The 288,358-nt window shown below is 43.1% G+C and overlaps 2 protein-coding genes across 21 annotated transcripts in view; one reads left to right on the top strand and one right to left on the bottom strand.

Annotated features, from left to right (window-relative positions):
• Positions 1–58,380: 58,380 nt before the first annotated feature.
• On the top strand, positions 58,381–247,223 carry DCLK2 (doublecortin like kinase 2). 13 transcript variants are annotated; one of them, XM_086346384.1, is made up of 18 exons: positions 58,389–58,950; positions 83,024–83,355; positions 178,713–178,787; positions 179,435–179,537; positions 183,501–183,602; positions 184,477–184,527; positions 188,676–188,770; positions 209,588–209,663; positions 211,010–211,118; positions 213,270–213,327; positions 224,483–224,602; positions 225,184–225,330; positions 233,586–233,719; positions 234,122–234,199; positions 239,163–239,259; positions 239,967–240,047; positions 241,106–241,222; positions 246,408–247,223. In XM_086346384.1, exons 1-18 carry the CDS (start codon positions 58,530–58,532, stop codon positions 246,591–246,593), a joined length of 2,382 nt encoding a protein of 793 aa, XP_086202510.1. In that variant the 5' UTR covers positions 58,389–58,529; the 3' UTR covers positions 246,594–247,223. The 13 variants fall into 13 exon arrangements, 12 of the variants coding, with proteins under 12 accessions (XP_086202515.1, XP_086202514.1, XP_086202517.1 ...); XM_086346385.1 differs by having other exon boundaries at positions 209,591–209,663; positions 246,094–246,416; XM_086346383.1 differs by having other exon boundaries at positions 246,094–246,416.
• Positions 247,224–257,112: 9,889 nt separating this feature from the next.
• The window catches only part of LRBA (LPS responsive beige-like anchor protein), a 758,928-nt gene continuing 727,682 nt past the window's right edge, over positions 257,113–288,358 (bottom strand). For 7 of the 8 annotated variants that reach the window (XM_086346372.1, XM_086346374.1, XM_086346378.1 and 4 more), the window contains 4 exons: positions 270,428–270,529; positions 267,122–267,318; positions 262,503–262,654; positions 257,113–258,251 (listed from right to left, as the gene is read on the bottom strand). In XM_086346372.1, the coding sequence (XP_086202498.1) occupies positions 258,161–258,251; positions 262,503–262,654; positions 267,122–267,318; positions 270,428–270,529 (542 nt within the window). In that variant the 3' untranslated portion in view covers positions 257,113–258,160. Of the gene's footprint in view, positions 258,252–262,502; positions 262,655–265,209; positions 265,807–267,121; positions 267,319–270,427; positions 270,530–288,358 lie in introns of those variants that run through there. The other variant, XM_086346379.1, reaches the window with a different exon arrangement.

The following is a 288,358-nucleotide window of genomic DNA, read 5'->3' as shown; positions in this document are numbered from 1 at the left end:
GTGAATGTTGATCAGCATCACTTAAATAGAATAGACTACACCAGCAAATTTTGCAAAATTTTGGTTTGGAAAGCCACTGCACTTACTGGTAGAGCACAAAAGAGATGGTCAACTACGCATGCATGGTAGGACATCTGTCATGCTGGGGGCTCCACAGAAGAGTCCCACAGGAAGAAGGCAGGTCTCTCTCTCACCTAGTGAATGACGGCTCCAGAGAAACACAGAGATTACAAAAAATACTAAGAGTCAGGTTTGGCATTTGAAATTTTCTTGTGGATGGAATAGACAGTTTCCTCAAATCCATTTATGTCTCATCCAAACATGTAAACTTCCTGGAGTTTTTATTAGAAATCACAAATATAACAGTGATAGTTTTCAAGTCTCTCTACTTTCACTAATATGTCGTTACAGTTTTCAACCAACTCTCGATTGTATAAACTGCTCAATTCCAATATGAAAGAGAAAGATGTTAGCTTTTCAAAGTTAGAAATCAAGACAAGCCATTTGGGAACTCTCTCCATGTATAGTGCATGCATGCTAAGTCACTTCAGTCATGTCCAACTCTTTGCAACCCTATGGACTGTAGCCCAGCAGGCTCCTCTGTCCATGGGATTTTCCAGGCAAGAATATTGAAGTGGGTTGCCATTTCCTCCTCCAGGGGATCTTCCCAACCCAGGGATCAAACCCATGTCTCTTGCATATCCAGCATTGACAAGCAGATTCTTTACCATTAGCACCATGGTAGCTATGGAAGCCCCCTCCATGTATAGAGTTGTGTATAGTTTAACAAATATTTATTGAGGGCCAACTCTACAAGTTACCATGGAGGACAAAGATACAATGAATATGATAAATTTTTTATTAAAAAGCATGTAGCTAAATTTCTTTGGGGAAAAAAGGGGAGGGGTTATGCATGATTTCACTTCAAGTCAATTAAGAAAGACTTACTTTGACTTTAAATTTTTTTATGTTTATATATAGATGAAGCTCAATGCAAAATTTAAGTGGGGAAAACTCTAGAACTACGTAGAATAATCCTACTGAATAAACACATATACAAACCAAAACACTTACTCAGTGTTACATTTAGAATTTTACTCATCAAAACATGCAGTCTTTTCACCTGGCGATGTACAGGGTGCTTTCATTTTTGCTAACTTCAAATAGCCCAGGGGTTCAAGTAGGCTTCCCTGGTGGCTCAGATGGTAAAGAATTTGCCCACAATGCAGGAGAACTGGGTTAGATCCCTGGGTAGGGAAGTCCCCTGGAGAAGGAAATGGCAACCCACTCCAGTATTCTTGCCTGGAGAATCCCCATGGACAGAGCCTGATGGGCGACAGTACATGAGGTCACAATCTGACATGACTGAGCAGCTAACATGTTCACTTTCAAGTAGAAAAGCGCTTGGAGATTTGACTATCTCTGGCATTTCACTTTCTCATAAAGTGTAGTAGCCCATGGAGGCCACCCTGGCTCGTGCCCTCAGAAGTTCCACGTGAGAGACTTGAACCGCCATATTTTGGTTTAATGAAAAAATTACCCTGAATGACCAAAACAATATAAGATAAACTTGTGTCATTTAATATCACTGAGTAGTGACTAAGTTAAAAGTGAAAGAAGAAACACCCAACTCACTGCTTTAAGGGTGATCGGCATTAATTAATTGCAGGAATTTGTTGAATTACAGGAATTTGATGATATTTCTACCTCAGACTACCTGAAATTAATTTCCAACCCCAGTGGTTACTGGTTTCATTATTCCTCAGCAGTACTTAACTCCTTTATGTCTTAATTCCAAATTCACAAGATCTTGTTATGAAGAGTAGCTAAGATAACCCATGTAAAGCTCTTAGCACAGGGCTTAACACACCTTAAGAGTTTATGAAGGTTACCCTTCAGTATAATTATTCGTAATGCTATTCTGTTTCCTGAAAAGTTCTTGCTAGCTAGATACTATCTGGTTTCCTGAGGTAACACCATGCTGTCAAAATGTCTATATATATAATGTGGGGGAGGGGGGAACAGCCTACGTTTTAAACTTTTTTTTAACGTTGGTTTTGTCATTTCTTTTGCTTAAACCCAGTGTTCAGGATGGCCTGATTTTAGAAGCAAATGAACTTAACATTTATTTTCATCACAATTAGAATGATTTGTTCTGCCCTTTCTGTGGGCAGAAACTTAAATCCAAATGAGATTCTGAAGTGGAAAATAACATTCACAAGTAAGGACTGTCAGAGCTTGTGCCAGATGCCTCTCTTAGTTTTAGTGCACTAATTTCAGCACCATTGTATTCTAATACTAGCTGACACCACAAAGATTCAGGTGTGCCAAGTCTTGTTCCTTCTCACTTCTAGTCCCTCCCTGCACCATTTGTTCGGTTCCAGGACCCGCTCCCTGTTACCAGCAGGTTTATGAATTTATCTGCCTGCCTGTCTACACCCAAGACTAAATTCTCTTCTTAGAAAGTGATTAGGTAGCCTCCTGTTCAGGATCAGGTTTCAATTTCCTCACCAGAAAAGTGGACATAGTAATATGTCTTCTTAGCACTGAGTCTTTAAGAATTTTCCACAGTTTGTTGTGATCCACACAGTCAAAGGCTTTGGCATAGTCAAAGGCTCCAGGAGTTGGTGATGGACAGGGAAGCCTGGCGTGCTGCAGTCCATGGGGTTGCAAAGAGTCAGACATGACTAAGGGACTGAAGTGAACTGAGAACAGAGTCTAGGGCTTCCCAGGTGGCGCTTGTGGCAAAGAACTCACCTGCCAATGCAGGAGACATAAGAGTCGTGGGTTCGATCCCTGGTTTGGGAAGATCCCCTGGAGGAGGGCATGGCAACCCACTCCAGTATTCCTGCCTGGAGCATCCCAAGGACAAAGCAGCCTAGTGGGCTTACAGTCCCTACGGTTACAGAGTCAGACGTGACTGAAGCAGCTTAGCATGCAGGCACAGCACAGAGTCTAGCCCACAAGAGTTTAGTAGTAATTCGTTGTTGTTCAGTCACTAAGTCGTATCTGACTCTGCGGTCCCGTGGACTATAGCCTGCCAGGTTTCTCTGTCCACGCGGTTTCCCAGACTAGAATACTGGAGTGGGTTGCCAGTTCCTTCTTTATTAATAGGAATTATTATTAGCTATCATGAGTTTTGTTATTATTATTTTTAACAAGCTCCATCTTGATATTTTATGTTTTTTCTAAAAGACTATAATTAGACTCTGGCTTCTTATTTTCCCTTCTGGGGTTTCAGAAATCACCCAACTAGGCAGCTGTCCACTAAGCCTAAGCTTTCAACTTGGCCCAAATTAGTCCTTAGAGGACTGAGACAAAGTCTTCTTTTCTTCTTTATTCACTACAGAAGTTACCACAAATGTAAATGAAGATTTTAAAATCTTCATCCAAAGTCACAGAATAATTTTTAAGAAGTTGCTTTTTTCTTTTCTTATGTATATTTTTAAAAATCATGATAAAATAATGTAGATTCTCCACTGGGAAAATAAAAGAGAGAGAAAGCATGAAAATCAGAGTCAATTAAAGAAGAAATGTAAAAGCTTTTGGCCCTAGATTAAGAATGTATGTAAGGAGAAAAAAACCCTTAAACCAAGAAGGTTCCCCGGGTAATAATTTCCTTGTGCGCAGTGACTCTGAAAGCACTGTAATTGTTACTTGGGAACAATTCACGACTTTAAGATTTGTTTTGGAAATGTATAACAAATACAAACCAAACCAACAATTGATGCTTCCAAGTTCAAATGAAAGAAATTTTTGAATCCTTACCAATATTTATTCAAAATCTATGATATTGAGAAAATATTTGCTTTAATAATGCAGCTGCCCACTTAGAGTATATAAAGAAGCCAAAATGTTTTTAAGTTAAGAGGTCCTTCTGCCAAAACCATTTCGAATCACAAACCTAGACTAATAGATTCTGAGGCCAGATCCTACTATTCTATGGCCACAGACACTTGGAACCCATGTCACACAAGGGAAAAACAGTAGACTGTGCATAGTAAAGTTCAGTTCTTTGTGTTTCCCACCATAGCTTCCTGCTGGCAGCCACTATGTTATTCTGCCACTGTAGGGAGACCCAGCAGATTCGCAAAGTTACACAAATCAACCGTTTCCTTGCCAAGCATAGTGGTTAAGACGTGAGGCCTCAGTGTATATCCTGGCTCGGGTATTTACTAGACCTGTGGCTTTAGATGAATTACCTCTCAGCATATTTCACATATTTATTTATTCATTCAGTAAAGTTTTTGAACACCTACGATGTGTGCCAGGTACTATATTAACATGGAGGGTACAATCAATGGTATGTAAAGCAAGCACTGTTTTTGAGACAGACTCCATAGGTGGGCTAACCAGTACCCACTGTCAACTCTCTCCACTGCTTCTGCTCCATCTTGAGCTGCGTGGCCAAACTGAACTTCCTTGAGCCATTTCTCTCATTGGTAAAATAGGTGGGTTGGTCTATATTTCCTCTATGATCTGATCTAGTTCCATAATTATGTCTGCCTGAACTCTGGGTGTTATTAGTCAAGTTTCTACCTTGTGCAAATGCTAAACACAGCTGGGCTAGAGAGGGAAGATAAAACATGCTTGCAGGGCCACGAAATCTGTGAGAGACATCAGCTGTTGCCTTCATAGCATGTCCATGGCAGAACCACAAGTGGTCTTGGCCCCAAATGTCTCCCCTACCAAGGCATCCATGATTGGTGGGGCCCAGAACCTGGGAGATCACAGCATGTTCTTCCCAACACCCAGCAATCATACACCAGTTAAAAAAAAAAAAAAAGTTAGAGCAAATACCAAGGACCGAAAGAGATCGCAACAGAGTGAGATTTCATCTGTCCTAAGGAAGGAAGAAGGGCAGGTCCATATAATTTGCCTAGTAATGAACTACACATAATACTTACAGCATGTCTGTGGTAAAGGAAATTTGTTACTGAAGGAGTAGATTTTGCTATTTGACTGTGGTTGTTTTGTATAGTTTTGGTTATCCTCTTGTATTCTCTAAGCCTAGGTTATACCTGGATGGTGGACCAGTTCTCTCTTAAAAAATAAAAGTTTTATGTATTTATTTGACTGTGCCACATTTTAGCCACAGCATGTGGGATATTTAGTTGCAAACCCTTAGTTGCAGCATGTGGGATCTATTTTCCAGACCAGGGATCGAATCCAGGCCCCCGGCACTGGGAATTCGAAGTCTTAGTCTCTGGCCCACCAGGTAAGTCCACGTCAATTCCCTCTTGAAGGGTGCTGGAACTCCTGATGTCATACAGGGTGGAAGGCAGACCCTGAAGACGACTCAGGAACCAGGGAGCAGGCCTTAAGAGACAAGAAGCATTTGCTCTCTTGTTTTCCTTTTCTTGACCTATACTTTGATGAGTAAACATAGCTAAAAACAGTCCTCCTAGGAGAGGGAATTAATAAAATCGTTGAAATGGGATTTAGGAAGGAGGTTGTGCAGGCAGAATTGGAGCTAGGGGAAAAGAATTCATGATTTGCTCACATTACCGGGATTCCTATTGCTCTGGTTTCAGTTTCCTTTTTATTATGCCCTAGCTTGGGGGTAAATTTATACTTAACTGTTTAGCCTCTTTTCTTCTAAAGGGTATGGTAAGATAAAGGTGTGAAGAGAAGGCTTATTTCTAAAGGTTTTATCAGAGGAACCAAACAACTAGAAGGTATATAATCATAAGGGATTTGTTATAGGGATTTGACCATAGGTAATTACAGGATCTGCTTAAACAGTCAGGGTGAAGCTGTTGGCTCTGCATCTGGTGCTGGATCCTAAAGTAATCAGGGCAGGAAGTTAGGGAAGGAAGATGGATGTGAATCAGAGAGAACAAAGACAAACCAGAGCCTATATTTCTCTTCCTGCCTCTAAACCTGCCACGTTGATGATGCAGTGTCCTGCAGGAGAAGCTGGTGCCCTTCATCACAGATCTAAATACGTACATGGTCAGAGAAGCTGCAGGAAGACCTGCAGGGAACTGAAGGGGCTGCAGGCTGGGATGCACACCCAGCCAGCAAAAATGAGCCAGAAGATAAACAGTCACGCTCACAAGCAACAACAGCTGATGCCTCTAGACTGACTTTCCAGACATAAAAAGAATATGGCTGCTTCCTCACCTTCCAGATCTCGTGAAAACTGTCTTTTGTGGCCTCTTAACATGTACAATGGCACCCCACTCCAGTACTCTTGCCTGGAAAATCCCATGGACGGAGCAGCCTGGTAGGCTGCAGTCCATGGTGTCACTAAGAGTCGGACACGACTGAGAGACTTCACGTTCCCTTTTCACTTTCATGCATTGGAGAAGGAAATGGCAACCCACTCCAGTGTTCTTGCCTGGAGAATCCAAGGGACGGGGGAGCCTGGTGGGCTGCCGTCTATGGGGTCGCACAGAGTCGGACATGACTGATGCGACTTAGCAGCAGCAACATGTGCAAGGAAGGCGTATCTTGGAAATGTAATTCTAGCTTAGGTAGCCTGACAAAATAAAAATCCACCAAAATTCTCATTTCCACACTTGTACCTGATTATTAAATAAGGGGGAAGTTCTCAGGCCCTCATGGGGGAAAAAGTAATCATCTAGTGGTTCAAAGAGTACAGTCCAAGAGCCAGGGCAGCATGATCTAGCTGTCCCTACTGTACTAGAAATTCCACTTACAATGTCAACTCACTAACTTGTAGTGTGGAAAGGAGTCTATTCTTTTACAAGTGCATGAATCACAGATATTCTTCGGTATGAGCTAATAGAAGCATCTCCTTAAATTTTCTTCTTCTTTCTCCTGCATCCCTGCTTCACTGCCCATATGCCTGTGAACTTCTGGGTCTGGGACTTCCTTCCCAGTTCACTACACCCAAAGGAAGCCTCTTACTCCACCAACCTAACCATGTACATATTTAACATTCCTACCAATTTTGAAACTATGTCTCATGTTTATGATAAAAGATATATTTCCAATAAATAAGAATGCTAAAATTGAGGATTAAGGGAACTTTGTTTCTGGTTAGAATATAGAAAGTTTCAAATCAGTACCCTCCACCAAACAAGAACAAGCTAAAAAAATGAAAGTAAATGATAGTAAAAACTATTAAAAGGTAGTACATGATTTGACACAAGATCAAAGTATCAAATCATAACTGAAACAATAAAAAAGCTGAATAATGAACCTAAATGAACTAAAGGAAACAAATTAAATTCCAACATGGAACTCTTTCTAAGAGAGAAAAGATACATGCCTGCTTTTATCCCTGGCAGAACAATGGCCTGTGGAATAAATCTGCCATTGACAGGGGTATGGAAAAACCAGCCCTACTTTGAACACATGTGGGATGATTTGTGTGGCCGGACTATATAACAGAGAAAGATTATAAGATGCTCACTGATTCACAAATCCCAAGACATACCAACACGAAAATACTGATCATTTGCTCTAAACATTTGAACCAAAAGTAAATTGAACTACTGAAAGCTGCTACCAGTCTAGAAATGCATCAGTTACAGGTTAGATTGACTTTCTCTTTCTATATCTCCTTCCTCAACCCAGAAGCTCAAGGAAAGAACATACACTTTTCTATGGATAAAATATTACTTACTTCCACCTCTACTATTTTTTACACATGTTGGTCATGAGTAAAAAATATTTCAAAGCTATGCAGAGGAATAAAATCTAACCTAAATTCAATAGTAGAAACTCACCCAGAGATAATGTGATTTTTAAATTCACACAAAGTACTTTAAAATAACTGTGATGTTTGTTAAGAATATATGGAAAAGGTTAAAAATATGATACATGTGTGGAATTTCACTAAAGAAAGAAAAACTACAAAGAACAAAATGAAACATCTACAAATGAAAACTACAAAATAAAAAATGAATTCATTCCATGAGATTTACAGAAGACTAGACAACTCATAAGAAAGTAAAACTGAAGATAAATGGCTAGAAGTTATTCAAACTGAAACAAAAAAAGGGACAATGACCAAAAATGAACAGAGCATCTGAAACCAATAGAACAACATTAAATAGTCTAACATATAAAGGAAAACAACCCTGAATATTCATTGGAAGGACTGATGCTGAAGCTGAAGCTCCAGTACCTTGGTCACCTGATGCAAAGAGAGGCCTCATTGAAAAAGACCCTGATGCTGGGAAAGATTGAAGGTGGGAGGAGAAGGGGATGACAAAGGAAAAGATGGTTGGATGACATCACTGACTCAATGGACATGAGTTTGAGCAAACTCTGGGAGATGGTGAAGGACAGGGAAGCCTGGCGTGCTGCAGTTGATGGGGTAGCAAAGAGTCGGACGCAACTGAGCAACTGAACAACAACCAATATGAAATTAAAGTTACACAAGAGGAGGAAATGAGAAAATGGGGTAAAAGAAAGACATGAGGAGAAAATATTTGATAAATTTCTAAAGTTGATGAGAGACTTTAAACCCCTTAGTCAAGAAATTTAGCAAACTCCAAGCAGAATAAACACGAAGAAAAAAATCTAGATGCATCATAATCCAAGTGCTGAACACCAAAGATGAAGAATCATACAAGCAAACAAATAAAAGAGATGTAACACACTGCTTCTGCTGCTGCTGCTGCTAAGTCGCTTCAGTCGTGTCCGACTCTGTGCGACCCCATAGACGGCAGCTCACCAGGCTCCCCCGTCCCTGGGATTCTCCAGGCAAGAACACTGGAGTGGGTTGCCATTTCCTTCTCCAATGCATGAAAGTGAAAAAATAAAATGAAGTCACTCAGTCGTGTCTGACTCCTAGCGACCCCATGGACTGCAGCCCACCAGGCTTCTCCACATGGGATTCTCCAGGCAAGAGTACTGGAGTGGGGTGCCATTGCCTTCTCCAGTAACACACTGAGGGGAATAATATTGAAAATGAATCTGACGTCTCATCAGAAAGATTGAAAGGTAAAAGACAATAAAAGAGCATGTCAACCTAGAATTCTATACCCAGTAAAAATATCTTTCACACTAGAGATAAACATATTAATATATTTGGACAGACAAAGCTGAGATAATTTCTTTCCAGCAGATGTGTGCTTTAAAAACTGTGAAAAGAAGTTCTTTAAGCTGACAGGAGATGATACCAGATGAAAGCCCAGAACTACAGAAAGGAGAGACGAGCACTAGAAAAAAAATAAATATGTGAGAAAAATAATTTTAATTTTTTTGAAAAGATGATTGTTTAAAGCAAAAGTATTGGCAATGTATTATGTGTGTATGGAGGAAAAAATATGGCAATAAGGGCATAAGTGTGGAAAAGGGGTGAGTAGAATTGTACTGTTATGTGCTACCTAAATCTTTGTGAAGTGATGTATTATTCTTTGAACGTACATTGTGATTACACATGGACGCCTATCATAAACTCTGTAAAGCCACAGTTATTAAGACAGAGTGGTATTGTCATAGCTTAATGGAATAGAAGGAGAAGACAATGGCACCCCACTCCAGTACTCTTGCCTGGAAAATCCCATGGACGGAGGAGCCTGGTGGGCTACAGTCCATGGGGTCATGAAGAGTCAGACACAAACTGCATGACTTCACTTTCACTTTTCACTTTCATGCACTGGAGAAGGAAATGGCAACCCACTCCAGTGTTCTTGCCTGGAGAATCCCAGGGGTGGGGGAGCCTGGTGGGCTGCCATCTATGGGGTCGCACAGAGTCAGACACGACTGACGCTTCAGCAGCAGCAGCAGCAGCAATGGAATAGAATGATAGAGCATCCAAAAATAGAGCCACATACAAATGGTCAACTGATTTTCAAAAAAGGTGTCTGTGAAACTCAGTGGAAAAGGAACATCCTCACAAAGAATTGGAACAATCCAGATATAAGTATAGGGAAAAAATTGAACCTAGACCCCTACTTGATTCTATGTTTAAAAAATTAACCTAAGATAAATTATAGATTTAAATACAAAACTCAGAACCATAATGTTTCTAGAAAAAAAAATAGGAGAATAATGTCATTCCTAAGATTTCCTATGATACCAGGAACATTAACCATAAAAGAAAAAATGATAACTTGGACTTCATAAAAATTAAAAGTTACTGCTCATCAGAAGACACTACTAAGCAAATGAACAGGACAGATACAATCTGTGAGGTCACATCCACAATGTGACAAAGGACTTGTATTCAGAATTATAGAGAATTCCTACAAATCAATAAGAAAATACAAACAGCTCGAAAATAACAAAGCATTTAAATAACACTTCAAAAGGAAGAGTCATGACAAGCAAGCAGATGCAGTTACTCAATATCATTAGTCATCAGGGAAATACAAATTAAAACCACAGTTTCATACCTACTGAATGGTTGATGTCAGAACAACCAGTGTGGAATTACTATTAAGGATGTGAACAACCATTTTGGAAAACTGACAGTTTCTTCTACCTATGCATAAACCTATCCTATAACCAAATAATTCCACTCTTTGGTGTTTACTCAAGAGAATCTACAACTATGTCCACGGGGAAAAAAAAATACTTATTATTAGACAATTAATAGGAGCTTTATTCTTGGTAGTTGAAAACTTGAAATAGGGGCTTACCTAGTGGTCTAGTGGTTAAGAATCTGCCTTGCAATGCAGAGGATGTGGGTCTGATCCCTGAGCAGAGAACTAAGATCCCACATGCCGCAGAGCAATTAAACCTACACGCCATAATTACTGGGCCTGAATGCTCCAGAGCCCACAAGGCACACCTAGAGAGAGCCCATGTGCCTCAACAAAAGATCCCACAAGATGCAACTAAGGTCTCAGTGCTGCAACGAAGATTCCATGCAGCCAAATTAATTAATTATTTTTTTAAAAGAACTGTTTGTCACCAAGTTAAATCTTTTTCACAAAAAACTTGAAATAATTAAAATGTCCATCAACAGGGAATGGAATACTATACAGGAATAAAAAGGAACAAACTACTGATAAATCAACAACACAGATGCATTTCATAAACATAAAATTAAGTGAATGAAGCCAGACACAAAAGAATATATATTATTCCATGATTTCAGTTATAAGGAGTGCAAGGCCTGTGGTAACTAACTCATCTGTGGTAACAGACACCAGACATGGTTGCCTGGAGCGGGAAGGATTGACTGGAAAGGACAAGAGATCATATTCTGGGGTGATGGACATATATTCTAAATTTTTTTTTTAGTGTGGAATTACTTCCCTTTATTTTTTAATATAAATTTATTTATTTTAATTGGAGGCTAATTACTTTACAATATTGTATTGGTTTTGCCATACATTGACATGAATCCGCCATGAGTGTACATGTGTTCCCCATCCTGAATCCCCCTCCCACCTCCCTCCCCATCCCATCCCTCAGGGTCATCCCAGTGCACCAGCCCCAAGCATCCTGTATCATGCATCAAACCTGGACTGGCGATTTGTTTCACACATGATAATATACATGTTTCAATGCCATTCTCCCAAATCATTCCACCCTCACCCTCTCCCACAGAGTCCAAAAGACTGTTCTATACATCTGTGTCTCTTTTGCTGTCTCGTATACAGGGTTATCGTTACCATCTTTCTAAATTCCATATAGATGTGTTATTATACTATATTGTTGTTTTTCTTTCTGGCTTACTTCACTCTGTATAATAGGCTCCAGTTTCATCCACCTCATTAGAACTGATTCAAATGTATTCTTTTTAATGGCTGAGTAATACTCCATTGTGTATATGTACCACAGCTTTCTTATCCATTCATCTGCTGATGGACATCTAGGTTGCTTCCATGTCCTGGCTATTATAAACAGTGCTGTGGCAAATATTGGGGTACACGTGTCTCTTTCAATTCTGGTTTCCTTGGTGTGTATGCCCAGAAGTGGGATTGCTGGGTTGTATGGCAGTTCTATTTCCAATTTTTAAGGAATCTCCACACTGTTCTCCATAGTGGCTGTACTAGTTTGCATTCCCACCAACAGTGTAAGAGGGTTCCCTTTTCTCCACACCCTCTCCAGCATTTATTGCTTGTAGACTTTTGGATCACAGCCATTCTGACTGGTGTGAAATGGTACCTCATTGTGGTTTTGATTTGCATTTCTCTGATAATGAGTGATGTTGAGCATCTTTCCATGTGTTTGTTAGCCATCTGAATGTCTTCCTTGGAGAAATGTCTGTTTAGTTTTTTGGCCCATTTTTTTTATTGAGTCGTTTATTTTTTCTGGAATTGAGCTGCAGGAGTTGCTTGTATATTTTTGAGATTAATTCTTTGTCAGTTGCTTCATTTACTATTATTTTCTCCCATTCTGAAGGCTGTCTTTTCACCTTGCTTATAGTTTTCTTTGTTGTGCAGAAGCTTTTAATTTTAATTAGGTCTCATTTGTTTATTTTTGCTTTTATTTCCAATATTCTGGGAGGTGGGTCATAGAGGATCCTGCTGTGATTTATGTTGGAGAGTGTTTTGCCTATGTTCTCCTCTAGGAGTTTTATAGTTTCTGGTCTTACATTTAGATCTTTAATCCATTTTAAGTTTATTTTTGTGTATGGTGTTAGGAAGTGTTCTAGTTTCATTCTTTTACAAGTGGTTGACCATATATTCTAGATCTTAACTTGGGTTGTGTTACATGGGTGTATACAGTTTTCAAAACTCATCAAACTATATACTTAGTATCTGTGCATTTTCTTTTCTTTTTAAAGAACAGATTTTTTTCCCCCTTTTAAAAAACATTCTGGCTTGGCTGGTCATTGCTGTGGCTCACAGTCTCCTCATTGTGGTGCGTGGGCTTTCCCTGGTTGCAGCACAGGCTCTAGCTGCCCTGTGGCATGTGGGATCTGAGTTTCCGGACCAGGGACTGAGCCCACATCCCCTGCATTGAAGAATCCCCTGAGGATTCTTAACCACTGGACCACCAGGAAAGTCCCTATCTGTGCATTTTATTATGTAAGTTATCTCAACAAAAAATGTAAAAATTAAAAAATATATATTGAAACTATAAGGAGTAGCTGCAATAACCTTACCACTGATCATTCTAACTCACCTGTACAATAGTAAGCAAGCATTCAGTTCTGAGCTTCCCCAAAACTAAGAAAATGTCTGTATTTTACCTGAGAGGAAACGTTTTTGACATATAAAGGCTTGTTGGCTCCTCCAGTGGTTCAGTGGTAAAGAATCTGACTGTACTTCAGGAGATACACAGGAGACATGGGTTCAATCCCTGGGTTGGGAAGATCCCCTGGAGAAGGAAATGGCAACCCACTCCAGTATTCTTGCCTGGAGAATCCCATGGACAGAGGAGCCTTCCTGCAATCTATTCCTGTAACTTACAATAGGAGATATTAAAAAACAAATATGACCCTGACTTCCTACTGTATGTGTGCACGTTTAGTCACTCAGTTATGTCCAACTCTTTGCGACCCCATGGACTGTAGCCCACCAGGCTCCTCTGTCCATGGGATTTTCCAGGCAAGTATACTGGAGTGGGAAACCATTCCCTTCTCCAGGGGACCTTCCCAACCCAGGGATTGAACCCTAGTCTCCTGCATTTCAGGCAACTCTGTCGATTACAAATCAAATATAAACTTTGTTGTAGTGTGGCATGTAAGATATTATATAGCTTCACTCTGTTTACCTCCCTAGTCTCATTTGCTACTACTCCTTGCTTCGTACCTTAAAGTCTTCTAATACGCAATTGTTAAAGTGTCCTTGCACACTCTGTGTTGTGTAAAATCCCCATGCCTTGCTCATACTCTTCCCTGTGCTCAAAATTGCCTTTTCAACCTATCTTATCTTCAGTATCTTATTCATCCTTTTCAGACTTAGCTCAGGTGTCATCTTTTTATGATATGTTCCTTGAACCATAACTTTCCCACTGTACCCAGTATAGACTTAGCCTTAGGCTATTTTAAGTGCTTCAGCAAATATGTGTTGAGCATCTACTATGCACCAAGCACTGTCTTAACCCTTGGAATACATCAGTTAACTTATTGAACCACCTTAACATCAGATAAATTTGTTAATTTGCTTTATCCAGCTACATTCCATGAAGCCAAGCCATGGTTTTCCAAGTTTGTGCCCACCAAGCACTGTACTGGGCACATGACAACTGTTCACCAAATGATGGAACAGGACATAAGATGGCTATGTGCTGATTAGTAGGAAGAGGAAAGACTGATTCTCAGGAACTCTCTGTGAGGCCCCAGCCTCAGGGGAGGCCCCTCGGCCGTGGGGAGCAGCGGTGCAGCTGAGGGCCACGGGGAGGACCAGGCTTCATTGACTACACAGTTTTGCCTAGATCTGCCGCTGTGTGAAGCAGCCAGGAATCATTTCAAGACCACATACAGGCCGAGCTTTGAGTGGCGGCAGATCCCCGCTGACATCCCACCGAGGGCGTTTGATTTCTGCCCTGTATCCCACACCAGATGTCTTTGGATGGCAGTCTACTTTCTCTCACCCTGGGGTGGCCAGAGGGGAAGTTGGATTAGAAGTAGGTGGGCAATAAGGTGAAGGTTTAAAAAATTGCATGCTATGACTGATTCCCTAAGATGATGTATGAGGTGTGATTACAAAGTAATGAGAGATATTTTCATGTGTGACTTGTCTTATGTTTTAATCACACCTCATATATGGAATGTGTGTCATTTTATACAATGTTTGAAAATTACCACAACCTAGGGGATTTGGCAGGAAATGTTGAGTTGTTATTGAGTGCTCTTTTGCTAGGAAACCGTACCCTGGTTTCTCCTCAGAGAATGTACGTAATTATAAGACTATGAAGAGTCTTTTCCTTTGAGAATATGTAGTTCTAGGCATGTCACTTATGAGAAGAGAGAAACACTCTATGTATAAAGTTGTGATCGTTTAAACACTTCTTGGAGAAAGCAATGGCACCCCACTCCAGTACTCTTGCCTGGAAAATGCCATGGATGAGGAGCCTGGTAGGCTGCAGTCCATGGGGTTGCTAAGAGTCAGACACGACTGAGCGACTTCACTTTCACTTTCACTTTTCACTTTCATGCATTGGAGTAGGAAATGGCAACCCACTCCAGTGTTCTTGCCTGGAGAATCCCAGGGACGGGGGAGTCTTGTGGTCTACCATCCACGGGGTCGCACAGAGTCGGACACGACTGAAGCGACTTAGTAGCAGCAGCAGCAGCAGCAAACACTTCTCAGCCCTGTAACGATTGTTGTAAACTACCTGGCAATGATGATAAAAATGAAACTTTTGTGAATATACAATAGACACATATGTGGAATTAAAGAGAAAGCTTATTAATTAAAATTATGAAAGTGATAATAGTAAAGGATTTCTATACTAAACAACTGTCATACTTCTTTCAGGCATTTGCCTTTATTATCTAAAGGTCTTCTAATAGAATTCAGGTGGGTATTTGACAGACATGAAAATATTAACATTGAAACATGTAGACAGCATTTTAAAAAGCAGAGACATGACTTTGCCAACAAAGGTCCATCTAGTCAAGGCTATGGTTTTTCCAGTGGTCATGTATGGATGTGAGAGTTGGACTCTAAAGAAAGCTGAGTGCCGAAGTATTGATGCTTTTGAACTGTGGTGTTGGAGAGTCCCTTGGACTGCAAGGATATCCAACCAGTCCATCCTAAAAGAAATCAGTCCTGAACATTCATTGGAAAGACTGATGCTGAAGCTGAAACTTCAATACTTTGGCCACCTGATTTGAAGAACTGACTCATTTGAAAAGACCCTGATGCTGGGAAAGATTGAACGCAGGAGGAGAAGGGGACAACAGAGGATGAGATGGTTGGATGGCATCACTGACTCAATGGACGTGGGTTTGAGTAAGCTCTGGGAGTTGGTGATGGACAGGGAAGCCTTGGCGAGCTGCAGTCCATGGGGTTGCAAACAGTTGGAGACGACTGAGTGACTGAACTGAATAGTTGGTTCACAATGTTGTGTTAATTTTGAGTGTACAGTAGACTTAGTTATATGTATTCAGACTTTATATATATATATATATACATATATATTATATTCTTTTTCATTATAGGTTATTATATGATATTGAATATGGACTTTTAAAAACAGTTCTTGCTGTAGCTTAAAGAACACTTGTAACCGACTTCACAAGAGAATAACCATATTTTAAGAACCTAAGATTTGAAGTTGAAGATGTCAAATGCAAAAAAAAAAAGGAAAGGAGAAGAAAAGTAGCCAATTATGAGATTGATAATAATTGGATTCTGTCTTTGGTCACATGGAACTAAATCCATGATTATCAATATTAGATCTTGAGGGACAGATATGGCCAATCCAACATAAGAAGTAAAAATGTCAGCAGAAGCCAGAGTTGCACACAGCAGATTATAAAAAGGGAAATTTAAAGAGCCATTTTATCTGGAGTGTGTAATTTTCAAAATGACTTAGAGCAGTAGTTCTCAAACTTTATGGCTCATAGAAGTCACCAGGAATGCAAATTTCTCATTAGTGGTAGGACAGGAATTCTGCATTTTATTCTGATGTAGGGGGTCTTCTGATCATGTTTTTAAAGTAGCACATAGAAAGTAAGAATACTTATATAATTGAGATTTTTCATTATGACTTTCCTACATAATTTAATATGGCTTCCCAGGTGGCACAGTAGTAAAGAATCTGCCTGCCAAGCAGGAGATGCAAGAGACACAGATTTGATCCCTGGATCAGGAAGATCCCCTGGAGAAGGAAGTGACAACCATTCCAGTATTCTTGCCCAGAAAATCCCATGGACAGAGGACCCTGGCGGGCTATACAGCTCACAGGGTCTCAGAGTCAGATATGACTGAGCGGGGTTGCAAAGAGTCAGATACAACTGAGCGACTGAGCACATAATTTAATAGTGATAAGACTCAGATTTTAAAAATTTAGCAAAACTTACACTTGGGAAATAAATTCATTTAAAAATATTTCCCCTAAGTTTAATTATTTGAGGGGTCTGTATCCTTAGGGTATCTAAGAGAATGCAGTGAGAAGTTGATTTTCTCTAGACTATGATTAATGACTCGAAAATCAAAAAGAAATAGGAGAAATAATTTAAGGTTCAATTTTCAAAGTTAGGGGTTATCATTCAAGATAGATCAGTGTTGCCAGAGGGTGATGCAGTAATGTGAAAACCAGGTTGGAGGCATTCATATTCGTATGCGTCTAATTTGAGTATGCAAATATAGACTTCTCGCTGAGAAGCCCTTTTGCAAATTTTGCCCACAATTGCAAATGAGAGCTCAGAATGTACTACTCCCACAGCCTCCGAAGGGTCCCAAGCTGAGCAGATCCCATCTGCCCGGGGATTCTACCACTTGTAAAAGCAGCAGCTGCCGCTTCTCTGGTGTATGTTGCTGTGAAACTCCCAAGCGAAATAAAAGATTGACATCTGGGCTTAATTTCACTTCAATAGAAACTTTATCATGCTATGTTTGTCATGATTCCAAGAGGGATTTTTAAAATAATTAATGAGAAAGATACATTTCTCAAAACTCCCAGTTGAGTTCTCACACATGTTTTATTACAAAGATGTCTGTCACAGAAAAACAGGATTGTATTACTTACACTAATATAAAAGGAGATTGATAAATAAGGTACTGAGCAACTGTATCTTATTTGCTTCAGCAAATATAGATAAAAAAGATAAATTTTATTCCAGCTTATTTGTGGTATTTCCACATAGTAGGAGCTGTGCAAGCAAGGTTTTGAAATCACTGGAAATATATTTATGAAAATGACACAAGGGAGATGGCTCCCTTTCCAGTGCCATTAAGAGTGAGGGGAAGGGAGGAACACAAGTCAAATTATATTGCTATGATACAAGGACATACAGACCAGAGAAGGGGCAAAAAGGAGAGTGGGCCATCTTACCTGGAGAAGACTGAAAATTCTCCCTAGAAAGGTGAGCTGAGACTTCTAAAAAAGTGTTTAGACCAGGAGGATAAGTGTACCATGTAGGACGTCCTGGGAACCTCATGGGAATTTGAGGAATATCAGCAATTTGATGGGGTAAAAGGGGGAGCAGATAAATGTCAAAACTAGAGAGGCAGACAGGAACAGGGCTGGCGGTTCAGGGGCTCTGCCTCCATGGGAGTTACGTCAGAACCGCGAGGGTAGGTCTCCTGCATCAGGACCTTAAAACAGATCCATAAACGATGATTATATGTGTTGCCAAGATTGATAACTACAGCTCCAATGCATTCTCAATGTTAACGTACATGTGGTATGTGAATATTCCACATTTTAATGTAGGGCTTAATGTCATATATATAAAATACTAAAACTTGAACATTTCTTTAATTTACTGCTGCAAATAAATAATACATTATTTTCATTGTAGTTAGGATAACCTATGTAGAAGGGATTTGAGAAAGGAGATGGAAGTCCAGGCAGGAGGCTATTCCAGTAGTTCTGGTAATAAGCATGAAGCCAGGCAGTATCCTAGGAGATAAATAGGAGGAATAAAAATAAGATTAGGAAAGAGACCTAAGGGACAAGACTTGATCACAGATGCAGGTGTGAGGCGGAGAATTCAAGGGTGCCTCTGAGGTCTCTGGTCTGGATGCCCTATGGACAAATTTAGCATGAATATCCCCACTTGAAATATTCAGATTTTACCAATTCCATCCAAACCAGCAGGAATACCACTTTTTCCATGTGTTCCCTGCTATCCCTGGTAACAGTCTTCCTTCTGACCATCCTTAGAAACCTACCTGTATTTCTCTGTGGTGCTTATGGTTTCTAGCCATTTGGTGGCATGATACACACAAGTCTGCACAGTGAGTGTGCTCCTCAGTCCTTACAACCGTGTGCAAGACCCCACGGTTCTGTACGGAGAAGAAATGATATTGTGCCTACTGTGTCTCCTAGAAGTTTCTACCTTGAGATGCAGCTCCAAAGCCGGTGCTTTGTTTTGTTAAATTATTTATTAGAATCCTCTGGATTCTACTTAGGAACAAGTTCAGGGAAACTTGATGGTCCATGATTGTGGGCCTGGACAAGGAGTCCCATTTTTTCTTTCAGAAATGATCAAGCCATAGACAACAGGAACTTATATATATTTTTTTGGCTGCCCTGAGCAGCTTGTGCAATCTTAGTTCCCTGACCAGGAATTGAACCTGGGCCCTCAGCAGTGAAAGTGCCGAGTCCTAACCACTGGACTTCCAGGAAATTCCCCAAAGTCAGTATACTTAACCCTATAGGTGTATCATGGGCCCTGTTGGCACTCTAGAGGCAAACTGATCAAGTTAGGGATCTCTTTCAGAATGATTTTTTTTAATGCAAAGAGATAAAATACACAGATTTACAAGAGAAACCAATCACATTGAGACGTGGCTGTCAAAACAGCTTTGAAAAACAAATGTGTAATATATTACTATGTGTTTTTTATTAGTGTATTAAGTTCAAAAATACATCAAAATATAAACAAATTAAAAATAAATTTATCTGTAAAGATGTATCAGTGGGAAGTCTGTTGTTGCTAGATTGAATAAGGACATTAATCTCTGGAGAGGGCTTTGAAAAGGCTATAGGCATGTCTTGTTGGATAAACAGCTTATGTCAATTTTTTGTTATTGTTACAGACATTGAGACTGCTGATTCATAAATGTAAATCCTTGTAGAGCTTCTTTACAAGACAAGAATAGTTTCTGTTGAGGAACACCTGAAATCTCCAAGGGTTTTTGAATTAAACTCCAACTGGAGTCTTTTTTTTTTTTTTTTTTAACCTAAGACTAATGAATTCCCCTTTGGCTAGCTCATCATCTTAATATACTTCATAGCAAAAAGAAAAAAGAGTAAGAGTTCATGGTTCAATTTTGATGTCATCAATATAAAATAACGGGTAGAACTTTCTGAACTGTTTCCAGATGTTTGCAAATTTGTCTTTTCAAAGAAACTGACAGAGACTTTTGCATCTCATCTTCCTGAGATAAAGCATCCACTCCAGCAGTGACAGCAAGATTTCCAAGAGTATCCATTTAGGCGACAACAGAATTTATGCACTCTGTTCAAAAGGCCTTGCTGCCTTACAGAGGGTGAAGAATTCTTATTTAAACTGTCTAGTTTTGCAAACATTTAAGAACTAATTCCTCATATTGATCAACAAACAATTGTAGGTGGCTAATCTTGTAAAGCAGCATAACTGTCTGGGATACGGGTCTAGGACTACATTATTTGTTTGATGAAAGTATAGAGTTGACCAATAGCTGGCCAGCAACACTACACAGTATCTCTAAACATGAAGACTGTGGTCCATGTGATCTTTCTAATTCAGAAATAACAATGAATAGTGACATTTTGCAAATCTGCAATAGCTATAGATATGAAAATATCTGTAGATTTTCTTAATAATTAAGTCACAAGAGAAATAACACCACTGTGGTTTGTCATCTACATTCATAGTTGAAGGGCAATTAGAATTAGATATATTAAGGGCATCTGAACTGAACTGAAGGGCATATTTTTTTCCTCTCCAAGTTCATAGTCTCCCTCAAATTCTGATTTCAATCCATAGAACTCCTGTTCTAAAGGTAAACCTGAAATTTCCGGTTTACTTCTGAAATTCCAAAGGAAAAATAGTAAATGTAAACCTCCAAGGATCAGTTCAGTTCAATCGCTCAGTATGTCCGACTCTTTGTGACCCCGTGGACTGCAGCACGCCAGGCTTCCCTGTCCATCACCAGCTCCCAGAGCTTACTCAAACTCATGTCCACTGAGTTGGTGATGCCATCCAACCATCTCATCCTCTGTTGTCTCCTTCTCCTCCCACCTTCAATCATTCCCAGCACCAGGGTCTTTTCTAAAGAGTCAGTTATTTTCATCAGGTGGCCAAAGTATTGGAGTTTCAGCTTCAGCATCAGTCCTTCCAATGAATATTCAGGACTGATCTCCTTTAGGATGGACTGGTTGGATCTCCTTGCAGTCCAAGGGACTCTCAAGAATCTTCTCCAACACCATAGTTCAAAAGCATCAATTCTTTGGCGCTCAGCTTTCTTTATAGTCCAACTCTCACATCCATACATGACCACTGGAAAAACCATAGCTTTGACTAGATGGACCTTTGTTGGCAAGGTAATGTCTCTGCTTTTTAATATGATGTCTAGGTTGGTCATAGCTTTTCTTCTAAGGAGCAACTGTCTTTTAATTTCATGACTGCAGTCACCATCTACAGTGATTTTAGAGCCCAAAAATAAAGTCTGTCACTGTTTCCGTTGCTTCCCCATCGATTTCCCATGAAGTGATGGGACCAGATGCCATGATCGTAGTTTTCTGAATGTTCAGTTTTAAGCCAACTTTTTCACTCTCCTCATAAAATCTCATTGTTCAAAACACCTTTGGTGGGGAGCTGGGGGAAGTGTATTAATAATTACACCAGAACAAAAGTCTCCAGACAAGATTGTCCTGTTGTTCAGTAGCTAAGTCGTGTCAACTCTTTGCAACCCCATGGACCACAGCCCACCAGGCTTCCCTGTCCTTCACCATCTCCCAGAATTTGCTCAAATTCATATGCATTGAGTCATTGATGCCATCCAACCATCTAATCCTCTGTCACCCCCTACTCTTCTTGCCTTCAATCTTTCCCAGTATCAGTGTCTTTTCCAATGAGTCAGCTCTTCACATCAAGTGGCCAAAGTATTGGAGCATCAGGCAAACCAAAATATTTGGCTATGCTACCCAAAATAGAAAGGAGATTACATGGAAAATATACATTGCAGAAATCAAAAGTGGCTTTATTTTTACAGAGATTCAATTCTCCCCTTTTACAAAGAATCACAGAATCTGAGGGAATTAGTGATTTCAATCCATTAATAGATTAAGCTTTTTGCTTATATCTTACCAGATATAATAAGCCATAGCCATCAATAATATAATTTACTTGTGTATGTGAAGATGATCTAAGCAAAGTTTTTTGACACGACGCAAAATTTGCCTTGGTCTAGAAGGCAATGGCACCCCACTCCAGTACTCTTGCCTGGAAAATCCCATGAATGGAGGAGCCTGGTAGGCTGCAGTCCATGGGGTCGCTAAGAGTTGGACACGACTGAATGACTTCACTTTGACTTTTCACTTTCATGCATTGGAGAAGGAAATGGCAGCCCACTCCAGTGTTCTTGCCTAGAGAATCCCAGGGATGGGGGAGCCTGGTGGTCTGCCATCTATGGGGTTGCACAGAGCTGGACACGACTGAAGCGACTTAGCAGAAGCAGCAGCAACACCCACTTTCTACTAAAAATTTATCCTAATTTGGGAAAATTATCTTAACATGCATGTCTAAATGACTAAAGTATTTAAAAGATGATCTTTTTAGTCAATTATTGTGTCATTGCCTGTTGTAATCCATGAGCTTATGATACTTTATAGGCTTCCCTGGTGGCTCAGATGATAAAGAATCTGCCTGCAATGCAGCAGACCTAGGTTTGATCCCTGGGTTGGAAAGATCCCCTGGAGAAGGGAATGGCAACCCCCACCAGTATTCTTGCCTAGAGAATTCCAAGGACAGAGGAGCCTGGCGAGCTACAGTCCATGAGGTCCCAAAGAGTCCAACATGACTTAGTGGCTAACACTTTCTCTTTCACTATGGTACTTTATTAGCTCCTTGTAATATACAAGAAAAAGAGAATAGGCACCAACATGGTTGACCATTTGCCTGTCACTCGGTACTCAAGGGCTTGAGTGAGCAAGGTTATTGGAGATTCTGAACTTGACGTTTTCCCTGTACGCTCACCAGGCTGTAGAGTCCTACTGCTCTAGAGACACAGATGCAGGGGAGAGTTTGCAATCTTCACAAGTCTTGCCAAGAGTCAAAGGAAGATATTTTTTCAGAAAAAAATCTCAAAAGTGGAAGTCACAGGTTTTTCTTTGTAGAGGCACAAAATTGATTGAAGGAGAGAAACTGGGAATGAAAATGAGAAAGCACTCCTTTTTGGAGGTCTACATGTACCAGTATTTAAGATATCACCTCATTTAGTGGTAAGCCTGTAAAAGTACCGTTATTCCTGTTTTACAGTTGAGGAATTTATTAACAGAAGGACTAATTAACTTTTTGGAGGTCACAAAGCTAGAAAGTGCCACAGTTAAGTTTTGAACCTTAAACTTGATCTTTCAGTCCAGAGCACTCTCTGCTCCTCACTGATACCTCAGCTCAGTTTGAGAGATCAAGGACACCACCATAACTGTGATCCCTTCTTGCCCCTGGAATGTTAAGTCCACCCTCTTCTGAATCCAAGATCTAAGGATGGAAAGGAGAGAGGTAGGAAGGCCTGAGTCCCTGGGAGAAGAAATTCAGGTCCTTTAGGGATATGGGTCACGAAAGTGTTTCTTAGAAGAATAAAGTTGATATTAAGGTTAAGTCTCTTCTGTTACAAATGTTGTTGGGCTATAAGAACAAGAAGTTTTTTTCCAATCTCAAGGAAGATTTTTCACAGCCCAGTGCAATTGTCAGTATCACACAACACACTCATTGGGCTTTCAACCAAGTCAATTATGACTTGTATTCATCATAATGCCAATACAGATTCATTGCAACATGTGTGGAAAACATGGCTTGAAATATTGTTTCATCAATCTTTTTCCCTGTCTATTGTCCATCCCATAATTTTAGGCCTGAGCTATGTAACTGGAGCTGTTTCTGATTAGCAAAATTAGCCTCCACTCCCCTTCGTGTTAACATGTAACACACTTGAAGATAAGACTGATTGCCCTCTTTGAGTAAAGAGCTTTCAACAGAAATCATGGTTAATTGAAAAAGTTTCCCTTGAAATACAAAATACAAGGAGGGGAAACCCAGAAACAATAATGAAAAGTTATCAGAAATTTAAAATTTTATCTTGAAAGGCAGCTTAAATTTAAGAGCAATTTTACTCATAGTTGTATTCATCTCCTATATTTTTCTGTCAAGGTACTCCACAAATGTAAATAAGATTATGAAATTTTAAAAAATGAAGATGAGACTTCATTCATTCAATGATTTTTTTTTTTTTAGCACCAACAGTTTTTCACACATCAACAATATGTTAGGCATTGAAAATACACAAGTGAGCAAAACAGACACAGTACCTGCCCTCATGGAGATCACAGACTAGTAAGAAATACAAAACTGTTTTTAAAGTACTCAGAGGATTAAAGAATCCTTAATTCTCTGGCAGTCGAAGACTATGCAGACAGAGTCAGGGTGTGCAAAAGAGCAAGAGATTTTAAGTCAAATGACTCAAGTTCTTGCCTCAATTCTACCACTATCTCCAAGAACACATTACTTCAAACTCTTTGATAGAAATAATAGAAACCAGATCATATCATTTTAGGCAAAAACCAGTTTATTATAAACATATGTAGCATGAGTGATATTTCTGAACATGTTAATATTACCAGTTTTTCTCAAAACTTCTATTTCCTCTCTACCCACTCCCGAGTTTCCAAGTTTCTGTGATGAGTAATAAAGATAAGGAGAGGAAAGAACAGGACGGGGAAGAAGGGAGTGAGAACAATGAGACATAAATCCACACATGCTGAAATGTTACAGAGATTTTTGGTTGTTATGTGAGTAACAAGTAACAAGGCCTATTTCAAAATAGGCCTGAGGAGCCAGGAATCAGGTGAAAGTGGTTTTTTAAAAAGATGTTCTTATAAAAAGCATTGTGAATTGCCCACAAGAGACCCAAGACAAGATTGGAATTCAAGTTACTTTTTTGCATTCTATGTCATGATTCTTGCCAACGCTGGGTCAAGCAGGAGTCCTGCTTCCACCAGAGTTCTGTTCCATGCGTCCTCTACATCACTCAAGCGATACATCCCAATAAATGTGACAAATATCTTCTCTAGTCCATTCAGATTCTGCTCCAAGCTCTGTCTCAGACGCAATCTATCTCAGGGACCTGAGGCAGATGAACAGCCTGAATCAGAGCCCACGAAAGTTCTCCAGCCTCCCTTCACCCCTCTCCCCTTACTTTAACCCTCCTCTTCCTGCTTCACTATTTATGATAGAAGAACTGCACCCCAGATCCCCAAGGGACAGACAATTTGATTTTTGGTCACCTTTCCAAACCATCTTAGAAGGATCTCCGACTGAGCCAGTTGGAGTCAGATGGCCACTCCTGATCCAAACACTATGGGAAGGGCTCTTACTTCTGAGTCTTCCGATCTCTAGAACAAGTTGTTGGTTTTGTCCCCTCTGTGTTTTTATTTGCTTGGCTATAAGATGAAAATAATTTTAATTCTCCAGTTTTAGCACAGACTGCTGTATTTTTTTTAATTTAAACCTTTTATTTATGTTTAAAGACTTTTTAAAAAATGTGAACCATTTTTGAAGTCTTATTGACTTTGTTACAATATTGCTTCTGTTGTTTTATGTTCTGGTTTTTTGGCCAAGAGGCATGTGGAATCTTAGCTCCCCAACCAGGAATTGAATGCATCCCCTGCACTGGAAGGCAAGTTTTAAACACTGGACTGCCAGGGAAGTCCCACTATTACTGTGATTTTTAAATGAGCAAATATAGATTAAAGTGACCATCTGTGGGGTCGCACAGAGTCGGACACAACTGAAGCGACTTAGCAGCAGCAGCAGCAGCAGCAGTAGTAACTGTAAAGTTCTCTTTAAATAGAACTTTAAAATTGTTATTTATATTAAAATATTTGAAAGCAATGTGTATAATCACAAGTAATACTGTACTGATGCCAGTTCTGCACCTGTTCTCAAGCAATCCTTTTGACTTAAGGGTAAATGTGTCTGCTTCCATGTTCAGATGACAGGATCCCCACTCAATCGTGTATATGCATATTCAGTCACTCGGTCCTGTCTGATTCTTTGCGACCCCATGGACTATAGCCTGCCAGACTCCTCTGTCCATGGAATTCTCCAGGCAAGAATATTGGAGTGGGTTGCCATTTCCTTATCCAGGGGATCTTCCCCACCCAGGAATCAAACCAGCAGTACTGATTACTCTTTTGGGATCACAGCCCCCTCAGAGGCAGTGGCAGGAGCTAGGGAACCTCTTCCACAAAAACACTCCCACATTCCTAAATGCAACATTTTGTGTATGATTTCAAGGGCTCCATAAACCCGCCAAAGCCCTATCTCTAGCTAAAGATGCAGGGAGCACCCTCAGAGGCTTAGTAACCTGCTTCTCCCCTCTCCACTTACACGAAAGGGAAGTCACCTTCAATAGACTTCACTGTCACACCTGAATAAGAGCAGGATTTCATCAGAGGGAGAGAGGGGGGGGAAAAACTGCATCCTCTCAAAAGGTTACAAACTCCACTTCTATCTCTCCAAAAATTATTTCCTTTTCAATTTATCAAACAGTAAGCATTCCCCCTTGTGTCCTTATGTAATGAGAATTAATGTATTACTATTTCTGTCCTGTTTATTTTCTTTAGTAGAAATTTTTAATTCTTGAGGTTATCATGAATTAAATAAAATATTATCAGGTTCTATTATAAGACAATAAAATTCTGAAAATAAATCTTATATAACATTTATAATCAGATATATATAGACAAATGAGAGGTCAACATGTCCACTCAATTTGCATTTAAATATGACTTTCTTGTCACTTTTGGCCTCACTATGTCTGCACAGTATTCTAATTAAACTCAAAACTTGATTATTTATTCTATTAATTGTTTGACCCACTAATAAGGTAAGTGGGTAAATCTGATGAGCATAAACATGCAACCTGGATAATCCACTTTGTATAGGTAGATATTCAGCTTGAGGTATGTGGAAATTACCACATCTACCAACAGAGAGCTAAAGGTATTTCAACAGATAAGGACAAACTGTCAAGTCCTATTTGCTATTGATCATCACGCACCATCTAATATACTAAATCAGGTGGACATTTACCTAAGTCATGTGCAACTCTCGCCAGCATCTAGAGTCTCCCAATGAAGATGTAAATTGGGATGACTCCTGAAGTGAATTCACCTGGATAAGGCTTTTGAGCCCCTTAAGTGCCCTATTGCACTCCTTTGCTAAATCATACCCAAGTTTGCTTTCATTAAACCTGAATTAGAAACCTAGTTATGGCATTCACCAGCTACCTGACCTTGAGCAAGTGACTTGGCTTCTCTGCACCAAAATTTTCGTAGCCATAGAGTGGGGATGACTCAAAGGGTTATTGTGGGGACAAGATAAGAAAATGTGTGTACCCCACACAATGCATGACACATAGTAACTATGAAATAAATCGTAAATTGTTAGTGCTAGCCAGTTTGCAAAAATAGGGGCTGAATTTGTCAACTATCCTTCCATGCTGTAGACATTACCCACATTCCAAAGACAGGCGTGGGTAAACTCTAGTCTTATAAAATTAAAAAATTAATATTCCAATTAAAAAGAAGGAACAATGCTGAAAAAAAGTTATTATTTATTTGACATTCACATTGTCCCAGCTTATCTTAGCAATGGGTCTTATGAACCAGAAGCTGATTTTATCATTCAAATATGTCTTTGTGATTTTTTCTATATATTTTACTAATTTATTATAGTTTTAAGTAATTTATCTTTCTGTACACAATCCAAATAGACTTAAAAATCCATATTCAAATTACCATGGCATGTGTCACTTGCCTGTAAACTTTTTAAATGAACACTAACTGCTGGTTTATTATAATACTTAAGAAACTAAACATACTAGATATTTGCTGGCATTTTTAACTATTACTTTGGTCTACCTGGCATCTGAGCCTGCATGTGACTTTTTGTGGAAAGCACCACTCACTCCAGAAGTCTAAAAAGGCCAGATTGGCTCTTTTTCAGCCTCCCTTGCAGCTAGGAGATGAGCACATAAGGTAGGTCAACCCGATACTCCATCACAGATTTTGAATAGGCATGCGTGACACATGAGGGAGGGGAGCAGAGAATCTATTTGGCTAAATCTGCTCAGCCTCCAAGAGCGGCGAGGGCAGGGGGCGGGGGGGGGGGGGCGGGGTGGGCATCCAGCCCTTGACAGCAAGGGCTACTGTGCCCCTGACAGGCTGATTCCATGACACGATGGGATCTGGTCCTGTGTGCTGACCCTCTCACTGCGCCTATCACCCAAGCCTGAATCCCCACCCATCCACAGCATACTTAGACACTGATTGCCTTCCTGCATTTCCTTTTCTATGTCCTACTCTAGGGGATCTTCCTGACCCAGGGGTTGAACCCAGGTCTCCTGCTTTGCAGGTGGATTCTTTACCACTGAGCCACCTGGGAAGCCCCTGCATCTCCTTTTCTGCTTAAATCATCCATTTATCTTGCTCAAACCCAAGAACACTGACTGATACACTAAATCTAAATCCAGAAACAAAAACTCAAATGGCATTTCATAAGAGGTATCTTGAATAACTCTGGAACTTTTTCCAAAGAATACATCAGAGTATCTAATAACTACTCAGTGAATCATTAGACTTAGAAACAAGCAAACAAAACAGCTATTGACCTCATGTCTATCTCCAACCCACCACCATTTCTCTTCAATTCTGTGCTAATTAGGAATAGATTTGGTTAACACAAGAGGGGGAAAGACAATAATTTAGACATGCAAGTATTTCTTCTCTCACATTAAAGATTTGCAAAAGTAGACAATCCACGGAGTCATCAGAGACCAGACTCTATCACCTTTCTCACTACACTGGATTTGGATGTCACACTCTCAATTACTCGGAGAGGGAAATGGCACCCCACTCCAGTACTCTTGCCTGGAAAACTCCATGGATGCAGGAGCCTGGTAGGCTGCAGTCCATGGGGTCGAGAAGAGTTGGACACGACTGAGCGACTTCACTTTCACTTTTCACTTTCATGCATTGGAGAAGGCAATGGCAACCCACTCCAGTGTTCTTGCCTGGAGAATCCCAGGGACGGGGGAGCCTGGTGGGCTGCTGTCTATGGGGTCACACAAAGTTGGACACGACTGAAGCAACTTAGCAGCAGAAGTTCTCAATTACTTCATGGCTCAGGATGGCTGCTCTTGAGGTATAAGCCATCACATCCTACATTCCAGACAGCAGAAAAAAGGCAAAGTGGTGCTCCTCACAGGTGAATTGCTTCCTTTTCTTATTGTAATTTTTTAAATTTATTTTTAATTGGAAGATGACTGCTTTACAATGTTGTTTTGGTTTCTGCTATACAACAATATGAATCAGCTGAATTTCTTCCTTTTAAGAAGCTTGCCTAGAAATACTTTGTCAAGAACCTAGTCCTGGGACCATACTTCCATCCACAGCTACAAGGGAGGCTGGAAAATGAAGTCTTTATTCCAGGTAGCAAAGATGAGGTGAAGAGGTGCTGCTTCTAAAGTAAAAGGGGAAGATGAGTGTGAAGAAGGCAGATAGTGTCTTGGCCACACCTCGACAGCAAAACTCGTCCCCCAAGTGGAAGTAGCTTATAGTCATGCTCCTGCCACTGTCTGTCCCTCAGGATGCTCCCTCCTCCACCACCTTGAAACTGTTCTAGTCAAAGTCACCAACTTCCAAATTGCCACAGCTCATGACATGTTCCCATCTTTTCACCTTTTAACTTCTGAACAGCATATGGCACCATGTCCCACTTTCTCCTCTTGGTCTCCGCCACCCATTCACTTTTCCTGGTGTCCCTGCTCCTTCAATGGCTAGTTCTTCTCAACCTTCTTTGCTGGCTCCTTCCCCCTGCCCTCCTCTTTGACAGGACACCCCCTCCAGGACAGTGTGTACAATCCCAAGCTTTAAATACTGTCTCTATTCTGATGGCCCCTAAAACTATACCCCTGCCCTGACCTCCCCTATGAGTTCCATAATTAATTTGAGCAGTATCTACTCCATATCCACACAATGCATATAATTTTTGGCATGTCCAGCATGGCACTCTTATTTCTAAAAAAAAAAATAGTGACTTCTCCTCAGATTCTGTAAATGAATAACCATCTATATACTATGCTGTGCTTAGTCACTAAGTCGTGTCCGACTCATTGTGACCCCATGGACTGTAGCTCGCCAGGCTCCTCTGTCCATGGGGATTCTCCAGGCAAGAATACTGGAGTGGGTTGCCATGCCCTCCTCCATGGGATCTTCCCTACCCAGGGATCAAACCCAGGTCTCCTGCATTGCAGGTGGATTCTTTACCAGCCGAGCCACCCAGGAAGCCCCAGTCATATACATGGAATTGCTCAAACCGAAATACCACTCTCTAGTCCCTGATTCTGGGCCTTCTTTTACACCCACACACTCAGTTCATAAATAGAGGGTTGCTAGCACCACTTCTGAGACGTTCTAAACCTGTCCACTTCTCTCCAGCTACCTTGCTGCCCCCACAGTGCAAAGTTCAGAACCAGTATCATTTCTCATGCGGACTGCAGAGCTGGACACTTAACTGACTTACCTGCTTTCATACTCCCTCATCCCACTGTTTAAAATATAAGACAGAGGAAAAACCCTTTAATAGCTTCCACTTTTACTAAGAATCAAATCAAAAGGCCCACGAGGCTCTGTGGTGTGGACCCTGCCTTCCTGAATGCCCTCAGCTCATCCTTCCCTCTCCCTTTCCAGCAACACTGACCACTCTGGGCCTCCTTCTCTCCCTTCCACACATCAGGCTCATTTTCGTTCAGACCTCCTGCACTTGCTGTTCCCTCTATCTGTAGTATTATTCCCTCTGAGATCATCTGGTCGGCCCATTAGCCATTCAGGTATTCAGACGCCACCAGCTCAGACATCCCTTACCTCCTCATCTAATACTGTGCTCCCCTCACCCAGCTGGACTGCTTTCACTCTATGTGCTTCTTTTTTAAAAGTGGGATATGGTTGCTTTACACTATTGTTAGTTTCTGCTGAACAATGAAGGAAATCAGCCATCTATCTATCTATATATGCATGTATGCCTTCCCCCTTGAGCCTCCATCCCACCCACACCCCCTTCTCACCCCTCTAGGTCATCACAGAGCACCGAGCTGAGCTCCCTGTGCTTTATCCTGCAGCTCCCCACTAGCTAGCTATTTTACACATGGTAGTGTGTACAGGTCAATCCCACTCTCCCACTCTGAGGAGGTATCTTTTAGAAAGTGACTTTTAAGCTGATATTAAAAGTAGGTGGTTAGTCCAAAGAAGAGGGTAGAGAAGAGCATCCCAAGCAGAAGGAGGAGCACAAGCAAAGGCCCTGCAGGAGGACCAAGGTTAACCAAGGACAGGTCAGTGTAGTGTGGAGACAGAAGCAGGGCTAGGTGTGAGTGTCAAGGCTGGAGCCACATTGCATAGGGCTTTATAGACTACGGTAAGGGCTCTGATCATTCTAAGAGTAATGAGAAGCCGTTACTGAATCTTAAAATGGTTCAGGGAGTAGATGCAATGAAGATTAGGAAGCAAGGTGGTTTCACTGGCTTCTGGGTCAGAGTGATCTGCCGCATAGAAAGGGAAACAATCCAATCCCTTTCCCTTTTGCTTGACATCATACTTCAAGCTAATTGGCATAAAACAGACAATGATCCAAAGGTCTTAGTACCATCAGATCTGCAGTCTGAGGGAAATAATATCATTGGATCTCCCTCTGTTGAGTTAAGAATGGAACCTGGTCTTTCGAGATTTGGATATAATTATTTCACACGATCCAGTCCCCTTCCAAGGTGACTGCAGATTCTGAAGGACTTCAGTTTGCCTGGTTACTGTGGCACAGGGAGTTATTCCAGACACATCCTGTACTTTTCCTGCTGGATCCTAGACTCAGGCTTACCCAGCTTCCTTTCTTCCGTCTTCCCTCCCTTCCTCTCTCTCTTCTTCCCCACATCCTCTTCTCCTCTGCCTCCTCCTCTTCTTCTTTTTAAAACGTTTTTATTGACATATAGTTGATTTACAATGTTAATTCTTCCATAATTCAATGTTAATTTCTTCTATACAACAAAATATATACATTCTTTTAAATATTCTTTTCCATATGGTTTATCACAGGACATTGAATATAATTCTCTGTGCTATACAGTAGGGCCTTGCTGTTTATCCATTTTATATGTAATCTCTCTCCCCGCCCCTTTTTCTGCTCATTTCCTTCTCTCTCTCTCTCGAATTCTCACTCTTACTCTCCTGAAAGCCATGAGTTCGTCCTGACACCTCCAGTTAATTTCAACCCAACACTGCAGGGCTCCTCCTTGTTTCTCTCTTTCTCTGCCTGTTACCCCCTCTTCTTACCACGAAAAACTTGACTCCCGTCCTCCTCAATATACTGACCTATTTGCTCATGCCAAGACTATACTGACAATTGTTTCAGAAGTGCTAAACCATACTGCTGAGAAAACACACATTCCATATTGTGTTGGATAAAGATGCTGCAGTTCAGAATGCTTAAGTGATTTGCTTGAGAGACTAGGAAGCAGCAGAGCTGGGATTGTCCTTCTGTTCTTCTGATGCCTTCTTCCATGTCCTTCCCACCATTTCTGTTTTTTTAAGACATGAGACAAAATAATGACTCTAAATATTTTATCTCTACTTATCATTCAGCAGCCACACACTTTTCAAACAGTACTCAAGGTGTCAGAAACATCAGGAAGTATAGATATTGCCAGTTTTGACTGGAGAATTTTCAGTTTTTTCTATACTTTTCATAAGGCAAACATTGAAACTCAGAAGCAACTTTAAAAATAACACAATTTTTAATGCATATTTTTTGAAAAAATTAGCCAATGAGATCAGTGAGTTAATTCTAATTCGATGGAAACAGATTTTTGTGAGTTTATTTTGATTCCTGTGAGTTTTTTCTACACCCTCCACCCACTCACACCCCAGAGAAGTGAGCTAAGCAGGAAGATGAAAATTACCCCCTTCCTTAGATGGGTGGGGTGTTTCTTTGCTAGAGAATCACAGGGTTAAGATTTAACATTTGATAAAATAATGCTACTTTCAGCAACATGGAAGGACCTAGAGGTGATCAGTCTAAGTGAAGTAAGTCAGAGAAAGACAAATATCATATGATTTCACTTATATATGGAATCTAAAAAATTATAAAATGGACTTATTTACCAAATAAAAATAGACTCACAGAGGAAGAAAACAAACTTATGGAGGACTTCCCTGGTGACCCGGTGGTGAAGAATCCACCTTGCAATGCAGCAGATGCAAGCTGAATCCCTGGTGGGGGAAATAAGATCCCACAAGCTGTGGAGCAACTGAGCCCTTGAGATGCAGCTCCTGAGCCCACGCATTTTGGAGCCTGCCTCACAACTAGAGAGTCCATGCGCTGTAAGGAAAGATTCTGCCTGAGGCAAAGAAGATCCTGCATGCTGCAACCAAGACCTGAGGCAGCCAAATCAATACATAAATATTCTTTAAAAAAGAAAATAAACTTATGATTACCAAAGGGGAGGGGGAGGAGCGATAAATTACTAATAGGAGGTTGGGATTAGCAGATACAGACTACTGTATAAAAACTAGTAGATCCTAATAAGGACCTACTATGGCTTCCCTTGTGTCTCAGCTGGTAAAAAATCCACCTGCAATGCAGGAGACCTGGGTTCAATCCCTGGGTTGGGAAGATCCCCTGGAGAAGGGAAAGGCTACAAACTCCAGTATTCTGGCCTGGAGAATTCCATGAACTGTATATAGTCCATGGGGTCGCAAAGAGCACACGCGACTGAGTGACTTTCACTTCACTTTATGTATTCATAGCACAGGGAACTATATTCAACATCAAAGCCCCTGATGCTGGGAAAGATTGAGGGCGGGAGGAGAAGGGGGAGGACGGAGGATGAGATGGCTGGATGGCATCACCGACTCAATGGACATGAGTTTGAGCAAACTCCAGGAGACAGTGAAGGACAGGGAAGCCTGGCGTGCTGCCGTCCATGTTTGCAAACAGCTTGACACAATTTAGTGACTGAACTGGACTGAATAACCTATAATGCAAAAGAATACGAAAAAGAAATATATGTATAGGTATGTATAACTGAATCTCTTTGTAATACAGCATATTCTAACACAACAGTGTAAATCAATTGTATGTCCATTAAAAAAAAGATCTGAGATTGTACATACGTTTTTTTATATAATTTCAGGTTGCAGTCACTGAAGTCACCTTTGTGGGGCTTCTGGAAATGATATTGATGGCAGAGTCCACATACCACTAGTCAGGCTTAGGTCTCAGAGTATAAATAAACTAACTGAAAATAGCAGGAGTTTTTGTTTTCCCTTGAGCAATAATACCTAGGTAAGAAGCATTGTAATTAGGATGTATACAATAATTACAGATGTGCTGAAAAGCATGGGTGTTATGCTCCTCAAAATCTATTATTTCATGGTCTTTGAAGCAACCATTATGATACCATGATGTTGAAGCTGTAATTAGAAGATAAGTCGTACCAACACATTTTTGCAAAACAAAGTGAAAAATCTTACCCTTTTCTTCTTTGGGGGAAGGAATAAGAAGATTTTACCCAAAGTGTTAAACATTAAGAAGTGTTGAGAATAAACAGGAAAGGCAACTCCATCTATCTCACTCTGTGAGTCCCTGGAGGGCAGTTCCGCTGACTTTCGCTTCCTGGGACAGCCTGAAGCCACCCGGAAAAAGATGCAACAGACTATGAGATTAAACAGGAGAAGTTAATGTGCTGGCAGTGATTACTGCTTTGAAAGAAAGCCACTGTCCTTGAGGCCTTATTTGTAAAAGGGATTTTTAAGTGGACTCTCAAGGAATATAGTTTTTGTCCCCAAAACCTGTAGAAAAAAAAACAGAATACTATGGTCTGCCGTGGGTGGTGAGATGTAATGATGCTGGTGGAACATTATTGCGTCCAAGGACACTGGGACGTGCTTTGGGGCCTGAGTGCCAGCCCCTCACCAGCCGCATCCTATCTTTGTGTGCCACATGGCTACTGTCTTGCAATAGTAGCTGCTCAATGAATAACGCACAGATCTGTCACATGAATCCCATCCTCCATAGAGCAATGAGATTAGGTTCAGGGAGTGATTTGAGAGTCAGGGGTAGGGGTAGAGAGAAAGCACAAATTACTGGGTCTATTTTTAAATTGGAGAAGTCAGGGGAGCACCTGTGTTTTGTGTACATAAATGTAATCTTCACAACTGCCTGGTGACCATCAATTTCCCCATTTGGCACATAGGGAAATAAAACTTGCTGACGTGGCTTGGCAAGTGTCATGCTTCTGATGCTAGAATGGAAGCCATTTACTTGTTATACTCCAAATCCTTACTCCACATCATACTGGGATGTAAAATTTGCTTCTGGCCAATGGCAATCAGGGCCCCCCTGATAGTTCAGTTTGTAAAGAATCTGCCTGCAATGCAAGAGACCCCAGTTCGACTCCTGGGTCGGGAAGATCCACTGGAGAAGGAATAGGCTACCTATTCCAGTATTCTTGGGTATTCGCCTGCAATGTGGGAGACCTGGGTTGGATCCCTGGGTTGGGAAGATCCCCAGGAGAAGGGAAAGGCTACCCACTCCAGTATTCTTGTCTGGAGAATTCCATGAACTGTATAGTCCATGGGGTTCCCAAGAGTTGGACACGACTGAGTGACTTTCACTTTCAATGGCAATCAGGTGGTCATCAACAGATACCGAAATGCTCCTCTCACCAAGGAATGAAAACACTGCATTTTTCCCAGGCTAGGCTGACAGAAAAACTGCATATCTGACTGTTCGTGCTCCACATGTGAGCACAAACGAGTGTGTTAGGCCCAGGCTATGCATACCCCCAAGTCTACCCGCTCCTTGCTCCATGAGGACCCCCAGCCACTGCCTCTCATGTCCTGTCTCACAGAGTGCTTCCAGAGGCTGCTTGAGGGACAGTCAGGTTGGAACACAGTCTACATTAAGCCCTTGATGGCAGACCTACCGCAGCCCTGGTACCCAGGCCTCGTCTGCCAGGATGCACAGAAGTTCTGCCTCTGGTCAAGTATCCCAGCTGTGTAATCTGCCTTCCCGATGGGGTCGTGTAATTCTGTTGGTATGCATTAGAAGAGGAGGTCAAACTGATTCATTCAAAGGAAACTTATGACAAGGGTCTGCTTTTTTCTTCTAGGCATTGTTTTAGAACCTGGGGCATCTATGGTGAAGCAGTTCTCAAGAAGCTCGTATTCTCTGGGGAAAGTCAGGTTACCTGACGTGGGGCCGTGCTTTTCATCTCTGCAGCACATTGCCAATTCCAATAACCCACCTAATATTACATGTATTTCTTTTTAAAAGTTTTAATTTTATACTGGATTATAGTTAGTTTGCAACATTGTGTTAGTTTCAAGTGAACGGCAAAGTGATTCACCAAGAATATTGGAGCGGGTTGCCATGCCTTCCTCCTGGGGATCTTCTTGACCCAAGGATCGAACCTGCGTCTCTTATCTCCTGCATCGGCAGGTGGGCTCTTCACCACTAGTGCCACCTGGGAAACTAGTTTTATACATATAGGTATCGGAGAAGGCAGTGGCACCCCACTCCAGTACTCTTGCCTGGAAAATCCCATGGACAGAGGAGCCTGGTGGGCTGCAGTCCATGGGGTCGCTAAGAGTCAGACACGACTGAGCGACTTCACTTTCACTTTTCACTTTCATGCATTGGAGAAGGAAATGGCAACCCACTCCAGTGTTCTTGCCTGGAGAATCCCAGGGACAGGGGGAGCCTGGTGGGCTGCCCTCTGTGTGGTCGCACAGAGTCAGACATGACTGATGCAACTTAGCAGCAGCAGCAGCACATACATATATAAGTTCTTTTTCGAATTCTTTTCCCCTTTAGGTTATTACAAAACACTGAGTACAGTTCCTGGTGTTATACAGTAGGTCCTTGTGTGCTGTAGGTCCTTGTGTGCTGAGTGTGCTCAGTCAGTTGTGTCCAGCTCTCTGCGAACCTATGAACTGTAGCCCACCTGGCTCTGCTGTCCATGGAATTTTCAAGGCAAGCATACTGGAGTGGATTGCCATTTCCTTCTCCAGGGGGTTTTCCCAACCCAAGGATCAAACCCACGTCTCCAGCATCTAATGCACTGGCAGGTGGATTCTTTACCACTCTGCCCCCCGGGAAGCCCACAGTAGGTCCTTGTTGGTTATCTATTTTAAATACAATAGTGTGTATATTTCAATCCGGGACTCCCAGTGTATCCCTCCCAGTCACCCCTCCCTTTGGTAACCATATGTTTGTTTCCTGTGAGTCTGTTTCTGTTCTGTAAGTAATTTCATTTGTATCTTTTTTTTCCCTTAAGATTCTGTATATAAGCAATCTCATATATTTGTCTTTGACTTACTTCTGTATCTTCTAATTCTCATTGCAATATTTTATAAGAAAGGAGAAAAGAAATACATAGGTATCAGTATATTAATAACAAAAACATCCCCAAATGCTGAAACTCCAAGTTCTACTATTATCCCTAAATAATATTGGAGGGTGTGTTGGGTGTGATTCAGTGTGGGAAACAGAAGCCACTTTCCATACTTCAAACAAAAAAAGATCTAACACGTGAAATTAGGGGCTGGTAAAGTGTTTGGAAGAGTTTGGTCTCTAGAAATCAATAACAGAACCATTCCTTAGAACTGACTCACTGGAAGCTATTTCTCTGAGACTACCATTTGAACAATTGAGTTCAAGAACATCCAGTCATAACTGTAGTGACGACATTAGGAAGTGGAAATGAAGGAGCTGAACACGACATTCAGCCTCCTCTCCTTGGCAACTCCTCTGAATACATAGAAAGCTAGATCAGGAAATTGGTAGCATCACTAGCAGAAAACTTCACATCCCGTGACCTTGTTTGCCAATGGAATAAGGCAAAAGTCAAGAAAATGGCCTCCACTTCACTTCTGCCTCCCGAATCTCATGCAAGGAATCTTGCAAGGAATCTCATTTCTAGGAAACTACCATAGGAAAAGAAATTTTCAGCATTCCAAACCCTACAATAGTGAAAAACATACTAGAAGCATGATCAAATAGAAATTGAATTAGCCAGTCCACCACGCCCACCACACAGAAGGGAAGACTGAGTTTACCACATTGAAAGATCGCTATGGAATTAGCAGGTGAGCCATATCTCCAGCCCAGTGCCTGGCGCAACATCCTGCACCTATTAGATGCTCATCAAAAATTTAGTAAGTGAAAGAATGAGTCCATGAATAAATGCACTGTGGATGTCACAAAAATGAACTGTAATGGTAGCTTTTTTCTTTTAGTCTCCTTTTAGAAAATTATTCCTAAATGATGTAGTGATAGTTGTTTGTTCATTTATTTCAAATACAAACTAAAATATTCTTAACTGTCTCACTTCCCTTTTATGTCTGTCTAAGCAGCTTTTAGAAAGCTCAGGAAGTAAAGTTTTAAAAATAGAACAAATCTAGATTTTTTTTCTCCTTCCTTTTGTTGGACAATGAGTTTCCCTTTCACGCTTTTGTGGTTATTATTGCTAAATGTTTCCTCCAAAAAGAAGTCTTCCTATTTGGTTTATTTTTAGAAAGTCAAAAGAGAACTTCTAAGCAATGGCTCTTTATTTAGGCCAGGATAGCAGCAACTTTGAGTAGATTATAAGAATATAGCCCTGCTGTTGGTCAACCTCTGATTCTCTTTGTTCCACATTAAACAGCATTTTTCAAGACTACTTTTCATTCTCTTTCCCTATAGCATATAGACAATCAAATCCATTTACCCCTAACAAAAAGTCACCCAGATATCTCCTTGCTTAAATGAGAACTAATTCGGATTGGCACTAAGTTGCACAAACTCTTATCACAGAATGTTGGGACCAAAAGAAGTTTTAAGAGTCACACCGTGCTACTGTCTCACTTGTAGGTGAACCGCTTGTTTGTATGTGAGCAAACTGACATACAGTGAGGTTGAAGATTATCCGGCATATCCAGCCTCTTCTCCTTATTTTGGTAACATTCTCTCACATACATTTGTCCATCTAGTAATAGTCAGTGTATTTGACACACAAAGCACTGTGGGAGGACTTGCATGCTGAGACACTGGGATGTTTCCAGCCACACACCTCAAGACTACATCTAATGAGCCACACACAAATCCAGCCACATGGGACAGTGATCCACCTCCCAAACTGACATGCATTTTCATGATTGCTCATCCCTTACCTGGGATTTCCCCCACAAGACCCAACCCTTCCCTCTCTTTATGTCAAAATACTACATGTTCTTCAAAGCCCTGGTAGTTGTTAGTTTCTACCATGGTCTGAGTGTCTGTGTCCCCTCAAAATTCATCTATTGAAATCTTGGTGCCCAATGTGAGAGTATCAGCAGCTGGGACATTTGGAAGGTGGTTAGATCATGAGGATGCAGCCCTTATGAATATGATTAAAAAGTGACCCTACAAAACTCCCTAGCTCCTTCTGGGAGGCTCCAAAGAGAAGTCTGCAGCCTGGAAGAGTGGCCTCACCTGACCATGCTGGCACCCTGATCTCAGACTTCCAGCCTCCAGAACTGTAAGCAATACATTTCTGTTGTTTTGTAAGTGACCCCGTCTGTGGGTTTTTGATACAGCAGCCAGAAGAGACTACGACAATTACCAAACCAAGACCTTCTCAAATCCCGCCATCACAATTGATTTTATGAATTGCCAAGAGGTTTCTTTGCTCTTCTATTATGTCCTGGCTGTCTTCTGGCAGGGTAGATGTTGTGTAGATGGATACGCACACCATTTTGTCATGGTGTCAGCACTATGTTGAACTAAGACAACACAGAAGCCCACTAGCTATAAGCCCTCAGGAACACTGGATTACAAAATAACATGACAGAAAAGTTTTTAAAGTTAATTTTTAACTGAAAGAAAGGGAACACTCCAGCTGCCAGAAACACAAAGGGAACTGAAAGCCAGAGTAAGAAATGCCAGAACTGGGGGGGCAGCAACTTTGAGAAGCTGATGGAGACAGTGCTATTGATTTGGTAAGTCCAGGGTTTCAGTGGGGCTTCGCTGGTGGCTCAGATGGTAAAGAATCTGCCTGCAATGCAGGAGACCCAGGTTCGATCCATGGGTTGGGAAGATCCCCTGGAGCAGGAAATGGCAAGCCACTCCAATACTTTTGCCTGGAGAATCCCATGGACAGAGGAGACTGGCGGGCTACAGTCCATGGGGTTGCAGAGAGTTGGATGTGATTGAGCGCACACACACACACACACACACACACACACACACAGTGATACTGCAGGAAACCTCAAGCCTAGAAATTGTCATGGTCCTGGGCCTGTTTTGTCTCCAGGACACCAGGAAGATGCTGCTATTAAACTCTGCTACCCACGCAGCATGGGACGAGCACAGACAAAAATGAGCCTGACTGCAGCGAGCTTGTAATAAAAATCCACATATGATGTATAAGAAATAATGAGGGATATAATAAACAGGAGGTGTTTTAATCTCAAAATTTAGTATACAGAAAAACAATCTAAAAGAAACCATAGTCCACATGTTTAAAATTTTGAAAATCTGAAAGGCATTGAAAAAAATAAACAAATGGCATGTGTGTGTGCTAAGTCGCTTGTTGCGTCTGACTCTGTGTGATCCTATGGACTGTAGCCCACCAGGCTCCTCTGTCCATGGAATTCTCCAGGAAAGAATACTAGAGTGGGCTGCCATGCCCTCCTCCAGGGGATCTTCCCAACCCAGGGATACAGCCCACGTCTCATTCTCCTGCACTGGCAGGTAGGTTCTTGACCACTAGTGCCACCTATTAAGCCCCAAACAAATAAATGGCAATTCACTACAAAAGAAAAGGCAAACATTTAAAACAGCAAATAGAACATCTGGAACCAAGTCCCCTTAAAACTGAGATCCCTTACAGAGTTAATGATCTATCTCTCTATCCAAATCTTTATTCTCTTTTTGTCCCCTCTGAACTCAGTCCTGTGCTAACTGGACACCAGAATCAGATGACTGAGATTGGTGTTGTTGATAACACTGTTAATGTTCTAAAATTGTTAGATATCACCATCAAACATACAAGCTCAGGTTGTTTCTCTGGGACAAGATGAGATAACAGATCTCTGAGGGACAGATCACCTGGACAAAAAAACTGTAAACCAGAGACACCCTAACTCCCAAAACCATGTAGGTCACAAGACAATGATTAGCCCTAGTTTCTTTGTTCTTCCCCTTTAAAAATACCCCCTAACTCAAAGACCGAGTTGGAGTGGATCTGAGGTTTGTCTCCCCCTCCCTTGCTTGGCACCCTGCAATAAATCCTTTGTTTGTTGCAAACTCCCACTGTCAGAGTTGGGCTTTCTGAGCCGCAGACACAGAATCCTTGCTTGGTTACACACCTAGATGAATGGTCATTTAAATTTACCACTGGACAAATGGTCTAAGCAGCAGATTACAGCCAGCTGAAGAAGGGATTAGTAAACTTGAAGGTAGATTTGAACACATTTTCCTCACTGTAGGACGGATGAAGAAATAGAAAGTATGAAAAGACACAGAGGAAAAAATGTAAAGGTCCAACTTAACATCGGATAGGAATTCCAGAATGAGAGAACAGACAGGATATGGGAGATAAAATATTTGCAGAGATAATGGCTAGTTGACTATATCAATAACCTCAGATATGCAGATGACACCACCCTTACGGCAGAAAGTGAAGAAGAACTAAAGACCCTCTTGATGAAAGTGAAAGATGAGAGTGAAAACGTTGGCTTAAAGCTCAACATTCAGAAAACTAAGATCATGGCATCTGGTCCCACCATTTCATGGCAAATAGATGGGGAAACAGTGGAAACAATGACAGACTTTATTTTTGGGGCCCCAAAATCACTGCAGATGGTGACTGCAGCCATGAAATTAAAAGACACTCCTTGGAAGGAAAGTTATGACCAACCTAGACAACATATTAAAAAGCAGAGACATTACTTTACCAACAAAGATCCGTCTAGTCAAGGCTATGGTTTTTCCAGTAGTTATATATGGATGTGAGAGTTGGACTATAAAGAAAGTAGAGGGCTGAAAAATTGGTGCTTTTGAACTGTGGTGTTGGAGAAGACTCTTGAGAGTCCCTTGGACTGCAAGGAGATCCAACCAGTCCATCCTAAAGTAGATCAGTCCTGGGTGTTCTTTGGAAGGATTGATGCTGAAGCTGAAACTCCAGTACTTTGGCCTCCTGATGCGAAGAATTAACTCATTTGAAAAGACCCTGATTCTGGGAAAGATTGAGGGCAGGAGGAGAAGGGGACGACAAAGGATGAGATGGTTGGACGGCATCACCGACTCAATGGACATGAGTTTGAGTGGACTCCAGGAGTTGGTGATGGACAGGGAGGCCTGGTGTGTGCTTCAGTCCACGGGGTTGCGAAGAGTCGGACACAACTGAGCGACTGAACTGAACTGAACTGAATGGCTAGTTGATAAAATCAGTTGATAAAAGATATATTTCTTCTTTTACTGGATAACTGCTTTGGGGCACAAACTAATTATTCATATTTACATTCTTAGAGCTTTGTAAAAAAAAAAGTGTTAGCTGCTCAGTCGTGTCCGACTCTTTGCAACTCCATGGACTGTAGCCTGCCAAGCTCCTCTAGTCCATAGAATTCTCATAGAGTATTGTAAGAACTCTTAAAATATAGATTTAATTAGTATAATGCAAGTTACAGATATCAATAAAGGAAAAATATTAAAATAAGATGTTAGAGAAATACAAAGGAAGTGCTACTGATGAAGAATTTATAGCAAGAAATTACTTACATCTGGGATTACTAAAGAATTCATGAAGAAGGGAAGGAGTACACTTTGACAGGTAGGAAGGAGGGGTTGGCCATTCCCAACAAACAGGATGATCTAACAAAGGCACAGTGGTATTGATTTGGTAAGGCGCAGAGTGAGAAAAGGCAAAAAGCATTCAAGAAAAGGCAAGTAATCCATTCTGGTTAAATCAAGGACTAGTCATGGGAGAGCAAGAAAATAGAGCCAGATGATATAGGCCTTGAATGTCAGGTTAAATATTTCGGACTAGTGGAGGAAGAAAAAACACTTTAAGTAACGGGCTGACGGAGGTGTTTCAACAACGGGGTGACAAGATCGGAACCGTTGTTTAGGATGATTGATCCAACTGATAAGTACACACAATACGAACTAGAGGGAAGACACAGGAGCCAGGAAAGTCAATCGGTTCGTGTGTCACAAAGGATGCTGGCTGGTGACAGAAAATGCAACTCTACCTGACTGGAGGAAATAGGTTTTACCAGGTCATGTAACCCAAATGTGCAGGGTAGATCTGCTCAGGTGTGTCTTTACTCAGCGTTCCGTAATAAAAAGTTGAGGCACTTCCCTGGCGGTCCAGTGGTTAAGACACTGGGCTCCTACTGTGCGGGCTGTGGGTTTGCTCCCCGGTTGGAGAACGAAGATCCCACAGTCCACAGAGCATAGCCAAGAAATTTAAAAAAAAAATTAATTAAAAAATAAAACAATGTGGCCTCTGTCCTTGGATGCTGGGAAGTAACCTATAATGCATTGGAACTTCCTAAGTAATAGGAATATTTTTGTCATTCACAATGGACCCTGAGAGTTTATGCTAATGCTGTGACTCACCTTGGGTCCCTTGTTTATACTAAGATGATGACTCATGAGGGTTGGGGAACTGAGCCTGGTGATATCAGCCTGATCTCCACAGAGGGGAGAGGGCCTGGAGAACGAGTTTAAACGTAGGACTAATGGTTCCATCAATCTACAGTGAAATTCTAGTGAAACACAAGACAACAAAGCTTGAGAAAGCATCCCTGGCTAACAACATTCTGTGCGTATTGTTACGCATCAATGCGTCCCGACTCTGCAGAGAGAGAAGGCAGAAACTTTGCTCTTGAGACCCCCCTAGACCTCCCCCTCTCTTCTTTTGGCTGGACCCAATCTGCATCCTTTTGGCTACAACAAGACTATCACTGTAAGCATAGTGCTTTCCTGAGTTCTATGGCCCATCCCAGTGAATTATGAAAACTGAGGCGGTACTGTGTCCCCTGTAGCCAGTTAATCAGAAGAATGGGTGGCCTGGGAGCTCCTGAGCTCACTGCTGCTGATGGAAGTGAAGGCAGCTTTATGCAGGACTATGCTCTTAACTTGTGAAGGCTGGCTGAATTCTGGGCCGTTAGTGTCAGAAGTCGGAGAAGGCAATGGCACTCCACTCCAGTACTGTTGCCTGGAGAATCCCGTGGATGGAGGAGCCTGGTGGGCTGCAGTCCATGGGGTCGCTAAGAGTCGGACATGACTAAGCAACTTCACTTTCACTTTCCACTTTCATGCATTAGAGAAGGAAATGGCAACCCACTCCAGTGTTCTTGCCTGGAGAATCCCATGGATGGGGGAGCCTAGTGGGCTGTAGTCCATGGGGTCGCACAGAGTTGGACACGACTGAAGCGACTTAGCAGCAACAGCAGCAGTGTCAGAAGTCATTGCATCCAGCAGTGCAAAGACCCTGAAGTGGGATCATTCTTGGCTCACTTGAGAAACAGCAGAGGGGCCCAGGTAGCTAAGGTAAGTGGTGGTTAAAGTGATATATATATATATATATATATGATATATATATATATATATGAGTCTGATTGGTAGCCAGTCAGCTCACAAAAGCACTGGAGAGCTTTTTAAAGAAACCAGTGTCAGGGAATCTATCCTAGGTAGATCCAATCCATTTCTCTTGGGGGTGGGCACAGGCATCTGTATCATTACAACTTCTTCAGGTGATATAGGTCTGATGTAGGCCCTTGCTGGCCATAATGTAAGGACATTAGATATTGTTCTGAGTGTAAGGGGAAGTTGATGATGCCTATTGAGCAGAGTGACATAATCTGTCTTAAGGTTTTAAAGGACTCACTCTGGTTGCTGTATGAAGAACACTCTGTAGTGGGACAAACTGGAGGCAGGAGGTCAGGTGAGAGATGAAGATGGCTTAGAATAGGATATTTCTGTAAGTGGCAGAGAGGAATGGTTCTATCTGGGATGAATTTTGAAGGAAAGCAATTTGCTTATGAATTAGATGTGCAGTTTGAGAGAAAGAAGTCATGGATGAGCATATGATTTCTGGTTTTTGTCTTCTTTGGGGCCTAAGCAACAGAGTAAAAGGTAGTGCTGATCACTGGGGCCAAGAGGATGTGGTCAGCTGGCCAGGACTGACTCACATGCGTATCTCTAAAGCAAGAGTGAAGTCAGTCTTGCCTGAAACACATATACTGAGAGCATAAGAGAGTATTCCCCCAGAGTGAAAATCAGGGCATGCCATCAGAGGCAGGGGGAAGAGCTGCTGGGTAAGCCAAGAACAACAGCTCGTTAGAGGAGTGAAATACACTTCAAGAAAAAAAAAAAAAAAGCTCCTTCCTTTCCCTTCCCAAACGATTCAGTCCTAAGGCAGTTAGGTGACCAAGAGGGTAGTCACGGTGGACCAGAGCAGGGTGTCTGACCCCAAGCAGGGTGAGGAAGGTATTCCGATCAGGAGGCAGCAGTGGCAGCCAGGCATGGTTGCTGGAATCTGGGAGGGGCGAGAAAGTCAGCACACAGGAGGACTGGCCTGCAGGGAGTGTCAGAGCCTAATCAGGATGAGGAGACTGCACAGGAGGACCACCCAGTTGTGGAGCATCCAAGTAGGATAAGGAAAGCGCCCGTGCACGACGCGGCCCAGCACAGGGTCCTGGGGTCTGAGTCAGGTGAGGAGGACTTCTGTGTGGAAAGGGGGCTTCAGCATGAACTGACAGTTTTCAAGATACTGTGTGCATACACATATTTCCTAGTTCTGTTCACTAAGAAGCCCGAGAGCAGATGAAACCCAGTGACAATAAGCACACCTATTACCCCAATCTTGGCTCCTAATTAGCATTATTTATCAAGTTCAGTTCAGTAGCTCAGTTGTGTCCGACTCTTTTCGACCCCATGGACTGTAGCACGCCAGGACTCAAACTCATGTCCATCGAGTGGGTGATGCCGTCCAACCATCTCATCCTCTGTTGTCCCCTTCTCCTCCCGCTTTCAATCTTTCCCAGCATCAGGGTCTTTTCAAAAGAGTCAATTCTTTGCATCAAGTGGCCAAAGTATTGGAGTTTCAGCTTCAGCATCAGTAAAGGAAGAAAAATAACTGATTCCATGGCTAGGGCAGAGAAAGCACCACACAAGTCCAAAACTTAAAGCCAAAAGTAAGTACTAGGAAATGATGGGGACAGCAAAAGGGCATAGACGTCGGTTTGACTGCATTGACCAAACCAGGGATAATTTAAGCGTTAACAAATAATGAGAGTAATGGACTAAAATAGGATACCATGAGTCAAAAGTGATAAATGAATAGATTGAAAGCTTGAGGAATATGATGATAGTCACATAAGTTACAAAGTGTCTTCTGATAATACTAGCTAATTACAGGAAATGCAATGAAATACTTACTAATTACAAGGGAAAAAAAGAGTAAACTTACATTGAAGAAGCCTGATAGGTATCACTTAATTAGGTGATCAAAGGGAACATCATTGGTAATGAGACAAATTGAAATTGACCTCCCCCTCCCCTTATACAAAAGTGCACAGCATCACTACTCTGGTATTCCTGCCAAAGACATATAACTTAAATCTAATCCTGAAGCAGAATCAGGCAAACCCAGCTGAGGGACTCCTCAAAATCACTGGCTGGTAATCTTCAAAAGGGCTTCCCTCCTGGCTCAGTGTTAAAAATTTGCCTGCCAATGCAGAAGACAGGGGTTTGATCCCTGGGTTAGGAAGATCCCCCAGAGAAGGAAATGGCAACCCAGTCCAGTATTCTTGCCTGGGAAATCCGATGGACAGAGGAGCCTGGCAGACTACAGTCCATGGGGTCACAAAAAGTCAGACACGACTTAGTGATTAAACAGCATGCTCAGTTATTAGGTCATGTCTGATCCCTCCGCCAGTCTTCTCTGCCATTTCCTTTTCTGGGGGATCTTCCTGATCCAGAGATGGAACCTGCACCTCCTGGGTTGGCAGAAAGATTCTTTACCACTGAGCCACCTGGGAAGCTCCTCTAAACAACACAATCTTCAAAAGTGTCAATCAAAGTCATGGAGGTCTAGGAAAGACTGAGGAACCATTCTAGTTGAAACAGACTAAAGAAACAAGACAGAGAAGCACATAGTGATTCTGAATTGGATTCTTTCGCTTAAAGTGACATGAGTAGGGCATCTGGAAAATTTGAATGGGTTCTGAGAATTAGATGGTAGCAATGTATCAGTGTTAAATTCCTGACTTTGATACTTGCATCATCCTGCTGTGTAGGAGAATGTTTCTATTTTCAAAAAAATACACAGTAAATTATCTAGAGATGATGAGACATCATGTTGGCAACTTAATCTCAAATGATTCAGGAAAAAACTGCTTTGTAGTGAATTTGCACTTTTTTCTGTCAGTCTGAGGTTAAAAAAAAACAACAGACAAACCAAAAAAAGAGAAACAGAAAACTTGAGGTGCAGATTGTTTTGGTATGTCAAGAGTCTTTCCAGCCCTATGGACTGTAGCCCGCCAGGCTCCTCTGTCCATGGGATTCTCCAGGTAAGGATACCGGAGTGGGTAGCCATGCCCTTCTCAAGAGGATCTTCCCAACCCAGGAGCTGAACCCTGGCCTCCCACATTGCAGGCAGATTCTTTACCATCTGACCCACCAGGGAAGCCCCATAACTAGTAGTTAGTTCAGTTTCCCAGTCGTGTCTGATTCTTTGCGACCCTATGGACTGCGGCATGCCATGCACCCCTGTCCATCACCAGCTCCCGGAGTTTACTCAAACTCATGTCTATTGAGTTGGTGATGCCATCCAAGCATCTCATCCTCTGTCGTCCCCTTTTCCTCCTGCCTTCGATCTTTCCCAGAATCAGGGTCTTTTCCAATGAGTCAGTTCTTTGCATCAGGTGGCCAAAGTATTGGAGTTTCAGTTTCAACATCAGTCCTTCCAATGAACACCCAGGACTGATATCCTTTAGGATGGACTGGTTGGATCTCCTTGCAGCCCAAGGAACTCTCAAGAGTCTTCCCCAACACCACAGTTTGAAAGCATCAATTCTTTAGCTCTCAGCTTTCTTTATAGTCCAACTCTCACATCCATACATGACTATTGGAAAAACTATAGCCTTGACTAGATGGACCTTTGTTGGCAAATTAATGTCTCTGCCTTTCAATATGCATTCTAGGTTAGTCATAACTTTTCTTCCAAGAAGTAAGCGTCTTTTAATTTTATGGCTCCAGTCACCATCTGCAGTAATGTTAGAGCCCCCCAAATAAAGTCAGTCACTGTTTCCCCTATTTCCCCATCTATTTGCCATGAATAACTAAGAGAGGAAACCATAATTTTAGAGCTGATTGATACCATTTAGTCTGTGACCCAATCCAGAATTTTTAAATCATTCATTTGCTCCAAATAATTATTAGTAATTCTTTAAGGTTTTCTTAAATTATTATAATAGATTTTTCTGATATTGAATGTAGATGCATTTCTTTAAAAGTATTTTAAATTAATATATGTACATTTTTAGACATAAGGCTATTGCATACATAACAGACTATAGTACAGTGTAAACATAACTTTTATACACACTGGGAAAACAAGTTTGTATGGTTCACTGTGATATGTGCTTTATTCCAGTGGTCTGGAACCAAACTGGAAATATCTCTGACGCATGTCTGTACTATTGTAGTAATAATAATAAACAGTAACTATAATTAATCATAATGCTGAAAGAAACATAATTTTACATTGCTACCAAACTATTAAAAATGAACATATCAGTTACATTAAAATATATATTATTGGGCAATCATATGCATATACCTCTTTACCTTAAATGTTTTATATATACATTATATATATATCCATATATAAAACATACACACACACACACCTACACATACAAACAGGTGAACAAACACAGATACACATGCATATATAACAAATAATTTGTATGACCAGTAAATCATGATCAATAGCAGTTACTTCAGATAGGACTCTGGAAAGTATCAAGGAAAAGCTATTTTTTTAAACTAAATGCATAGCCAAGTGAGTATAGATTTACTAACAGGGACTGATCAAGTCTGAATAGTATCATTATTTCTGTATATACGATAAAAAAATTGTTTTAATCTTCAAATATTTCAAATGTGTATATGAGGTATAAAACGTTTGTCCTAAAATAACCAGCTAATTATCATTACAAACCTACCATAGGTATGTTGCTGCTGCTAAGTCGCTTCAGTCGTGTCTGACTCTGTGTGACCCCATAGACAGCAGCCCACCAAGCTCCCCCGTCCCTGGGATTCTCCAGGCAAGAACACTGGAGTGGGTTGCCATTTCCTTCTCCAATGCAGGAAAGTGAAAAGCGAAAGTGAAGCAGCTCAGTCGTGTCCGACTCTTAACGACCCCATGGACTGCAGCCTACCAGGCTCCTTCATCCATGGGATTTTCTAGGCAAGAGTACTGGAGTGGGGTGCCATTGCCTTCTCCTTACCATAGGTATGCTGCTGCTGCTGCTGCTGCTGCTAAGTCGCTTCAGTCGTGTCCGACTCTATGCAACCCCAGAGATGACAGCCCACCAGGCTCCCCTGTCCCTGGGATTCTCCAGGCAAGAACACTGGAGTGGGTTGCCATTTCCTTCTCCAATGCAGGAAAGTGAAAAGTGAAAGTGAAGTCGTTCAGTCGCGTCGGACTCCTAGGACCCCATGGACTGCAGCCTACCAGGCTCCTCCGTCCATGGGATTTTCCAGGCAAGAGTACTGGAGTGGGTTACCATTGGTATAAAGATCATTAATTTTTAACCATAAACTCCTAAAGAGACCTCCTTGTGATTAATGAATTTGAAAGCCTGAAATGAACATCTTCTAGAGTTAGCATACCCTGGAGTCAATTTCTATTGCTGCTGCTTAATCTTTCCTATTTCCTTGTCTGTAATCTGTTTCTTTAACTAGGTCATAACTGCTTATCAATCATTATGAAAGCTTTATTATCCTTTAAGTACTCATGACCATCATTATTTTAATCTCATATACAGAATGACAGGAACACAGTTTGTCATATTCAGTATTAATATAAACATGGAAAGTGCTATCGAGAGGAGGAAACCACTATCATGATTGATTTTAAGACAAACACAATAATTCTTTTGAATTTTAAATGAAGCAAAAAGCCTACATTCAAAGAGTAAATTTTAAATCAGGTTTGAGAAATTTGATTCTTCAGAAACAAAATGAGAACACTATAGTTCTTTCCCATGGTCTTCCACTTTTGATATTACTAAATATCAAATAATTAAATAATTGTTGAAAATCACTGACTGGATCTCCATCCCCTTATCTCAAAGTAGGGATACTAGTAACTGCTCTTAGACTTTCTTCCTAGGGAGAGTTAAGACAAAAAGTTCAAATTTCTAGAAAGAGTTACTTTATAATTTTAATGTTCCCATTATTTTTCAATTTAACAATCATTGCAGATGGTGGTGGTTTAATTCCTAAGTCGTGTCGGACTCTTTGGTGACCCCATGAGCTGTAGCCCTCCAGGCTCCTCTGTCCATGGGATTCTTCAAGCAAGAATACTGGAGTGGGTTACCATTTCCTTCTCCAGGGAGCTTCCCCATCCAGGGATAGAACCTGGGTCTCCTGCACTGCAAGCAGATTCCTTACTGACTGAAAAATGAAAAAAATAACTGAGTATAATTTGAATACAGAGAATTTATTTGAAAAGTGGGAGTCTTTGACTAGACACTTTGTGGAACTGAAATGGACCAGTAGAGCTATTAGAAGAACTATAAAACCACAGTTTTCTTATAAGGAAAGAACAACCCCCACACACTTGTGTTCTATAAACATGTCAAGCATGCATATCTGAATTTTTCTTCCACTCATCTGATATTTTCATTAAAAAATTAAACTTGAAATGTTTGAAAGACTTAACCACTTTTCTAAACCTGAAAGAGTAGTTTTAATCATTCTCTCATCTGTATTTGCAAAGTCATTGTATTTGTGAAGTGCTACAAGCATCGTGGCTGCAAAGGACAGTAAAGCTCTCAAGGGGAAATAAAAAATGAGAGAACAGTTTGAGTCTTTTTTCCAGTCGTCGTGCCGGTTATATGGTGGGGTACAGAGTCTCTGAACCTCTGGGCTTTATACAATTTCTTGTTAAAGTGTGACAAAAAAACACTAAGTTTATCATCATTAAAGATTATTAAATAAAAAACAATGCTCTTTCAAAAATTCAAGTTCATAGTCACCCGGCCTTTTCACTGAAAACAGTCGTTTCATCACTTTTGCTTCTGGAAGAAATGCTTGGCACACAGTGAAGAGAGATGAAAACATGAGACAGCAGAAAGTCTTAGCACAGTGCAGTCTAAAAGGCTCACAAGCACCCTTTATGTAATAAATAATGGAGTGGCTGGAAGACTGCCTCTGAAAGCAGAAGGTTCTGGCCCAAAGTGAAGAGCAGCCAATGCATCTGAGAAGTGAAGTAGTGGGAAGCAAACCCAGGAGATGTTCAAGGCAAGTTTCTTAGGTAAAGCTTCACGTGGAAGTATGGAATAAATAAATCTCATTTAAACAAAGTATGCCAAATAAAAATTGGTACTGTATTTCTTAATTAATGTGGAAATAGGAGGAGGGATCAGGAGTTACCACTTGGCTACAGGCAGCTCTAAAATTCTATTGCTCATATGTGAAGTCTGAAGAGAAGTGTCGAGAACAAAGAACAGTCACCTTCCCTTCCAGCCTGGTTGAATTTTTCTGTCCCAAGTGGTTTTCAGACGATCCATCTTGGATAGCGTCAAGAAAAGTTTCACATGCCCTGAGTATTTTGTGATTTAAAAATATTATTTATCAAGAGCAGAAAGGAGTTCTTTCTAACCCTGCAAAAAATAAATGCAGAAGAGATTTTGGATTGAAACTCTTGGATCCTCTGTAGCTTAGAGATAATTTTTTTTTTTTTTTTAGGCGTAAAACAACAAGAATTTATTCTCTCTTTGCTCGTGGTCCTAGTGGCCAAAAGTCCAGGAAAAAAGTGTCATGGGGCTATGTCCCCCTGAGGTTCTATGAGGGGCCCTTCCTGCCTCTTCGGGCTCTGATGGTGGCTGACGCTGCTTGGCTGGGGCCGCATGCCCCTGCCATCTCCTGGTGGGGATCCATCTTCACATGACCTCCTTTCGTGTCTGTATCTCTTCTTATAAGGCAACTCATGTGAGATTCAAGGCCCACCCTACTCCAGTATGACCTCATCTTAACTACTAACACCTGCAAAGGCCTTATTTCCAAATAAGGTGGCCTTCTTTTTCGTTTGTTTTTGTTTTGTTTTCAACTGGGGTATAGTTGCTTTACAATGTTGTGTTCATTTCTGCCATACGTGAGTCAGCCATACGTGTACATATATCCCCTCCCTGAGGAACCATTTTTAAGTACTTCGCACAACAATTTTTATTCAGATAAATGTTTGACTAAGAGGGGTTCCCTGATAGCTCAGTTGGTAAAGAATCTGGCTGCAATGCAGGAGACCCCAGTTCAATTCCTGGGTCGGGAAGATCCGCTGGAGAAGGGATAGGCTACCCGCTCCAGTATTCTTGGGCTTCCCTGTGGCTCAGCTAGTAAGGAATCTGCCTGCAATGCGGGAGACCTGGGTTTGATCCCTGGGTTGGGAAGATCCCTTGGAGAAAGGAAAGGCTACTCACTCCAGTATTCTGTCCTGGAGAATTCCATGGACTGTAAAGTCCATGGGGTTGCAAAGAGTAGGACACGACTGAGCGACTTTCACTTTCACTTGGAAGGATGAATGATTAGCAAATCAGATAGTGTTTCTTGGTTAGAAAAAGGGGGGGGCATCTCAGTAAAGAAAGGATATATCTTACTCTGCAAATTCTGCAGCCCCTTGAAAGGGGAGTATTTGCTTTATAAATTTTAAATCACAAAATAATCAAATTAATTAATAGTCGCCTACCTAGTACCCCCAAATTTTGTTTGCATTAGAATTATAATGCTGAAACTAATTTTCCCCACCCCAGTAAAAGATCAGGGATAAAATTCTTCAAACAGATTAATGTAAAAAGCAGGCACAAAATGACTTTTTACATTAGGAAACAGCTTTGGAAATATTAATACTTCTCTTCTCCCCCCAACCCTCTTGAAAAGCCATCATCTTTGTCAACTTAGGGATAGAGCCTTAGGGAATAATGTTAAAATACTGGCATATTACATCACTGTACTCACTGTTTAAGAAGGGTGAAATCTTTCACTAGGAATCCTTGAGTGAGAATGCATGATTACGTCCTAAAGCTTGACTGACTGAACCTGTGCTGCCAGCCTGCACGACGGCCCCTGGGAGTTCCTGGTAGTCATAGCCCTACATAGTCCTCTCCCACATTAAGCAGGTCTGACCTCTGTAACATCATTTCATTTGCAGAAATGACCATGTATTACTTCCAAGCCTACATCATGAAAGACATCTGGCTTCCACCAAAATGCAGTTCTTGGGTGCAATCTCAAAAATGACAGAATGATCTCTGTTCATTTCCAAGACAAACCATTCAATATCACAGTAATCCAAGTCTATGCCCTGACCACTAATGCTGAAGAAGCTGAATGGTTCTATGAAGACCTACAAGACCTTCTAGAACTAACACACCCAAAAGATATCCTTTTCATTATAGGGAACTGGAATTCAAAAGTAGGAAGTCAAGAGATACCTGGAGTAACAGGCCACTTTGGCCTTGGGGTACAGAACGAAGCAGGGCAAAGGATAAGAGAGCTTTCCCAAGAGAACACACTGGTCATAACAAACACCCTCTTCCAACAACACAAGAGAAGACTCTACACATGGACATCACCAGAAGTCAATACTGAAATCAGATTGATTATATTATTTGCAGCCAAAGATGGAGAAGCTCTATACAGTCAGCAAAAACAAGACTGGGGGCTGACTGTGGCTTAGATCATGAACTCCTTGTTGGAAAAGGAGAAAGAAGTAGGGAAAACCATTAGACCATCCAAGTATGACCTAAATCAAATCCCTTACAATTTTACAGTGGAAGTGACAAATAGATTCAAGGGACTAGATCTGATAGAATGCCTGAAGAACTTTGGACGGAGGTTCACGACATTGTACAGAGGCAGTGATCAAGACCATCCCCAAGAAAAAGAAATGCAAAAAGGCAAAATGGTTGTCTGAGGAGGCCTTAGAAACAGCTGAGAAAAGAAGAGAAGCTAAAGGTAAAGGATAAAAGGTAAGATATACCCATCTGAATTCAGTTCCAAAGAATAGCAAGGAGACATAAGGAAGCCTTCCTCATTGATCAGTGCAAAGAAATAGAGGAAAACAATAGAATGGGAAAGACTAGAGATCTCTTCAAGAAAAATGAGAGATACCAAGGGAACATTTTATGCAAAGATGAGCACAATAAAGGACAGAAATGGTATGGACCTAACAGAAGCAGAAGATATTAAGAAGAAGTGGTAAGAATACACAGAAGAATTATACAAAAAAGGTCTTCCTGACCCAGATAACCACAATGGTGTGATCACTCACTTGGAGCCAGATATCCTGGAATGTGAAGTCAAGTGGGCCTTAGGAAGCATCACTATGAACAAAGCTAGTGGAGGTGATGGAATTCCAGTTGACCTGTTTCAAAGCTTAAAAGATGATGCTGCTAAAGTGTTGCACTCGACATGCCAGCAAATTTTGAAAACTCAGCAGTGGCCACAGAACTGAAAAAGGTCAGTTTTCATTCCAGTCCCAAAGAAGGGCAATGCCAAAGAATGTTCAAGCTACCGCACAATTGCACTCATCTCACACGCCAGCAAAGTAATGCTAAAAATTCTCCAAGCCAGGTTTCAACAGTATGTGAGCTGTGAACTTCCAGATGTTCAAGCTGGATTTAGAAAAGGCAGAGGAACCAGAGATCAAATTGCCAACATCCGTTGGATTATCAAAAAAGCAACAGAGTTCCAGAAAAATATCTATTTCTGCTTTACTGACTATGCCAAAACCTTTGATATGTGGATCCCAACAAACTGTGGAAAATTCTGAAAGAGATGGACATGCCAGACTACCTTACCTGCCTCCTGAGAAATCTGTATGCAGGTCAAGAAGCAACAGATAAAACTGAACATGGAATAACAGACTGGTTCCAAATAGGGAAAGGAGTACGTCAAGGCTGTGTATTGTCACCCTGCTATTTAACTTACATGCAGAATATATCCTGCGAAATGCCAGGCTGGATGATGCACAAGCTGGAATCAAGATTGCTGGGAGAAATATCAATTACCTCAGATATGTAGATGACACCACCCTTATGGCAGAAAGTGAAGAAGAACTAAAGAACCTCTTGATGAAAGTGAAAGAGCAAAGTGGAAAATGTTGGCTTAAAACTCAACATTGAGAAAACTAAGATCATGGCATCTGGTCCCATCACTTCATGGCAAATACATGGGGAAACAGTGGAAACAGTGACACTTTATTTTTTGGGCTCCAAAATCACTGCAGATGGTGACTGCAGTCATGGAATTAAAAGATGCTTGCTCCTTGGAAGAAAAGCTATAATGAACCTAGACAGCATATTAAAAAAACAGAGACATTACTTTGCCAACAAAAATCCATCTAGTCAAAGCTATGGTTTTTCCAATAGTCATGTATGGATATGAGAGTTGGACTATAAAGAAAGCTGAGCGCCGAAGAATTGATGCTTTTGAACTGTGGTGTTGGAGAAGACTCTTGAGAGTCCCTTGGATTGCAAGGAGATCCAACCAGTCCATCCTAAAGGAAATCAGTCCTGAATATTCATTGGAAGGACTGATGCTGAAGCTGAAGCTCCAATACTTTGGCCACCTGATGTGAAGAATTGACTCCTTAGAAAAGACCCTGACGCTGGGAAAGATTGAAGGCAGGAGGAGAAGGGGATGACAGAGGATGAGATGGTTGGATGGCATCACTGATTTGATGGACATGAGTTTGAGCAAGCTCTGAGCGTTGGTGATGGACAGGGAAGCCTGGCGTGCTGCAGTCCATGGGGTCGCAAAGAGTCGGACACACGTGACCGACTGAACTAAACTGAATAACAAAACAAATGAACCGCCCATTTTAAACCATTTACATAGTCGAAAGGCTCTGCAGTTACTACTACTTAAGGAGGACTTACCTTAAGAAATTTGGCATTTAGGTACTTGTTTCTCAAAGTGTACCAAGACTAGCAGTACTGGCATTATCTGGGGCTTCCCAGGTAGCTCAGTGGTAAAGAATCTGCCTGTCAATGCAGGAGATGCAGGTTCGATCCCTGGGTCAGGAAGATACCCTGGAGTAGAAAATGGCAACCTACTCCAGTATTCTTGCCTGAAGAATTCCATGGACAGAAGAGCCTTGCGAGCTGCAGTCCATGGGGTTGCAGAGAGTCTGACAGAAGTGGGTAACTGAGCACGCAGGAGCACACATTCATGGAAACTTATCAGAAATACAGAATCTCAACTTTCACCAAAGACCTACTGACTCAGAATTGACATTTTACGAGATTTCCCCCACTACGTGTAAGTACATCAAAGTTTGAGAATCAGCACTGATCTGTTGAATCTTAATGTTACATCCTATCGTTGGAAACCCTGGCTGTACCTTATATTTAGTTCTAAAAACTACTGTTTGGGAAGCCCAACTCCAGAAATTCTGATTTAATTGGCTTGGGTTGAGGTCTATTATGGCCATGGACCTAATTTCACATGCCCACATGTGTCCTGAGCCTGTCCTGGGGGAACTATGGGGCCCTGAGCAAGAAGGAAGCTTCTGGGGCACTGCATGCCAGTTCAACTTCACAGCTACTGAGAAACTCCATCATATTTTCTGCCTTTTCTTATTCATGCTCCTTCAGGACTTAATTCATTCCAAGAAAAGCATCCATGTTCTAATCTTACAGGGGGTTTGGATTTGCTATCTAGGGCCACTCAGAGAACTAGGTGCTGAATAATGTAAGGCCTCAGGGTAATTTACCCACCTGTCAGATTAGCACCAAATTTGTTAGTTTCATCTTTTCCTAATGGTGAAATGGAAGTAACTAATATTTCTCTCAAGCCTTTGGAAAATATGCTTTTACTGTTGACCAGGCACTACTAAGATTTCCAGTATGACTGCTGCCGCTAAGTCGCTTCAGTCGTGTCTGACTCTGTGCGACCCCATAGACAGCAGCCCACCAGGCTCCCCTCCCTGAGATTCTCCAGGCAAGAACACTGGAGTGGGTTGCCATTTCCTTCTCCAATGCATGAAAGTGAAAAGTAAAAGTGAAGTCGTTCAGTCGTGTCCGACTCTTAGCGACCCCATGGACTGCAGTCTACCAGGCTCCTCCGTCCATGGGATTTTCCAGGCAAGAGTACTGGAGTGGGCTGCCATTGCCTTCTCCTCCAGTATGACAGGTGCTTACAAATAGACATATTACTTAACAAGAAGCTCAAATTGATAATAAGTATCACTTAGATGCAGGTGGGTGGGTGGGGATTGTCTGTTTACTAATGCATCCCCAGTGACAGAGACAATGCCTGGAACGTTGCATGCTTTAATAAATGTTTGTTAATTAAATTCCTCAAGAAACAATAACGTCTGACCTTTCATTCATTCAGTTACCGAACGTACCGTGTTAGCGAACCTGCAACAGAAAGTGTTTTATCAAAGAATTTTTAAATGAAGCTCCAGATTTCCTTTGAAAAATAAATTGTGTGCCCCAATCCAATGCCATGTTTCAGGTGCCCTAGTTTGACCTCGGCTCCTCAGTTGGAGGATGGCTAAGGGATGTGATCCCTGCCCTTGAATCTCCTTCCTTTGTAGTTTTTTTGACCTGCGCGGTTCCGTTTCCCAGGCGGAGAAGCGCGCGCCGCGGCTGCGCCCATCAGCGCGCGGCGCGGGGTTGTGGCTGTCAGGCGGGCGGGGCCGCCTAGGACCCGGGAGGATCCGCTTCTCTGGCGCCGCAGAGCCTCGGCGCCCCCACGTGCGGCCCCCTCCTCCTCCTCCTGGCCCACCTCCCTCTCTCCGGGGTTTGGCATTCCTTGGGGAGCAGGAAGGCCCCTCCGGCCCTGCAGCGGGCTGGGCAGGCGGAGTGGTCGGGCCCGGGAGCGGATGCTCGTGGGTGGGCCGGGCCAGCCGGCTGCGGGGGAGGCGGGCTGCGCTGTTTCCCGCTAGGGCCGGACTCTGCGCGGGACGAGCCTCCGCGCGGTGCTCTCGGGCGGGGCCTGGAGGCGAGCGAGGCGGCGGCGGCGGCGCTGCATCCCGGGCCTCGGGCCGGGCCGACGCCCCCGCGGCGCCTCTCCCACGCTCGCCGCCCCTCCCTCCCTTCCCCCGGGCTCCCGGGAGCTGCGGGCGGAGGAGCTTTGTGTGCGCCCGCGGGCCGGGGGCGAGCCTCGGGCGGCCCAACTTGACGGCGGCCGGCGGACTCCGGGGCGGGAGTGGTGAGGCGTGACCGGGTGGAGGGGGGGCGTGGGGCTCCCGGGCGCGGGGAGGGACCGAGCGAAGCGCGCCGGACAATGAGCCGGGCAGCTCGGCGCTGCGGCCACTTTTAGGGGGCGCGGGCCTCCGCGGCTCCACCTGCGCGGAGAGGGCGGGATGTCCGGGCCAGGTGTCTCGGCGCGCTAAGGCTCTCTCGCAGCCCGACGTTCCCGAGCCGGTTCTCGCCTTGACCCCGGGCTACCTGCAGCCTCCGGCTGGGACGCGCTTGGCCGGGCGCCCCCCGGAGCAGCCGCGATGGCCAGCACCAGGAGTATCGAGCTGGAACACTTTGAGGAACGGGACAAAAGGCCGCGGCCGGGGTCGCGGAGAGGGGCGCCCAGCTCCTCCGGGGGCAGCAGCAGCTCGGGCCCCAAAGGGAACGGGCTCATCCCCAGCCCGGCGCACAGCGCCCACTGCAGCTTCTACCGCACGCGGACGCTGCAGGCCCTGAGCTCGGAGAAGAAGGCCAAGAAGGCGCGCTTCTACCGGAATGGGGACCGCTACTTCAAGGGCCTGGTGTTTGCCATCTCCAGCGACCGCTTCCGGTCCTTCGACGCGCTGCTCATGGAGCTCACCCGCTCCCTGTCGGACAACGTGAACCTGCCCCAGGGCGTCCGCACCATCTACACCATCGACGGCAGCCGGAAGGTCACCAGCCTGGACGAGCTGCTGGAAGGTAGGCGGGGAGGGCCCGGAGCGGCAGGTGCGGCCCCGCGGGCGACAGGTGCACCCGCCGGGCAGCCTGCGGCGGGGGCGGAGGCGGCGGTGATTCTAGGCGGCCGCGGGGATTGTGTGGTTCTCTCTGCTGTTCCACAGGCTCTGTGTGTGGGACGTGCTTTCACAGACACTCGGGCCTTCCTAAGAGATAAGTGTTAAAAAAAAAAGTGAGAAATTCTGACGGGGCTTTGTGACATCTCTCAAGATGGGTGAACTTATGTTTGATATTTGCTCTTTTGAAGTGTTCCATCATTGTGCAAGTGGCTCTCCCGTGAGGATCTGGGTAACCCTCTAGCTCGTAAGCTGTCTGTCCATCCCTCTGTGTGGAGCTCAGTACTGGCATCTGTGGTGTTTCAGCTTTCAGGACCCTGTTGTAGTGGGTCTGCTCAGAAGCTGTGTTTGTGAGACACTCTAGGTTGCCTTTCCTGATGTGCTTTGCAGCAGAAGTTCCCTGAGGTCAGGAGAGGTGATTGGACACTATGGTTCTCAACCTTGGTTGCATCTTGGATCACTGGGAACTTGAAGAAGTAAGGGTGCCTGGGCCCCCTTCCCAGGTATTTGGATGTAAATTGGTTTGGGGTGTGGTCTGACCATCTGGAGTTTTAAAAGCTTCTTAGTTGATCTGAATGTGCTACTGAGGTTAAGAAGGGCTGTGATAAGGGTTTTCCACGATTGATTGGTAATGAGGTGCTTCAGGGTTAATCTCTCCTAGTTAGGGAGATAGAGGCCAGAGAGTCAGCAATTGAGGCCTGTTATAGATTAGGCCTAGAATGTCAACCATGCTGGACTTAAGACTGCTTGGCCTTATGTTGGGGCATCCTTGAATTCCTGCAGTATTTAGGCTTCTTTCCCTTCATGGAGAGAAATCATTACTAGTAGTTAAGAACCTATATCCAGAATGAAACAGGACCCATAAAGTTCAGAACCCAAGTATGTGCTGACTGTGTTTATATATACAGCCTGCTCTCATGCATCGTTTTATAATTTATTTTTTTTTAGATTTTTGGCTGTGCTCTGCGGCATGTGGGATCTTAGTTCCCAGACCAGGAATCGAACCCACACCCCCTGCAAGAAGTGAAAAATCTTAAACAGACCTCCAGGGAAAGCCCCTCACGCATCTTAATGCAAATGGCACATACTGCTTTGGTAGTCATCCCTATATTGGCTTGGCAGGAGAAGGAAACTGAACTTGAAGCCAGCTATTTTTCTTATAGTAACTCATCATGTTATTATGCTCTGAAAGCATTATGTCCTTTTTATGCATGGGGAAACTTAAGCAACACGCCTTGTTATACAGGACATGCGGTATATGTCCGTTCACCTGCAATTCACTTTTTAAAATTTTTATTGGAGGATAATTGCTTTACAATATTGTGGTGGTTTCTGCCATACATCAACATCAGTCAACCACAAGTATACATGTGTCCCCTCCCTTTTGAACCTCCCTCCTATCTTCCACCCCATCCCACCCCTCTAGGTTGTCAGAGAGCACTGGGTTGAGTTTAATAAACAGATGTAGCCACACTGTGGAGTCCTTAAAGTGGTCGGGTTTCTGTTTACTCACTATTACGGAAAGTTTTCCCTGCCCTAGGCTAGATGAGGACTCAGCCAAAACTACGTTGTCTTTTCTCTGTGTGTGTGTATGTGTGTGTGTTTGTGACTTCACAAATTCTCCTGCACATTTGAGTGTTTTGGTTTTAAAGGCTACCTGAGGTGATGACAACCAGCAGAGTATTAGAATGAAGATACATTGTTAAAAGGGTTTTATTGCTTTATCCTGTTGCAAACTTAAAAGTAACATTTGCCTAGATACTTCAAAACTGAGTAACAAATTTTCTGATTGACCCAAGGCTAGGCTAGTGGCCCCATGGAAGGATGGAGGCAATGCCTTTTGCTTAAATGTTCATTCTCACATGCCCTTGGGAAACTGCCCAGTGTGGTCTGAGAAGGGACAGTAGTCTTAGTATCCTTCTCTGAAATAGTCTTAACAGTGTTAGCTGTGTGAAATGAATGTAATCCTAAGGTGAATGTCACCCAGGCGGGATGGTCAGCGTTTCCATTGTGCGTGTTAATTGAGAACACAGATCGTGTACAGTTTGTCTTTGCTCTGGTGGGACACGGTCCACTCAGTCTCGTTCTCAAACTATAAACTGAAGGTTGGTAAATATCCCTCTAATCGTTCATTCACTGATTTCTGTAGGAGAAGGAACCATAAGTATACGGAGTCCAAATTACACCACAATATGAAAAGTGATAGAACACAGATATTTGCAACAGAACTGTTTCCCTAGTTTAGCCAATTGCCCACTGTTTCAAATGTAATAAAATTATATATATTTAAGTGTAGTAAAATCACTGCAAATGAAAATTTAAGCACTTCTTTCGTCATAGTGGCATTCTCTTTGACAATAGATCTTTGAGTCTTGGATTTCCCACAAAGTGAGTGGACTACAGTGTTTCAAGGCAGTTTTAAAGAAAGACCCATCGATGCTTAATACCAGCTATTCAGTAAATAGTTTCAACATTTAGTTAAAATTGTGTACGCAAATGTTCAGCTTTATCACGCAGCAGGACTGATGAGCTGTCTGTGAAGTTACTTGCATCAGTATCACCCATGTCGTCAAAATTGACTATTTCATCTTAGTTCATCATTTTTAATAAAGATTTTCTGATAGTATGTTTTTACACCATTATGTTTAGCTATTCTCTCCTCTGCCTCTTCTGTGAAATTTGTAGTTTAGGAGATACTGTTTTTCCTAAAATGTTTTTTTCTAAAATATTTGCTGTGAAGAATAGAAAATGATGACTCAAGATAGCTGGGCATGAATGCTTATTCAGAGCCTCAAGCTCACTGAACTCATGACAAAAGAAATTTGCATGGCCCAGATTTTTTCTTCTGCCCTTGAGAGCCTCTGGAGACTAAAACCTGTTCAGGTGTAGGCTGGTCCTCCTGCACTGCACTGACCAGCAGGCACCTTGAAAGTGAAAGTCACTCAGTCGTGTCCGACTCTTTGCGACCCCATGGACTGTACAGTCCAGGGAATTGTCTAGGCCAGAATACTGGAATGGGTAGCCTTTTCCTTCTCCAAGGGATCTTCCCAACCCAGGGATCAAACCCAGGTCTCCTGCATTGTGGGCGGATTCTTTACCAGCTGAGCCACAAGGGAAGCCCAAGAATACTGGAGTGGGTAGCCTATCCCTTCTCCAGCAGATCTTCCCAACCCAGGAATTGAACTAGGGTCTCCTGCATTGCAGGCAGATTCTTTACCAACTAAACTATCAGGGAAGCCCAGCCTAATGGTTTAACTCCCCTTGCTGGATTAATTTCAACGAGTTCGTGCTGTGCATCCCTATAATCCTATTTAGTCCATGTAACTGGATAGAGACCTTCTCTCAAAGGACTGAGTCATAGCAGTCAGTATTGGGAAACACAGGTTGAACCGTCTGAAGCCATGAGCCAGCCAACTGTGTCACAGCTCTGATAAATAACTGAGGATGTCTGGCTTACACTTTCCTAGGTTCTCAGAACTCTTGGTCTCAGTGTTGTTTCTTGAGTGTTCTCTTTTTCAGAGCTTGAGATGTAATTGTTTTGATGTTCCAAAGACAGATGCCCAAGGACAGTGGAAAGAATGCATGACCAAGTTGATGTCCCTAGGTTCTGATGACTGTGGATTTGAAAAAAATTCACCTCCATTCACGGCCTCAGTGTCCTGTAGAATGAAAGATCCCCTAAGTTAGATCTCATCTGGTCTAAAATATATACCCTTCCCCTGCCTAAGTGGTTATTTATTGTGTGATGGTCTGGCGTGCCTTCCCTTACCCAGAAACTATCTTCCAAAGAATTGACAAGGGACCAAATGCCTACACTACAAGGAGTGGGTATGTGGCTCCGATAAATGGTTTGCAAGGAGCCTAAATAGTTGCTGCCTATGTCTGCCTCTTTCATTACAAAGTAATGTGTCACTTTATATCATTTATACCTTTTCCCCCTCAGTCAACAATGAATAAGCCTCTTCCATTAAGCTGTCTTAAATTAGCTTCAATTTGAGAAAAATTAAGTTCTAAAAGAAATCAAGCATTTGAAACTTCTGAGGTTTTCCTACTGTGCCTACTTTATTGAATCTCTGGTTATTTAGTCTCTTTGGTTATTCAATCTCCTTGAAGGTGTTGGATCAAAATATAGTGACAGTTACTTTTGAGTAAAAATGAGTCTCCTATAAGAACTTACATTATAGGTTTTATCTCCCTTGAGAGGTGGACTTTTATACTAATAATAGAACCTGAGCTCTTGGAACTTGGTACAGTGAAAGCAACAGAAAACCACGAGATACAAGATATTTGTGTGTGTGCGTGCCTGCTCAGTCATGTCCCACTCTGTGACTCCATGAACTGTAGCCCTCCAGGGTCCTCTGACCCTGGGATTTCGCAGGTGAGAATACTGGAATGTTGCCAGAGGCTATCCCAACCCAGAGATCAAACCTGCATCTCTTGCATCTCCTGCATTGGCAGGCACATTCTTTACCACTGAGCCACCTGAGAATCCCCTGTAAGATATTTGTACATGGTGAAGAGCAGGGCACATTTATATACAGCAAGTCTGATGACTGGACATAATAGTTAACATTGGATCTTCACTCTGCAAAACCTTCTCTACCTGGGAGACTCCTATCTCCTTCCAGACCCTCTTCAAATATCATCTTTCTGTGAACTCTTCCCACATCTCAGGGTCATTGGTCTCAAAGTGGTGTTGATTGAGAGAATAGTTGTTTTTCAAGGTGTTGGGGGTGCAGTTTTTTCCTTCACGGTGCTCATGTTCTAGAAGGGGCTTCACCCGTGGCTCAGTGATAAAGAATCCACCTGCCAGTTCGGGAGACACGGGTTCCCTCCCTGGTCCAGGAAGATCCCACATGCTGTGCCGGACCAACTGAGCCCATGTGCCAAGAGAAGCCACTGCAATAAATAGCCCAGAAAATGACTTGGCCTCTAAGTCTCTGGATTGTCAAGAGAGAATTCAAACTATGAATTAAGTTTGAATAAGGTTGTTCCTGTATATTTGTGAAAATGTGTGTTTTGGAAAATTTGATTGTATTTCCGATGAATCAGAGATGCCCTGCTGACTCATAATGGTGAAGACAATTGTACTCTTCTGCAGTACTTGCTTCTATAAATCTGATTTTTTTTCTTCATCTCATTTCCTCAAAACAGGGGAACTCAGGTCTGCTATAATGCAGCTGCATAGGAAGCTCTTTCCAGGGGCAAAGGGAAGATAAATTTTCATTTGAAGCATAAAGAATTCTAGAATGGATTCTAAGATGAAAGGAAATACTTTGGAGAACATTTGTGAGATGAGGTTCTGACATAGTGATACGCTGGTAGTTAAGAGAAGATCACTATTTCATGAGGTTTTAAACTATGGAAATGGATGTTTCTATGGTCCTGTGATGTAAAGGGAACTAGAATCCTTGAGCAGTGATTGTCACACTGCTTTCTTCATCATAGAGAGGCCAGGGAGTTTCTGAGCATCCGTACTGCCTGGCTAGGTCTCTGCTTCTCATCCCTACCAGCCTTTGCTCCTACCACTTCTGTTTTTTCTCTCTTCTGTTGATAAAGTAAACCATTATTACCCTAAGGATGAGGGATCCTTTTCTTAAGATAACTATGAATTTTTAGATGTTTTACCTGCAGTCCTTGTGTGAGATGCAGGTATTGTGTGAGATACTCTGTGTTTTTATTTCACCATTGTTATCCACGTGGCATATGGCTGCATTGTTTTCCCCATTTTGCAGCTAGGGAGGTTGAAATCAGAGGACAGAGAAATTCTCCCCTCGCACCAGTCAGAAGAGGTGGGCTGGAACCTGGGTTCTTCCTCCTTGGCCTTTGAACATCTGAATTCTTTAACTGCTGTGCTCTACCACCTGTGAGATGGGGTCCCTTCTGACCCCTGAAGTTTACATAGGTTGCTGCTGCTACTGCTAGATCGCTTCAGTCGTGTCCGACTCTGTGCGACCCCATAGACGGCAGCCTTCCAGGCTCCTCCATCCATGGGATTTTCCAGGCAAGTGTACTGGAGTGGGGTGCCGTTGCCTTCTCCGTTACATAGGTTAGGTGTCAGCAGTCTAGAGCTTTATCACTGCTGCAGCCAGATCCGCTAGTCATTTGTATTTGGGGGAAAAAAAAAAAAAAGAGTGCAGTAATTTATCAGTCACTATAGATGTAAAGACAGTTTTAGGATGTTTTGTGTATAGTTCTGAAAATGAACCCTATATTGACCTGTATACCTGCACAGTAAGGTCTGTGCATTCAAATTCTGCAGGGTGCCTTACTTGGCTTCAGCATCCTCATCTGCAAAATGAGGAAGGTTAAGATTGCTAAGAAGTCTTCCTGCTTAAAGTTCAGTGATCTTGAGAAATGTTTCCAGAAGTGGGAAAGAGAAATGATCTGTCTGCCTTCATGTCTCTCTTTAAAAATTGGCCAGGTTTTGTGTTTGAATGTGGTTACCCAGGTTCAGATGGAGTTCTTAGAATCTCCAGGAACCTCTAGGAGGTTCTTCTCCACAGAATGTTCCTAGGAAAGAGGAAATTACAAACCCTTGGGGGATGGGACCATGGTCATCTTGTTCATTCCTTTGTTCTATCAATAAATACTTCTGGCACATGATTTTTTTTTATTTTACCTTTGTGCCATATAGAAGATAATTTTGACAGGTGGGAATAAGTGGGTATTGGTGTTTAAAAAATCTTTCTTAGTTAAGACAACCGGCTGAACAGTTGGCTAGATTTGCAGAGGTGGACTTAGTTCATGTCACTGGCAAATATTCCTTGTCTCTTGTCTCAGTTTTGAAAAAAGATTTTATTCAAGGAAAAAGGATGCGGTATATTTATATGTTAACAACTTATCAATTTCACTAGTGTCTGAGATGCCTGACTTGATTTTTCTCTCTGGAAATCTTTCATAATCAAATTCTTATACCTTTATTTTGAATGTGTGTGTTAAATCCCAGGACTATTCTAAGCCCCCTACTATTTTCAGCATCTGCTTTGAGTTAGTTCTCTGACATAACAAAGACTTAGTTTTGTTCATCTTTTCATATTCTTATTTTAAGCATTGTATTTAGAGGATATATTTCTTATATAGTTTAGATATGATGTGCATTGTACTATAGTTTTAAAATTCTGTGTGTTGGGACTTCCCTGGTAGCTCAGATGGTAAAGAATCTGCCTGCAACGCAGGAGACCCGGGTGCAATCCCTGGGTCAGGAAGATCCCCTAGAGAAGGAAATGACAACCTACTCCAGTATTCTTGCTTGGAGAAGTCCATGGGCAGAGGAGCCTAGTGGGTTACAGTTCATGGGGTTGCAAAGAGTCGGACATGACCGAGCAACTAACTAATGCTTTTCATTCTTTTATTCATTAGAACATGCAGTAATTTCCATTCTAATTCAGGCTATTTCATCCTGTTTGCTGTATCTCCTGCAGCCTAAACCATTAGACTGGGCATATTGTAATCTGTCAGAAGCTACTACCTTTGAGACTGAAGGAATGGGGAAATAATGATTTGTGAGATCAACTTTGGTACTTTTGATGATAACATTTACTAACATCTCAACAGAAATAATCTACAGTTGTGATCTACTATGTTTTTTGTTTATGCATTGGTTAAATCACAATCACTAGCAACCAAAATATATCACAATAGAAGCTTTAAAATTCTCATTGATTGTTTCTTCCTTCACTGTATGTTTTACAAATTTCAGATTACTTTGTTAATTTTTTGTTGTTTAGTCACTGAGTTGCTCTTTACAGCATCGGACTTTGCTTCTATGACCAATCACATCCACTATTGCATAGAAACCTGGAATGTTAGGTCCATGAATCAAGGCAAATTGGAAGTGGTCAACAAGGAGATGGCAAGAGTGAACATCGACGTTCTAGAAATCAGTGAACTAAAATGGACTGGAATAGGAGAATTTCACTCAGATGACCATTATATCAACTACTGTGGGCAAGAATCCCTTAGAAGAAATGGAGAAGCCCTCATAGTCAACAAAAGGTCCGAAATGCAGTACTTGGATGCAATCTCAAAAACAACAGAATGATCTCTGTTCGTTTCCGAGGCAAACCATTCAATATCACTCTCAGTATCAGTGTATCAGTATCAATATCACTATCAATATCAACATCAGTAATCCAGGTCTGTGCCCCAACCAGTAACGCTGAAGAAGCTGAACAGTTCTGTGAAGACGTACAAGACCTTCTAGAACTAACACCCAAAAAAGATGTCCTTTTCGTTATAGGGGACTGGAATGCAAAAGTAGGAAGTCAAGAAACATCTGGAGTAACACGCAAATTTCACCTTAGCGTACAGAATGAAGCAAGGCAAAGGCTAATAGAGTTTTGCCAAGAGAACGCACTGGTCATAGCAAACACCCTCTTCCAACAACACAAGAGAAGATCTACACATGGACATCACTGGGTGGTCAACACCAAAACCAGATTGATAATATTCTTTGCAGCCAAAGATGGAGAAACTCGATACAGTCAGCAAAAACAAGACTGGGGGCTGACTGTGGCTCAGATCATGAACTCCTTATTGCCTAATTCAGACGTAAATTGAAGAAAGTAAAGAAAACCACTAGACCATTCAGGTATGATCTAAATCGAATCCCTTACGATTATACAGTGGAAGTGAGAAATAGATTCAAGGGATTAGATATGATAGAGTGCCTGAAGAACTATGGATGGAGGTTCATGACATTGTACAGGATACAGGGATCAAGACCATCCCCAGGAAAAAGAAATGCAAAAAAAGCAAAATGGCTGTCTGGGGAGGCCTTACAAATAGCTGTGATAAGAAGAGAAGTGAAAAGCAAAGGAGAAAAGGAAAGATATACCCATTTGAATGCAGAATTCCAAAGAATAGCAAGGAGAGATAAGAAAGCCTTCCTCAGTGATCAGTGCAAAGAAATAGAGGAAAACAATAGAATGGGGAAGACTAGAGATCCCTTCAAGAAAATTAGAGATACCAAGGGAACATTTCATGCAAAGATGAGCACAATAAAGGACAGAAATTATATGGACCTAACAGAAGCAGAAGATATTAAGAAGAGGTGGCAAGAATACACAGAAGAACTGTACAAAAAAGATCTTCACAACTCAGATAGTCACGATGGTGTGATCACTTACCTAGAGTCAAATATCCTGGAATGCAAAGTCAAGTGGGCCTTAGGAAGCATCACTACGAACAAAGTGAGGAGGAGGTGGAATTCCAGTTGAGCTATTTCGAATCCTAAAAAATGATGCTGTGAAAGTGCTGCACTCAATATGCCAGCAAATTTGGAAAACTCAGCAGTGGCCACAGGACTGGAAAAGGTCAGTTTTCATTCCAGTCCCAAAGAAAGGCAATGCCAAAGAATGCTCAAACTACCATACAATTGCACTCATCTCACACAGTAGTAAAGTAATGCTCAAAATTCTCCAAGCCAGGCTTCAACAGTACATGAACTGTGAACTTCCAGATGATCAAGCTGGTTTTAGAAAAGGCAGAGGAACCAGAAATCATATTGCCAACATCCATTGGATTATCAAAAAAGCAAGAGAGTTCCAGAAAAATATCTACTTCTGCTTGCCTTTGACAGTGTGGATCACCACAAACTATGGAAAATTCTGAAAGAGATGGGAATACCACACCACCTGGCCTGCTTCTTGAGAAATCTGTATGCGGGTCAGGAAGCAACAATTAGAACTGGACATGGAACAACAGACTGGTTCCAAATTGGGAAAGGAGTACGTCAAAGCTGTATATTGTCACCCTGCTTATTTAACTTCTATGCAGAGTACATTGTGAGAAACACTGGGCTGGATGAAGCACAAGCTGGAATCAAGGTTGCCGGGAGAAATATCAATAACCTCAGATATGCAGATGATTATCACCCGAATGACAGAAAGTGAAGACGAACTAAAGAGCCTCTTGATGAAAGTGAAAGAGGAGAGTGAAAAGGTTGGCTTAAAGCTTAACATTCAGAAAACTAAGGTCGTGACATCTCATCCCATCAGTTCATGGGAAATAGATGGGGAAACAGTGACAGACTTTCTTTTTCTGGGCTCCAAAATCACTGCAGATGGTGATTGCATCCATGAAATTAAAAGACCCTTACTCCTTGGAAGGAAAGTTATGACCAACCTAGACAGCATATTAAAAAGCAGAGACATCACTTTGTCAACAAAGGTCCATCTAGTCAAGACTATGGTTTTCCCAGTAGTCATTTATGGATGTGAGAGTTGGACTATAAAGAAAGCTGAGCACCGAAGAATTTATGCTTTTGAACACTACAGAGTTGGAGAAGACTCTTGAGAGTCCCTTGGACTGCAAGGAGATCCAGCCAGTCCATCCTAAAGGAGATTAGTCCTGAATATTCATTGGAAGGACTGATGTTGAAGCTGAAATTCCCAATACTTTGGTAACCTGATGCAAAGAGTTGACTCACTGGAAAAGACCCTGATGCTGGGAAAGATTGAAGGTGGGAGGAGAAGGGGATGACAGAGGGTGAGATGGTTGGATGGCATCACCGACTCAATGGACATGAGTTTGAGTCAACTCCAGGAATTGGTGATGGACAGAGAAGCCTGGTGTGCTGCAGTCCATGGGGCTGCAAAGAGTCAGACACTACTGAGCAACTGAACTGAACTGAGTCATGGAGTTGTGTTTGATTCTTTTTTAACCCCATGAACTGTAGCCTGCCAGACTCCTCTGTCCATGGGATTTCCCAGGCAAGAATACTAGAGTGGGTTGCCATTTCCTTCTCCAGGGGATTTTCCTGATGCTGGGATTGAACTGGTGTCTCTGGCATTGCACGTAGATTCTTTACCACTGAGCCACGGGGGATGCCCTTGTTAATTTTTGTGTAAAAACAGTGTAATTGTTTCTGAAGAACAGTGTTGGAGCGTCTCTTCCCCAGTATCCTTGCTCATTATCTCTGTGTCTTTACTTAACAGTATTTTTATCTCATCTGTTAAGGAATCAGGAAAAGAAAAAGGGAGTTACAGAAACTTACTACTGGTTATATTCTTCATCAAGCTTTGGCGAATGAAACAACTTGAGAAATAGCCTGGTGTAAATGCATTTCTTCTTAGTTTAGTGATTAAGGCCAACAGCTAGAAAGTTTCACATAAACCTTGTATATGAAACACTTAGCAGAGTTCTAGCATGCTGTGGCTCTTTTTTAATGGGAGTGCTCCTCAGCATCTCAAGCAAAAATGTGTCTTTGTAACTTACCCCTGAGATTCTGGAGCCACCCTTTGGAGCCATAAGACTTCAGATGGGACTGCATGGCAGCGCTTCACACGTCTTATGACAGAGGTCATGCTTTCCTCTACCGTTTCCCCTTTCTGCCCATCCCCTAAATGTAACCCACTATTTTTTTTTTTTTTGACAAACATCTGGTTTCTTTATCTTTTAACCACTTGACTGAATTTTTTTTGAGCTGTTCTCACTATCAATCTGTTGCTTAAAATTGGAGCCAAGTCTTCCTCTAAGATGAGTAGTGAAATTTAAGGGTGGGCTGGGGAAACTGTCGAGGATGGTTTACCTCTATTCAGATGAGGAGCCAATTGAAGGACTGACCCTGTGTCCATTAGGTCCCGGTTACTTACAGATACTGTTAGACGGGCAGGATTGTTTCTGTTTCTGTTCTGACTGCATGGCTCCTAGTTGTGGCACGCAGACTTCTATTTAGCTGTGACACAGGGACTCAGTAGTTGTGGTACACGAGCTCAGCTATCCCACGGCAGGTTGGATCTTAATTCCCTAACCAGGGATCGAACCCATGTCCTCTGCGTTGGAACGTGGATTTTTAACCACTACGACTCCAGGGAGGTCCCCTAGATGGGCACATTTTGGTTTGAAGATCTGTTTCTCAGTATCCTTAAAACTGCAGCATTTCTCAAGCTTCTGGCGGTGTTGGGATAATTAAAATCGAAAACCAGTGTAAAACCTAGCAGCCAAGTTGCAGAAACCCAGCACTGCCTTAGTTATTTTAAACACACTGTCACTTAAATATTTATTAAGGTAGATATACCTGTGCATATAGGTCTTAGACACCAGTACAACTAGACAAACAAATTGATAACCTAAAAACCAACAAAACTGTATAACCAATAAAAATGCAAAATAGCGACATAAGGCTCCAGATACTATTTGCTTAAACTAAATTGTTCATGGTGCTGAACACTGATCAGGCTTGGTGTGCTGAGTTTCAGAATGCCGTGTGATGAGTCCGTTTTTTGCCACTAATGAACCTTCATTCTCACAGGGTAAAACTGTGTCCTCTGGCCTTAACTCTCTGTGCACATGGCCTTGTACGTAGAGTAAGTCCTCTTCCTCCTCTTTACCTCCCAGCAGAATTGCACAACTTGATGCCAGAAGTGCGGAGGCTGTTTGCACAGAGTAGCCTGACTGTGCTTGCTTTAGAAATAGACATTCAGTTGTCCCAGATAGGACGGTGTAGGAATTTTAAGTCTTACCGTCAAATTAAGTGCAGAACTGGGAGTTCCCTGCTTGCCTAGTGGTTAGGGTTCTGGGCTTTTACTGCCAGTCCCTGGTCAGTGAATTGAGATCAAGTAAGCTGTGTAGCTCGGCCAAGATAAATAGGTACAGAATTAAAATTGCCCTGATGGATGCTTGTGGATTGTGGGGTATGGTTGGCTCAGGTTTGAGGAGCAAGAAGACAGATAATGGATTTGATCTGTGGGTTCCATCCTACCGGGACATTGTTGTTGTTGAGTTGCCAAGTTATGTCTGACTGTTTGTAGAGATTAGGCTTATTTTTTTGTTTCCCCAGCTTTAAGGCTTTTTGGTTTGTGAGAAGCATTTTTGTTTTTACTTTTACATGATTTCTTTGGTCTTATGTTAACTTCTCCCAGATTTCCATGGTGAAACGTGGAGTTGGACCTGCTTCCGCCTAGATATTCTGATGTTCGGCGTGGCTTTTCCGCCCCTTCTGCGGTGGAGGGTACACAGGCCGTGCCCCCAGATGTCACTCTGGGAGGTTGTCTGCGGCCGTCTGCCTTCAGATGTGCTGAGGTGCGCTGGTCTTGGCGGTGAAGGACCTCATTCTGTGTCCTCAGCCCTGCCCTGCGGGAAAGCCTCTTATTCATTTTGTGAAGGTAGCCGCAATGGTCCGGCATCTGGGTGAGAGCCGTGAGTTTTGTGTCACTTTTCCGGTTCACATAAGTTTAAATTCTGGACGTTATATGGTTTCGGTAGAAAACCCAATTAAGCTGTTTGCCGTGACAGGGTAGCAAGTCAGTCTTACTTTTCCTTACTCTGTATTTTTCTTAACCAGCTGGGTGTGGGAACTTATCTTTGGTGTGGTTTAGATGGAGATACTCACGTTATTTCTGAGGAGGGCATGGCAACCCACTCCAGTATTCTTGCCTGGAGAATCCATATGGACGGAGGAGCCTCAAGGGTCACAAAGAGTAAGCCACGACTGAGCAGCTAAGCACAGCACTCACTTTATTACCCACCCCCAGGACAGTCTCACAAATGTTGTACTTGATTAAGGACATCAAATCATCTTATAGATGCTACATACCCAAGTTTATTTTTCTTGGTTACATTCCTTTATGTAATTTTTTTTTCCCTCAAGTTTGGAAGTTGGGAAAGAATTTAGGTTTCTAAGATTTTTTTGGTGATATTGGACCTAAAATGTCAGCCATAGTTTTTCTTTTCTTTCCTCTTCTTTGTTACCATATTTAAATCTGTGTGGGGGGGGCGGGGAGGGGGGAGGTTTTCTTTAAGCTTGATGAATCCTTGCACTTTAGACTTGTAAACAAGTTTTCTTTTTCATCATGAAGTTCATTGCTTGCTTCTCCCAGAGTTAGGTATAGTCTCAGTGTCCAAGTTTTGTGTACCTGAGTTTCTGCCACGAATGTCAAATAGTTTGTAAATATAGCTAATTAATGTTGTTAGACAGTTAATGTAAATATTTTAACAGAGGTGGGTAGGAGACTTTCATAGTAACTGGTAGGGCTAAAACGTAGTGTTGTGGAACTTCCAACTGTGAATTTGCATTTAGCTGTTTACAATTTGTAACAGTAAGTGGCTCAGTGGTAAAGAATCTTCTTGCCAATGCAGGAGACATGGGTTTGATCCCTGGATCGGGAAGATCCCCTGGAGAAGGAACTGGCAACCCACTCCAGTATTCTTGCCTGGGAAATCCCTTGGACAGAGGAGCCTGGTCGGCCACAGTCCACGGGGTTGCAAAGGAGTCAGACCCGACTTAGCAACTAAGCAACAGAAAACAGTAAGTGACGTTTTAAATGTTGAGGAGTTACTGTAATTTAGCTTTTAAAATATATTTCATGTATAATTCACACAAAAACACGTATGCACACATTTCATTGATTGAAAGACACATTTATTGGGGGCCTCCTTGATGGTTCCAACGATGAAGAATCTGACTGAAATGCAGGAGACCCAGGTTCCATCCCTGTGTTGGGAAGATCACCTGGAGAAGGAAATGGCAACCCCTGCAATATTCTTGCCTGGAGAATCCCATGGACAGAGGAGCCTAGTGGGCTGTAGTCCATAGGGTTGCGGAGAGTCAGACATTTCTGAGCAACTAACACTTTTGACTTAAATTTATTGGAGTGAAAACGTGTCACCGTCTGAAATGAAAACATTTCGGTAGGTACTAGGCAGCCCTCCCAGCCTGCTTGTCTTCCTCTGCGCCGTAGGTTGCCCTCTGAGGGGCTTTCGTGACCTGAGAGTGTCTCGGACCACACGTGATGTCCATTAGGAGCCTGGCCCGGGCCTTTCATGGTCATTCCATATCAGCACCTACACTATGCAAATGTTTAACCCAGGAGCAATGCAGATCCAAACCGTGAGGTGTGCAGGTTTGCTCTGGAAATACGCGTCTTCGTCATGACTTTGACAGACGTGTTTTGGGCGCCTCCTATGTACCAGGTGCTGGGCTAGGTGTGGGGAATGTGAAGAGGCGGGTGCCTCTGTTTCAGGGAGCTTCTGGTCTGGGCAGTGGCTTGTAACCAGATTGTGTTTGAAGTCAACTGTGAAATTAAGAAGCCTTTCTCACATACTCTGGTCACACGTTCCAGTGTTTCTGGTTCAGAAGAACTGTGGTGAGGCCTGGGTGTCTGGGTTCTACAATAAAACCATCACACACAAAAGAAATTCTCCCCTGAGGACCAGCAGAAGAGACAGATAAAGAACAAATGATTATGAGAGGTGGGCACACTGTAGACTCCAGATACAGTAAATACACCGAAGAGTGACATAATTTAAAAAATTTTGAAACTTATCTATAGAAAATTCATAAAACGTACATGTATAGCCCAGTGAGTTATTACGAAGTGAACACCTTTGTGACTCCTATCAAGAAATAGAGTAGTGGGAGTCCTCTGGCTGGCTAGTGCTTGCACCGCCGGGGCCCTGGTTCAGTCCCTCGTTAGGAAACTAAGACCCTGCAAGACGCATGGCACGGAGAGAAAAGCAGCAGGATGGTGCCAGCATCCGAGAGGCGCTCGCTGTGTCCCTTCCTAGTCCCTTCCTAGTCACAGTAGTCCGACGCCTGCTTCTCTTTGTGCTTCTACCGCAGATGAGGGCACCGCTAATCAGTATAGTTCAATTTTATTTGTTTTGAGTTTAAAGAAATAAAATCCTATTGCATTCTATTCTTTTTTCATCTTTTGCTCACTATTTGTAAAATTCATCCAAATTGTTGTATGTAGCTCGTTTGTTCATTTCATCACTGCATCAGTCAGTTCAGTTCAGTCGCTCAGTCGTTTCCGACTCTTTGCGACCCCATGAATCACAGCATGCCAGGCCTCCCTGTCCATCACCAACTCCCGGAGTTCACTCAAACTCACGTCCATCGAGTCGGTGATGCCATCCAGCCATCTCATCCTCTGTCATCCCCTTCTCCTCCTGCCCCCAATCCCTCCCAGCATCAGAGTCTTTTCCAATGAGGCAACTCTTTGCATGAGGTGGCCAAAGTACTGGAGTTTCAGCTTTAGCATCATTCCTTCCAAAGAAATTCCAGGGCTGATCTCCTTCAGAATGGACTGGTTGGATCTCCTTGCAGTCCAAGACTCTCAAGAGTCTTCTCCAACACCACAGTTCAAAAGCATCAATTCTTCTGTGCTCAGCCTTCTTCACAGTCCAACTCTCACATCCATACATGACCACAGGAAAAACCATAGCCTGGACTAGACGAACCTTTGTTGGCAAAGTAATGTCTCTGCTTTTCAATATGCTATCTAGGTTGGTCATAACTTGTCTTCCAAGGAGTAAGCGTCTTTCAATTTCATGGCTGCAATCACCATCTGCAGTGATTTTGGAGCCCAGAAAAGTAAAGTCTGACACTGTTTCCACTGTTTCCCCATCTATTTCCCATGAATTGATGGGACTGGATGCCATGATCTTAGTTTTCTGAATATTGAGTTTTAAGCCAGCTTTTTCACTCTCCACTTTCACTTTCATCAAGAGGCTTTTTAGTTCCTCTTCACTTTCTGCCATAAGGGTGGTGTCGTCTGCATATCTGAGGTTATGGATATTTCTCCTGGCAATCTTGATTCCAGCTTGTGCTTCTTTCTTCCAGCCCAGCGTTTCTCATGATGTACTCTGCATATAAGGTAAATAAGCAGGATGACAATATACAGCCTTGACGTACTCCTTTTCCTATTTGGAACCAGTCTGTTGTTCCATGTCCAGTTCTAACTGTTGCTTCCTGACCTGCATACAAATTTCTCAAGAGGCAGGTCAGGTGGTCTGGTATTCCCATCTCTTTCAGAATTTTCCACAGTTTATTGTGATCTACACAGTCAAAGGCTTTGGCATAGTCAATAAAGCAGAAATAGATGTTTTTCTGGAACTCTCTTGCTTTTTCCATGATCCAGCGGATGTTGGCAATCTGATCTCTGGTTCCTCTGCCTTTTCTAAAACCAGCTTGAACATCTGGAAGTTCATGGTTCACATATTGCTGAAGCCTGGCTTGGAGAATTTTGAGCATTACATTACCAGCGTGTGAGATGAGTGCAATTGTGCGGTAGTTTGAGCATTCTTTGGCATTGCCTTTCTTTGGGATTGGAATGAAAACTGACCTTTTCCAGTCCTGTGGCCCTGCTGAGTTTTCCAAATTTGCTGGCATATTGAGTGCAGCACTTTCACAGCATCATCTTTCAGAATTTGGGATAGCTCAACTGGAATTCCATCACCTCCACTAGCTTTGTTCGTAGTGATGCTTTCTAAGGCCCACTTGATTTCACATTCCAGGATGTCTGGCTCTAGGTGAATGATCACACCATTGTGATTATCTTGGTCGTGAAGATCTTTTTTGTACAGTTCTTCTGTGTATTCTTGCCACCTCTTCTTAATATCTTCTGCTTCTGTTAGGTCCATACTATTTCTGTCCTTTATGGAGCCCATCTTTGCAAATGTTCCTTTGGTATCTCTAATTTTCTTGAAGAGATTTCTAGTTTTTCCCATTGTTATTTTCCTCTATTTCTTTGCACTGATCGATGAGGAAGGCTTTCTTATCTCTGCTTGCTATTCTTTGGAACTCTGCATTCAGATGCTTATATCTTTCCTTTTCTCCTTTGCTTTTCACTTCTCTTCCTTTCACAGCTATTTGTAAGACCTCCTCAAACAGCCATTTTGCTTTTTTGCCTTCAGAAGACATCAAGTGACCTTACAATATGTGCTTTGCTTGTGGCAGGAGAGAAATGCTTGGGGTTAGGGCCTGTCAGCCAGGGGCGTGCAGGAAGCAGAGGTGCTGCCGCAGGGGCTTACGAGCAAAGTGTGGGTGAGGAAGTGGGGGAGGCAGATGAGGACTGTCTAGCTGGGCACTGTGTGTGTTGGTTGCTCAGTCGTGCCCAACTGTGTGTGACCCCATGTGTGCAGCCCACCAGGCTCCTCTGTCCATGGGATTCTCCAGGCCAGAATACTGGAGTGGGTTTCCATGCCCTTCTCCAGGGGATCTTTCCAACCCAGGGATCGAACCCAGGTCTCCTGCATTGCAGGCAGATTCTTTACTGTCTGAGCTACCAGGGAGTGAATGGAACCCAAAGCGCATCAGGTAGAGGGGGACGGGGAATGAAGAGGGGAGGATTTGTGTGTGGTAAGGTCTGAGACACTTGTGTATAATCCTGTGTAAACAAAGAAGAATGTGCCTGACCTGAAACCTCAGCATGAGGGGCAGGAAGGATCCAAATGTTGGGCAAGGGGTGTAACGTTGAATGGGAGGAGAGTGCCCTTGTCACCAAGATGGGAAAGGAGGCGAGAGAATTGGCACAGACTCGTTGGAAAAGACTCTGATGCTGGGAGGGATTGAGGGCAGGAGGAAAATGGGACAACAGAGGATGAGATGGCTGGATGGCATCACCGACTCGATGAACGTGAGTTTGAGTGAACTCCGGGAGTTGGTAATGGACAGGGAGGCCTGGCGTGCTGCGATTCATGGGGTCGCAAAGAGTCGGACACGCCTGAGCAACTGAACTGAACTGAAGTATGTCTGTAAGAGATGGAGGTGTTCGGAGAGGAAGAGTTTGGGAAGTTCCTAGCTTCTTGCCTTTTAAAGAGGAGGCGGTTCATTTGATTAAGTAAGGATGAAAGTTAGCGGTTAACAGGTACCCAGGTTACATTACACAGCTGGTGACGGTCGGTCTGTCATCCTGCTCAGCGTGAAGTTATAGGGAGCATCTCTGAACAGATGTCAGTGGTAAGAAGCCGCAGCCACGCCTCCGGAGAGAGGTAGAAGTTGGAAATCTTTCTGTTCTGCGCTGTGCTTGAAAACAGTTAGGGTGTTGTGTAAACCACCTCCTGCTTCTATCCATCCTACTACACGGAAAACGAATCCTTAAAAAGAAAGGTTCATTGAGGTATAGTCAACTAACAGTATTAGTTTCATATGGCTTAGTGATTGAATACTTTTGCAGATTACACACCATACAATATTATCGTAAAATGTTGGCTTTATTCCTTGTGGTGCATCTTACAGTCCTGTGATTGACTGACTTTCTAACTGGTAGTTTGTAACTGTTAATCCTCTTCATCTATTTTGCCCCTTTCCCAACTCCTCTCCCCTCTGATGACCACTGGTTTGTTCTCTGTATACAAATCCTCTTCTATATAGTATTCTTGTGATCATCATTTGTCACATGATTTCCCACCAGTGTGTTATGGTCCAAGAACTGTTGTTAGAGACAGATTGTAAATATGTCTGAGCATGCGTATGTATCTCAGTTCTCTCCAGCTAACGACCACCAAGAGCATACCCAGAGCTGAGCTGAGTTTCCCACTCACGGCAGCAGGCAGGAGTGGACCCCACAGGATGCCTCAGGGCAACTCAGGAGGGGGCGTGACAGCTGCCATGGAAATGGGCTTTGGGTGCATGATTTCAGGGAGGTTCTAGGGAAGCAGGGACCCATTCTGTGTTGTCAGAAGAAGGGCAATTCCGTGACTCAGTCTTACTAAATGTTATAGTGAGAGCAGATGACTGAGGGAAAAGCTACAGTTGGTGAAGAAGTGGCAGTCACCGAGTGACCTGTTTGTGTCACTCTGTCACCTCGGAGTGGCTTCATTTGATACAGATATTCTGTGAAGTGATACCCACAGAGGAACACAGGTTGGACCATCTCAGACCAGACCCTGAGATCCAGCTGTGACTGTCAGACCAATTCTGACCATCCTCGGGGATGGCTTTATTTTTGATATATCCATGTATGATATTTAGGTATATACATAACACATTTATAACCTTCATTTTAAAAGAGATGTTTATTCCTTGTTTTGGTGAGTGTGTAATGTGTCTTGGTAAAAGTTTAAAAGATTCTCTGACAAGTTAGGGGAACAAGGTCGGAAGGAAAGAAGCGCCTGGTTTGCAGCCGCCGTTTCTTCCACCTTCAGTCTCTGCATCTTTCGCAGAGCTCCCAGCAGCGCTGTGCGGGCACAGAGCATCCAGAGTTCACATCCTCTGGGCCCATAGGAGCCGCTATGAGGACGGCCCACGGAAGAATATACCACTTTCAGTGGAAAGCAAGTGGAGGTTTCTAGCTGTGATGACTTGGTTCTTTGGGTTTGGATTTGCTGTACCTTTCTTAATAGTAAGGTATCAACCACTAAACAATGATCAATGAGACAGAGGAGGAGCAGATTAAGAGGTGGAAGAGGAGCCTTCCAAATCTTTGGGTTTGGATTGCTGTACCTTTCTTAATAGTAAGGCATCAACCACTTAAAAAATAATCAGTGAGACAGAGAAGGAGCACATTAAGAGGTGGAATCTCTTAAAAGGATCAAACCCTTGAACTCAGCATCCTAGATATGTTTGTGAATAAACTTATGGCATAAATCCTTAACGCCTCTTCTCTGGAATATGAAAGTGAAACTAAAGTCGCTCAGTCGTGTCCAGCTGTTTGCGGCCCTGTGGACTGCCGCCCGCCAGGCTCCTCTGTCCATGGGATTCTCCAGGCAAGAGTACTGGAGTGGGGTGCCAGTTCCTTCTCCAGGAGATCCTCCCAACCCAGGGATTGAACCTGTGTCTCCCGCATTGCAGGTAGACTCTTTACTGTCTGAGCTACCAGGGATGATAATTGAGCATGTGCTTATTACATTTTATTTGGGTAATATTACGTTATTACTTTCTTAATTAAATATGTGATTTAAAAGGAAAAAAAATTCTCTTACAATGTAGCATTTTATCCATATACCAGGGTTCATTACTTGAGGATATACTTTTTCAGCTGTGTCATTAGCATAAAATGCACTGCCGTTTGGAAAACTTGTTTTCTCTCTGGAGAATGTGTAGGAAACAGAAGATTCTTCCACTGACCCAGGGGGGAAGTAGGTGGTGAGGAGGGATGTTTTTAGTATTTAGAAGGTTAATACGACATTGTACAGCAGTGATGCTCCAATAAACTCCTTTTCTTGGTATTTATTTATTTTGGTTGTGAGGAGTCTTGGTTGCTGTGCACAGGCTTTCTCTAGTTGCGAGGAGCGGGGGCTGCTCTCTAGCTGTGATGCACAGCTTCTCATTGCCGTGGCTCCCCCTGTTGCAGAGCATGGGCTCTAAGGCAGCGGGCTCAGCAGTTGCAGCCCTTGGGCTCCAGAGTGCTGGCTCAGTAGCTGTGGTGCACGGACTTGGTTGCCGTGTGGCGTATGGGATCTTCCTGGACTAGGGATTGAACCAGTGTCCCTTGCATTGCAGGGCAGATTCTTAACCACTGGAACACCAGGGAAGTCCAAAAGCTTTTTTTAAGAGAGAAACACTTAGAAGATAAAGCAGATGGAGCTTGATATCAGAATATAGTTTGTAGGGAAAACCGTAAGGGTGAGAGATGATGCCTAGGTCTCTGGCTGAGGATTGAATAGGAAGTGCTGTTCCTCACCAGGATGGGGAAAAAGGAAGAAGTGACACATTGGCAGGGGGGGTAACAAATTTTAAACAGAAATCCCTACAGAAGCATAAATCTGGTTGTTGGAAGACTGATTGCTTCTACTCAATCTTGTAGTTGCCTGGTGTCTAACGAAGAATAAGGTTTTATTGTTTAATAGCAGGAACTATCACTGCCTTAGGAACCAAAATTTTTAAGTGCTTTTGTCCACATATTCTCTCCCTGTAGGCAGATCTATGTAAATGACACAACTGTAGTCAGGAGATTGTTTGATGGAGGGGAACCAGGGGCGGCTGGTTGAGGCATCTCAGTGGCTACTTTGTCAAGGTGTGACATCTGTATATAGGGATTTCTGTGTCCAGAATACAGAAACTCAGGGCTGACCTCAAAATCACGTCTTGAAACTTTGTGCTGAAATGCTGAGTGCCAAGGATGCCAAGGTGGGTTTGCTGCCATGGGGGCAGCTGTCATGTGAGCGGGTACCCCGTGTGAATGATGAGGAGGGCGTCTGGGCTAAACAGAAGGGTGCTCTATGAACGGTCGTGTCTGCCATGGGTGCAGAACAGGATGAGGCTCTGTTCAGCGGGCGTTCATCAGGCCGGGTTCAGCACTTTACATATTCATTATAGAACTGGTCCACAAGTTTTTAACAGAAACATTATGAAGAAAGGAAGAGAGAGGAAGGAAGTAAAAATTTATCAGTAACCACACACAAAATTGAGAGACAGGCTTTCTTTACCTGTTTTCATTCTGGCATTCTGAACTCGTGTAAAGAGGCAAAAGGAAAATGTAAAAGGCAGCTTTCCTGGTTGACATATCAGCTTTGCAGGGGCTAGTTTGATCAGGGTAGTCTGACATACTAAATTAGCGCTTGTTTTGCCATTGCCATTTCTCTTTATGTTTCGAAAGACTCTCCACTAGCTGATTTCTCTGGCCTTAAAAAAGAATAATCCCCTTTTCTTGCTGAGATTCCTTCTTTTATCTTCCAACTTAAAATTTTGGATCAAACATGCAATTAAACTTTACATAGATAAAAATTGTAAGTTTTTCAATGTGAGAATGGTTTTCTGTATAAAATGAAAGCAGGATTGTAATGATTTATTTTAGCTCATGAATACTTGTATGTGATATATAGTTTCGTTTTACTAAATTTACACTTACTTTTGAATTACATGCCATTTTCCCACATTGAGAAAAAAGATAAACCTACAGAGATGGAAAATCTCTAAATGGTGATGGTTGGGCTGGATTTCAGAGTATTGGTGAAGAAGTAACATTGAAGCCTGAGGCTGGTTCCCTAACTTTTCATGGGCAGTGGCCCAGGTCAACCTTTAAACAGAAGACGCTGCTCCTCTTTTCAGATACTTTTGTGTCTCATCTGTTACTGAATTGTTCACATACCTTTGGGAATCTTTGTGTTCTCCGTTAATTAAGACTTCAAAACATTCTGATACTAGTTAAAAATAATATTTGCATTAATATGTTTTCCTCAAGAATTCCCCTCTACTATTTTGGTTATTTTGTTTTTAGCATTTAAGGCTTGTATCATCTATTTAAAATGAGACCATTATATTACATATGTGAAAAAAAGTTAATTCTTTTTGAATTAGAAGATACTTTAGAGAAAATCTTAACATGTAATCCTTTTATCTTTTATACCAGAAAGTTGGGACTAAAAGAATTGGGTGACTTCTGAGTTTCCTGAGAGAAATATTGTGATTTTTTTTCAATATATAATTTTGGAACTTGAAATTAATGAACATTTGGATCAGTTTAACCAATTGAAAAATTATACAGTTGTTATGTTTACTTGCTAAAAATTAAGCCGAAGGCTACATGAATAATGAACACATCATTTTAACTAATAATCCTTCATTTAAGTAGACATTGAAAAGGGTATCTATTTAAACTAATTATTTTAAATTCGTTCTGCCATTAAGAAAAAAAATTCCTGTGGAATATTTCTTTGAGCTGACAAAACTCTAGCTTTATTTTTGTAGTTTTGTTAATTGAGTAAATGATCATATAACTGAATATAATTTAGTCAGCTCTGCAAATTTTGTAGAAATTTTTCTTGGAGGGCTGAAATACATAATTGGAAAGAGGAGGAAAACAGTTTTACTTCTTTATGTGAATATATTATCTTGTGATACCGTTATTTCTTCCAGAATGAGACATTAAAAATTAGTTAATGGACTTTTGTAAGCAAGGAGTACCTTAGAATTCACCTGGTTCAACAACTTCCCTTTAGAGACAATGATGCTGAGAAGCAAAGAGCAGGAAATTCCCTGATGGTCCGGTGGTTAGGACTCTGCATTTTCACTGCTGGGGGCGTGGGTTTGATCCCTGATCAGGGAAGTAAGGTCTCACAAGCCGCTCTATGCAGGGTGACATGTGACCAGAAGGAAACTCAGATCTTTAGTTTCTTTGTCCAGTACGTTTCACTCCGCACACATTATGAATAGCATCACACAAGATGCTATTAAAAAGAAAGGGCTGTGGGGAGAACGCTGAATCTGCTAAGTTGAAGAGTCACTCAATGGACTTATAGCATTTGTGCTTCATAGAAAATGCTTCTACGGTGGGAATAATTCCATTGATAAACCTGATTTTTTTTCTTTTTAGGTGAGAGTTACGTGTGCGCGTCAAATGAACCATTTCGTAAAGTGGACTACACCAAAAACGTTAATCCGAACTGGTCCGTGAATATCAAGGGTGGGGCCACCCGCTCGGCCCCTCCCTCCTCAGTGAAGAGCGAAGTAAAGGAAAGTAAAGATTTCATCAAGCCCAAATTAGTGACTGTGATTCGAAGTGGAGTGAAGCCTAGAAAAGCTGTGCGGATCCTCCTGAATAAGAAGACTGCTCACTCCTTCGAACAGGTCTTAACAGACATCACCGAAGCTATTAAGCTGGACTCGGGAGTGGTGAAGAGGCTCTGCACGCTGGACGGGAAGCAGGTAGGATGTTTCTAGCCCCACACGCTCTAGTTTGCTTTTAAACCCTTTCTGTACCACGGGAGTTACCTAGTTAACAATATGAATGTCATAGCTCACTAGAAATGATTCTCCTAGTTGTACTTGTGAGGAGTGTGTGCGTGTGGGTCTTTGTCATGAAAAATGATAAAGCAAGTGGCTTCCTTGTCTCTTTACCCAAGTATCTCAAAAGAGATGTAGAGAAATCTATCATAAACTTTTTGAAGTATAGTGTTACTGTTTTTTAGCAAAGTGATTCAGTTATACATATATATGTGTACACATTCTTTTTTAAATATTCTCTTCTGTTATGGTTTAATCATAGGATATTGAATATAGTTCTCTGTGCTATTCAGTAGGGCCTTTTTGTTTATCCATTCTGTATATAAAAGCTTTCATCTGCTAGCCTCAACCTCCCACTCTATGCCTCCCCCAGTCCCCTCCCCTTGGCAACCACGAGTCTCTTCTCTCGGAGAAGGAGATGGCACCCCACTCCAGTACACATGCCTGGAAAATCCCATGGATGGAGGAGCCTGGTGGACTGCGGTCCATGGGGTCGCTAAGAGTTGGACACGACTCAGCGACTTCGCTTTCACTTTTCACTTTCCTGCATTGGAGAAGGAAATGGCAACCCACTCCAGCGTTCTTGCCTGGAGAATCCCAGGGAGGGGGGAGCCGTCTGTGGGGTCGCGCAGCGTCGGACACGACTGAGCGACTTAGCAGCAGCAGCAGCAGCAGCCTGTTCTCTGTGTCCGTGTTTCTGTTTCATAGGTTCATTTGTGCCGTATTTTAGATTCCAAAAAGAAGTGATATCATCCGGTATTTGCCTCCATTTTTCTGACTTCACTTTAGTATGATGATCTCTAGTTGCATCCATATTGCTGCACATGGCGTTGCTCCCTCCTTTGTGCGGCTCCGTAATCCTCCCCTGTCTATGTGTAGCACATCTCTGTGCAGTTCCTCTGTTGCTGGACATTTAGGGTGTCTCGGCTGCTGTGAGCATGGGGTGCGTGTACCTTTTGGAATCATAGTTTTCTCTGGATATATGCCCGGGAGTGGGATTGCTGGATCATATGATAATTCTGTTTGTAGTTTTCTGAGGAACTTCCATACTGTTTTCCATGGTAGTTGTACCAACCTAGAGGGAAATGTGAACTTCTGAGGGAAAAATTTAAGTTGAAAAGGCTGCTACATGAAATATTCCCTATTTAAGAATAAAAACATCTATTGACCACTAGAGTCATTATGAGTTTGAGTAAATCACAGAAGTAAAAATAAAAGATATTTAATGCTTTTAGGAAACTCTTTCCTGTCTGATACTACTGCTACTGCTAAGTCGCTTCAGTCGTGTCCGACTCTGTGTGACCCCATAGACATCAGCCCACCAGGCTCTTCTGCCCCTGCAATTCACCAGGCAAGAACACTGGAGTGGGTTGCCATTTCCTTCTCCAATGCATGAAAGTGAAAAAGTGAAATATTTATGTATAATATAGAAAATGTGTTTCAAAAATGTACTTTCATAGGAATGACCATGTGAGTTTCATAGGGAACACTGGAGGTAATTAAGCAGCATTTCTGAAAAATGTACACAAATTATACAGGAATATACAGGCCAAATTATAGTAACAATATACCAGGGAACCTAATATGCTAAAAAAAAAAAGTTGAGCATATAGCAAGAATGCATGAATAGCAGATATACAAATATTGAGTTTCACCACAATCAGATTATCATTTCTAAAAAGAAACATGAGACTTCCAAAGTGTATTTTTTCCTAATTTCAGTAGTTGTTTAGGTTTACATTGTATTAAACATTGTAGTTTCCAGCATTCGATTTGTTACTTTATTCCACTTTATTTCTTCCCTCAAACATACTTAATTTATTTTGAAGTGTTTGGCTTGTGTAGTGCTGAGAATGAATAATAAACACTGGAGCAATATCTTCTGCAAAAACACAATTAGTTTCTAATTTTCTAAGACCAGATCTAGTTACTGGGTTGTTATCTTAAACATAAACCAAATTTTATACAGTAGATTCTGAAAGTTCTAGTACATGATAGTGAGTTTACAATGACTTTATTGATTAAAATTAATAGTGAGAAGGCATAACATTTCATAGAAGCCTGTCCCCAAATAGGTTCATGATATGAATGGAAATAGATACTTTACATTTTAACTTACTAGCACAGCACAACACAAAACACCTTAAGATTCATCTTGCAAGTAAGTGAAAAAAAAAAATTAGACCACAGGACAGAAAGATTTGGTAAATCAAATAGCTGATTGTTGGTGGACGCATAGAAGACAAGAAGTGGGAAGACAGATGTTTAAGATACCTAACTTTTACCTAAGGAAAAAGGAAGATCAAAGGTGCAGCAAATCAGAAAACATAGAGTATAAACTGGAATTCAGCAAAGATTTTAAAAGCAGAAACCGATTTGGAAATCTCCAAATGAACGTTGTTCAGGGAAAATGTAAATAAACTATAGAAGTTGAACATCTAATTGAAATAGAAATCACTGAAACTTTAGTATTCAGAAAATTGTCTTCGGAAAAAACTCCAGGTAGAAATATTTATATTTAAAAATGTTTAAAGCACAAGCAACACAAATCACCAACATATTAAAGACTATTGTTATGAGTAGACTTATGACAGAAATTAAAGGGTGGCTTACTATTAAGAAACCCTTTCATACATGAGATCTAGAGGAAAAAGCATAGTACACACATTCCCAAACGCTATCACAAAATACACTGTATTTTGGCACTGACAAAATACAGATCTATATTCTGTTAAAGATCTAGTAGTAAAATGGGGGATGAGTTCTTTAATACACTAAGAAAAGAAAAATTCTTACCTGAAACAAAAGTGCATGTCAGTTCAATTCAGTTCAGTCGCTCAGTCGTGTCTGACTCTTTGCGACCCCATGAACCGCAGCATACCAGGCCTCCCTGTCCATCACCAACTCCCGGAGTTTACACAAACTCATGTCCATTGAGTCAGTGATGCCATCCAACCATCTCACCCTCTGTCGTCTCCTTCTCCTCCAGCCTTCAATCTTTCCCAACATCAGGGTCTTTTCAAATGAGTCAGCTCTTCACATCAGGTGGCCAAAGTATTGGAGTTTCAGCTTCAACGTCAGTCCTTCCAATGAACACCCACAACTGATTTCCTTTGGGATGGACTGGTTGGATCTCCTTTCAGTCCAAGAGACTATCAAGAGTCTTCTCCAACACCACAGTTCAAAAGCATCAATTCTTCTATGCTCAGCTTTCTTTATAGTCCAACTCTCACATTGATACATGACTACTGGAAAAACCATAGCCTTGACTAGATGAACCTTTGTTAACAAAGTAATGTCTCTGCTTTTGAATATGCTGTCTAGGTTGGTCATAACTTTCCTTCCAAGGAGTAAGCATCTTTTAATTTCATGGCTGCAGTCACCATCTGCAGTGATTTTGGAGCCCCCAAAAATAAAGTCAGCCACTGTTTCCACTGTTTCCCCATCTATTTCCCATGAAGTGATGGGACTGGATGCCATGATCTTTGTTTTCTGAATGTTGAGCTTTAAGCCAACTTTTTCACTCTCCTCTTTCACTTTCATCAAGAGGCTCTTTAGTTCCTCTTCACTTTCTGCCATAAGGGTGGTGTCATCTGCATATCTGAGGTTATTGATATTTCTCCAGGCAATCTTGATTCCAGCTTGTGCTTCATCCAGCCCAGTGTTTCTCATGATGTATTCTGCATATAAGTTAAATAAGCAGGGTGACAATAGACAGCCTTGACGTACTCCTTTTCCTATTTGGAACCAGTCTGTTGTTCCATGTCCAGTTCTAACTGTTGCTTCCTGACCTGCATACAGATTTCTCAATTGGCAGGTCAGGTGGTCTGGTATTCCCATCTCTTTCAGAATTTTTCAGAGATTGCTGTGATCCACACAGTCAAAGGCTTTGGCATAGTCAATAAAGCAGAAGTAGGTATTTTTTCTGAAACTATCTTGCTTTTTCAGTGATCCAACGGATGTTGGCAATTTGATCTCTGGTTCCTCTGCCTTTTTTAAAACTACCTTGACCATCTAGAAGTTCACAGTTCACGTATTGCTGAAGCCTGGCTTGGAGAATTTTGAGCATTACTTTACTAGCATGTGAGATGAGTGCAATTGTGTGGTAGTTTGAGCATTCTTTGGCATTTCCTTTCTTAGGGATTGGAATGAAAACTAACCTTTTCCAGTCCTGTGGCCACTGCTGAGTTTTCAAAATTTGCTGGCGTATTGAGTTCAGCACTTTCATAGCATTATCTTTAGGATTTGAAATAGCTCAACTGCAGATGGTGACTGCAGTTGTGAAATCAAAAGGTGCTTACTCCTTGGAAGAAAAGTTATGACCAGCCCAGACAGCATATTAAAAAGCTGAGACATTACTTTGCCAACAAAGGTCTGTCTAGTCAAGGCTATGGTCTTTCCAGTAGTCATGTTTGGATGTGAGAGTTGGACTGTGAAGAAAGCTGAGCACAGAAGAATTGATGCTTTTGAACTGTGGTGCTGGAGAAGACTCTTGAGAGTCCCTTGGACTGCAAGGAGATCCAACCAGTCCATCTTAAAGGAGACCAGTCCTGTGTGTTCATTGGAAGGACTGATGCTGAGGCTGAAACTCCAACACTTTGGCCACCTGATGTGAAGAGCTGACTCATTTGAAAAGACCCTGATGCTGGTAAAGATTGAGGGCGAGAGGAAAAGGGGACAATGGAGGATGAGATGGTTGGATGGCATGACCAACTCAGTGGACATGAGTTTGAGTGAACTCTGGGAGTTGGTGATGGAGAGGGAAGCCTGGCGTGCTGCAGTCCATGGGGTCGCAAATAGTTGGATACGACTGAATAACTGAACTGAAACTATGGTGGAGATAATGAAGATAATTGTGACCTCCCTCAAAAGATCCCATGTATGTACTGCTACAGTCTGTGCTCCCAACCCTGCAGCAGGCGCCCCCGACCCAAGCCTTCACTGGAGATTTCCTGGACACCCACAGGTAAGTCTCCTGTGTGGTCACTGTTCCTTTCTCCTGGGTCCTGGTGCACAAGGTTCTGTGGTGCCCTCCAAGAGTGTATTTCCCAGTCCTATGTGAGTTCTGACAGCTCTACGGTGGGGTTAATGGCGACCTCCTCCAAGAGGAGTTACGCCATACCCACACCCAAAGCCCCTGTCCCTGTGGCAGACCACTGCCGACCCGCACCTCTGCAGGAGACGCTCACAATTCTGTCTCGGTCTCTATGGGGTCCCTGGGTCCTGGTGCATGCAAGGTTTGTTTGAGCCCTTTAAGCGTCCCTGGTGGGAATGGGGTTTGACTCTGAACACGAATTTGCCTCTCCCACAGTCTTGCTGCGGCTTCTCCTTTGCCCTTGGACGTGGGGTATCTCCTCACAGCCACTCCAGTGCCTACCGTCTTACTGGGGTTTCTCTGACCTTGGATGTGGGGTATCTCCACACAGCCGGTCCGGTGAAGCGCAGCAGCCGCTCCAGACCTTGAATGTGGGATATCTCAAAAGCCCATGTGTTGGAAAACAAAGGAGTTACAGGAAGTGCTTCTATGACAATCAGGTGCCTGGTAAGGATGCCAGGTGGCACCTGGTACTATCACATTGATTGTTGTTGTTGTCCCGCCACTCAGTCATGTCCGACTCTTTGTGACTCCACGGGCTGGAGCACGCCAGGCTTCCCTGTCCATCTCCTGGAGCTTGCTCAAACTCATGTCCATTGAGTCGGTGATGCCATCAAACCATCTCATCCTCTGTCATCCCCTTCTTATACTGCCTTCAATCTTTCCCAGCGTCAGGGTCTTTTCTGAGTCAGTTCTTCGCATCAGGTGGCCAAAGTATGGAGCTTCAGATCAGTCCTTCCAAAGAATAATCAGGATTGATTTCCTTTAGGATTGACTGGTTTGATGTTCTTGCAGTCCAAGGGACTCTCAAGAGTCTTATACAGCACTACAGTTTAAAAGCATGAGTTCTTTGGCACTCAGCCTTCTTTATGGTTCAACTCTCATCAACTCTCCTGATTTTTTGTATTGATTAAATGCAGTTTCCTTAAGAATGTAAATGAGATTGTTTTGGAGTGAGGAGAGCAATACCTGACAAAGTGATTTTAAATGTTAATCTTAAAAAATAAGCAGGAAAATTTTGGAAATAATGATTCATTGGCTGTCATGCTGCCAGATATCAAATCCACATCCTCATAACCATACCAAAAATAAGCTCCAGGTGTCTTAAACATATAGATGTCAAAATGAGACAAAAGAACAAAAGGATGATATGTCAGTAGTTGGAATGGGAAAGGATTTTCTAAGTATGAAAGTAGTGGAAAAATTAATTATGAAGGGAAGGTTGATTGGTTAGGCATAACAGTTTTAAATTTCTAAATGTCAAGCAAGGATTATGTATATTTATATTGAGTCATAGTAGTTTAATATGAAAAAATAACATTACAATGGAAAAGTAGATAAAGGGCCAAATAGACAATTTGAGAAGATAGGATTATAAATTGTAAGCATAAAAAAGTTCAGTGTCACTAATGAAAATGTAAATTAAGGCAATGAGATATTATTATTAATATTTAAAGTTGATAGGTTTTTGTAAAAAAGAAAATGTTATTGTTTAATGTGCAGTGAATTGGCATTTCCAAAGAGTGGAAGTGTACTCCGTCTCATTAGCTTTACGGAAAGCAATTTTTTTTGTATAACTTGAAAATATTAACTTCTAGGAATTTATCCTAAATAACTGAAGATACAAACATAATTGTGCATAAAAATTTTCTAGCAATCAGATCAAAAGATTGGAAATAATTTAAAATCTCTAAAGTAAAAAGCAGTTAAATGGTATTACCGTAAGATTTATGTGTAGTAGGTATTGAAAATTGTGGTGAATTGTGGGGAAATTGTGGGGAATATTTAGACGAAGAAAATGTTAAGTGGAAAAGGCAAGGAAAGAACACTGTAGTGTGTTTTCAATTTTGTGTTAAGTAAGAAAAGTGATGGTATAGTTACCATCAGAAATCCAGCATTTGCTGTTTTGATTTCCACTTCTTTCTCATGTCTGCTTAGAAGCAGAAACTCAAGCACTGAGAAAGAAAATAAGACTGATTTCAATCAGATCATAGAAATTAAAACACTGAGTTAATCAGTGAAATTTTGGCATGTGGTTATAGAATGTTACATATATCATTTTTGCCACCGTTCATGTCTTAAAAAGATTAAACCATTATTTCCTATGTACAAAGAAAAGAGAGATTTTTAAACTTTGAAATAAAATGATGATTTGGAAAAATAATAGATTTCATTTTTGATAGACCCAGCTTTGGATATTATATTTTCAGATTGCCAGGTACCCTTAAAAACTAGTTTTCTGGGCATGGATTCAACATTTTTGTACTGTAGGTGGACTTACTATTTAAAACATCAAGTCTGTCTTTTTGTTGGTTTATAAGTGTGAAGAGATTAAATCTTGCTTTGAAATAGCCTGAGATTTGTCTTGTGCTTAAGATTAAAGCAAACCTTTAAGTGGTCAATGTTCATTTTATTTTTCCCCATAAAATGAATTTTTCCAAACTATCTGCTCTCTAAAAACTCTCAAAAAAAGAACAGCTTTGCTTAGGTGATGAGAAAGGAACTAAGATGTGTTCATGAATTGTCTCTGCACAAAATTTTAGACTATCTGCCTTGACTTCAATGTTCTTTTTCTTGGTTACTTCCTACTCATATTTTGTTCTCACTTTAATTAGTCTGGTCTTTGACACAAGGATAGAGGTTAAACAATTTGTAGGCAATTAATCAGTTCATCATGAACAGTGTAGTGATCCCATTCTGACCCTTGTGCTAGAGTTTTAAAGGGCCCTTGTTATCTTTTATGGTTTGAGAGCTTTTCTTGATTGAAGAGGTACTGGTGTGTCATATGCCTGTAAGCATTTATGGGGTGAAAACCATGTCTGTGAAGTCTTTCCTTTCCTCTAAACCGGTGATCCCATCTTCCTAGTAGTAGTACCTCCATTTACAAGGTCTGACTTGGTTAGTCTGATGCATTTTATGTCTCTACAAAATCACTTAAGATAAAATCACAGTTTAGGATTTTGTCCATGAGAATTCTTGGGTTTTCTCTAGCATTAAGCTATCGTGCTCAGCTGGGTACACTTTTGCCTTTTGAGGACTTTGCAACGTCTGTGAGTCATGCTTTGGTGATCCTGACTGGCATTTAATGGGTAGGTGCCAGAGGAAACTGCTGACCTTCCTGCAACGCACAGGACGGCCACAGAAGAATTCTTCGGGGGCCAAAATGTCAATAATGCTGAGATTCAGAAATCTTGGTGTAAAGTAAGTGAAATGCTTCAAAGGGAAATGATGCTTATTAAAATATCAGCTTTGTTATCGTTTAGGCCACATGCTCCAGGTTCGGTGTATTTCAGACCTCTTAGATGTTCTCATAACCTTTCTATCCACTTTTTCCCTGAGGCAGGTGGGTTTGAACGTCACGGTCTGTAGTCTTTATTCTCCTGGATTTCAGACTGTTGGTCTGACGTACTGTTGGGTGGTATAGTTTCACACTGAATTAAATAAAAGATGTCCCGAGTCATTTTACCTGTATTTAAAGAGAAGCCTAAGACATCAGGATTTAATTTTGTAAAATCTCAAGTATTTAAGACTTAAAAGTGATGTCATAAAAAAAAGTGATGTCCTAATTATCAATTTTTTAAAAGTATGCAACCTAGGTGTTTGGAGATGGGGTGACTAGAAAAAAGCATTTGTATAAATAGAAATCGTCACTGTTCCACTAAGTAGTTTTTTTAAACTTCAAATTAATTTAGATTAAATGCTTGACTTTTATTTTTGTTCTTAAAAACAAAATCTTCTTGAACTTTTAAATTGTTTAGGAAGAGAAGGTTTACTTTTTAAATTTTCTGAAAATCAGAGTGCCTTTCTTAGAATAAACTGCAGCAGGGGCAAGTTCTTTTTTAAAAATGTCTTTATTTTGTTAAGAGACTGAAAGGTCCAAATATAGCTTTTGTCCACATGTGTAAAAAATTCTAGCTTTTAGCTTTCATAGAAACAGCAGAGTTTTAACGTAAAAGAAACATATTTAGTGGAACTTTGGAACATGTTGATTCTTGTCATGGGCAGAGGCAAAACAGACTCAGAAATTGCTTGCAGTTGATGCTTTGGGGGTAAAATGCTTCCAGACTTTGGGACCAGTGCCAGCCTCAGGATGCCCGTGTGCCATGGGGCCTCCATGGGGAGCAATGGCAACCCCTTGGAGGGCATCCGTCTTATCAGCCATCTTAGAGTTTATGAAGGTTTCCATCCTCACTTTTTAAAAAGTTTTTTTCATGGGTACTGTACTATGAATAATACTTTTGTGTCTTTTCTTTTTCCAGCATCACATTTTTCTAGTGAAGATTCATTTCTTTGTAATGACCCAACCATATTTATTTAAAGCAATCTCGTCTCTAAAATTGCTGCAGAAAAATCAAATGGTTGAATATAAATGTTTTCTATAATTCATCTAATCCTGATAGTTTTCTCCCTTGAGGTCAACGAGGACAGCTCGGTTTTAATTCTCACACTGCTCCTAGCGCCCGCATTTCCTTTTGTAGATACTAGAAATCCAGACAACAGTGTTTTGTCCTCCTAGATAAATTCACACCTCTGAAGTATGAATAGCTAGTCTATCTCAAGTCGTGGAAAATGTTTCCCAATCAGGAATCAATAGACTGTGTGTAACCAGGGGTTTTATTCAGTACAGCTGGGGTCCAGGTATAGAGAATGTTCGTTTGTTTTTCGATTCTTCATCTAAGCAGAAATATCTCTTATTTTAAGAAGGAGGGGAAAGCTTCATCTTTGTTTTTCATGTAACAAATCCTGTTTCTCAAAGAGTGATCTGAAAGGTGGGAAGAAAGAGGGAGTATTTAGATATCACTCTTCAAAGTTTGTGTTTTGCTATTCTGATATCCACAGTATAAGCAGTTTCCCCTGACCTTAAATAATAGTTTCTTCCTTTTATGGGACACTGTAGGAAAACACTGAAATTTGGTTAGTAATGACTGCGGTTGCAAATTAGGAGAAGAGATACTTAACAACAATTTTAGTTCTCAGTGAATTACGCAATGTAAAGTGTAGGTGAAATAAAAATGACATCACTGAAAAATCTTGTTTCCTTATTTATTCCTTTGATGTCCAAGTTAGAGTAATACATAGAACATAAAGACTGTGTCAAATTAGTCTCACTTTTGTTATAATGTATTTTTCAGTGATTATCATAATTATTAAAATATATACTTTGTCACATACATATTGTGCAGTGCTTAGAGTAATAGCTTAACTAGCTAATAGATATAGCTAGCTGCTTACAATGTCAGGCATTAACGTTATTCTTTGCATTAGTCTTCTCCACTAGTCCGCACAGCAGCCTTGAGAGTTAGGTATTACAGTTTTTACTTAGCAGTGGGCGAGCTGAAGTAAAGAGAAATCAAGTAACTTGCTCAGAATCATGCTGCAGGCCGCAGAACTGGGGTTCATACCCAGAGAGTCTGGTCCTGGATTCCATACGTTTCACAGCTATACTGTACGCCCTCTGTGGCCAGGCTTTGGGAAAGGCTTCAGTGATATTATTAATAATAATGAGGGACAGGACAAATAACTAATAAGTTAAGCAGCTTATGTCAAAAAAAATTTTTTAGCATGATGCAATTTTACCTGGGGTTTCTCTAAAATCTGTGTAATATTAGGTGCTGTGGTTAAATTATACTTTGAGTCAGTCAGTTCACTTGCTCAGTCATATCTGACTCTTTGCGACCCTGTGGTCTGCAGCACACCAGGCCTCCCTGTCCATCACCAACTCCCAGAGCTTGCTCAAACTCATATCCATTGAATTGGTGATGCCATCCAACCATCTCATCCTCTGTTGTCCCCTTCTCTTGCCTTCAGTCTTTCCCAGCATCAGGGTCTTTTCCAATGAGTCAGTTCTTCACATAAGGTGGCCAAAATATTGGAGTTTCACCTTCAGCATCAGTCCTACCAATGAATATTCAGGACTGGTTTCCTTTAGGATGGACTGGTTTGATTTCCTTGCAGTCCAAGGGACTCTCAAGAGTCTTCTCCAATACCACAGTTCAAAATCATATATTCTTTGGTGCTCAGCTTTCTTTATGGTCCAACTCTCACATCCATATGTGACTACTGGAAAAACCATAGCTTTGACTAGATGGACCTTTGCTGGCAAAGTACTATCTCTGCTTTTTAATATGCTGTCTAGGTTGGTCATAGCTTTTCTTTCAAGGAGCAAGCATATTTTTAATTTCATGGCTGCAGTCACCATCTGCAGTGATTTTGGAGCCGAAGAAAATAAAGTCTGTCACTATTTCCATTGTTATATTTTTAGTAGGATCTGAAAATGGAAAAAAATAGGTGAAGGAGTGATTATATGCTTGACAAAAAGATGCCTCAGTGTTATTTTATAGATTTAAAAAAAAATGTGACATTGCAGAAATTTAGAAAATACAGGGAAGGCTAAATGTATAATCTTTCCACTTTAGCACTTTTTTTTCATAATCAAGTGTTTCTATCAATATTTTCATTTACACGTTTCATTTAAGAGAAAACTATTCAGGTAAAATCAGTATATTTCTACTGGAAAATACAAAGATTCAGGGAAATGCAAAGAATGAAAGGTTTTTTCCATGTCTGCCCTGCTTCCCCAGTCTCACTCTACTACTTAAAAGGAACCATCTAATAATAGTTTTGTTAATGCAATTTATTTTTATTTTTACTTTTCATGGTACAGAAAGGCTTTAATATAAATTTACATATACTATATTGCATCTAGTGGTTAGGAACACAGTGGTAATTTTCAGACATAAAAGCAATAATGGTGAATATTTATTGAGTACTTACCATACTACACTTGATACATGTTATCTCACTTAATCCTTACAAAAATCATTGAGGTAGATGCTATTTTATTACTTTTCTATCCCTGTAAAGCAGAGACATTACTTTGCCATCAAAGGCCCATATAATCAAAGCTATGGTTTTTTCAGTAGTCATGTATGGATGTGAGAGTTGGACCATAAAGAAAGCTGAGCGCCAAAGAATAGATGATTTTGAACTGTGGTGTTGGAGAAGACTCTTGAGAGTCCCTTGGACTGCAAGGAGATCCAACCAGTCCATCCTAAAGGAAGTCAGTCCTGAGTACACATTAAACTGATGCTGAAGTTGAAACTCCAATACTTTGGCCCCCTGATATGAAGAACTGAGTCATTGGAAAAGACCCTGATGCTGGGAAAGAGTGAAGGCAGAAGGAGAAGGGGATGACAGAGGATGAGATGATGGGATGGCATCACCAACTCTATGGACATGAGTTTGAGCGAGCTCTGGGAGTTGGTGATGGACAGGGAAGTCTGGCGTGCTCCAGTCCATGGTGTTGCAGAGTTGGGCATGATTGAGCAACAGAACTAAACTGAATGGATGAGAACTGTCTAAAAGAGGTGATGTAACTTAACCAGGGTTGCAAAGGTCATTTAAATGCATATGTACACACAGGGTTTACATAACATGGATTTTACATGTAATCCTGTATCCTGCTTTTCTCATTTGTTAATCATACTCTTCCATGTAATATAATCAGCATATTGCATACTTAATGACTGAACCTAATGGTCAGTTGTCTCAATAGACTGTCATTTCTCAAACCTATTGTTGGACATTTGGGTTTCCAGCTTCTCTCTCTCTCTCTTTTTAATCCTGTGATCCTGTCAGTACATAGAGATTTTAACATTACTAGATCAGTTGATCAATTAGATCAATTCCTTTCTTTAGGATGCATTCCTAGAGGCATATTCCAAGAAGAGATTTTTAGGTATTTGGGGATACTAGGGATACAGTCAAAGCTGTCGACACAAAGTTGTCTAGTTGGCAACAATCCTGGTATGTGCCCCAGTGTTTCTGAAGCTAGGAGAGACTTAAGAGTGGATTAGACAGGACAGCCAGGCGAAGTGGTCATACTTGATTTCTTGCATGGAAAAATGTACTTTATGCAAAATACCTGTTGTGTAAATCGAAGCCCATATGCATTCCTCTTACCACCTTTGCTGCTTGCTGTTCTAGAGAGTAGTTTAAGGAGAAAAACCAGTTGACCTGTGTTTATCAGTTGTATACTCAAGGCAAGGGCCAACCAACCAGTGTTGAAGATGTTAAGCTTATTAGTAGGGAGAAACTCTTTATTTTTTTAAGCAAGTAGCCCACATTATGGTACTATGTCACCTTAATCTTGAACTAAAAACCTATCATTTCATTCAGTTGTCTTTTTTTTTTAAATAACCTTTGCCTAGATGCCAAAAGTCCCATGAATATATTTCTGGTATTTAGTGAAGTCAGGTAACTTTTAGCTTTATGATACTTTGACTCAGAATTGAGTCAAGGATATTACTTGGAATAGTTACTTTGTAAAGTTTATTGCTTTTAGTCATAGCTAACTCTTGGATTTGTTTTGTTTTTGTATGCTATCATGAGTGTCTACTGATCACAATTTCTACCAATATATATAATATATAATAGTACTTTACAGGTTTTACTGGATTTTATGAAAAGGTCATTTATTCATCATGCCTATGGTAATAGCAACAGCTAAGTCACTTTAGTCGTGTCCGACTCTGTGCGACCCCATAGACGGCAGCCCACCAGGCTCCCCCGTCCCTGGGATTTTCCAGGCAAGAGTACTGGAGTGGGTTGCCATTGCCTTCTCCGTGGTAATAGCAAGGACAGGTGCAAAGTCAGCATGGTGTTTTAGAATTTACAGTTGAGACAGGAAATTATTTAGTATAGCTATCTAATTTTATAGATGAGAAATCTTTCAGGGCTCATAATAGCTTTTGAGGACATGATGAAATCTGTGATTTTTCTCTTCCAAGTAAAGCCTGACTCAAAATTTTATGTATGATCAGCTTGTTTGCAGTTTAAGAAACTCTTCTTTGGCCTGTTTTACTCTGATCCCTTTAGTTGGGGGAACTGTTTACTTTCAGCCTTAAAATCATTGATTTTCCTTGAGAGCAAAAGTTAAGCTTAATCATGGTCATCCACATTCTTAGAGTGCTGTCTCATAGAAGAGGAATTAATTGGATTTCAACTAAAAATTACTTTAGGAAGAAAAATAGTGCCAGAGTTTTATTCGCTTTTTTAGTAACGCTGTGCAATTTCCTGGATTTAAAAAATTAACCTCTTGCATTTTGCTTGAGTAAGGAGGAGCACCACACTTAAACAGTAAGACTAGCTTTCATGAATATTCGGTGTGTGTGTATTTTTAGAACTTTTAATTGTACCCTGATGCAGCTGCCAGACTCCCAGAAAAGTGTTGGAACGCCCGTAGTCTTTAGAGGTTTGCCTCCACAGAAGTTTAATTTTCTGGGCCTGAGGATTGTTACAAATGAAGTAACACATACCCAGAAGGAGCGTTCTGCTTTGCCATATGCATTTCAGGCTATAAGACTTGAAATAGTAAAGTTTTATTTTAAAGTTTCTTTTTTTGTTTTGTAATGGTTTATGGCAAGCTTCTCTAAATGTGAGCATAAAGACGCTTGATTATATTTTTAAATATTGCTCTTTGTTTGCCGACATGGTAAGTCATTAAATGCCATTTTAAGTGTGAGTTGTGGAAGATATCTAAATATTATATCTATGTATTGGTACTTATTAAAATGACATTAGTTACACTATTGTGTTTCTGAAGAATTAAGTTTATTAAACACCTAGTGTTTAGTATCACTTACATGTTTTTAGTGGTAAAACATGGTTACACATGCTACTGTGAAAATGCAAATTAAAAAGACAGTATTTTTAATGAAATGCAAAAGTTGTGTAAATGGAAACTTGTGAAAGCCTAGTTATGTAATCCACATTTTAATTTTTTATGTGTCTTTTCACTTAATACAGTCCAGATTTTTACATGCAGATAAAATGTATAACTCTTCTAGAAGGTTGTTAAGTGATTTTCCCTTTTAGAGCATTCCTGCCTAGGCAGCATTAGTTCATCAAGGTCTTAATCACTTCTTGAACTTCTAGGAGTTAAGAGAGTTGACATGAGTGTGATTTATGCCCTTAACTAGCTGATTATATGTACTGGAATCAGAAAATACAAATTGAAATTTGATTTAAATATATTCATTTCCTATGATGGGCTTCCTTGGTGGCTCAAATGGTAAAGAATCTGCCTGGAATGCAGGAGACCCCAGTATGATTCCTTCGTCAGGAAGATCTGCTGGAGAAGGGATAGGCTACCCACTCCAGTATTCTTCGGCTTTCCTGCTGGCTCAGCTGGTAAAGAATGTGCCTGCAATGCGGGAGACCTGGGTTCAATCCCTTGGTTGGGAAGATCCCCTGGAGAAGGGAAGGGCCACCCACTCCAGTATTCTGGCCTGGAGAATTCCACGGACTGTATAGTCCATGGGTCACAAAGAGTCAGACACGACTGAAAGAAATAGGATGTAAATTGTATTATGGATGGGGAGGCTGATCTAGAAGGGCTGTTCCCACCTGATCCCCCAGCCCCACCAGGATGGATGGGGAGGCTGATCTAGAAGGGCTGTTCCCACCTGACCCCCCAGCCCCACCAGGATGGACGGGGAGGATGATCTAGAAGCACTGTTCCCACCTGACCCCCCAGCCCCACCAGGATGGACGGGGAGGCTGATCTAGAAGGACTGTTCCCACCTGATCCCCCAGCCCCACCAGGATGGACGGGGAGGCTGATCTAGAAGTAAGTACTGTTCCCACCTGACCCCCCAACCCCACCAGGATGGACGGGGAGGCTGATCTAGAAGTACTGTTCCCACCTGACCCCCCAACCCCACCAGGATGGACGGGGAGGCTGATCTAGAAGTACTGTTCCCACCTGACCCCCCAACCCCACCAGTATGGACGGGGAGGCTGATCTAGAAGTACTGTTCCCACCTGACCCCCCAGCCACACCAGTATGGACGGGGAGGCTGATCTAGAAGCACTGTTCCCACCTGACCCCCCAGCCCCACCAGGATGGATGGGGAGGCTGCTCTAGAAGGACTGTTCCCACCTGATCCCCCAGCCACACCAGGATGGATGGGGAGGCTGATCTAGAAGGACTGTTCCCACCTGATCCCCCAGCCCCACCAGGATGGACGGGGAGGCTGATCTAGAAGGACTGTTCCCACCTGATCCCCCAGCCCCACCAGGATGGATGGGGAGGCTGATCTAGAAGGGCTGTTCCCACCTGATCCCCCAGCCCTACCAGGATGGACGGGGAGGCTGATCTAGAAGGACTGTTCCCACCTGATCCCCCAGCCCCACCAGGATGGATGGGGAGGCTGATCTAGAAGGACTGTTCCCACCTGACCCCCCAGCCCCACCAGATACACACGTACACAACAGCAGTAAGGGAAAAGCAAGCATAAAAATGAACAGCAGAACTAAGGGACAGTAATGTCAGGTCATAGTAGGAAAGGAGTTTGAGGAACTGGAGGGAGGAGTGGACCTAAGTTCAAAGAAAGAGCAGTGTGGAGAGGGACTATCAGCTTTTGATGAAACGGCAATGTGTTAAAAATCTGCTTTGGAGGGACTTCCCAGGTGGTCCAGCGGTTAAGACTTCGCCTTCCATTGCAGAGGGTACAGGTTCGACTCCTGGTCGGGGAGCAAAGATGCCACAAACCTCAAGGCCAAAAAAGAAAAAAGAAAACCCCAGAAAACAGAAGCATGTTGTAACAAATTCAATAAAGACTTTAAAAAATTTATTAAAAAAAGAAAAATCTCCTTTGGGGTCAGTCTGCCTCTGGACTGATTTTGGAATGGAAGGAGAAGGACTGCGCAGCCCATCAGAAGAGCTTCCCCGCAAACAGGGTTTGGTCCAAAGTGGCGTGGCAGAAGGGGACAGAGGAAACGACGGGCAGCAGAGAATCCAGGCTGAATGGGTGTGAAAAGAGTACGCTGGTGTCCTTCATACGCTCTCTGAGCCACAGAGCTGGCTACAGGCCTGTCACAGAAATCCTTCAAAGTCCTGGCTTTCTAAGGGGCCACCAAAGTTGGAACAAACAGAAATATCAGGGACCCAAAGTATAGCTTCTGCAGTAAGTTGATCATTTTATTAAAGGGACGTGGAAGCTCGTTATTATGTTTGAGGTAGAAAAAAGCCTAGCACATTTCCATCCAGGAATAAAGTAAACCAATTAATTTTTTTAAATACCCACTTCATCTTATGTTAGCCGCTTCCCTGGTGGCTCAGACAGTAAAGCATTTGTCTGCAATGTGGGAGACCCTGGGTTCTATCCCTGGGTGGGGAAGATCCCTTGGAGAAGGCAATAGCAGCCCACTCGAGTCCTCTTGCCTGGAGAATCCCATGGACAGAGGATCCTGGTGGGCTGCAGTCCATGGGGTCATAAAGAGTTGGACACGGCTGAGCGACTTCACTTTCACTTTCAGTGAGATAGCAATAACATTTTTGTTTAATTCCATATCACAAATTGCTTATGTGGGAGTTTTGTGTTTTTTTTTTTCAGTAGATGTTCTTTGTGTGAAGAAAAACTGTTGTTTTTTACCTAAGTAAAGTGTAAGCCTAGTTTGTGTAGCAAATATCCTTATTTTGCTGTTAACCTGAAAACGTGAGAAAGATCTGCTTTGTGCCTGGAGTGGACTTTTCAGATGTGTAAGAGCCCATGAGACTGTTCTGTGGGAAGATAGCTGAGGTCCGCATGTCTGGGTCTCTTAGCTGACCCTGCAACCATCCTTGGTTACCAGAGGAACTGGGTGCTGTAGTTGCTGTTGTTAGAAACCTTTTTACTAGAGGTAGAAACGCTGTAAGAACCCTGGGGAGCCATCCTTAGACCGTGCCACCATTAACTTGGTAACCATTCATTTCCTGTGTCTGTGGCTCTGGTTTGTAAATAGACTTGTAAATGAATGTTTTGTATCATGCTTTATATTGCACATGAAGTAGTGTCTTATGATGTTTGCCTTTTGCTGTCTCACTGACCTTACTTAGTATGATGATCTCTAGATCCATCCATGTTACTGCTGCTGCTGCTGCTAAGTCACTTCAGTCGTGTCCGACTCTGTGCGACCCCATAGACGGTAGCCCACCAGGCTCCCCGTCCCTGGGAGTCTCCAGGCAAGAACACTGGAGTGGGTTGCCATTTCCTCCTCTAATGCATGAAAGTGAAAAGTGAAAGTGAAGTTGCTCAGTCGTGTCTGACTCAGCGACCCCATGGACTGCAGCCCACCAGGCTCCTCCGTCCATGGAATTTTCCAGGCAAGAGTACTGGAGTGGGGTGCCATTGCCTTCTCCCCATTTTACTGCAGGTGGCATTATTTCATTCTTTTTTTATAGACTTATTTTTAATTGACTGCTTTACAATATTGGCTTGATATCTGTCATACATCAACATGAATTAGTCATCCATTATGTGTGTGTGTGTGTATCACATCTTCTTTATGCATTCATCTGTTAATGAACATGTAGGTTGCTTTTATGTCTTGGCTATTGTAAAGAGTGCTGCCAAGGACATTGAGGTGTGTATATCTTTTTGAATTACAGTTTTCACCTTTTCCAGATATATCCCCAGGAGTGGGATTGCTAGATCTTATGGTGAATGTATTTTTACTTTTAGTTTTGTAAGGAGCCTCCATACTGTCTTCCGCACTGGCTTTACCAGTCTGCATTTCCACAAGCAGTGTATGAGGGTTCCTTTTTCTCCACACCCTCTGTGCCGTGTATTATTTGTAGACTTTTTAATGATGGCCATTCTGACTGGGGTAAGGTGTTACCTCCTTGTAGTTTTGATTCACATTTCTCTAACAATAGTCAGAATGAAGATATTTTCATATGCCTGTTGACTGTCTGCATTTCTTCCTTGAAGAAATGTCTGTTTTGGGTTTCCGTCCATTTTTTATTTTTTATTTTTTCATATTAAGCTGTATGAATTGTTAATATATTTTGCAAATTAAGCCCTTGTTGTTTGCATCATCTGCAAATATTTTCTCCCATTCCATAGTCTGACTATTAATTTTGTTTATGATTTCCTTTGCTGCTCAAAAGCTCTAGTTTTATTAGGTCTCATTTGCTTATTTTTGTTTTTATTTCCATTACTCTAGGAGATGGATTCAAAAAAGTACTGCTGTGATTCATGTCAAAAAGTATTCTGTGTTTTCCGCTAAGAGTTTTGTAGTATTTGGTCTTAAATTTAGGCTTTTAATCCATTTTTAAGCTCGTATTTATAAGTGGTATTAGAGAATTCTAATTTCATTCTTTCACATGAAGCCATCCAGTTTTCACTGCACCCCTTACTGAAGAGGTTGTCTTTTCTCAGTTGTATGTTCCTGCCTCCTTGGTCGTAGATTAATTGACCATGAGCGCATGGGTTTCTTTCTGGGCTTTCTATGCTGCTCCATTGATGCATGTATCTGTTTCTGTGCCAGTGCTGTACTGTTTTGATCACTGTTGCTTTGGAATATAGTGTGAAGTCAGAGAGCCTGATTCCTCCAGCCCTGTTCTTCTTTCTAAGCATAGTTTTGGCTATGCATGGTCTTTTGTGTTTCCATACAAATGGAATTTTTTTTGTTCTAATTCTGTGAAAAATGCCATTGGTAGCTTGATAGGGATTGCATTGAAACTGAGATTGGTTGGGTAGTATGGTCATACTAGCAATATTGATTTTTTCCAATTCAATAGCACAGTTTAATTTCTTTCATCAGCATCCTATCATTCTGAGTACTGGTCTTTTGCCTCCTTAGGTAGGTTTGTCCTAAATATTTTTTCTTTTTGATACAGTGTTAAACGGGACTGTTTGCTTAATTTCTCTTTCTGGTACTTAACTGTTAGTATATGAGAAATGCAGCAGATTTCTGTATGCTAATTTTGTATCCAGCAATGCTATAGATAGAATTAATTGATGAGCTCTAGTAATGTTCTGGAAGTGACTTTAGGATTTTCTACGTATAACAACATGTCTTCTGGAAACAGTGACAGTTTTACTTCTTTACTATTTAGATTGCTTTTATTTCTCTTTCCGATTTCTGTGGCTTGGCTTCAAAATTATGTTGAATAGAAGTGGTGAGAGGGTGGGCATCCTTCTCTTGTTCCTGATCTTCAAGAAATGCTTTCAGCTTTTTACTATTGAGTTTGTTAGCTATGGGTTTGTCATATATGGCCTTGACTGTGTTCAAGTAGAGTACAGTTGCTCAGTCGTGTCCGACACTTTGCGACCCCACGAACCGCAGCACGCCAGGCCTACCTGTCCATCACCAACTCCCAGAGTCCACCCAAACCCATGTCCATTGAGTCACTGATGCCATCCAACCATCTCATCCTCTGTCATCCCCTTCTCCTGCCCTCATCTTTCCCAACATCAGGGTCGTTTCAAATGAGTCAGCTCTTCGCATCAGGTGGCCAAAGTATTGGAGTTTCAGCTTCAACATCAGTCTTTCCAATGAACACCCAGGACTGATCTCCTTTAGGATGGACTGGTTGGATCTCCTTGCAGTCCAAGGGACTCTCAAGAGTCTTCCCCAACACCACAGTTCAAAAGCATCAATTCTTCTATGCTCAGCTTTCTTTATAGTCCAACTCTCACATCCATACATGACTACTGGAAAAACCGTAGCCTTGACTACACAGACCTTTGCTGGAAAAGTAATGTCTCTGCTTTTTAATATGCTGTCTAGGTTGGTCATAACTTTCCTTCCAAGGAGTAAGTGTCTTTTAATTTCATGGCTGCAGTCACCATCTGCAGTGATTTTGGAGCCCCCAAAAATAAAGTCAGCCACTGTTTCCACTGTTTCCCCATCTATTTCCCATGAAGTGATGGGACTGGATGCCATGATCTTCGTTTTCTGAATGTTGAGCTTGAAGCCAACTTTTTCACTCTCCTCTTTCACTTTTATCAAGAAGCTCTTTAGATCCTCTTCACTTTCTGCCATAAGGGTGGTGTCATCTACAGTCTGAGGTTATTGATATTTCTCCTCACAGTCTTGATTCCAGTTTGTGCTTCCTCCAGCCCAGCGTTTCTCATGATGTACTCTGCATGTAAGTTAAATAAGCAGGGTGACAATATATAGCCTTGGCGTACTCCTTTTCCTATTTGGAACCAGTCTGTTGTTCCATGTCCAGTTCTAACTGTTGCTTCCTGACCTGCATACAGATTTCTCAAGAGACAGGTCAGTATTGTGGTATTCCCATCTCTTTCAGAATTTTCCAGAGATTGCTGTGATCTACACAGGTAAAGGCTTTGGCATAGTCAGTAAAGCAGAAATAGATGTTTTTTCTGGAACTCTCTTGCATTATCGATGATCCAGCAGATGTTGGCAATTTGATCTCTGCTTCCTCTGCCTTTTCTAAAACCAGCTTGAACAGCAGGAAGTTCACGGTTCATATATTGCTGAAGCCTGGCTTGGAGAATTTTGAGCGTTACTTTACTAGCGTGTGAGATGAGTGCAATTGTGCGGTACTTTGAGCATTCTTTGGCATTGCCTTTCTTTGGGATTTGAATGAAAACTGACTTTTCCAGTCCTGTGGCCATTGCTGAGTTTTCCAAATTTTCTGGCATATTGAGTGCAGCACTTTCACAGCATCATCTTTCAGGATTTGAAATAGCTCAACTGCAATTCCATCACCTCCACTAGCTTTGTTCGTAGTGATGCTTTCTAAGGCTCACTTGACTTTACATTTCAGGATGTCTGGCTCTAGGTGAGTGATTACACCATCGTGATTATGTTGGTCATGAAGATCTTTTTGGTACAGTTCTTCTGTGTATTCTTGCCACCTCTTCTTAATATCTTCTGCTTCTGTTAGGTCCATACCATTTCTGTCCTTTATTTTGCCCATCTTTGCATGAAATGTTCCCTTGGTATCTCTAATTTTCTTGGAGAGATCTCTAGTCTTTCCCATTCTATTGTTTTCCTCTATTTCTTTGCATTGATCGCTGAGGAAGGCTTTCTTATCTCTCCTTGATATTTGGAACTCTGCATTCAATTGGGTATGTCTTTCCTTTTCTCCTTTGCTTTTTTGCTTCCTGTCTTTTTACAGCTATTTGTAAGACCTCCTCAAACAGCCATTTTGCTTTTTTGCATTTCTTTTTTTAGGGATGGTCTTGATCCCTGTCTCCTGTACAATGTCACGAACTTCCGTCCATAGTTCTTCAGGCACTCTGTCTATCAGATCTAGTCCCTTAAATCTATTTCTCACTTCCACTGTATACTCATAAGGGATTTGATTTAGGTCATACCCAAATGGTCTAGTGGTTTTCTCCACTTTCTTCAATTTCAGTCTGAATTTGGCAATAAGGAATTCATGACCCGAGCATGTATGCCCATTTTCTGTTGAGGTTTTAGTTTTTATCATATATTGATACTGAATTTTATCAAAAGCTTTTCCTGCATCTATTGAGAGGATCTATCGAGATTACTCTTTAATTTGTTAATGTGTGTCAGATTGATTTGTGGATATTCAAAAATCCTTTCATTCCTGAGATAAATCTCACTTGACATTGTTTGTAATCCGTTTAATATATTATTGGAGTTCAGTAGCTAGTATTTTCTTGAGTATTTTTGCAAATGTTTTCATCTGTGATATTGGCCTATAATTTAATTTTCTTTTCTTATGATATCTTTGTCTTATTTTGATGATGATGATGGCCTCAGAATGAGGTTGGAAATGTTCCTTTGTCTGCGATTTTGGAATAGTTTCAGAAGGATAGGTGTTAATTCTTCTCTAAATGTTTGGTAGAATTCACCTGTGAAGCCATCTGGTCCTTGACTTTTGCTTGGTGGGAGTTTCTCAATTAATGAATCAGTTTCAGTACTGGTAACTGGTCTGTTAATATTTTCCATTTCTTCCTGGTTCACTCATGGGAGATTATAGCTTTCTAAGAATTTATTCATTTCTTCTAGATTGTCCATTTTGTTGACATATCAATTCAGTTCTGTTCAGTTGCTCAGTCACGTTTGACTCTTTGCGACCCCTTCAACTGCAGCATGCCAGGCTTCGCTGTCCATCACCAACTCCCAGAGCTTGCTCAAACTCAATGTCCATCGAGTCTGTAATACTGTCCAACCAGCTCATCCTCTGTTGTCTCCTTCTCCTGCTTTCAATCTTTCCCATCATCAGGGTCTTTTCCAGTGAGTCAGTTATTTGCATCAGGTGGCCAAAGTATTGGAGTTTCAGCTTCAACATCAGTCCTTCCAATGAATATTCAGGACTAATTTCCTTTAGGATTGACTGGTTTGATCTCCTTGTTGTCCAAGGGACTCTCAAGAGTCTTTTCCAACACCACAATTCAAAAGCATCAATTCTTTGGCACTAAACTTTCCTTATAGTCCAACTCTCACATCTATACATGACTACTGGAAAAACCATAGCTTTGACTAGGCAGACCTTTGTCGGCAAAGAAATGCCTCTGGTTTTTAATATGCTGTCTAGGTTGGTCATAGCTTTTCTTCCAAGTAGCAAGCGTCTTTTAATTTCATGGCTGCAGTCACCATCTGCAGTGATTTTGGAGCCCAGAAAATAAAGTCTATCACAGTTCCCATTGTTTCCCCCATCTATTTGCCATGCAGTGATGGAACTGAATGCCATGATCTTAGTTTTTTGAATGTTGAAATTTAAGCCAACTTTTCCACTCTCCTGTTTCACTTTCATTAAGAGGCTCTTTAGTTCACATATAGTGGCTTGGAATAGTCTCTTACGATCCTTTGTATTTCTGTGGTGTCTGTTGTAACTTCTCCTTTTTCATTTTTTATTTTGTTGATTTGGACCCTCTCCCTTTTTTCTTAATGAATGTGGCTAATGGCTCATCAGTTTTATCTTTTCAGAGAACCAGATTTTAGTTTCATTGATCTTTTCTATTGTCTGTATTTCATTTGTGTCTGCTCTTTTTTTCTTTCCTTCTAATGACTTTGGGCTTCCCAGGTGGCACTAGTGGTAAATAACTCACCTGCCAATGCAGGAGACATAAGAGGTGTGGGTTCAGTCCCTGGGTTGGGAAGATCCCCTGGAGGAGGGCATGGCAGACCACTCCAGTATTCTCGCCTGGAGAATCCCATGGACAGAGGAGCCTGGTGGGCTACAGTCCTTAGGGTTGCAAAGAGTTGCTTCTGACTGAAGCCACTTAGCACACTAACTTTGGGTTTTGTTTATTCTTTCTCTAATTGCTTTAGGCATAAGATTAGGTTGCTTGTGTGGGAATTTTCTCGTTTCCTGAGGTTAGGTTGTATCGCCAAAAACTTGTCTCTTAGAAATGCTTTTACTGCATCCCATATGTTTCAGATCTGCATATTTTCATTTTTCTCTAGGTATTTTTTTAATTTCCTCTTTGAGTTCTTTAGTGATTCATTGGTTGTTTAGTAGCATATTGTTTACAGCCTCCATGTGTTTCTGTTTTGTGCAGTTTTTTTCTTGTAGTTGATTTCTAGCCTCATAGTGTTGTGGTTGGAAAAGATGCTTGATATGATTTCAGTTTTCTTAAATTTACCAAGCTTTGTTTAGTGGCCTAGCATGTGGTCTATCTTGGAGAATGTTCCATATTCACTTGAAAAGAATATGTATTCTGCTGCTTTCAGATGGAATGCTCTATAAACATCAATCAAGACCATCTGGTCTAATGTGTCACTTAAGAACTGTGTTTCCTTATTGATTTTCTGTCGGGATAATTTGTCCATTGTTGTAAAGTGGGGTGTTGAATTCCTCTGCTATTTTGTTAATGTGATTTCTCCTTTTATGCCCATTAACATTTACCTTAAATATTGAGGTTCTCCTGTGTTGGGTGCATATATATTTACAGTTGTTACATCTTTTTCTTGGATTGATTCTTTTTTCATTATAGTGTGTCCTTTGTCTCTTATAACAGTCTTTATTTTAAAGCTGATTTTGTCTTATGTAAGTTTCACTTCTCTGCCTTCCTTTGACTTATATTTGCATGGAATAGCTTTTTTCATCCCCTCCCTTTCAGTTTGCATGTTTCTCTAGATCTGATGGTAGTCTCTTGTAGGCAACATATATACAGGTTCTGTTTTGGTATCTAATAGCCAATCTATATCTTTTGATTGGAGCAGTTAATCTGTTTACATTTAAGGTAATTATCAATATGTATGTTCCTGTTGCCATTTTATTAATTATTTTGGATTTGCTTTTGTAGGTCTTCTTCCCCCTTCTTTTGTTTTCTTGTGATTTGATGACTATCTTTAGTGTTATGTTTAGATTTCTCTTTCTTATGTCTATATCTATTATAGATTTTTAGTTTGCAGTTACCACGAAGCTTTTGTATTGCTGTCGGTCTATGTATGTGCTTGTTTTAAATTGTTTACCTCTTAATTTCAAATGTATTTTAGATACCTTGCATTTGTACTCTCCTTCCCTCATGATTACTGGTTTTGATTTAACTGCTTATGGTGGATACAGATGAATTTACTACTTTTGTCTTTTAACCAACCTACAAGCTTTGTGTGGAGATTTCTTACCTCTATTGTGTGTTTGCTTTACCAGTGAGCTTTTCCATTTTATAATTTTATTGTTTCTAATTGTGGCCTTTTCTGCCTGGAGAAATTCCACTAGCATTTGTTGTGAAGTTGGTTTGATGGTGCTGAGTTCCTTTAGCGTTTGCTGGTCTGTAAAGCTTTTGATTTCTTCATCATATAGAATCAGAGCCTTGTTGGATACAATATTCGTGATGGTAGTTTCTTTTTCTCTTTCATCACTTTAAGTATATTATGCCATCCACTTCTGGCCTGCAGAGTTGCTGCTGAAAAATCAGCTGATAGCCTTATGGGAGTTCTGTTGCATGTTAATTTGTTGCTTTTAATATTCTCTTTTTATCTTTAATTTTTGTCATTTTGATTAGTGTTTCTTGGTGTGCTCCTCCATGGGTAATCTGTTATGGGACTCTGTGCTTCCTGGACTTGGGTCACGGTTTCCTTTCCCAGGTTAGGGAAGTTTTCAGCTATTCTCTTCCAGCATTTTCTCAGCACCTCCTCCCACCCCCCCACCCCCCACCCCTTCTCCTTCTGGGATTCCTATAATCCCTTAGCATGCTTGATATTGTTCCACAGGTCTCTTAAACTGTCCTCATTTCTTTTCATTCTTTTCTCTGTTCAGCAGCAGTGATTTCCACAATACTGCATCTTCCAGCTCACTGAAATGATGTTCTGCCTCATTTAGTCTACTGTTGATTCCTTCTAGTGTATTTTTCATTTCAGTTATTGTGTTCTTCAATTCTCTTTGGTCGTTCTTTATATTTTCTAATTCTTTGTTAAAAACTTCTAATTTCTTGCTCTGTGCTTTCATTCTCCTGAATTCTTTGATCATCTTTATGATCATTACTCTGAACTTTTTCTCAGATAGGCTTTCCATCTCCACGTCACTTAAAACCCCGTCTTCTGGGATTTTATTTTGTTTCTTCAGCTGAAACATATTCCCCCGTTCCCTCGTTGTGTGTGAATTGCTGTTTGTACTTTTGTGTATGCAGTAGGTTAGTGAAGTTTCTCAATCTTGGAGAAGTGGACCTCTGTAGAAGATAGCTTATGCATCCCAACAGTGCACTTCCCTATTGTCCCCCAAGGCCTAGAGGCCAGCTGATCCCAGGGTGGTCTCTGGCCTGCATTTGTGAAGTTGGTCTGCAGGCTGTGGAACTGGACTTTCTTGCTTCTGATGTCTGCCCCCTGGTGGGTGAGGCTGGTGTGGAGGTTTGGGCAGGCTTTGTAATTTGAGGACCAGCGCCTGCCCACTGGTGGGTGAGACTGGGTCTTGGCCCCTGGTGGGCAGGGGAGTGTCTAGAGGCAACTGTGGGCTCCAGGAATCTTTAGGCAGCCTGTCTGCTGATGGGTGTCCCTGCAGGGGAGCCTACAGGCTATTGGGTGGGACCAGGTCTTGGTGCCAAGATGTCTGCCTCTAGGAGAGCTCACAGATGGCTTTTCCTGATGCTTATCACCAGTGCGTATTCCCAGGGGGAGCCAGAGTCTTCTCTTCCTCCCCCACCCTCCACAGGAGAGCTCCAAGACTGGCAGGCTCCTATCAACTTACTGCTTTGCCATTGGTCCCTGAGCCTGTGAGATTTTGCCTGGGCCCTTTAAGAGTGAAGTGTCTCTGTTTCCCACTGACCCTCAAAACCAAACGCTCTGGGGGCTCCTCGTCCTAGTGCTGGGCCACTGGGCTGCGGGGCCTGATGTGGTACTCAGAACTCTCATTCCTGCGGGAGAATCTCGGTAATATAATTATTCTCCAGTGTGTGGGTCTCCCACCCAGGGAGGATGGGATTTGATTATATTGTGTACCCATTCCTCCTGGATTTCCCTTGTGGCTCAAACATTGAAGAATCTGCCTGCAATGCAGGAGACCTGGGTTCAGTCCTTGGGTCGGGAATGGAGACGGGAATGGCAACCCACTCCAATATTCTTGGCTGGAAAACCCCATGGACAGAGAAACCTGGTGGGTGGAGTTGCAAAGAGTCAGACATAACTGATTAACACTTTTATCCCTCCTACCCATCTTGTTGTGGTTCCTTCTTTGTTAGTTGTAGATCTTTGCTGGTAGGCTCCAGTCTTGTTCATCAATGATCGTTGTGTGATTAGCTGTGATTTTGGTGTGCTCTTGAGAGGAGGTGAGCTTATTGTTGTTCAGTCACCCAGTCGTGTCCAACTCTTTGTGACTGCATGGACTGCAGCACGCCAGGCTTCCCTGTCCTTCATCATCTCCTGAAATTTGCCCAAGTTCATGTCCATTGCATGGATGATGCCATCCAGCCATCTCATCCTCTGATGCCCTCTTCTCTTTCTGCCCTCCATCTTTCCCATCATCAGGGACTTTTCCAGTGAGTTGGCTGTTTGCATCAGATGACCGAAACACTGGAGCTTCAGCTTTAGCATCAGTCCTTGCATGAGGATTCAGGGTTGATTTCCCTTAAGATTGACTCATTTGATCTCCTTGCTGGCCTAGGGACTTTCAGGAGTCTTCTCTAGCACCACAGTTTGAAGGCGTCAATTCTTTGGCATTCTGCCTTCTTTATGGTCCAGCTCTCAGAACTGTTCCTGACCACTGGGAAGACCACAGCCTTCACTATACAGACCTTTGTTGGGATGGTAATGTCTCTGCTTTTCAACACACTGTGTAGGTTTGTAATAGCTTTCCTGCCGAGAAGCAGTCGTCTGACTTCATGGCAGCAGTCACCATCCACAGTGATTTTAGAGCCCAAGAAGAGGAAATTTGTCACTGCTTCAGTGTTTGTCCCTTCCATTTGCCATGAAGTAATGGGGCTGGATGCCATGATCTTAGTTTTTTAATATTTAGTTTTAAGCCAGCTCTTTCACCCTCATCAAGAAGCACTTTAGTTCCTTTTCATTTTCTGCCATTAGATTGACATCATCTGCACATCTGAGGTTGTTGCTATTTCTCTCACCTGTCTTGTTTCTAGCTTGTAACTCATCCAGCCTTTCTCATGATGTGCTCAGCATATAGGTTAAACAAACAGGGTGAAAGCAGACAACCAAGGTGAGCTTAGTGTCCTTCTATTCTGCCATCTAACAGAAGCAGAAGATATTAAGAGGTGGCAAGAATACACAGAACAACTGTACACAAAAAAGATTTTCATGACCCAGATAACCATGATGGTGTGATCACTCACCCAGAGCCAGAGATCCTGGAGTCCAAAGTCAAGTGGGCCTTTGGAAGCATCACTATGAAAAAGCTAGTGGAGGTGATGGAATTCCAGGTGAGCTATTTCAAATCCTAAAAGATGATGCTGTTAAAGTGCTGCACTCAATATGCCAGCAAATTTGGAAAACTCAGCAGAGGCCACAGGACTGGAAAAGGTCAGTTTTCATTCCAGTCCCAAAGAAAGGCAATGCCAAAGAATGCTCAAACTACCAAACAATTGCACTAATCTCACACATTAGCAAAGTGATGCTCAAAATTCTCCAAGTGGGCTTCAACAGTACACAAACCAAGAACTTCAGGATGTTCAAGCTGGATTTAGAAAAGGCAGAAGAACCATACATCAAATTGCCCACAAACGTTGGATCATCAAAAAAGCAAGAGAGTTCCAGAAAAACATCTACTTCTGCTTTACTGACTATGCCATTTGACTGTGTGGATCACAATAACCTGTGGAAAATTCTGAAAGAGATGGGAATACCAGACCACCTGACCTGCCTCCTGAGAAATCTGTATGCAGGTAAAGAAGCAACAGTTAGAACTGGACATGGAACAACAGACTGGTTCCAAATTGGGAATGGAGTATGTCAAGGCTGTATATTGTCACACTGCTTATTTAACTTATATGCAGAGAACATCATGGGAAGTGCTGGGCTGGATTAAGCACAAGCTAGAATCAAGATTGCTGGGAGAAATGTAAATAACCTCAGATATGCAGATGACATCACCCTTATGGCAGAAAGCAAAGAAGATCTAAAGAGCCTGTTGATGAGAGTGAAAGAAGAGAGTGAAAAAGCTGGCTTAAAACTCAACATTGCGAAAACTAAGATCATGGCATCTGGTTCCATCCCTTCATGGCAAATAGATGGAGAAACAATGCAAACAGTGGCTGACTTTATTTTTTTGGGCTCCAAAATCACTGCAGATGGTGACTGCAGCCATGAAATTAAAAGATGCTTGCTCCTTGGAAAAAAAGCTATGACCAACCTAGACAGCATATTAAATAGCAGAGACATTACTTTGCCAACAGAGGTCCATTGTCAAAGTTATGGTTTTTCCAGTAGTCATGTATGGATGTGAAAGTCGGACTATAAAGAAAGCTGAAGCACCAAAGAATTGATGCTTTTGAACTGTAGTGTCGGAGAAAACTCTTGAGAGTCCCTTGGACTGCAAGGAGATCCAACCAGTCAATTCTAAAGAAAATCAATCCTGAATATTCACTGGAAGGACCGATGCTGAAGCTCCATTGCTTTGGCTACCTGATGGGAAGAACTGACTTCTTAGAAAAGACCCTGATGCTGGGAAAGATTGAAGGCAGGAGGAGAAGGGGATGACAGAGGATGAAATGATTGGATGGCATCACCAACTCAAAGGACATGAGTGAGCAAGCTCTGGGAGTTGGTGATGGACAGGGATGCCTGGCATGCTGCAGTCCATGGGGTTGCAAAGAGTCGGACACAACTGAGTGACTGAACTGATTCTGCCATCTCAGCACCTCTCACCATCCTTGCCTCCTGACTGTTCTGTTCCTTCTCTGGGTGACGTGTGCTGTCCCTCCTGTTGAGTCGGAAGCCTGAAAGCAAGACCAGCTACATCATTGGTAGGGCCCAGTGCAAAGTGAAAATGCAGGACCCCTTGTGGAGATGAATGTGGGGATAAGCTGTGGCATCCTCAGTTTCTCTCAGCATCTTGTGAGACTTGGAAGGACTCCTCGCCTTCCACCAAAATGGAGAACTCAGGACTGGCTGCTGCTTGCACAGCCTCACATGTCCTGCCTGTGCTTCAGTGTCAGGGAGGACGGAGCTCCCTCCAGCCCTCCTCGTTCAGCTCAATTTTGTTAACAGTAACGTTCTTCAAGAGGAGTGGTTGACTTCTTCAGACATTCAGTGCTAGGTGGTAGATTCCAGAACACAAGAGAGCCTCATCGTTTATGGTAGTTATGTTCTATAAAGTTGCCACAGACACTGAATTAGCAAATATTGATATATTTCTCCTGGGTAACAGAGTTAGGTTCCTGTGAACCCATGGTCACAACTTTCATCAACCAGTCAATACACAATCTTGTTTTAAGTGTGTTTTGGTTGAATGATGCTTTATTTAATATATATTTAATATATAGTGTTCATCCATTTAGGATGATGCGCTCAGGACCAACCTTGCTGTAACTCATGGCCACACGAACTGTGTCTAACACGTGTATTTTTCTCTGTGAGGCACATCACAACCTTCTTGAACCTCGGAACATTAGGTAGCGCTTCAGCTCTACATTTGGGGGACATTTTGAGAGAGAAATGATAGCAAGCCCCCAAATACAGAAACAATGGCACTAAATAGATCTCTCATGTGTGAGCAGGGACCCGACAACAGAGTGTCACTCTGTTCAAGCTCAGCTGGGAATGGTTGGGTGGCTCAGATTTTTTTGTCACTGTGCTCATGTCAGTGAATGACTGCAGAAGTGCCATGAGTGTTGATTTAGGGCCAAAAATACATTGTAGAAAGTAGGCAAATTTGCACCTGTAGGATCTGCAGCGGAGGATCAAGTGCACTTGGAATGTCAGCTGTTTTATCATAGTGAGCTGACTTGTAATGCAAAACTGTGTATCAGCGTGGCAACAGGTGGTCACTGTTTATTTTGTTGTTTTTTTTGAAGAGTGGTATAGTATGTAATACATTCATATGACGAACCAACGCAGTGTTTTTTAAAATTTGAGAGAGCTGATTCAGAAGATAGAAAAAGTTGTTCTGTGTCAGACATTTTCAAATTAAACCTGAAATACATTTACTTCTCTCTGATAAGAGAATGTGAAGGTGTTGTGGGTTTGATAACCCACGGTGCTAATAACCATCATTGAGTGTCAGCTAATTACAGTGTGTAAAAATAAAGTATCCAGCTAATGGTAGGTTACATTAGTTTCAGTTCTTGAGTCATCTTGTGTAAACAAAAGTTGTAAGAAAATGAGATGAAAAAAGTTGAGATAGTACAGAGTATATAAGGGCTGTTATTACTCCCTTAAAGACACTGGCAGTCTCCAAAATATTGTCCAGTCTCTTTAATGATTGCACGATTAAAGGAATTCCTTTGGAAAACAGAGTTCGGTGTTTGTGATACAACATTAAAATTCAGGAAATGAGATTGCATGTTTTGAAAGCATTCTCCTCTGAATGACACTTTTGTGTTCAAAATATTGTGAGACATCCTATGGTAGGGACTGTTTTGTGAAATAAACAGATAAAGCAGTACTTGATGTGTTGACAAGATAACTGGAAACATCCTGGGAGATTTCAGTCACTCACAGATGCAGGGTGTGTCTATTTGTGTTTATGTGTGTGTAGCGAGGGCTCACGGTATGTGTCAGTGTTCTTTGGTTTTGTTTCTTGCATGTTTTTTGGCTTTGTTTTTTGATTTCCAGGGAAGTCTGGAGGGTTACAGTTTAAGGGTTCGCAAAGAATCAGACACGACTGAGCGACTATAAGTTGTCTTATCACCTTTAAACCAATCATGTACAGTGATGGTATAATAGTTAAGTGCTGGATAGCATCAATAATTGCTTTCTTGTTGCAAAGATTTTGAAATATCCAAAAGTCTTGTTTTTCTGTCTTCTCAAAATCCATCTGCTTTCTGAAGCCTGGTGTGTTCTGGGCTTATGGTTTGAGTTTGTGGTTGTTCTTCACAGTAGTTCTCTGAGAAATGCTCCCTGTCTCCTGGCGGCCTTCCGTTTCACTCAGGAGGCCAGACTAGCAATGGCCTCACTCTCTCTTTTGATACTATTTTGGTCTTTAAATGAGTTCATCTTCTAAATAACTGTTTACTGACTTTCCTTAGCCAGATGATAATGTTAGACCATTGACAAAACCCCAATTTCATTCATTATATAATGAAATGGTTACTTAGAATGCTTTTAAACAATTTATAAACCAAATTTTAGAAGACTGGTTTTCTAAATTATTATTTTTCCCTATTCTCTGGGCAGTGCTTTCAAAAAAGTCAAAATCCACTGTGCCTCACCCCCCTTCACAAACATACACGTACCATACATATGTGTACACACACATTATATATATGTGCGTGTGTGTGTATCTGTATTCCAGAGTTCTGGGTTGTATTTGGGAAAGGCATCATTCTTAGAGACTCAAAGTGCATATTAGCTTATCAGAAGCTTTGAAAAATCCTGTAGTGACAAAGCCTGTTGGTACAGGAATCCCCAGCTCTGGGGCCACGGCCTGGTAATGGCCCATGGCCTGTTACGAGGAAGGCCATACAGCAGGAGATGAGTTGCAGAGAGCTAGTGAAGCTTCATCTGTATTCACAGCTGCTCCCCATCCTGTCAGATCAGTGGCAGAATAATAAATATAATGCACTTAAATCATCCTGAAATCTTCCCCGGCTCCCTCAACCCTCCTGGTCCGTGGAAAAATTGCCTTCTGTGAAACTGGGCCCTGGTGTTGTGTTAGAACATTTCCCAAAGTATTTGATCATAGACCCCTTTGTTGCGGAATACCCTATTAGTATCCCCTTGAGCTCATGTTCTGTAAAATGCTGCCCTGAAGAGAAACAGGCATTTAAATGTTATTACCGACTCAAATATAGCTAGTGTCTACTATGGGCCAACCACCAAGCTAAGCAGAAGGCATGTAATTGATGACTAATGGTTTTTACCACTTTCACGGGGAGAGCAGTGAATGAGACAGAACGCAGTGTGATGGGTGACAGGTACCTGGTGGTCAGTACAGGTGCTGCTGTGAAAGACCGAGAAGGGTGGGGACTAACCCATCCTCAGCAGGAAGGGTTCTTTCATTCACTTTGCAAAAATGTCTGAATGGGTTGAATTGAGGCTACAGCTGTGAATAAGAAAGGCCTCTGCTGGCATGAAGGTTAAATTCCATCATGGAAAGGCAGAAGATAAGTCATTTAGCATTTTTGTTAGTAAAAAGTTCCATGAAGAAAATGAAGTTTGAGATGCTTGCTCCTGCTAAGTTGCTTCAGTCGTGTCTGACTCTGTGTGACCCCATAGACAGCAGCCCACCAGGCTCCCTTGTCCCTGGGATTCTTAAGGCAAGAACACTGGAGTGGGTTGCCATTTCCTTCTCCAGTGCATGAAAGTGAAGTTGCTCAGTCGTGTCCGACTCTTAGCAACCCCAGGGACTGCTCCTTTGTCCATGGGATTTTCCAGGCAAAAGTACTGGAGTGGGGTGCCATTGCCTTCTCCGGAAGTTTGAGATAGCTGTGTATAAATGCAAGAGAGCTGGAAGGGGGTAAGCAGCTGTGAGGGTTCTGGTGAGGTGGGAACCACAGACTTCATAATGGCATCATGAATATACAGAGCTTTGTGGGTTTTATTCAGCTGCATCCATTGCCCAGGTGAGGAACAGACTATTTAAAAGCTGGGTTGACAGGAATTTGGGATTTCTCGGTCATGGGCAGTGAGAGGACGATCAAGTCATGGGAGTAGATCATGCAGGCTGAGCTGAATGGGGAAGGAAACCTGTATCGGGAGCAAGGAAGGTAGTAAATGGTTCAGATCCCAGAGATCAGTCAGTTCACTTCAGTTGCTCAGTCGTGTATAACTCTTTGCGACCCCATAGACTGCACATGCCAGGCCTCTGTGTCCATCACCAACTCCCAGAGCTTACTCAAACTCATGTCCATCGCGTCAGTGATACCATCCAACCATCCCATCCTCTGTTGTCCCCTTCTCCTCCAGCCTTCAATATTTCCCAGCATTGGGGTCTTTTCTAATGAATCAGTTCTTCGCATCAGGTGGCCAAAGTATTGGAGCTTCAGCATCAGTCCTTCCAGTAAATATTCAGGACTGATTTCCTTTAGGATTGACTGGTTTGATCTCCTTGCAGTCCAAGGGACTCACAAGAGTCTTCTCTAACACCACAGTTCAAAAGCAGAGATCAATATATGGCTGTATTAGGACTGAAAGAGCTGGAAAACAGGAAGTTTGTGGTCAGGGGGCTGTTTTAAAGATTCAGAAGTGGGGGTCCCCAGAATGAGGAGGTCGGATTGCAGCAGTGAGCCACAGTGGCTGAGGACCTGCGGTGGTACTGGCCGTGCTGGAGCTGAGGAGGCTGTCCTGACCGTCAACACAGGCTGTGATATCATTCAGGATAGTAGAAGGGATGCTTGGTATGGAGAGACCATGAACCCAGGTCTCAAGCTTTTAGGGAAAGAGGGAGACTGTCAGAACTGGAAAATATGAAGTGATGAATTAGATGGTGTGAGACTCTGAGGAAGAGGGGATTTCTCTCCATTCGGGGTGGAGAAGTGGTTGGAAGCATCACTGTGAAGATGTAAGCAGGTTCTTCTTACCGTGCAGTGTGGGAGAGTCTCCAGGTGCCTGGAGTGTGGCTTCACCATAACCTGGGTTCTGAAGAGGCTGTGACTTCTCAGGGCAGTTGGTAACTGGCCGGCAGTAAAGTTCAAAGCATGTCTTCTGGCTCGCTCTGCAGGGTCTTTCTTCCTAGTTGCAGAGATGTAGAGGCTACACAATAAAAGATAATGATAAATTCATAAGCAGCCAAATAAACACTTTTTTTGATGAATGCTATCGGTAGTCTATCTACTGTGTAAAGTTGTATACATAATGGACCAAGCTTCTGGATTTTCATTTTTGAAAACCAACTTTGAAAATTTCTGGAAACCATTTTTGAGCTGTCGACATCCAGTATTTGAAAAATTATATGATTCACAAAATGACTGCTCCCAGATCTCCATCTGTGACCTGGTTTTCCTCCCCACCCCAGGTCCCGTATCCCTGCCACATCCCTTCTTTCCTTTCCATCCTGCCTTGTTGTCCCTAACTGGCTAAAGTATTCATGGGAAACCTCGGCTAGCCTGCATCTCATCCTAGAGACCTTTGAGAGGTCATTGCTTCAAGTGCGTTTTCCTTGGAGCCTTAGCGAGAGGTACAGGTGCTGGAATGGTTTGTTTTAGAGATAAAGAACAGGAGCCTTGGGGGCTCCCCTGGCAGCCCAGTGGTTGGGACTCTGTGCTTTCACTGCCAGGGGTGAGTTTCAGTCCCTGGCCAGGATCCGACAAGCTGTGTGGCATGGCCAAATAATAATAATAAGAGCTTTTCATTTGCACAGAAATTGATTCCTGGGTCCACCTTTTTTATTAATGGGATAACCTTCATCAAGTAACCTCATTGCTCTTTAAAAAAATGCGAATAAAGTAAAATTTATGCTAAAGCACTTAGCCCAGGGCTGACACATGGTACTTGGCAAGTGGAATGTCATGGTTCTTACTGGCATCCCCAGGGGTCCCTGCAGGAAGTAGTAGTGTTGGGGGCTGCTGGGGACGAGGCTCTGGAATCCGTTGTCTCTACAGGGACATCCTTCCCTTTGATGTGCTTCTCTGTGAACGTGACCTGAGTCGCTGTCTCCTGTGGACTGGGAAGCCCTGCCCAAGAGTGAAAGGCCAAATCTGGCCTGTGAGTAAGCTGGCCCTTCGTCTTTTGGAACTGTCAGTTAGGGGTCCTGAATCATGACTGTCCATCAGAATTACCTGTGGAGCTTTAAAAAAAAAAAAATAGACCCCACGCCCCAGGAGATTCTTGTTAATAGACCTGGAGTAAGGCCTGCACAAATGCATTTTAAATGTGCATAAACAGGTATATGAACTGATAGAAGGTAGGACTAATAATCAAAACTTCCCAGAGCTGTCAGGGTGAAGCTTGCCTCGTCCATCACAACAATTCACAGAATTATGTCAGTGATCTCTTGTTGCATAATAAATCACCCTAAATTCAGTTGCATTCAGAAATCAGCACAATAAGCATTGCTCTGTCGCCCTTTCAGTGCTGGCTGCACAGCTCTGCTGGTGCCCACTGAGCTGTGAGGTAGAGTGGGGGTGGCCTGGCAGTGGCCGCTTTCTGCCACAGCTTTCTTACGCTCCTGCCAGCTGCGGACCTGCCCAGGCCTCCCCAGCGTCTGTCGGAAGCACAGGGGAGCAAGTGGAAATGTGCGTGGCCTCTTGAAGCCTGGACTCAGAACGTTACTTCTGCCTCATTCTGTTTTGCAACAAGCTCTTGTGTCAAGGGGTGGCGAAGTGTATGCAGAGGGCTTGGGTGCAGGGAGGGGTCAGAATTAGGGGACAGTAGTGAGGTCTGTCACAGAAGCCAGAGACACGTCTTTGCTAGTGAAAATGAAATGACTGCAGATGGAAAAAAATTGATGAAGTGTCCACTCTGCCAGGCTCAATGGTAAAATACCAAGAAAAAGTGACCAGAAACTGCCCGTAATGAAGGATTAGCAATACACATTATTAGTTCCTCTAGGAGTGAAACAGACTTAGAGGGGGTGTAGGATTTTGAGAACTTCCCTTGCTTTATAACTTTTTCCTCCCTGTAGGAAAAATCACACAGGATTTAAATGAGTTTGGGAAAATTACTCATAAAATGTAACCCACTTGTATTTTCCTTATTTCCGTTCCATGACAAAATGTGTTGTGAAAATATTATTGAACCCCCAAACCACATCCTTTTTCAGCTACCATCTAATTATAACCTCGCGTATGGAAGGGAGCTTTGTGGGAAGCATTAGGTATTGGATTTTTTTTCTTTTTGGTTGTGTGCTCAGGCTTCTCTAGTTGCGTGCTTGGGCTCAGTTGCCCCACAGCATGTGGAATCTTGGTTCCCCGACCAAGGATCGAACTCACATCTTCTGCATTACAAGGCAGATTCTTAACCGCTGGAGTACCAGGGAGATCCCTACACATTGGATTTTAACATAAAGAAATTTGCTACTTCATCTGACGCTTTCGTTACAGATGTATGCATGAAATTTTTATCTCTGCCTGTTCTTCATTTGTAATGATAGAAGTTACTTCACAAGTTACGTATTGAGATTAGATGTAATAAAATATGAGAGTAGCTTCAAAGTTGAATATCATAAACCAGTAATAAATGGAAGACATTTCTCCCAAGAACAGAGGTAAACTGTTGGGCTTCATAGCCAAATTACCTGGGTATGATTTCTGGCTTTGTCACACTGGCTCTGAAATGTTGGGCAAGGTAGGTTAACTCTCTTGCCTCAGTTCCTCCTTGTTTAAAAGGGAGTGAGCATCCAATCTGGGCTTCCTTGATGGCTCAGCTGGTAAAGAATCCACCTGCCAATGCAGGAGACCTGGGTTCCATCCCTGGGTCGGAAAGATTCCTGGAGATGGGAATGGCAACCTGCTTCAGTATTCTTACCTAGAAAATTCCATGGACAGAGGAGCCTGACAGGCTACAGTCCATGGGGTTGCAAAGAATTGGAGATGACTAAGTGACTGAGCATGCATACACATAGACACGCAGCAGTCCTGTGTACTCTCTAAGGTGGCAGGAGGATTCAGCGAGGCGTTTTCTTGTAAACCTTGTCGTGGGCACAGTGCCTGGCCTACTGTAACTATTAGTAAAGGTTACTTTTTTGCCACAATAAATGAAATATAAACAAAGTTACTGTTTGGCAAATTATGCTCAGTGATAGCTAGAACAAGTCTAAGACTTGTGAACTTAGAAATCTAAGTAGGAAAGTTTGAAAGGTTGTATCTGCTTTGGAATTTTTCCGGTCTCAGTTATTTAAAGGTGAGCATTATTTTGCAAAAGGAGACATTTACTGGGGACCTGCCAGTGCACAGTAATGTGTCATCCCTAGCAAAAAACTGAAGATATGGTCTCCATCTTCGAGAAGCTTGCAAACTGTTAGGGAAAAGCACAATTATAAATCTGAAGTGATGCCAGTGTGAAGTGATGCAGTGCAGACTAGGCGCATGAAGGAGTGTGCATCCAGGCTGCTGGGTGGGTGCCAGGGAAACTCTATCTGTGGTTTCAGATGGCACTCGGTGGTGAGCCACGGCGTAAGGTGGTTATGTACTTATACAGGGGCTCAGGGTTAAATTGTGGTCCCCAGGTGTCTGCAGCTGAAATGAGAATCCACAGAGGGACAAGGGGAGTTTTGTAGTTGATGCTGGTGTTTCTGAAGTCTCTGAAAGTCTCTTCTTTCCAAGAGATTGCAGAAAAGAGCTAAGTCATTTCATGCAGAGGCTCTCACGGAGCGAATGGGTCATGTGTCATTCACAATGAAGTGTGGTGTTGGCCCTTGCTGTGAGAAGCAGAAACCAGCTTGTTCAGGCTCCGGTGGCTCTGCAGTGCCAAACCTAATGCCGTTTTTGAGCCAAGAATATAGCTCGGGATATTGGAGCATTATTGTCTTTGCAGTCTGTCTTTTTAAAAAGGATGATTTCGATGTTTATATGAAGTTAATCTTGTTTGTCTGTTTCTTATCCAGCTGATGTGGTTTGTTGTACATTTTGGCAAATGTAACAAGCAAAATATACCTCTGGAATGTCACTGCTTAGTCCCCACTTAGCCTTATATAGTCTATAAAGGTGGTGTTGGTCATTATCTCAGTATGGCATAAAAGTGAAGCTTTAATAAAGCATTATATGTAATAGAGTCAAAGACTCTTAGTAAGTCAAGGAGGGGAATGTAGAATATAATTTTCCCTTTGCAAAAACAAGAAACAGAACAGATTTCTTTCATAAAGTACATTAAAATGACTCAAATTCTAAAATGAAATTGGTGATGAGTTGTTAGTTTAACCTTCTCTATTTGTTATTAATATTTTGCAGTGCTTCTGTCTTAGAATTTAAGCTCTGATAGAAGAGATTAGATACCTTTGTTCTCTTTGGGTGAGTGGGGCTGTTGAGGAAATATAGACTAGGCTTCCCCAAGCAGGAATGTAGGCCCTTCTAGACCCCATGGGTCTCCAGAACCTGAGGGGGCGGTGGCAGTGCCAGCAGAGGAGTCTGTAGGTTGAGGTCTTCAGCGGTGATGCTGTGTGGCTGGCAGGAGCAAGTTCTAGAGTCATGCATGAAGACAATTCTGGGGAGAAAGGACTTTTTCACCAAAGACTTTACAGTATGCATGAAATAACTACTGCCCTATGCTCAAATGTTGCAGATAAGTCAATGCACTGATAAGAATTTTACTATATTCTTCTGCTTCTTCCTAATCTTACTCAGTTTGCTTTTCACAGGAGTGAAATTTTGTATTGGTGCTGCTGTTTTATTTTTGTTTTCTTAAATGTTTCTTGTGATAGTCCATGTATACTTTTAGATCTTAAGACAATGAGTACTGCTGTTGTCGTTGTTTAGTTGCTAAGTCGAGTACAGCTCTTGTGACCCCGTGGACTGTAGCTACCAGGCCCCTCTGTCCATGGTATTCTCCAGGCAAGAATACTGGAGTGGATTACCGTTCCCTTCTCCAGGATATCTTCCCAACCCAGGGATAGAACTCACACCTCCTGCATTGTCAGCGGGGTTGCTTACCACTGTGCCACCAGGGAAGCCCAGTGAGTTCTGTAAAGAGGTTATGTTGATAATAACAGTGACCTGATTACAACTAGGTAAATAAGATAAGAGTAGCAGATTATAACTAGAATTATCATATCTGTGTATCTGCTGCTGCTGCTGCTAAGTTGCTTCCTTCATGTATGACTCTGTGCCACCCCATAGACAGCAGCCCACCAGGCTCCCCCGTCCCTGGGATTCTCCAGGCAGGAACACTGGAGTGGGTTGCCATTTCCTTCTCCAATGCACGAAAGTGAAAAGTGAAAGTGAAGTCGCTCAGTTGTGTCCGACTCCTAGCGACCCCATGGACTGCTGCCTACCAGGCTCCTCCGTCCATAGGATTTTCCAGGCAAGAGTACTGGAGTGGGTTGCCATTACCTTCTCTGATTTGTGTATCTAATGCTTTTCAAAGCTTTTGTTGAATGTGTAGAAAAGCTGGATGAGAAACTTCTTTATTGTTCAGGTTTTTTTTTTTTAATGTTTACTGACAAAACTCTGTATCTAGTTAGGGGAATGAATGGCACTTCATTTTAACTCATTCTCTTCCTTCAAACATACATACTCAGCTAGGCAGGTATTACATTTATGATTTTGAAGCCATACTACCAACTGCGTGTGGCTTTGAATGTTCTGTTTTTTTTGGGTGGCAGAAGTCTGCATGGCATTTTCTTAGCCTACGAGTTTTAATTCCATAATATTTCTTAGTTCTTAACACTAGGCCATATTTCATTAAATGCTCAGAAAATTAATCTTATAAAGGCTGTAGGATGATTCATGCTAGCCTTCCTTTCCCAGATCATGACTCATTTTCAGAGTTGTGTTTGAAAAGCTACATAAGGTAAGGTGAAATATTTAGAGTTTGGCACTTGGCTATTTCCCCGACTACTCACGTGGTCTCTGCCAGCAGTGAGTGTGATGACAGGGTTAGGTTTTATTTCTCAGGTGTTCCTGTTGGTGTTTCATTTTGAGGATCTAAACAGGGGGTTAGAAGGGAGTGCTGAAACAGAGGAATAAGCCCTTAAGATTTTGGTTCCTGCAAGATGGAAACCATTCAAGGACATCTGGCACATGGAGCTTTGTTAGCTTCTCAGTATTTGGCTCTTACCAGTTTATCGGCATCTGTACTATAAGACCGGTCTTCCAGGATTCATTTTCTGTCTTCACAGAGTTCTCATTGGAAGTATACAAACAAGTCATGGCAAAAAGTAGAAGTTGAAACGTATTAGGGATTAGAGAGTGATAAACTTGAGGTACACATTCATTTCTTGGCAGAAAGATGTGAAGGAAAATTGTCTTCAGAGTACATGAGAACTACTCTACAAAGTTTTGAAAGATGCCTTTGAAATTTCTTTGTTTGTGTGGTTTGTTAACTCTTTTCCTCAAAAGAGTAGTGTGATTTCATGCTCTGAAGTTAGGGTCATTGTGGTGAACCGTACAGCTGTAATTAGAACACAATGGGCCTGAACCGTAGTTTGAAGTTTGATGCTTGATATGTTAAATGCATTAGTTCTCTTTTAGGAAAGATTTCTGTAACAACGAAATCAGACTGTGTTATGTTAAATTATGTTAGTATCTCTCTTTTAGACAGAGGATTGTGAAATGTCTGATTTTTTTCCCATTACTCAGGAAAAAGGTTTATAATCCTGTCATGAATCAAATAATTATTTAGTATAGTTTCCACTTAATTCCCTGCATTGCCAAATATTCTTCTGTGAATCTTTCTTTCATCACTGCCTTCTGACTTCCTCTTTCGATCTGCAGTCAGTTTTCAGAAGCACATCTGTCATCATCTTGTATATAATTAGCACAGTGTCTTAGGTGATATCATCTGAATTACCCAGCAGGGGTATTGATTGAGTAATTTGAGATGTCATCATTGACCCCAGATCTTCCTTCTTTGAATGGTAATAGTAGATAATGGTTTCTGAGCCATTGCACCCTTTCTATTTAATAGAATGTGGGGTTAAAAAAAGGAGGGAGAGGAGAAGGAGAGAGAGTCTTTCTGGATGTTTTTCGTTTCTTTTGTTTCCTTTATGTATTATTTAACATGCTAACCTACAGCATTTGTTTCCCTCACTTATGTTTCAAATTAGAGTCAGTTACCTCTGGTATTTGTTGACATCAGAATGGACTTCAAGCATTTTATTTATGGAAGCTGTACTGGAGTTAACAATGAGCCAAGCTCCAGGAGAAATCATATGTTAAATCAAGTATTTGAGTTCAAGAATTTATGCTTAACAGACACAAAAGTGCCCAACATGCAGCTCATCCCTTTAGTCAACTTGTGGTTGAATAGTCAAAGTAAGTGTAAAGAAGCAGATTCAATGAGAAAACCAAAAGCCCTCAATTCTGTGTAAGGTTTTTCATAAGAGCCTTGGAAAGAATGTTGCAGACAGTGAGATAAGATGTTTTAAAGGGATGCTGACTCAGATTTTCCTCTTTCCTTGGGGCTGCCTTTGACTGTTTCTGCATCACCAAGTACTGCCCCCATCCCTGGGAAGGCAAGTCGTCGGTGGTCATGGGAGCAAACCGTGGAGTCTCCACGCCAGGTTGGGATCTTGAATCGTTTATGTGGCCTTTCTGAACCTGTGTCCTCACTTGTAAAAGGGGACGATAATACAGACTTCTCTGGAGAAATACCTTAATAGATGTTGAAGCAATGTTAGCTCTTACTACTTTTGCACTTTTTCCTTTAAAGTCCGGAACTGAAGAAGTGAAAGTCGCTCAGTCATGTCTGACTCTCTGCGACCCCATGGACTAAGTCCATGGAATTCTCCAGACCAGAATGCTGGAGTGGGTAGCCTTTTCCTTCTCCAGGGGATCTTCCCAACCCAGGGATTAAACCCTGGTCTCCCGCCTTGCAGGCAGATTCTTTACCAGCTGAGCCACAAGGGAAGCCCTTTAAAGCCCAAGTGTTGGCAAAAATACTTTGTTGTGATTCACTTTTGCCAAATGAGACTGGCTGGCATTGTAGGAAATAATTTTTCTTGATAAAATACTTACTGAATACCTACCATGAGGCAGAAACTACACTGGTTGGTTTAGGTACATTATTTTACCTAATTATCATGACAGATGTAAAGAGGTAGGTAGCCTTAGCTCAGTTTTATTGATAGCAAAGTAACAATCTCTTTGAACATCAGTTTCCCTAAAGTCACTCCACTTTGGTATGTAGTTGGAGCTGAAATGCCAACTCCTGATCTTTTTGACTCTGAAAACTCATGTTTCCTCTCCAGTATCTCACAGAAATAGATATGAAATGACTCTAAAAAATGCAGAGTACCAAAACTTCCTATCAAAAGGGGATTTTCTGTTGAAAGCGTATAGAGTATCAAAGTTTCCCAGGCCCTGATCCTAAAGAGCTTGTATGACTTCACAGACAAAATCATTCAAATAATGATTGGAAATTAAATTTTGAGCAAAACAGATTCCTACTTCTTAGCCTCCCGTTCATCTTCAAATGGGGGACTTCACTAACGTCAAGGACCCAAGACCCATTTTGAGCTTAAAAATGGTGAAATACCTAACCCAGTGAAGTCAGTTGCTTATGATAAGACTTACAGGAAAAAAGCAGGTCGAGTTTTAGTCTTACCTCCTCCCCACCGGGTGCAGTCCAAGGACGATCATCAGCGTCCCTCAGAAGTTTTTACAGATGCAGACTCTGAGGTTCAGCGTTAGCTCTCTTGCATCTAACTCTGCATTTTCCCAGCCTCCAACTGATTTGTATGCACAGACTCGCTGTTTAAAAAAGCAGTACAGGAGAAAACTCTCTACACCTTACCTGGACAATTGGACTAATTATTAATGTTGGAAGACAATACAAAAGCATAGTTCATTTCCTAAGGTGAATTTATGAACTATTTGGCCGGTACTGTGGTGTAGCTGTAGAAAGCTAGTTCGTTCCGCTGAGACCCGAGTTTCTGGAGTCAGACTGCCTGCGTCGGGTCCTAGCTCTCTCACTGAGCCAACGTGTGAGCTCGGGTGAATACATCCCAGAGGCTGTGATGTGTTCAGATACCTTCTCAACAAGTCAGTGATCAGTGTAACGCCTGCTGCGTAGTGAGCCTTGCATCGTGAACTGGTTATTTACTATTGAAGAATCCCTAGATAGGTGTGAGAGTTCTTTAAGTTGATTAAAGTTCAGGTAGTTAGAATGTGGCATGATTTGATGTGTTTGCGAAGGAAGATGAGTGTTATAGGGAAAAGCAGGTTTAGAAGGCTTGCGTTCTGGGTCTAGCTGTACCACTACCCAGTTGCATGGCTTTGGGCTCAGCTACCGTGTCTGTAAAATGGCTTGCCTCCCTGATGTAGTTTTCTAAGGGCCCATCGAAACAATACATGTAAAAGTGCATTGTACACCATAAAACAGCAAGGGAGAACTGATATTTCAAAGGCCCTTTTTGAATAGAGATCTTGAGCTAGGTTACCTACTTAACGCTGTCAAAGACCAGACCCAAAGCAATTATTTTCATACTGCTGCTGTGATAAACTGGAATAAAATGGTAAGAAACATACGCATCAAAAATAAATTGTGCAGCTGCTTCGTCCCCTGTGTTTGGGGCCCGTTGGCTCCTGACTCTGACCTAGTCATAATGCAGATTATACCCTTGTTATTCAACCCCATTATGCACGGTTGTGTTGTTAAAACTGGGCTGCAGAGGAAACACCTGTACTTCATAGGAAGTTGCCTGCCTCTGGAGCCGACGCTGGCCAAGCACAGGGCCGATGCATGATCCGCTGACTATGCAGTGGCTGTGCAGTGTGCGGAGAGCATTGCTGGTACCTTATCCTTCTTTCTAGCCACGATATTGTCATTTTGTGAGTTACAGTAAATAGGTTAAGTGAAATACGAGTCTGGACAATATTTATCGGTAGAGTGTTGAAAAAATATTTTGTTGAATAATGAACAGAGTGGATGTTGAAGTAAGGGTTGCCCTGGAAAGTGAACCGTGATCATGTTAAACAGTTGCTCACAAGAGGAACTGCGGTAGAAATCCTCTTGTTTTAATGTAATTGATCTAGTATTATTTAGTGGATCAAAAGTCTTAGATCATAAAAATTACATATTCTTTTTATAGTAGAGTTTAACTTAAAACAATAAGTACACTCTGATTCACCAGATACTCGATGTCAAGGCCTTTGCTTGAATGGTAATCAGCTAAAGAAATATCTACCTTCTCTCTCTCTCGTGTAAACCACATCTATGGTGTTGAGTCTATAATTGCTAGTCTCAGTTCTTAAAGATGGAGTGGGACATTGGATACCTATGAGTCAATCTGAGGGAAGAATCCATTTAAATTTTTATCATATTTCATCCCCCAAATTTAAGATGTCTTGAGAACATTTAATTCAGTAGTAGTTTATTTGAATAACCTATCTTTATGGAGCATTTCCAAATCATTCAAATTAATTTCTGTTGAGAAACTTGATTTTCATATTCGTATTTCTACAATGTATGTGATGATTAAATTGCAGGTTTAGCCAGTTCAAGTAGCATAAACAGTTTTGGTAAGAAGCAGAACTGACTTTTAATAAGTTTAGTATCTATTAAACTCAGCTGTTGGAAGCCGTAAGTTTCAGGTACCTGGAGGTAGCCTTGAGTGTGTCATTCAGCCAGAATGTTTCACAGAGGAAATGGAGAGCGTGGTGGAGAGATGGCCAGTGTTTATGGTAATATTCATTTTGACCACTGGCTCTAAGATGCCTGGCATGAAGTGAAGTGTTTTATTTTATGGAAGTTTTTTTTTTCTTCTTCTTCTTCTTCCTACTGTTTTGTGAGGACTAAAGGTCACTTGGCAAACATGTGCTGTTTCACAACACATTATTAATAGCTTCTTTTCTCATGGGACAAGAAGCAAGAATGTATTTTTCTTTGCTACTGCGAATGTCTCTCACTCCAGTCTTTGGAACTGTATTTAATACAGAAAATCTGCACTGATTCTGGACTTGAGGGGAAGAAATCTTGGCACGTTGGTTGGGGATAGAAATGAGGTAGTCCTGTGACTTTTAAAATATTACAGAAATGTGCATCCAGTTCTTGTAAAACCAAGAGGACCCGGTCCTAATCTGAGCAAAACTTCACGTGTTTTAACTTGCTTGTGTTTTTAAATGAATGTTTTTGCTCTTTTGTTCAAAGGATATTTTGACAAAGAGCATAGTCGAAGTACATGAAAGTGAAAGAAAGTGAAGTCGCTCAGTCGTGTCCGACTCTTTGCGACCCCATGGACTGCAGCCCACCAGGCTTCTCTGTGCATGGGATTTTCCAGGCAAGAGTGCTGGAGTGGGGTGCCATTGCCTTCTCCAGGAGATCGTCCTGACCCAGGGATTGAACCCACATCTCCCGCATTGTAGGCAGACGCTTTACCATCTGAGCCACCAGGGAAGTTACATGAGGGTTAGTCATATTATGCTGACTTCTCAAAAATGACCAGAGGGTTTTTTTTGTTTGTTTTGTGTTGCTTCTGTGACTTCATTTAATGGGAAGTTTAACTGAATGTGTTTGAGATAAAATTTTTTAAAAAGTGTAAACAGTGTATATCGTGTAAGTCATGCATAGTCTGTGTCTCATTTCAGAAGGATCAGTGCTCTTTCACGATCTTTATGATGAAAAGGGTGCGCTGTCCCGCGTCTGACAGAGCACTGACTGGAGACAAAGCCTAGATTTCACACCGTCACCTGGGTGATGTCTGGTGAAAGTGTTGGTCACTCAGTCCTGCTTGACTCTTTGCGACCCTGTGGACTGTAGCCCGCCAGACTCCTCTGTCCATGGGATTCCCCAGGCAAGAATACTGGAGTGGGTATCCATTCCCTTCTCCAGGGGATCTTCCCAACCCAGGGATCAAACCCCAGTCTCTTAAGTCTCCTACATTAACAGGTGGGTTCTTTACCACTAGAGCCACCTGGGAAGCCCATTTCCGGGAAAGGCACCCAATGTAAAGAATTTGCAGAGGACTGAATGATTTGGGGGTCTGGGAGGCACTCTGGCCAGCATATCTGAGCCCATGGAAGATTTGAGATCTTCAGGCCGGATATTGGGATGGGCATGTATAGCTCTGCAGGACCCAGAAAGGAATAAACTAGAGAGAATTCAGGCTAGCTCCTCGCCCAAGGCTACTGCTTGCCCTCTGCCCTGGCATGTTTCTGTAGATAAGGACCCCTGAATCCATTACTTTGGAAGTTTGGAAATATAGCATTTTGAGTGTTTTATTCCTCAAGAAGCTTGAAATGGAAAGTGTGTCTAGGTAAAACCTAAGAAGCTCCAGTGAAGGTTTCTCCATAATTATTGATGAGATATTTTAAAATGTGGCTCTGGGTAAAGTTTTAGATAATCAAATGAGGTGCTTTGCATAATATTATTGTTGTTACTGTAATACCAGCTCACTCAACTGACGTATTTTAGGTCAATTTGAATCATGTACCAAGTTCAGTGAAGTGTAGAAATAATTTTTTATATATATATATGTGTATATGTGTATACATATACATACATATACATACACACACGTTTAACATATGCATAGATTACGTGTATTTATATATTCCTTTATTTATATATATATATATATATAAATAAAAGGAGAGGAAAACCTGAGAAAACTGTGACCATAGCAACAAGATTGGGATCCTATGAGTCTTCTTTGGGATATCAGATTTTGGTAAATAACAACTGAGTGGGAAATGCATATGTAATTTGAAAGCACCTGTGTGACATAACTGAATTTTGGTTTTATTTCGTTTTTCACTCTCTATGCATATCAGAAAAAGTGAAAGGCCGGTAACTGGTTCAAAACAGTGAGTTCTCTGTACGCTGCCCCTAGAGTAGCTGCTTGGTGACTTAATGTTTAGAAATGATCATAACTAATGGTCATGGTATAACTAATATTATTATCCATAACAAATGGATCATAGCTAATGATCATAATGTAAGGCCAAAAATATGCTTTACCAATGCCCAAAGATTAATTTAAAAAATAAAACCCAGCTCTTCTATTTAAAAAGGAAGACTCTTGTTTATATATTTTAAACAGTGCTTTCAATGATACATTTCCTGGTGGCTCAGACAATAAAGAATCTGCCTGCAATGCAGGAGACCTAGGTTCGATCCCTGGGTCAGGAAGATCCCCTGGAGAAGGAAATGGCAACCCACTCCAGTATTCTTGCCTGGGAAATCCCATGGACAGAGGAGCCTGGCAGGATACAGTCCATGGGGGCAGGCTGCAGTCCATGGGGTTATAAAGAGTCGAACACGACTAAGGGACTGACACTTTCACATACTTTCAATGTATCAGACTTACAGAGCAGCTTTGAGGTCAGTATTATCCACCCTGTAAAAGCTTGGTAAATGTTTTAAGGTATTAAGCAACGTGCTGTGCGAACAAAGGAATGACTCATTCTGACTGAGAGGCTCTTCCCTCCTCTCAAAGGTTGGAACATTTAAATAGGGCTTTTGATGAATGAGTGAGGGAGTAAGTGTGAGCAGAGGCATGGAGGTGTGACAGTCCGTGGGCCTCTTGGCAGCCGTGGAAGAGTCGTCATCGCTGTGTTTGCTTCTCTTTTTCAGGTGGGCCCTGACAGCTTTGGGGCTCTTCTGACACAGCCCAGGTTCCCCTCCATCCCTCCAGCAAGCATCTCTGAAGGAACTCTTGACACAATAGCCTGATTTCAGAGTCAGACTCTCTTTGGAGACTCAGTGCTGTCAGTTGCTCTGGTCAGAGGCCATCCTGGGTTGAGTGGAGAGAGATGGTTCTGTGAGGGAAAAGTGTGTTCTGTTATTAGAGGAGTGAGGGTGTGGGTGCTGGGCTTAGTTTGCAGCACAGGCTTGGTTCAGAGGTCTCCTTGTCTTCAGTATACACAGTCATTCACTGCAACTCTTTCTCTCCCATCGCTAGTGGATACTTAGCAGAGTCCTTTCATTACATTTCCCCTACCAGAGTGGGATCTCCTTGAAATCAAGGATTCACTTACTCATGTCAGTAGTATTAACACTCATTTTGTACTAAGAGTCTTGCTCTGCATTAGGGATGCAAAGACAAGGAAGTTTGGACCCTGTTCTCTTAGGGTGCTTACCATGGAGTAGGGACTTAGGTCAGAAAGGTCAGAAATGCCTTAGGCCATTTAAATACTCAGGCTTTACATCAGGACCCTTCATTTCTGTTAAAAAGGTTTAAATTTCAGATTCAACTTGAATTTTTAGGTGGAAAGATGGTGTGCACTTTATTTCCTTGCTTTTTTTAGAAACAGGCCTTCATGTTATTACCAAGTACGTTTTAAACACATAAAGGGAGCTAATCAACTAACTATAGAAGCCTCTGCTAAGTAAGTTTGCAGAAACAGAAGTGGGGTGATGGGTTTTTATTTTTTGATTTCTGTCTTTGTCATGTTAGAAAGCTTATTTTTATAAGCAGTAAGCAACACGTGTGAATGCACATTCTCATTTAAGTAATAGCTCTGTTACCAAACCATACTTGGACTTGTGTGCCCTTGAGCAATAAAGCCAAACTACTGCCCCTAGCTGGCGGTGAAGGGAAAGTTCAGCATTTATTGCAGGAACCAAGTAAGGAGTCCAGGGCAGCTAGTGCTTAAAAGACGCAAAATTCCCCAAAGCTTGCAGAGAAAGGTTTTTAAAGACAGGGTGAAGGAGGAGGGTTGTGAGGTGTGCAGTCAGCTCGCGGACATTCGTCTGATTTGTTGGTGGTGAGATAATTAGGAGTCAGCATCATCAACCTTCTGGTTCCAACCAGTCTGGGGTCTATGTGCTTATGGGCAGCATATAGTTACCTTCTCCCACCTGGTGGGGGCTTTCAGTATCTGTAGAACAGCTCAAAGGACATGGCTCAGAATACTGTCTGTAGCTCCTGAGGAGGAACCGAAGGTCCTTGACTTTGTTTAATGGCTACACGTGTGTTCAGTCATGTCTGGCTCTTTGCATCCTGTGGACTAGCCTCATCTGTCCGTGGAATTTTCCAGCCAAGAATACTGGAGTGGGTTGCCATTTCCTCCTCCAGCAGGTGTTCCTGACCCAGGGATCAAACCTGTGTCTCTTGCATCTCCTGCATTGGCAGGCAGATTCTTTACTGTTAGTGCCACCTGGGAAGCCCCTGTTTAATGGATAAACTATTATTGTCTTACTCAACTGTTTTCCTTCCTTCTGCGTTTTCTCATTTCTCTGATTAAACTTACTCTTTGGAAGGTCTAAAAGGCTAAAAGTTTCTCTATAGACAAGAGGTAGGTGGAGAACATCGTAGAAGGGGAAACACAGTCTGTTCTGGGAAGGTGCCATAAGGCCCTCCTCTGTTACAGCTCATGAAGACGACTCAAGAGAAAGTTAATCCCGAAGGCTGAACTCACCTCCATCGTGAGTATACAGTATACATTATGCATAACTTTTCTATGGATCGAGACCTTTATTTTCGAGCTCTATGCTAGCTGAAGTGTATAATTCATATTAACTTTGCGTGCGTGCCAAGTGGCTTCAGTTGTGTCCCAGTCTTTGCAACCTTATGGACCGTAGCCCACCAGGCTCCTCTGTCCATGGGATTCTCCAGGCAATAGTACTGGAGTGGGTTGCCATGCTCTCCTCCAGGGGATCTTCCTGACCCAGGGATCTAACCCCTGTGTCTTCTGTCTCCTGCCTTGGCAGGCAGGTTCTGTACCACTAGTGCCACCTGGGAAGTAATTCATATTAACTTGAGGGTTGGGAATATATTTTTCAAGAGACTCAGTCTTTACATACAGTAAAGCATTACTTTATGAGAAAAAGACGATGGCTGTACTGAATTTGAGAAGTGAATAACAGTAGCATGCCTGAAGATATGTTGGATGGTGACCATGATGACATGGGCCATGAGGATGTCCCTCTGGAGGTCAGGAAGGGCAGGGCGGCTGAGTTTTTCCCAACAGTAAGTACTGAGAAAGACTCCAGGCCCCAGGGCAAGAGTCTTGAGAACTTCGTGGCAGTAAGTAGTGCTGGGCGTTGACCGTTAGGTTGGGTTGAGTGTTTAGCCTAGAGAAAGAGGATGGGGTGAAGACAGCACATGGGTGGGTAGAGATGCATTCAGGGCACATTGCAGCCCTGGAGGAAGTTGTCTGCACAGAGGACAGAGCAGGAAGAAGGGGGCCTAGGACTGAGCCTTGCAGAATTTCCGCAATAACAGAGCGAGGAGGGCAGATGGAGGAAGGGCCTGGGAGGCTGAGGAAGACAGATGGGTGTGGAGTAAAGAGCCAAGGGGTAAACAGGCCTTTCAGGAAGGAGGTAAACGGACAGGTGCTGGCAAGAGGTCTTTCTGAGGTGAGAACTGGAGATTTGGCTGCATGGAGGTTGCTGGTGATCTGGAGGCGTCTGTGAGGCGTGGGGGCAGAACCCACACTCAAGTGCCTTCAGGGGTGGGGATGTGAAGACGCTGGTGAAGATGGTCTGCCAAGAACGTTGGCTGGGGAGGAGAGGGAAAGATGCGGAAGAGTAAGTAGGGGGTGCAGAAACTTTGCTTTTGAGGTGGGAGAGATTTGAGAAACAAGTAAATGCTCTTGCAGATGATCCTGTAAGGAAGTGAAAAAGGATCAGGCCCTGAGAAGACCGGAGGAGGTGGGTCTTAGATCACCATGGGGAGGAACACGGCCCTGTTGTAACTGGAAGGAAGGTATAAAGAAACAGGTGTGTGTATAGGTTCTGGGGAGTTGTTGTTTTCCGATCAGTCCCAGTCTTGAAAACTGCAATGGTAGATACATTTCTGTATTAGCCACTTCAGTGTTTCTTAACTTTTCTTTTTTGTTATTACCCTCTAGGGAAAAATTCTTAAGTAATTAAGTATATGAATGTATTAATTCCTTCAAGATCTTTTAATTTAATTGTAATGAGATAATTAGTAAGAAATGTAATTTTGTCAGGTAGGGTTGAATTTTGGAGGGCCACAAGCTGAAGCCATGTAACTCGGTTTGAGACTTGAATCCACAGTTTGGGACAAGTACCCATGGTCTTTTAACTGAGATTACACCTGGTTTTAGGACTTAATTAAGCTCAAATTCTTTATATCTCCTTGCAGAAAGAATTCACCGAGAGACAAAGTGATAGTAAGAAGTGGGTTTATTTAGGAGAAATGTTCTCTACAGGCTGCCCAGGTGCCCAGGTAAAGCACCTTCCTACCAGTGCGGGAGATGCGGGTCCAGTCGCTGGGTGGGGAAGATCCCCTGGAGGAGGAAATGGCAGTCTGCTGCAGTATTCTTGCCTGGAAAATTCCGTGCCCAGAAGAGCCTGGTGGGCTATAGTCTAGGGGGTTGCAAAGAGTCAGACGCCACTTAATGAACGACTGAGCATGCGCACACTCCACAGACGGAGTGTGGGCCATCTCAGAAGGTGAGAGCAGTCCCGGGGTGTGGGGTTGTCAGTTTTTATAGGAGTGAGTAATTTCACAGGCTAATGCGTGGGAGGAGTATTCCAACTACTTTGGGGAAGGGGTCGGGATTTTCAGGAACTGGGCTGCAGCCCACTTTTTGACTTTTGTGGTCAGCCTTGGAACCGTCATGGCACCAGTGGTTGTGTGTTTCAGCTTACTGACATGTTACAAAGAGCGCGTATTGAGGCTCAGTGTGTAGTGGAGGTCGGCCTGTCCACCACCTTGGACCTGTTTGGTTCTAATCAGTTCAGTCTTGTCCTCAAGCTGTGTCATTCTTTTAAAGGTTGTGCTCTGTCCTGTTTCCTCCTATTTCAGTACCACATCAGAAGAGGTACCATTCTCATCTAAAACTGAGCAGGGCTCTACGGGGCCCTCCCAGGTACAAAAGCCCTTCTGTATCCCCATGGTTTTATTTGTAGGCCTTCCCTGAGCTCCAAAGGGCAGATTCAAACAATTTTTAATTAGGAAAGTGAGGCAATGCAGGTAGAAAGGAAATGCAGTCAAACAGTGGTGTAGCCATAAGAGTTCTAGCTCCTCCTCAGTGAATACATATAACGGTGTATCTTTGTGTTCTTTGTAACAAACTGAGGCTCCCACCCAGGTGGAGCATGGTAACTTCAGGCTGACGACATAGGATTCCCGGAGCACGGCCGCTTAACCTCACTGCTAACTAATCATAAGAAAGGCACGCACCCTGCAGCCCTCCCCAGCGAATTTGACTTTAAAAATTCTTCCCTGAAAACCATCTGGGATCCGGGGCTTTGAGTGTGAGCTGCCTGTTCTTGCTCGGCTGCTGCAATAAACACTTCTCTGCTCCCTACTCCGACATTTCGACTTGTTTGGCCCCCCATGTACCTCTGGCTCGTGTACTTGGGGGCTCCAGCGCATCCTTGATATGGCCTAGTGTGGGAGTGGCTGGTGTGGCGATCCCGGGCTGCTCAGGGGAGCACTGGGCTGTGAAGGAGAGGCCCGCGTCGGCTCACCTGTCTGTGAACATGTACGGTCTACACACCCACTGGATGGCGTTTCGTCTGCCTCTAGCTGTCCTCTAAGGGGGCTTCTCTGCCTGTCTGCCACTCTTAGGGATTTAACACTCACCTTTCGTCACCTTGGAACCTGGCAGTGTCATCTAGAAGGCCTGGGCCAGCGGGCTGGGCGCACGTTGGGCCTGCGAGCCCTGCCTGGCATTTGAGAGAGGGGTGTTGTGACTCAGTGTGCACAGACCATGACACCCGCTAGTCCCCCTGAACAGGGCTTTCACAGTGTGCTATTGTAGGGACCATGATTCATCACACAAAATGTGCTTCTTTGTCCTGTGATTGTTTGAAGCTGGCTATTTTCTAAGAAACAGCAGACTGTAAAAACTCTTTGAGGACCAAGCAGGAATTACGCTTTAAAAGAGGCGTCTGAAATAATCAAGATTTTTTTTTTTTCCCCCACTGCTGGGCATGCACACTGAGGAAACCAGAATTGTAAGAGACATGGGTACCCCAGTGTTCATTGCAGCACTGTTTATAATAGCCAGGACATGGAAGCAACCTAGATGTCCATCAGCAGACGAATGGATAAGAAAGCTATGGTACATATACACAATGGAGTATTACTCAGCCATTAAAAAGAATACATTTGAATCAGTTCTAATGAGGTGGATGAAACTGGAGCCTATTATACAGAGTGAAGTAAGCCAGAAAGAAAAACACCAATACAGTATACTAACGCATATATATGGAATTTAGAAAGATAGTAACAATAACCCTGTATACGAGACAGCAAAAGAGACACTGATGTATAGAACAGTCTTTTGGACTCTGTGGGAGAGGGAGAGGGTGGGAAGATTTGGGAGAATGGCATTGAAATACGTATAATATCATATATGAAACGAGTCGCCAGTCCAGGTTCAATGCACCATACTGGTTGCTTGGGGCTGGTGCACTGGGATGACCCAGAGGGATGGTATGGGGAGGGAGGAGGGAGGAGGGTTCAGGATGGGGAACACATGTATGCCTGTGGCGGATTCATTTCGATATATGGCAGAACCAATACAATATTGTAAAGTTTAAAAAAAAAAATGAGGCGTCTGTTTGTAAGGGAAAATCTCCATTTGTAAGGGTATCTCCTTCACTGTACCAGGAAGAGATGGTTGTTCAGTTGCTAAGTCCCTTCTGACCCTTTGTGACCCCATGAATTGTAGCCCACCAGGCTCCTCTGTCCATGGGATTTCCCAGGCAAGAATACTGGAGTGGGTTGCCATTTCCTTCTCCAGGGGATCTTCCCGACCCAGCAATTGAATCCATGTCTCCTGCTTTGGCAGGCAGATTCCTTACCACTGAACCACCAGGGAAATCCAACCAGGACGAGGAGGACGACCAGATCTCTAGAAACTTAACAGCAGAGAAGGTGGTGACTTCAGTCTGCACACCAGATTTGTTTACTGTCCTTTTCCTGGTAACCTTCCATAACTGGCTCTCCCCACCCTCAACATCCTTTTTTTTTTTTTTTGGTCTATAGTTGAGGATGCTATTTAAGGTGAGGGCTTCAGCCGATTTCTGTGAATTACTTAGTTCTGCTGGGTCTTTCCCATGTTATACTTGTTAGTAAACCTTTGTTGGACTTTCTCCTGTTCATCTGTTTCATATTGATTTAATTCTTATACCAGCCAGAACAACTTAGAAGAGTAGAGGAAAAAATTTCTCCCCCTTGACACGAAATTGCAATCTTTATTGAAGAAAGGGAACCTTTTTCTACTTTTCACAAAGGTAAATTGATAGTGACGATGAAAGCGGTACAATTAGGAAAGTGTTTTAGAAGGATAATCTTGGAGGCAAGGAGACATTTGGATTCAATAAGGATTAGGACATGAGGGTGGGAGGTGGCTGAGAGAGAGGAGCATCTTTCTTTGTTTCCTCATTAGAAGGAGCAGGAGTCCCTGTGCATGGGACTTACAAACAAGAGCAACATATAAAACAACCGTCCAGCATATGAAAGATTTCCTTTTTCTTTCATCCTCTTGTTTGCAAACCTTCCCTGATTGCCCTTCATTGTAGCAGAAGGGGTGCTTTGAGAATAGTATTTTCTTTCTCTGATGATCATATGCTAATTATTTTGCAGCTTCTGAAATTATTCACACTCAGTATTCCGGCACTGTGTTGGCGTGGAGGTCCTGAGGATGACTTGAATGTTATCCGCGTATCTAAGGATTCGTGATGACCCTGGGCAGTTAAAAAACCCGAAACTCAAAGAGGTGAAATCGCTTACCCCACCTCCTACAGGGTATTGTTAAGGCTGAGGAACTGGCAGTGTTAAAGAGCTAATGGGCTTGTTTTGTTTCACAGTGGATTTGGAATAGAGCCTAATACTGGTGTTCCTTAATGTGTTCAAGACTCCAGAGGGTGCTGATTAGGCAGACTGTCCCATCCAACCAGAATGTTTGCTCCCTCTGCACTCCTTCCTGTGAGAAGCAAAGGGAGGAGAAACATTTGTGTTATTTGGTCTTAGGTAGAAGGATACTTATAAATCCTCTACTGCAGACTCTTCACTTTATTGGTGAGATAATTAAGCTCCAGAAAGGCTGAGACTTGACTGAAATAACAAAGCTATTTGGTGGCAAGACTCCTGTCTCCAAATTCATTGATTTTTTTCAATCATATCCACTCTTTGAAGTTTAAAAAACAAACATGCAAAAACTCAACTGAGCTAGTTAAAACCATTTGCATTAAAAGGAGATGAGAGAGAAGAGGGAAGCAGTATTTAGGTAAAACATTTGATTGCTTTATAGAAACTTTAAATTATATAGATTGTGAACAGGGGCTGTAAAAATCAGAGGCTGAGGATGTAGAGAACTTAGTTTAAGGGTAGTTGGGGAGGCTTCCCTTTTGTGATGTAAATCAGTACAGAACTGCCTGGATGCGGGCTATCTTAACTCATGTGGGTCTTGTAAAACAGTAATAAATGTGCTTTCTATTTGCAGTTTCGGCTAACCTCTATAAATTAGAAAAATTAATGGATACTGGTGAATCTGAAGCCTGGAGAGCCACTTGATAGGTCTTCCCTCAAGAGCCAGAGATCAGTCTGCTTGTGGGTTCACAGGGTAATAGATCTAGGATGTGCATTACAAAGAAGCAAAATACAAATTTTTCAGTTCCCAAAGGTCTAAGAGCTTTTCCACTTCTTTAGATGCTATCGGATAATTTATAAGATGTGTAGCTGATAAAAGACAGTGTAACACCCCATCATTCAGGACAGTAACTCACTAAAGCTCTCTGGAATCAGTTTGGTTTTCTAATATATTAACAGTTTGTGAGGAAAGGAAGGAAACCACATCACATCCATTTAAAAGTATGCACAGATGTGCCCCAAATCCACAGACAGGGGTTGCCATTTGTAAGTATTTTATGCCGTGGACAGATTACGAAGTGCCGGGAAAATGGGAGATGAGAGATCACAATTTGTGAAATTGTGGCGTTAGAACTGAATTGTACAGGGAACTTAAATTAAGAAGAAAATAATAAGATATGTGTCTGCTGCCTTACCACTGTACGTGGAGAGTCCCTCAAGTTCGGGTCCTGTGAGTTACAGGGGCCGATGGGGTGACTCTTCTCGGGAGAGTCGTGAGCTTGTTTCCTACTGTGACTTTCTTCATGTCCTCACTTTCTGTTTATTGGTTGTGATTTATTTTTTTTTAATACACTAAAGGTAGAATTATCAGGAACAGAGGAGCAAATCTAGATGGCATTTTTTTTTAAGTGGATTTTAGGACTAATATAAATCTATTAAATAGTATTAACCTCTATGTACATTTATATGGCCTCCCTCCTAAAAGTTTCAGGCTTATATTAGAAAAAATCAGAATGTTAATTTTAGTTAACATGATAGATACCTAGATGTTTTAAGGTATTTTAGTGAATATAATTTGAAATCAAATGTACAGGTAACTTTTAATAATGTTCTCTGAACTCTTTTCCCCTAAGGCTATTATTTCACAGGCTTTCCAGTAGGATACTCTCAGTCCTACTGAAAGTACTTACAATGTTGTTTCATCGCTCAGTCATGTCCAACTCTTGTGACCCATGGACTGTAGCCCACCAGGCTCCTCTGTCCATAGGATTTCCCAGGCAAGAATACTGGAGTGGGTTGTCATTTCCTTCCCCAGGGGATCTTCCCAACCCAGGGATCGAACTTGTATATCCTGAGTTGGCAGGTGGATTCTTTACCACTGGGCCACCAGGGAAGCCCAGTTACAACATAGAAGGCAGTAACTCAAACTCAGGTTCAGAAAAATCTTTTGACACCTTTATTCTATATCCTGATCTCATCATTCAGCTGAGTATTTATTATGACCATAGAATTGTCTATTGGGTAGTAATATTGAGAATGAGCTACATCTGTGACGTATCTCCCTTTCTTCCAAAATTGGCAAAATAACAATTTTTAAATCATTCTTCAGGATAGTCACCTCATCAGAGGGAGGTGATGAAACCAGACATTTAAATTATTGTTCTTTCCCTCTTTCATTCAATAACAGATCATATGTTCAGAGCCCAGGACTCTAAGCCACCTCCTACCCCCTTGTTGTATAACTTAATTTCTGAGCCCCTTTCCTTACCTACACAGTGAGGGTAATTATAGTGCTTGCCCTGCAAGGATTAAATAAGGTTGTGAGGATTAAATAAGAGAACATTCAGGAAGTGTTCTCTCTGGCTTCAGAGAGTGAAGTGAAATGAAGTGAAAGTCAGTTCAAAAGTAAGAACTCAGCAAATGTTAGTTATTGTTGAGTACTTACTATGTTAAAAAAAAAAAAGTTGCATAGACAAGCTCAAGAAGATTATGTTTGAGGCACTCTCTGATATAACTTATTTAATTTGTATGAGATTTTTCTGTTTTGAAAATACCCTGGCTTGCATTCCCATTTGAGCCTCATAATAATACTTTTTAAAATGTCCATGATTAAGATGAATGGCCATAATTAAGTTCTCGTCAGTCTTAGGAAGCTGGCTATTTTATTTTTAATTCTTTTCAGCTTTCCGTGGTTAAGGACAGTACCATACCTTTAAGCTACCTTTCCAGTTCTCTGTCATATTCATTTTTATTTCTTATATTACTGTACAGTTTTTATGCAAGCAATGAAGAGGTAAACTTTGGTTTCACCTCGGAAATTAGGGTATAATGTCTACTTTCTAAGATAACAGCTCTTAACTCCACATGCATGTTAGGATCACCTCGTGGAGAATTTGAATGCTACTGATGAAATACAGATGCCTGACCCCTCATCCTAGAGGATCTGATTAAATGGTCTGGGGCTGGAACCCACAACATCAACATGTGAAAAATATACAGCTCCAGTGGAAACCACTGCTGTAAGGAATATGTTCCTACTTTAGTGCACACACCTTCCCCACCCTGCTCTCCTCCCCTAAATTAAAAATGTATAATTCATTAGCAAATAGCAACAATTCTAGATATTCTGTAGATTTGCAGCTATTAAAGACGTATTTGAAACAGTGAGAGACTATTTTGGGGGGCTCCAGAATCACTGCAGATGGTGACTGCAGCCATGATATTAAAAGAAGCTCCTTAGAAGAGAAGCTGTGACCAACCTAGACAGCATATTAAAAAGCAGAGACATTACTTTGTCAGCAAAGGTCCGTCTAGTCAAAGCTATGGTTTTTCCAGTAGTCATGTATGGATGTGAGAGTTGGACTATATAGAAAGTTGAGTGCCGAAGAATTGATGCTTTTTTTTTTTCATATTTGTATTAAAGGTTTTTTTAAAATTTAATTTTATTTTTTAACTTTACAATATTGTATTGGTTTTGCCATATATTAAAATGAATCTGCCACAGGTATACATGTGTTCCCCATCCTGAACCCTCCCCCCCCTCCCTCCCCATACCATCCCTCTGGGTCGTCCGAGTGCACCAGCCCCAAACATCCGGGTAATGGAGAAGACTCTTGAGAGTCCCTTGGACTGCAAGGAGATCCAACCAGTCAATCCTAAAGGAGATCAGTCCCGAACATTCACTGGAAGGACTGATGCTGAAGCTGAAACTCCAATACTTTGGCCACCTGATGTGAAGAACTGAGTCATTGGAAAAGACCCTGATGCTGGGAAAGGTTGAAGGCAGGAGGAGAAGGGGACGAGAGAGGATGAGATGGTTGGATGGCATCACCGACTCGATGGACATGAGTTTGAGCGAGCTCTGGGAGTTGGTGATGGCCAGGGAGGCCTGGAGTGCTGCAGTCCGTGGGGTCACAAAGAGTCGGACACAGCTGAGCAACGGAAGTAAACTGAAAGACACATTAATAAGTGTGTATACTATTTAAAAGTATGTGAAATCTAATGTGTAGCTTAACCATATGTGTCTCTTCAGGTAGTAAAGATTTATTTTTGTTTATTTTTTTAGTAATGATTTATTTTGAGCTGCAATAACATTATATAGAGGAAACAAAACTCCCCTTGGCTCTTGTCTTCTGACCCTACTGTTCTTTTGATGACACTGATTTATGAAAACACTTGTTCTGGTTTACGGGAGTAATTTCTGATTTTGTAGACATGAAATGGGTTCAGTCATCCAAGACAAGTTTATTCATAACCTTTAGTGAAGGTCCCTTGAGGACATGAATATTCCTTCTGTCGTTAATGGTAGAACATACCATTAGGGAAGGAACTTCCTTTTTTAAAGACCCTTAACAACTGTGGACTCTGGAGTTTTATAATTAAATGACTGGTCATTGAACTGTGAGTGTTCAGTTCTGTGGTTTCTTCTGATCTTTGTCTGCCTTTGGGTGTATTAGTGCTATTTCTGTTCTATAAGTCTAGCAGCTGCTAGAAATACCTCAGATGTTTGCTGAAATTAGGTGGTAATTTTATATACAATGCTGCTGATTGGATTGCTCAGGATGGAGGTTTGCTTTTTTATTTTTTAATCTGTCTTCCAGCATAAAGTTGGTTAGATTGGGGAATTGCTCTGATTTCTGAAAATTGGTTTTTAAATGTGCAGCATGCTACCGCAGTTGCCATAAACAGCTGCGAACTGTGTATTAGCTTGAACACATGGTAATCATTTTCTGGCTGGAATCATGAATGTTGCTTGGAGGAGAGAATTTATTTCAGAGAGAACGTAAATTGATCTATAAAAACACCAGTGGGAACCTTGAACCTTGAGATGCTGTAGTCCTGAGTCTCTTGTTTAGCATCCATATAGAGCTAACCTGAATCCTTCTGTTACATTCCAGTCTTATCTACATGCATTTTGGTTGACTCACTTGATGTCCGAGTCTGGATTCTAGTCACTGTGGAGAGTTTGTTTATCTGTCTGCACCCAGGCTTGGTTGCAGTGCTTGGGATCTCTGATCTTCATCGTGGCCTGTGGGTTCTTTAGGTGGGATGTGTGGGATCTAGCTCCCCGACCAGGGATGGAACCCAGGTCCCCCGCCTTGGGAGCACGGAGTCTGAGTCTTGGCCACTGACCAGGGAAGTCCCTTCAGAGAGTTCAGAGGCTAATGCCAACACAGTATTTCTTTAAAAATCTCACCAAAGTTCCACTTGTTCCTAGGGTTGACTGCTGATGAAAAATTAATCTAAAAAAAGAAGTAATAAAATTTTATTTGAGTCAAATTTGAGGATTATAACCCAGGAATAGCATCTCAGAAAGCTCTGAGAACTCTTTTGTCTCAGACAAAGCAGTCAAGGCACAGTTCAGTTTTTTGAGACAAAGGGCTGTACTTTAAATGATTTATTATCATTGACAGTTTACAGAAACCAGAGCTAAGCATCATTGTGGTGGGTCATGTGACCCCTTACAAGATCATGATGGAATGCTATCATTTAAAAAGTTTTTTATTTAGTTAGTTATTTTTGGCTGCATTGGGTCTTTGTGCGGTGGGTGGGGACCACTCTCGAGTTGCCGTGCACAGGCTTCTCGGCGCAGAGCGTGGGTGCAGTGGCTCCTCTTGTTGCAGAGCGTGGGCTCTAGGCCATGGGCTCAGGGGCTGTGGCACGTGGGCTCAGTTGCTCTGTGTCCCGTGGAATCTTCCTGGACCAAGGATGGAAGCTGTGTTGGCAGGAAGACTCTTAACCCCTGGACCACCAGGGAAGCCCGGGATGTTATCTTTAAAAGGGTCCTCTCGTTGCTCTTTATGGTTGAGCAAGTATTTCCACTGATTGGGCAAGTTTGGTCAATGCGTGATACACGGTGAGGGGAGATGGAGAGGCCAAGGGGCAGAGAAGAGTTTTTTATGTTTGATGCTGAAAGCTCAGCTTTCAGGTTGACTATGGGTGTTGCATCGAATCTCAAAGACAGAGTTTTGGGTGAAGTAGAACAGAAAGGCTTTATTGCTTTGCCAGGCAGAGGGGCCACCAGGTGCTAATGCCCTCAAAACTACGTGTCCCAACTTGAAGAAGACAGTGAGAAGTTTATAGTAATTGTTCAGAGGGGACAGGATCAGCTTCTGGACATCCTGTTGATGGGTTGGTGGTGAGGTAAGTCGGAGTCAACGTCATCAACTTCAGGTTGCGCTGGTCTGGGGTCCCCTGAGCTTGTGGGCAGCAGACTGTCGTTAATCAACTTCTCCCACCTGGAGGGGGTTTCAGTATCTGCAAACTAGTTCAAAGGTGATGTTATGTGTATCCCTTATGGGGAAACAGGACTTTGCCCCAAGGCTGCTCTTGACTGTCTGTTTCTCCCTAGTTTCACATCCCCTCCCTTCACCCTAATTAACAACTGATAGAATCTGCAGGTAAATCAACAAGTTCTTGAATTGGGACTCAGGGAAGATCATGGAGGATGAATGAAGCCTACCAGACCACCTGACCTGCCTCCTGAGAAATCTGTATGCAAGTCAAGAAGCAACAGTTAGAACTGGACATGGAACAACAGACTGGTTCCCAATCGGGAAAGGAGTACATCAAGGCTGTATATTATCACCCTGCTTATTTAACTTCTAAGCAGAGTACATCATGCAAAATGCCATGCTGGATGAAGCACAAACTGGAATTAAGATTGCTGGGAGAAATAACAATAACCTCAGATATGCAGTGGAGAAGGAAATGGCAGCCCACTCCAGTACCCTTGCCTGGAGAATCCCGGGGACAGAGAAGCCTGATGGGCTGCCGTCTGTGGGGTTACACAGAGTCGGACACGAGTAACTTAGCAGCAGCAGCAGCAGCAGATATGCAGATGACACCATCCTTATGGCAGAAAGCGAAGAACAACTAAAGAGCCTCTTGATGAAAGTGAAAGAGGAGAGGGAAAAAGTTGGCTTAAAGCTCAACATTCAGAAAACTAAGAACATGGCATCCAGTCCCATCACTTCATGGCAAATAGATGGGAAAACAGTGGAAACAGTGACAGACTATTATTTGGGGCTCCAAAATCACTGCAGATAGTGACTGCAGCCATGAAATTAAAAGACACTTGCTCCTTGGAAGAAAAGCTATGACCAACTAGACAGCATGTTAAAAAGCAGAGACATTACTTTGCCGACAAAGGTCCATCTAGTCAAAGCTATGGTTTTTTCAGTAGTCATGTATGGATGTGAGAATTAGACTGTACAGAAAGCTGAGCACCAAAGAATTGATGCTTTTGAATTATGGTGTTGGAGAAGACTCTTGAGAGACCCTTGGATTGCAAGGAGATCCAACCAGTCCATCCTAAAGGAAATCAGTCCTGAATATTCAGGACTGATGCTGAAGGTGAAGCTTCCATACTTTGGCCACCTGATGCGAATAACTGAGTCACTGGAAAAGACCCTGATAAGGGGAAAGATTGAAGGCAGGAGGAGAAGGGGATGACAGAGCATGAGATGGTTGGGTGGCATCATCCACTTGATGGACATGAGTTTGAGTAAGCTTCAGGAGTTGGTGATGGACAGGGAATCCTGGTGTGCTGCAGTCCATGGGGTTGCAAAGAGTTGGACATGAGCGATTGAACTGAATGAAGCCTATTTCCTTTACTCCATGAAATAGGGAGCACAGAAGAGCTTTGTGCCCAGGAGCCCACAGTGCCCTGCTCCATTCAAGGTTACTGCTAGTCACAAGGGTCCGATTGCTCAGTTAATGATGTTAGTACTTTCCTTTGCAGGATGCAAGAATTTGGGTTCATTAAAATTTTCTTTTCTTGTGCTATCTCCAACTATCTAAGGGGCCTGGTTTTCCAAAGTACAGAGTTTCTTATCTCAGGTTTCATCCTGGATTCCTTACATGGTACACTGTCAGTCAGTGACTGCAGTGGCTAACGACCTGATCCTTGTTCAGCTGGACGGTGGGCAACATTCTTTGTTTTACCCAAGCCTTTTCAGTTGCTGGTGTAACGGAGATGAGTATTTTCCCTGGGGTCTTATCTCTGAAGGGGTGAAGTTCTGGGTGCTGACTTCTGTGATGAGTAAACATTTTCCTATTTTCTTTGTGTGACAAATGATTAACTAAAATGCAAATGTTAGTGCATATTTTATCTGAGTTTTTAATTAGAGCACAGCTCCAGGCAGTGATTAAAAGTCCTTTCTGCTCCTGCAGTCTTTGTGCACTGTTAGGGAGAGCCGGGCTCTCACTGGGCTGATTGCCGGTCCTTTTCTGATTAGGAGACAACCCTCAAATAAACAGTGCTTCTGGCTTTTTTCAGATCCCTCTGAATGGCAGGGAGCCTTGCCTCCTTTTCAGGATTCTTCCTTGTTGCAGGGATAAATGGTGGGCGTGACGCTGCCTAATGATGGCTGTGATCATGTAAAATAGCCTCTGATTAAAGAGCAGCTCTGGGGGCCTGCCTGGGTGCATTATTCTCTTGGGAGACTCATTACCAGGGTGGGGTTGAGGGAATTCTCTTCCATATTCAGGAGATAAATTGCTGTCATCAGAGGACCATCAGTTAGTTAAAAGCAATTTAAAATGTGCTTTTCTCATTTCAGGGAAAAATGTCAAAAATTTTTCTATTTCAACTAGAAAGAGGAAAGAGAAAGGAACATCCCAAAAGCCTGGCCTCAGACCTACAGACTAGTAGCTCTTGGGGCCTTTGCACTAGTTACATCCTCAGCTTAGGAAGGGCAGGTGCTCTTTGTGGCTACAGGAGTGGCTCTGAAAGGCTCTAGTCATGTTTTGAATATTCATGGACAGTTTCCTATAAAGTTGCAGAAGAAAACAGTCTGTATCTGCTTGTGAACTTGCACCCATCTGCTAGTTATCTGTCTGCCAAATTATACTACAGACTTCAAGTTAAGACCCAACAGAATTTGTTTTGAGACCTAAATCTAACAATTGATCGGAAGAGTAAAACTGTGCGCCTCTGAGTGGACTTGAACCAACACATTAGGTCTCTAACCTGGCAAAAACCCAGACTGGGCTTGAACCCATGGTCTCTTAATTAGAATCACTCACCTGGTGTCTAGACTTATTGAGGCTTAGGTTCTTTGTGTCTCAGCACAGAAAGAATTCAGTGAGAGAGAAAGTGATAGGTAAGAAGTGGATTTAGAGAGAAACACTCTCCACAGACATGGTGTGGGCCATCTTAGAAGGTTGGAGGCCCTGAAATATGGTGTGGTTGGTTTTTTAATGGGCTGAGTTAATTTCATAGGCTAGTGACTGAGAGCATTATTCCACCTATTCTGGGGATTTCCAGGAATTGGGCCATCACCCACTGTTTGACCTTTATGGTGGCCTTTGGAACTGTCATGGTTCCTATATTTGTGCTATTTAGCTTGCTCATATGTTAAGATGAACATTCACTGAAGCTCAAGGGTTAATGGAAGTCGGCTCATCTGCCACCTTGGACCTTTTGGTTCTAATCAGTTTGTAGTGTCCTCAAGCTATGTCCCTGGTGGCTCAGATGGTAAAGCGTCTATCTACAATGTGGGAGACCCGGGTTTGATCCTGGGTCGGGAAGATTTCCTGGAGAAGGAAACGACAACCCACTCCAGTACTCTTGCCTTAGAAAATCCCACAGAAGGAGGAGCTTGGTGCAGGCTACTGTCCAGGCTACTGTCCATGGGGTCGCAAAGAGTCAGGCACGACTGAGCGACTTCACTTCACTTCCCTTCCCTTCCCTTCCCTTCCCTTCAAGCTGTGTCATTCTTTTCAAGTTTGTGCCCTGCCCCCATCCCTCATATTTCAAATACTAGAAAGGCATTCTATCTTGTGGTTTTCCTATCCCCTCTGAAAAAAACAAAAAGGAAGGATCAGTACTGTGTGTAGAATTATCATTAGATTATTAGTTGACCATGGCAGGAACCGAGGCCTCTACTTCTGTTTGTGTAGCAGCTATTGCAATCTGAATGTTGCACTAGCCATCTACTAATACTCTTAGGTGAATACTTTGCAGTGAGTTGGCAGTGACACTTACTGTAGTATATGCTTTTCACATCATCGGGCAATGCTCTTGAAATGACTGACCCATATTTCTCACTGATGAACTCTAGATTTTAGCTTGTTCTGACTATTAAGCTGTTTACTAGTTTCTCAGTGATGTTGCTTTTGAAAGTCAAAGATAGGTGACTCGTGTGAGATGGAGGTGTGATGTTTAATGGTGCAGGAAGGTCCCATGACCATCCCAAGGCTCAGGAAGAGCCTCTTCTGCCATTGCTCCACATAAGAAGCAAGAGGGCCCACCTGAGAGAATCACTGTTTGTGCTGGTCAGATTTCACACATCTTTGTTCTTAGCTGCTTGGCTTAGGCAGACAGACTGGTGTTCCCTGTAGCCCTCTTACCCAGACGCCTCCCCCAGCTGTTCTAAATAAAGAGTGGTCATTCACATCCAGGAGTGCTATCAGATTGGAGAAACTTCTTATCTGACGCAAAGGAGAACCTCGCCTCTGGAAATTTACTAAAATATTTCCAACATAAAAATTAATTTCTAAACATCGTCACACTGGACTGAACTGGTAAAGCTGTCAGATTCAGAAAGGGAAAAAAAATGTTCAGGAGACATTTATACTAAAAAATGATTTATTGCTTATTTGAAATTTACTTATTTTTTTCAATTAAAAAAATTTTATTGGAATATGAAGTTGATTTACAATGTTCTGTTTTAGGTGTACAGTCAAGTGAATCAATTATATGTATACATAAGGTGAAAGTGTTAGTTGGCTCAGTCATGTCCGACTCTTTGTGACCCCATGGACTGTTCTGTCCATGGAATTTTCCAGGTGAGAATACTGGAGTGATCCCCTTCCTCTAGGGGATCTTCCCAACCCAGGGACTGAACCTGGGTCTCCTGCAGGTTCCTTACCATCTGAGCCACCAGGGAAGCCCATTTATACATATATCCAGTCTTTTCAAGATTCTTTTCCCACATAGGTCATTACAGAATGTTGTATAGAGTTCCCTGTGCTGTACAGTAGGTCCTTATTAGTTATCTGCTTTACATATAGTGGTGTGTGTATGTCAATCCCAGCCTCCCAGTTTATCTCTCCCCCACCCCCTGCTTATCTGAAATTTAAATTTAACTTGATGTCCTGAATTTTATCAGGCAATCATAGATGCAGGTAATGTTAAAAGAAATAGAAAAAAGAAATGAAAGGAATTTCCTTGAGTGGGGAAAGGGAGAAATCAGTAAAAACATTTTTGGACTACTGGTACTGTAAGAAAAGTTGACCTCAGTCCAGTACAAGAAACTAGAATTTTTCAAAGTTAGGCTAGAGACAATGAGAAGAGGGAAATGGATGGAAATACGCAGACAGTAGGAGTGGGAGTCATAGAATACAAAGGTGTCCCTGTGATATGGGGATGTGAAACATAATCTATTACAGGGGAAAGGTTCCCTATAGACTGCCTACTTTGATTTCTTTATTTCTCCTAGAAGGAAATTGGAAGTGAAATGCTTAGAGGCTAAGTTACCTAACCACATGTTCAGCGTCATTTGGATGCAGAACCAAGAACAGAACCTTGATCTCTGACCCTTCCTTTCTGAAGACCTGTACGTTGAGACTTTGACACACTCTAAGTTTAGAGTCAGTCCACAAAAAATCAAGTACTTTTGATGATGGAGACATCTGAAGAGAGCTTTCTTGTGTAAAAAGATTTATTATTAAAATTGAAGCAGCACTTATCAAAATCCATCATATTTCAGTTACTGCCCTCTCCCTCCTACAGTGGCCAGATTCACAACATCTTCAATACATATTCCTGACTTTTTTGACTCCTAAAGGGAGCATCCCAGTTGACTAACCTATAAATAAGGGAGTTTGGGTTACATGATCTTAGGGGGAGCTTCTAAGTCTGGGACTGAATAATCTGTATTGCCTTTATCTCTCTTTAGAAGTTTAAAGTCCTGGTGATAGAAGACGTATTCATACAGTGTGCTCAGTCGTGTCTGACTCTTTGTGGACTGTAGCCCACCAGGCTCCTCTGCCCATGGAACTTTCCAGGGAAGAATACTGGAATGGGGTTCCATTTCCTACTCCAGGGGATCTTCCCAACCCAGGAATCGAATCCGAGTCTCTTGCATTTCCTTCATTGCCAGGTGGACTCTTTATTACCGGTGCCACCTGGGAAGTCCACACTAGGTCATTATAAAATTGGTCAAAAATTAATGTTAGTTAATTAAGTTAAATCAACTAAAATTCAGTGTGTTTGTGCCTAAGGAAGGAGATAGCAGTATTAACTGGAGTGAATTCTCCAGAATAGGAGTTAAACTTAACCGTGAAAGGGCAGAGAGCGTGCAGACTAGGTTCAAGGGTGAGGTATCAGTTCAGTTCAGTCACTCAGTCGTGTCCAACTCTTTGCAACCCCATGAATCGCAGCACACTAGGCCTCCCTGTCCATCACCAACTCCCGGAGTTTACCCAAACTCATGTCCATTGAGTCGGTGATGGCATCCAGCCATCTCATCCTCTGTCGTCCCCTTCTCCTGCCCCCAATCCCTCCAGCATCAGAGTCTTTTCCAATGAATCAACTCTTCGCATGAGGTGGCCAAAGTACTGGAGTTTCAGTTTCAGCATCATTCCTTCCAATGAACACCCAGGACTGATCTCCTTTAGGATGGACTGGTTGGATCTCCTTGCAGTCCAAGGAACTCTCAAGAGTCTTCTCCAACACCACAGTTCAAAAGCATCAATTCTTCTATGCTCAGCTTTCTTCATAGTCCAACTCTCACATCCATACATGACCACTGGAAAAACCATAGCCTTGACTAGACGGACCTTTGTTGGCAAAGTAATGTCTCTGCTTTTGACTGTGCTATCTAGGTTGGTCATAACTTTCCTTCCAAGGAGTAAGTGTCTTTTAATTTCATGGCTGCAGTCACCATCTGCAGTGATTTTGAAGCCCCAAAAAATAAAGTCAGCCACTGTTTCCCCATCTATTTGCCGTGAGGTGATGGGACCAGATGCCATGATCTTCGTTTTCTGAATGTTGAGCTTTAAGCCAACTTTTTCACTCTCCACTTTCACTTTCATCAAGAGGCTTTTGAGTTCCTCTTCACTTTCTGCCAAAAGGGTGGTGTCATCTGCATATCTGAGGTTATTGATATTTCTCCCAGCAATCTTGATTCCAGCTTGTGCTTCTTCCAGCCCAGCGTTTCTCATGGTGTACTTTGCATAGAAGTTAAAGAAACAGGGTGACAATATACAGCCGTGACGTACTCCTTTTCCTATTTGGAACCAGTCTGTTGTTCCATGTCCAGTTCTAACTGTTGCTTCCTGACCTGCATATAGGTTTCTCAATTGGCAGGTCAGGTGGTCTGGTATTCCCATCTCTTGAAGAATTTTCCACAGTTTGTTGTGATCCACACAGTCAAAGGCTTTGGCATAGTCAGTAAAGCAGAAATAGATGTTTTTCTGGAACACCCTCGCTTTTTCGATGATCCAGTGGATGTTGGCAATTTGATCCCTGGTTCCTCTGCCTTTTCTAAAACCAGCTTGAACATCTGGAAGTTCATGGTTCATGTATTGCTGAAGCCTGGCTTGGAGAATTTTGAGCATTACTTTACTATCATGTGAGATGAGCGCAATTGTGCAGTAGTTTGAGCATTCTTTGGCATTGCCTTTCTTAGGGATTGGAATGAAAACTGACCTTTTCCTGTCCTGTGGTCACTGCTGAGTTTTCCAAATTTGCTGGCATATTGAGTGCGGCACTTTCACAGCATCATCTGTCAGGATTTGAAATAGCTGAACTGGAATTTCATAAACAAGACATAAGGAAAAGCATTAACAAGACAGAGAAATTAAAAATTATTATAGAATGTTCTAGAAATTTAAACATTGGTCATAGTATAAAATGTGTGTTTGGAAGTTGTGTCAAATAGTAATGCTGCAACCTCCGCTGTCCTCTCCCGTCTCACCCCTAGTCTTTTACAAAGTAACTGAGCCACCCTGGCTCGTCAGGTCTGTTTGTTCTGACTAGTCTGGTCTGTTCACCTTCTCTCTAAGGAGGCTTTTCCAGAGTCCTCCAGGCCACTCCCTCATCTGACAGGACAGAAGATAAGTCAGCACTTGAGTCCCTCTTATGCCATGTCCAGAATGTGGCTCAATAATGTTGTTAAAAGAGTTGGACACGACTTGGCAGCTGAACAGCAGTCCTGTTTCCTGCTTACAGAAATCGCACGCATCCCTTGCCCTTCGTTGTTGCTCCTCCAGGATCAGGCACTGTGCCTTACATGCAGTTAGTGTCCAATAACGTCGTTTGTTCCAAGCTGTTTGCTGTTCTGCATGCCTGACTTAACAGATGATAGGAAAGAAGTGCAAATGTTCTTTGATGAAAGAGACCTTCCTTCCCTTTGTGCTTAATGCAGTGCCAGGAACACATAGCTAATCTCAATAGACATATGTGTGGAAACATGAACGTGTGTGATGAAAGGAATCTACAGCTCATATAGTGCAAACCCCCAGCTTTATGGGTGAGAAAACTGAGAACTGGAACAGTTAGTAACTTTCTCAAGATTACCAAACAAAATTTTAGGCATTATTATCCAGATCTCCTCACTCTAGGGGGTGCTTTTTTTTTTCTTTTAAGAGATGCCTTGCTCTTTCTCATCCTTGCCTGGCAGTATATAAGAACAATTAGCTGGATTCAAGGTTGGATTGTCCATCTCTCTGTGGCATGCCCATGTCTCACTGTCTATCTCTCCTTTTCCTGTTATTGGGACTAAAGTGCAAAGAATGCCTAGGAGCCAGGGGACCTGGTTTCTTTCTAACCCTGCCACTGCATATGTGCCTTTGAGGATTCACTTATTTTCTCTGAGTTTCTGTTTGCATGTCTAACATGGCATGGGCATGGAGTTTAGCACCACATAAACACTGAGGCCCCTCTAGTTACACTCTGTAATTCAGGCATAGTTCTGAATTTTGTTGACTTTTGGGGGGTTCAAGAATGTTCCGTTCTTCTTTTGCTTTTCTCTTATAAAGTGTTTCTACAACATTTGCCAAAAGTAATGGCTCAGATGGTAAAGAATCGGCCTGAAATGCAGCAGACTCAGGTTTGATCCCTGGGTTGGGAAGATCCCCTGGAGAAGGGAATGGCAACCGACTCCAGCATTCTTGCCTGGGAAATCCCATGGACAGAAGCGCCTAGCGGGCTCCAGCCCATGGGGCTGTAGAGTCAGACATGACTGAGCAGCTAAGCAGAGAGAGAGCAGAAAGGTGTAACCAAGTGTGGGAGTGAGGGGAGGGGAGCGGTGGGGCAGGATAGGGCCAAGCTCCGGGGCGAGACTGGCTGGTGGTTCCTGCCCTGCTGCCCACCCTTCCCCAGGTGGCTCAGGGTGAAAACACCAGCCAGCTCAGCAGGATGACTGTGGGCTTCAGGGTGTTATGAACCTTCTCATTGTGGGTGCCCCAGCTTTTGTTCTCATGTGGACAGTGTATTTGGTATCCACGTCCATGAAGCAGAAAAACAAAATAGCAAAAAGACAGGCTCTTCCAGGGCATCAGTGGTGGTGGAGCAGTGGGGAGGGAGAGAAGCGTGTGTACCCTCTTCACCTCTTTTTAAGTGCTGAGCCTCCCCTGAAGGGTGTGTGTTTTTTCTAGAAGGGAAAGCCTGTGCTTTTGACAGCAGAACCGAAGTAGAGAAATTGAGCTTGACCTACTTCCTTAGCAGTGCAAGCCTTGCATTGTCCTCTCAGGCGCTATGAAAATCCTTGAACTGGGAAACTGACAGCTGCAATCAGACACTTGCATTGAGGGAAACATGAATTTTAATGGGAGTGCTGCTCCTGCATGAGGTTGGGAGAGCAGAGAGCGGCTAGCCAATTCAAACAAAGGGAGCAGGAGGGGGGTTATTACACCCACAGCTCACGGCAGTGATGAGAGCAAAATTCAAATTACTTATCCCACACGATGTTGATGATTTACCAGGGAAGGACTGTGAAACTCTTGTGAAGTGGACAGGGTTGTGAATCTTCCATGATTATTAATCCCACTGAACTGAAGGTAGAGAAGGCGGGGACAACAGAACCTGACTTGTTAGCAGGAGCGGTCCTCCGCATCAGCAGTGCCCGGGAAGTGAGCTGGGGAGCCCCGGCACCACCACCCGATGACAGCACTTTGCTCCTGGGCACACCGCAGGCGGGCCGGGCACGCGTGCACGTCCACAGAGTGGGCTTCAGGCGCCCTTCCTGCAGCCCGCTTTGCTGTGCAGAGCACTTCCCCTCCTGAGTCACCGCCAGCATCCTGTTTGTCCTGCGATGGAATCCGGTCCCATCGTCAGGTCCTTTTGTCACATGGTTGATTCTTGCTATGAAAACTCCCAAAGTGGTCTCCTAAGGAGTGACCAGCGCAGTTGTTGCTGTTGCTCACTCGCTTAGTCATGTCTGACTCTCTGTGACCCCATGAACTGCAGCATGCCAGGCTTCCCTGTCCATCACCAACCCCTGGAGTTTGCTCAGACTCCTGTCCCTCGAGTCGGTGATGCCATCCAACCATCTCATCCTCTGTCGTCCCCTTCTCCTCTTGCCCTCAATCTTTCCCAGCATCAGGGGTTTTTCCAATGAGTCAGCTCTTCATATCAGGTGGAGCTTCAGCTTCAGCATCAGTCCTTCCAATGAATATTCAGGGTTGATTTCCTTTAGGATTGACCAATAAAGAGAACATGTAAAAAGAATGCTTCTCTTTTTAGAACATGGTCCTGTCTCTCTCTCTCTGACTGTTCCTGCTGAGCCACACCCCGACCAGTTGCATTTGTCAGAAGCTCAACTGCTTCAGAGAGTGAATGCATTGCAAGCCTCTTTGTTCCTGTTACATGACTGTGCTTCATTTTAGAAGGGAGACCTGAGTTTTTATCAGAAAAAGAATGTGATCATTTCAAAACCCCGTTTTTATGTGTAGATCTTGAAATAATTTTTTATAGTGAAGATGGCACTTAAAAAAATACATGACAAGCTTTGTTCATCAGGTTCCTCTGTTGGTGAGATTATTTAGCCTGAGAGGGTGCAGCCCTCTCAGCATCCCTGAGAGGGTGCTGGCTGCCGCTTTATTTATTGGGGAAGGGCTGAAGAAAACCTCTACACACTGCACAGAAGCAGCAACTGCCATTCCAAAATGGAATATTAAAGATGGAGCTAATTTCTTAGTCTGTGAGTAGGTTCTTCTCCTGTAGTAGACAGGGAATGAGATGAGTGTCATCCCTTAGTATCCTCGCTGGGTGAATGGGTTCCAGGACCTGCTCTGGATATCAAAATGCACTGATGTTCAATCCCCATAAGGGGCCTCCACATCCACGGTTCCACATCCTTGGATTCGATCATGTAGCAGTTCTGCAGAATTTAATGGAAAAAAATCCTCCTATGCGTAGATCTATGCAGTTCACACCACTGTTCTTCAGACATCAACTGTGTTACTACAATGTAGAATTGGAACTCAAGCCAGAGCAAGGCAGGACACCTGAGAAATGGAGATGAGGAAAGAGTTACCCTTTACTAACCAGACTGTGAAGGGGGACTCATCCTCATCCCTGCCAGGACTTGGCACTCGCCTAGAGGTGCTGGGGCTGACTTTGTGGGCTGTTTGGCCCAGACCTCACATTTGTGAAGGTCTCATATTGAATCTTTAAAAATATCACTGAGTGAATTTATATAGTTGTGCAAATTTGTGCAAAGTCTCTTTAGTCATGTCTGACTCTTTGGAACCCCATGGACTGTAGCCCACCAGGCTCCTCTGTCCATGGGATTCTCCAGGCAAGAATACTGGAGTCGGTTGCCATTTCCTTCTCCAGGAATATGTGGTTGTAGTTTTGTGTGTATTTAAATCATTTGCTGTTGCGTGTAGAATGTCATGACTACCTTAACCCATTTCTGCACTTGTGTTTTAGTAAGTGGAAGTGTTCCTCCCTCCTCACCCCCTTCCCTGGTCTCTGAGCACACTCTTCCTGCCCACAGCACTCCAAATACTGGGGTGTCCTAGGAGTCCATTTGATACCAGGGTCTTCTCAGGGTCCCATTTGTTTTTGTCCTGACTGTAAGCTGGGAGTGTTCCCATTGAGTCATTTAAGTTGCTAGATACTAACCAGCTATGGTGGAAGAGGATAGATAGGTGGGTGGGGTTTATTGTGATAACAGTACTTACACTGGGGACCCTGCTGGTGGTCAGAGCCTTGCTACTGCGCAGTCATGCCACCGTTCCGCTCACGTCTGTTTCCTAAGCCCTCGGTGGTCCCTGGCCATCCCTGCAATGCAGTAGTAAAACCTGCCGCACTGTGGGTCTAAGGCTGCTGAATCTGGAGTGCCTGCCTCTGCACCACGCATCCACCCAGTCACATGACGAGTAGACCCTGTGTGTCGTTACTCAGGCGCAGGGCTGGTGCTCTGGGTACAGTGTGGAGAGACAGACACAGGCTGCAGCTGCCACACGTTTCCCCATCCTCCTCGCTGCTCCAAGCTCACGCTGACCTACCTAAGTCCCCATCTGGACCTTCCATCTGTCCTCAGCCACCTGCTTAGGTTTCCAAGGTACCTTGCACACCACGAGAGAGTAGGGGTAACTTCTGTTCATATGGATGAGAAATAAGGTGCAAAGACCAAGGCGTCTTCCTGGAGAGAGGCTGAGAGGCCTTAAAGTGGGGTGAGGCAGGGTATTCTTTCAGTCATTCAGGTGCCACGATGGGTTGGAAGATGGCCAAGAAGGAAGGAGGGTCTTCTTTTCAGGCTAAATAACAGTCTCCTCGTTGGGAAGGAAATAATCAATCCCAGCTGGAGCAGAGAGCCCACGTTCCCTTTGCTTTTCCATTCAGATCTAATCTCATGACATGAGTTTCTGACATGAGTAGCATTCTTGCCCAGACTTGTGGCCCCAGGGAGGGGATGGTTATTTAAGACAGCTGGCTACTCATGCAAGGCATATAACTTGATGATAAATGCTTACAGACAACTTCCCTTACTCGCTGGTCCCAGTCCCCGTTTAATTGACAGCCCTGGAGACTTGGGGGGAAAAAAACAAACAAACATAGATGTTTCTTTGAAAGAATAATCATGTCTCTGGATGCAAGAAAAAGATAAGAAATTCTGCAGGCATACAGCTCATCGGTATTTCCCAGCTTACGAAATTCTTCAGGGAGGAATTCCTTTTATGCATTCTCTGTGAAACAGAAGTTTCCTGTGCCTTTAAAACCTGTCTGGTGGTATAGTGTACAATAAATCCGACGCATTATATTGCTTTTTTCTTCCTTTGCTCTGTCTTTCAAAAAGAACTGTTCCTATGAATTAGTAATGTTAAGTCATTTTGCAGGTATTTTTCTCTGAAAGCTTAGATATAGCTCTGTCATGAATACTTTTAAGTTTTAGTAATTAAACAATTCTTTTTTTCAGAGTTTATTCTCCTTTGGGTCAAAAAACCCTGTTCTTGGAATAATAGTTTTGCCCAAATCTCTGCACCTAAATGTCAAACATTTGCTGCACATTTCTTTCTCATAATTGGAGATGAAGTCTGTGGGCAAAAAAGGAATTGATTGACACATCTTTTCTTCTATCTGAGAACTTACTTGGTCACCCTAATGGTTATAATGTACAAACTAAAATGATTAGTCTGAGATAATAGTCATTTATCTGAGAGATTCTGAGTTTTGAGACTATGTAGAATTTATCTTTGCAATCAAAAGTAATGTTAAGTGGTACATGATGATCAAGGTTTTAAAAGCAAAAACTTTAGTAATGGAACAATGGGCTTAAAAAAATAATAATAATAATACAAAAAAAACTGAGATCTGGATAGATTTTAAGATCAATACCAACTGAAAAAAGCAAATTGCAGGATGATGTATTTATTATGCTATAACTTACATAAAATTTTTACAACATATTAAATTCCCGGTTGGTTGTAATATTGCTACAAGGTCTAAAAACGTGGCTTGAAAGGACCTAGGCTGAATATATCATGGTGTTTTTTGGGGGTGGTGGAGAAGAAAGGCAGGCAAGAGGGAAGGGAAATGGGGCTTGGGACCAGGACCAAAAGAGATTTTAACTTCGGTTTTATTTCCAAATATTAAAGGAATCTGAGGCCAACAGGGCCAAATAAAATTTGCTAACTCTGGGGGGGAGGGCAGGGGGAGGGGGGGCTGGGCATTATCTGCAGTACTCTTTGGTCCTAAAATAGATTAAATTACCTTAAAATGAAACAACAGCAAAAATATTTTTCTGCCTTCATTCTAAAGTTTCAAACCAATGGGAATAGACTTGCACAGTCAACAGATACATGTCTTCTGTGGGGTTTTGTATTTTTGACAAACTGATGAATCTGACTGCTGCGTATCTTTACTGCTTTAAGTCCTCCAAAACTGAGGACCCCTTCTAACAACAGTGCAGATCCATTATGCATATGTTAGTGTAACAAGTTCTGGCTGTGTTTCAGGAACAGGTGCCTTTTAAATAGGAAAATCTAATTGTGGTCTTTGCCTCCATCAGTATCACTTTCATTTTAAAAGTGTTGCCATAAATAATTCAAATGGATGGCATGCTTTCCATTTCTAAATAGCCACAGGCATGTAACTTACTCAGAGGATTTCTTTGGTTGTAAAAGTGAGACCTGCGTCTGGTAAGAAGACTGTGTTGGAAAAAATACTCTCATTGCTTTTCATGTAGGATCGATGTTGCTTTAAAAATGGAAATTTTGATTCCTTGTCGTGGTGAAAATAAATGCAGCCATAGAAACCAAAATCTTAAGGTTTCTGTGGCACAGAACTGCCCACTTATTTTGGATTCAAATCTAGCCTACTCACCAGGCTGGACCACAGCTTAAAATAGGAACTATGTGAAGGGAACTTTGTCGTTAGACAGTGTAGAATTTGGGCACTAAAGCTTCTTCCAGTAAAAGTTTACTCGTTTTACTCTTGTTTCCAAACCCTGAATTATCTCTCCCAAATGTGAAATGCAGCAAATTAGAAGTGAACAGTGCTGGAAGAGTAGGTGGACGAGAGATGGAGATTCAGAGCATGATGGTGTTGCCTAAAAAAAGGATGCATAACTTGAGAGTTGTGAGTTAAAGTTTTATTTGGGGCAAAATGAAGATTTCAGCCTGGGAGGCAGCACCTCAGATAGCTCTGAGAGACTGCTTCAAAGAGGCAGTGGGAGGAAGGTCAATATATAAAGTTTTGGTGAAGGCAGAGTTCAGTACTATTAAGTGCTCATTTTACAAAAGGTTTTCTGCTAGTTAGGAGGATCTCATGTCACCATGAAGGAACTTAGTGCTTTTCTAGATATGAGGAGATGCAAGGATTGAGATAATAAAATCTGTTCCTGTTCCTGCTACTGCTGCTAAGTCGCTTCAGTCGTGTCTGACTCTGTGCGACCCCATAGACGGCAGCCCACCAGGCTCCCCCGTCCCTGGGATTCTCCAGGCAAGAACACTGGAGTGGGTTGCCATTTCCTTCTCCAATGCATGAAAGTGAAAAGTGAAAGTGAAGTCGCTCAGTCATGTCCGACTCTTCGCGACCCCGTGGACTGCAGCCTACCAGGCTTCCCCATCCCTGGGATTCTCCAGGCAAGAACACTGGAGTGGGTTGCCATTTCCTTCTCCAATGCATGAAAGTGAAAAGTGAAAGTGAAGTCGCTCAGTCATGTCCGACTCTTCGAGACCCCGTGGACTGCAGCCTACCAGGCTTCCCCATCCCTGGGATTCTCCAGGCAAGAATACTGGAGTGGGTTGCCATTTCCTTCTCCAATGCATGAAAGTGAAAAGTGAAAGTGAAGTCGCTCAGTCATGTCCGACTCTTCTCGACCCCGTGGACTGCAGCCCACCAGGCTCCTCCGTCCATGGGATTTTCCAGGCAAGAGTACTGGAGTGGGGTGCCATTGCCTTCTCCGAAAATCTGTTCCTAAAAACATCCAAATATCTAAAGACCTGTCCCACCAGATGCCCTGGAGCTCAGAGTGCCTCACTCCACCTGAACTTGCTCAGGGGGGGTTGAAGATCAACAGCTGCAACAGCACAGGGTTCAGTCTCTGCAGAGACAGATGCAAATGCCCCTGTTGTTCAGTCATTGGCAATGCCATTGGTAAGTGCCAACTTGTAGTTGACAATGGCAAGAGAGGAGAAAAATAATTAAGATGAAAGAAGCATAAACAACAGACATGATTCTTTTTTAAAGATAGGGATGGTTTTCCTACAAACCTAAATAGCCCTACTACCTGAGAACGTGCAGTGCTGTTTGTTCTGGTAGTGCTGAGTGATTGGTGTTTTCCAGAATAAGTATAGAATTAACTGACCAAGTTTTTCCATACTCTGTTCTCTGATGGTTCTCTTAGTCTTGATTCCCCGGGTCTTTACTACCTGGATGTGCTTACCATATGCTAAACTATATGCAGAGGATGCATTTCCAGAAAGTGTTGCAGGGTTTACCTTTATGTTAAAATCTTAAAGGTCACAATATTTATTAATACATATTATACTCTAAGAGTCTCCAGTCTGGAAGCAAATGGAGTCCTGAAAACCATATGATTCCAACTTGTGCTTGTAATTTGTGTTTAGTAAGACTTAGCCAATTTGTTTGAAGATATCAATTTCAGAATATATTTAGTATTCCCGAAAAGTATATAGGTGGTTGGCCTGAACTTGTCCTGACCTTATGGCATTACTTAGAAGTTGATCCTTGGGTAGGGGGAAATCCTAGATATATGCTTGCCTTTCATTTTCTTCATAAAAGTATGACATAGAAAGCTGGTCTGATTATTTGGGTTTTAGACAAGTATATAAAAACTTCTTTGAAGTTTTTATACTCAATAAGTATAAAATCTTATACTTTAAGATTTTATCTCAATAAGGTCTTTTATGTTGTTTTCGTAGATTATAAATCACACTGTTGGCTTCCCTGGTAGCTCAGTTGGTGAAGAATCCGCCTGTAATGCAGGAGGCCCCAGTTCAATTCCTGGGTCAAGAAGATCCCCTGGAGAAGGAATAGGCTACCCACTCCAGTATTCTTGGGCATCCCTGGTGGCTCAGCTGTTAAAGAATCCACCTGCAATTCGGGAGACCTGGATTCGATCCCTGGGTTGGGAAGATCATTCTGGCCTGGAGAATTCCATGGCCTGCATAGTCCATGGGGTCACAAAGAGTCTGACACAACTGAACGACTTTCACTTTCTGCTTTATGGAAACCAGTGTGTGGTCAGGTACGAAGGATGCATTCTAAGTCAGATTGGCAGAGTTCACAACCTGTAACAGGAAAGAGTCAATTTTGACTCTTCCATTCTAGATCTGTTTCTTTGACTTTAACCCTTGTGGTTTTTTTTTTTTTGGCCGCTTTTTTACTGTAATCATACATGATGGCCTGCTTCAGAGAATCCTGCCCCTGTGCCTGACTGTTAAGCTAAAGTGCCTCTGTTCAAAACCCTGTCTACCTGTAGATGGCAGGAAGAAATTGAAATTGACACATCCACCTGCCTGAGGCTTGCCATTCTCAGAGATATTTGCAAGATGAATGGCCTTTTTCACTTTGTTTCCTTGCCCCCACCCCAAACTCTGATCCACAAAAGAACTTGGCATCCAGACCCCAATAAGGTGGTTATTTTGAGACATTAGTCTGCCACCTTCTTGGTCAGCTGGCTTTCCAAATAGTCGCATCCTTGCCTCAACACCTGGTCTCCCGGATTCATAGCCTCTCATGCAGCGAGCAGAGTGAGCTCGGATCCAGTTACAATGTCAGCTCCTCCCTCACTGGCTGTGTGACCTTGATCAAGTTACTTAACCTTTTTGAGGCTTGCTTTCTGTGTGAAATAGGAAAAATCATGCCCCCTTGACAGGGTTGTTCTGGGAGTTCAATGAAATCGATGTGCAAATAAGAATCGGGATGTCCAGTGTGTAGGTATGTATGCTCTGCGTGTTCTCTTTCTGTTAGAAACAGAAAATTTTGGATTAGAAAATTGCTGCCTTAATTTTGATTCTCAGTTGCCTCTTCTGTAACACTGACAATACCATTTTTTTTTTGTTTTGTTTTGTTTATGGTTGATGCCTGAGTCCTAGGGAACATTCGCTCAAAATTCTAGTCACATCTGCTTGAAAATATTTAGGTCCCACTTCAGAATTAGAGGAAAACTCATGATGGTTGGTGTAATAGATTTCCTCTGACTACTTCACCTGAATTCTTCTACAGTTTTGCTCCAGCCTCTCTCTCTTGATAGAAAACTCTGGAGTAGGTTTGAAACTTTTTGTCTTGTAGGATTTAAGACTGAGTCCCTCAGTGGAGGCAGTCAGAGGGTCAGCTTAGAAATCACCTCCTTTGTAGAAAGAGTGATCTCTCCTCCCAGAATCAGTAGCTAAATATCTGTGAATGTTTCAAGGTGTTTTCGTCCTATTGATAGAACTATTTCCTGAAGCCAAATCTTAGGCCTCAAGATTCTCTAATTGGTGAATCATCATTATTATGGGGAGGCCACAGTGGGAAAAGGAAGGTTAGTCCAGTATTTTTAGGTGAAAGCAAAGTAAATGTAGGGAGGTCTCTGCAGATGAAGCTGAGAAGCCCTCTGCTGTAAGTACTGTCATCTTTTAGCTTCAGTTCTGTTTCCACGGCAACCACAGGGTTGCTGTGTGCCTGGCTGAATGGTTTTACAGGAAGCTGAAAAACATTGCTATTCTCAGTAGCTTTCTTTTTTGCTGTAGAAAGGAGTCTCTCCCTGACTGGAGGCCAGCCAGCATTTACTGGGAACAAAGCAGGCTATTTATGCTGATTGTATTCTGGGTAGGGAGGAAACAAATGGGGAGAATCCCAGCCCCTGGCTACTGACCTGTGAGTTTATTTTTCTGGTTGTTGTTTCTAGCATTTTGAAAGAACCAGATGACTTAATTCAGATATGATTTTCCTGTTCATTTTAAGCAGAACTTATATTTCAAAGGTAGAATTGGGTTTAAAAAGAAAAGAGTGGTGGTGGTGTGTGTCTGAGATAATGTTAGTTATGGTGAAGTCAATCTGCTGAATTTACACCTTTGAAATATCTATGAGCACAATTTATTTAAAAAAAAAAAAGTGTCCCCTGCTAGCAACAGAAACAGGAAGATGTTGGTTCAGTCCGTTATTAGGCTTATCCTTTATTATATATTAAAATTGTCATTGGGGCTTTTTTACATCTTAAAGTTAACATTTTTATTCGTTTACATAATAGAAAAATTACATGTGGTAGAATACACCTTGAGAGTTCACCATGCAGTTCTCTTTGGCAATTTATTACCATTTCTTAGGAAAAATTAAAAGCAAGGGTATTGATACAATTCCATTAAAAGCTTGTATAATAATTTTAGTTTCAAATGTAAGCTGCTTACTGGGCTTTCTTTCTGGAGCTCCTTCAAACCCTTTTTATAAGTAAGCTAGGGAACAAAAAAAAGTTTCTGCCTAACTACTCTTCAGCAGAGGGCACCTTTCAAAGCCAAACCCTGATAGTGAAAGCATTTGATGTCAACAGGAGCTGTGGACTTCTGTTCTCTTTCTCTCTTTCAGATATACCCACACACAGTTAAAATGAAAGAAAATCCATAAATTCCATCTTGTAGTTTTTTAACTTCTAATATCCATCATGCCCTTATTTCTTTGATAAAGTATGATTCTTGTTCCAAAAAGTAGACATTTCAGAGGTAGACATTTCATAAGTTTTGAGATTTGACCCTGACTCTGTTTAGGTAAGTTGATGTTTGTTAGTTTTAACTAGGCTCTCACTGAGATCCAGGATGATTCTTTTGCATTTTTCTCAGGTCTTGGAGATTTTCAGTAAAATAGGCTTGGAAAATAGCTCAAGAGAACTTGTTCACTAGATCCGCAAGTCTTTGAATGGCATCAAATGGCAGGTTTAATTGCAAACTGCCTGCCTTTGGATCTCCTCTACCAAATGGTTGCAGCAGGAGAGTTCATGAGCAGGTTTTGATGAGATTTAATTCCAAAAAGAGGTATGTGATCTAAGATGAGTGTTCCGAGGTGTCTAGAGCCAAAATTTGATCACTAGGTATTTGCTGAATACCTCCTATACGGAGCTAAGGGTTTGATTGGTGTGGTCAGAGTTTATAGATTACCTTGATACGACCCATGGACTGTATACCACCAGGCTCCTCTGTCCATGAAATTCTCCAGACAAGAATACTGGAGTGGGTTGCCATTTCCTTCTCCAGGGGATCTTCCCAACCCAGGGCTCGAACCCAGGTCTCCTGCATTGCAGGCAGACGCTTTACCGACTGAGCCACCAGGGAAGCGGTCAGAGAAAACTAGCATTATAAATCTGGGAACAAATACTACCTTGCGTGATAATGAGTTGATAGGAACTCATAGAAAGAGTGTGAGATGGAACCTCTAGGAAGGGCTTCCTGGAACAGAAAAGGAGTGAGGGCATTTCATTAATTCAACAGAAATTCACTGAATACATGCTCCATGCTAGGTGCTCTGTGCTAAGCTAGAAATCTGTTAATAGTTATGATAATGAGCCTACATGTGTGGAACTCACACTCAGGTGAGAGGTTCAGACAACCAGGCTGCTGCCTCACTGTTGACATATATGTTGAGAAAGTTAGAGAGTATTAAGGCAACACCTGGGTTTGGAGGGCATGAAGATTTCACTGACATTCCCTTTGAGGACATGTGAAGCTGAAACTTGAACAGAAGGAAATCCCAAATGGACATAGCTATTTACCCACTTATAATAGTGCTCCTTTTTTTTCTTCTCTCAGAGAAATGCACTCAACTTTTCTAAAAGCACTGTCCTAAAATATAAATAAGCTTTTCTTAGAAACTAAAATGTTTAGACTATACTACTTTGTAGTAGGAAGTGATCTCAGAGAAATTCAGCCTGTTTTACCGTCAGCTCCTTGGCGACTCTGGAAAGGGTAGGAAATACAAGATTTCCAGAGTGCTAGGGGGTCAGGACAGAGAAGGCAATGGCACCCCACTCCAGTACTCTTGCCTGGAAAATCCCATGGACGGAGGAGCCTGGTGGGCTGCAGTCCATGAGGTCGCTAGAGTTGGACACGACTGAGCGACTTCACTTTCACTTTTCACTTTCATGCATTGGAGAAGGAAATGGCAACCCACTCCAGTGTTCTTGCCTGGAGAATCCCAGGGACGGGGAGCCTGGTGGGCTGCCGTCTATGGGGTCGCACAGAGTCAGACACGACTGAAGCGACTTAGCAGCAGCAGCAGCAGGGGGTCAGGAATCAGAGACCTTGAGTTCAGAACTCGAGTGTCCAGGGACGATGACAGCTCTGTGTCCTCCACCTGTTTTCTTTGGAGGAAATGGGTTATTATGCTCCGAATACATGCAGAGTATTTTTATCAGACCTCATGCCTTTGTGTCTCTTTCTGTATCCTCTAACAGAGTCCAAATAGGGAAGGAAGAGGGAAAAAAAAAGTGGTTGTTGCAATTTATTAAGTACTAGCCCTGAAATTATGGCTGCCACCTCTTCACCCGGGCCTCATTAATCTGTCTACTGAAGTATAGAAAAATTACTGTTTTTAAATGGCCCACATTCATTTGGAGGACTCAGATATGCTCCTGCAGATGCATTATTTCTCGGTTGGAAGTTTCCCCATTAGATCTGCTCATGATTTTACTTCTGTACCTTAGCAGAAACACTACTTTACCTTCATCTGTGTAGCTCGCTTTCTAAGCTACAGAGCGTCCATTATTCGGGAGGAGCTTTTTGCATGGAAAAAAGAATTTAGAAGCAAACTGTAAGGGGTCTTTCAAATGGATATGCTTTTCCTCATCCTTGTTAAGAACGATTTTGAGACATTATTCAAGGTATTGATGGGTTTTTCTTCTGAGTCAGATTTAGTGACATGGCCCATAAGCGAATGTTAAATGCCGGTTTTGAAAATATATGGTAAGAGGAACAAACAGGCCACCGGAGTTAAAGAACAGGACATATGTTTAAAAAACCATAAGAGAATTATCTAAGTGCCTAAACAAAAGAAATACTCTGAAGGTATTGAATATTTTACAGGATGCGGTTTTTCATCAGGTTTTTGCTGCTTTGCCCTGCCTTATTCCTGCTGTAGCCAGGGTGTTCTGTTACCGCCTTCGCTTATTGTCATGTTTTGAGTGACACCTACTCCTCTTGTTCGTCTCCACCACTGGCCTGTCTGCTTCTTGCCTTTTGTTTATGCCTGGCATCCAGTAGGCCTATGATTCACGTTAGAATGAATGTGCAGTAGTAGATTAATGTGAGAGTTTTTTAACTTACAACATTACCCTGGGCATTTTGTCTGATGTTTTATTTTGAAAAGTATCGGCTGACTTTGGGGTACTACAGAGAACAATTAAATATGTGGTCCGACGTGCTTGTAAAATTTAAGCATGGCCAAGTAATGACTGTATTACATGGGAATCTACTATTCACAAATATAATTTTGGCATTCAATTAGATTGATATGCTTGGAGTTCTATCTTTATGTACATTTAAAAACATTGACATTTATAGGTATACTTATGTACATAAGCCAATGCTTATTACATTCAAGTCAAATCTTTCTTTTCTTGTTTATAATTATTCTAGGTAGAAACATTTAGTATATGCATATAAACATTTATGCATATCTTACATGTCACATGTATACTCTATATGGTTTATTTTATATGACATGAATCACATTTTTGTATGCAATTTTGTATGCAATTTCTAGGAGCATAAGAGATCTTAAATTTGGGGGGAACTGATTTTTCACAAGTGAAGGGTATCAGTGGAAAGTTTCCAAAGCGTTAGCGATTTTTTTTTTTTTCTGGGAATATATCTATTTTATTGAACTTGTAGGAAAGCGTGTGTTTTTTTGTTTTATTTATACTTAAGGAAAAGATTATCCATTAAGTTAAATTTTAAAAAATATTGGAGGCCATGGATTAATGAACATGAAGAAATAACATGTAGCTCCTTAAAGACGAAACTGGTTTCTTGCCCATGTTATAGACAGAGAAACTGAGCCTCGGAAGTTAAGTATCTTTTCTGCCTGTATAAGAGGGAGGAGGCAGTCACACTCAGCCAGGTGGTCCTCTGCTCCCAGCGATAGCGCACATTGAGCCTGGGCCGGGCTGACACCTGTATTTTAAATAATGCCGTATTATCCTATTCCGCGAAAGTACGGACAGGACTGAAGTCTGCTCACTCTCCTCCTGCGCGTGTTAGCTTTGGTCCCCTTTACTCACGCTTGTCAGCTCGCGTCTCTGCCCGCTGGCGTCTGTTTCCGCTGTGCTTTAAGTTTACAGTTTAGTTAGACACAGTAACGACGGTGCCTAACAGTCCATGTCCGTGCTGTGAAAGATATGAACGGAGATTTGCGTTTTATCTGTATTTTACATTGGCAACAGGGGGAGAGAGGTTCCCATTCATTCCTTATGTACTCGTTTTCCGTGGGCTCTAGGGTTTTGTATCATCCGTGTTCCTAGCAGTTCTCCTCTAGTGATTGATCAGGTGCAACTCCATGAAATGGTAACCATTCCAGCTTAAAAAGACTTTGATTTTCTAAAACACTATATAGGTTGGATAGCTGCTTTCTGGTTTTAGAACCAAGAATGTCTGGTATGCAGGCTGTGGGATGCTGAGTGGATCCCTAATTCTGTCTTCAGGCATGTCATATTTCCTTCCCCATTCATCCTCCCCACAATCACAGACTGTAATTTCACACCTTTTTTTCCTCCTCAAATCTGCTGTACTTCCTCCCTCCTCCTGCCCCCTGCCTCACTTGGAGCTGATGACTTCGCTTCAGTTTTCTCAGTGAAGCAGGAAGCACACTCACCCCTACCCACCACTACCAGTCCCCACCCAGCAGGTTCCGTCTGGTCCTTCCCTTTATTGTGGAAGGCTGACAGTGGTTACATGCAGGCCGAGCCCTTCCACCTGCCCGCTGATTCCCTCCCCTCTCACAAAGGGAGGCAGCTCTGGCAGTTCCTTGCACCCCCATTTTTGTCCCACTAGATTGGTTCAGTAGCATAGTGACTTGCGTTATTTCTCTCACCTTGAAAATGAATTCTCTTAACCACGGACTCATTTCTTCCTTCTGCCACCTGCCCACCCCCTCTGCTCCACTTTTTCAGTCAAAACTCCTTGAAAAAGTTGTCTGCATTCTCTGTCTCCAGTTCTTTTCCTGTCCTCTGCTAGTGGTCGTTCAGTCGTGTCTGACTCTTTGCGACCCCATGGACTATAGCGCACCAGGCTCCTCCGTCCATGGGTTTTCCCAGGCAAGAATACTCGAGTGGGTTGCCATTTCCTTCTCCAGGGGATCTTCCTGACTCAGGGGTCAAACCCAGGTCTCCTGCATTGGCAGGCGGATTCTTTACTGTCTTATCCATCCTCTGTTAAAGGTGTTGTGATTAGACTTGCTCTTCAACCACTGCACCAAAGCTAATTCTGATATTAGGATCCCAGTGATCTCCATGTTGCTGAATTCCACGGTCACTTCTCAGTCTTCATCTAACATGGCGCACCAGTAACGCTGACCTGCCTGATCGCTCCTCCCCCTTGAAACACTTTGTTTGGCGTCCAGCAGACTACAGACACTCGCTTCTCTTCCTCCCTCACTGACTGTTCCCTCTCTGTTTTCTTCACTGGTTCTGCTTCTTCACCCTGACCTTGTAAAGTTGCTGTGTTTCAGAGCTCAGGCTTTAGACCGCTTCTCCGCGTACACTGCCATAACCGATCTCAGGATTTTAAATATCATTCAAGTGCTGGTGAGTCCCAAATATGTATCTCCAGGCCAGATGTCCCCCAAGAAATTCAGATTTATGTCTAACTTTCCACCCAACAACCTCCACTGTTTAATAGGCATTTCCCAGTTCTGTTCCCAGTCTGGATTTGTGAGCATCCTCTGTGCCACTAACCTTGCCCATTACTTTGTACTCTCCCGTTAGAGTTAATGGCAAACCTATCCTTTTAGAGGCTCGAGCCCCAGGCCGTGAACCATCATAGTCTTCTCTCTGCTCTCAGGCCCCAGTATTCAAGGGGTGGTGAGGCCCTCTCTCATTCCTCTCACTCCTGCCACAGGCCCCTCTCATTGCCTGACTAGCGATAGCCTCCGCTGCTGTCGGTCCTTGTCCGTTGACGGTTTAGTCTGAACGCAGTGTGATCCTGTTTCAAGGCATGCAGTGCAGCGCTCTGCTCAGGAGCCTCCAGTGGTTTTGCATCTCATCCAGAGCCAGCCCCGACCAGCCCCACCTGCCGGCTGCCTCCCTCACCCTGCCCACCTTGTCTCCCGCAGCGTCTCCCTCTTCGCGTGCTCTGTGAGTGTTCCCTGTGAGCATGCCAAGGCTTGTGCGTGTTCTTTGCTCTCTCCTGGAACACTGCCCCACCCCACCTTGTTCCTAGACGTTCATGTAGCTTCTCTCCGACCTCTCTTAATATTTTCTTCAAATGTCACCTTTGCAGGGAAGCTGTTTATTGCAGCACACATGCTGTGTTCAGCATTCCCCTTCCTTGCTGTCTTTCTCTGTGCTATGTAACGTCTTTTGACATTGCATACGTTAATTCCTTATAGGAGTATGATTTCTTTCCAGTGTTGTGTTTCTGCTGTACAACAAGGTGAGTCAGCTGTGTGTATAGAGTATACCCCTCCCCCTTGGACCTCCCTCCCCTCTCCATCCCACCCCTATAGGCCATCACAGAGCACCGAGCTGAGCTCCCTGTGTGATACAACAGCTTCCCACTAGCTGTCTATTTTACACACAATAGTGTATATGTGTGGAACCTAGAGAAAGTGTGCAGATGGACTTCTGTATTCTTATCACGTGTCAGCTCACACTTCTTCCTGAGGGCAAGGCTTTCTTTGCCGGCACCCCCTCCCCTGATGTTTCTGTAGCACCTAGTGTGATGCCTGGCACTGAAGTTCTCAATACAGATTCGTTGAATGAATGGAAACGGGAGTTGTTTAACATTTTATGAGGTATGTCAGCATCCTGAGTATATCTTAATAAAATAGAATTATTCAAAATACATGCTGGTTCATCTCAGTTTTATCATTTATATGACACCTATCATTTTTGGGGAGTAGTGGTAACTTATTTTAGGTAAATCTGAACCTGATTGCTAATTTATATGGTTTGCTTAACTGTTTAACCAAATGTGTATTTAATGGCTAGAACCTGAATTAAAAGAGTGCAAACATCTTATGCAAACCATGTTTGGAAAGCCAAACAAATATTGACAGGTGAAATCATTAAATAGTTGATTAGGAAGAATTAAATAGGACTGCTCAGGGAGGGGGGAATAAACTACCTTTTTGATGTATTTTATTCCCTAGGCTTGTTAAATACCTTTATTCCACATAATAGGCAACTTAATTATTTGGCATTTATTCTACTCAAATGCCAACTAATTTAGTATCAGATGAAATGGTTCCTTGTAAAATTAATTTGCTTTTCAAACAGATATTCAGACAGGTATATTTTAGAAAATTCACTTGTCATATTTTGTAAATTGATTCAAAAACTAGTGAAATGTTGTTTTTAAAAAAAATGGATTAAACTTTGGTAGTAGTTTATTTGGCCAAGAAAGTAAAACTCAATTCAGTTCCATTTAAGAACCATTTATTAATTATATGTGTGTAAAAAACAAAATAGAGGGAGATGTGAGAGGCGTTGCTGTTGTTCAGTTGCTAAGTCGCATCTGACTCTTGGGAACCCCAAGGACTGCAGCATGCCGGGATCCTCTGTCCACTGTCTCCCAGAGTTTGCTCAAATTCATGTCCATGGAGTCAGCAATGCTACCTAACCATCTCATCCTCTGCTGGCCCTTTCTTTTTTCGCTTTCAGTCTTTCCAGCCTCAGGGTCTTTTCCAATGAGTCAGCTCTTCACATCAGGTGCCCAAAGTATTAGCGCCTCAGCATCAGTCCTTCCAATGAATATTCAGGGCTGATTTCCTTTCAGTTCAGTCGTTCAGTAGTGTCTGACTCTTTGTGACCCCATGAATTGCAGCACGCCAAGGCTCCCTGTCCATCACTAACTCTCGGAGTTCACCCAAACTCAGGTGCATCGAGTCGGTAATGCCATCCAGCCATCTCATTTTCTGTTCCCCTTCTCCTCCTGCCCCCAATCCCTCCCAGCATCAGGGTCTTTTCCAATGAGTCAACTCTTCGCATGAGGTGGCCAAAGTATTGGAGTTTCAGTTTTAACATCAGTCCTTCCAGTGAACACCCAGGACTGATTTCCTTTAGGATGGACTGGTTGGATCTCCTTGCAGTCCAAGGGACTCTCAAGAGTCTTCTCCAATACCACAGTTCAAAAGCATCAATTCTTCGGCGCTCAGCCTTCTTCACAGTCCAACTCTCACATCCATACATGACCACTGGAAAAACCATAGCCTTGACTAGATGGACCTTTTTTGGCAAAGTAATGTCTCTGCTTTTCAATATGCTATCTAGGTTGGTCATAACTTTCCTTCCAAGGAGTAAGCATCTTTTAATTTCATAGCTGCAATCACCATGTGCAGTGATTTTGGAGCCCCAAAAATATAGTCTGCCACTGTTTCCACTGTTTCCCTGTCTATTTGCCATGAAGTGATGGGACTGGATACCATGATCTTAGTTTTCTGAATGTTGAGCTTTAAGCCAACTTTTTCACTCTCCACTTTCACTTTCATCAAGAGGCTTTTGAGTTCCTCTTCACTTTCTGCCATAAGGGTGGTGTCATCTGCATATCTGAAGTTACTGATATTTCTCCTGGCAATTTTGATTCCATCTTGTGCTGCTTCCAGCCCAGCGTTTCTCATGATGTACTCTGCATATAAGTTAAATAAGCAGGGTGACAGTGTACAGCCTTGATATACTCCTTTCCCTATTTGGAACCAGTCTGTTGTTCCATGTCCAGTTCTAACTGTTGCTTCCTGACCTGCATATAGGTTTCTCAAGAGGCAGGTCAGGTGGTCTGGTATTTCCATCTCTTTCAGAATTTTCCACAGTTTCTTGTGATCCACACAGTCAAAGGCTTTGGCATAGTCAATGATTTCCTTTAGGAGACATAAATAACTATAAAGCAAGGTAGAATGTGATAAGAACTATAAAAGTATATACACGAACTCTGGGATTCCAGGTGAGGGGCTGCACCATAGAGTCAAGTTTAAAACAGAGACGTAGACGTGGAGGACCTGTGTCAAATCCCTGTGCTTTGTTCATTACCTGTGTGTGAGCAAGTTGCTCACTGTAGAATGCTTTTTTTTTTTTTTTCATTTGTAAATGAGGAGTGATGATGGTATCAACCTGATGGTTATTGTAGGGGTTAATGAGATAACACATATACAATACACAGAGACCATTCTGAGAGGTTAAGCGATGCCGAAGCCCTGTAAGCCCTAAACGTAAGTGATGGTGGTGGAGGTAGCAGTGGAGATGGCATCTGTGGCGCCACTCACTCCAGAGGAGTTACTCAGTGCCTGAGAGCTCAGTGCCAATAGGAACAGGCCACACAGTTCATTCATCAGACATGTGTGACACAGCCACCGGAGCCAGGACTCTCCTAGACCCCAGGGAACAATGGATAGGCAATATCACTGCCTCCCTGAAGGTCACGGCACCAAAGGTGGTCAGAAAGGTCACTTCAGGCAGAGAAACAACACGGGGGAAAATATACTGATAAGAGCCAGCACTGAAGTAGAGATTACCCACATGTCCACTAACTGGTGAGTGGATAAACAAACTGTGGTGTATCCATGCAGCCAAATATTACCTGTAGAAAGGAATGAAGTAGTAATACCTGCTACAACATGATGAACCTTGAAAACGTGCTCAGTGGCAGAAAATACTTGCAAAATGTTTCATATTGTATGACTTGGTTTAGATAAAATGTCCAGAATAGGCAAATCCATACAGACTGAAAGCAGATTATAGGTTCTTGGGAGTGAGGAGATGCAGACACGGGGAGTCGATGCTAATGGGCCCTGGGGAGGATTCTTTATAGGTCATGACAGTGTTCTTACGTTATGGTGACGGTTGCAGAACTCTGAATACAGTAAAAATCATTGGATTGTATGCTTTAAATGAGTGAATTGTATGGTTTGTGAATTATGCTTCAATAAAGCTGTTTAACAAAAAAGAATCACTGGACTCTACGGGTAGTGACCCTTCCGTCATCCTGGTTTGGATAAGGAGCGAGTGTGCAGAGTCAAGGGTTGAAGGCCTGGGCAGGGCCCATCTTGTGTGCCCTGTGAAGGATCATCATCTAGTCAGGGAAGGAGGTCAGTGAGCCCTGTGTGTAGTGTGGGTATTCCAGGAAAGAGTGGGTCGCTGGAGAATCGTCACATCCCAGGTCACATCTGAGTTCCTGGGGTGGTTGCCAAGTGTGGGTTCCTGGCTTCACAAAGGAAAGAATTCAATAGCAAGCCTTAGTAAAGTGAAAGAAGGTTTATTCAGGAAAGAAGCATACTCCACAGAGTATGGGTCATCTCATAAGGCAAGATAGTCCCCAGGGTATGGGGTTGTCAGTTTTTATAGGCGTAGGTAATTTCGTAGGCTAATGAGTAGGAGGAGTATTCCAGCTCTTTTAGGGGAAGAGGTGGGGTTTTCTGGGAAGAGGTGGGGTTTTCCAGGAGTTGGGCCACCGCCCACCCTTTGACTTTATGGTCAGCCTTGGAACCGTCACGGCACCTCGTGGGTATGCCATTTACCTTGCTGATGTGTTATAATGCACGTGTAAATGAGGCTTAAGGTCTAGTGGAAGCTGGCTCCTGCACATCTTGGATCTGTTTGATTCTAATCGGTCTATGTCCTCAGGCTATGTCATTCTTTTAAAGGTTGTGCCCCGCCCCTTTCCTGTCTCATGGGCACCCCTATACCATAGCTCAGTCGGTAAAGAATCTGCCTGCAAGGCAGGAGACCTGGGTTTGATTCCTGGGTTGGGAAGATACCCTGGAGAAGGAAATGGCAACCCACTCTGGTATTCTTGCCTGGAGAATCCCATGGACAGAGGAGTCTGGCAAGCTACAGTCTATGGGGTTGCAAGAGATGGACACGACTTAGTGACTAAATCATCATACAGTAAGAGACTGCATATACCAACACGGTCTTCATTTATTTCCACATCTGTGAGAACAGTGATGACTGGAGCTAGGGGAGCAGTGAAGACTGGAATTAGAAACCTGCTGCTTGACAACGGCAGGTGCCCAGGCAAGAAACAGTGAGAGCTGAACCAAGGGGTAGGAAGGACAAATGATTTGAGGGGTTGATGATGAAGGGAGGAAAGGATGAGTCCCAGGATTCTAGCATGGACAAAGGATGCATGTGATCACCAGCTGAGGGGAAGAGAAGCAGGTTTTACAGGAAAGGTGAAGAATGTTATTCTTCTGTTATGAATGGCATGTTGGTGTCTCTCCAAGATTCATATATTGGAATCCTAATCCCCACTGTTGATGCTGAAAGCTTGGTGAAGTTGATGCCGAAAACTGAGCCTCTGTGCACCAGTACCAAATTGAACCTCAAAGACAGAGTTTTAGGTAAAGTAGAAAAGAATAGCTTTATTGCCTTGCCAGGCAAAGGGGACCACAGCAGGCTCCTGCCCTGAAAAACTATGAATCCTCACCCAGGATGATTTGATGGGGAGTTTTATAGCAAGGGTGGGGTGGCTGATTCGGGTGTGTGCAGGGCCTCAGTTCAGTTCAGCCGCTCAGTCCTGTCCAAATCTTTCCGAACCCATGGCCTGCAGCATGCTATGCTTCCTGTCCATCACCAACTCCTGGAGCTTGTTCAGACTCATCCAACCATCTCATCGTCTGTTGCCCCCTTCTCCTCCTACCTAAAATCTTTCCCAGCGTCAGAGTCTTTTCTAAGGAGTCAGTTCTTCACATCAGGTGGCCAAAGTATTGGAGCTTCAGCATCAGTCCTTCCAATGAATATTCCAGTTCTGATTTCCTTTAGGATTGACTTGTTTGATCTCCCTGCTGGGCAAGGGGCTCTCAAGAGTCTTCTCCAGCACCACAGTTTGAAAGCATCAATTCCTCAGCACTCAGCCTTGTTTATGGTCCAACTCTCACATCCATACATGACCACTGGAAAAACCATAGCTTTGACTAGATGGACCTTTGTTGGCAAAGTAATGCCTCTGCTTTTCAATACGCTATCTAGGTTGGACATAATTTTCCTTCCAAGGAGTAAGCGTCTTTTAATTTCATGGCTGCAGTCACCATCTGCAGTGATTTTGGAGCACAAGAAAATAAAGTTTGTCACTGTTTCCACTTTTTCCTCCATGTATTTGCCGTAAAGTGATAGGACCGGATACCATGATCTTAGTTTTCTCAATGTTGAGTTTTAAATCAACTTTTTCATTCTCCCCTTTCACTTTCATCAAGAGGGTCTTTAGTTCCTCTTCGTTTTCTGCCATTAGAGTGGTATCATTGCATATCTGAGGTTGTTGATATTTCTCCTGGCAGTTTTGATTCCAACTTGTGCTTCATCCAGCCTGGCATTTCGCATGATGTACTCTGAATGTAAGTTAAATAAACAGGGTGAAAATAAACAGCCTTGTTGGTCTCCTTTCCCAATTTGGAACCAGTCCGTTGTTCCATGTCCAGTTCTAACTGTTGCTTCTTGACCTGCATACAGATTTCTCAGGAGGCAGGTAAGGTGATCTGGTATTCCCATCTGTTTAAGAATTTTTCACAGTTTGATATGATCCACACAGTCAAAGGCTTTGGCATAGTCAATAAAGCAGGTGTTTTTCTGGAATTTCTCTTGTTTTTTCTATGATCCAGTGGATGTTGGCAATTTGATCTCTGCTTCCTCTGCCTTTTCTAAATCCAGCTTGAACATCTGAAACTTCTTGATTCACATACTGTTGAAGCCTAGCTTGGAGAATATTGGGCATTACTTTGCTAGCATGTGAGATGAGTGCAACTGTGTGCTGGTTTGAGTATTCTCAAGCAGCATCACTTTCAGGATTTGAAATAGCTCAGCTCGAATTCTGTCACCTCCACTAGCTTTGTTCGTAGTGATGCTTCATAAGGCCCACTTGACTTTACACTTCAGAATGTCTGGCTGTAGGTGAGTGATCACACCATTGTGGTTATCTGGGTCATTAAGACCTTTTTTGTACAGTATTTTGTATTCTTGCCACCTCTTTTTAGTATCTTCTGCTTCTGACTGAAGTGACTTAGCAGCAGCAGCAGCTTCTGTTAGATCCATACCATTTCTGTCCTTTATTGTGCCCATCTTTGCATGAAAGATTCTCTTGGTATAGCTGATTTTCTTGAAAAGATCTCTAGTCTTTCCCATTCTATTGTTTTCCTCTATTTCATGGCTATTTCTATTTCTTTCCTTTATTTTAGATAGTTTATTAAGAAGTAGAGATATCACTTTGCTGATAAAGGTCCAGATAGTCAAAGCTGTGGTGTTTCCTGTAGTCATGTATGGGTGTGAGAGTTGGATTGTGAAGAAGGCTGAGTGCTGAAGAATTGATGCTTTCAAACTGTGGTGCTGGAGAAGCATCTTGAGAGTCCCTTGCACAGCAGGGATAGCAAACCAGTCAGTCCTAAAGGAAATCAACCCTAAATTTTTTTGGAAGGACTGATGCTGAAGCCAAAGCTCCAATACTTTGGCCACCTGATATGAAGAACTGACTTATTTGAAAAGACCCTGATGCTGAGAAAGATTGATGGCAGATGGAGAAGAGGGTGACAGAGGATAAGATGGTTGGATGGCATCACTTACCTGATGGACATGAGTTTGAGCAAGCTCCAGGAGATACTGAAGGACAGGGAAGCCTGGCATGCTGCAGTCCATGGGGTCACAAAGTGTCGGACTAGACTGAGCGACTGAACATGGCAGTCACCTGATGAGCCTCTCTGGTCACTTTCACTTGGCCTCAGGTGGCTTTTTAGCTGCTCCTTCCTTGATTAGCAACTGTTGGAATCTGCCCTTTGAAACTCAGGGGCATTCTGTTCCCTACAAACAAGAAAACGGGAGACAGAAAGTCTTCTGTGTCCCAGACCCCCACAGGCTTCTTCTTGGCTTCAGTGTGATGGTGTTAGGAGGTGGGGCCCTTTGGGAGATCAGCAGGGTTGGGTGAAGTCATTAGGGAGGTGCCCCGTGGAAGGTATTCGCACCCTTATGAGAAGAGACAGGAGAGCTGCTCCCTCCTGTGTCTTCCCTGCACCCCGTCGTGTGAGCGAACCGGCAAGAGGGTTCTCACCGGAACCCCACCACGCTGGCACCCTGATCTCAGCCTTCCAGCCTCCAGAGCTGTGAGAGTAAGTTTCTGTCTTTGAAGCTGCCTTGTCTGTGGAAATTTACCAAACTGACTAAAGCGCGGCTGCCTGGGCGGATTTCAGTGAGGTGCAGAAGACACATCTTGCTTGCTGAGAATTGGAGTGACTGGAGCAGTGTCTTTGTTCCATGTACTGTGTCTAGTTCACTGTCTTCTCTCTAGAGCATTTTTATTTTAACTCTGCAATGAAAAAAAAAAATTTTTTTTTTTTTCAAATAAAAAGCTAAGTAGTGATCAGAAAGACAAGGAATTCCTGAGATAGCACAACTTTTCCAAGTACTAGAAACTTTATTAAACTTTATTACTTTTTAAAAACTTTATATTATTATTGGGAGAGGAGTACTTTTTTGAAAAAGAAATCATATACATCCCATTATAAAACAGGTGAGAGTGGATCCTGTCTGCATCCAAAATCCTAGAAGATGGTTCTTCTTGTCACCACTTGGATATTCATCTGGGGTGGGTCAAGTTCTATGGAATCTGAAACTTATACTGTGTCGGGGAGGGTTGAATAAAAGAATGTGAAGTTAAGACTGTTTAAGTACAGGTCCTTGGAAGGGCCCTCATTAGCTTTATGACAAGTCTTCCTCTGATTCCAATGATGGTGGCAGAGATGAGTATTAACACATTGTACTTACATGCCTGGCACTCATTCCGAGAGGTTTTTGAACATCAATCCTCGTGACAACCTAAGGCGCACTGTGCCGGAGATACAGAGGGGCCACACCCGAGATGACGTGGCTGGGATGTGGAGCCGCTAGGAGAGAGGAAGTGTAGACGAGTAGACTGGGAGCTCCATTGGCCCCAGCGTTGCCCCCTGTTAAGGGAAACCTGGAATACATCACTGAGGCTCCTGTGGATGCCTTTCACTTCGCCTGTGAAACAGGAATATTGGTGCCAGCTATGAGCCCCTCATTTTGTTGTTCTGAGGTCAGGAGACGGTGTGTGAAAGTGCTTTGTGAAGAGTAAAATGCTTGGAAATAGTTTTTTCATTCCAACTCACTATTATAGGTGAGGCTTGAAAATATAAATTTTGTTGACTTTTATTGCACTTCTAATGTTTCTAATTTACTTCTTGGACATGATATTTTTTTTTTGTTTTGTAGGTTACTTGTCTGCAAGACTTTTTTGGTGATGATGATGTTTTTATTGCATGTGGACCTGAAAAATTCCGTTATGCCCAAGATGACTTTGTCCTGGATCACAGTGGTAAGGCAATTCAGTGACCATCTTTGTAACCCTGAAGTGGAGGCTTAGGTGTGTCATTTGGTGCATGTTAAGTGGTCTGGTTGTTGAAGAAAGAAGTAATGAAGAGTTCATTTAATTAGATCATCATCTACTCTCACTCTTAGTAGAGTTAATTTCTTTGAATTAATAAAAGTAGAAAATACAGTGAGGTAGTTACCTAGTTGCAAAAACCAAAAAACCCTAATTCCAAGTAGTTAAATATTTTTTGTTTTGTTTTTGCAAGTTGGGTTCTTCACTTTTTTACTGCATTGTTACACTTTCAAAATTGATCCCTATCTTCTTCCAGAATGGTGCCTTGGCTAGGCCACCTTAAAATATGGAAAGTACTGAACCTGAAAATAGTTCAGTATACATTTCTCATGTCCATAAAGAGATATGTAAAAGAATAATAATTTGTTAGTAGTGATTATCTCAGATTTCTTTGCTCTGTTTCCATCTTTTTTAAAAAATAACATGAATTGTTATATATGCAGAAAAAATAAAGCTGTTTTCATTGATAGGATAAGAAAATCCCTTTCTCTTAATTTTAGCCAAAAAATGGAGTTTTCACCTGTTTAGCAGTAACCTCAGTGATTTCAGATGTTATTGATTCTGGGAATAGTGCTCTACTCTGTTATCTGAAATTTAAACTGATCAGAGTATTAGTGATTATTAGCCGATAGTGAAGTCAGCTTCATCTTTAAGTGAGACAGAGTCATATAGACAAAACGTTTGACAGAGAAGAGAGATGTTAGAGGTTTCAATCCCATGCTTTAATTTCATCAGTGAGGAGAGCTGGCTTTTCAAAAATTAGGCTAGTGATAAACCCCTTCCAGCTGTAGTGACTCGGCAGTCCAGAATTAGAGAAACATACAAAATCCAAGATGGTACACGCTGTGGTGTCAGCCTTCCTTGTGTAACTCTTTCCTGTTACACTATGTCAGTTTCCTAGGGGTGACTTACCTTCTGGGGCTCATTTGTCTACTCTTCTCGGTTTTCCACTTTGCTTTTTCCCACAAGTGCCAAATTTCTTGAGGGTTTCTGTAGCATCTTCTATCTAGCCCTGCTTTAGATTAGAAATGCCACCAGAAAGACCTTAAAGAATTAGTGATATCATCTATATTAATACTCTCACCTCTTCTTGTGGGTTTACTGAAAAATGGGAATTTACATATCATCTCTATTTTACATCTTTTTTTGACTGTAGCTTAATTTCATTTCATAATGTTTCTTTGTCAATGTTTATCATTTTAAAAGTTGAGACATTGAAACTCGGTGTATTTCAGGTTGTAAAGTTAATTTGGGTGGCAATACAGCAATTAAACATTTATTGAGCACTTACTATGTGTATACTAGGCATTGTATTCAGTGCTTTTATGTTAGTATGTTGTTAATTTACCTACAATATTTGAATCATTCATAGGTTTTGTTGTTTTGGCTACCAATGAACTCCTATAATTAGAGATAGGTGAAAGTTACTGATCTCTAATTACTTAACCTTCTGCAAACTGGGGATAATAATAGGGGCTTTTTCATAAGGTTTTGTGAGGGTTAAATGAATTAATAAGTGTAAAACAGTTGGAAGGGTGCCCATTACATAGTATGTGCTGGTACTGTTGTTGTTAATGTTGTTATTGTATCATCACCATTAGGTCATAAAATTTTACTATGAAAACAAGTCTGAGACCTAATTCTGCCACAAGTGTCTTTATTAGGAGTGATGTCAAAAACTCAGCCTCTGTGCACTGGTGCTGAATCAAATCTCAGAGACATAGTTTTGGGTGAAATAGAAAAGAATAGTTTTATTGCTTTGCCAGGCGAAAGGGGACACAGTGGGCTCCTGCCTCTCAAAACTGCGTGTCCCAACCCTGGAGGATTTGGTGAGGGGTTTTACAGCAGTTGTTCAAGGGTGAGGTGTGTGCAGAGCCTGCAATGCCTTTGACCTGTTCTCAGGTGGTCTTCTGATGAGTTTTTCTGGTTCCTAAAGGTGGTCTTCTCTGGAATGAGGATTGCTGATATCTTCCATTTACTGGGGGGTTTGTTCTGTTAAGAGCTCAGAGACCCTGTTCTGTGTGACCCTTGAGGCAGAACCAGGGCCCTGCCCCGAATCTGCACTGCTGTTTCTTGGCTGCCCCTCCCTTGCCTCTTCATTGCCTCCCTTCCCTGACTAGCAACTGTTGGAACCTACCCTTTGGAGCTCAGGGAAGGTCATGGAGGCTGGGGTCTGTTCCCTACAAGCAAGGGGGGACAGGGAAAGGCTTCCATGCCCAGGAGCTTCCACAGGGTCCTGTTTGGGTTCAGGAGGCAAAGATTACAAAACAAAGTCTGTTTAACTTGTAATCTTGATGAGTCCCAACTCTGTCCTTTTATACATCTGACAACATCTTGCATTGAAAAATCGTTCAAAATTCATAGAATTTAGCTAACCCAGTCTTAGGGCAAAATCCTGTCTGTGTTAATGAGCTGGGTGCAGGGCTTGCTCAGATTCCTAAACCCTGGGGTGGTTCTGGTTATTAGCTGTCTAGGGTTACACAGCCTGCTCATGAAAGAGTGGCAGTGACTTTAGGAAGGTTCTAACTAGTCTACACACCATTCCTTTCAGCACTGGAATACTTTCTAACATCTATAAAGCTCATTAACTAAACTGCTGTTGCTACAGCCCCCTTGGAGGAAGGTTTTGATTAGAGTCTTTCAGATGCTAACCAGCCTCCCCTGGTGTGTATTTCGCTGATTAGTGTACTTCACTTGTTAATTTATTGTCCCTGGGGGTATAGATTAAACCCAACCCGTATTTTAATCTTTCTGCATAAATTGAAGTATTTTAATGTGAAGTCGACAATATGTTATATAATTTAATCCTTATAACAAGCCTGTTAAGCAGATTTAGTCTCATCCCAATTTCATAGGGAGAGAAAACTGACTTAGACCTAAGCTAAGTGCACCAGTTAGCAAAGTCACACCCATGATTCACCCCAAATCTGCTTGACTCCAAAACCCAGATTCTTAATTATTTGAATTGGAAGTGATTATTTTAGCTGTGTAATTAGTTCTGGTACTCTACTTGCTGATTTGTGCTTTCCTGGTAGCTCAGCTGGTAACGAATCTGCCTGCAATGCAGCAGGGAGACCTGAGTTCAATCCCTGGGTTGGTAAGATCCCCTGGAGAAGGAAAAGGCTACCTACTCCAGTATTCTGCCCTGGAGAATTCCATGGACTGTATAGTCCATGGGGCGCAAAGAGTCAGAGATGACTGAGCCACTTTCACATGCTGATTTATTTGGCAATTTATGGAAGGAACAAAGCTATTGTTTAAAGCTGCTGCTGCTGCTACTGCTGCTAAGTTGCTTCAGTCGTGTCTGACTCTGTGCGACCCCATAGACGGCAGCCCACCAGGCTCCCCCGTCCCTGGGATTCTCCAGGCAAGAACACTGGAGTGGGCTGCCATTTCCTTCTCCAAAGGAAGAGAAAAGATTGTTTAAAGCTAGTTCCCTCATTTTTGATGCTTTGTACTTTGGGCAGATGGAAAATAAGACAGTAAGGGGTTCGTAAATTAGAATCCTATATCCTTTCAAATTAAGATTATCTGAGTTGGAGAGAACTCTTTATTATAGCCTTTGCCTATCAATGGTGTTGATGAAAAATAATAAGTTGCACATGTAGAGATTAAGTTGTGCATGTGAATCAAGTTTTCTTGATTGAGCACTTACTATATATGGATTTCTGTATTAAGAACTCCCTCTGGAACAATGAGGTGAATGACAAAGTCTGAAGCCTAATTTAAGAAAATCTCAGGTGTGCTTTTGGGATTGATGCTTTGTATATAAAAGTCATTTAACAGTAATAAGATGATCAGGTAATGGTTCTAGGCACTAAACTACTGGAATGTGGTCTTTCTTTGGTTAGAATTAAAACTAGATCTCTTTAAAGCGCTTTCCTTTCTTTCTAGAGTGCCGTGTCTTGAAGTCTTCTTATTCTCGCTCCTCAGCTGTTAAATATTCCGGATCCAAGAGCCCTGGGCTTTCTCGACGCAGCAAATCACCGGCTTCAGGTAGTTACGGGGAAGGAAGCGGGCAGTCACAAATGGAGCACGTTCTTTGGTTTTCTTTAGTATGAGTAGGTAGTCTTGCCCATCCTTGTATGCAGCCAGGTTCCAACATAACATATAGATGGCATGATTTTTAGATCCAAAATGTTAAGTCTGTTTCTCCAAGTTATAACAAGTGTCCTAAGATACTTGTTTTGTTCTGGCACATTTTCTCAAGAGCAATCTTATCTAGATTCTTTTCCTGGTATTTACATAGAAGTGTTTCACATTTTGACCACGGTGTCTGCATTTTACATTTTTGCTGTATGAATGTGGATATTTTCTTCTCTTATTGGTTTAAAGCATAAGCCAACACACCCACCAGGCAAAACTATTCCCTTGATAAGGTTCCACAGGCTTTTCCTTTGTTAAGCAATTTAATCGTAGCAACAATTACTGTTGGAAGTAATACTGCTTATTTCAGAGTCAGAGTTACCTCTACATTTCTTTCAGATCCTAAACCTATAGATTTGTCATAATTTTGACAGCTTTTGACATTTAAAAAAAATTAAAATGTCCCCCAAATCTTGATATTTCGATGCTGTAAGGCTCGCTTATAGTATGCTAATATTGTTTCCCATTAAGGAAAGGATTGTGAAAAAACATGATTTTACACGTGAGGAATCTAGAACATGTGAAAGTAATACAAATAAAACTGTCTGAAGCCTCAACCTGTCTATAAAATACTGGGTTTGGGGGGTCTCTGCTGCTCCGTCTTCCGCCCCGACCCCGCTTTCTTCAGGTGGGATAGTTTCCCTTCTTTCCGTGTGCACGTTTAGACCTGCCGAATAACTGCTGTCCTTACTTCTCCCCCTTTGTTGATACTGAATATGTCCAGTAAAGAGGGGTGGCCACTACTCCAGTGCCTACTCTACAGCCAGATCCCCAGGTGAGCCAGGAGAGGTACAGCTTTGTCGCTCTGCCGGGTTTTTTGTTTTTGTCTTCTGCCACCTTTTCTGTTTCCTTCTGCTCCATTTCCATGGCTGTGTCTGGCTTGTACCGATGACGTCTGTGCTGCAGCACGGGCGTCCTGCCGCGGCTCCCTTGCTTGCTAGAGAGCCGGGCGCCTGCAGGAGCGCGCTTCGTGTGTGGTCTGCGTGCAACCACAGTACACGGCGATGGGGGAGGCGCGGTGCCTCAGGGGGCCTGTCTTCTAGTTAATTTTGGAACATAATCTGTTACTGAAAAAGGCTAAGCATTGTCGGTAATACGAAAATGGCCATAGAAGCAATTCTACTGTCCTTCCCTTCTTCCTCACTCTGGAGTCAATAGGCCCAGTATTCTCTCTCTAAAAATATTGGCAATATGAATATTTTTAACTGAAAGCATCTCTCTGATGTTAAGCTTATTTCAGATCATATTTTGCTTTCTGTAAAGTATTGGGTATGCCCCAAAATTTGTTTTTTAAGATCAAATGGAAAAATCCAAGTGAACTTTGGGGCCAATCCAATATTTCAAATGCTGGGAAAGCTAACATAACATGAAATTTGCATGAATACACTTCGCTGGGTTTACTGTATGGTAGATGTAGACATTTGTCAGGTTCTTAGCATTTGTGTTAGTGATAGCTTTACTATCATATGCTTATCATATAACTAAAATAACTAAATAAGAGTGGAGAGAGTGGTTCAAAGATCACATATTATGATTACTGTAATTTTGGCTACCCGAGGTCTAAAGAGGGAAATTAATTAAAAAGCTGTTTCATAGCCATACTTGTCTTGCAGACCAACTGCTTCACAGAATAGTCTAATAAATGTATAAATCTTCTTAACTAGAATTTGAGATGCTTAAATACAGTGATTCAAGAAAATCTTAACATTTCACTACCTCAGATTTTCAACTGAGTCCATATTTGGATTTGGGTTAATAAAGTTTGTCTTAAACTTACAAGTTGTGAGATGTAAACCACATCTCAGTGGTTAAATGACTTCTCTAAAAGAGATTAATCCACAAGCATGTTCAATACATACTATATAGTTATAAAAAAAAAAAGAGAGAGTTGTGTTTTTAAAAGCCACAGAACCCAGATGGATAACTTGCTTTTACAGGCATTTTTGCTGTAGTGTACCCGTTACCATTTAGAACATTCCATGGGACTCCCTGGAATTTCAAACAGAGCAATAACTTTGTAAACATAATCTTGTGCTTTTCCATTCTTGGGACAGAAGTGCTCCCATCATTGAAGTCTTCTGATTGACTAAATCCCTCCATAAAACTCAAATTTATCAAAATAGCTAAATAGTGTCTAATAAGTACATAGACATTAACCCGGGTAACCCAGTGGGTAAAGGGAAAGGGAAAGTCTCAGTCGTGTCCCACTCTTTATGACCCCATGGACTATACAGTCCATGGAATTCTCCAGGCCAGAATACCAGAGTGGGTAGCCTGTCCCTTCTCCAGGGGATCTTCCCAACCCCAGGGTCGAACCCAGGTCTCCTGAATTGCAGTCAGATTCTTTACCAGCCGAGTCACAAGGGAGGCACAAGAATCCTGGAGTCGGTAGCCTGTCCCTTCTCCAAGGGATCTTCCTGACCCAGGAATCAGACTGGGGTCTCCTGCATTGCAGGTGGATTCTTTACAACCTGAGCTATAATAGTCACCATAATTTGAGTATTAAAAATTCTCACTTAAGGTTTCTAGCTTGTGACTCTTTGTCTACCCAGATAAAAAGTGTTCAGAGCAAGTGAACAAGAAAGCCCCAAGTCAATTTCTTACCTTACAGTTGAGGGAAGGGTGGATAAAAGCTTATTTGGGGGAAAGAAAATCCAGGGTCTACTGAAGGAGAGGGAGCATCCCAGAGATGCTGGGCGTTGTCCACCTTCCTGTTGGGGCAGCAGTGTCGGGGCAGAGAGCCCAAGGTGACCCTGTCCCAGCTTTCAGTTACCTTCCCGGAAATGGAGAAATGTGCCAATAAAAATGACATGAAGAACTCACTAGACAGCATTTTTTTTTTGAGCCTTTCAAATACTATCAGAAACTTAAAGAGCTATCTATGTTCTTGCCATAGACAGGCAAGAACACTGGAGTGGGTTGCCATTTCCTTCTCCAATGCATGAAAGTGAAAAGTGAAAGTGAAGTCGCTCAGTCGTGTCCGACTCTTAGCGACCCCATGGACTGCAGCCCACCAGGCTCCTCCGTCCATGGAATTTTCTAGGCAAGAGTACTGGAGTGGGGTGCCATTGCCTTCTCCGTTAAGGATAAATATGAACATGTATATGCAGATACCAGTTCAATCCCTGCCAGTGAGTTTTGTTAAGAAATTATGTTTAGGCAGGAGGTGTGTTTTTAGGGACACTGCTTGGCCACAGGGATTACCATTTACAGGAACTAATTTTTCTTCTTTAGTCCCTTTCCCATCACTGCTCCAGGGAAATCTTTGATTGCAGAGTGGTTTCTGAAGATCAGTGAAAGGTAACAGCACTTGGGGAAGAGGACCTGAACAGGTAGTTGTGTTGAATGAAGAGGAAAAGGAGCCAGACTCAGTATCAGCTCCTAGCAAGCTCACTAGCTCATAAATATCTCTTTTCTATGTGAATTCCTACCACCAGTTCCCTTTAAAGAGAATTTTTAAAAGAAACAGCATTAATTGAAGTGTAACTTTTTTGAAAAATAAGCAGGACTGTTGAATATTCTAAAAAGTTTTCTAATTGTACAGTTACTTGTGTTGCACTTGTGCTATAAATACCCACATATGTTTGTTCAGAAAATCTAGATAACTGATAATGATTTATGAATGAGTGGTTTTAAACTAGAAAAGTTAAAGTTTGGTAATTGAAAAATAACTAAAATTTTTGCATCTTTGCTGAATTTTTACAGTGAGCCATACGATAAACAAACATGAATGATTCATCTCATCACAAATATTATGCTTATTGATCCAGAATTCTGCCTCCTTTCAAGGACTGGTGCTCAGTTTTTTGAGGTCACCTTTTCAGGAGTTTTGCATTTTGCTTTTTATACTTAATAGCATCATTTAAAATAACAGTTGTCTGCTCCCTTGTATTAAAAAGATTTTTTTAAAAGGAAATGGACTTTGCTTGTCTTTCTGTAGAGATGAATGGCAGTTTTCATCTACTTGGGGTAAAAACTTTGAAAATTAATGATAAAAGGGGTTAAGATAAACTGCCTAGAAAAGGAAAAAAAAAAACAAAAAACAAAAAAAAACTAGTACCAGGTGTTAACTAATAGCTTTGTGAAATTACAACCGAAGTGGTATAATTAGGAATAAGCCTGAGTCACAGTGAGATGTGTGACTAGCACTGTATAGTTACTGTAAAATCTGCAAGCTCACCCTCTCTTGGAAGCCGCCACGGCCATGCTTTTCGTCACCTAGTCTCTAAACTGAGCTTTCGACCTAGGAAATGTACGGAAGTTTAGAGGAGGGTGTCAGAAAAACCCACCAAGATTTGCTAAATAATGGGAAAATTAAACTAAGAAGACAAGAAAATGGAAGGAATCAGAAATAACTAGTCCAGATAAAAAGAAATCGGAAGAGTGCCTTTTATGACCTTTAAACAAATAAGTGGGTATTACAGGGGGAAATGACCAATAATTTTCTTTTTCCATTAAGAATACCCTTAGGATATGTGTTAGAATTATTGTATTGTGGAGTTGATCTGGGAGAGACTGAGAAATGCTTCAGTGATTCAGGTCGTTTGGACAGGTTATAGGACAGCCTTCCGAGTGAACAGTTACAAATACGACAGCCAAGCATTTCTCTACCCTCGCTGGCATGCAGGATTTGTGGACAAGTTCCCGTTCACATCTCGAACTCCATAGCGTTTTATATATTTGTTTATGTTACTGCTGGAAAACTATTATTGAAAATCTAGTTTCACTGCTTATTTGTCTGATACTTTGTCTGTAATGCAGTAAGACACGTTATTTTTGCTTTTTGCTGATTTGCCATCTGCTTTGAGCTTTCAGTGAGCTGCAGCTCCGTTAGAGCTGTGTGGGGCATGTCTTGGTGTTTTTGCCCCGTCTGGTGGCTCTGGGTTCTGACGACCTCTGTCTCCTTTGTTGTCTCATGGTCAGTTAATGGAACTCCCAGCAGCCAGCTTTCCACTCCTAAATCGACGAAATCCTCCAGCTCCTCTCCAACCAGCCCAGGAAGTTTCAGAGGACTAAAGGTATGAAATAGGATATGTGCCGTGTTCGTGTGATTCCGTTCTGTTGCATAATTTAGTGGTTAGTTTGTTCAGGGACTTGGGTGCAGTAACAAATCAAAAAGGAAAGAAGTTAGGATTTGGAGCCAGGAAGACTTGACTTTGGATCCTGTATCCTTTTTTTATCTAGTAATTTGGGTCAATTTACCTTAACTCTTCTGAGCTAAAGTGTTCCCATCTCTTAAATGGGAATATAAAATTATGGTTAGGGTTGAACATGATATAGTTTTATATCAGTAAACAGTAGTTTTCCTATTATAATCAGAATAATTTGCAATGGCAAAGCTTTGGAGATTGATTCTTTTTAGAAATCTCATTTAGAAACCATGATTCTTTTTAGAGATCTCATTTAAAATTCACGATTTTAATATTGTTACCATAATTTGACTATGTAAAAGTCTAAAATAGAGTGAAATTCTAGTAGAATACTTATATACAGAAGTTAGTAACACAAGAAAAATATGTTCATTTTGGTGAAGAAATAAATTTTAGGTTTTGACTGTGATCTCCTGAAAATATGAACAGTAATTTAACATGATTAAGCAATTGGTTTAATAGGCATTTTATCTAGTAGAGAAGAATGATAAGTGAAACCAAATTTGCAGAATTTCAGTAAGTTTAATTTGACTTAGTAGCTCTCAGTAGTTTAAACTTTTGAGTAAATTTGCCAGATAAAATAGCAGTACTTTTTTTTTAATTGAAGGATAATTGCTTTACAGAATTGTGTTGTTTTCTGCCATACATCAACATGCATCAGCCATAGGTATACATATGTCCCCTCCCTTTTGAACCTCCCTCCCACCTCCCTCCCCATCCCACCCTTCTAGATTGCTACAGAGCCCCTGTTTGAGTTCCCTGAGTCATACAGCAAATTCCCATTGGCCATCTGTTTTACATATGGTAATATACATTTCATGTTACTCTCTCCATACATCTCACCCTCTCCTTCCCCGACTCCCCGACCCTGTGTTCCTAAATCTGTTCTCTATGTCTTTTTCTCCATTGATGACCTGCAAATAAATTAATCAGTACCATCTTTCTGGATTCTCTATATATGCATTAGTATATGATATTTATCTTTCTCTTTCTTACTCTTGGAGTGTTTAGTTGACATTGGAAGTATCTTCATGGTGACAAATACATTCTCTAAAGTTGGTGACCCAAACGTTTCAGGTATCATCCAAGTGGGAAATTTTCTTTCCCTTAAGGATCTTGAAAAACATTTTCACTGGTAAAGTGAAAGATAAAAGGCCCAGCGTGCCTTGGGAATTCGGGGCGGGAACCTGCTGGGCTGGCAGGGCAGTGGGTCTGCGGGTTCTCCTTGCCTGCAGGGTGGTGTTCTCCATCTGACACTCGGTGTGCTTGTCAGGTCCGGAGACCATCGTGTCTACTTCCAGAGTGAACTTGCTATGTTCTTGTCTAAGTGCCTGACATCAGGAACAGAACTTTCTACTGGAAAAGGACAGACCATCTGGTTTTGTGCCTGCTTGCTTATGTATGTTGGCAGAATTTGGAGGGACCAATAGTCAGTCTGGGATTCGGAGCACAGAGCTCTAGGTCACCTCTAAGTGCTGGAAGTTCCTGATCTTTATCAGAAGAGCTGGCCATTTTCTGAAGTGCTAAATTGGCTTAGGTCAGCACTTAATATGATTTCAATGGAATTCTTAAATGTCAACTCCAGAAGAAAAGCTGTATCAATTAAAAATCTCTAATGTGATTATTTTCAGCTTTTCTTTCCCAACTTCTTTTCCCCAGAATAGATTGGAGGTGTTCTGTGTTTTAATCCAGGTAACTTTCAAGAAAATTGAAATAAAAATCAAATCAATTTATCTTGTTTCCAGTTTCGATCGTTTTATCCTTTATTAAAGCAAAAGCAAGCGATTCCTAGTGCTGGCGATTGTCAACCCATGCAGACCCAAACGAAGCTTTCCAGTGGTCCACCTGCAGGGCTCGCTTGCGTTTCTCCCCCGGCTGTTGCCGGAGGCAGGACTGCTGTGATCCTTGGCCTCTGGTTGTCTGTGGCCATCCCAGAGGGTACCTTAGACCATGCTCTCCTGGGTCTTGGTTGTTTCCCCCTTTTTTTTATCCATTGGTGACGTGGGCTCTTGTCTCTCTTCCTCGTCTGTCTTCAGCTCTTAGCCCACAATTGTTCTTTCCTGTGGATGCCCCCAGGTCAGGTGATGATGCTATGCTCCGTTACACATGTGCACATACTGGGAGGAGATCACTCACAGATGTGGAAGTCTGAAGTGAAGAATTGGGTTTCTTTTTTCATAGTACAGAAGTTAGTAACGTAATAGTATAATTATGTTTAAAAAATTATTTATTTTTGGCTGTATCAGGTTTCAGTTGCAGCACTTAGGATCTTCACTGTGGCATGGGCGTGTCTGACTCTTTGCAGCACTATGGACTGTAACCCTCTAGGCTCCTCTGTCCCTGGAATTTTCCAGGCAAGAATACTGGAGTGGGTTGCCATGACTTCCTCCAGGGGATCTTCCTGTTCAGGGATCAGACTCGAATCTCTTGTGTCTCCTGCATTGGCAGGCAAGGTCTTCATCGCTAGTGCCACCTGGGAAGCCTCTGTGTGGCGCACAGGCGCTCTAATTGTCATGTACAGGCGGGCTTATCTGCCCTGCGGCAGGGGATCAAACCCATGTGCCCTGCATTACGAGGCGGACTCTCAACCACTGGGCCACCAGGCAAGTCCTCCAGGGGGATTTTTAAGACTTGCTAACAAGGTTTAATAAGATTGCAGAGACATTAGATAAAATCATTCCCAACTACAATAGATACATCTTAGTATTTAGAGTAACCTCAGAATTTAGCACACACAGTTCCATGGTAAGTGCTCACGGATTATTCATTGATCCAAAAAGAGATGAAGAAAGTTACAGGAAATGCTGATTCCTGGTCAAGACTGACATTGAAATCACCAGTAAGATAAAGGGTAACACCCCTTTCGTGACCTCCCACGCCTTCCTTTCTCCTCCAGCACACCTGAGGCTTGGCTGACAGCTGCGAGACCGCCTCTGGGTTTCTTTTGATCATCTGTAAAAGAAGAACATTTGACTTTAGGTGACTCCTACAATGCTAAGATTGTAGTTCTTGTAAGTTGTCCAAAAACCTGTCTAGGAGGCTGGGGAATCCATTCTTCTTCCTCTCACTCAAGCTGATATAGACTCACTGAATCTTACATTAAATATTTGAAGCTAAACAAGTCTCTGCTACACCCATCAGCTGTTCGGATATAAAGCTAAATATCTGTAGCCCCTGCCTGTTCCCGGGGGTCGTACTTTGTGGGCATTCATTTCATCGCAGATTCCCCACAGTCGTGGTGTGTATTGACCTTGGGATGAAAACTTGCCTTTGAAATACTGCAGCTTAGGCGTGCTCCTTACTATACAAAATACCCTCATTTTGATGTCACTGTAAGGCTCTAGTCAGCATCTGTCCACATTTGCATTATTTTCCTCTATTAAGTGACATTACACATGGAGAATTACAGATAATTATCATGTGTTAGTGCTAGGCTTTTTCCTTCCCCTTCATTTAAAATAGCTCATTAAGATCCATTAAGAGGGGATGTCTGACAGTGGAGGGCCGTTCTTCACGGGCAGCAGCTCTTTACTCCTATTTATCCTACTTCGATGCTTTTATGGCTTTGTGGGAAGTCTCTTTGCAGAGCGCTGACAAAAGCAGGCAGCGCAGGCCAGGACAGCATCGGCAGGAGTTGACGCTCCCGTCACTCTCCCAGGACGCAGCTTTTGGCGCATGGCCTCCTCCCCGCCCCTCCCCCAGCTTGGTTTTACTTAATAGGGGCTTTGGCAAAGGTGAGCAGAATTTGCTATTCTGTCACAATCCCCCACCCCCCACCTTGTGGCAGATTCTGGGAACCATTCAGGCGTTTGGGTGGAGACACTAAAATAATTGAAAATGAAAAATACTGACATTGTGATGTTTAATCTCTGACTCCAGGGCGGCAGTGGTGTTTTTATTTGCTCCTCAAAAAACGTGGGGATTCAGAAGCAGCTCCCCCTCCCCCGCAAAATGCCCTCATTGCTTTCAGGGTAATACTCTTGTGAGGAAGACAACTCCACTCCATTCAGACGTGTTCACAGAAGGTCGGGCTCTCTAAGGGGCTGGACCAAAGGCAGGAGAGGAAGCAAGTTCAGTTCAGTCACTCAGTCGTGTCTGACTCTTTGCGACCCCATGAATCGCAGCATGCTAGGCCTCCCTGTCCATCACCAACTCCCGGAGTTCACTGAGACCCACATCCATCGAGTCAGTGATGCCATCCAGCCATCTCATCCTCTGTCGTCCCCTTCTCCTCCTGCCCCCAATCCCTCCCAACATCAGAGTCTTTTCCAATGAGTCAGTTCTTCCCATGAGGTGGCCAAAGTACTGGAGTTTCAGCTTTAGCATCATTCCTTCCAAAGAACACCCAGGGCTGATCTCCTTCAGAATGGACTGGTTGGATCTCCTTGCAGTCCAAGGGACTCTCAAGAGTCTTCTCCAACACCACAGTTCAAAAGCATCAATTCTTCGGCGCTCAGCCTTCTTCACAGTCCAACTCTCACATCCATACATGACCACAGGAAAAACCATAGCCTTGACTAGATGAACCCTTGTTGGCAAAGTAATGTCTCTGCTTTAGCATATGCTATCTAGGCTGGTCATAACTTTCCTTCCAAGGAGTAAGCGTCTTTTAATTTTATGGCTACAGTCACCATCTGCAGTGATTTTAGAGCCCAAAGAAAGAAAGTCTGACACTGTTTCTACTGTTTCCCTGTCTATTTCCCATTAAGTGATGGGACCGGATGCCATGATCTTAGTTTTCTGAATGTTGAGCTTTAAGCCAACTTTTTCACTCTCTTCCTTCACTTTCATCAAGAGGCTTTTGAGTTCCTCTTCACTTTCTGCCATAAGGGTGGTGTCATCTGCATATCTGAGGTTATTGATATTTCTCCCGGCAATCTTGATTCCAGCTTTGCTTCTTCCAGCCCAGCATTTCTCATGATGTACTCTGCATAGAAGTTAAATAAGTAGGGTGACAATATACAGCCGTGATGTACTCCTTTTCCTATCTGGAACCAGTCTGTTGTTCCATGTCCAGTTCTAACTATTGCTTCCTGACCTGCATATAGGTTTCTCAAGAGGCAGGTCAGGTGGTCTGGTATTCCCATCTCTTTCAGAATTTTCTACAGTTTGTTGTGATCCACACAGTCAAAGACTTTGGCATAGTCAATAAAGCAGAAATAGATGTTTTTCTGGAACTCTCTTGCTTTTTCTATGATCCAGCGGATGTTGGCAATTTGGTCTCTGGTTCCTCTGCCTTTTCTAAAACCAGCTTGAACATCTGGAAGTTCACGGTTGACATATTGCTGAAGCCTGACTTGGAGAATTTTGAGCATTACTTTACTAGCATGTGAGATGAGTGCAATTGTGTGGTAGTTTGAGCATTCTTTGGCATTGCCTTTCTTTGGGATTGGAATGAAAACTGACCTTTTCCAGTCCAGTGGCCGCTGCTGAGTTTTCCAAATTTGCTGGCATCAAATTGTGTTTTTTGCAAGGTGGGGATGTTGAGAAATAGGGTGGCGACCAAGTCATTAAGGTTCTTTAAAACTAAAACTGAACGATGTTAGGACAACTGAGACTTACTTGTTCCTCAGTTAAAACTTACTGGTTTTGCTAGATAGTTACCTAAAATCATAGAGTGTGGAAACTGGAAGTGACCCCAGATATTTTAGTTCATCTTTATCTTATAGATGGAGAATCTGACAGAGATATGAAGTGAGTTGCTCAAGTCCCAGTGGCCACTTGGGATCTCTGACCCTCTCAAGCGCTTCATCTCTAACCTTTGACCTTCCCCCACCCGCTATGGGTCTGCTTTCATGACCCCAACACAGGCACCCCTTGGAAAGCTGTGTTGCATAGGTCTTTTAGGAGGGGGAGTGCCTGGGTTTAGATGCTCTGAATAAAACTGGATTGTGAGATTGGGGAATGAACAGGGAGAGTGGAGGGTTGAGAAAAGGGATCCTGGGCTGGGGGAGAGGCTGGGTGAAGGGAGGGGGAAGGTAGAGGAGAACGCCTGTTGACAGTTCTTCCTGGGAGACTTTGGTGGAAGAGATTGTTCATCATATCTAATGATGATTCTTTTCAGGTGAAATGGTTACACCGTGTGACCAGCAGTTCTGCCTGACACCCTAAGGCTTAGTGGAATGACAAAGTCTGCAGTAGGTTAGGGTTACTGGTTTCCTTTGGAAGCCAGCAGTGGAGCTGAGCGTGGTCGAGATCGGCACAGGTTGGAAACGGATGTTGTGGTCCTGGCCCAGCAAGCACGGGGTCCTGGACGTGGGATGATGTTCCCCGGTGGTCCTCTGACCACAGGTCATGAGCAGTGTGGCATGACTGGGACTTGAAAGTAGATCATGCACATGACCTCTCCTGGCCCCCGAGGACGCAGTGAGAAAGCAAGGCTGGCCTGCTGGATGCTTGGAACTTTGTCCTCAGGCCAGAAATTCATAAAGGAGGCTGCTAGGGCTACTGGGCGGGTCCCGGCGTTCCGCAGAACCTAGACCCTAGGGCTGAGAGGTTGGCCTTGATTTTTGTGACGATTTGGGGAATCTGGCTTTTCTAAACTCAGGGCCCCTCTCGTTGACAGTCATGCAGGGAGGAGACGTTTTTGCAGCCAGAAACGGGCCACCTCCACGGCACCAGGCTGCCCACCTCAGTCAGGCATCTGGAGAGTCAGGCTGCCCTAGGCCTGTGTCTGGAGGGCACATGTCTCCTCAGGACTCTTGTTTATTTTCCTGTTACTCTCCTTGTTGTTCAGTTGCTGAGTTGTGTTCTGCTTGCTTAGTAGAATTTTCTGTCAAAGTCCAATCTGCCCCAGTTGAGAGGCCCACTTAAGCCTGAGGGGGAAGGCAGAGACAGCACCCCCTGGCATGGCAGTCACATAGGGTGAGACGCTCTGAGAAGGGTGAGCCCCCAGGCCCCTGGTCTGAGATGGACACAAGATGCTGACGTGGTCCAGTGCGGGAGCTCGGAAACTGGGCTGTCTTGGCTTAACCACTCACCAGCTGTGTGGCCTTGCACAAGTCACATCACCCTTACCTGTGAAAAATGGGATTTCTGGGACGTGCTGCACAGGGTTGAGCTTAACTGATTAAATATAAAGAAAGCACTTAGGATAACTTTGTTACTCTGTTATGCTGTTGTTATTCTTTTATATTCTGTTGTCCCATTTGTATTACCAGAAACATTGGGGTGTCCAGGTTCAGTTTTCACATGAGAGAAGTTTTACTTAGGAAAAAAGAAATTGATATGCAATGAGGTAAGAAGAAGGAAAGAGAAAATGAGAGAGGTCAGACTTCTCTGCTGATATTATTGCCTTCTCTGCTTTCCTGTTACGACTTGAGCTCCCAGCTCTACCTTTTGTCTCTGTTTTCCTGCCCTCTCTTAAAATTTTTTGAATTTATTTATTTTGGGCTGCATTGTGGCGCGTGGGCTTCTCTCTAGTTGTGGCACGCACACTTAATTGCCCCTAGGCCTGTGGGGTCTCAGTTCCCCGACCAGGGATCAAACCCACGTCCCTTGCATTGGAAGGTGGATTCTTAACCACTGGACCACCAGGGGAGTCCCTTCCTGCTCTCTCGACGTACTTCAACCCTATTAGTAATCTATAGATAATATTGTTAGTAACAAGCTATCCCCAGATTTAGCAGCTTAAAACAACAATAAAAAGTTATTTTCTCCCACAGTTCTTGGGGGTCAGGAATTCAGGGACGACTTAACTGGGATAAGGTCTTAGATGGGGTTGTACCTGTGCACCAGGGCTGCAGTTGCCCAAAGCTTGGCTGGGAACAGAGGATCCCCTCCCAAGGTGACCTGCTCACTTGGAGGCAAACTGCACCAGCTCTTGGCAGGAGGCCTCAGTTTCTCACTGGGTGGATTCCTTCATAAGTTGGCTTCAGTATTCTTAGAATGTTGCAGCTGTGTTTCCTGAGAGTGAGGGATCTGAAAGAGAGTGCTAGGTCCTGTCTGTGACCTAGCCTCGGATGTCAGGGACAGCGTCATTTCCATCAGAGCTTAGGAACTGGAGATGTCAGTCCAGTTGAGTGTGAGAAGGGACTGCACACGGGCATGATCATCAGAGCATGGGGACTGGCCTGGAGACTGGCTCCCACACCCCTTGTCTCTGCTTTCAGCTTGCCCAGAATTTCTCTCCTGGGCTGCCTCTGCTCCCTCAGTAGCTTTCTCCTCTCTCCCCATAAATCTCATTGGTCTGTTCTCCCTGCAGTCCTTCTATTCTGTAGACCCATCACCCCCTGCCCATTTTTTTCTCTCCCCACCACCACTGACATTTTCTTCTCTTAATCCCCGACTTCCGGATCCTCCATTTTCTCCTCGACTTCAGCCTGTGATCTCCTGTTTCCTCTGCCCAAGTTCCTCGGAGTCCCTTCGATCTAGCCGATAACCTTCCCTTCAGGAATATTTACTGTGTTTAAATCACAGCGTTTTCTTCAGGACAGATAGGCAGTAAAGAGTACTAAATGTGTCATCAGCTGCCAGATGGATGAAGAAAGCATTTCCCTGAAATTTAATTCATCATCCACGTCCCACTTTAAGACTTTCAAGGCTGTAGTAATTCAAGGCTTCAGAGTGAGGGGCACATCTGTGGACACTGGGGGCTGAAACGTCTCACATTTTGATGCTGACGCGTATGCCCAGGGGCTGTCTACTGTGAGCATTCTTGTTGGTTGAAAGAAGAAAGGGAAAAAAGGACGTTGGAACATTATCCAACATCTTGAGATTATAAACTGTCTGATGTGCTGATATTTTATCTGATGATGTCTCCTGGGTCTCCTGGCGGTGAAAGATTTTCCAGATTTGTGAAGTGTGATGAAAGGGCTGGTAGTATCTCATACTGATTGGCAGAGCTAAAGTGTAACTCTCTGACCTTCTGAACTCAAAACTTCTTTGCGAAGCTGTGAAATGTAAATCCACGGTAGCTTCTGACCTTGGAGAGGTTTTCGGCTTTTCCCTGGAGCTTAGGCTTTCTTTAGTATTTAAAAACTAGTTAATGGTCTTAAATACAAAGAGACTGACACCCTTTATTACCTCAGAAATAAAGTGAGTGGTCACTTAATCTCCGCATGTAATGATTTTGTTGACAGAAAAGCAAAAGAGGGACTAAGCAGTTTTGAAGATTTTGGTGCCCTAAAGAAATCAATCATCATGATGACTCGCAGATTCTGTTTGAGGACATTGATTTGTACATTGTAGTTGGTCAGCAGAAAAGAGGCATTTGGTGCATAAATGGCACACCTGGGTGGAAGCCCACTTTTATGGGGGTGGAGAGTTTGCCAGGCAAATCGGTGTGTAAGGTAGGATCAACTGTATAAACTTTATTTGAGTATAAGCAGCATATGTGTTTATCTCAAACACCCTCTTATTCATAAAAGTGGGTCATTAGACATTCTTCTCGGTCATGCATCAGATAATTGGGTGCTGTTACTACTTAGAGGTCGTGGCATTGAGCTGCCCGTGCCAGGGAAAAACAGGAGTGGCCTATGCTGTGGACACTGAAAGTGACAGTCACCTCTCCCAGCAGCCAGGCACCCTGGACATGGGTGGAACATCACACTGGGAGTATGCGGACATGTTTCGCAGGTAGGCGTGGCCATACCACTTGTTGCTCAAAATCCGGTAAGCCCACACTGCTTGAAAGTTTCCCTCAATAGGGATGTGATGAGATTCTTTGCTGGTTTTGGCAAACCATGTCATCAGCTGAGGTGGCAGCAATACTCAGAGGAGCAGAAGGCCAAAGTCGGCAGTTGCCACACAAGCCCTTTTGTTACCAGGTCCAAGTTCACACTGCTCACCACAGGATGGGCCAGTAAATTGAGAGAGGAGTTGTTGAGGCAAAGAGTAGTGACTTTATTCATAAAGCAGGAAGACTGAGAAGATGGTGGACTAGTGTCCCAAAGAGCCTTCTCACCCAGGTTAGGATTCAGGCTGCTTTTATACTAAAAGGGGAGGGGGCGTGGTTGGTTATTGCAAACCTCTTGGTGCCTGAATTCTTTGTTCTTGCAGCTGCTGGTGTAGGTCAGGTCACAGAGTTCCTTTAAACCTTCAAGACAACTGTTATTCTCTGTTCTGCAACTTTTTATCTCTGTATGAATGGAGAAATGTTACACCTTTAAACATCAGAGCCTTGATGCTGGGCTGTCCTGTATATTTCAAGCTATAGGCAACATTCTTTTAGTGATTAACTTGTAGCAAAAGCAATAGAATACAAAGGTCAAAGTGAAAGAAACAGCCAATATGGAGTCAGGCTTGCTCTTCTCTATTACACCTTCATGGACTTGAGCTGGCCCCTGTCCCAAACCATGTACATGTACAGACGGTGGGGTTCTGTGTACTGCTGGTCTCCAGCATTAACCGTCACAGGTCTCAGGTTCCACTGATTGTGCCAAGTGAGACCACGGCTAGGGTATGGCTGTAGCTCAGAATATTTTGTATGTTATGAATCTCTAGGTGCTGATTCAGATTAATTGTTCTCATATCTCATTACTAATACTGAAGTATTTCAGAGTACATTATTACAAATCCAGTATGAAAGTGATAAAGCCTCTCTTTTTATTTTTTTAAATAATTGTGTCTATTTATTTTTGACTGTGCTGGGTCCTCGTTGCCGCGTGGACGTTTCTCGAGTTGCATTGCAGCGAGGGGGAGCTGCAGTCTAGTTGCAGTGCTTGGGCTTCTCGTTGCAGAGAACGGGCTCCCGGGTGCAAGGGCTCAGCAGTTGTGGTTCCTGGGCTCTCGAGCACGGGCTCAGTAGTTGTGCTGCACCGCCTCAGTTGCTCCGAGGTACATGGGACCCCACCAGACCAGGCATCGAACCCATGTCTCCTGCACTGGCACGCAGATTCTTTGCCAGTGAGCCACCAGGGAAGCCCCAAGCTTCTGTTTTTAAATGGATGCCTGCTTTACACTAATTTTCCTTCTGATTAATGGAACTGATGTTTCTGATAGTTTTTCAAAACACCACAAAAATGATAATGGAAGCAAATCTATTTATCAGTACAAGTAATAATGTAGCATCCTGATTTTTTTTTAAAAAAAATCTTCCAATGCATTTCAGAGGTCATCATTTTAAAGAAAATTTTTTCTGAAGACCTCTTTATATGAGGAAAGGCTGTGTATTTATTTATCGACTTAGATATTATTTGACTAAATTATAGGAAGGTGATTATAGTTATGTAACCTGAAAGCATGTTCTAAATATACCGCAATGAATATTTTGATCAGTGAATTGTATTGGGTGCAAGACTTCATGAGGAATTCGAGGTTGTAATGTGAGACTAGCCAAAGAGCTCCTGGGCTCAGCAGCCAGACCTGAGTTTAGATCCTGAATTTACATTTGCTGTGCCATTTGGGCAAGTTATATATAACCTCTCTGAACTTTGGTTTCTTCACAGATCAATGGAGATGAAATAATACCTAATTCATAAGATATAAAAGTATTCATTTTAAGACTTAGCTCAGAGTAGGCACTCAATAAATTGCAATGAGTTTCTTTCCTTTACTTACAAAGAGAAAATTCTCCTTGGGCTATGGATGACTCACAGTGGTTAGGTTACTGGATGAGTGACAGAGAGAAGTTCAGGTAGCTGAACGATCAGTTATAATTACCGCAAGAAACTTCCTCCATGGAGGTTCTCAACCGTAGCTACACATTAGATCTTCTGTGGAGCTTAAAAATATCTTGAGGCCTGGGCCCTACATGCAAGGATTCTTTAATCTGTGGTGCAGCCTGGCAACAGAATTTTTCAGATCTTCCCTGGGAATTCTAATACACAGCCAAGGACAGAGAACTGCTGCTTGCGTTTAAAAGTGTAACAATTATGTTGGAGGGAAAGCTTTCCTAAGAAAGTTCTTGTGGACTAGGGATTTATTTGCCTGTGGCCAAATTTGGCCCATTGCCTGTTTTTCTCAATAAAGTTTTATTGGAACGCAGCCATGCTCATTCATTTCTATTTGGTCTCTGGCTGCTTTCACACTACAACAGCAGAGTTATGTAGTTGTGACAAAGACCACGTGACCCACAAAGGCTAAAATATTACTCTCTGACCCTTTACAGATGTTTTCTGACCCCTGCAGCAGGCCACTTAAAATCACAGTGCCATTTTCCAAGGTGCATTGAAGAAAGTCAACTCTCTACACAAGTGTACCTGCTAGATTCTGTTCACATGCTTCTTTTTATGAAAACCACAATGAAGTAGGGACCAGCATTAATAGAACTATTTTTGCCTCTTTTTTCCCCCTGAGAATTGCGTGTTTATGAACAAAAGTTCACAATTTTAATATAGCATTTAACATTTCTCTTTAAATTTCATAGAAATAGTAATAATCCACTTGTCAAAGAAATTTACTGTAGGACACTGACTTCTTTGCTAAAAATGTGGAAAGCTGGCATGTCATCAGATGTACTCAGTTTGCCAGGAATGCTCTTTTAAATGGTGCTAGCAGTTGAGGGCACTTTATAGATTTTTTTTTTGCTCTGTTTTCAAGTCTTTTTTTAAAGTTCTTAGCAGAAGTGGATTCTGGTGCAGTTTCCTTCCTTCCTTACTCATAAAACTGGGGCTGCTGCCGCCAGAGAGAAGGCCAGTGGTGGTGGAGGGCACAGAGAATGCACTCTCAGGGTCTTCGGTGTTTTCCATCACTTCCCTTCTTCACCCTCTATGACCTCATCAGGAGACAAGTCCCCTCTTCTCCCCACCTCTAACATCAGTGCATCTTTAAAAATATATATATTTATTTATTGGCTGTGCTGGGTCTTTGCTCCTGTGCACAGGCCTTCTATAATTGGAGCGAGCAGGGGCTGCTCTCTAATTGTGGTGGGCAGGCTTTGCATTGTGGTGGCTTCTCTTGCAGATCGCGGGCTCAGTAGCTGTGGTGCACAGGCTTAGTTGCCCCAAGGTATGTGGGGTCTTCCTGGACCAGGGTTTGAACCAGTGTCGCCTGCACTCACAGAGAGATTCTTAACCACTGGACCACCAGAGAAGTGTATTGCATCTTTTTGAACCAGTTAGTAATTATGGAAAATATCTTGAAAGAGTCCAGATGCTCCCTACCATCCCCACCATCCGTTCACACTTTACTGAAGAGCGTCTCGTTCACACGCAGCACCCAGGCAGCGTCTTCATGCTGTCTCAGCATCCTGGCTGCTGATGGAAGCATGAAACACATTAGCATTTTAAGAGATTTTAATAAAAACATTTAGTTGGACAATAGAAACAGGACAGGTTTAATCAGGAATGCTGTATTTTATTCTCTCCTTGCTTCAATAAGAGAATAGTTCTCTTGCCAGGGACTGGAAAGTCCATACATTCTGCCTGGTAAACGGAGGGGATTTTGTAGTCCTTGCTTTTGCCCTTCTGTTTTCCTTCCTCTTTGTCTGCATGTCTCTCGGGGCACCAGGAGTGCCTTATATGTAACAATGGGCACTTCATGTTTGCCAGGGATCTGTCCAGAGATCTTGGTGAATACCCAGCTTTTCTTGGCTTCTTGAGCACCAGGCTGGGAGGTCAAACTTAGAGGGTAGAGGTGTGATTTAGGTGTGCCAAATGCAGACTCGTGATGTAGCGAAACAGCTCCCGCGCACGGGTTACAAACCATCAGAAAGAGCCGCATTCTGGAACAGTGAGGTTTCCAGGAAGGGTTTTGCATGTACACATATGCCTCTTCATTAGACTGTAAACTTCCAGGCTCTAAAGACCGTAGCCCTAATCTTTGCATCCATTAAAAATCCGGCACTGGTTGTTGCTGATGGAGGGAACGAAAACTGTCCCTGCATCTAATCATGTTCTGTCTGTTGAGCTGTGTTATAATGTAATGATTCCCTCATTTTTTGTATGCATTTTCATTTTCCTCATGAAAGCTTTTTTTTTTTTTCCCAAGTAAAGGAACATGTTTGGACAGGTAATCAGATATGTCACTTCTGTTAGCTCTCTTATTTTTTAAATGCTGGAGGTTTAGCACTTTGAAAAAATGTATCATTCTGTTGTAGAGTTTAGAACAGTGCTCTTCCTGCCATCAGCCTTTGCTGAGAGAGTGCATTTCCTGGCGGTTTAGTGAGACCTTTGTCAGGTACACGTGGAAACAGCCCTTTGCGTTGCCCTGCGGCCTCACGCTGTCCCCGAGCCGCCTCTCAGGCCCGCGTCAGCCTAGTTCTTGTTTTGGTCGCTACGCTGTCAGCTTCCACCCCCGGCTCTGTATCCGGGTATCTTTTCTGCCCCTTGCCACCTCTGAATCCCAACACCAACCAAGTTTGTAAGCGCTGGGAATCAGGATCGGTGTGAATGAGAATTTAATCAAAAGAAACACTGAGAATGTGACTGAGGTTGACGGGAATTCAGTCAGTACTCCAGCGAGTCATCCGTCCGTGTGAACATGTACGAGGAGGTAAAGATGCCTGCATTTTTTGCCTCTTTCTCGGACTTCTCTCTTAGAGAGCCCTTGAGTCACACAGAGCACATCAGTTTGTGATGAACTACCTTACTCACATAGCTCAGGGAAGAGACCTGTGAGAAGAGCGTCACCACTTCCAGGAGAGCTAAGCAGGCAGGCCTAGAGGAGAGCAGGGCAAAGGCAGGCAGCGGCGGAGGTGGGGTCTGCACCCCGCACACTCCCCAGGCTCTGAGTGCTAGGAAGGGAGGTGCTTCCTGCCCAGTGCCCAAGGCCAGACCCAGCCTGCTGTGCCCCGAGGGTGTGGGGCGGCCCCGTCCTGGGTTGTGAAGTATAGACAGGCAGGTCAGCCAGGCCACTGTTCACTGCTGCTCCCCCGGGCATCGACAGTCCACACCCCCGTCCCTGTAACCTAGAGGTGAGCTGGGATCAAAAAGCATCTTTCTGTTTACCTTTTGAGATATGAAACTTCCCCCCAAATGACGTTCTTCTTACCTTTATTCTACTAAGAACCTGTTGTTCGGTTGCTCAGTCATGTCCAACTCTTTGCTGTCTCTTGGACTGCAGCACGCCAGGTTTCCCCATCCTTCACCATCTCCTGGAGCTTGCTCAGACTCATGTCCGTTGAGTCGGTGATGCCATCCAACCATCTCGTCCTCTGTCTTCAGTCTCTCCTCCTGCCTTCAGTCTTTCCCAGCATCAGGGTCTTTTCCAATGAGCCAGTTCTTGGCATCAGGTGGCAAAAGTATTGGATCTTTAGCTTCGGCGTCAGTCCTTCCGTGAATATTCAGGGTGGCCTGGCTCTAGGTGAGTGATCACACCATCATGGTTATCTGGGTCATTAAGGTCTTCTTTGTATAGTTCTTCTGTGTATTCTTGCCACCTCTTCTTGATATCTTCTGCTTCTGTTAGGTCCATACTGTTTCTGTCCTTTATTGTGCCTATCTTTGCATGAAATGTTCCCTTAGTATCTCTAATTTTCTTGGAGAGATCTCTAGTTTTTCCCATTCTATTGTTTTCCTCTATTTCTTTGCATTGATCACATAGGAAGGCTTTCTTATCTCTCCTTGCTGTTCTTTGGAACTCTGCATTCAGGTGGGTATATCTTTCCTTTTCTCCTTTGCATTTCACTTCTCTTCTTTTCTCAGCTATTTGCAAGGTCTCCTCAGACAACCATTTTGCTTTTTTGCATTTCTTTTTCTTGGGGATGGTCTTGATCACTGCCTCCTGTACAGTGTTACAAACCTCTGTCCATAGTTCTTCAGGCACTTTATCAGATCTAATCCCTTGAATTTATTCATTTCCGCTGTATAATAGTTAAGGATTTGATTTAGGTCATACCTGAATGATCTAGTGGTTTTTCCTACTTTTTTCAATTTATGTCTGAATTTTGCAATAAGGAGTTCTTGATCTGAGCCATAGTCAGCTCCCAGTCTTGTTTTTGCTGACTGTATAGAACTTCTGCATCTTCAGATGCAAAGAATATAATCAATCTGATTTCAGTATTGACGATCTGGTGATGTCCATTGTAGAGTCTTCTCTTGTGTTGTTGGAAGAGGTGTTTGCTATGACCAGTGCGTTCTCTTAGCAAAACTTTGTTGGCCTTTGCCCTGCTTCATTTTGTACTCCAAGGCCAAACTTGCCTGTTACTCTAGGTATCTCTAGACTTCCTACTTTTACATTCCAGTCCCCTGTGATGAAAAGAACATCTTTTTTTTTTTGATGTTAGTTCTAGAAGGTCTTATAGGTCATCATAGAACCATTCAGCTTCACCTTCTTTGACATTAGTGGTTGGGCTTAGACTTGGATTACTGTGATACTGAATGATTTGCCTTGGAAACAAACAGAGACCATTCTGTCGTTTTGAGATTGCACTCAAGTACTGCATTTCAGACTCTTTTTTGTTGACTATGAGGGCCACTCCATTTCTTCTAAGGGATTCTTGCCCACAGTAGAAGATGTAATGGTCCTCTGAATTAAATTTGCCTGTTCCGGTCCACTTTAGTTCACTGATTTCTGAAATGTTGTTGTTCACTCTTGCCATCTCCTGTCTGACCACTTCCCGTTTACCATGGACGACATTCCAGGTTCCAATGCAATATTGTTCTTTACAGCATTGGACTTCACTTTCACCACCAGACACACCCACAAGCAGGCGTTGTTTCTGCTTTGGCTCAGCCTCTTCATCCTTCTTGGAGCTTTTCTCTGCTCTTCTCCAGAAGCATACTGGGCACCTACCAACCTGAGGAGTTCATCTTTCAGTGTCATATCTTTTTTGCATTGTCATACTGTTCATTAAGGATGCAGTTGATATGAATTTAATTTGGATTTCTTATTTCCTTGAGTGACAGTTTTCAATCTAGCAAGTGTTGGATTAGAAGAGAGAAGTGACTTGGAGTGAATTATATAGAAACATCTCTTGTAGCCATTGTACACTCAACAATTCAAAAGCCTTTCTCATACACTCATTTCAAGGCCCTATGTTAGGCGTTTAGAGGAAAAATACTGATAACTAATGTTGAGTTAGTGCTACACGTCGTTGACTGTGCTAAATGATTTATATTGCTCCTGTTGTTACTTAGTCACTCCGTCATGTCTCACTCTTTGCGACCCCATGGACTGTCGCCCACCAGGCTCCTCTGTCCGTGGGATTCTCCAGGCAAGAATACTGGAGTGGGTTCCCATGCCCTCCTCCAGGGGATATTCCCAACCCAGGGATCAAACCCAAGTTTCTTATGTCTCCCGCATTGTCAGGTGGGCTGAAGACCTGAGGGTTGTTCTGTTGGTTCCGAAGACCCAGTGAGGTTCTGGGATCCTAGGGTCGGAATGAGAAGTCTCCTCTGGTAGAGCTGCTCTGGCAGTAATCGTGGCGGGGGGAGACTGGCAGTGACTGAGGTGGCCTCTGGTGGCGTTGTCAGAAGCTGAGGACCACCGGACTGGAGTGGCTGCCGTATCCATGAATGCTGCAGGGAATGTGGTGGTTTTCCTTCCAGCTTCCCTTCATGCTGCCTTCTGGGGCTTGGTTTTTAAATTCTAACTTTTAAACATTCTAGCAGGAATTCCTGCTGAATTTGGAATTGCCTTCAGTTTTAGCAGGGGAAAAAAAACAGGAAACAAGCAAAAAGGCTAAATTTTGAAAAACTTTGTCCGTCAATGACATGTGTTATGAGGAAAGAGTGAGTGAGTTCTGAGGAGCCAGCTGTTCAGCCACCTGCAGTTCTCGTCAGGTGAAGGTGGCCAGAAAGGGACACACACACAGCCCCACGTTTCTGCAGGACCACTCACCTGTCAGAGTGCAGGACACGCACTTAGGAGAGGCGTGCTTATTCCTCGGGGCAGTGCTAATTTGGTGCATCTCAGCACTGGTTTTCAGTGGCCTTGGGTTTCCTAACAAGACACACCACTCCTGGTTTTACCATCCACACAGGTATGCTTATGTGAAATCTGAGGAAATAGCTCAGTTTTTATATGCCTGTCATTGCTGAGGCTTGTATTTTATCTCCAAAGAACTTCTGGATGATCCTGTTTGAAGGAATGTTATAAGTATTGGGTTTTCCTGGATTGAACGAAACTCAGACTCTGTGAGGTTTCCCACTTTACCCAAGTGGATTTCAGGTCTCCAGATCGCGGGCCGTGGGTGGGTGGGTCCCTGCCCTGGACCTGTGCTGGCTGTGTTTTTGTTTAGCAAGTGTGAATTGAGCGGTGTGTTCCCCCAGCCCTGTGGTGCATACAGGGAATGCAGGGGTGAAGAAGGCACAAGCCTTCTATCAGTGTAAACTATCAGTGTAAACTATCAGCAGCAAAAAATACCGGAATTACTTCTTAGTGTTTGGTAAGACCTTTGACCATGTAAACTCCTAAAAGGAATACTATTTTTTTTTTTTAAGAAAAGAAAGAAACTTAAGAAAGAGAAAAGATTGAGTTGGGAGGTGTAATAGCCCTTGGAAATTATGAAAAAAAAATTCCATAAGCCTACAGAATAATAAATAATACATAAAATAAAATAATAGTAAATAATGATGCATATTTTATCATTTGATGCATTTGAACTGTGGTGTTGGAGAAGACTCTTGAGAGTCTCTTGGTCTGCAAGGAGATCAAACCAGTCAATTTTAAAGGAAAAGGAAATCAGTCCTGAATATTCATTAGAAGAACTGATGTTGAAGCTGAGGTTCCAATACTTTGGCCGCCTGATGCAAAGAGCCGATGCATTAGAAAAGCATCCCCTGATGCTGGGGAAGATTGAAGGCAGGAAAAGAAGGGGACGACAGAGGATGAGATGGTTGAATGGCATCACCTACTCGATGGACATGAGTTTGAGCAAGCTCCAGGAGATGGTGAAGGAAAGGGAAGCCTGGCATGCTGCAGTTCATGAGGTTGCAAAGAGTTGGACATGACTGAGCGACTGAACAACAACAATGACAAGCGTGTGTGTCATAGGCAGAGCCAGTTTACCTACGTGTGCTCAGTTGCTTCAGTTTTGTCTGAGTCTTGTGACCCCATAGACTGTAGACTGTCAGGCTCCTCTTCATGAGATTCTTCAGGCAACAATACTGGAATGGGTTGTCATTTCCGACTCCAGGGGATTTCCCCTGCCCTTGTCTGCCAGCATTTCTTGCATTGCAGATGTAATCTTTACCTACTGAGCATCTGGGAAACCCTTTTCAGTTTCAGTTCAGTTCAGTCACTCAGTCCTGTCTGACTCTTTGCGACCTCATGGACTGCAGCATGCCAGGCTTCCTTGTCCATCACGAGCTCCCTGAGCTTACTCAAACTCATGTCCATTGAGTCAATGATGCCATGCAACCATCTCATCCTCTGTCGTCTCCTTCTCCTCCTGCCTTCAATCTTTCCCAGCATCAGGGTCTTTTCAAATAAGTCAGCTCTTCACATCAAGTGGCCAAAGGATTGGAGTTTCAGCTTCAGCATATGTCCTTCCAGTGAATATTTGGGATTGATCTCCCTGCAATCGAAGGGACTCTCAAGAGTCTTCTCCAACACCACAATTCAAAAGCATCAATTCATCTGCACTCAGCTTTCATTATAGTCCAACTCTTACATCCATACATGACCACTGGAAAAACCATAGCCTTTGTTGGCAAAGTAATGTCTCTGCTTTTTAATATGCTGTCTAGGTTGGTCATAACTTTCCTTCCAGGGAGTAAGCATCTTTTAATTTCATGGCTGCAGTCACCATCTGCAGTGATTTTGGAGCCCCCCAAAATAAAGTCTGTCACTGTTTCCACTGTTTCCCCGTCTATTTCCCATGAAGTGATGGGACCAGATGCCCTGATCTTAATTTTCTGAATGTTGAGCTTTAAGCCAACTTTTTCACTCTCTTCTTTCACTTTCATTAAGAGGCTCTTTAGTTCTTCTTTACTTTCTGCCATAAAGGTGGTGTCATCTGCATATCTGAGGTTATTGATATTTCTCCCGGCAGTCTTGATTCCAGCTTGTGCTTCATCCAGTCCAGCATTTCTCATGATGTACTCTGCATATAAGTTAAAGAAGCAGGATGACAATATACAGCCCTGACATACTCCTTTCCCAATTTGGAACGAGTCTGTTGTTCTGTTTCCAGTTCTGTTGCTTCTTGACCTGCATACAGATGTCTCAGGAGGCAGACAGGTCAAGGGGTCTGATATTCCCATCTCTTAAAGAATTTTCCTCAGTTTGTTGTGATCCACACAGTCAAAGGCTTTGGCATAGTCAATAAAGCAAATGTAGATGTTTTTCTGGAACTCTCTTGCTTTTTTGATGATCCAGTGGGTGTTGGCAATTTAATCTCTGGTTCTTCTGCCTTTTCAATTTACCAAAAAATTTAGAGATATTTGTGTTAGACCGGGACTTCAGCTTTTTGTTAGGTGGGAACCTATCATTTAGTTTTATCTTTTATTTCCCTGTTTCCTAGTTAAAAAAAAAATCCTGATGATGCTGCAGAGGAATTCCTACTGTCTTAGGATGGTAAAGGAGTTGGTTGGGCCAGGGCTGCTGTCTGGGTATTGAACCCTCTGGAGGGTGTTGTGCTGTGGGTGACTACCTTGTTCATCGATGATGCCATGAAAGTCTCCTTTTCTTTAGGTCATTGAGATCAAAAGTAACACAGTATCGAAGAGGAGCACGGTGTCAGTTTTCATGATACCAATTGAAAGTCCTATGTCTAAGGGATTGTATCAGTGGGACTGTGTATAGGAAGAAGGGTGAGATGAGAAGCAAGGGGATGCTACCTCTATTTCTATATGATTCTATGCAGAAACTTACCCACAGAGTCGATAGGCTGAATAAATAACGAGCACTGTCCTTTTGCAGCAGGTTTCTGCACATGGCCGATCTTCTTCCAATGTCAACGGAGGGCCTGAAATTGATCGTTGCATGAGTCCTGAAGGTAGTTCTCCATGTTTGCTTTTTTGTAGAGGAAGCCATCCACGTGAGCTTGGTGGACCCCACACCCACGTGTGCTGTGTGGTGGTCTCTCTAAACGGCCAAGAGATCATGACCCCAGTTAACCTTCTCAGCCTTAGTTGTCAGGGGTCACATCTGTGTTAATTAAGCAATCCCAATTTCAAATTTTAGTTCTGGGTTTCCATTATTTTTCCTTAGTGGAAATCTGCTGGGAAAGATTGAGGGCAGGAGGAGAAGGGGACAACAGAGGATGAGATGGCTGGATGGCATCATCGACTCGATGGACATGAGTTTGGGTGAACTCCGGGAGTTGGTGATGGACAGGGAGGCCTGGCATGCTGCGGTTCATGGGGTTGCAAATAGTTGGACACGACTGAGTGACTGAACTGAACTGAATCTGCCTACAATTCCTAAATGTAGATTTTCGTTTTTCTTAGATAATGTGAGTAGGCTTTTTTCTTTGATGTCTGCTGTGTACAGTCCACTTGGGGATGCATTGTAAAAAGTGGTCAGTCTTAACCACTTCCTCTTCCTGCCCCTCCCCCCACCTTCTTTTTGAGATAACTTGGAGCCAGAAATTGGCATTAACTTAACTTAATTCATGACTGGCCAGAATTTTCTTTACTAGAAAATCTTGAGAAAAAAAATGTCTAAGATTAAATCCCCACCATCACCCACTTCCCCTTTCCCCAGAATTGACAAAAAATTTACAGTTTTAGTTAGACTTCCCTATTACCCAAAGTTGACCACTTATTTTCAGCTGATGTTTCAGGAATTTGTTCAGTTGAGTCACTCAGTCGTGTCTGACTCTTTGCGACCCCATGGACTGCAGTATGCCAGGCTTCCCTGTCCATCATGAACTCCTGAAGTTTGCTCAAACTCATATCCGTTGAGTGGGTGTTGCCATCCAACCATCTCATCCTCTGTCGTCCCCTTCTCCTCCTGCCTTCAGTCATTCCTAGCATCAGGGTCTTTTCCGATGAGTCAGATCTTTTCATCAGGTGGCCAAAGTATTGGAGTTTCAGGTTCAGCATCAGTCCTTCCAATGAGAATATTCAGGACTGATTTCCTTTAGGATGGACTGGTTGGATCTCCTTGCAGTCCAAGGGACTCTCAAGAGTCTTCTTGATTTAGTTGGTTTCTGATTCCAGCCAACAAGGTTAAAAGGAAATTGGTGATTTTGGTGTTTTATTAAGAAAATATGCTCAGAGGATTTTTAGTTTTACTATAGATATAGAAGTGCATTTAGATTTGTTATTTTACAAATATGTAAACATCAAGGTGAAATGTGACGTGTTCATTAATATGTGCGTTTATCCTTTTTTGCAGGTGTGGATGGACACAGGTGCTCTGAGTCGTCGACTCTTCTTGAGAAATACAAAATTGGGAAAGTTATTGGAGACGGCAATTTTGCAGTCGTCAAAGAGTGCATGGACAGGTGAGGGAAGATAATCGCTTGTTCACTGATGCGTACATTTCTGCTTTGGAACTTATTCTTACCCGAATGAACAGAAGGCCTTCTCAGAGACTCCACCCTAGGGATGAGTGGTTTTGCGTGCTCACAGGCAGCTTGACTGTAGCCCTCCAGGCTCCTCTGTCCCTGGGATCTCCAGGCAAGAATACTGGAGTGGGTTGCCATGCCCTTCTCTAGGGGATCTTCCTGACCCAGTAATCAAACCCGCATCTCCCTCATTGCAGGCAGATTTTTTACTGTCTGAGCCCTTCCCCATAACATAAACCAAATATTGCCTAGGATTTCTAATGAGCCTTTACAAGTCATATTTTAGATGCCTGTTGCTTGGGCAACAGTCTGTGTACCAGAGCTAAGTAAAGGAGCTTGGAAGACAAGGAGCTGCTTTCTATATCATATAATGAACAGTAAACCTCCACCAAAGATGTAGCAAAACAGAAAAACTGCAGTTACCAGAACTTTCTGGAAAACTCACCTCCTGCCCACCCCGTACAACAAAAATTACCACTTAGAACAGCTAGAAAAACAGCCTGTAAGTGCAAAGACTCTAATCTGAATCTTTTCCAGTTTTAATATTGTTTACCATTTGAGAAATCAAGACCTTAAAATAAGGCTGGAAAAGCAGAAATATTATTTTAATATGTGCAAAAGTTGGCTGTTTCTGATCTTGAATAAAGTCAGAACTCATATATTCTGAACCACTGATAATATGAAATTAAATATTAAATGAGGGGGTGGCTCAGACGGTAAAGCGTCTGTCTACAATGCAGGAGACCCGGGTTTGATCCCTGGGTTGGGAAGATCCCCTGGAGAAGGAAATGGCAGCCCACTCCAGGACTAATGCCTGGAAAATCCCATGGTCAGAGGAGCCTGATAAGCTACAGTCCATGGGGTCGCAAAGAGTCGGACATGACTGAGCGACTTCACTTTCACTGCAGGGATTAAATGAATTAATACAACTATAGCATGAGAACAAAGCCTGCCACAGGTGTGCTGTAGTAGATTTTATTTTTTTTTAATGAATCGTATTCTTTCCCATTTCTGTCTGGCTCATGGATGAGACCTGATTCATCTCTTAAAGTAGAAAGCAGGTTTATACTCTGTACGCATATGTGTGAACACGACCGAGTGACTAACACACTATATATACATGCATACATGCGTGCTGAGTTGCTTCAGTCGTGTCCAATTCTTTGCAGCCCTGTGGACTGTAGCCCGCCAGGCTCCTCTGTCCCTGGATTCTCCAAGCAGGGATACTGGAGCGGGTTGCCACCTAGGCATTGAACCCACATCTCTTAAGTCTCCTGCATTGGAAGATGGGTTCTTTACTGCTGTATATACCATATACTAATTTAGATAAAAGTTATTCTTCCAAGGTAGGTCATCAGTGTGTACTATGGCCCCCTACCAAATGTAGCTTGTATTGGGAGAACTAATGCATTCCAAGAATACCAGTGTTTTTTCTTGAACTGTTCTCTTGAATTCTGAAAGATGTATTTTTGGCATGTTCAGCTTAAATGACGTTAAAGGTGATTAAAGGTTAAATAACATCACCCAGATTCTTGTGTCCAAGGAAATGATGTCTCCAGTACCAGCCTGGGGTGTTTAGAGGTGGGGGTGGAATGGCACCAGATCGTCACTGGAGTTTTGACTGAGAAATGGATAGTGAAAGTCTAAGGACTTTTCAGCTTTGAATTATGGCCTGATGGACTAATAGATTCATGTAAAGATGTTGATAAAAGAAAATTTTCTGTTACTTTGATTCATTTTTCTAAATTTTATTCTGTCTCCTAAGAGAACTATTTTTGAGATTTAAGTGTGGAAAAATATCTTTCGTCCAGCTCTGATGCAACAGAATTTAACTATTTTAAATATGTGAGTTACTTAGTAATATTGTAATGATTGATATTTATAAAAGGAGATTGATAGTGTGGCTTTGTGGGTTTTTAAAAAATCTTTTTGGGGGTATTTTTCTCCCAGACCCCAGTCACTCAGCATCCTCTCTGGGGTATAGAGGAGGAAGCCAGTCTTTCTTCCCAGAGTCTGCTGTAGAGGAAATCAGGAAGGATGGTGTCTTTGATGTATGTCTTTAAATGGCCTTCCTCTGTTTATTCATAGGTCAACCGGAAAGGAGTTTGCCCTGAAGATTATAGACAAAGCCAAATGTTGTGGAAAGGTACAGTATATGTAACTATTTTGTGAAAGAAACTGGAAACACTTACAGCTGTTTACTGTGGTGAAGGAATTTAAGTGGCAATTTGATAAGCTAAAAACAGGAATTAACTGCTGGTAGTACTCGGGGAAACCATATCAAGCTTTTTTTTCCTGCCATTTTTCTGAAACCTTAATCCTAAAACAGTAACTTGATTTAATCTTTGTCCTAACCATCAAAAAATGTAAGTTCTCTTCTCTGGGAGATGGCTATTTCAGAACCTAGTAACACAAAATTGTGTCAAGAACAGTGAGGGGTCTGAGACTTGACCCTACTTTCAGACTAACAAATTAGCCTTCTAGCTTGATAGATGTGGCAGAAGACACAACATTCCTGGATCAGAGACAAGAAAGCACTTACGGCATAGCAGGTAGAGTGAGCTCCGTGCTGGCATTGGTTCCTCTTAACTCCCAAGGCCCATAGCAGGTTTGTGTCACAGTGGAGGATCCCAAAGCTTAGGAACCCCCCAGTCTTAGGATGGAGCCACCAGTATCCTCGCTAAGCTCTGCCTCAGAGGAGGACATGTTACCGTGGTCAGGAAGCAGATGTGGCCTCCCGGCCAGGGCAGACACCATCTTTGTGTTCCAAGCATGTTTGCTGTACAGACATCCTTGGAAAGATAGTAATAACCAGAGCTGATGCAGGATGTGCAGACACGTGGATTGTCTCTCCAAGTGGATGAACTTTTTTATCTGTCCCCCTCTCAAGATCCAGTTGGGGAAAAAAAAAAGATGGGATGCTGCTAGATTACTGGTATTTTAACTATGTTTGAAAAGATAAATATTCTCTAGTAATGATGACAAAGACCTTCTTAGGTTCCTTTCTGGTAGCTAGCTAGCAGGTGAGAGAGCAGGCTCTGGTACTCACGGCCCGCTCGGAGCTCCTGGCACTGGAAATGTGGCTAGTCTGAACTGAAATGTCTGCTAAGTGTAAGCACAGAACAGATTGTGAAGACTTAATCCTCAAAGAAGAATGTAAGATACTTAATGTCTTTTGTATTTGATCACATGTTGAAATAGTAGTATCTTGAATATTTGGGGTTAAATAAGTCATAAATTTTACTTGCTTTTTATATTTTTTTAGCATGGCTACTAGAAAATTTAGATTTACATATGTGGATCACGTTGCTGCTGAAGAACACTACTCTAGACAGATTGTATTAAGTTTAATCATGTGTCTTCTTGCTGTGTGACCTTGGAAAATTAGCCCCTCTGTGCCTCTGTTTCTTCCTAATAACTAATAAAATGCAGTTATTAATAATATTTAAGATATAAGTTATTGTGAATCAATTAAGGCATGTAAGATTTGTAGAAAAGTACCGGTATATAGCAAAAGTTTAACACATGTTAGCTGTTAATATTATTAATAGGCCAGAGGGATTCAGAACTTATTACTAGGAGGACTTGATGTGACAGTAGTGGTCTTATATTTATGGAACTCGTAAAACTATTCTTCATCAGACATTTACAAAATTGTGGATTTTTAACAGAAAACCTAAAATAATTTCGGTAAAATTTCTCAGAGCCCCAGAATGTAAATCCAATAGGCACATTTGTCATACACTTTTTTTTCTTTTTACTACACTGTGACAGCTAATGTAGCAGAGTCTGTGCAAAATGCTCTCTTTTCTTTGAATAAGGTTTTTCTAAATTTAATTTTCTTTAAATAATTCTGTGTGTTTTTACCTATCGTGCCGACAATCTGATTATATTTTCAACTGCTGAGACTTTTCTCCATATGGAAGTGGGTGTTACTCTTAGTATTTGATACTGTGTGATTTAAGCAGAATGTGTCATAATTTGGGGAGCCAGGTTCTAAACAATTGAATTAAAGTATTTCTTCATTAAAAGTTTAAAAATAATTATGATGGAAAGAATACTGTTTACCTGATTAAAATTTAAGCAGCTTTCTCAGTTCAGTTCAGTCACTAAGTCATGTCCAACTCTTTGCGACCCCATGAATCGCAGCACGCCAGGCCTCCCTGTCCATCACCAACTCCCGAACTTCACTCAGATTCACGCCCATCAAGTCAGCGATGTCATCCAGCCATCTCATCCTCTGTCGTCCCCTTCTCCTCCTGCCCCCAATCCCTCCCAGCATCAGAGTCTTTGCCAATGAGTCAACTCTTCACATGAGGTGGCCAAAGTACTGGAGTTTCAGCTTTAGCATCATTTCTTCCAAAGAAATCCCAGGGCTGATCTCCTTCAGAATGGACTGGTTGGATCTCCTTGCAGTCCAAGGGACTCTCAAGAGTCTTCTCCAACACCACAGTTCAAAAGCATAATTCTTTGGTGCTTAGCCTCCTTCACAGTCCAACTCTCACATCCATACATGACCACTGGAAAAACCATAGCCTTGACTAGACGGACTTTTGTTGGCAAAGTAATGTCTCTGCTTTTTAATATACTGTCTAGGTTGGTCATAACTTTCCTTCCAAGGAGTAAGCGTCTTTTAATTTCATGGCTGTAGTCACCATCTGCAGTGATTTTGGAGCCCCCCAAAATAAAGTCTGACACTGTTTCCACTGTTTCCCCGTCTATTTCCCATGAAGTGATGGGACTAGATGCCATGATCTTAGTTTTCTGAATGTTGAGCTTTAAGCCAACTTTTTCACTCTCCACTTTCACTTTCATCAAGAGGCTTTTGAGTTCCTCTTCACTTTCTGCCATAAGGGTGGTGTCATCTGCATATCTGAGGTGATTGATATTTCTCCCGGCAATCTTGATTCCAGCTTGTGTTTCTTCCAGTCCAGCGTTTCTCATGATGTACTCCGCATATAAGTTAAATAAGCAGGGTGACAATATACAGCCGTGAAGTACTCTTTTTCCTATTTGGAACCAGTCTGTTGTTCCATGTCCAGTTCTAACTGTTTCTTCCTGACCTGCATACAGATTTCTCAAGAGGCAGATCAGGTGGTCTGGTATTCCCATCTCTTTAAGAATTTTCCACAGTTTGTTGTGATCCACACAGTCAAGGCTTTGGCATAGTCAATAAAGCAGAAATAGATGTTTTTCTGGAACTCTCTTGCTTTTTCGATGATCCAGGGGATGTTGGCAATTTGGTCTCTGGTTCCTCTGCCTTTTCTAAAACCAGCTTGAACATCTGGAAGTTCACGGTTCACATATTGCTGAAGCCTGGCTTGGAGAATTTTGAGCATTAATTTACTAGTGTGTGAGATGAGTGCAATTGTGCGGTAGTTTGAGCATTCTTTGGCATTGCCTTTCTTTGGGATTGGAATGAAAACTGACCTTTTCCAGTCCTGTGGCCACTGCTGAGTTTTCCAAATTTGCTGGCATATTGAGTGCAACACTTTCACAGCATCATCTTTCAGGATTTGAAATAGCTCAACTGGAATTCCATCACCTCCACTAGCTTTGTTTGTAGTGATGCTTCCTAAGGCCCACTTGAGTTCACATTCCAGGATGTCTGGCTCTAGGTGAGTGATCACACCATCGTGATTATGTTGGTCATGAAGATCTTTTTTGTACAGTTCTTCTGTGTATTCTTGCCACCTCTTCTTGATAACTTCTGCTTCTCTTAGGTCCATACCATTTCTGTTGTTTATCGAGCCCGTCTTTGCATGAGGTGTTCCCTTGGTATCTCTAATTTTCTTGAAGAGATCTCTAGTGTCAGTAGTAGTAAAAAGGATCTTCATGCAAAAAAAATACAGTCTGATACACCAACTGTTAAGACAAATGAATAGGTCACTTCAAACATTTGGGTGAAGAAAAAAAAAATTGAGGTATTGTTTTTCCTCGTTATTGAATGTCATTGTATTTTTATAATTCATGCTCATATAGTTAGTTTTCATCCTTCTATTTTGCTTACTTGAGCAATTATTTCCACATTGTATAAAATTATAATTTCAAAACTTAAAAAAAAAATGTATAGTTGATTACAATATTGTGCTGCTTTCAGGTGTACAGCAAAGTGATTCAGTTATTTCTTTTCAGATTATATCAGTATCTCATTATGGGTCATTATAGGATGTACAGTAAATCCTTGTTGCATGTCTGTTTTATGGGTAGTAGTTTGTATCTGTTCATCTCATACTTGTTTTCAATAAGTAGATTTTTCCACTGAATTTTATTCTTCGGAAAAAATGGTATAGAGAATTTTTTTTTAAAACAAAATCTTAGGGCAGGTATTAAGACACTCTCCTGGGGGCATTGTTCATTACCTCTGCTTTGTGAGATGTACACAGAAAAGTAATAATGCTGAAAACGATATCTGCCATTTATCAAAATGTAATGTCTATCCAAAATGTATTATCTATTCATTTATCAAAGTGTATTATCTACCAAGGCTTGGACATTTAGGAATTTTGCACATTACCTTTAATGACTTGCAAAACAGATGTATTGGTTTTCCAGATAAAGAAACAGAAATACAGATTAGAGAGCTTCCCAGAAGTCACACAGAGACAGCAGTGATGGGATCTTTGGGTTAGTCCATCATGTTCCTCCTCCAAGTTCAATTTCTGCCTTTGTTCCTGTAATAAGAACCTGGGGGAAAATTCTTAACCTCCGACTTTCTATTTGCTTTTTCTGTAATGTGTATGAGTGTTATTAGATTAATTCACTGTTTATCTAACATCTGATGTTTGTGTGAGATTCTGTGCTAGGAACAAGGTGATTTAACCTACAAATTAATACCAATTCTGTAAAGAGTGTTTTGGGAGTGCAGGGAAGCAGATGAGAGAGAAGCAGATGCTCAGTGGTGTTGCCTTAGAGCAAGAAGCATTGGAGCTGAACTAGAGCAGTGGGGTAGTGGCAGACTGCAGTCCACGGAGTCACAAAGAGTCCGACGTGACTGAATGACTGAGCATGCACACGCGCGCACGTGGGGCTTGAATGGGCAGGAATGACAGAAGAGCCTTAGAGGCGGTCAGCACAGCCTGATCAGGGGCCCAGGAGATGGGAAGCAGATTGGGTTCTTCCAAGTAGGAGATTGTCTTAAGTTGAAGTAGAGTTCATTTATAATGTTGTCTTTCTGGTTTACAGCAAAAAGATTCAATTGCACATATGTATTTTTAAATTATAGGTTGTTACAATGGTGAAAAGAGTTCCCTGTGCTCTACAGTAGGACCTGGTCGTAGTAGGGGTGTACTAGTTTGTTAATACCAAACTCCTAATTTATCCCTTCCCCACCCGCTTTCCCTTTTCGTAACCAGTTTGTTTCCTGTGTCTGTGAGTCTGTTTCTGTTTCGTAGATAATTTCTTTTGTGTCACATTTTAGATTCACATACAAGTGACTTGGGCCTTCCCTGGTGGCTCAGTGGTAACGAATCTGCCCACATGCAGGAGACCCGGGTTTGATCCCTGGGTCAGGAAGATCCCCTGGAGGAGGAAATGACAACCCACCCCAGTGTTTGATGTCGTATGGTGTCACATTTGTCTTTGTCTGACTCTGGTCACTTAGTGATATCTCTAGGTCCATCCGCATTGCCGCATATGGCATTATTTCCTTCTCTTTACGGCTGAGTAATAGTCCATCGTGTATGTGCACCAGGTTTCCTTCTGGTGATGGACATTTAGGTTGCCTTCATGTCTTGACTGGAGAAGACAATGGCACCCCACTCCAGTACTCTTGCCTGGAAAATCCCATGGACGGAGGAGCCTGGTGGGCTGCAGTCCAGGGGTTGCTAAGAGTTGGACATGACTGAGCGACTTCACTTTCAATTTTCACTTTCATGCATCGGAGAAGGAAATGGCAACCCGCTCCAGTGTTCTTGCCTGGAGAACCCAGGGACAGGGGAGCCTGGTGGGCTGCTGTCTATGGGGTCGCACAGAGTCGGACACGACTGAAGTGACTTAGCAGCAGCAACAGCAGCAGCATGTCTTGACTATCGTAAAAAGTGCTGCAGTGAACACTGGGTGCATGTATCTTTTTGAATTAGAGTTTTCTCCGGGCATATGTCCGGGAGTGGAATTGCAGGATAATATGGTAACTCTACTTTTAGTTTTTTTAAGGAACCTCCATACTGTTCTCCTTAGTGGTAGCACCAATTTTTATTCCCACCAACAGTGTCTGAAGGTTCCCTTTTCTCTACACCCTTCTCCAGAATTTATTTATTTATAGACTTTTTAATGATGGCCATTCTGACTGGTGTGAAGTGATATCTGATTGTAGTTTTGATTTACATTTCTATGACAGTTAGCAGTGTTGAGCTTAATTTTGTGTACCTATTGGCCATCTGTAAGCTTTCTTCAGAGAAATGTCTTTTTAGGTCTTCTGCCCATTTTTTGATTTGGTGGTTTGTTATTTTGAATTGTATGAGTTGTTTATATATTTTGGAAATTAAGCCCTTGTTTGCAAATATTTTCTCCCAGTCTGTAAGTTGTCTTTTTATTTTGTTTATGGTTTCCTTTGCTGTATGAAAGCTTATAAGTTTAATTAGTTTATTTTTGCTTTTATTTCTGTTGCTTTGGGAGACTGACCTGAAGTCAGAATGTTTTGCCTGTGTCCTCTCCTCGGAGTTTTATGGTGCCCTATTTTGTATTTAAGTCTTTAAACCATTTTGAGTTTTTTTGTGTGTGTGTGTATGGTGTGAGGGAGTGTTCTGACTTCATTGATTTACATACCAAGTAGGAGATTTTTGCAAGATCTACCTTGGGGCCAGATTTATGGAGGCTTTTGAGAAGGCTATGATGTTGATAAATTTAAGACTTCTTCTATGCCTAATATTCTAAATGATAATCATTCTAAATATTTACTGAATCCCCACAATGTGTGAAGCCTGGCGCTTTCTGTAGTGTGCTTAGAAGTGGCCCTTCCCTCCTTTTCTCCCCAGAGTTCTGCATTCATTATCTACATGTTATGGGTCAGGGCAGGACAAAAATCTAAATGTATGCTATATTAACTTCCTGAGGCTGTTGGAATAACTTCCCAACCAGCTTGATGACTTACAGCATTTTTCTCACTGTTTCAGGGGCTGAACTCTGAAATCCACTTTCGCTCTGCAGGCCGTGGGGGGAAATCTGTTCCTTGACTCTAAGTAGCTTCTGGTAGCTGACAGTATTCCTTGCCTTGGAGGACCACATCACTCGAACTCCGCCTCCAGCTTCACACCTCCCTCTCTTCTTTGTGTTTATTTTTCTTCTTCTGACTGTGAACTTTCCCTCTGCCTCTGTCTACAAGACACTTGTAATGGCACCCAGAAAATCTACAGTTTTTTCTTTGTTGCAGTGGCTTTAATCATATCTCCAGAGACGTTTTTGCCCCTCAAGTACAGTAGTATTTACAAGTTCTAGGCATTAAGACCTGATAACTTTGTGTGGCCATTATTCAACCAACCACACTCATCACATATAACTATTGAACATCTCATCTCTCTCACTGTATCATCCTCAGCGGTACTCACCCCACAATATAGATACCGGCTGTAAAACTTTTAACAGTGAGCAGTGTGTGATGTGTTTACTCAAGAATGAACAGTGCTGGTTGCTGGAGAGCGAGGTAAACAAAGGCCTTCAAGACAGCAGGGTGAGACCTGTGACTGGAGTGAGCGCAGGGCGCTATGACAAATTCGAGGGTTTCCTAACCCAGTCGTGGTTAAGCAGGGGAGGCTACCTGGAGGAGGTGAGATTCCCCCATGGTTCTGAGGAATAAGTAGGAGTTCACCAAGAAGTGGGGAAAGAAAGTTCCAGAAAAAATTGCCTTTGCAGATGCCTGGAGGCCTAGAAAAAAGATTGGCAAAAGGGATAAAGAGGGAATGGATGTATTCTGAGGCTACTGAGAAGGCAGGCCTGGCGGGGATGGGTGACTGATGAGCTGGGCAGGAGGATGCAGGAGGGAGGGTCAGGGCAGAATACCCTTCTGCTCCGGGCATCCAGGTTCATTCAATGAGACAAAGGACACAGGTGGGAAAGACTGGACACAAGATGAATCGTTTGGTTTGGGAGCGTTGTTTATTCCCCAAATCCATTTGTCTCTGGCTCTGTCTCTCTTTTAGATGTTAAAAACCACCCTGGCCAAGGATAAGGCTGCATCCTTTGCCAAGTTGGCAGTTTTCTTTGTCATTTATTCTCACACACAAAACCTTGGCATACTGCCAGGAAATGATTCATATGTAAATTATCTGGAGTTAAAATCATGAATCACTTAACATAAATAATGGTGGATGGTTGAATAATGTAAGTTCAGTACAGTTCGAGAGAGAAGTGATGTTCATCTTGTGTTTAGAAATAATTTTTCTGGAAAATGTAACCTAGAGAGCATCTTTATATATTAGAAACAGTGATTACATACGGGCTGTTTAAGAAGTAGGAAGATAGCATTTGTAAAGATTTTTGTGCACCGTTCCATTTTGCTTCTGAGGATGGTTTACTTTAAAAAGTGGATTGTTCCTTCAAAGACATTTTTACAGACATAGTCAGAGGTTGGGAAACAAATAGCTCCCACATCCCAACAAAAACCTTCAGTATGTGCACAGAATACTAGGCATTGTTGAGTAGCATACAGCAAGCCAAGAAAATAAAGAGCGGTGGAAAAAATGTTGTTGGAATATCCACTTAATATTTGACACATAACACGGCCGGAGGCCCAGGGCTAAGTCGCTTACAGTGCATGCCAGAAGAGGCTCTGCGGTGCCTTGCGTGAAGATGACTTTGGAGAGGTGCAGGCTCCCTGAGTGCTGGACTCTATTTTAGCTCCAGTCTGGGTGCATTCTTGGGGTACTGGTGATGTGAATTATTTTATATATGTCCCTGGAAATTAGCATCACATGCAGAGCCCCTGAATAGAGGCACATTTACAGACTCCCCCCAACCTCAGGCGACGGAGAGGCGAGAGGAGAGCTGACAAGATAGATCCATTTAGCTTCAAAATCAAACGCCTGTTTTACTACAGTGTCGATTTGGCGTCACACAGTGAAGTAAACTCATTCGGTTGCCTTACCTGTTCACAGAGACACAGCCACCTTTGCGGTTACTGTGATTAAGGACCCGGTTGGCACAGATGAGCCAAAGGCTTCTAAAGAAGTGTGTGAACACGGACCGTTTTTTGAGTCTTTGTCCCCGTGGCCACAAGGGCTCGGCTGCCAGCTGCTTGCCTTGGGAGGGCCCAGGGCTCTGTGCCTGCCTGGTGATGCTGCCGCTCTGTAAGTCAGCGCTGTGCGGCCGGAGCCGGGTCGGCAGCCCTGCGGCCTCTCCGCCGTGGTCGGTTCCGGTCTGAGACCTGCCCTCTTCCCCGGGCGCCGAGTCCAGAGCCAGCCGCGTCTTCCCAGCCCTGCTCATCAGTAGGCATAGATGCTCTGCTTGGTACAAAGCCTAGTGTGGTGCTGCCTTGAGTCTACCTCAGGGCGATGCTAACTCTAGTTCCAGCCTTTCAAGGAATCAGTTTCAGGTTGACAGCTGTCATTTTCATTTTGAAAGATTCCAAAAGATGTCAGCTTGGATGTCAGGAATCTAGGTTTGCATCCCCCTACTCAAAGAACTGTTCTAAGAACAAGTGTGGAGATGTTACTCAAGCACCCTGTACAGTGACAGAAAGGGACTCGTTTCCTGGGGAATGGTGGTTTTCTTTCCCCTGTGTGTGTGCTAAGTCATTCAGTCATGTCCAGCTCTTTTCGACCCTATGGACTGTAACCCGCCAGGCTCCTCTGTCTGATTTCCCAGGCAAGAGTACTGGAGTGGGTTGCCATGCCTTCCTCCAAAGGATCTTCCCGACCCAGGGATTGAACACACATCTCCTGAGGCTCCTGCATTGCAGGCAGATTCTTTATCACTAAGCCCCCAGGGAAGCCCTTTTCTTTCCCCTGCTGCTAAGTCGCTTCAGTCGTGTCCGGCTCTGTGCGACCCCATAGACGGCAGCCCACCAGGCTCCCCCATCCCTGGGATCCTCCAGGCTTCTGTTTAGTGTTTGCAGCGTCATTTGCCAACGTTTGGACAAACACGGTGCATTCAACACTCAAAACACACCACTCACCATGTGCAGGACGCTGCAACAGACTTTTGTCTGGATATTATTTATTCGCTTGTTATAGTTTATGCTTCCATCTATTGTCCAGAAATATTTGAGCTTTGGGTAAAAATACACACATACGTGGAGGCATGGAGATAAGAGAGGAACCATGAATGGTATACTGGACTAGAGCTAAGATAATGGTCTCACTACTGCAGTGGGGCATTCAGGTTAGTTCTGAGATTGATGAGAGCAGAGGAGGCAAAAAGGGTGATGAGAGGGGCACACGCATGATGGATATACATGCACGCATGTGTATCTGGGTACTAAATGATAGCTCTTATAAGGTAAACTTACATAAAGAAAACTGTTTGAAAACCTAAAGTGTATAATAGGGCAATTAGCAGTCTTACAGAACGTTCCCTAAATTCTAAACAATTCATTATCACAGTTAACGAGGATCAACAAATGTGACATTATGGAGAGATTTTTAACATCTCATAATAGAGCAGTCGTTGTTCATGATTCATGGGCTGGCATACTAAGAATAATTCCTTAATGCCATGAGTACACATTTTGCTACGGTGCTGATCCCACCACAGTGCCCACCAGGACTGACAATCAGGCGGTGTTTTCAGAGAAGTGATTAGAGTTGAAATGAGGATGGTGGTCCCCGTGGTACTACCTGTTTCCTGACTTCTGAAATACAAGATAGGGAACAGCTATCTGGTGAGTGGTTTCATACCCAAATACAGAGGAAGAAAGTTTCTTTTTTCACAAATTTCAACACAAAAGTCAAATTCATGTTGGTAAATAGTTTAAAACCTAAAAGTGTTTATAAGGCTGGAAGTTGTATCCCATAAGTATGCCAAATTTCCTCACATGCTGTCTTCATTTCTGAGTGATACTGGGAGGGAAAAGCGATTCCAGCTGCATTACAAAGCGCAGGGTGGGAAGCCCAAGCTCTCACAGCATCATGAGCTCTTAAAGTGTTGGGAATGAAGAAGAGGCAGGAGGGAGCGTGCCTTACAGTCCAGATAGCACACCGAGCCCTGCGAGGGCTGTCTGAAGTCCTGTTAGTTTCCATCCTGTCCCCAGGGTGTGGTTTGTCTGCGCTCCTGCAGGCTCAGGACCACAGCCCGTGTTGTCCTCTGGCACTCGGGAACAGAGCCTGTTCCGTCGTGTCTGATCCTCCCCTCTGAACCCTCTTCCCCAGGAACATCTGATTGAGAACGAAGTGTCGATCCTGCGCAGGGTGAAACATCCGAACATCATCATGCTGATTGAGGAGATGGAGACCGCCACCGAGCTCTTCCTGGTGATGGAACTGGTCAAGGTAAGAGACGGAGAGACCCCAGGAGAGTCCGTTAAGTGCTGGATCCCGAGACTTAGCGGTATTCTCAGAGACCCTTCCTGGAAATGCACGTTGCTGCCTTGAAACTTTCGTTATTTGTGAGTGGGTGTTGATTCATTTGCACGGCACTTGGGTCATTTTTTTTTCCCCTCTCCTTCAGGCTGATGAGCTTTGTTTGTCGCCTCATAGCCCTGCCACTGTTGATTTTTTTAATTAAGCTTGTTTTTATTTTGTACTGGAGTATACTCGATTAACAACATTGTGATAGTTTCAGGTGGAAGGCAAAGGGACTCGGCCGTACGTATACATGTATCCATTCTCCTCCAAACCCCCGTCCCATCCAGGCTGCCACATGGCATTGAGCAGAGTTCCCTGTGCTGGACAGTAGGTCCTTGTTGCTTCTGCAGTTTAAACATGGCAGTGTGTACACGTCCATCGCAAGCTCCCTAAGTATCCCTTCCTCCCACCCTTCCCACTTGGTAACCGTAAATTCGTTCTCTACGTCTGTGAGTCTGTTTCTGCCACTGTTGATGTTTTGATGTGTTCTTTTACATGTTCTCTAGGGTGGAGATCTCTTCGACGCAATTACCTCTTCGACCAAGTACACGGAGAGGGATGGGAGCGCCATGGTGTACAACCTGGCCAACGCCCTCAGGTACCTCCACGCCCTCAACATCGTGCACCGAGACATCAAGCCCGAGAACCTCTTGGTACGTTGTCTCTGCCTTTCTGTTCCAACTCAGGCCTCTCTCCCTTTAGAGTGACGGGAATCACAGACTGTGCAGACTGTGACATTTTAAAATCTATACCAACCCTGCAAGTAAGGGGCCAAGAGAATTTAAATCTAGAAAATCAAATCAGTGGCCATAAAGTCTTAATGGATTTCTTGAACTGATCTGCACTTCCGCATTTACTGTTTATCAGACATTAGAAAGCGTATTTTCTTTCTTCTTTTCTTGAAAAGTTCTTTGTTTGTGGCTGTGCTGGGTCTTTGCTGCTGTGTGGGCTTTGCTTCAGTTGTGGTGTGGGGGCTTCTCACTGCAGTGGCTTCTCTGGCTGTGGAGTGTGGACTCGAGGGCAGGCAGCTCAGTAGTTGAAGAACATGGGCTCAGTGGGAGCGTGGGTTCAGTAGTGGTGGCTCCGCGGCACATGGGCTCTTCCGAGACCAAGGATCAAGCCTGTGTCTCCTGCGTTGGCAGGCAGAGTCTTTACCTGTGAGCCACAAGGGAAGCCCAGAAAACCCATTTTCATTTATGTTTTAATGGATGGTACTAACTGGAGAAAGACAAACAGGAAATTACTTTATGATGCAAAAAATTCTGCTGCATAAATTGGTGACAGAATTAGAGGCTCATAGACAGAAGTGGAAGGGTTCACTTGTGTGCAGGACAGAACTTTGAAAACCTAACATAGTCTGTTCAGCTCAGCTTTGTGGGTATGGAGATTGAGCCCCAGGGATGCTGACTCTTCTTGTTGGGAAGTCTTTATCCTGCTGCTCTACAGAGGAGAGGCTACTCTGTTACGGTGCTCGGCGTCACAGTCTGGCCCCAGTTCACCCTTCCAGCCTCTTGTCCTGGTCCTCCCTTCCCTACCCATCTGGCCAGCACAGCACTTACCTTAAAGCTAGATGTAACTCACTGAATGGTGGCCTTAATCACTAAACGTAGCTTGCTGACTGGGGACAGTCCTTATGTCTACACTGTAGAGAAATTTCAGAGAAGGCAGTTTGGGAGTTCTCCCTACACAGATCCACCAGTAAAGATATTAGGCCTCTCTGTTCCCGACTTTCAGGGCCGAGCATCACCATCATCATCCCTACTTTTTGGCAAGTGAGGTTATCTGCGTGAGTTCACGTGAGTTCATCCAAACACAGGTTTCCCCAGGCCCCAGAGTTGGTGAAAACCAGACTTTCATCAACAGTGTCAAACCTCATTGTTGATGTTCAAACTGGTCATCATAAAGTGATACAGTGTGCTCAGTCAGTAAAGAATCCACCTGCCAGTGCAGGAGACCTGGTTTTGATCCCTGGATCAAGAAGATCCCTGGAGAAGGATACGGCCACCCACTCCAGTATTCTTGCCTGGAACATTCCATGGACAGAAGAGTCTGGTGGGCTACATTCCTTGGAGTGGCAAGAGTTGGACACAACTTAGCAACTAAAGTGCCACCATACTGGTCTTGTTTGCAGCATCCTGTCCCCCAGCAAACAGGTTCATTTCATAAGATACTGAACAAGGCATGTCTTGACATCACCCCAGCCTCGTTGAGCAGAGGCAGTCAGTCCTGGTCACCTCTGGTTTCTGCTGCGCTACTATGGTTCTGTGATTTTATCATTTATTTATCTGTCATTTTCTCTAGGTCAGTTCAGTTCAATTGCTTGGTCGTGTCCGATTCTTTGCGACCCCATAGACTATAGCACACCAGGCCTCCCTGTCCATCATCAACTCCTAGAGTTTACTCAAACTCATGTCCATTGAGTTGGTGATACCATGCAACCATCTCATCCTCTGTCATCCCCTTCTCCTTCTGCCTTCAATCTTTCCCACCATCAGGGTCTTTTCCAATGAGTCAATTCTTCGCGTGACGTGGCCAAAGTATTGGGAGTTTCAGTTTCAGCATCAGTCCTTTCAATGAATATTCAGGATTGATTTCCTTTAGGATGGACTGATTGCGTCTCCTTGCAGTCCAGTGAATTCTCAAGAGTCTTCTCCAACACCACAATTCAAAAGCATCAATTCTTCGGCACTCAGCTTTCTTTATGGTCCAACTCTCACATCCATACATGACTACTGGAAAAACCATAGCTTTGACTAGATGGACCTTTGTTGGCAAAGTAATGTCTCTGCTTTTGAATATGCTATCTAGGTTGGTCATAACTTTCCTTCCAAGGAATAAGTGTCTTTTAATTTCATGGCTGCAGTCACCATCTGCAGTGATTTTGGAGTCCCCCAAAATAAAGTCTGTCACTGTTTCCACTGATTCCCCATCTATTTGCCATGAAGTGATAGGACCAAATGCCATGATCTTAGTTTTCTGAATGTTGTTTTAAGCCGACTATTTCACTCTCCTCTTTAACTTTCATCAAGAAGCTCTTTAGTTCTTCTTCACTTTCTGCCATAAGAGTGGTGTCATCTGCATATCTGCAATCTTGATTCCAGCTTGTGTTTCATCCAGCCAAGCATTTCTCATGATGTACTCTGCATATAAGTTAAATAAACAGGGTGACAATATGCAACCTTGACGTACTCCTTTCCCGATTTGGAACCAGTCTGTTGTTCCATGTCCAGTTCTAACTGTTGCTTCCTGACCTGCATACAGATTTCTCAAGAGGCAGGTCAGGTGGTCTGGTATTCCCATCTCCTAAAGAATTTTCCACAGTTTGTTGTGATCCACACAGTCAAAGGCTTTGGCATAGTTAATAAAGCAGAAATAGATGTTTTTCTGGAACTCTCTTGCTTTTTCGATGATGCAGCGGATGTTGGCAGTTTGATCTCTGGTTCCTCTGCCTTTTCTAAATCCAACTTGAAAATCTGAAAGTTCATGGTTCACATACTGTTGAAGCCTGGCTTGGAGAATTTTGAGCATTACTTTACTAGTGTGTGAGATGATTGCAATTGTGTGGTAGTTTGAACATTCTTTGGCGTTGCCTTTCTTTGGAATTGGAATGAACACTGACCTTTTCCAGTCCTGTAGCCACTGCTGAGTTTTCCAAATTTGCTGGCATATTGAGTGCAGCACTTTCACAGCATCATCTTTCAGGATTCTCAATAGCTCAACTGGAATTCCATCACCTCCACTAGCTTTGTTCATAGTGATGGCTTCTAAGGCCCACTTGACTTTGCATTCCAGGATGTCTGGCTCTAGGTGAGTGATCACACCATCGTCATTATCTGGGTCGTGAAGATCTTTTTTGTACAGTTCTTCTGTGTATTCTTGCCACCTCTTCTTGATATCTTCTGCTTCTGTTAGGTCCATACCATTTCTGTCCTTTATTGTGCTCATCTTTGCATGAAATGTTCCCTCGACATCTCTAATATTCTTGAAGACGTCTCTAGTCTTTCCCGTTCTCTAGGTCGTAGGCGCCCGTAGAGCAGGTGTATGTTCAGTCACCTGATCTCCTGGGCGCTGAGCGAGCACACAGTGGGAGAGAAGTCCATGCTGGTGACTGGCCGCGGTGGTCACTCAGCTCACCTGAAGCGGACACTCACACCCAGGTCTTTGCACCCTGCGTCCTGCGTGCAGCAGACCAGCAATTGCTGAGCGGAGCTGCTTTGATGCGTAGGCTGAGGCGCCGTTCCTGGGCCCTCCTGATCCACAGTTCTGTTCCCCTTTGGACAGTGCCGTTTGATCACTTTTCAGCATCCACTTACAAGCGTGTGACGTTTGTTTTCTTACCGTCTTCTGCCTTCAGGGAATGTGTTTTCTTTCTGTTAGGAAAATAAATACCCCTGGTGTGTGAAGCACGATGTGTCATGGGGTTGGCGTTCTGACCTCTGAGGAGGAGTGGGGACAGTGGCGAAGCAGGCCTCGGGCACATGAGGCCCCGCCGTCCTGCTGCTGCACCGGGAGGCTCGGGGCGTGGTAGCGTCCCCCCAACCCCGCCACCGCCGGCCGAGCAGAGGTGACAGGGCTCCCCGGTGTTCCTGAGGACACCCTGCCCTCCACGGCCCCCATCCCTCAGCCTTTGCTCTCATTACCCGTCAGGGAAGAGACCGTGGTGGGGACTGACCGCCCCAGCCTGCCGCGTCTCGGGCGGCGGCCAGGAGACCAGAGTCAGGGCCTCATCTGCCTCCCCTGCCCCGGCCCCACCCGCCCCAGCCCCGCTCTGCCGCCCAAAGGGGAGGAGGAGGAGGAGGAGGAGGAGGAGGATGGTCAACCTGGATGAGACCTGCATGAGGCTCCCCTGTGACATGCGAGGCCCCTGGGGTCAGGCTGTGGACACTCTTCATCGCACGTCTCAGTAAGATACGTGTCTGCCACTGCCGACCCAAGGGGACCCCCGGCAGACCTAGAGACAGTTAGCACGCTGGCGTCAGCCCGGGATGAGAGAGTGCCATCGCGGCGCTAGAAGCCAGTCCACAGAGGGGCTGCCAGCCCCTGCTACTCTGAGAGAATCCTATCTGTGAGCACCAGGGCATTCAGACGTCTCATTTGCATCCCCTCGTCTGGCAGCTGTGTCGTAATTTAAACCCTGCCAGCAGAGATGTATGGGTCGCCGTGTCAGGGAGCACAGGGGTGGCCATTAATGCCATGAGTTACAGCCGGTGGTGCCCGGTCAGAGTTAACTGTGAGAGACCAGTGATAAATTCCGCCTTTCCAGGGGTTCTGGGGACAGGGGAGAGGAGAGGGCTGGTTTCTCATATTTGAGGTCCTTCTAAATCACGATGCTGACATTTTATTTAGAGAACTTGCAGCATGCAGTTTGTATGTGGGATGTTTTGCATCTGAGAGCAGCTTGAGACAGGGCCTCTTCGCTGGTGGCGGAGCATCTGCGCACAGCAGAGCCGGCGTTCCCACGCGGGTGCTGGGCTACGTCCTCCCCAGGGTCTGTACGCCCTGTAGCCTTTCAGACTACAGGGGAGTGCAGCGGATGGGAGTGGACTTGTTTGGAATCCCACTTGGCCACCCGCTCGAAACTTGATTTTGCCGGGCCTCGGTTTCCTCGTCTGTAAAGTAGAATAACAGCTCCCTTCCTAGTTGCCCAGCAGGGTGACTACAGAAGTGCGATGAGACGGTGTTTGGGAGACTGTGGGAATCTTCCAGGCCTGCGAGAACTGAACTCTGCCAGAATGAGGCCTTGGAGTCGCTCTGCGTTTATCACCTCTTCCTTAAGATTGGTCTCCTAAAGCAAAGCCCTGCGTGTGCCAGTGTTGGCCTCTTAAAGGAGTCTCATAAGTGTGTGTGTGTGTACCTGCAGATGTATAGGTGTGTATATATATTTTCCTACTTTAAAGACAATCTCCAGCTAAAACTTGAAATTTGCTTATGTTCTTTTTCACATATTTGCCTCTGTGTCTAGCACTGACGAGAGATGAATCAGGTAAAATATTATCAGTTCAGGCTTGTCTGCCCTATTTGACACTTCCCTTTTGATGTTTAGCCAGAGTACCCCTTGCTCAAACATTGTTCAGTGACTATAGACTCTTCAGTCCCTTTCTGTTTATGCTCCTGCATCTGACTCTGAATTCCTTGTAGAGGATGTGAAAAATGGAACTTCTGGGACCTCTCAGTGTCCAACAACAGCTCTTAAATATCCCTAGGCATCCCTAAATTGAACGTCTAAAATAAACATGATTAAAAAAAAAAAAAGTACCTAATGAGTATATTGTAAAGTTGTAAAAACAAAATGACGTTAACAAAACTTTTTTTTACTCTCATGATACATTTAGAATTATAACGTTCTTATCACTGCAATTGCGTAGGGAATTTCTAAAGTCTGGGTTGCAATAAATGCATCATAAATTCTAACTATAATTCAGATTGTTCTCGTTAATGTTTACATTAAACGTAATGGATGGAAAGTCGCCCTAAGACTAAGCGTGACTAAGAACCTGGTTTCTGCTGCTTTAGGCTGAATCCTTAGTAGCTTTGAATATGCTTCTGCTGAGCTGTGGGCTGACGCAAAGTGATAAATATCTGTGAGGGCACCCAAATCCTCACCCTCAGTCCTGTGAAACTGGAAAGTCATAAAGATGCTTGCTGAACGTGGTCTTTGGTACATCAGCATGGAAGCAATTATTCAAGTACTGAGGTGAAAACTAATCCTCTTCAGCTGCTGAGAAGCATCCCAAGCGAGAAGGGTATTTCAGTGTCCCCCTTGAAAAATGCCTATTAAGATGGGGGTCATTGGCATTAGGAAGGCCTGAGGTTTTTGATGTTTTTTTTATTGAGGAGTATATAATAATCACTCCCCATCATTAAGTATCAGACTGATGGACGGTGTCGTTAATGTGCTTATCTTGAAAAAACATCATTTGCTAAATTTTTCTCTTCCTTTAGTAAGTAGTGATTTAGATAAAAATCTGGTTCCGTTCATAGTGGGAGACAAGGAAACACAAACAAACATGTTTAAAATGTAAAAGTAGAGGAAAGATATGACATAAGTACATATTAGGTTTTTGCAGTTATTTTGAAATTCAGTGTTTTCAGAATGGACATCTAAGAGGCAAATTGCTTATTAAAACTCATACGGTCAGGTCTCAGATTATGTTCTTATATACACTTGTTTGCTTCGAAAACCATCCATTTAAAATAACTTCCAGACTTTTATCCCATAAGGAAAGTCTGCTTATATATAAAATTAATTTTTCTGAATTATGGAACGAGCATGTGTTCATTGTAAACATTCTGGAAACTTCTGAAAAGTATAAAGAAGAAAAGTACAGTAACCTTTAATGCTGCCATCTAGCATAAGCTTAACATTTTAGGGTATTACTATATATATATATTATATTATATATATAATATATATATTATATATCAAATATTAAATATATATATAGTAATATATATTATAAAAAAGGAACATTCAAAATTATATATAATATATATTATATATTAAATATATATATAGTAATATATATTATATATTATATAATAATATATATTATATATTAAAGAAAAAGGAACATTCAAAATTATATATATATATAATTTTATATATATATAATTTTGAATGTTCCTTTTTCTTTAATACACTGAGTATTTGTATAGGATTAATATTTGCCTGAATTGTGCTTATTAGTGACTCCATAATATCACTGTAGGGATTTGCTATGATTTATTAAGTCATTAACCTGTTGGCCACTTATGTTGCTTCTATTTTTTAAAAACCAGAAGATGAATTCTGAGGTTGGCATTCTTGGGTATAACCTTTGGATCCATCTCTGTTCCCTTACAGCAGGTTCTTAGAAGTGAATTTACAGATCACAGGTTATTAAGGATATGAAGAAATTTACATAGGACTGCCATACTTTCTAGAAAAGTTGCTTCGATGTCAGCAAACACATCACATCCTCACCAGCATTGTTAAACCTTTTCCAAGATGATGATCCACCTGATCTAATCAGCCATTCCTTCCAGGAAAGAAGGAGCATTCACCCAGTCCTGATCTGAGCTTCATCTCATTTCACTCTCACACCAGCACTGTGAGCCAGGGACCAGCTGTTATCCCATTTCACAGATGATGAAACATGCCCAGGGTGGATGAGGGGCTTTCAGGGGTCAGGTCACCAGACAAATGGGTGGAGTGTTTCGTCCTGCAGGCTTGGGCTGTCTCATCCCAAAGATCATTTTCTTTCTAGATTTCCAAAGTTCTCCCCTAGGTTGGATCACTGTTTATACTCATCGTTGTCTAGAGAGCAAGTCCTAATTGTATCTTGTAAACTAAACATGTGAGTTGGAGAGCACCTAGTGCTTTAGTGGACAACCTCTAGTAAACACCATTTCTGAGGCTCTCAAGTGCCAACCCCCACCCCCACCCCGACACGCATGCAGCGGAGGTCAGCGTCCTGCCTTGAGGCTCAGGGGCCTCTCAAGCAAACCAGGTAAGCCGCCCACCTCCCCTCAGCATGCACGCGTGTTCATTCTACTAAATATCTATGAAATATTTTTTCCATATTTCACACAATCAAAATCACACGCAACATCTCTTAAAAAAAAATAGAGCTTTAAAAAGCAAGAGGGGGACTTCCCTGACGGTCCAGTGGTTGAGACGCCAGGCTTCTGATGCAGGGCCTGCAGGTTCAGTTCCCTGGTCGGGGGACTAAGATGCCACATGGCCAAAAATCAAAACACAAAACTAAAAAGCAGCAGAGATAAACCATGGACTTAATATCAGAAGGAGAGGTTTCTTATGATTTGTTGGTAAATGTATCTGTGTCATTTCTGCCCAATTCCAGAGGCTCCCCGCCTTGCCATCACTGAGGGAAAAACACTTCTGAGCATTCGCTGGTTTCTGTTCCAGGTGTGCGAATATCCTGATGGGACCAAGTCTCTGAAGCTGGGAGACTTCGGGCTGGCCACTGTGGTGGAAGGCCCACTGTACACTGTCTGCGGCACCCCGACTTACGTGGCCCCCGAAATCATTGCTGAAACCGGGTATGCCTCCTATGGGGTTGGGTTAGTGCTTGAACTCTGGGAACAGGTATATTTGCCATGACTGCTGCTGTGGACTCTCATGCCTCCCGGGAACATGGTGGGTGGGAGAGGCTGATCCCCGCACCGTGACTTTGATCCCAGGAACTCCAGTTTGTGCTTGTACTTCCAAGGGCCCTGGGCCTGGACCTCTGTCCCAAGGCCAGTCTTGGAATCCAGATAGTGGAGAGTTTGGGAGAAGAGCAGACACCTTTGTCCAAAGGGTAGTTCATTCATCTGCAGGAAACGAGTGGTTTGGTACTGAAAGGCCTTTTCCCCTAACAAACCAAGGCACGTCCTCCAGTCCTGTGGTGGGTTCGTGGGAGTGGTGTCTTGTCTCTCCTCCCACCCGCTCTGTTTCCCCAGCTATGGCCTGAAGGTGGACGTCTGGGCGGCTGGCGTGATCACGTACATACTGCTCTGTGGCTTCCCACCCTTCCGAAGGTCAGTGGCTCTTCAAGTGACCATCTTTGAACTGTAAAGTCTCTCCCTTTGATCGGGAAGCAGACATTCTACTCCTGGCAATCAGGACTGGAAGCGGGTCAATAAAAATGTCAGTAAAAAAATTGTATAAATGTACTGTTCACTTTTAAATCTTAATTTACAACCTATTAATGTATATTCCGCGTCCGCACTTTGGAGGCGACCCAGCCCTCTGCTCTGTGCCTGGCCCCCAGGGTTTCCCATGGTCATTCTTGCGTAAATCTCACCCCGCAGTCCAGTGTCTATGATTTCCATTCCCAGTCTTTTTCAAGAGTAGTGAGATTTAAAGATGCTCGCCAAGCAATCTGATCCTCCCAGGTAAGACTTTCTCCAGTTCTTAAGGGTTGTCTCTCCTACCTAATCTGACAGCTGTTTTTTTTTACCAACTCACTTTGCAGAGCATTTGACCTGGTTCTTGCAGACACAGGGAACTTATTCTTTTTCAATTAATTTTGTCCATTTACATACTATTTGGTTAAGGAGCATTACAAATACTTTTGGCATCAACAGGCCTGGGAAGAGCAGATTGACACTTGATGACCATACACTCACCTGCTGGGAGGACAGGTCACGGGCTCAGGGTGTGTGGTGGGGACACCCCTCCTGAGCGGTGTACGAACAGGGGCCGTGTGGGGCTTCGCTGTACTGTCTCTCTTTACCAGTGCCATCTCCCTCTGAAGCACATGAACACTTTGAAGCAGATGTTAATCTAATGATGCAAGTTCGATGGTTTTCCTCTGACTTTTCTTGAATGCTGTTTTCCTTTTAATCTTTTCATATGGTCATTTTACAACTGTTTGTAGAGTAGCTCCAGTGGGCCGGGCATCCTTCTAAGTTCTGGGAAGAGTGGGAAACAAGACTTACTCTGTAAGGCCATAGTGTTTGTAGTGTGCAGTCAGTCAGTAAGGGAAAAAATAGATTTATTTCTTCCCTCTCTCCTCCCACATTTTATTATAAAAGCTTTTTATTATACATGCTTTATTATAAAAGCTTTCAAACATACAGAAAAGTACAAAGACACGACATTTATCTTTTTTTAAAATGATCTATTTTTAAAATATATTTTTTAACACTGGGTCTTGGTTGTGGCATGTGGGATCTAGTTCCCTGACCAGAGATTAAACCTGGGCCCCCTGTATTAGGGGCATGGAGTCTTAGCCACTGGACCATCAGGGAAGCCCCTAATGATCACTTTTTAGTTGAGTTGAATAGTTGTTGTTGTTTTTGCTTACATTAAATACAGGAATAACACAGATATCAGTCTCTACTTTTGAGAGGCTTATTGGTTTGAAAACACAGCATGAGAATATTGATCAAGCAGAATAACTGAGCATGAGTTCATGCCAAGTTGAGGGCAGGCTCAGCTGAGCACTGGAAATCACAAAAGGTTTAATGCGAGATACAACTCTGGAGTGGGAACTCGTCCTCGTGGCGTGGCTTGGGTTTCTCTAGGTTGGGCTCTTTCCGTCTGGCCATCCATCAACATCTTGGTTTTCCACTGAGATCATTGCCAAGGTGGGTTATTCAGACTGTAGGATATGACATATCTTAGTTTTTACTGAAGAATAGATTTGTTCTAAAAGTAGGGCTATGAATCATTCTGTGGATCGATTGAGCCATTCTCTTGCCTGGGCTGGCCTAGCGGGAGCCTGAGGTCCAGTGTAGCTCACTCACATGCCTGGTAGCGGCTCAGTGTCAGCTGGGACCACAGATTTGACTTAGCCACGTGCCCTCCAGCATCTGAGAGCGAGCATGGGCTTCACACAATGGTGGTGACAGCTTCCTCAAAGCAGCCAGAGAGAGCAAGTTCCTGCCTGAGTACCTTCTAGATCTCTGCTTGCTTCACATTTCTTGATTAATGTCCCATTGATCAAATGAAATCAAATAGCTAAGCCTGGGGTAAATGTGGGAGAAGTTTGTGTCCATAGAAGGAGGGAAGTAATTCGGGGCTGTTTTTACAGTCACACGGTGCCCTAGCTGGTTTCAGTGATGACTTGCTTTGGGAACCAGTCAAACGCAGAGGGTAGTGGGGTTTGATAGCAGGTAACCCAAGGGCCTGGGGCTTCCCTAGTGACTCGGTAAAGAACTTGCCTGCCAATGCAGAAGATGTGGGTTCTATCCCTGGGTCAGGATTAGCCTTCCAGAAATGGCAACCCACTCCAGTATTCTTGCTTGGAGAATCCCATGGACAGGAGCCTGCCAGGCTGCAGTCCATAGCATCGCAGAATCAGACACACCTGAGCAGCCAACCAACGGCAACAAATCCAAGGTCCATTTACAGCAGAGTTTCCCTCTTTGGTTAAGCCAAGTTGAGAGCAGTTGGAGCAAGGTATGGAGGAGCAGTTGTAGAGGAATGTGTGCTCACAACTCCCTCTAGTGTTTCCATTTGCCAGTGCAGCCTAGAAGTTTTTTTTCTTTGACTTCCTTTTTACTGTTTAACAAAAGAAAGACTCGAATTAACAATACGTATCTATTGTGACTTGTTACCTTGTTCTCTCTGTGGGATCTTCAGATCAGTCTGGCTAATCAAAAGCAGTAGAAGTACATTCTGAAAGCTGCTGCCTTAGAGGTTATATTCAGAAGCTGGTCCTGTAACTCTAGATAGCTTACCTTTGAAAATGTTTTCCCTCTCTCATGTCATGTTGTGATGAAAGAGAATTTATTATGTTACATGTTAGTTGTGGAAGCATCTTCATAGCATAGAGAGACATTCTGGATAGATTTTATAACCTACTATAATAGAGTCGGACACGACTGAAGCGACTTAGCAGCAGTAGCAGCATAGAACTGGTGGAGAAGGAAATGGCAACCCACTCCAGTATTCTTGCTAGAGAATCCCAGGGACAGAGGAGCCTGGTGGGCTGCCGTCTATGGGGTCGCACAGAGTCGGACATGACTGAAACGACTTAGCATAGCATAATATAAAATATTTACATATTTTATATATCATATATATCAAACTATGGAAATGGTCCTTTAAATAATGATAAATGACTATGGTTTAAGATTAAGCAAATCTGCATAAATTTGCTTCTAAAATAAAAGTCTTTCAACAGATATCTCAAAATATTTTCATTGTTCTCTAAAAAAGATTAATTGAACCCAAAGCTTTTTAATTAAAATTGTTCCTTGGAATTGACAGTTTGAGCTTCTTTAACTCTAGCATTTCCCATTCTTTTTTCAGGATTTTCGGGCATTAGTCCTAGGCTGACATGTAATATTTCATTGTTACTGAGAAGAATGTTGCTTTTCCAGGGTTTAGGAATTGCCTAAGGAAGTCTGTTCTTAGGGCCACTGATAACAAATAATACTTGCCTGACTATCCTGAGATGTTTGACGTTTCTCTTAAACACACACCCATACCCCCTCTAAGTGAAATGTTTTGCACATCATTTGTGAAATAGCTTACGACATTTTTCAGGTTACCTCATCTGACCTTTAACACCTCGGCACTGGAAAGAGTGTATACTCAGAGTCTTTTGCTGTTTTCAGAGTTTTTTCTTACTGGGCACTTCCAGACTTACCGCACTATACTGTTTGAGAATTAAAAAGTGGCTCAGAGGGTAAAGCATCTGCCTGCAATGTGGGAGACCTGGGTTCAATCCCTGGGTTGGGAAGATTCCCTGGAGAAGGAACTGGCAACCCACTCCACTATTCTTGCCTGGAAAATCCCATGGATGGAGGAGCCTGGCAGGCTACGGCCAATGGGGTTGTAAAAAGTCAGACACAACTGAGCGACTAATACTTACTGGGGTTGTAAAGAGTCAGACACAACTGAGCGACTAATACTTACTTACACTTATTTGCCAAGTGAGACTGAACTGCTCCTGGATTTTGACCTTGACTCCACCAGCCCATCCTGAGTTTTCTTCTAGGCTTTGCAGTGGCCTAGAGAGCCAGTGACTTGCTTCCCACTCTGGCCATTGATGCGTCCACCAAGGGAAGGGGCCATGTGGCCGTGGAGATGCAGTTTTCTGGGAGGTAGGGGAGGTCCAGTTTCCTGAGTTTTTCCCAGCAGTATTGCCGCATTTCCCTGGCACTGTCCATCAAAAATCAAGTCATCTTTTACTCTTTAGATACCTGTGTGCCGGTGCACCTCTGAGAGAGGCAGGCAGGGAGGGGTGCCCACCTAGGGGGCCTCCAACCCTGCAGTTCTAGGGGGTGTCCTCAGATGATGGGCTTTTGCTCTCACACTGAGCTTCAGTGAAAGGGTTCAGTGGGGAGCATGTTCCGCTGTGAATGTTTATCCAGATTCTGAACTCCTTATAGCTTTCCCATGGGTTGGCTGCTTCGCTGATCTTTGGCTGTTCTGTTGGGAAAGTAGAAGGGGGAAGGACAAGGAGATCTGACTCAGGTTTGCCGCTTCCCCCACTTATTATTATACCATGAATGATTGAGGGCAGATGCCGAGCTGCTTGTTTTTTAAATGAGGACTTGATGTTTTTTGTGGATTCCATTTTTTCTTGAGTCTTTGTTTTTTGTGGAAAAATACATGTAACATAAAATCTATCCCTTGAACCATTTGTAAGTGTACAATTTCAAGTGTTAAGTGGTATTAAATACATTTAAACCATTGGGTAAGTGTCACCACCACCCATCTCCAGAACATCTTTGTCTTCCCACGCTGAAACCTGGTGCCCACCAAACAGCATTCTTGCATCTCTGCTCCTCTCTCTCTCTGCCCTGCTCCTCCTTTCTCCACCCTCCTCCCCTCTCTCGCTGATTCCCAGGCCCCTGGAAGTGTTCCTTGGTTCATCACCTAGAAGGGAAAGTGTGTCATCCCAAGCGCCGTTGGGATGCACAGCCAAGCTGTGAAATGCCCACGCCAGAGACACTGGGCTGCCCTGTCCCCCGTCCCCGTGGGCTTTTTATCACAAAGCCAAATGGTGACGCTGACTCTTCTGTTTCTCTGTCACTGACTCAGTGAGAACAACCTCCAGGAAGATCTCTTCGACCAGATCTTGGCTGGGAAGCTGGAGTTCCCAGCCCCCTACTGGGACAACATCACAGACTCGGCCAAGGTACCCATCCCGGCCTGGCTCTGGGGGCGGTGGCGTGTTGAGGGGCCCTCGCCTGTCCCAGAGGATGGTGGCACATCGAGGGGCCCTCGCCTGTGGGCTGTTGTCATGTTGAGGGGCCCTCGCCTGTCCCGGGGGGCTGTCGTCGTGTTGAGGGGCCCTTGCCTGTCCTGGGGGGCTGTCGCCGCTCTTGGTGTTGAGCTCCGGGTCTGTCTGGACATGTGGCTCACTCCGCAGCGTGGTGCCTGAAATACTTCGCCGGATTCTGAAAGCCGGCCTGGCTGTCTTCCCAGTGTGCCGAGGCCACCCCCTTAGGGCTTACAGACGCTTCTCTAAGGCCTCCCTGTGTGTCCCTTCATTTGTCCGAGAGCTGTGTCATAGCCCCCCTCGGCCTGCAGGCGAGGCCCCGTGCGGCCTGTGGCGTTGCCAGAAGGGGCAGCTCCGCAGCACCGGGCTGTGGATGACGGCGGTGGCCAGAGCCCGTAGGAGGGGACGCCGTGGTTTGTGTGGACTCGGGCGAGACCTCTCGTTTCGGTGCTGCTGACGCGGCGGCCATGCCTGGGGAGGTGGCCGTGTGATCGCTTCTGCGTCCAAATACCGAGCTGTGGTGCTGGCTGTCCCCTGAGGCACTCGGTGCAAACTCACGGTTCCTGTCTGTCGTTAGTCACCCCACTTCTGTCCCCTCTGTCCTCTCCTCTCTTTCTTCCCAGGAATTAATCAGTCAGATGCTTCAGGTCAATGTTGAAGCGAGGTGCACAGCAGGACAGATCCTGTGTCACCCCTGGGTGTCCGTAAGTACCCACGTCCCCAGGGAACCGATGTCTCTGTGTCCTCCTCGCCTGGGCTGTGGTGCAGACCGAGTTCTGGGTCCACGTCCTGTGGCGGATCGAGCGTCCTTTTCCGTAATGAGCAAGCAGCATGCAGCCTGCTCTCTGGCCGGACACAGCTGGCGCTAGGCTCCCTCTGTGAGTGGCCGGGCTCATCACAACCTCTGCAGGCTGCGGCGTCCTCGCCTGTGAGGTGCGGGGATTGGCCAGGATGCTGTCTGAGGGCCTCTTCCGGTCATCCTGGGGTTTGAGAGTCTTCAGAGCTTGCCCAGAGATGAGCCTGTGTCAGAGCCTGATCTCTGCCTTCCTGGCACGTGGTCACGGGAGCACTCCTGCTCCCGGTGGGGCAGGCGGGAGCCGAGTGGAGGATGTGTGATGTTCGGAGAGTCCTCTGAGTGTGGGCAGTGCCTCAGGGCCCGGGTGAAACAGTTCACACCAGGGGAGTCTGGGTCCCCTCAGTCCTGGGAGCCTGGGGCAGTGGCATTAATTCAGGGGCTCTTGCTGACTTCAGGGCGCCCCGTGCACCTTGGCCACCCAGGCTCTGTCCCCCACATTCTGACGACTCCATTCAGACTCTCTGGTCCTGTTATGTGACTTGGTTCTTGGACCAAGTAGCTGAGAGGCCACATTTTTTTATTGAGTGATAAAGACTAGACACTACCTGCATTCTTGACTAAAATGATAATTTTGATGTTTCCATGGGCAGGACCTGTACTAAATTAGATGGCATTTGTGCTGTGGAGGATGGTCTCTGAGCCCTGCAGAAGGTCCTTCTGCCCTCTCCTCAGCCCACTCCAGACCTCAGGAGGGAGGTGCATGGCAGAGGGTCCTTCCAGGGGGTAGGGGACCGCCCAATAGCAGGTGTTATTTTCAGTTACTTGACTTACATGGTTCCCCTGATCTCACGGCTCAGACGGCCCAGTAGGAGGAGACGGTGGGAGCGATGGATGGTGTGTGACTGCTGAGGAAGAGACAGCGTGGACCCGAGACTCAAAATCTGTGTCTTTGATTCTTTTCTGTAGGATGACGCCTCCCAGGAGAATAATATGCAAGCTGAAGTAACAGGTAAACTCAAACAGCACTTTAATAACGCGCTCCCCAAACAGAACAGCACGACCACCGGGGTCTCCGTTATCATGGTAAGTAGAGCGTGTGGCCGCCCTTGGGCAGCTGCAGGTGCGGCCTGACTGCTCAGCTGATGGTGAACCCTGCAGAGTCAGCGGCCCCGTGCTCCCCTCTCATGGCCCTGGTGCCTTCCGGCTCCTCCCTCCACGACAAGAATGGCCTGGCATGTGAAGGGCACCGTGTGGCCAGCTCCCAGTCTGCGGGTCCTGGGATCAGGGGGTGTGCAGGTTCCAGCCAGGCCAAACTGCAGGGCCCTGGGCCCGGGTCCCCTCCTCTTCTGGGCTCCGTGGGCCCTGGGCTGTGGCGTCTGTCCCAGCTCTGCTTTCCCCCCTAGAGAGGGCTCCCCAGCCAGGCGGGACTTGCAGCCAAAGGCAACGACTCCCTGACTACTCAGGGCTTCACAAATAGATTATTTGAGCTGTGAATGATTCTTTGGGACTGGGGATAAGAAACGGCTAGAGTTAAGCAAATTCCACTTTTTACAAAATGAGTATTTTGTGATTTTTAAAAGTTCAGAAGAATGAAAAAAAAACTGGGTTTTTCAGGGTTGGTAAAATTTAATGAGAAGTTAGTAACACAGATCCCCATATTTTGTCAGATCTTCCTTCTAAAATGTTTTTGAGGCAGCTTACCTAAATCCATAAACACAGCAAATGGAAAACGGCATTAAAGTACGTGAAGTAACGTGAAAGTGGGTCAGGGAGCTGGAGAAGATGGCAGAAAAGATAAAAGTGAGTCAGAAGTGTGGCCAGCAGCCCTCCCACCAGCTGTCCAGACCTGGGTCCTCGCTCCTGTGAGCCATGAAGCTGGCCCCCGTGGGGCCCCCTGCTGCCCCCACTGCTCATAGGACCAGGGAGCAGCAGGGGCTGCCTTCCCGGGGAGAGGCAGGCTTTCTCTGGAGGTGGGGACCCACAGCCTGACAGCGGGTGACGGGCCGGCCATCCCTCCGCTCCATCACTCTGGCCTCAGGACGGACCTCCCCCTCTGGAAAGACTGATTTCCTCCCCGACTGGGAGGGAACAGTCACTTACTCTCGCAGCTCGTTGCACATCTGATCCTTCCCTTGGAGGCCTGGGTGCAGGTGGGAGCCGGGGGGAAGCCCACTGCTCTGTCCCGGGGTGGGGGACCCGTTCTCCATCCTGGGGACCCCTTTCCTCCTCCCCTGCCAGGCTGCAGGCCCCCCGGCAGCTCTGAGTCAGACGAGCGGGAAGGCCTCTTGAGCTGTGGTTTTCCCGGGATCTCAGTAGTGTCCTGCCAAAAGCCTGAGGCAGTGGGAGCTGTCACAGAGGGGCAGCTGAGACCCTGCGAGGAGAGCTGCCCTGCCTGAGCCACGGCAGGAGAACCTTCTCAGTGAGTCATTGCTGCCTGGGCTCGAGTCACAGCCCTGCCGCCAGCCATGCTGCCAGGCAGCTCCTGGGGAAATCTAGAAAAACCTGAAGCATCAAAAATTGTCACACTCACCATGTAATAAAAAACCTTATGAGTTAGCACATTTTAATAACCACACGTGAATTAAGCTTCCTGGTCTCCTAGAGGAAGAAGCTTTATAGGATTCACCCAGAGCTCATGAGAGCTTCCCCCCTGGGTCACCTGTTGACTCACGGCCCAGACGCGGGGCCTGTGGCCCACCAAGGTCTGGAGCGATTGGCCCCTTTGCCTTTTGGCCCAGTACAGGCTCTGTTCTGGATGAGGATAATCCAGGCCCTCTCAGAACCTATGTCTTGGGGTTTACAAATGGCTTTTTTCCATTTGCTGATGAAGTTCAAGCATTCAGTATCAAACTCCTGACCTTTAACAGGACGTTTGCTTGAATGAACACTGCTTTATTATTTGTGAGTCTAGCAGTGATTGTGAGCATTGTGTGTTCACGTGTGTATTAAGTGTCTTGTCGGGCATGTTGGCGGGGCTCCATCTCACCCCCCGGTCCCCACATAACTCTGCAGCTCCTTAGCTCTGGGGAGGTGCTGGCTGACCCATGAGATCCAAAACCCATGGGGGAGCCAGGAACACTTGTCTCCGGAGGGACCAGTTCTCCACGGCCAGAAAGCCAGCCTGGGACTCTGGCTTGTCCCATGTGGGCCTCCATGGGGAGGGCATCCATCCTCACCCGACAGAGGCCTGGCCGGGCATGGTTGTGTCCGGGCAGCTTGCAACGCTTCTGAGTCATCAGTCATCTGCCCCACCCCCCGCCCCTGACCACCACCACCTTCACCACCTTCACCATTACTGTGTGTCTGTGTGTCCTGCCCTTGGGAACAGTTTCAAATGTTTTCTTAAAAATCCTGATTCACACACAGCTCTTCTGGTATGTACCTGTTCTCATATCTGGGCATGTAAGGCTCAGGTGGTTTCCTCCTGATACAGACAGTGTATCAGTGTCCTGAGGCGGGACCCTCTGGTTGGGTTTGGTTCTCCTAGAACCCCCAGAATGGGAGCCTGGGGCTCCGGTGAGGAAACGGTAGGACAGGAATGGTAGGTAACGGTGAGCAAGTGAAGCTGATGCTGTGTCTGCGTTTTGTTTGACAGTTTGACTTGACAGTTTGAGAGGCACTTCAGAGTTTCACTGTGTACCCCGCTGAGACTCTGGGGACCCCGGAGCAGCGTTCTGGTATTCACGAGCTGTGCTTCCTCAGAGCGGCCTCTAATTCTCAGCCCCTCTTGTCTGCATGCTTCTCTCAGACTCTGACAACAGCGTCTAGCTCTCGGCTTCTCACGGGTGCGGGTCTCCTGTACCTACTGACACCCATTTTGGCCAAACACACCCGTGAAAACTTTCCTTAGAACTCTTCAGCTTGCCACATACACCTTGCTTCCCAGACCAAAAGCTGGTGAGGGCACGGGCGGAGGACCCCAGTCACCCTCCTGCTAAAGGTTGTCTTTCACTGAGGTGCAAATGTGTATCTTTTAGTGGACTACAGCGTTAAGATGGGCGCCTTTGCGAAGGCTTTGGTTCTTTCTGCAAGTGCGTTTGCAAGGAGGCACTGTCCTCTGTAAAACAGTGTGCAGTCAGCTAGGCTTTGGGATAGGAGAATGCTAGAGGGTAGGGTTTTGGTTTAAGTTGGGCCTGCGGGTTCCGATTGCTCTTGTATTCGCCCTGACTTGTCCTGAGAGGCTTAAGGAAAGGCCCTGCACCTGCAGAGCGGGCTCGGGCCTCGCCCAGGAGAGGCCATCTCGTGGTGGAAAAGGGAATTAGTGATAAGAAACCCCTGGTGGCTGCATTTTGTAGCCTCGTAGCTGACTTGAGAAAGGATGGATTCAAAAGGAGTGCTTCCTCACTAGGGGGACTGTGCTCCTTTCAGGGGGACGCTGGGAAGGATCGGGGCTTAATTTAAGTTAGACAAAACTGTTCCGACTGTGTTGCTTCTGTTGAAAGTAAGTCCAGTTTCTGTCCCCGCTTCTCTCCCGCTCCTCTCGCCTCTCCCGCCGCCTGCATTGCTTCCCCCTGGCTAGGCCCAAGGCGACGGTATGTACTAACCGCACCGCTCTGCTTCCTCCCGCTGCACACGTTCATGTTCTCATCGGGAAGAGAAGAGGAGAAATAACCGTGGGGATGTTGGTGTCTTCGGCCCAGGGGAGGCTTTTGGGTGGAAAACGGCGGAAGAAGCCTCTCTGCGAGTTCCGTGTTTTCCCTGAGGGGTGGTCTGGCCTCTGCTCACACTCGCGCTCCGAAGCTTGTTGAGGCGCAGGGCTGAGTTTCTGATTTGGCTTTTCCCCAGTTACCTCTTCTCCAGGAAACGGAAAGTGCCCTTGGCAATCACTGATGTTCAGGAAGGGCCTGTGGAGAACACCTGTCTTCCAGTCTGCCCCAAGGGCCCCGCAGGCAGCCGCCCAAGGCCTAGGAAGCCCCATTTGTTCGCATTTTCTCCAGGCACTTTTTTCCGCTCCTGGAGTCCTGGAAGAACCGGATGGTTCCGTTCCCCATCAAAGTGGTTAGACGACAAGAAAAGGACTTCTGGTCTACATGCCTTTCCGCTAAACAGCTAAAGGTGCTGAGAACTGACAGAGCCCCGCGTTTGGAAAACCCGATGAGAGGGCGCCTGGCCTGGCCTCCCTGGCCGAGCAGCAGTCCTCGTACCGGACCGAGGAGGAGGCAGGCAGGCCAGTTCCCAGCTCCAGGCTAGCGTCAGAGAGCAAGGGGACATCTGTGCCCCTGGAGCAGGGGAAAGTGAGAGTGTTAGTCTCTCAGTCATTTCCTACTCTTCGTGATCCCATGGACTGTCGCCCAGTAGGCTCCTCCGTCCATGGAATTCTCCAGGCAATAACACTGGAGTGGGTTGCAATGCCCTTCTCCTGGGGATCTTCCCTACCCAGGGATTGAACCCTGGTCTCCTGCATTACAGGCAGATTTTTTTTTTTTTTAACCGTCTGAGCCACCAGGGGGAGCTGGTCACAACCCTTGGGGGTGTGAAGACACCCCACAGGAAGAGAAGGCCAGGGAGGAGATGCTGGAGGGTGGAAAGATGGGTGATGTTGTTACACCCCACATTCCCAGGCTTTTCATAGATTACCGGTCGCCAGTGCGGCGGTGGTTTCGGGGCGGGGCGGGGGTTAGGTATTATGGGTGACATGACTTAATCTTTCCAATCTCCCGTTGAGGAACCTTCTTTAGAGAAGTCAGCAGTCAGGTGCCTTGCATTCCCCTGCGGTTTGCTTCTTGTCCAGGACGCTTCTGGGCTCAGATCCCAGAAGCTCCGGCCGGGTCGTAGGAGCAGAGGCCGCGGTGAGGGATGGCGGGACTACTGGGCCGACCGGGGGGCGCCGTTGGGCCGCGGGCGTTACTTCTCCTCTCCTGCTCCCGCCCTGCATGCTCGGCGTGCCCTGCTCGCTCGCGGTGCCAGGCTCAGGCGGCGGGCTCACGAGTCTTCGTCTCCTGCTCTCTCCCCAGAACACGGCTCTAGATAAGGAGGGCCAGATCTTCGGCAGCAAGCTTGGCGCCGAGGGCGGCCGGCCCGGCCTGGAGCCCGCCGCCCCGGCGCCCGCCGCGCCCCCGGAGCCGCCCCCGCACCCCGGCCCTCCCGCCCCGGCCCCGGGCGGCGAGCGGGCGGGGACGTGGCGCCGCCACCGCGACTGACCCGCTGCCCGGCGCAGCTCCGCACGCCGCCGCCCGGCCGGGCGCCTCCGGGGCCTGGAGGGGCCCGTTAAGCGTCGGCTTCGGGGACGGTCCTCGGAGCGGCGGCTTTAAATGTTCCGCCTTTTCAGTTCAGTGGACGTTGGACGGCATCGCCAGGAGACTGTGCAACTTCGATCCGGCATCCAGCGCATTTTTATAGAAACGCTTCGGCTGAACCAAGGTCTCTATTTAAGAAAACTCGGAGGGCTCCTTTTTTTCTCTCTTTAAAACAGCTCAGAACTGTATCTGACCCTTCGTGGGCACCCTTCCTCTGATGCCGGGGCTTGGGAGCTGGCTTCCAGCGGAAGTCCTGGGCCCCCGGTGGACCCCCTGGTCCCAACGCTCAGCCCATTTCGGGGTCTCGCAGGTGCGGGGCGCGGGGCTCACGTCAGAGGACCCCGGGTCTGGACTTGGGCATAGGCCCCTGGAAAGGCCACTGCTTCCTCCACGACGTGCATTTCCTCAGCTCTTCCCACGTCTGTATCGGGAGATGCCCGGGACGTTGTCCTTGGGGATTTTCGAGGAGCGGCAGGTGCATGTGCGCCGGCGGGGCTTCCTTCTCCAGGTCCCACTGCGGGCACAGCAGGACCGACGTGAGCCCCTCGGAGCCCCCCAGTCTCCCTGTTCCATCCGCTTCTCATCGGCGGCGGGGACAACCCCAGGACGCGTGGGCCCGGTTGGGACTGGGCAGGAAGGTGCCTGCAGACGTCCTCTGTTACTAACCTTCTGGAAGGCTGCTGGCAGTTTTTCCTTTTTTCCACCACCCTGCTGTTTTTAATGATTGTACATAATCAGTGTATTTGTTTTCCCTGCTCATCTTCTAAAGGGGTGAGCCTGTAGTTCCTTCTCACTGTTAGACTTTTGCCCCCTACAAGTGTATCCAATAAACTCTTCCTTCTCGAGAAGTAGTCAGGGTGGCCAGAGGTTCCTGTGTGGCTGTTTGTTTGCATTGCAGTGTGTGGTTAAAGCGACGCCCGCCAGGGCCGGGTTCTGGAAGGTTCCAACGTTTGCTTTTGTGTTGGGGGCATGACTGGGAGGAGAGGTGCTCGGGAAGAACACATGGAGGTGCCCTGGATGCAGGTATATTTGCAAAAACACACAGCCAAGGCTCCAAAGCCGACAGGGATTATTGGTGTACAACACAGGACTCTGATGGAACCAGGGATCGGAAGGTCAGGCTTCCAGGAAACGGGGAGTCGGGGCGTCATTGTTGTTTCTCTGTTTCTGTCTCTTTCAGAGACTGTGCCATCACTTGTCTCTGCTTTTTTCAGTGTATTTTGGCCCTTGATTTCTGTTCTCTGATGACAACTACTTGCTTGGGCTTAGCCTGGAACTGCTCTGTCCCCAGCTTCTCAAGTCCGTACAGCTCCACGGCTTGAAGTCATCTCTTCAGCTTTGGATCTCTTTGTCCCCATTGCTGTGTGATGATTCCTCCCTGGGCTGAGCCAAACCAGAGGCGGGTGACAGAATGCAGACGGGCGTCAGGGGATGCAGGCTTCAAGAGGAGGGTGGTGATGGGCAGGTCCAGAACATTCTGTTGCTTTCCTCACTAGTTAAAGAGCAAGATTTTTTTTTTTTTTTTACAGCTTCTAATAGAATAATGTTAATGAAAGTGAAGAGGGAGTTCCCGGGTGGTAAAGACTCTGCCTGTCAATGCGGGAGACACACGTTCAATCCTTGGGTTGGGAAGCTTGCCTGGAGTTGGAAATGGCAATCCACTCCAGTATTCTTGCCTGAAAAGTCCCATGGATAGAAGAGCCTGGTGGGCCACAGCCCATGGGGCGGGAGAGAGTCACACACAACTGGGTGAGTATGGAATGGACACGAAGTGCTAATGTAAGAGAGGAGAAAAATGAAAATGGAGGAATGACAGAGCGAGGCTGTTAGTGCCAGAAACTGGACCCCACTGCTTGAACTGCGAGGTTCAAAGACATTTGCCAAAGACTTAAAGTAAGTGGCCAGGGCAGTGCCAGTCGCAGGTGAGAGGACGAGCCCCTCTGTCCAGCACGTGCTCCCACACTCTGTGCCACACTCGATCGCCTGGGGACAGGAGTTGCCTGAGTCCAGGGTGGTGGCATGGCCTCGCGGTGACTGAGCAGCTCTTCAGTAAATAACTTCATCCCACAAACACCCAGAGCAGTGAGTGGTGGTAAAGGGACCAGCCTAGAATGGGTGACACACTAGGGTCACAGACCTGGCAGGAGACAGAGCTCGAAGTTATAAGTGGAGGCCTGGGCGCCAGTAGCCAAGGAAGGGCTCCGCCAGCACCAGCAGGTTGTTCCTTTGCCCGCACATTCAGCAGACATTGACTGAGACCTTGTGCTGGTCTCAGGATCCAAACTAAATGCAGCTGCCCAACTGTTGGGTTCCTCCGCTCCTGCACAGTGAGAGAGGCATGGGCTTGGGTTATAGTCAGTCCCTTATTCCAGCAGGCGGATCTTGGCTACAGAAGGTAAAGCGAGGGAAGCGGTGACCTGCTGACATCACTGGGAGGTGCCTGCTGGGCTCAGCCATGGGTAAGCCTGAGTCTGCCTCTCCTCTTGAGTCAGGAAGATCCCCTGGAGAAGGGAATGGCAACTCCCTCCAGTCGTCTTGCTTGGAGAATTCTATGGACAGAGAAGATTGGCAGGCTACAGTCCATGGGGTTGCCAAGAGACAGGCCCAAGCAATGAGCACTCTCCCTTTGCTCAGAAAGGGTGCCATGGGATGAAAGTATATGGAATATACGGATTGGAAGCATTTGGCATCACTGCCCCCAGAATTCCTGCATGAATGAGATTGTGAAATGAGGATCAGGAGACACTGAGAACAGACCCAAACAGATAAACCACACTGGGAGAGAGAGCGTTGGGCAGTGATGCTGTCCCGGATGAGGGCCTCCAGAGCAGTTGGCCATCCAGTGGAAATACAGTGTAAGCCACATCATTTATCTGATACTACATTTAAAAAAAAAAAGGAACAGGTGAAATAAATTTTATAGCATAGTTTATTTAGCCAAATATATCTAAATATATCCAAAGTATTATTTCAACATATAATCAACAGCAAGTCATTGGGATGTTTTCCCTTATTTCTTTGTACTAAGTCTTTGACGCCTGGTGTGTACTGACACGGACAGCACATCCCAGGCTGGACCACACACGTTTCAAACATTTAACAGCCTCGTGCCCCCCACCTGCCACACTGGACAGTGTGGCTCTAAAGAAAGCCTGGGCGCTCGGTTTTCCTGTTTAGTTTTGCATGCGATGTGAACAACAATGGAGAGACTCCTTATTCACTGTTCTAAATGTGCTTATTGGAGTATAGTTCCTTTACAACCTTGTTCAGTTTCTGCTGTGCGCTGAGATGAGCCGGCTGTTGTAGGCAGACGGGAGCCCCCTCCCTCCGGGTCGGCTCGGACGCCGCACTGAGCCCCCTGTGCTGTGCGGGCTTCCCGCCGCTGGCCGTGTTACACGTGGCAGGGCGCATGCGTCAGCGCTGCCCTCTCAAATCACCCCAGCCCCCGCTTCCTCCTGCCGGTGCCCACGCGTCCACTCTCTGCATCTGCGTCTCCATTTCTGTCCTGCAGATAGGTTAGTTTGCACCATTTTTCTTGATTCCATATATATGCTTAATATATATTTGCTTTTCTCTTTCTGACTGACTGCACTATGTACGACTCTCTAGGTCCATCCACATCACTACAGTTACTCAATTTTATTACTTTCTATGGCTGAGTAATAGTCCACTGTATATAAGTGCCACATCTTCTTCATCCGTTTATCTGTTCTCGGTTGCTTCCCTGGCCTCACTGTTGTGAAGTGCTGCAGTGAATATTGGGGTACCCAATTCTTTGTGAATTGTGGTTTTCTCAGGATTTATGCCCAGTAGTGGGATTTCTGGTTCTATTTTTAGTTTTTTAACGGACCTCCATACTGTTCTCCATAGTGGCTGTATCAATATACATTCTTACCAACTGTGCAAGAGGGTTCCCTTTTTCCACATCCTAGAGATGGCCATTCTGACTGCTGTGAAGTAATACCTCATTGTAGTTTTGATTTGCATTTCTCTAACAATTAGTGATATTGAGCATTTTCCCGTGTGTTTCTTAGCCATCTGTATGTACTCTGGAGAAATTTCTATTTAGGTCTTCTGCCCATTTTTTGATTGGGTTTTGTGTGTGTGTGTGTGTTTTAATATTGAGGTGCTTGTATATTTAGGGGGTTAACTTTGTCAGTTACTTCATTGGCAAATATTTTCTCCCATTATGAGGGTTTTCTTTTTGTCTTGTTTATGGTTCCTTTGCTGTGTAAAAGTTCTTAGGTTAAATTACGTCCCATTTGTTTATTTGTTTATTTTTGTTTTTATTTTCATTACTCGAGGAGGTGGGTCAAAAAGGATCTTGCTGCTATTTACGTTGAAGCGTGTCCTGCCTTTGTTTCCTGTTGGAGTTTCTATAGCGTGTGGCCTTACATTTAGGTCTTTAATCCACTGTGAGTTTGTTTTTGTGTGTGGTGTTAGGAAGTGTTCTAATTTCATTCTCTTCCATGGAGCGGTCCTGTTTTCCCAGCACCACTTATTGAAGAGGCTGTCCTTTCTTCACCTTATATTCTCGTCTCCTTTGTCCAAGATAAGTGGGTGGGCTTCTCCGCTGTTTGAAACGGGATGGATTGATTTCAGGTGACCTCAGCAGGTGAGGGTACTGATCCAAACCTGAGGTGTGAAATCGGAGCGTGAATATCCTGTAGAGTCAGTCGCCAAAGCCTTGGCAGTCATTGCCGCTCGGGGGAAACCCAGGCGGAGGGAAGCACAGCGAGCACCAGGTTGTCCGGCGCCAACAGAGCCGCATCCGCGTCCACGTGAGCCGCGTCCTGAGAAGCCTGTGCAGGTCTCGGGCAAGGCTCCGTGCTGGGTGTGTGGTGCCGGGGAAGCAACCACTGCTGCAAAGAAGGCAGACAGGTGGCGGAGGTTTAAAGCACTGGCAGCCAAGGGCTGGTGGCAAGGCGGCCAGGTGTCGGCTACGACGAGCCAGAGGGCCCTCCGCTGGCTGTGTTCCTTCGCCGAGAGCGGCAGGGGGTGCAGGCGTCTCTGGGGTGCTCGGGGTGCGGCCCGGGGTCAGTGGGCTGGAGGCCTGGACGGTCAGGTATGAGCGCAGCATTGGAGGAGCAGACCAGTGAAAGGGTTGGCTGCTTTCTCGGGGCAAGCGGTTAGTTCTGGGAAATGCCTAGGTGTAAGTGGAAACAGTGTCAGACTTTATTTTTTTGGGCTCCAAAATCACTGCAGATGGTGACTGCAGCCATGAAATTAAAAGACGCTTACTCCTTGGAAGGAAAGTTATGACCAACCTAGATAGCATATTGAAAAGCAGAGACATTACTTTGCCAACAAAGGTCCGTCTAGTCAAGGCTATGGTTTTTCCAGTGGTCATGTATGGATGTGAGAGTTGGACTGTGAAGAAGGCTGAGCGCCGAAGAATTGATGCTTTTGAACTGTGGTGTTGGAGAAGACTCTTGAGAGTCCCTTGGACTGCAAGGAGATCCAACCAGTCCATTTTGAAGGAGATCAGCCCTGGGATTTCTTTGGAAGGAATGATGCTAAAGCTGAAACTCCAGTCCTTTGGCCACCTCATGCGAAGAGTTGACTCATTGGCAAAGACCCTGATGCTGGGAAGGATTGGGGGCAAGAGGAGAAGGGGACGACAGAGGATGAGATGGCTGGATGGCATCACTGACTCGATGGACGTGAGTCTGAGTGGACTCTGGGAGTTGGTGATGGACAGGGAGGCCTGGCGTGCTGCGATTCATGGGGTCGCAAAGAGTCGGACACGACTGAGTGACTGGACTGAACTGAAGTGATAACAGTTCCTAGTTTACAGAGTACCTCATCCTGTATTGTTTGAGCCACATCACAGCCCTGAGAGAGACACTCACTTTGCTGTTCAACAGATGGAGAACCCATCCGAATGGGTTCCCAGGGCCCAGAACAGGGAGAGGCCTCCTCTGGCCCCAGAGCAGGTGCCCTGCCCCTCCAGGTGGTCAGGGATGCTTAAGGGGGAGCGTCTGTATCCTGAGGCGGAGGTGGGACGGGCTGGGGGAGACCCCTGACAAAGTGGTGGAAAATCTAGGCAGCTAAGATCCCCTGGAGGAGGGCACAGCAACCCACTCCAGTATTGTCTCCTGGAGAATTCCCATGGACAGAGGAGCCTGGTGGGCTGCAGTCAGTCCATGGGGTCGCAGAGTCAGACACAAGTGAAGCGAGTGAGTAAGCATGCAAGAAGTGATCAGGCCACAGCAGGTGTGGTCTGTTAGATGAGGGAAGCTGATGTGTGCAGCTCTGGTGAGTCCCGGCCAGTGAATTTCAGGAGGCTACTTCATGATAAAATCTACAGCCTTGAATTCAGTGGGGATACGTTGCCATCGTCAGGCAGCTGAGGGGAAGGAAAGGGTATTTGGTATAGAGACCACACAGAAGCCTCCTCCTCTTTGGGCAGAGCTGGCAGCATGGCTTCGGTGCGGTCAGGAGGGTTTCAGCTAGAATCTGAGTCACCTGCCTCAGAGGCCGGGCACCTGCCCGAGATCAAGGCTGGGGAGCATCTCAGTTGATCCAAGTCTGAAGCTGCAGCACAGCCAGCTGGTTTGGCGAGGAAACACTCCTGGACTTGCGACAGGAAAAGAACTCATTGCATGCTTCTGACACCTGATGGCTGAGGTCTCGGGACTCAGAGGAACACTTGTAGGCGGGCTGCGCCCCTGGCCTGCAGGTCAGCCCACCCTGTTCATGCGAGAGAAGGATGTGTGCGCCCCGATTGAGCAGTCTGCATTGCTGGCTCCGAACTGCAGGGCAGGGAGTCACGTGTCGGTGCCATTCATCGTAGCCTCGGGCTTTTATGTCGTGATCCTGTGATTGGGACACCCAGGACTCTACTTTTCATCACGGACTCTACTTTTCAGGTCTATTGAAAAGAAAGAGCCAAAAGATGTTGCCCCCACTCATCTGAGAGGAAATAGAAGACACAGAATGTTTTTGATTTGCTATTTTATGGTCTTTTCCATCTTCCTTGATTCTCCCTTGCAGTGACAAGTTGCAATGCCTACAGGATTAATGTCATTTATGTTACAAAAAAGAGAGGCAGCAAGGCTGATCACTCTCCTCTTTTGTCCCCCTGTGATGGGGCAGAAATAGCCAGGTGGAAGCCCTGGTGTATGGTGGTATGCGAGGTGTGTGCAGATACTGACCTTCATGTGCTCCCCGAGTGTGGCTGGGAACGTGCTCTGGCCTAATGTGATGCCACGTGCTGACATGGGGCTGTGAGGCTGGCCGTTCCTCTGTCACCCAGTGACGGCAGAGAGTGGCAGTGCCTGTCCACCACACTCAGCGTGGGCCCCTCCCCGCAGTGTACGGACACGGGGCTGTGGAGGAACCTTGGGGCTGCAGTGCAGGAGCAGGCGGGGCTGATGCAGGAAGGAGACCAAACCGGGTCAGAGCTCTCAGTCCTCTCTGGGAAAGACATATCAAAGGTCCCCAGTGAAACTCCTGTCAAAGTCCTGTCCGGGTGGATCTAAAATGTGTGACATTTATTTTAAAAAAAATATTCTTTCATTTATTTGACTGGGCTGGGTCTTAGTTTCAGCATGTGGGATCTAGTTCCCTGACCAGGGATTGAACTGGGCCCCCTGCATTGGAAGCGTGGGATCTTAACCACTGGGGCACCAGGGAAGCCCTTTAAATTCAGTCATATTTGTGGAAAAGGGTGCAAGGTGGACGTGTGGTCTGACTGTGTCTAGATTCCCTGGCCATCTGCCAACTTGACCCCTGCAACCTCTGCCATGTCACTGCCCCTCTGACAGTGGAGGAGGTGCGGGGGGTGGACACACAGCCTCGGGTATGGGCAGGCCCCTGGCAGGCTCCGTTCTCCCTGTTGAATAGGAGTGGGCAGCCTGGGTAGGAAACGCCCAGCCTCGGGTCCTGCTTCCCGTGGTTCCCAGGGAGGGGGCCATCCCGCATGCCAACAAGCAGAACTGAAGGATGGGGACGTTTCAAGGCAGAATGTTCCTTTTCAGTGGACTAACTGCATATTGAAAAGCAGAGACATTACTTTGCCAACAAAGGTCCCTCTAGTCAAGGCTATGGTTTTTGAGAGTTGGACTGTGAAGAAAGCTGAGTGCCGAAGAATTGATGCTTTTGAACTGTGGTGTTGGAGAAGACTCTTGAGAGTCCCTTGGACTGCAAGGGGATCCAACCAGTCCATTCTGAAGGAGATCAGTCCTGGGTGTTCTTTGGAGGGAATGATGCTGAAGCTGAAACTCCAATACTTTGGCCACCTCATGTGAAGAATTGACTCATTGGAAAAGACTCTGATGCTGGGAGGGATTGGGGGCAGGAGGAAAGGGGGACGACAGAGGATGAGATGGCTGGATGGCATCACTGACTCGATGGACGTGAGTCTCAGTGAACTCCGGGAGATGGTGATGGACAGGGAGGCCTGGTGTGCTGCGATTCATGGGGTCGCAAAGAGACACGACTAACTGAACTGAACTGACTGGAACGTGTATTTATGGATGCTGGGTCCACTGTGGGAACAGCCTTCTCCTGGGTGTATTGTTCACCACTTCGTATCGGTGTGCCTGTCAGGCTGGTGTTCCCTCTGCTCCAAGCCTCATGCCTTCTCCTGGAGGTGAGGGCTGTCTCCTAAGTTACAGAGCTTCAGGGACTTAATGGATTATGTCTCATTCAGAATCCACAGCATCGGTGAGAAAAACCACACTCTTCCGAGGCAGGGCAAGTTCACAAGCGTGCTCTCTGCTGCGTGGACTCCGGGCCGCCAAGGGTCATCCAATTTCAGCCCAAAGCACCTCAGTTTTGACCTGTTTTCATAAGTGGTTTACATTTATTTGAAGTTTTTTTTTATTGGAGTATAGCTGCTTTACAGTATCGTGTTAGTTTCTGCTGTACAGCAGACTGTATCAATTGTATGTTTGCGTATATCCCGTCTTTTGGACTCCTTCCCCATTTAGGTCACCACAGAGTGAGGCCCCTGTGCTGCACAGGGGGTTCTCCTCAGTCTAGTTTATACCTAGTATGGTTTATATGTACACAGTTGATACACACTGATCCCACTCTCCTGATTCATCCCACCCCCTCTTCCTCCCTTGGTCTCCATGTTCCCTCTGTCTGTGTCACTATTTCTGCTTTGTATATGAGATCATCCACCAGGTTTTCAGAGTCCACATGTATGTGTTAATATACGCTATTTGTTTTTCCTCTTCTGACTTATTTCATCCTGTATAACAGTCTCTAGTCTACCCACATCTCTACAAATGACCAAGTCTTGCTCCTTTTTATGACTAATATTCCATTGTATATACTTTCCACATCTTCTTTATCCATTCTTCTGTTGATGGACCTAGATGTAACTTTTTTAAAGGAGTGAAAATTGGATAAATACGTGAATGTTGGGCAGATCCTAACATATCCTGTACTGAACAGATTCTGTTGCTCAGAAGCCCTGTGTGATGCCAGCTGAGTTCGTTTTATGAGTACATGTAGTTGACCCTCCACAGCTGAAGTTCTACATCTGTGGTCAGTGGAAGCTGTGCGTGCAGGGAGCAGCTGAGGTGGTGTGTTGATGCCAGCTGTTAAATATTATGTTTCAGTGGATTCCCCGTAGTTGTAAGTTTTAAAACAATAGAGGCAGTGGAGGCACTGACTGACTTCTTAGGCACCGAAAGGAAGCTGCTTCATGAACTTGGCTTCAGGCTTGTTAACGTGGACTCAAGTATCAGATGCCTGGCGTGTGACTTAGAGATTCCTGCTCCTTCCACCACTCTGCAAAAGCTCCCAAAGTGAGCCATCAGGGGTTCATACCGTAGGGTACTCGTTGAGCAGTAACTCACGTAAGTCTTTGATTTGGACACGTGCTTCTCCTTTCCCACTTTTCACCATCTGTTGTTTTGTTAGGGGTTTGTAAAACAGCTGTAACTGAGGATGTTAGAACAGTGTATAAAATTCTTTGGTTTTTTTGTTAGATAAAGGTCTAGTGTTCTCATTTAGTTAAGAGGGAGCTCTCTGGCCAGAGGCCCATTTTTTCCTGTTTTCATTCAAGAGAATTTCTCTCCTATTGGTTATTGTTTAAAAACTGAAGGAACCAAAGTTTAATGTTTTCTTTGAGAATAACTGTATTATCATTGTTTCAAAATTCGAAGTGGAATTGCTAGAAGCTGACACCGTTCTAGGTACCTATATAAGCATGTTGTGCTGGGAAAACAGGGTTTGGTTTAAATTCTGGCTTAGTGTTAATACTGAGCTGTCTAGATCTAAGCCAAGTGTATTAGTGTCACTAAATCTTTAATTTTCTCAACTATAAGCACAGTGTTATTTTGATGATGATTATGGACTAAAGTACTTGTTCTAGAAAAAAAAGGAGTAAAAATATTTCCAACAATTACAAATACATTTTATTTTTCTGTCAAACCAAGTTGTTCCATTCCTAATTTTTGCTTTTAGAAAAGAGCTGAATGTGTAGAAAAAAAGGTACATGTGTGCTAAGTTGCTTCAGTCGTGTGCAACTCTCTGTGACCCCATGGACTCCAGCACACTAGGCTCATGTGTCCATGGCATTCTTGAGGCAAGAATATTGGCGTGAGCTGCCATGCCCTCCTCCAGGGGATCTTCTCAACCTAGGGGTCAAAGGTAGTCCTTACCTGCATTGGCAGGCGGGTTCTTTACCACTAACTGGGAAGCCCAGACGAAAAGGGAGGTCACCCCTTTTAGGTAAGTTGCAAGAGAAATAGAGATGGAATTTCAGTTTCAACTCAGTTCACAACTTACAAAGAATTTATTTATGCAATACAGACCTTGTCTCACATATTTTTCACAGAATTTCACACAGCAATCAACTAGAAAAGTAGAATTCTACAACACCAAAATAACATTTTCATAGTACAAATTGCTAATCAAAAGGAAGAGGAAGATTGTTTCATAACAAATAGAAGGTAAAACAAGGGTTGCCTCACACAGCACCCAGTAGCCACAGGGCTCAGCCCAGTATGTGGGCACAGTCAACCCTCAGGGTGAGCTTTGGTACTTACTTGCATTTACTTTAAAAGCAGAAGTGCTGAGCCCAAGAACATCTCCATCATTTCGTTCTGATCCGCTACGAGGACAGATGAGGAAAACACTGCGAATATTTCACACTTGCTAGAACAGTAGGTCCTTTAAGATGACCACACAATAATATAAGCCTCCCCAAACCATAATTTCCTAGGTCTAAAACATGCTTGAAAGATAATAATATTGATAGAAATAATTCATTGAGATGTTTCAAATTACATTTACCATAATTTAAACACAACTATTTAAATCCCAGAAATTTCCGTGCTGAAGAAGCACAGTTTGGAAAAATACAGAACCCAAAATACAGCATAAAATTCCCACGTCCCAGGATTATAACCCATTTCCTCCTTGTTAAAATCATACATTCTCAAGATTACAGATAAATGGGAAATGTTTTTTCATATATAACTAGATAAGTGGGTTTACTCACTCCACTGTGTATTTCTGTAATTGGTGAAAATAGACTTCTCATTATGACTAAAAATATAGATTTTTTTAAAACTACAGAACCCAGCAGCCAGTTTTCTGCTTTGCTATTCCCCCCCAAAAAGTCAAGCAAAGTCTACAAAAATAGCAATTAACTTTAAAAAATATTTTGCTTCTTAGAGCAAATTTAAGTTACATTCGGATGTGATAGCTGTTTCTACGAGAAAGCTGCTCAGGGCACTTGCTGTGCTGAGGCTGAGGGGCGTGGCTGAGCCCGGGGGGCGTGGCTGAGCCCGGGGGGCGTGGCTGAGCCCAGCGGTCACCGTCAGTAGCGGGTTTGGTACTCGTGGTGCCACCGGTTGAAGTCGTTGTAGAACAGAACGATGCTTCCTGAGGCCATGCCAGCAATGACGCACCTGGGAGGAGCAGAGAGGAGGGGATTACAAACCCAGCAGTCTCCTCAGGCTCTGCTACTAAAGAGAGGCCTGCCTCCCCAGAGCCACGCGGTAAACACAGCAGGTGGCAGCCAGACCTACAGTTTGTGAGGTTTGTGGTATGTTTTCTGATAAGTGCAGTCTTGGGTGAGCTCAGAGTCCTGCCTCTGTCACTCTGCAAGGGTCCAACCCACAGCTTGCCTTTATATTGAAAAGTACAGCCAGTGTGTGCAGGATGAGTCACAAACCTGAACACACTAGTCACTTCTGAGGCAGGGAGGTTGGGCAAGTGAATTTTGTATATTAGGTATCAGAATGAAAATAATGACAACCTCAAAGCTGGTGAGGATTAATCACAGAGGTATCTGCCATGTACAAAATGAAAGAAGACTAAGAAATCAGTGTTGAGCACAATTTCGGCTGTTCTCTGCAGACCACCACACTGCGTCCATCTTGCTGAGGACCGCCACTCACTGACACGCTCGCTCTACGCAGGAGCTGCGTCTGCTTCCGGCCCGAGCTGGCGGTGCAGGGGAGACGGAGCAGCAAGACAGGCAGTGCAGAGGGGCCTCTCTGGGAGGCAGGCGCCTGCTTATTATCTTAGACCCTTCTCTGTCTCAGGTTTGTTAGGACAGTCCTTAGAGGTCATCCTTAGTAGTGCCTCGTATCAAAACTAGGACTAAAATGTGTCACAACAAAAACCCAACTAAACACAAAAGGCAGCAATGAGGATATGAGGGACGGAAAAGCACTGAGACATGTAGAAAGCAAATAATACAATGGCAAGAGCCCTTCCCTATCAGTAATTACTTTACGTGTAAGGTGATTAAATTCTCCAATCAGAAGGCAGAGAGACTGGCAAAATGAATAAAGACGTGATCAAACTCTATGCTGTGTACCAGAGACGCACGCATCTAAAGACAAACAGGTTGAAGGGATGCAAAAAGATATTCTATGCAAATAATAATGAAAACGGAGCTACAGTGGCTATACTAATATCGGACAAAATAGGTTTTAAGTTATAAGAGACGAAGGATACTATATAGAAATGATAAAAGGTGTCAATTCATCAAAAGTATATAGTAATTGCAAACATGTATGAACAAGCAGCACACTCGATGTGTGGGACCAGCACTGACAGAACCGAAGGGAAAAGCAGTTCTACAATAATGGTTGGAAACTTCAGTAATGGGTAGAACCACCAGAAGGAAGGAAGGCAATAAAGTTCAACAGTATCTGAACAATACTAAAAACCAGCTGGGCCTAAGACATATATAAACATTCACCCAACACAGTATGCACAGTGGACGTTCTCCAAGATAAGCCATATGTTAGAGCACAAAACACTTTAAATACAACCATACAAAGTATTTTTCCTAATCACAACAGAATTAAACTAGACATCAATAACAGAAGGAAAACTGGTAAGTTTGACCCAATAGGTCAAAGGAAAAGTCTCTAGGGAAATTAGAAAATACCAAGACAAATGAAAACAAAACAAGCCAAAACTTACAGGATGCAGCAAAACCAGTGCTAAAAGGGAAACATATAGCTGTAAACACAGATACTAAGAAAAAAAGAAATATCTCAATCAGTAACCTAATTCTACACCTTAAAGAACAAGAGAAAGGTGCCAAGTCAGGAATGAAACAGTAAAAATCAGAATGGGAATAGAAGATAGAAAAATCAAAGTCAAATTGGCTCTCTGAAAGGTAAACGAAATCGACAGAATTTTAGATGAAGAAAAAAGAATTACGAAAAATCATGAAGTGGAGACATTACCAATTATATAGAAATAGAAGGATTATCAGAGTACTAGGAACATCTATACGCCAACAAATAGGATAATCTAGATGAAATGGAAAAGTTCTTAGAAACACACATGATTCCACAATTTAATCATGAAGAGAACAGAACAGACATAGCTAGTACTGAGGCTGAATCAGTGATTGCAACCCTCTTATTACTGAGACCTTCACCAGAGATGTCTACCACACATTTAAAAAAGAATTAACTCCAAACACTTTTAAAAACTAAAGAGAACACTTCCTAAGTCATTCAATAAGGCCGACACACCCTGATATCAAAGTGACAGACACTACAAGAAACGGAATTACAGACTACTATCCCTATGATTACTTATACAAAAATCTTTAACAAATACTAGCAAACCAAATTTAGTAGCGTATTATAAAGATTATACACCGTGAAGAAAGTGGGATTTATTCTTGGAATATAAGGATTGTTTCAATTTTTGTTTGATATACAAAAATCAATTGTAATATATCACATCAATAGAATTAAAAACAAAAAAACCCATGTGAGAAAAGGCATTTGACAAAATCCAACATCCTTTCGTGATTAAAAAAAATAAAAATCAAACTAAGGCCAGATAGAAAGTACCTTAACACAATAAAGGGCATTTATGAAAAATTTCCACTAACATTATACTTGGTGAACACTGAAAGTTTTTCCCCTCTTACTGGGAATAAGACAAGGATACCTGCTTTCACCACTTCTAGTCAATATAGTATGAAAAGCCCCAGCCAAAGCAATTAGGCAAGGAAAAGAAATAAAGCATCTAAATTTCAAGGGTGTCCAAACAGCCAAAACAATCTTGAAAAAGCACAACAGAATTGGATATTTCACACTTTCTGATTTCAAAACTTACTATAAGAATTGAAAGAGACACGTGTACCCCAATGTTAATCGCAGCACTGTTTATAATAGCCAGGACCTGGAAGCAACCTAGATGTCCATTGGCTGACGAATGGATGAGAAAGCTGTGGTACATATACACAATGGAATATTACTCAGCCGTTAAAAAGAATGCATTTGAATCAGTTCTAATGAGGTGGATGAAACTGGAACCTATTATACAGAGTGAAACAAATCAGAAAGAAAAACACCAATACAGTATACTAATGCATATATATGGAATTTAGAAAGATGGTAATGACTCTATATATGAGACAGCAAAAGAGACACAGATGTAAAGAACAGTCTTTGGGACTCTGTGAGAGAAGGCGAGGGTGGGATGATTTGAGAGGGCAGCATTGAAACATGTATATTACCATATGTGAAACAGATCGCCAGTCCAGGTTCGATGCATGAGACAGGGTGCTCAGGGCTGGTGCACTGGGATGACCCAGAGGGATGGGATGGGGAGGGAGGTGGGAGGGGGGTTCAGGATGGGGAACACATGTACACCTGTGGCTGATTCATGTCGATGTTCGGCAAAAACCACTACAATATTGTAATTAGCCTCCAATAAAAATAAATTAAAAAAAAAAACCTTACTATAAATTATAGGTGTAGTAATGAAAACAGTGTGGTATTGGCTTAGAGACAGACATGCAGACCAACAGCACAAAGACGAGGTACAAACTCTCACATACAGGGACAGGCATCTCCACAAGCAGTGCTGGGAAACTGGCACTCACATGCAGAAGCAGGGAGTCCCACCTTCACATATACACCAACGCAAAGTAAAAATGCATCGAAAAGGAGATACGAGTTAGAACTGCAAAACGCTTAGAAAATTTGGAGGAAAAACTTCAAGACATTGACTTTTGCAGTGACCTTGGATATAACACTGAAAGCACAGGCAATAACAGAAAAAATAAATTAGACTTCATTAAAATTAAAGGATTTTGCATATCAAAGGACACTGAGATGAAATGATGAAAAAGTTTTAGAAATTGATGATGGTGATAGTTGTACAACAATGTGAGTATCCTTGATGTCACTGAATTATGCAGCACCAAAAATAGTTTAAGTAGTAAGTTTTATGTATACTTTATCACAAGAAAGATGTTAAAAACTAAAATGAGAGACTATATTAAGAAGAAATAAGATGTCAGATAAAGACAATCTCCCCTAAAATGAAGGTTTTAGGAAATAAGCCAGATTTCTCAAAGGAATCATTATGGAACAGGTGGCACGTCACAAGAAATTTCGTTTAAGAAGAAAGGTACTTTAAGAGTATAGAAACTTTACAGCAATATAATTGGAGCCTTTGTTACTTAAATCCTGTCTAACCCTAGAGAACAGAGCCTCTTTCCACAATTGGCAATGTCATCAAAGAAAAACATGCTTTTTAAAAAGTCTCTTGGAAATTCCAATATTCACTGGCTTCTTCAGTTGCATTGGTGACCTGCACAGCCCAGCCCATCTACACAAATCCCTGGACAGATTTTACCGCCACCAGTATAGCCCCCACTCCAGTGTTACCTCTGGTCGTAAGACAGGGCCATGGCGCGGATCCCGGCATCGCAACCTGGATAGGCGAACAGCTGCTTGAGGTCAGACACCTGCCAGACCATGAGCACCCCGCTGTCTCCTCCGGTGAGCAGGTACTGCCCATCCCGGCTCAGCTGGATGGCCTGGTGAGACACAGCAGCGTTCAGCAGGGTCGGGGCTCCAGGAAAGCCTGCCCGCCCCAGCCTGCACCTCTGAGTAATTCGACATGAAGCCAGCTACTATGGCGTAGGGAGAAGGGAGAGAGTGTGTGTGTGCCTGAGTAGTTTTCAGGAAATCATGAGTCACAGAACACTTTTGCTGTTTTTCAAAAATCATACGGGCAAAGGCAGGCAATGCTTTTTCTTTTTTTAATTTGTGCTTTTTAAGGATGAGGTGCCAAACTCTTCCAACTCTACAGATACTAATTAAATGGTGTGTGTTGTGAACGGAGACCGGGGCTCTGAAATGAGGAGCTTCCTGGCACCTCTGCATTCACTGTGGACACGCCAAGCTACCAAGGCTGGGCAGATGGTGCTAGCTGACATCATGTCCCTCGTCATAAGAACACTGCCGTCCTGGGGGCCCGGCCCCACGGGAGACCACCTACAGCTCAAGCACCCTTGCCTAGGCCTGCTGGATTTGTACAGCAGTTGGGACGCCGACTTGGTGAGGAAATACAACTCCCAGGGTAAAGCCAGCTGAAGCATCTTCTTGCTTCAGGACTGACTGCTCTCTGCCGGTGCTAAACTTGAAGGGCAGACGTGTAATTTGCTCTGTAATCCTGTCAAACCCACCGAAGGCAGGTCACTGCCTGTTTTTCTATGACTTTTTACATTTTTCTTCCTGGTTGGAAAAAAATCAAATATTTCATGACATATGAAAATATATGGATTCTAAATCTCAGTGTCCATAAGTAAGGGCTGTTAGGACAAAGCCATACCCATTCATTTCTGGCTACTTTTTTTTAACGGAGGAAGTGTGCCTGCTCCTGACAGAAAGGGTTACTCCCTATTCCAAGAGCAGATCCCGCTGCCCCTTCCTCTCCTCTGGCTCCCTGCTCTGCAAACCTTCTTCTCCCGGCTCATTAAGACACACACTTCCTTTCTTTAGCTGGAGGGCATTGGGAGTTCTAAAAGTTACTGCAAATACCTATAATCTTATGTCCACCTGGACACAGTGACCATGGGAATCCAGATGGCAAGCCAGAAAGAAAATATCTACCTTCTGAAAAATATATTTACACTGTTCTGCACTCAGAGTTTTAGGATAGTTGCCTTAAGTCTTCAAGCTACCCTTTTACAACAAAAAAATTTTTTTTAATTACAGAAAAGGACTGTTTCATAGCCAAATTCATTAAAGTAAATGCAAACTTTTAGAGGTCTCTTAAATACAGCTTATTTTCAAGAACATAAAAATATAGCTAAGAAATCAGAACCCATGGGCAGAAGATAGTTACATGTAAGAAGTATTTTCTAAATTTTAACCAATACAAATAATAAGATTTTTCAATGTAAATAAAACCCAATATCATTCCCCTCATTCATTTCACAAACAGCACTCTCCAGGGAGTTATCTTGGAAATGAAGACTACTACAAATAATTATTTGCTACACTTATAAAATTCAGTGGATGAAAACCCATTGACCTTGTGGCTGTGGTTCACTTGAGTTTTATACTTGAGGCTTTTTACTGGATAAGTGCTATATTAAAACATAAATTAAAACCATTAATCTTTAATTCTTTGTCCTAGAGTAAAAACTCCTTAATCCTAGTTCTGTGTTGAAATAAATAAAACCCGGACTTTCAGGACTATACTTTTATCCACATCTAAAACATTCTAATAAACCAGATGCCTGCCAAAGGTAAAAAATACTTTGTCGGCCTTTCTCATGAGGGACTTGTCAAGTTTCCCTGGTGATGAGAGCCAGGGGAGCGTTTCCTGAGCAGCGCCCCATCTCCCCCCAGCCCCAATGGAGTTCTTAATCTCATGAGACTCCTGAGTGCCCAGGCTGGGCTGAGACTCGAGATGTTAGGAGGGCCCTGGAAACACGTGAACATCAGTCTCTGGACTCCTGAGAGCGTGGACAACACTGGCTGCCCTGGTTTCCAGGAGGGACCAGTGGGCCCCAGCCGTCTGCTGGCAAGAGTCACATCTGAAGACACAGCTTCCTCAGGAAGAGAAAATAAATGAGTTCCTATGGTGAAATGGTGGTGGGCCTTTGTTTAGGAGAATGTAACTGCTGCTCCGTACGGGCTGCTCACTTAAATTTAAGCTCTTCATTAAGACATCTAAACACTGCCTGGATGCTGTGTCCAGATATGTTAACCGAACGCCACAGCGCAATCTGGCATCTAAATAAAAACAGGTGGGAGGCCTTGATGAAGGCCGAGGTTCCGCAGGCCACCTGCCTACAGGGCTCTTGCTATTTCAAAGAAACTTCATTTCTGGTCTGAGCTAATGGCTAATTTGTTTCCACGGTCTCCTCCCCTCAGACAGGCTCCGACTGAGGACGGAGGTGGAGCATTTTGCTCTGTGGTGTCTCTTGCTCCCAGCCTGCGGTGGCCTTCCATCCTTCCCAAGGCAGTCAGCTACGCAAGGGTGGGTCTCTGGAGCTGGGCATGGGCAGTGCTCATTTTAGGCAAGCGCACTTTAATCACACACTTGCCACTTACAAGTTAGTATGATAAAGTACAGGCGTGCTGGGGAAAAGGCGATAGATTGTTTAAGTCTAAAATCCAGTGGGAAATATTACAGAGGAAAAAACACAGCAGCCACAGGGCAGAGAGGAAAAGCGTGTGTGCGAGAACAGTGTGCAGAAAGCCTCCAACTGCTGCCTGGAGGAACTTCCCGGAACCTCTGGTACTGACTGAAAGGCCACAGAAATTGTTTTAGCCAGCTAGGGATTTCAAATTACTTTACAGATTTATTAGTGTAGCTGACAATATAATCGCAACTCAAACTGACAGATTATCAACATTATTATCGTAAAGAAAAGAGGAAAGGAAAACCCTCTGATGTGTACTTGGTTTAAATGAAGGGAGGGAAAAATAAAAAGCAGAGTGTGAGCGTCTGCGTGTGCAGGGCAGGCAAAATGCACTGGAGAAAATTCCCAGAGAGAAGAGGAGAGCAAAGAGGAAAGCCATTTACTAAATTAGCAAGCCATCCTGGAGAATTCCCTGGTGCTCCAGTGGTTAAGACCCCACTCTTTCATTGCTGAGGGCACAGGTTCGATCCCTGGTTGGGGAACTAAGATCCCACAAGTTGCCTAGTGCAGCCAAAAACAAACAAGTCAATCTGTGAAAAAAAGAAAAATCATCCTAGGATATAGAAGCAGCAAGTACCTTCGGTCTGATCAGTGCCATCTAGATTTAGGGTTTCTATTTCTCAATGGGCTTCCCTGGTGGCTTAGATGGTAAAGAATCTGTCTGCAATGCGGGAGGCCAGAGTTTGATCCCTGGGTCAGGAAGATCCCCTGGAGAAGGAAACCCACTCTAGTATTCTTGCTTGGAGAATTCCATGGACAGAGGAGCCTGGCGGGCTACAGTCTAAGGAGCTGCAAAGAGTCGGACACGACTGAGTGACTAACACTCTTTCTTACTCCTTAGTACTTCCTGACCCCAATATTTATAGGAGAAAAGAGATCAGACTAGATGTGGGAAAAGTGGGAGACTGCATGTCACCTAAGTCGCCCCAGGTCAGGAGTAGCCATGAGTACAGTGGCCAGAACTAACTTATACCACACTCAGAGGGCTGAGGCCTCTGCGGCCTTCTGCCCACCCCCAACACGTCCTGCCCCTTCCCTGTGGGCAGGCCACACGCCCCCCAACCTTATGTCAGGAAATACAGGGGATATGGTAAAATGAAGCTTAACCTGCACCAAGAAGTCTGGAGGTGTGAAAAGAAGGACCTTGCAAACAGCCTCTCCAAGAGCAGTCCTTACTTTTCTCTTCACCCTCTAACACCCCTATCCTGAAAATGAAGGAAGACCCGGGAGGGTCCACAGGGCCGTCTCTTGTATACCAAAAGTGAAAAATTGTTTGTTGGATTCACATCATAATCTGAAGCACAACTTCCTTAACTTGGTGTGTTTGGGTCTTGTTATCCACACAGCAGTCCAGTCTGCAATTAGATGCTAATCCTAAAGCATGGTAATCCCTACCATTCCCACCATCAGCCTGTTCAAGGGTAGAGAGAGCCAGTTTTAGGGTACCCTAAAGGCACTATTTTAGCTTTGATACTCAGGAAACAGCACTGTGCAGTTAACATTCTTAGGTTAAAAAACAAAACCAAAAAAAAAAAAAAAATGAGCAGCGCCACTGACAGCCACCCAGGATGGCTTCAGATCTAAGAACAGCCCTCTGCTGAAGGCTCCTCCCGGCTTCACTTCCCAACCTGGACTGCAGGCTGGGCATGCAGTTGGCACGGCGGGACAGGCTGGGCTCTGGGAAGCAGACACCCCTGTCCGAGTGCTATCGGGTGATTCTCTCTCGGGTGAAAAGGAGGCCCTTGGTGTGGGAACCCAGAGGCTTCCTTGGTGACCTTTCCACCTCCTCACCACCTCTACGCTGAGGTGAAAGCAGACGCTGAGAAGTCGGTACGGTACGCTTACCCTTATGTTATCGTCGGTCTCCATGGTGGCCTGGAGCTTTCCGTTCACACTGAACGTGCAGAAGGAGCCATTCTCATAGAAAATGACACAATGGCCCTCTCTCGACGCCTGAATGAGTTTTGGTTTCAGGCAGTTTTCTGGACCCTCCAAAGTCCTTAACAAGTCTCCATTCATGGAATGTATGAGACATGGTCCCTCTGAGAAAATAGAAACAAAAGGCAAAATGAAGTTTTTTCATAAGAACAGACAAAAGTGATCTGAGTGTCAAGCACAGATCAAACAGGATGTCAGTACCATATCACAGTTGCAGAAAGACTGAAAAAGATACCAGTTATTTTGTGAAATCAGCATGTCAGCCAGATCTCACCTTCCACTTGGAAGAAAACAGTCATACATGCTCAATTTCACATCTCAAGAAACAGGAAATTACTTGTGAAATTCATTATGCCCAGAGATGATAAAAAAACTGGAGGAATTCAGAAAGGAACAGGACAAATTTCAAATCCTAGAAGAGCTTCCAGGAAGGCTGGGCCTCAGTTGAACATGGGCTGCCATGAAGCAAGAGATGGCCGTCTGCGACCCTCCCTGCACCTCACAGGGGCCTGGGTGGGGCGGGGGTTGAAAGCTCGGGAAGGAAGGTGAAGAAACTGCCGAGCAGCCCACATGTGGCTGTGCTGTCCCATCTTTACCGAGCGCCTGCTGCAGGCAGAGCAGAGGAGGAGCAGGTAACCAAACTGCCCGGGTGATGAGCAGGTCCTAAGAAATGTCTCGTTGGACAAAGGAGGTAACCAGACCACAGGGCCCACTTTGCCCTAAATTACTCCCAGCCTACATGGACTCCCGTCCCTCGTGACTACTAAAGCACGCCTCTGAGCCTTCTCCTGACCACTCAGGCGTTGCGAAGTTTTCAGCATCCTCACCATAAACGCACAAGGCAGCGTTTGCCTGCACAGGTCCGGCGAGCACGGGTTTCAGTCGTCACTCTAAATGACCCCAGCCTCGGTGCGGACTTCAGTTACCACGGGAACTGCATAAGGTACACGCTCCATAACCAGCTCTTCAGCCCACAAACCACTGTAAATAACAGGCCCGCTTCTCTCAAAGTCTGTTAGTGAACAGTCCCTGCTTGTCCGCTCAGCTTGGCCACAGACAGAAGGCCCTGCAGTTCTGTTGCCTCCTTGTCTCCAGGGACAGGACTATCTGGCATTTTACAAAAACGGATGATCAAAAGGGGACAGTGGCCAACAAAGATGACTCTGCCTCTGCCATAAGGAAAGGGGAAGTGACGATGCTGGAAGTGAAATCTGAAGCAAACCTACATGGATTTAGAGAAGACAGAGCTGGCCGTGGGGCGTTGGTATCACTTAGAGGCTGTGGATACACAGCCCCAGGGAGTGAGTGAAGGTGGCCTCACTGATGTAAGTTAGGAAAGTGGCTTATTAAACACGAGGATACCCTGGGAGTGGGGCCAGCAAGAACCTTCACATTAAAGGAAACCGAGGAGATGTTTCATGACACTGAAGGCGGAGAAGGTAACATGTTGGAAGCTGGTCCAAACTGAGGAAGGGGTCTGACAGCTGGTCAAGGCATCCAGAAGATGCTCACCCCTTATCTTACATCACATGGGGAGGAGTGGGCAAGCACTGTCACAGTACTCGTATTTTTCACAAAGAAATAAAACACTTTCACTCTCAGTCTTTCTGTTTTAAATTACAGTGTACTAAGTAAATGCGAAGAGTTGACTCATTGGAAAAGACTCTGATGCTGGGAGGGATTGAGGGCAGGAGGAGAAGGGGACGACAGAGGATGAGATGGCTGGATGGCATCACCGACTCGATGGATGTGAGTTTGAGTGACCTCCGGGAGTTGGTGATGGACAGGAAGGCCCGGCATGCTGCGATTCATGGGGTCGCAAAGAGTCGGACACGACTGAGAGACTGAACTGAATTGGACTGAAGTAAATGTTTTACTTGATTTTCATGTCCATAGATATGTGTATATATGTATGTAATATGCACTCAGTTGTGTCCAACTCTTTGCAACCCCATGGACTGTAGCTCACCAGGCTCCTCTGTCCATGGGATTCTCCAGGCAAGAATACTGGAGCGAGTTGCCATTCTCATCTACAGGGAAATGTTCCTGACCTGGGGATCAAACGTTATGTCTCCTGCGTTGCAGGCAGATTCTTTACCACTGAGTCACTGGGGAAGCCCGTGTATGTATATGTGTATGTATGAAACTGAACAAGAGGATTTTAAATGTTTTGATAAAAAATTTAAAAGCATGGAACAACCATAAAATTTCCAACTGATTATTAATCATAATATTTCCCATTTAAATGACTGATTTTTAATATCTTTGCATGAAATCATGAAAGATGTCCAGTTTGGATCGCATACAGCCCAAGAACTCATGTTAGCTCAGGATAAATAAAATACTGGGTATAAAAAGCAGTTATAGAATTCTTGTTATCATTATTATGGTTTCATTGTTTTGACCAACTAAGTTTTAAATACCAGTATTGAACTAATACGTCTTGTTAGCTAGACAAAGTATTACAGTTCAAGGCACAGGTAAAGTGACTCAAAAACTCTATGCCTCCCCATCAGATCAGCCTAAAAGAGATGTGATTGCATTTTGTATGTTCAGAGCTAAGTTCAGGGCAGCGGGACAGAGAGATGAACAGACTATTACAACTGAATGAAAGTGAACTGGAAACTGCTCTGCTCCTGGTCAGACGCTGATCGGTGTGTGTGCTCTTGGGGAGCGTGCTTAACACCTTTGGCTGGAACACAGGAGATACTCTGAGGGAGACCCTCGGGCAAACCAGCTGAAGTATTTTTCCACTCCATTCTCAATGCCATCTCCTTCAGAGATTTGGAAGGAGAGACAGACTGGGTCAGCAAGTTCCGTTCAGGTGTGGGATGGAACCCAGCCCAGTCAGAATCGAGAAGAATAAACAAACACACAAAGATGCTCTTGTTCTCGCCTCACTCTTCAGAGCAATGCTGTGAAACAGGACTTTCTGCAGTGATGGAAAAGTTCCCTTTCTGGGCTGTCCAATACCACAGTCCCTAGTCATAGGTGAACACTGAGCCCCGCAATGTGGTTAGTGCCACCAGGGAACTGAACTGCAAATTTTATTTCATTTCAGTTAATGCGAACAGTCATGGGTCTGCCATGTGACTAACAGCCCCTGTGACAGACAGCACAGCTTCAGAAAAAAAGGCACCAAGTTCATCTTTGGTAACCTGTTACTAGAAGACACCAAAAAACGCACTCATTTTGAAGGTCCTGCAGGCTTACCTTTGGAGCCACTTAGCACGAGGCCGAGCTCCGCGCAGACAGCAGCACAAGTGATCTCGTAGTCGTGGCCTGTCAGAATGGCCCGCGGAGTGGCAGTCTCACCTTTTGGGGGAAAAAAGATAAAAAGAACACATTAATTCAAGTTCAGGTGGGGGGTGACCTCCCTCTACTCAGATTAAATCACCAATAATTTGCTCCTAATACCCATGATGCCTAATCTTTAATTTACAGCTTTGGAAAGAAACGTGTGTCAGCTGCTCAGTCGTGTCCAACCCGTTTGCGACCCCATGGACTGTACCCCATCAGGTTCCTCTGTCCTGAGGATTCTCCAGGCAAGAATGCTGGAGTGGGTAGCCATGCCCTCCTCCAGGGAATCTTCCTGATCTAAGGATTTAATCCAGGTCTCCTGCATTTGCAGACACGTTCTACTGTCTGAGCCACCAGGGACTTTGACCCCAAATCCTATTTTTACGTGATGATCTGGACTCCATGCTAGAGTTTGAGGAGCATAGGTTGATAAATTTCTGAGCTTTACAGGATGATCAAGCAATGGTAGTTTAAAACGGAAAAAAAAAAAAAAAAAAACCCACAAAAATCTGCATTATAACTGCCTCAGATACTTTTGCAAATATAAATATGAGCCCTCTGATGAGATGATCTGTGGATGAACAATAATAAAGTTCGGAATGTGGTGGCTTCCTCTCCCCGCCCCCTCAGCTGGCCCTACTCCTCCTGGGCGACTGAGACCCTTGTCTTGGTGAGGATGGTCTGAACTGCATTCACTGTGTCTCAAAGCAGCTCAGTTCAGTTTAGTCGCTCAGTCGTGTCCAACTCTTTGCAACCCCATGACTGCAGCACGCCAGGCTTCCCTGTCCTTCATCATCTCAAACTCATGTCCATTGAGTCGGTGATGCCATCCAACCATCTCATCCTCTGTTGTCCCCTTCTCCTCCTGCCTTCTATCTTTCCCAGCATCAGGGTCTTTTCCAGTGAGTCAGTTCTTCCCATCAGGTGGAGTTTCAGCTTCAGCATCAGTCCTTCCAATGAATATTCAGGATTGATTTCCTTTAGGATTGACTGGTTTGATTTCCTTGCAGTCCAAGGGACTCTCAAGAGTCTTCTCCAACACCACAGTTCAAAAGCATTAATTCTTTGGTGCTCAGCTTTCTTTATAGTCCAACTCTCACATCCATACATGACTACTAGAAAAACCACACCTTTGACCAGATGGACCTTTGTCAGCAAGTAATGTCTCTGCTTTTTAATATGCTGTCTAGGTTGGTCATGGCTTTTCTTCCAAGGAGCAAACATCTTTTAATTTCATGGCTGCAGTCACCATCTGCAATGATTTTGGAGCCCAAGAAAATAAAGTCTGTCACTATTTCCATTGTTTCCCCATCTATTTGCCATGAGGTGATGGGACCAGATGCCATAATCTTAGTTTTCTGAATGTTGAGTTTTAAGCCAACTTTTCCATCCTCCTCTTTCATTCATCTTCATCAAGAGGCTCTTCAGTTCCTCTTCTGCCATAAGGGTGGTGTCATCTGTGTGTCTGAGGTTATTGATTTTTCTCCCATCAATCTTGATTCCAGCTTGTCCTTCATCTAGCCTGGCACTTCCCATGATGTACTCTGCATGTAAGTTAAATAAGCAGGGTGACAATATATAGCCTTGACGTACCCCTTTTCCTATTTGGAACCAGTCTGTTGTTCCATGTCCAGTTCTAACTGTTGCTTCCTGACCTGCATACAGATTTCTCAAGAGGCAGGTCAGGTGGTCTGGTATTCCCATGTCTTTCAGAATTTTCCAGTTTGTTATGATCCACACAGTCAAAGGCTTTGGCATAGTCATAAAGCAGAAGTAGGTTTTTTTCTGGAACTCTCTTGCTTTTTCAATGATCCAATAGATGTGGGTAATTTGATCTCTCTGGTTCCTCTGCCTTTTCTAAATCCAGCTTAAACATCTGCAAGTTCCTGGTTCATGTACTGTTGAAGTCTAGCTTGGAGAATTTTGAGCATTTGCTAGTGTGTGAGATGAGTGCAGCTGTGCGGTAGTTTGAGTATTCTTTGGCATTGCCTTTCTTTGGGACTAGAATGAAAACTGACCTTTTCTAGTCCTGTGGCCACTGCTAAGTTTTCCAAATTTGCTGGCATATTGAGTGCAGCACTTTCCCAGCATCATCTTTTAGGATTTGAAATAGCTCAACTGGAATTCCATCACCTCCACTAGCTTTGTTCGTAGTGATGCTTCCTAAGCCCCACTTGACTTTGCACTCCAGGATGTCTGGCTCTGGGTGAGTGATCACACCACTGTGTTATGACCAAATGCTGCTGGTCAAAAAATTAACTAGTGCTTTTTATGATGGTCAACATGTTCTCTGAAATGTCATGCAAATTTATGTACATGCCTGTGTTTTTGGGGATGGGAGGAAGGAAAAGAGGTTTTCTTGACACCACACTGACCCAAACCAGGAGAGTACCTCTCCTTTAAGACAGTCTGGTCTCTCTGCTCTGGGCCGCTCTGCCCCAGGAGCCTGCACTTACTTCACGTCTGTCTGGTTGTCTCGCATAATTAACGCAGTGCGTTTACTGACTGCATGATGCAAGGTTAGGTCCCCACCGTGTCCTTCCTGGCTTTGGTGACTCTGGGTGCTTCTGAGTGAAAAGGCAGCATGTCAAACTCTGCACCACACTGGCTGCGCTCCATGCAGATGCAGGAACTGGCTGGCATGCCGGGTGACTGACCAAGGAGCCCTCAAATGACACACCAAAAGGTCAGGGGTAAGTGCAACAAGGGCCTGGTTTCTTTGACTCAGTTTTAAAACTTCTGGGGGGAGAGAATGTGCTTCCCAGGTGGTGCTACTGGGAAAGAGCCTGTCTCCCAATGTACGACGTATAAGAGACGTGGGTTCGATCCCTGGGTTGGGAATATCCCCTGGAGAAGGGCATGGCAACCCACTCCAGTATTCTTGCCAGGAGAATCCCATGGACAGAGCGGCCTGGCGGGCTACGGTCTATAGGGTTGTAAAGAGTTGGACACAACCGAAGTGACTTAGCATGCAGCATGCATGCATGGGAAGAGAAACCCACCGTAATACAAAGTTAACTTCAGATTTTCCAAACCAGGAAGCATTTGTTACACAAGCAGCTACTTTTTTCCCTTTAAAAGTATATTAATTTGTTAGGAAGAGAAGCAAATAATGCAAAGCTGTCTGAACTACTTAACCTTATGCTAGAGGTAAGTCTTGCCACTAAAAATAGAAATAATTTTTAAAAGTTACCAATACTTTAACCCTGATTCATGGTTTCCTCCCCTTTCTCAAGACACTCTATATTCCACAAAAATACCATATGATGTTATATTTTTGAAATTAGTGTCTAATTATATCTATTGGCAACTTTCTCAAAATCAAGAATTAAAATCATTAAGATCTAAGGAATATATTTTCATTGTAATTGTTCCTTTTTGTTTTCATAAGGTACCAATTTCTGGGATGCTGTCACTTAAGCATGCCAATGCTAACTTTTTTGTTTGTTTGTTTTCTAGATCTAAGAGTATTTTCTCAGAGACATGGAGAGGAAATGAGGAGATTGCTATCAATTAGATTTCTTTCTTTAACGTAAAAGAGTTGAACTACTGAGAATTTCCTAAGACTGTAAAGTTAGAGTTTAGGAAGCCTCATGATTTACCCCATAAAGTGAATTAAGATATAAGCATTCTTTTTTGTAAACTCATAAGTAAGATTTTTGTAACTATGCTTTACTGACAAATACTAGTTTCTAATAATCCACACCGTACCAATCATTTTTCCCTCCACACATCAGAACACACAGGCACATACTGTGTCATTTCAAAACCGAAAGAGGTTTTTCTTTTCCTTGGGCTTGATCTCTAAATAAGGCCTGTTCAGTGCTAGGACTCTGGCTTCAAAGTTTGGCAAAATGTTTCCTAACCCAGGAAGCAGATTAGACAGCTCAGGAAATACAGGGGGGAGAAAGAGGAAAAGGAGAGAAAAGGAAAAGAAAAACAACAAATTGAAAGCATAAGGGCAGATGATCACTGGGTCCTACTTAGGTGACTGGTTTCACTCGATTTTTTCCAGTAAAAAAAAAATAAAAAAGCCCCTGCTACTGAACTTTCCCCCACTTCAGGAAACGCACATTAACAACCTCTAAAAGTCCACGTACAACAATACAAGAAGAGAGATCATTTCCTCTAAGAAAAGCTATTTCCAGTCTTGTTTAAAGACTAAACTTCGTATTACCCTTTACTGTATGGGGTGAAGACAGGATATTCTTTACATTTTCTCATTGAAAAACATGCTCAAAATAAATACTGGGATTTTTGTAAGTTTCTACAAACCGAATGTTTTACATATTACAATTTCACTGTAGCAAACAGAATCATATGATGTGAGATTTAAGTCCAACAGGTCCAAAGTGGTAAGTTCAACAGGTATTTTGGGGACCCCTTGGAATGAAATTATGAAGGCTAGACGTGATGATAGGGGAAGGGAAACGCAGGCTTCATACTGGCTCACAGAATCTACTTATTTCTCTGTGGTTACATTATCCTGCAATATAGCAATAACATTCACATATCGATACCAATACATATACATGTCTATGTCTGTGTGTTTGGAAAGCCTAGAAAGGAAATCTGGGAACCATGTAAGACTCTCACTGCAGCGCTCAGCTGAATTTGCCCCTCCCACTACCTATCAACATACAGAGTTAATACCTAGCAGGGAAAATCAGCTCAAATAAGATAACACTGGCCACATATGACCTTTTCAAAGACTCCAAAGCTATGGCCATCTCTCATCGGAGTTTCTAAACTGAATATAGAGCAGGGGGAAAATGTCTTCTGAAAAACATCGGGTTAATTCTTTGATAAAAATTTGCAGTAGTTAGTGGATACAAAAAGTCTTCACTTTTGCTTTCTGAGATAGTGGGATCTACCAAAAGCTATAGATCATAAAGCAGAACAGATTCCCTTAAGAACCTTTTAAAGTCTTACTGCTTGAAAAATCGTCATGGCTTTCAATAAAGCTGAAGAGAAAAATTTATCTTGCTGCTAGTTTAAGGGGCTGCACTTCAAACTCTTCTTAAAGAAAAATAAAAAGAGAAAGAGGATAGACTTCTTGAACTGCTTTGAAAAGCTTGACCAATTACTTCAAAGGAAAGGGTGTCTTTGTCCGGAGAGCAGGTTTATGACTACTGATGCAAAGCCTAACCAAAGGCTGAAAAGGACACTCAGTGCATCTTTATGGATGGCCTTAAAGGAAGATGAGCAAGTCAAAGGAGATTAAAGGCTCCAAATCCTGCCACAAACACCAGGACACATCAGTTTTTACAGATGTGCTTTTCTCAGTACATAACAGGGAATATCAGTTACTAACTTACAGACGCCATTATAACAATCCAAGTTTCATTTAAGCAGCACAAGATCTCCATAATACCCATTAAGCATTTATATTCGACCTATGTTTTAAAATATTAGGTGAAATGTTTTACACCATTAGTCAGAATAACAAATGCTGCTATTAAATGTGTTTCTTTGGTGCTCTCATAACACTAAGTGTATTTCTTCATCAAATGGACTCTGAACCACTTAAAGTTATACCTGAAAGAAGAGATGGAGGAAACAGTAATTTCTCTGGTATCCTGTTCATAAATATCCAATGAGAAAAATATTTCAAAAGATCTGTATCCATTAAGGCAAAGAGAATTAATAAGCCAGGTAAAAATAGCCCTGACATCTATTTCTGGCAAACTTTGACTTGCATTTTTAAAAATGAATAAAGTTCTTGGTATTTTGGCCATCATCTCCTCAGTCTTAATGAAAATTAAATTACTTTCAAAAGGCACTGCAAAGTTCTCATTAGCAGTTGAAGTACGTTGTTACTAGCAGAGAGAATCCACTTCATTCATTTACCATTTTCGTACTGTCTATCATGAAATGAAGAGCAGGTCAACATTTCCTTAGTCTTAGTTTTACAGAAGTAAAATTAGCTCTTTCAATTAAAACTTAAGTTTAACTACTCCTGGGACAGAGGTTAACATTCCCCATTTGTTTATTCATTCATTCCTTTAACTCCTTCACTTTAATATAACATTTACTGAGTATGTATTATGTGCAATGCACTCTGGAAACAAAGGCAAGAAAATATGACCCTGTATATGTAAATGATTTGATTTTAAATGGTCACTGAATAAGGTTTTGTTGACCTTACTATAAGCCTGCTAATTACAAATATCTATTATTGGAAAGATCAAAAAGCTGCATTGAAGTCCAAACTATTTATTATAACTTAATTTTTATACAAAATAAGTACTTACCGTCAACTAATAAGATTTTTAAATAAAAACAACCAATATAATTTTCCAGGTTAGCAAAATCTAATACCCATCTGACCTCTTAGAGACATAAAACAAAATATGAAACCTTGCTTTAAAAAAAAAATCACTTCAATAGAGTATTCATTTTGAATGAAAATGTAAATTTGTTTAAGGACCTAAATATATAATTATTACATATATATATAGGTTTAAGAAAATCTAAGTATTATATATACTTGCCATTTCCTAAAACTGGATACTTCTGTTTTGCACATCTTTTATTCCATTTTAATTACATTTTTACTATAAAGCATTCATCAATGAAAAAATTCATATGAAAATTGAAGACTAAGGTTTCTCATGTGGCTCACCATAATGGTAAATCAGGAGAGGAAATGGTTTTTGTGAAGCAGATGAGGTTAGTTGTTAAATGTTTCTTAAATCTTTCCACTAACTTTCTAATTTTTCAATTGGAATGATAACACTACATTTTAATTACACAGTTCAGTTCAGTTCAGTTGCTCAGTCGTGTCCGACTCTTTGCGACCCCATGAATCGCAGCACGCCAGGCCTCCCTGTCCATCATCATTTCCCGGAGTTCACTCAGACTCACGTCCATCAAGTCGATGATGCCATCCAGCCATCTCATCCTCTGTCGTCACCTTTTCCTCCTGCACCCAATCCCTCCCAGCATCAGAGCCTTTTCCAACGAGTCAACTCTTCACATGAGGTGGCCAAAGTACTGGAGTTTCAGCTTTAGCATCATTCCTTCCAAAGAACACCCAGGGCTGATCTCCTTTAGAATGGACTGGTTGGATCTCCTTGCAGTCCAAGGGACTCTCAAGAGTCTTCTCTAATACCACAGTTCAAAAGCATCAATTAGAAATTATTTAAGACTTGGTCTATTTATACCATCTCTACCAACCTTTCTTCCTATTTTCCTTTCATTATGGATTTTTTCCATTGTTTTGAAAACATGTTGATTTTGTTGAACATATACATTATAGAAAACAAGTCATGGCTTCATTTAGAATATGACAACCAACAATAAAATTTGGTAGCTTCCTCTTGTAAATATTAGAATTATTAATATAAGACAGTATAATGTTGATTTAAAACTCAATAATACTAAGTTCTTGATTTATAACCTTTCTCCTTTCTATGATATATACTATATATATATATCATATAAGTTTATATGAACTTGGGCTTCCCTGGTGGCTCAGAGGTTAAAGCGTCTGCCTGCAATGTGGGAGACCTGGGTTCGATCCCTGGGTTGGGAAGATTCCCCTGGAGAAGGAAATGGCAACCCACTCCAGTATTCTTGCCTGGAGAATCCCATGGATGGAGGAACCTGGTGGGCTACAGTCCACGGGGTTGCAAAGAGTCGGACACGACTGAGCGACTTCACTTTCCTTCTTTCACTTTCTTATATGAACTTATATAAACAAAAGTTTATGACAACGGAATCATCTTCTAAGACATTAAAAAGTGCACTTGTGTGAGTATATACCTACAATTTTATACATAAAGTATAATCCTAACATGTGTAATAGTATTTAAAAAGTACAAAATCTTATCATGACATATACTTTCATAAGAACTCAATACTAACTAGAGATTGCTAGAGGTAATAAAATTATCTTCTGCAAATACTAAGAGTACTTTAGTGACAAAGTTGCATCAAATTTTCCACAGTTGATGATCCAATGAAATGAAATTTAAAATGCTGTCCAATTTAGTGGGTAAGAATGATGCCTCTGGCCTAGAGTCCTGGGTTTGAATCCAGGCTCTAGTTTGCTAGCTATGCTTCCCCTCCCTTGGGTTTTGAAGCTCATAGGTCTTACTAGAACTATGAAAACTATGAGAACTCAGATTCATGTCCACTGAGTTGGCGATGCTATCCAACCATCTCATCCTCTGTTGCTCCCTTCTTCTCTTGCCCTCAACCTTTGCCAGCATCAGGGTCTTTTCTAAGGAGTCAGTTCTTTGCATCAGGTGGCCAAAGTATTGGAGCTTCAGCTTCAGCATTAGTCCTTCCGGTGAATATTCAGGGTTGATTTCCTTTCAGATTGACTAGTTTGATCTCCTTGCTGTCCAAAGGACTCTCAAGAGTCTTCTCTAGCACCCCGATTCGAAAGCCATCAGTTCTTCAGCGCTCAGCCTTCTTTATGATCCAACTCTCACATCCGTACATGACTACTGGAAAAACCATAGCTTTGACTATATGGACCTTTGTTGTCAAAGTGATGTCTCTGCTTTTTAATATGCTGTCTAGGCATAGAAAAAAGTCTGGAATGATAACTAGTAAATGTAACCAATCTCCTCCTGCCCTCAATCTAGTAAGTTCTCATAGTTCTAGAAAGATCTAGAAAGTAGAGGCATACTAATATTCTCTCTGTGCCTCATCTATAAAACAAGGATAACAACAGGACTGGGCTGCCCAGGTGGCTCAGTGGTAAAGAATACGCCTGCCAATGAAGGAGATGCAAGAGATGTGGATTCGATCCCTGAGTTGGGAAGAGCCTCTGGAGAAGGAATCCCCACTCCAGTATTCTTACCTGGAGAATCTCATGGACAGAGGAACCTGGTGGGCTACAGACTGTGAGGCTGCAAAGAGTCCAACACGACTGCACACACACACGCGCGCGCAACACCAGGACTACCATGAGGACTGACGAGCTACTACGTGAAGTGCTGGAGCTGTGCCTAGCATGTAGGGAGCACTCAGTGAACACCAGCCAGCAGCGGCAGGGTGGTGCGTATTTTCACCCTCTGTTGCTCACATTTGTTTTCTAGCAAAAGTACAATATCTGATCCTGTGACACATAAATACCAATTAGAAATGATTCTTATTACTATTTTTCCCATCAGGGAGGAAAATATACCTTCATTTCTAGAAAGTAGACTATGATTTCTCCCATTCCTCTTTTTCTTAGATTTTCCAACCTTCTCTAACAATCCATTTCATTCTGATATAGCCAGAGCATGGAGCTGAGAGCAGGAAGGGAAGATACATTACAATAACTAGGTATTTTCCTACCCAGTAAAATATATTTATTGTGTCTGATTATCAAAATAATATATACTCATTATAAAGCATTCATATAATTTAGTAAATTTTGAAGAAGAAAATGAAAAAATACCTCTAAGTTCCACTACCTAAAATGACCATTGCTTGCATTTATCAGTTATTATTTCAGACTTTTTTCTAGCCTAGACAGCATATTAAAAAGCAGAGACATCACTTTGACAACAAAGGTCCATACAGTCAGAGCTATGGTTTTTCCAGTAGTCATGTATGGATGTGACAGTTGGACGATAAAGAAGGCTGAGCGCCGAAGAATTGATGCTTTTGAACTGGAGTGCTGGAGAAGACTCTTGAGAGTCCCTCAGACAGCAAGGGGATCAAACCAGTTAATCCTAAAGGAAATCAACCCTGAATATTCATTGGAAGGACTGATGCTGAAACTGAAGCTCCAATACTCTGGCCACTTGATGCGATGAGCCGACTCCTTAGAAAAGACCCTGATGCTGAGAAAGGTTGAGGGCAGGAGGAGAAGTGGGCGACAGAGGATGAGATGGTTGGATGACATCACTGACTCAATGGACATGAGTTTGAGCAGACTCTGGGAGATAGTAAAGGACAGGGAAGCCTGGCGTGCTTCAGTCCATGAAGAGTGGAGAGTTGTATACGACTGAGCAACTGAACAACAGCAATATACAACACGGTATACGAAGCATACACTTACCGACACAAATATTTAAAATATGTCTTATTATACCTGTAGTTTGGTGATCTCTGACACTTACCAATTCAGAGAACATATACTTTCATGTCAATATCACAATTCATAATACATTAATGGCTATACAGTCTTCCATCATGTGGACATATCAAACTTAACTTGTGTACTTCTTTTATCCTAGTTTTTTAAGACTTTTCACTTGCCAATTCCCCACAGACAGGCTTGTCTTTGGCTCTAATTCTTTGATAGCTTCTGTAGTTGCATATGTGTGTCTGGAAACATCAACATATAAAACTCTGCCTCCAAAGAGAATGTAGATACTTAGAAAAGTTGTTGAAATCTTATCCATATTTGTTGATGTTTACTATTATGATTCTTTTAAATATGAAAACAAAAATGGATAACTATTTTTATCTATCTATCCTAAATATCCAAGTCACATAAAATTCTTTGTAATTTGTCCTCCTTAACATTTTTAACTGGAGAAGGAAATGGCAACCCACTCCAGTAGTCTTGCCTGGAGAATCCCATGGATTCCAGAGGAGCCTGGTGGGCTACAGTCCACGGGGTCGCAAAGAGTTGGACACGACTGAGTGACTTCACTTTCACTTTCACATTTTTAACATTTGTTAAAGATACATAAGTAAGGCATTAGTGAAAAGTATAGAGGGTTTTCACATCTTTAGCAATTTGAAACACCTGGATTTGACACCAAAAGCAAAGACAACAAAAGCAAAAAATAAACAAGTGAGATTACATCAAGCTAAAAACCTCTGGACAGCAAAGGAAACCATCAGCCAAGTGAAAAGGCAACAGATGAATGGGGGAAAATATTTACAGATCATAATACCTGAAAAAGGTTAATATCCAAAACCCACGAAGAATTCACATAACTCAACATCAAGAGAACAATCTAACTTAAAAATGGACAGAGGATCTGAATAGACTTTTTTTTTTTTTTTTTACAAAGAATACATACAGATGGCTAAGAAGTACAGAAAAGGGTAACTCAACATCACTTATCACCAGGGAAATGCAAACCACAATGAGATACCTTCACATCTGCTAGACTGGCTTTACGAAAAGGACAAGAAATAACAGGCTTTGATAAGAAAGTGGAGAAAGAGGAATCCTTGTGCCCTGTTGGTAGGAATGTAAATTGGTACAAACACTATAGAAAACAGTATGCAGTTTCCTCAAAAAATTAAACCAGCAAGTTCACTTCTAGGTATAAACGAAAACATGAATTCGAGAAGATACTTGCGCCCCCTATCACCGCAACATTACTCACAATGGCCAAGACATGGAAACAGCCCAAGTATGCACTGATGGATGAATGGACGGACGAAATGCTGCACGCACACGCACACGCACACACACACACACACACACACACACACACACACAGTGGAATATCAGTCATAAAAAATAAGCTGCCATTTGTGGCAATATGGACAGACTTTAAGGGCATTATGATAAGTAAAATAAGTCAGACAAAAACAAATACTTTATGATCTCATTTATGTGTAGAATTTTAAAAACAAAAAACACTGACTTCAAAGATACAGAGAATAGACTGCGAGGTGGCTGCCAAAGGTGGAGAGTGGGCAGAATGGGCAACAGTGGTCTAAAGGTGCAAACTCACTTACAAAATGAGTAAGACTTGGGAATTTAATGTAGAGTATAGTGAATATAGTTAATAATCACGCTGAGTCACTCAGCTGTGTCCAGCTCTTTTTGACCCAGTGGACTGTAGCCTGCCAGGCTCCTGTGTCTATGGGATTTTTCAGACAATAACACTGGAGCAGATTGCCATTTCCTCCTCCAAGGGATCTTCCCGACCCAGGGATGGAACTCACATCTCCTCTGACTCCTGCACTGGGAGGCAGCTTCTTTTCCACTGACCCCCCTGGGAAGCCCATTTAATAATACTGTATTGTATATTTGAAAGTTGCTGAGAGAGTGGATCTTAAAAGTTCTCACATCGGGAAAAAACAGTGTAACTGTGTGGTGATGGATGTTATTTAGATACTGTGGTGATCCTTTGCAATTATACAAATATCAAATCATGATGTTGTATATCTAAAATGCATATGTTAGGTGCCAACTATATCTCAATTAAAAAAAGAGAAACTTGCTGACCCTGCTCACCCTAAGGAAATATAAAAGCATTCTCTCAGTTGTAGAAAGTTGTAAGCTATGAGAATAAAAGCTAAAAAGCTCAAGAGTAATGAAGACCTGAGCCATGAGAGGCAGAAGAAATTCTAAGGATGTTTTTCCCCTGTGTAATTTGCTGTATGACTCAGGGAACTCAAACCAGGGTTCTGTACCAACCCAGAGGGAGTGGGAAGGGGTGGGAGGTAGGAGGGAGGTTCAAGAGGGAGGGGACATATGTATACCTATGGCTGATTCATGTTGATGTATGGCAGAAACTCTTACCATATTGTAAAACAATTATCCTTCAACTAAAAATAAATAAATTTAATAATAAATAAAAGCAACAAAACAAAAACCACTTCAAATCCAAAATACAAAGTTTGATCAAACCCATTTGAATGTGAAAAAATTACTTTTAAAAACAGGGCAACTGTAAAAGAAACCATCAGGGACATTTACTACCTAATGTCATATAAAAGCGTGTCTGTTCACGAATTCTCAGGACTATCTAAGGCATAATGTAAGGCACATATGCACAAAGATGTTGTATCACTTCTCTAAAGAAGCAAACCCTTTGAAAGTCAATCTAATATGTTGTTCCAGGAGGTCTTCATTAACCATATCCTTAGTAGTTCTACAATAATATACATCCCCCACACAACATTCTAAAAGCAGAAGACTCCTGACTTTAGGCTTAAAAAAGGAAGAGAGGGGAGGAAGTAGCTTGAAATTTCAGAGTACATCCAGTCTCAGTTAAATGAAAGGAGACATATTTACAGTTTTCTTTGAGAGCCTACACTTCATTGACTATAGAGAATTTGTAGCTTCTAACTAATGGGTAATTCCCGCCATTGTTTGAAATTAAATTTCCTATCTGAGCATAAAGTATTAGACAATTTTCTTTGGTGTTGCACTATTAAAGTGTTCATATGAAGATACCCAGTTCCAATTTGAAGGGATAAATCATCTGTTCTTCTGTTCTCATATTTATATGGCAAGAACCCATGGGTTGAATGGTAAAGTCATTTTTTTCTGCAACTAAACAAGGTAAATAAATGTGATATATTGGCACATCACCCCACCACTCTGCATATGGTGCACATTAAGGCTGTATTCATTTGCCATATGAATATAATTCCTTTTACCACATCTACTATTAGTTACAAGCAGTAAATACAGAGTTGTTTTGCTGGAACGGGAGGGCCTGCATTACATCATGGGGCACCAAACATCCTGGCCCTTCTGGAGAATTTCATAGACATAGCTTTAATGTCACCTGAACTTGAACACTGCCAACATATTGCTTCAAACCATGCTTGATGAATTCTTCAAGGAAAAAGGGGAAATACAGGGCAATCTTACTGCAATAGCGCAAACCACAAGGAATGTTCTTGATGAGATATACATGGAAGGAGCCATGTTCTAGACAAAGAATCAGATTGAGTCATATCCCAGATATTAAAAAAAAAAAAAAAAAAACGTTTCAAACACTGCTTTCATAGTAGCTGTGAACATAAGGAAACTAAAGTTAAAATATCATGCAAACAATTTCCTCCAACTGTAGCCTACTGAAGACCTGTGATTAATAAGAGTTCTTCTCATTACAAACTGTGATGCTTTGTTTCATTAGGTATATATCGTGCTTACTTTTTCCTTAAACAAAATACTGATTATAACCGTCCAAATCCAGGTTAGTGCAGGGCCAAAGAAGAAAGAATGTTATTTCTTTTACAAACTCATACAGTTCAACACAGATGTACATATCTTGACATTTGTGAACCATAAATACTACACCACAGGCAATTAAAACAAAGTACACCTGTTTTACCAAGTACTGATTTTCAGAACTATCAAGCCCCCCAACGCGTCCAGCAGATGGCGCTCTAGGACGCCTACTTCTTGTGTCACATCCACCTATATTCTGGCAAGACAAAGAATAAGGATTTATCGGTAGCTTCAGTAAAGCGTAGTAGGCTTTATTATAAAAAGAACATAATTCCTAAATATGTGCGCAAAAATATACATATGCATAAGCACATGTGCACAGAGACAACCAGTAAATAAGTCACACCTGGACATACTGTGATACCACTTTTCTTAAAGACTTGATGAGTAGTCTATGTATATCAGTGGTATTTATGGTTACATGGCAAGATCATTCTAAATTCATTAAAAAAAAATTTAGAATGCCTTAAAGTTAGAATTCATTTTTAATTATAGCAGGGATGTCTCATTAGGGTGATACTAGTAAAATTAACAACAGTAGGATTTACGGTAATGACTTAAGTGATTGATGAGAGTGTAACAAAATGAAGTTTTCGACAGAGAAAAAACAGGGCAGCCATGGCATACAGTACTTTAAAAAACAGCTCTGTGGTCTGTTAGTGCTAGCCTTATGGTTAATAAAACCTTCTTTCTAATTAATGGTGCTGAAATATTCTTAACAGAATCTTGTTATGAAAAAAACTTTTTTTTTTTTTCCAGCAGACGCCATTCCTATAAAGGAGAAAGCTGATACAGATTAGCATGTCTGATTGCAAAGAAGAAAAAAAATGCCACCTTTCAATCAAATCAAAAACAGAATGTGAGAATGGAAAACTACTTTACTGAAATACTACGCACACCATCTATGCAACACCTCACAGTCAGCGACTGTTTGTTTCTAAAGCTATTCAACTGTGACTTTTAAAAAAATTACTCAGATACCTAAAAATGCTTAATAAGCACTTACATTTAGATGCTTAATGAGAATTTGATTTTAAGTTTATGATCTAATAAAATACAAAAACAGTGAATAAACTCTTCTGTGAATTTTCATTTTGATTACAAGATCATTTTAAAGTTTAAAGTATTTAAATGTCAATTGAATGCATCAGGGAACATTTTCTTCAAAATTTGGAAATGTGCAGTCTGGATAGCATTATTGTGAAGGAAAAATGAGTATTCCAGGAAAGCATTTTGGTGGACAAAATCCAGTTTTAAACACAAAGGGTATGAGGGCAAAGAGAGATATGCTTTCATGCATAAAACATCTTTTTTTGAAATGTTCTTGGTTAATTTTATTTAAAAAACCCACAACTAAATGGAATCCTATCTTAATTTTTCTTCTCATTAAGAAAACCGCATTCCACAGGAGATAACTATCACAAGACAATAGAGACAAAAATGAAAACCTATCTGTCACACAGGAAAACAAGGCTTTTGCTATATAACCTAGTCAGATTCCATAAAACATATGCATCCTTTTAAAAGCCTCATGGTATACTATATACAGGTTTTATCCAGTTTGAATTCGCATGATTTTGCCTGAGTAATGTGTTTATTAACACTAGATAACATGAGTTAAAAAAAAACAACTAATAAAGCTATCAACTTTACATACAGCACTGACATTAGATTTGTAGGTAATGCCATAGGCTTATGACACTAGCAAGTAAAATTGCTGGCTTATTCTTATGATTTTTGAAATAAACAAGTAATATGCTTGGATGAGGCCTATAAAATGCAGGAAAGGCAATGGTCTAGTTTTTTTTTTTTTTTAAATTACCCATTTTCTTTCCAAGAGAAAAGTCTAAATTCAAAACTTTAAGTTGAGGCACTGTATGCATCTACAGACCACGTGGGACTTATGTATATAAAAGCCTGGCTATCTCTTAAATGTCGATTCATCCAAGAGCTACAACACAGAAGTAAGCATAATCTAAAATTCTTCATCCAAAAATCTGTGACTTCAGCGGCTGCACTGTGGAGCCATCAACGAGCCACAGGCTTAAAAAATGTGAACCAGCTTGCATGAGTGCTTAAAACAGCTCACAAGCAGTACACATGTCTTTGTTTTTGTTTGCATTGTCTTTTGAAAAGCTTACACTGGTTTATTCATCTTTCCATTCTAATGTGTGGAAATTCTCATTATATGAAAAAGTGCCTATTTGTCTTTTTCTCAGATTCACCCTTCAAAGTTAAAGCAAAATTCAGTTGGGACATCAGACATTACAGAAGGACCCCAAAGGATGAGGTTCGCTGTGAGAAAGGTAATTTATCAAGAGTCATTACACTTCTCTAAAATTTTTATCAGATGTGCTGTTAAGTTATTCTTTTATTTTTTCCCTTGCATTACCAGCATTACTAGGAGTTAATGTCCACCACACTGCAGACAATGAGAGGGCATAGATGAAGTGCTTTATGGAAAATACAACATTATAATATCTACTCTAATACCAGCAAGATGGTGTTTGTGTGGTGATTTATTTGCTCTGAAGCGTTCTGTGCTTCTGATAACACGTTAAGTCGGTTACTATCGTTGCTTTCATTTTACAGACAAGACAGCACAGCACAGCATAGAACTTAGCTGTGTCTTACTCTAAACTCCATGATCTGGTCAGTCCTACTTGATTCATTTTTATAATGTCATGGACATAAAAAAATCATCTTTAGGTTGATTTACAAGGTATTTAAATATATATATTTATCCTTTCTAGAAAAGCTGAATATTTCTAAAATGCATTTATTTTAAAATACACTTAAATCTCTGAAATGTAACAACAATTACACATTAACTGCAGCTAGAAAGCCTTTAGCTACTTTTCGAAATACCCATTAGTAATGACATAGAGAACACGGTTAGGTCAAGTTAAAAAAAAAAAAAGAACAAAATTTTTTTTCGTTTGGATTGCTGTGTGTGCATGAAACATCTCACACTATTTCAAAGCAAAGTTCTTCCTAAATATTTTCACATAAATAACAAAATGGTATGCTTATTGTCTATGTCAAATCTAGGTTTGTCTGAGACAGTTTAGTGAATCTCAATAACTGAGTTTATGGAAACAGGGAAAAACGAAATTGAAAGTAGTCGCTCATCTTAAAAGGCCAGAAAAGGAGGAAGGAACAGAGTATGAGGCTCCACAGAGAAAAGGACATGAAGCACTTCTCAAAAGAATGCGAAAAACAAAGTTCCCTGAAGCTTACAAATTTAAAGTTATTACTTTAATTACATATAGAACGGAGATGTTGTATACATACGTGAAACACACACATGTCCACACTAACCTCCCGATATAGGCACACACACTGAAGTTGCTCTGACTACTCTTACCCATAGCATCAAAGCCGTAAAGTTACTTTTCACATTTAATTTGTGTAGGGAATTGTCCATGTTTTGATTAAGAAATACATATTAGAGGTTCATAAAATAAAAACTTTGATTCACCATCACACCAAACATAATACATACAAAGCAGAAACAGTGTTGGCAAAAATACTTTGCATATACTTCTTTTAAAACTGTACTGGCTCTTGAGTAAATTTTTTAAAAAGGTTTCACTTTCATACAAATAATATACATTTAATAAGCACAGCTTTAATAAGTCAATTCAAAATACGATGGACTTAACATAATCAGGCTGTTTTATAATTTGGGACTGAGTGACAGAAGTAAGTACCATAGTATTCAGGTAATCAGCAATACCGTGATCCTTCCTTAGCCAAATAAATTGCAACTTGCTTTAAATTAAGAAACTGTAAATATTTAAGAGCAGTTAAAATGCTCTACCTATGAAATAAAAAATATAATGCTATTCTTGCAGGATCTCTTCAGTCTTGTCATAATCATTTTAATTAAATTCTCGTTTTTCAGGTGGTCCTTTTAATTGTTTTTTCCTACTTCTTAATGTGTTTTTCTAAAGCCA

Source organism: Bos grunniens, chromosome 17 (genome assembly GCF_055505025.1).
Source record: "Bos grunniens cultivar Pamir isolate PY7600 chromosome 17, Bosgru_T2T1.0, whole genome shotgun sequence".
Classification (NCBI taxonomy): Eukaryota; Metazoa; Chordata; class Mammalia; order Artiodactyla; family Bovidae; genus Bos; species Bos grunniens.
This window is presented reverse-complemented; position numbering and strand designations above follow the sequence as displayed.

Bases quoted from the DNA above. Each gene is read 5' to 3' on its own strand.
- DCLK2 (XM_086346384.1), top strand. From the start codon at position 58,530: ATGGCCAGCACCAGGAGTATCGAGCTGGAACACTTTGAGGAACGGGAC. The intron at 183,603-184,476 runs GTAGTTACGGGG...GAATATGTCCAG, and splicing joins CAGCAAATCACCGGCTTCAG to TAAAGAGGGGTGGCCACTAC. The intron at 211,119-213,269 runs GTGAGGGAAGAT...GTTTATTCATAG, and splicing joins GTCAAAGAGTGCATGGACAG to GTCAACCGGAAAGGAGTTTG.